General features: G+C 37.6%; 4 protein-coding genes and 1 pseudogene across 4 annotated transcripts; all 5 read left to right on the top strand.

The window, feature by feature from the left end:
• Positions 1–4,112: 4,112 nt before the first annotated feature.
• LOC132159382 (NLR family CARD domain-containing protein 3-like) lies at positions 4,113–191,791 on the top strand (the record flags this gene model as incomplete). The annotated part of the gene is made up of 8 exons (XM_059568883.1): positions 4,113–4,389; positions 181,742–181,852; positions 183,697–183,801; positions 184,005–184,089; positions 184,352–184,547; positions 184,640–186,500; positions 189,950–190,120; positions 191,644–191,791. Coding segments are annotated over exons 2-8 (2,610 nt in total), but the record flags the coding sequence as incomplete, so codon positions are not given.
• LOC132159395 (zinc finger protein 658B-like) lies at positions 7,498–20,965 on the top strand (annotated as a pseudogene).
• LOC132159378 (NACHT, LRR and PYD domains-containing protein 12-like) lies at positions 32,915–79,220 on the top strand. The gene is made up of 11 exons (XM_059568880.1): positions 32,915–33,038; positions 41,649–41,755; positions 42,879–42,968; positions 43,319–43,423; positions 43,818–43,902; positions 44,164–44,359; positions 44,452–46,282; positions 62,923–63,093; positions 64,025–64,198; positions 75,106–75,276; positions 77,926–79,220. The coding sequence occupies exons 2-11, from the start codon at positions 41,712–41,714 to the stop codon at positions 78,221–78,223; spliced, it is 3,165 nt and encodes a 1,054-aa protein (XP_059424863.1). The 5' UTR covers positions 32,915–33,038; positions 41,649–41,711; the 3' UTR covers positions 78,224–79,220.
• LOC132159030 (protein NLRC3-like) lies at positions 103,355–107,921 on the top strand. The gene is made up of 5 exons (XM_059568653.1): positions 103,355–103,398; positions 105,131–105,235; positions 105,445–105,529; positions 105,799–105,994; positions 106,087–107,921. The coding sequence occupies exons 1-5, from the start codon at positions 103,355–103,357 to the stop codon at positions 107,919–107,921; spliced, it is 2,265 nt and encodes a 754-aa protein (XP_059424636.1).
• Positions 191,792–213,428: 21,637 nt separating the features above from the next.
• LOC132159227 (NLR family CARD domain-containing protein 3-like) lies at positions 213,429–227,506 on the top strand. The gene is made up of 7 exons (XM_059568773.1): positions 213,429–213,610; positions 215,401–215,517; positions 216,358–216,400; positions 216,559–216,754; positions 216,881–218,719; positions 225,161–225,326; positions 227,329–227,506. The coding sequence occupies exons 1-7, from the start codon at positions 213,567–213,569 to the stop codon at positions 227,504–227,506; spliced, it is 2,583 nt and encodes an 860-aa protein (XP_059424756.1). The 5' UTR covers positions 213,429–213,566.
• The last annotated feature ends 6,088 nt before the right edge of the window (positions 227,507–233,594 follow it).

Below are 233,594 nucleotides of genomic sequence, written 5' to 3'. Positions count from 1 at the left end.
TCAGTTTATTTATTACAATTAGTAAGTAAGCAGTTCAAATATTCTACAATTACTGTGTAAGTATCAAATAAAGTATAAATGTGAGTAAGTAGTTTGCTCAAGGCAATATCAGCGATGGTTCTGGAGCCGGAGAGATCTTCAGGTCTCGAAGCAGTATCTGATTTCATCATCACTTCAGTCTTTTATAGACTTCAGGTGGATCCCAATCAGGGTTCAAAATTAACATTAAATTCATTTTGGCGGGTGTTAATAAAAACTTACTAGCCAGTTTGGCCGATGATGCATGAGGCTCTGTTCTCGGTCATTTATCCCCTGGAAGCACTTCCTACATTTCCCATGAACACTGTGCCGTAATGCTACACGATGACGTTTCATACGCCCATTGACTGCACGCAGTTTGCAATGAAACCAGCGCGAGAAACCATGGAAACGAACGGAGCGTCCATCAGAAAACACAAGGAAGAAGAACTAGGAGGGAGTTAGTTAAAATACATGTGTGAATGGTTGTTAGCACTAACAGTTACTAAACTAGGAGCTACGTGGAGCGCAGCTTACCTTTGTCCGGATTACTGTATTACTGTATACTGTTTGTCGGCTTTATGATCTGCAGCTCCTGAACCCATCCATTTGTGAACTGCACATGAGACTCCAATGACTTGTAGCTTCGGGACTGTTCTGAAGTGTAGGTGCTCACAAAACAAACAAGGTAGCCAAATATATTTCATATGGATTCAAACCGTTAATAGTGCCGATTTTGTCCACATACCGGTCCCTGGCATCCCTAAAATGATTTGATTTCAGGTTGTGTTGGTGTGCTTTCACCTCACTATAAATAAAAATAAATAAAAAGATGCCCATCCATCTATCTCAGCACAACTGTAGACCTGGGCCTAAGCTGAGAGCAGAGCTGGACACAGACACCAATGAGGGAGTCCTCCTGAAGCCTACTGATGTCGACCAGCATGACAAGGCAAAGAAGGAGCTCATCTAGTTCACCACTGCTAGATTTAGTGATGTGAACAGTGGTGTCCTGCAGGAGATGCGGCTGACCAGTTTCCAGTGCTGGCCAGAGGCAGACACCAGTTCAGGTTAGCAATTCAAATGTAGAGACCAAATCTTCATCAGTCACTTCCGACCTCTTTTACTGTCTGCTGGAGTGAATGTGGAGTTGATCCCTGATCAATGGACAGTTCTCAAGACTGAACTTCACACAGCAGGAGGTACTTGATGTTTGAGGAAAAAAAAACATATGTATTTTTTTTAAACAAGTGCGTGAAAAGTTCCTAAGCTCTATAGAAAGCTCTAATATTGTGAGACAGTTTTATTTTGTTTATCAGGAATCAGAGTAAATGTAATTTGTTAAAGGCACAATCCAAATTTGATGCCATCTTTTAATAACTAAAGTTGCATTTGAAAATGTATAATTGTTTGCAAATGCATAAAGCATATTTTCTGTCTCACCCTGCTGCAGGAACCTTTGAGAAGACCTGGCCTACTGTGAACAGAATACTGCGCCATCATGTCCTGATGTGCTTGATGTTTCTGATGCTCTCCTCACAATCCCTGTTACTACAGCTGACTGTGAAAGAGGGTTCAGTGTTATGAAGCAGGTAAAGAGTGACTGGAGCTCACGCCTAAAAGATGAGACCCTCTCTGACCTCCTTAAACCCAGTTGTGCTCACCTGACATCACAGACTTTGATCCAACCACAGCCATTGACATCTGGCATGCTGACAGTTTGTGCTCACGCAGGCCTGACTTTCTGCACAAACACCGAACAAAAGGAATAGAGGGTGGCTCAGATTCTGATGGCACCTCTGAAGAAGAAGAAGAGCTCTGAAGACGTGATTCAAATGATATATGAAGTGTTTGCACTTTCTGTGCATATTTTGTTGTATGCATTGTACTTTATATGTGTTTTTCATGCCAACAATGCTAATAAAATGATCAAATGCATTCAGTGGCACACATAATTTATCTTATTTTCACCGGGGAAAAAATGGCTAGTGGAAATTCTCTCTAAGTACAAGCATCAAAGCACAGTCATCCCTCAACAGCTCATTTACAAACTGGTCCAGCTGTATTTAATATTTAATCTGTATCTATCTGTATTTTTAGGTTCTACTGTTAGTGTTATCTGTATGCACCATAAGCCTGAGAGTAACGCAATTTCAATTCTCTGTATTTATGTACTGTACATGTGGAAGAATTGACAATAAAGCAGACTTGACTTCATTATAGTCTGATAAACCATGTTATTTGCTTCTAACAAATTTATTTCTGAATTTGTACATTCCTATTGTTTATTATTTTCTTTTCTTTTTTATTTTTAATACAGAACACCACTTTTTTAGTCTTTAATATGGGATGATTCTCTTTTCAGCCCTCAGCTGGACAAAGTTATGATGGAATCAAAGACCAGTTGGACATCGAGCCTAAACACAATAAAGAAGCAGAAACTGTAGAACAAGTATTAATACTGTACCCTAATATGAATTGAAATAATTTAAAGTAAGAAATAAATACAAATCTCTGCATGTGTGACATTTGAAGTGAATATGATAGATAACAGTCCAGGAAGAGTGAAAATAATAATGCAGTGTTTAAATGTATTAGGTGTAATATCCAGGCTCCAGTACAGCAGGTGGCAGTAACTGTTCAGCTCGCTCGAGATCCTCCAGTAAAACCCACGAAGAAGAAGAAAACGAAAGTAACTGCAGAAAACACGCAGATAGCGAGAGAAAGCGTTGCTCGTTGGATTTGATGCATGCCATGTCCTAGAAAACATTTTTCATTTACATCTTAGCAAAAAAATACTTATAAATCTCTTCTTAGTGCACAAGACTGCAAGTATGTTTTCAAAAAGGGGTTTTATTGAAAACGAATGTGTTTCTGAAGGTGTCTCCGTATTTCCGCTTCTGGTTTATGTTGTTGTTTTCGTGATGCCAAATCGAAAGTGTTTTTAAAACCTTTTACCCCCCCCCCCCACCCATTATGGGACTCACAGCTGGAAGTGCTCAACCAAACTTATAATTGTAACAGTTTCCAACTTCGGTGTGTTACAAATATAATTTTGGTGTTTTTTGGAAAGAAGACCCTTTGGGCTTTACTTTTTATCAACCAGATTTGATAATGCTCAAAAATATAAAAAGTTATAGACACTGAAGTGCCTTGATTTTTTTTTTTTTTACCACACTTAAATATTTTTTTATTTGATATAAAAATACATGAAATGAGTCCTGGAGCAATCTAGAAAAGTAATGGGGTGAAAACCACATGTCTCATGAGTTTCTATTTCAAATCTGAATAAAATATCATAAAAAATGAGACTCCTGCAAATATTTTTTTCTGAGACTATGTCTACCCCCCCCCCCCCCCCCCCCCAAAAAAAAAAAAAAAAAAAAAAAAAAAAAAAAAAATATATATATATATATATATATATATATATATATATATATATATATATATTTCCCAATAGTATTGAAGGCTTCTACAAACTATTTAGTCAGTAACATACCACTGCATAGTTTTTTTCAATTAAAAAACACTAGACAGAAACTTAGACATCATATAAGTGATTTATTTTATCACTAGAAAAATACAATAAAAATAATTTGAGTAAGAAAAATAAGAATAATAAGGAAAATAAAACTTAAGACTTAACTTTGTTTGCCAAATACAGAAAATCCTGAGATTGCTAGAAATGCAGTATTTACAATGAATTACGATGCAAATAAGTGCTGATGTGCTGATGGCCACTTATACAGATGGTAATAACACAAATGTGCCGAAGTAAATAATCCACTCTCTCTATTCATATAGACGCGTTCACTTTGATAGCCGTGACCATTCAGTAATAGCGAGCTGATTTGGGCTGATTTGCACTCAAACAGATGGTAATCATGCAGATACATTCACATTCAACATAAAACACACTCTCACATATATAAAAACTGTGGAAAAATAAAACAAAGGAAAATGCAATCGCTGTAAGTTCCGCCTCCATCAGCTGACAGGTGCGTCAGAGCGCGTCACCAGCTCTCAGGAGAGAGCGCCAAATTCAAATAAACTTTAATCTTCCGCCTATTTTTCATTCATTCCGGTGGATCGCCTCATTCTGTTTGTGACACTGTACGCTGCAAAACCATGCCGTGTATTTACTACCAGGACGCAGTTTCCGACCGTGAGTTATTCCATAACGGACGCAAACAGTTCTGTCGCTGAAGAACTGAAACGTAAACAAAGGAATTATGATCCATATTACAACGTTACTGCTTCGTTGGACTAAACATGCTTCATGAGATGTCGTTCAGTGAACCCTTACCTTTCTAACTAAACCGGGATTTACAGCTGCGGATGTGTTTATGACTCCTTATTACGATGGATCTGGTATGTACAGTGTTTCTAATGTTCATGTTTGTATGTGTACTGCTTACACAAATCTAGCAAATACAGTCTTTATAAGCTTTCCATTGAAAAACAGCGATCTGTCGTCGATGCTTGAGGCTTAGATCTTTATAATGATACATAGTTTGTCAAGATTAAATTTGTCCTGTTTCATTTAATCTATTGATAAACACTGACACGTCCAAGTTGAAAGGCGTTGAGAACGAGGACGTCTTTGTGCTGGCTATAATCTGATGTTCAGGAAAACACATTTAACCTGAGTTTAGATTTTTTTTTTACATTTCTCCATACTCCTTTATTATTTGGAATAAATATCACACAAACAATAATTAAATACTTTATTAGACATTAGTTTCGGATGGTCAGCTGTTAAATAATGGTTTTTGAGTATTATTGAGCTTTGCTGTCAGGTTGGCAACCGATCCTCCTTTGCTTCTCCTTTAAAGCTGTCATATGATGCTGCTAAAAACAACATTGTTTTGCGTATTTGGTGTAATGAAATGTTTATTTTCCACATACTGTACATTATTGTTTCTCCTCTATGCCCTTCTTCTGACACGTGTCGATTTTTACAAAACTCATCGTTCTGAAAAGTGAGGTGTGCTCTGATTGGCCAGAAATTCAGTGTGTTGTGATTGGCCGAATGCCTCAAGCATGTGACAGAAATGATACGTCTCTTAACATATTGTGATGCCTTGTCTGGCCGGAGCGACGAGACATATACATAAAACCCATTATAAACATGATATAAACATGATTTCTAGTCCTGTCTTCTTTCGGAAGGTGAAACAAAGTAGTTTCAGGTTCTCAATGAAACAGCGTCACACACCGTGGTCTTGAGTGAACGGAGGCCGGCGCTTGAGAACGATTCTATGAAGGACTGTACCTTGGTCTTGAGCAATCACACGTGATGAACCCGGGCTGGACTCCTCTTCATCCATGGTGAAAGTCTTAATGCGGGAAAACAAGCTCTGTGTTTCAATGCTCACACTATCCATCCTAAATATATGTGAGATTAGAATAAGTGTGTCCCAAAGCAGAGTATGCTGAAAAGAGTATGTCAAAAGTCCTCGGATGGTCGACTATTTCAGGTCGATTTTTGAAGTGTGGATCCCTGCACACTCTAAAATCAGGTCGGTGAAGACTGAACACGGTAAGAAGAGTTAAAATATGCTTTATTTGTACAGTTGTATCCAGTACCATTACCGGAAATTGCTTTTTTTATTTTTGTAATTTAAAATAATTGAACAAGTTATCTCTTCAGGGTCATTAGCGTTAACTCAGATTTGAGTGAAAAGTAATTTGGCAGATAACCTTTTGAGTAAAACACTGTTTGTACGTCATTTCTTTATCTTTCTGGGAGGTGGGGTGATTTAATAAGCTTTTTAAATAAGTTTTCAGTCCAATCTGACCTAAACACAAATTTTCACAACTACAGCTTTTACCATGTAATAAATGTGCCGTTTCAAAAGATTCATATCTATAATTTATGGGTAAAAGTTTAAAACCCACTTGTATCAGTAAACGTTACTTCTAGTTTACTAGCTTGAGTCTATTTTTATGTACATTTGACACTTCTCCACCTCATGTAATGTTGTTTCAGATCATTATTTCATACCATATTAATTCATAATAAGTTGTGGAAAGGTACTAAAAACATATTTACAACAGTTCATGTGAGTTCAGTGGATCAATTTAATATTATAAAGCGACAAAACCACTTTTTGAGTCCCAAAAAAAACAAAATAACGACTTTCCTACAATCTAGTAATGGGCCAATTTCAAAACACTGCTTTGAAGCTTTACGAATCGAATCAGTGACTCGAAGCACCAATATCACGTGATTTCAGCAGTTTAGCCGTTTGACAGGAGATCCGAGTCACTGATTCGATTTGTAAAGATACGAAGCAGTGTTTTGAAATCAGCCCATCACTGATTGTTGAAAAATTATGTTTTTTTTTGGTCCACAATAATTCTTGTTGCTTTTATAATATTAAGGTAGAGCCACTGAACTCACATTAAATATGTTTTAGTACCTTTCTGGATCTTGAGAGAGGAAATGTCATTGCTTTGAACCCAGGCCTCACTGAGCCATCGGATTTAATCACAATATCTTAAACTGTGTTCTGAAGATGAATGAAGGCCTTATGGGTGTAGAACAATATGAGGGTGAGTAACTAATGACAGCATTTTCACTTTTGGGTGAACTAACCCTTTAATATATAAGAAATTGACAGGATTTTTGCTATATTTTAGATTTCTTCCCTTGCAGCTGTTGGGGGTCATGACACAAGACGTGTGACGTGGAAACATCCTTTCCCCGAATGTTCATGATGATGTTGGGAGGAGGATCAACTGGAAGGGTGTGAATGGGGAAAAAAATATTCAACCAGAGTTCCTTTTAAACGATTACAACATCATAGAACAAAACTGAATTAAATTAGCCTATGCACTTTATAGATACACATCACATTTCTAATCAATATGGTTAACAATAAAGATTAATAATAAGGAAAAGAAGCACATCACAAATAGCCTACATCATTAAATCCCGTCCTAGTGTAGATAAACAGAACATCTCCACTTATTAACTAATGATCATGTGCCTGAAAGAAGCACAAATAAAGATATAGGTATATATATATAAGATATAGGTATATCTATATATATCTATATATAAGAATTGGTAATTCTGCCCTCAACAAATCACTTCAATTGATAGGGAAACATGGTTCTGGTCAGTGCAATAAATGTGGACTCTCAGAAACTGTAGAGCATGTAATAATCAATTGTATGGCATATGAAAGGGAAAGAATTAAATAAAAAAATGATTTAATTTCTGTTGGCATACATTCTTTAACTTTGCCGAATATACTTAATAGTTCTTTCAAAGGATATGGAGCTCTTTTTTTTTTTAAAGCAACACGTTTATATAAGAAAATACAGAAAGGTAGGGTAGGTGGAAGTAATATTTTTTGTTTGTTTCTCTCCTGTTTATTTCTGACATCAGTGCTTCAGACTCCATCCCAGTAGATGGCGGAATATGCACCAAAGCTGGTTTGCCAACCGCCATTAAACGTCAAAGAAGAAGAAGAAGTTATTCGTGGATTTTCTTAATTCTTATTGGAGACGCGAACCGTTTCAAACGATTCAGTTCGATTTGGTGAACTGGTTCAACCGAGTCACTGAGAAGAATCGGTTGAATCGAAGGATTCGTTCATGAACCGGACATCAGCGTGCGCTTGCTGTGTCTTCTGAGGTGAGTCGAGCAGTTCAGATATATATCGCTTGTTTACACATCCTTAAAAAACATTTTACACGGTTTGTTTAATCAACATCCTACGGGGTTCTTTCTAAATTGTTCTCATCGGATAGAACACTATTTATGCGCCTGTTCTGGAGACAGGAAAGGAACATCACAGGGAACTAAAGTCATGCGGACACGAACCATTGTGTGTGTTTCTTTAAAGTTTGTGTTAATCTTCTAGAGTGATGAAGATGTGCGTGTTTCTTTGTGCTTTCATAGATATGAAAATATTCAGTTATATCCTATATGGTTAATGGCAGACAGAAATGGAGCAGAAAAAAAACTGTAAAGATAGAGAGAGAGAGACGTTTTATAACATTTATTTTACTCTGCTCGGACTCTAATGGTGCTTTTTTATATTATTTATTTATTTATTTAATCATTTTTACAACATACACCTACTATTACTATGCCAATATAACTGCCAAATAAGCACACTAATGTCTGCACAAAAAGCTGTGCTGCCGAGTCCAGCACTTTTTGACAGAATTATAATTATATTTCTAAGTTTATTGAAAGACAGAGAGAACATGAGAGATCCAGAACCCAGCAGAACCAAACACACTGAAGAACAAACAGGTTGCTAAACACACTAAAGAAATTAAAAGATAAAATTAAATGTCATCCTCTTAAAACTAAATAACTCATATAAATAATATTCAATACATTAATTTCTAAGGATTCTTAATTATCAATTTGAACAAAAGAAAATCGATCCTACAACATGATCAAAATAATTAGCAAAAATTGTGTTAAAATGTATCAAATAATGATACAACAGTGTTTTGAGAAACATTGATTTGTTCATCTTGAAATCTTTGTGGGCATACCAATGGCATAATGTTATAGTTTGCATGAATTTAATTAAATGCAGCAAGTTGCTATTTTTGCTCAGTTTGGGTTTCTAAATAAATAAATAATAAATGTAATTTTATTAATAAGATTCGGGAGGAGCGCGTCAGATACTTAGCCTAATCAACACAGGTGCACCATAATCAAGTAATCAATCCCATAGTATAAATATCGCTGACTTACCTCTATCCATTGACGGTTTATCAGCATGATGGTTCGCTTCGTCCGTCATCTTACCACAGACCCAATTTTCGTACCAACGAAGAGAGCTACACAGGGGATTTATAAGACCTGCTGCTGCTTTTCTCGGACCCGAGATCATTTCTACCCAGCCAAACACGGCCGTTGAGCAGCATTAAGCGTCATCGTGACAGCTGCTCTCCTCGCCAAGCCACACGTCGTGGCCAATAGACCGTGCAAGCTCCGAGCTCGCCTTGCTCGACACAACAATCGTGCCGCCCGAGACCGAGCCCTCCCCGAGCGCTGGATTGCAGCAGAAAGAACCCAACCAGCACGGGTCGAACCCCAGTTCTCACCGCGGCTCAGCCTTTCACCCCGGTGTACCGGCCGAGTGGCAGTTTGAGGCCGCTTCCTCTAGCGGCGCAGACCGCGCGACGTTAACCAATACATTTTCAGGCGAAGACGCTAAAAACAGGTTCTTCTTTTTCTTCATTGGATTTTTACGGCAGTTGGCATCCAAAGTGTTGCATCTAAAAGCAGGTTCGCGGCAAAAGTTTGTTAAACGACGTCATGACGCAGTTCCGTCTTCTTCTGCTAGTGTTTTATGGCGGTTTTGGCAAACCAGCGTAAAGGTGCATTACCACCACCTGCTGATCTGGAGTGTGGATTGCGCCTAGATTTGGACTACAGATACAAACGTTCCGTCGGACGAAGGTGCCACTTAACCACGAAGAAAAGGCATTACATTCGCCTTACCGCGCACGTTTAAACCTCACGGAAATGATACAGACATAAGTTCCATGAAGGAGAAAAAAAAAAAAAAAAAAAAACCTCGTAAGTCTCTGGATAAAAGAGTCTCTGCTAAATGCTTAATTTAATTTTAATTTCTATGCAAGTTTTCTGGGAGGACCAAATCATTTAGGGACCTATTTCACCATTCACAGGTGTGATCACTCAAAATTAATCTAAAACGTATCCGCTATAGTGTTTCAACGCAGGATAGCAAGTGTGAGTAAAATAACTGTCGCCTTTTAAAGTCCACATGAAATCAAAATTGACTATATTTACTTTGTTTGCCTAAATTGATCGTTTTGTGCTGAACAATTCATCCATGCGAGCCAATCCACAAAAAAAAAAAAAAAAAATTCTGCCTTCATAATCTTTAATCAAAATCTGAAAATGCCCCCCCCCCCCCCTGCATTGGAGGACCTTCACTGATGATGTAGGCTTGAGGAATTTGGTGTCTGCTTAATCCATAACCACGCCCCTCAAACTGACACTGACAGGCTGCCTGTGTGTAGCGAGCATTGACAGCGTGTGAAAGGAGAGATGGCAAGGAGGTGCTTTTTTGTAAATGATCCTCGGTGTGTTCCTGTTCTCATCTTCCTTTTCCTGCTGAAACTAAATTGTGGTGATTCAGGTGGCGAGTAATCCTCAACAACCGATTGTAAACTTGCATTTAGATCTGCCTCTATTTTTCGAATTAAACACCTACTTATCTAGATCCAATCAGGTGCTAGTTGGAAAATAAGCCACGCCCACTACTTTCCTCATTTATTATTCCGTTTCTCTCGGAAATACGTCACAACACTGGAGAAAAGTCGTTTGCAACTTCCGTTTCACGGGGACTTTAAGGACCGTAATACGAAAAAACTGGCAAATAAACATCTTTAGAAACCACTTGGAAGCGAATAGCACATAACTGCCATTAATCCATTTGCTTGCAAGCATCGCCAACCGCCCCAGTTTATTATCGTTCATTTTCACAGCACGTTAAACATCACTCCCTTACTTGATCTGGATAAACCCGGCATCAATTGAAAGCCAATTGACCAATATTTCGATAAAACATCATTTCAGTGACAGTTATTAAGTAATTATTTCAGGAATACGATTCCTATTCCTAAACGGTAAACGTCGAAGTGTTAGCTCGTGGACAAATGTTGATCATGGATCTAGTCAGAAAGAATCATGAGCAGAAACATCTTTATTTTGGGTATGTAATTTCTGTCTCCATGTCAAAAATGGGGGGTGACTGGTAAGGGGTTAATGTTATTGCTGTAATCATGTCTTTCGGTACAACGTCTTACAAGACTAAACATGCTTCATCGTTTCCAAAAGCCTCTGTTTCCACAGTCCATACTACAACGTGAAAACAGCGTTCCAAGCGTATCCGCTCGGGAAACAGTCTAAAGAGCCCGGAGGCCAAACGAAAGGAAAGATGCATTTCCAACAGGAACCTAATAATGTGGACAAGGCTTGAGGAATTGTCAAATCAGGCAACCAATTGCTGAGCTGGTGACACAGTAGGCTACCCATTCATTTTTAGCTTGCCCCATCAAATGTTACTAACCTTTTTTTTTTACTCTTCCCACAGCCAACATCTACAGCAGCCGAAGCAAGTAGCCTTGCACGTACCTCCTCACTGCCGCAGCAGTGTCTGCTCCCGCAGGGGCCTTTCCTATACCTCCTCACTGCCGCAGCAGTTACTGCTCCCGCAGGAGCCTTACCTGTACCTCATCACTGCCGCAGCAGCGTCTGCTCCCGCAGGAGCCTTTCCCGTATCTCCCCACTGCCGCAGCAGTGTCTGCTCCCGCAGGAGCCTTTCCTATACCTCCTCACTGCCGCAGCAGTGTCTGCTCCCGCAGGAGCCTTTCCCGTATCTCTCCACTGCCGCAGCAGTGTCTGCTCCCGCAGGAGCCTTTCCTATACCTCCTCACTGCCGCAGCAGTGTCTGCTCCCGCAGAAGCCTTCCCTATACCTCCCCACTGCCGCAGCAGCGTCTGCTCCCGCAGGAGCCTTTCCCGTATCTCCCCACCGCCGCAGCAGTGGCTGCTCCTGCAGGAGCCTTTCCTATACCTCCTCACTGCCGCAGCAGTGTCTGCTCCCGCAGGAGCCTTTCCTGTACCTCCCCACTGCCGCAGTAGTGTCTGCTCCCGCAGGAGCCTTTCCTGTACCTCCTCACTGCCGCAGCAGTGTCTGCTCCCGCAGGAGCCTTTCCTATACCTCCTCACTGCCGCAGCAGTGTCTGCTCCCGCAGGAGCCTTTCCTATACCTCCCCACTGCCGCAGCAGTGTCTGCTCCCGCAGGAGCCTTTCCTATACCTCCTCACTGCCGCAGCAGTATCTGCTCCTGCAGGAGCCTTTCCCGTATCTCCCCACTGCCACAGCAGCGTCTGTTCACACGCAAAAAAAAAAAAAAAAAAAAAAAAAAAAAAAACATAAATAAAAATAAAAAAGTAATAATAATAATTTCCGCTTCTAGGTATGCCAGGCATCCTAGGTTGCGGTGACAGCATCATGTATCGACAATAGCCAAGACGATATTAGGCCCATTCTCCAATCAACGTTTTTTTTTTTTTTTTTAATTATTATTTTTTTTAATTATAATTATCAGGCGGCCTACCATAATTCGGCTATCAAACCGCTCCGTTATCCCATCTCAGCACTGCACTTCACGCTCGCCCGTGCTCTCAAAGGATGACGTGAGCCTGCAGGTGGCAAAGAAGTCTCCATCCACAAATAGACATGCATCGTTTGCAGATATAAGGTATTCCATCGTATTTTACCAGGTAAATCCGATACGTGCCACATTTTAAAGGAGCTCTCACTAACGGAGTTTAATGCCACAGTTACATTAGAATGCATCTCATTCTGGTCTCAGGGACGGCGCGTCGGTCCCATCATGAGGCATGTGGTCCGGAGCGCGTATGACCAAGGCATCATTTCAACCGAACTCACTCCAAATATATGAACTTACCGGTTTTTGAATACCTTATATTTAAGGCATTTGTTTACGTCCATATTAGGGTTAAATTGTTGGACTTTAAATGGAATCTACTATAGTTTAAAAAAAAAAAAAAAAAAAAAAACTTGTGAAAAATAATTTCACTGGACAAGCGAGATGACAATAGTGCCGACTACATGAACTAGCAGTTTTAAATATAGTATTTTATATTTAATGGCAGTTTATCAGTACGTCCAAAAAATATATATTTTTTTTCGATTATTGGTGATTCCATAGGCTTTTTCGTGCATCTGCATGGTTAAAATGGCAAATACACTAGTACACTGGCACAGGAAATCCTATTTATTTTTGCACGCTTAATTTCGAATACAATGACTGCAACAAAATTTTTCGGACTCATTATCGGAAGCAGCTTATTGGATTTGCTAAACAATTATTCAAGTAAGCCTCACAGCGTCTACCCTCATAGACAACCAAATCCTCCTCAGTATCGAACTCCCTGTCAGGCGCTGCAAGAGTGCTCCCGGTTGAGCCAACCTTTGCCTTCTTCGTTCAACTATCAGCAAAGCTTACTCGTATGACATCGTGAGTATTAAACTCCTGTCAGACGCTTTCCCGCTTAAGCAATCTTGGACTTTCCATCCGACCACCAGCGAAGCTTACCCGATTAAAAAGCTAGATTAACCCCAAAAAAAAAAAAAAAAAAAAACACCGGATGCCGGCCATAGCCTCCCGGCCAGATAACCTTACCTTTTCGATCCTATGACCAGCGAGGCTTCTCTCTTCGATGACAGGAGCTCGAGCTCCCATCGGATGCCGACGAGAGCCTCCCGGCCAGACAACCTCACCTTTTCCATTCTGCGGCCAACAAGGCTTACCCGTTCGTTGCCTGGAGCTCACACTCCCTTCGGACGTAGGTAAAAGCCCCTGGCTACCTGTTTTGCCATTCTGTCTTACGTACGGAGAGGTTTACCCATCCAATGCACGGAGTCAGGGCTCCCATTGAATGTAGGTGAGAGCTTCCCGGCTAGACAACCTTACCTTTTCGTCCTTTGGCCAGCGAGGCTTAACCGTTCGATTCCGGGAGCTAAGCTCCTGTCGGCCGAAGGTAAGAGCCTCCCGGCCGGACAACATTTTCCGTCCTTCAGCCAGAGAGGTTTACCCGTTCGATTCCTGGAGCTAAGCTCCTATCGGACGTCGGTCAGAGCCTCCTGGCTAGACAACCTGACCTTTTCCATCCTTGGCCAGCGAGGCTCACCCGTTCGATGAGAGTGCTCCCATCGGACGCTGGCGAGAGCCTCCTGGCCAGCCAATCACGACCATTCCGCGTGGTCTAGGTTCCAAAACCTACAAGCAAGCCGTTCGATGCCGCAGGCACCAAACACACAAATAAACCCTCCCTCCTTCCTACGGTCGCCAAGGCTTACCCGTCTCTTGCCGTGAGTAGCAAACTCCCATAAGACGCTGACGACAGCCTAACGACCACACAAACTTACCTTTTCCATCCTACGGCCTGCGAGGCTCACCCAGTTGTTTTTGGGGAACAGGAAGTCCCCGGTGGATGCGGACAAATGCCTCCTGGCCACCTATCGTTACCTTTTCTGTCACACATCCGGAGAGGCTTACCCGTTCGATGTGTGTGCTCCCTTCGGACGCCGGCGAGAGCCTCCCGGTTAGACAACCTTACCTTTTCCTTTTCTATGGTCAGCGAGGCTTACCCGTTCGATGCGCGTGCTCCCTTCGGACGCTGGCGAGAGCCTCCTGGACAGACTTGCTTTACGTTTCCACTCTACGGTCGGCGAGGCTTACCCGTTCGATGCGTGTGCTCCCTTCGGACATCGGTAACAGTCTCTCGGCCACGCAACTTCCCTTTCCATTTGACGGTAGGCGAGGCTTAACTGTCCGACGCTACGAGTCTCGTCCTCTCGCCAAATCCTGCAAAAAAAAAATAAAAAATAAATAAATAAATAAATAATAATAATAATAATAACTCAGCTACCCTCAGCTACCCTCACATCTTTTAACCCCGCCTGGCGAGGCTTACCCGTTCGATGTTCTGAGTCTAATGCCCCATCGGATGCTGCGAGAGACCTCCCAGTCTGGTTTTCCTTTCCACTCTCCCCGTCCGGCGAGGCTTACCCGTCTGATGCGTGCGCTCCCTTCAGACGTCTGGCGAGAGTTCTCCCGGGCGGGCCTATGCTTGCCGGCCGCAAGTGAGTCTCATCCATCTAATGCCGTGAGTCGGGATCTCCCATCAGATGTCGCCAGAGTCCTCCTTGTCGGCCAGCCCAAAGCTTTTTATCTGCCAAACCGAGAGGACCCAGACGTCCCGTCATTCTGAGTCTCAATCTCCTGTCGGAGGCTTCATGGGCCCTCTCGGTCAGCACTAGGCCCTTCATCCACTGAATAGCAGGGGCTATCAGCCAGTAGGGCCCGTACGCCGACACCGTGACCTATTCCGGTCGAGGCAACTCGGGTCCTCCCGGTCGGGCACCACAACCACGCTGCTCCTCCTCATCGGCCGGAAGGGCTCACCGTTCCAACGCCAAAAAGCTCCAGTTGAGCATCGGCTCGAGCCCTACCGACCGGGCGCCAACAACCACGTAGTTCACTAGCTGCAGCCGGTAGGGCCTACTCTCCCAACGCCCAAGTCGCTCCCTCCGGAGTACGTAGGCCCTTCCAACCTGCCAACGAGACGACTTCTCAGAAACCAAATCAGCCCCCGCCAGTACTCTATGCTTTTGGGGGGGCATTCTCTAAACTGGCGGCTGTCCTCCTGTATATTTGCTTTTTGGGGGGTACTCTAGGTTCGGGCCATTCCCGAGCTCGGAGCCCTTCCCCGGACAGCACGCCAAATACGCATTCCATACCTCAGCTAATTATATGTAAGCGTGAACTATTGAAATGTAATTTTATTAATAAGATTCGGGAGGAGCGCGTCAGATACTTAGCCTAATCAACACAGGTGCACCATAATCAAGTAATCAATCCCATAGTATAAATATCGCTGACTTACCTCTATCCATTGACGGTTTATCAGCATCCCTCCTCCACCCCATCTCCTCACTTCAAGTTCACCTTATAAATAGACGGGGAAGGGGGGGGGGTACTCTAGGTTCGGGCCATTCCCGAGCTCGGAGCCCTTCCCCGGACAGCACGCCAAATACGCATTCCATACCTCAGCTAATTATATGTAAGCGTGAACTATTGAAATATACATTTTATTTAATCTAAAGCAGCGGTTCCCCACCCCGCTCTGCATATTTATTATGTATCTGTTATCACATAGGACTTTTGTTCTGTTCGAATGTAAGTGCCCTGCAGTGGACATCAGGATATTGATTCTAATTCCATGTTACATACAAAGAGGATTAAAGTGTGCAAGAAGTGAATTTAAATAGTATTTATTTACAGAGGCATATCACATCTGTGTGTGAAGATGCTGCAGACTATTACTGAATTATTTCAAGCATTTTTCCCCTCCCTGACCAGTGTGTCACAGAAGCGAAGCTTTTTTATAAAATTAATTTCTGTTGGCAGTAACACTTTGCATGCTGTTTATGAGCCTGGGTGCCCTGTGTTATTGGAGGAGTGCTCTGATTGCCTCAAGTTGAAAAAAAAAGAGGCAACTCTGAGTGGAAAGGTGCCTGACGTCATTCATGTTTTTTTTCCATTGTCCAATCGAATGAATGGCAAGGCGGGCCTTCTGATGTGGTGACAAAAGTTTACCATTGTTTAGAAAGTCCAGAGACTGCAATGATGGAGGAGAAACTTTAGGTGTCTGTCGTGGGTCACCTGGAGCTGTATTTTTTATGGTTTCTGCTAATATGACAGTTTACTTCTTTTATTTACAGATTGTAAAATTATTGAAATGGCTGTTGCTCCCCCTTCCCTGTTTTGTTTCTTTGAATTGATGTTGTTTTGTTGAATTAAAGATAAAAAGAGTTAAGCACAAAAATAAATGCATAAATAACAGTGATATGATTTCTAAAGACATTTACAATATTTCGATATAAATTACCAGTGTTTCCCATAAATAGATATATTTGTGGCGTTTGACTTCGTTGAATAGACATGAGCACTGAACATTACAAAATCAAAACGTCGCAGGTGCTTTATATAAGTTTATCTCTGAAGCTTTGATTACAGCCGTTACTAAAATTTTGAAATATATTTGACATTTTTTATATTTTTAAATATGAATTATTCCTGTGATCAAAGCTAAATTTTCAGCATCATTATTCCAGTTTTCAGTGTCACATGATCCAGAAATCATTCTAATATGCCGATTTGCTGATTATCAATATTTAAAACAGTTGAGTAAATGTTTTTCAGGATTCTTTGATGAATGCTTTAAATTGATCAAAATTGATGATAAAGGGATTTATAATGGTACAAAAGATTTCTATTTCAGATAAATGCTACTATTCTGAATGTTTTTTTTATCAAACACACCTGAAAAAAATGTACTCCGTTTTCAACATAACTTTATGTTGAATTGTCTTGCATTGTCTTGTTGAAATATGCATGGACGTCCCAAGAAAAAGATGTCTTCTTGAAGGCAGCATATTATGCAGCATATTATGCTCCAAAATCTCTGTACTTTTCAGCATTAATGGTACCTTCACAGAAGTGCAAGTTACCTTTGCCAAGGGCACTGACACAACCACATACCATGACAGATCCTGGCTTTTGGACTTGTTGCTGGTAACAGTCTGGATCAGGGGTTGGCAACCTACGGCACGCGTGCCAACAGTGGCACGCAGAGGGATAATCGCTGGCACGCAAGCAATAAGGAAAACTGTATAATGACGTACAGTTTGATGTAATAACTTCTCATAGTCACACAGCCTGTTAGGAGCTACAAATACTATTAAAGTGTGAGAATTAACTTGCATGGATGCACGTGCAAACACTGCACATACTAGGTGCTTCAGATCAAAGCCTCGGTCTAACAGCACTCATCAATGTCAAAATGACTGAGATGGCCAATCAGATCAAAGTAGGCGGGGTTTACTGTTCACAGAAGCAGAGCGCGAAGCGTCAGTTTAACGTTAAAGAGAGTGAGGTAAGATGAAGCTGCAAATCAATTAACATTAGTCAACTTTTAATAATACGTTTTACCATAGAAATGTTAAATGACCTAAAGCTATATCCAGTGATGAAAAATTTTCTGAAATATGGCCATTTTGAGAGAAAGAAAGTGTGTGTGTGGGGGGGGGGGATAAATTGTCTCTCTCTGCAGACAATGAAGCGATTTTGCCCCTTTGTTGTTGAGAAATATAATGCAGCGATTCAGTATCGATTAATAAAAGTAGCGTGACAACACTCTGAATGCTACTTTTTGCACAGCACGATCTCAGATCTCTGTGTGCGAGTGGTGTGTGTTGTGTGTGTGTGTGTGTCTGTGTGTGCACGTTCATCAATTAAAGCAGTGCATTAACGTTGATTAAACGTTAAAAAAACATTTTTTTTATCGTATAATAAAAAATTGTGTATGTACCGTTTAAATACAGAATTATATCGGGGTGTGTGTGTGGGGGGTATTTTATAAAAATTAAAAATGGCACGTCATGCCGAAAAGGTTGCTGATCCCTGGTCTGGATGATCCTTTTCTTCTTTGGTCCAGAGTATTTGTTGGCAAACTGGCGATCCTCGGCCCATCTTTGCTCCTAAAGGATTAGACCTTTCTTGGATGCTGCTTTTGTACTAAATCATAATTACAATCACCTGTTGACATCACCTGTTTCAAATCACATCATTATTTAACCATTTTACCTCATTACTAGCCCTAAATTGCTCCTGTCCCAACTTTTTTTGAAATGTGTTGCAGGTCTGAATGACAGGAAAGGATGCATATTTACAAATGACATGAAGTTGACCAGACAAAACATGAAATATTTTGTGTTCATATTGTCTGCAATGAAATACAAGTCAAAGTAAATTTAGAAATCACTACTTTCTTTTTTTATTTGCGTTTTCCATACTGTCCCAACTTTTTCTGATTTGGGGTTGTAAATACTCCTTCACTTTTGATCGTGCAGATAAGAATAAGGTATCATTTCAAACTGCAAACGGTCTGGGTATGTATAGTCATAATAACAGCAAAATAATGTGCTTTTGTAAAATAAAGAAAATATACATGGTGATTTCTCTGCCATCTTGGTCTCTGTCACCTCTCTTCACAGACACATAAATAAAACAGCGTTACCATTACAATATCATTCCTGTATGTGATGCAGTGCTGTCTAAGGGCCCGAAGATCATGGGCATCCAGTATGGTTTTCCGGCCTTGACCCTTACGCACAGAGATTGTGTGGAAGATTTTTATTAATAAGATTTTACTCAATCAAGTATAATCAAGATGAATCTAGTCACATATATGCATATGTGTCTTATTCCATTATAATCATATAGCCTTTGTGTGAAAGGAATGTGTCTGTCTGCAAAAAACATCCTGACCACCACAGATAGGAAACATCTGGAAAAATATGCAATGGGCCTCTTTTCTTTACCATAGCAAGTCCCTAGGGAGGTATCAAAATTGCAAGCATAAGGAAAAGTTTGACTATTTGGAAACGCCCTGTATAGGGTTTATAATGAGATGCTACCTAGCATTCGGGAGATCTTCTCACAAAGAGGATCTCGGCTTTGTTTCTCTCTGAAATAAAGTCTATCTTCTGGAAACAAAACCCAGAGACTGCGTGATTCCTCAGACACAGGGCAGATAAAAATACACAACATTTGTTCCAGATTCTTTGAATCTTTGGATGATATTTTGCACTGTAGATCATGATAACATCAAACTCTTTTAAATTTATTACAGCTGTAGAATTGAAAATGCACAAGAGGACCCACACTGGAGAGAAACCTTACATGTGTTCACACTGCGATAGGAGATTTGTTCAGAGAGCAACTCTGAAAACACATGAGAGGACCCACACTGGAGAGAAACCATACAAGTGTTCATACTGTGACAAGAGATTTGTTCATAGAGCAACTCTGAAAACACATGAGAGGACCCACACTGGAGAGAAACCATACAAGTGTTCATACTGTGACAAGACATTCATTTGTTCAGGACATCTGAAAACACATGAGAGGACCCACACTGGAGAGAAACCATACAAGTGTTCACACTGTGACAAGAGATTTGTTCAGAGAGCAAATCTGAAAACACATGAGAGGACCCACACTGGAGACAAACCATACAAGTGTTCATACTGTGACAAGACATTCATTTGTTCAGGACATCTGAAAACACACCAGAGGATCCACACTGGAGAGAAACCATACAAGTGTTCACACTGCAACAAGAGATACCGTTTATCAGAACATCTGAAAACACATGAGAGGACCCACACTGGAGAGAAACCGTACAAGTGTTCACACTGTGACAAGAGATTTGTTCAGAGAGCAAATCTGAAAAAACATGAGAGGACCCACACTGGAGAGAAACCATACAAGTGTTCATACTGTGACAAGACATTCAGTTGTTCAGGACATCTGAAAACACACCAGAGGATCCACACTGGAGAGAAACCATACAAGTGTTCACACTGTGACAAGAGATTCGTTCAGACAGCAAATCTGAAAAAAAACATGAGAGGACCCACACTGGAGAGAAACCATACAAGTGTTCATACTGTGACAAGACATTCATTTGTTCAGGACATCTGAAAACACACCAGAGGATCCACACTGGAGAGAAACCATACACGTGTTCACACTGTGACAAGAGATTCGTTCAGACAGCAAATCTGAAAACACATGAGAGGACTCACACCGGAGAGAAACCTAACAAGTGTTCACACTGCAACAAGAGATACCGTTTATCAGGACATCTGAAAACACACCAGAGGATCCACACTGGAGAGAAACCATACAAGTGTTCACACTGCAACAAGAGATACCGTTTATCAGAACATCTGAAAACACATGAGAGGACCCACACTGGAGAGAAACCATTCACATGTGATCTGTGTGGGAAGAGTTTCACACAATCAGCAAACCATAAGTTGCACATGCACATCCACACTGGAGAGAAACCGTTTACATGTGATCTGTGTGGGAAGAGTTTCATAATAAAACGCAGCTTTAAAGAGCACATGAACATCCACTCTGGGGAAAAACCGTACACATGTGATCAGTGTGGCAAAGGATTTGTAAGGTCTTCTGACCTAAAGATTCACCTGACACTTCATACAAAGAAGAAACATCTGTATTTATGTTCTTTGTGTGGAAAGAGTTTTCCACTGCTGAAAAGTTTAAAAACACATCAGAAAAGACATACTGCCAAAAAAACTTATATGTGCTTTGAGTGTGAGAAGACTTTTTTACAGATGAACATTTGAAAATGCACCAGAGAACTCACACTGGAGAGAAACCTTACATGTGTTCACACTGCGACAAGGGATTCAGTTCTTCATCAAATCTGAAAAAAACATGAAAGGACTCATACTGGAGAGAAGCCTTACAAGTGTTCACACTGTGACAAGAGATTCAGTCAGTCAGAAATCCTGAAAAATCATGAGAGGACTCACTCTGGAGAGAAACCTTTCAAGTGTTCACACTGCGACAAGGGATTCAGTCACTCAGGAAACCTAAAAAAACATGAGAGGATCCGCACTGGAGAGAAACCATACACATGTGATCAATGCGGGAAGAGCTACACTGAATCATCTACTCTACAGAGACATAAAAAATCATCCACAGCCCGAAATCATAGTAAGTAGAGTTAATCTTCAACTTAATGCTTTACTTTTGACTCGTCAGTCTGTATTCTGTTCCCGCTGAAAAGCAGGCAATGGTTTCTAATAGGGATGTGCACGGATAGTCGAACATTCGAATATTCGTTCTGCTCTAATTATTCGATAAATAAAAATAATATTCGAATTTCGCAAAAAAAAAAAAAAGTTCACAATAAAACCTAATTTGGTCACTTTTTGTGATTCTCCACGGCATATTTGAAGGTGTATGCAAGCAAAAAATAATTAATGAATGATTAAGGGGCCATTCACATATCGCGCCTAATAAGGCGTGGAAAAGGCTATGCGCTCCGCTTTCTCCTTCTTTCCAAAGCGCTCGGGCAGAAGCGCTCCTGAGGCGACGCGTTCTCTCCATGAAGACGCGGAAATTTCAGTAAAGGATAAATGGATTTGCAGCACAAAAAAAATCGCTTTCAGTAGCTCTGCTACTAAATTTATTTCAAAATGGCAATCCATATAAAGCTATGATCAGCTGTTCCTTCATCTTGGCTGAGCTTTCAACATTGTTACAGGAAATAATGAAGCTGAATGTTTAGTTCTTGTCACATGACCTGCGGTGCGCTTGCGGCATTCTGAAAGTTGAGATGTTTTTAACTCGATGCTGTTCGGACGCGCCTGGAAAAAACGGGACCGCGTCGCACCACGTGCGCATCGCTTCCATTATGAGCGCGCATACCGCGCGCCTACATTGGAAATAACGAACTTGAGCATGCAAAAGACGCGATATGTGAACGCCCCCTAAAAGAACTGCGGTCTTCTAGTACTTCAAATATGCCGTGGAGAATCACAGTGATCCAAGGACATTGTTGCAGCATCTCTCAAGCAACGAATAAACACCGCTAACTTGGAGAATGCAGTGAAAACTCCTCTTCTCGCGTCTGCCCTAGACCCTCGGCACAAACATCTCAGGTTCCTCGATGAAAACATGAGAGAAGTAAGAAAAAAAAACTTTTTTGAACATTATCAGAACATTTTCCTTGATGGGAGTGGTGCGGATGCAGTCGCCACGATGAAGAGGATGCAATGCCCACTCGTCGGAAAAGGCTGAGCCAGTTCTCCAGCGATGATTACAGGGAGTCCAGCCGAGACGAGTGGGAACAGTTCTTGCTGGAGCCATGTATTCCACCAGATGAGGATCCCATTCAGTGGTGAAACGAAAACACGAAGCGCTTCACAAAACTTATTCGCTTAGCACACCGTTGTGAGTCCCGCCAACGTCTGTGTCGTCAGAGCACGTTATCTCCGCGGCCGGCCTTATTGTTAACAGACTAAGGAGCCGACTTTCGCCCAATCATGTTTACATGCCCGTATTTCTTAACAAGAACATTTGAAACAATAGAAAAAAAGCAAAAAAGATTTGCTGACAGTTTAAAAGTTAAGTGTAAGCTACATACTGTACAATAGCCTAATTGCTGCAGGCTGCTTTACATTTTTTCTTTGTTCACTTTTTTTTTTGCTTTAATCTGTATTGTTAAAGGTTTTTGTTAAAGTTTTTTTTAAAGTATTGTTAAAGGTTTTCAGCTACAAAACACGATTTGTAATGTTCAAGCTTATTGTAAGCTTGTTCAAAATGACGAAAACAAATGTTGCTAAAAAATAACGTCTGACTCATTAAACTGAATTTAAATAAACGAATATTCGAATATTCGTTTTTTGTGAGCTCAAATATTCGAATGTGATATTTGTGGAAAACGCCCATCCCTAGTTTCTAATTACAAAGGCAAATGTATCTATTTACACCATGTTTTTGCAGTGTTGAGTTTTGTAGCCAATGACAGACATGTTTGTTGAAAGCACTGACCAATCAGAGGGGTTTAATGTAAGTTAGTCAAAATATACTCAGTATCCCTTAAAACACATCTAGTTTTGTTTGTTGACTGAGTTATACACACTCTTATTATAACAAAGTGTAGAGTCACAAACACATTTAACTACAGGAGTGAATTCACTAAACTCTTCTGTGAGACACTCTTGAAATTGCTGTGATTGACAGTGATAACAGAAGTAACGGACGGGACAAAACATCTGGCAAACCTTTTTCAAAATATGCTCAGCAACCTCTACAGTTGTTACTTTTTAATTTTAGTTGTAACATGAATTACTTGTCATTTTTACATTATAATTATTATAAATATTTAACTTAATTATCTTGTATTTTCAAGTAGTTAACTAGTTAAAACAGGTAAATGACAAATCCTTCTAGATGTTGGTGTCTGGGCAAAATGTTCCCTTTGTTTAAATGGTTAACAATAAAAGTAAAAAAAAAAAATCTTGCATTAAATTAGCATTTTATATTAAATCCATACGCAAAACTTAAAATAACTAGCTTATATAAGGGAGTGGAAATGGCAAATGAGCTAATGAGTGGCCTTCTGTCTACTGGTTATAGTGGGAGAAGTGTTTGTTTTTTACACCAGGTGACCGAAATCATGTCATCAATCAAGTAATTCATCTTTAAAGGCCATTTTACGGCAGAACTAATAATTAAATGTTTAAGTCAAGTAAGAAGCAAGTAATAAAAGCATTCATCCTTGATTTGTTTTACACATTTGGAAGACTGTGAAACAATCAATTAATTTACCTTACCTGTTCTGGAGCAGATACCCTAACTCATGCTAGTCTGTGGTAGTTTTGTAATCTGATTATATTAAGACTTGACCAGGAGTAAATCTGCCAACACTTTGTCAGTGTACAAAAAGTGTACTGTTCTTTCGATATATATTGTTATTTATTGCCCATAATTGACACATTTGAAACATTTACAGTTTTTTGATACTTCAGCATGTATAGATTTTGTTCACTTAACATATGCCAATTTAAATGTATTTAGGCTATATAATTTCCTGAAAGTTACATTTTTGTGTGGGTTTTGTTAATTTTGATAATCCATTGCAGATTAAAATGGTATGTTGTCAATGAAATGAAAATGGCATCAGATCGAATTTATAAATGTATGTATGTAAGAGGCTCTTTTTATACCCAATCATGTTGCCAATTGACCTAATAAGTTGCAAATTGGTCCTCCAGCTGTTCCTTATATGTACATTTAACTTTTCTGGCCTCTTATTACCTGTCCCAACTTTTTTGGAATGTGTAGCTCTCATGAACTCCAAAATTAGCCAATATTTGGCATGACATTTCAAAATGTCTCACTTTCAACATTTGATATATCATCTATATTCTATTGTGAATAGAATATAAGTTTATGAGATTTGTAAATTATTCCACTCCTTTTTTTCTCACAATTTGTACAGTGTCCCAACTTTTTTGGAATCAGGTTTGTATTAATGCATTAGATGCACTTGGCCCGCTCCAGATCTGTGTGGATCATCTGTCATTTCATGCAGTCGATTGGTGACTAATATGAGGCAGAGCAACTTACTGCATAATAGAGCCTAGAGAATATCCCTAAAATACAAGATATAGGGCAATACACCCCTGTTTGAAATTGTGTCTAATATTTACATTACATATTTAAAAAATATTGCACGAGAAGTAGGCTAAGTGTAATATTACTCGAGTGCAAATGTGACACTCATCTTATACAACAGTTCATTAAGAAGTTAATATTGTATTGTGTAATATTGTGACACAATGTTGTCTGTTTTGCTCAATTTTGCCAACCAGAAGATAAAGACAAATCAGAACTGTTCATCGACGAGCAACCCACAGAGGAATTTCATTTCTTAATCCACATTTTGAATGAATTTGGTGAACCATTTGGCACGTTGAACCATTGGCCATAGTCGCGTTGGCTTTGAAGTGGCGCTGCACAGACCGATCGGTGTTTGACATCAAAGTACCATGAGAGTGATTCAAAAGCACAAGGAGTTGTCTGCTCTCTAAGCTCTTGTGGTTCTTTGATGTCACACACCGGTCGGTCTGATGGTGATGATGATGTCACACACCAGTCGGTCTGATGGTGATGATGATGTCACACACCGGTCGGTCTGATGGTGATGATGATGTCACACACCGGTCGGTCTGATGGTGATGATGATGTCACACACCGGTCGGTCTGATGGTGATGATGATGTCACACACCGCTCAGTCTGATGGTGATGATGATGTCACACACCGCTCGGTCTGATGGTGATGATGATGTCACACACCGGTTGGTCTGATGGTGATGATGTCACACACCGGTTGGTCTGATGGTGATGATGTCACACACCGGTCGGTCTGATGGTGATGATGATGTCACACACCGGTCGGTCTGATGGTGATGATGATGTCACACACCGGTCGGTCTGATGGTGATGATGATGTCACACACCGGTCGGTCTGATGGTGATGATGATGTCACACACCGGTCGGTCTGATGGTGATGATGATGTCACACACCGGTCGGTCTGATGGTGATGATGATGTCACACACCGGTTGGTCTGATGGTGATGATGATGTCACACACCGGTCGGTCTGATGGTGATGATGATGTCACACACCGGTCGGTCTGATGGTGATGATGATGTCACACACCGGTCGATCTGATGGTGATGATGATGTCACACACCGGTCGGTCTGATGGTGATGATGATGTCACACACCGGTCGGTCTGATGGTGATGATGATGTCACACACCGGTCGGTCTGATGGTGATGATGATGTCACACACCGGTCGGTCTGATGGTGATGATGATGTCACACACCGGTCGGTCTGATGGTGATGATGATGTCACACAATGAAACAAGCCTAATGATTCAATGAACCATTCATAAAGAACCATTTACTTCACTCCTGAATGAATCAGCCATTTATACAAACCAAATGAATGAATAAATGATTCGATGACTTAATCATTAAGACATTACCTCCACCTACGCAGTTTTAGTTTATTATTTAGGGTATCATTTCATTAAAGAAACAATTTCATATTTTCATAGTAATAATAATAAAATTAAGAAAATTAATGATTAATGTTATAGTTCACCCTGCCAAAAATGACAATTCTGTCACCATTTTCTCACATGGTCCAAAAGAGCATAATCAAACAAAATATTTCTTGCTGAACCTACTTTTTGTAATGCCTGATGCTTTACACAACAACGACTTTAAATGATCTTTTGTTAGTAATTTCTCCAAATTTGATGTGCGATTAATTCGATAAATTAATCACCACATCATGTAATTAATTAGATTAATATATATATATATATATATATATATATATATATATATATATATATATATATATATATTGCTTACCAGCCCTAGAATAAATCTGAGTTTGTGTCTGAAAGCCACAATGAGTGATGGCACACTTATTGAACTCAAAATGGAATTTGAAGTAAAACAGCTTAATTGTTTACTTTTATTGTTTGCAGTGCAAAACTAATGATTGATTAGTAGTTGGCTAATGAAGATGATACAGTAACCAAACAGATTTTTTTCCAGATGTGTACAAGAAAGAAAAGTCAAAAGTTGTCACGGTGAATAAAGTTCAAGACTTCAAGACTTTTCAAGAGATTCAGATCAATTCATAGATAGTTCCTTCCCAAAAGAACATCATCTAATTGTTTTATTCTTGTTTCTCAATTTGCTTCATAATATAATCTCTCATTATGCTTCATAATTTCAAGTTAGATTTTTTTTTTTTTTACTCCATTTATGAAAAAGTGGACTTTTTAGTCGTGTGGACAACAAAGTGACCTGAAGAAGAGTCCATTTTAGTTTTAGGAAAGACATTGATCTGGTATTTGTGTTTAATTGTTAATCTTATAATCTTATAAATGCTCGACCATTTGTGATGCACTGGGTTGGTCGTAAATCAATAATCTTCTCACAAATTTTCAAGTAATCATGTATTTTATCAACTTATATTGACCATTTTTAATGTCTAATGATGCTACTTGCGACAATAGTTTAATCAGTATTATTATTAATTTAATAATTTGGGGTTTATCTGAAAGCCATTACCTGATATGATTGCTTTTTAGACTTTTCTATGTTTTAAATGTCTTGACAGATAAAGCCTTACTGCCTGACACAGATGAGACCCAGGTCTGATTGTGATGGTGCAGAAAAGTTGTACATTTACTTATACATTTCAAATATGCACATGATTAATCATAACCAAAGCTGAGAAATTAAGTTTTAATGAATATAATCAAGACACTTGAAAAATACTTTACGGTTACATTTTATATATATATATATATATATATATATAAAAAACAATGCATTATTTGATTGATTACACCTCCTTGAGCCATTAATATGTACCATAAAGAAAATTACCAGTAAAACTGATAAAAAAAAATTGTTACCAAAAAAATGTATTTGACACATGAATTTTTCCTGACACAGCTTAACTCTTGAGTTCTTGTCATATTTTATTACAATTTTCCTAAACTATACCAAATAAACTGTGATAATGTGAGAAATGCTAAAGGTGTCTGAATAAATTTAGGTTTGACTGTATGTTGACGTATATAAAACCTTAACATTTTAATACATTTTTAAAAATGATATTAAATGAAATTGTAAGAACTTTAATTTTTGGCAAAGTTCTGCACAACAAAAGTATATTAAGATACAACATGGACAAATACGATATTCCTTAATAATGTTTAAATAAATTAATTATTATAAAGAATAATATTATTGGTGTTAATATAATTTTGAAGTACATCGTACAATGCTAATATATTTCTGTCATAATTTCAATTTAAATCAAACTTTTATTTTGACGGGTTGTAGCGGACCTTTGAGTTGCAGAATGGATTTTACAATGGATTTTCTTCAATAAAACTAGGAAATCTTTAAGTTTTCTCTCAGCCCTGCTGATGTGCATGATTGTGTAGACATTTAAAACACTATTAGCATCATGCAAACTTCAGTGTGTAGGAAATAAAACGGCACCATTCAGACACATGCAGAAACAAGCAGATTATTTATATAGCAGTCTCTTTGTGCTTTAATACTCACAGACACATATCTGCTTTTGCTTTATCTATACATCAGATATTTAGCATACATATTTACAGATGTATGAGCATCCATACATGCACGATTTGTGACATCTTCGTTATACTGTAAATTCCATTTTCATGACTACAGATTATTTAATTTTCTTTGACTTGATAAACGTGATGATAATGAACTATATACTATCATGTAGTTTTATCTCCTACAAGCCAGTCTGTTAAATGATTGACAGATTTTAAACTGAGACCTAAAAGGGTTTTGTTATCTTGTGGCTCCCTCTGGTGGACAACTTTAGTACTATTGCCTACATTTTCGTTCCTGTTGAGATTAATTATTTTATACATAAAAATGATAAAAATTTTGTGTAGAAATTGCCTGGTTTCACTGTTACACCAGGGTTCACTTTTATATCCTTTCTTTTCACATTTCTCTGTTTTTACTGTCAGATTCAGATCAGTTTCTCCCAAAAGAACATCATCTTAATATTTTCTTGTATATTATAGTGCTTCATAATCCATGTCATTATGCTTTATGATTTTGTTTTACTTATAATTTGTTTAACTCTTAAGTTTAATAACTTTCTTATTTATATTTATAAAAGTGTACTTTTTTGGTAAATGTATAATGTAGCTTTGCAACAGTGCATTTGTTTGCTTCTCTTCTCTTTTCAAGTGGTGTATTAAATCATGTATTAAACTCATTTTATCACACACTTTTATCGTCCAGTTTTATTGTCTAGTCATGAGCTACTATGCTTGCTGTTTTAGCTTGATTCTTGTAAATGTTACAGATGTTCTTTCCTTGCGACTGCGAGCGCCATTTGGCGTGTTTTGATAGGCAAAATTCCAATCTTTTTAATTGGCAAGTTAAGTAATAACACGAAGGACTTTTAATTCACAATTGCGTAAGCGTGGTAAACAAATATGCACAACATATTTATACATTTTGCATTTGTGTGAAAGCATATAACATTTAAGGATAAGTTATAATTAACATCTCTTGGGGCAAAAAAACAAACAGACAAAAAAACTGTTTTGATAAGCCCTTATTCTCGCATCGCTGTCATTATGTCACCAATGGTATCCTTCCTTGTTCCTTCTGAGGTGAGTCCAGCAGTTGTGACATTTCGCTCATTTAAAGAGATAGTTCACTTTCAAATTAAATTTTGGTATGTTTTAGTAGTGCTGGGTGGTAAACCGGTTCATACCGAAAACCGGTGTATAGTTTCGTTACGATGTTAATTTTGAATATACCGCCATACCGGCGGTACGGAACGAACGTTATGCTGCGCCGCGGCCGCGCGACACTGTTTCAGACGGACCCTTTACAATGTTGCACTTCTAAGCAGCGACTGCGAAGCGCGGTGAGGGCAGTGTTCCCAACTTAGCAATTTTGTTGCAAGATTTAGCAACTTTTCAGACTACACTACCAACTTTTTTTCCAAAAAGCACCTAGCAACAAATTTAGCAATTTTTTACATTTATTTGGCACTTTTTAGCAACGTTTAATAAGTGACTTGAGTGATAAAAAGGCTCATATTCTATTTTTCTGTCAGAGTCTATTTTTGCTGTGCTGCAGGCGCTGAATTAAAGTGAAAGCGCATTGTTCACGGGAAAAATGAACATGGATAGACATGGAAACGCAGTCACATCGGTTTTTGGCTAGGTTTAAAACAAGAAAAAGGGCACTTTTAGATAAACAAGGAAAACAATATATATGTTCACTTCTATGGAACCATGTTCAGCAGCATCAGTGCCACCCTGTGATGTTCAGGACCAGGGATAGCTCCTTCAACACAGGTGTGCACTGTTTCTCCTCTGACAGAGAGCCTCAGCTGAGACACTTGGTACACAGCAACCTACAAAGGGCTCCAACATAATGAGAAAACCAGACACAGATGATAAAAAAGTACTGAGCACTGTGAATGTTAGAGACTCATATTATATTTATAACAATCACAGTTGATGTTCAAATTGTATTTTAGGGCAGTTTTTGAAGACAGAAAAACAAGAAATGTTGTGACAACCTGGACAGAAGTGTGAATTGACCATAATATTGTATGTTAGGTGTAAGATTCGTTAAACCTTGTTTGCTAGAATACATCTAATTAAGTACACAATACTCCCACATTTGCTCGTTCCTGCAGAGTTTTGCTTCAACCCCAATCTGACACAACTGAACAAACTAGTCAAGCTCTTACTAGTCACACTAGAAACTTTGCGTTTGGTGTGTTGAGGCACGTTGGATCTGAACTCTGCAGGACACTGGCCCTCCAGGACTGAATTTGGGAACCCTGTCCTAATAGAAAGATAGAGTCAGGTGTGTTTGATGAAGGTTGGAGCTAAACTCTGCTGGAAAGTGTATCTCTAGGGCCAGAGTTGAGAACCCCTGATTTAGACAATTTACTTCTTTACAACCTTGTTTCTTTTCGGTGTTGCACTGAATTCTGTGACCCTGTAGACACTGCATTGAGCTAAGATCTAAGCTAAGAGCTAAGCAGCACTAAAGTCATTAAATCTGCTGGGTCACAGATTCGATAACCGAATGAATCAGCACTGTATGAATGGTTTACTAACTCATGAAGACAGTCCCTCGCTGTCACTTACTGACATACACTGCAATGAAAGCACTGATATTTAATCAGGTTGTTACGTCCCAGGTTATAATTGTGTTTTGGGTATGATGTTGTTGCTCCCTCCCCTTCTTTCTCTTTCCATCTTTACTTTCTATTTCAGCAGGGTGACGCGGGAACGGGAGTTGTCGAATTCTGTCAATCAAGGAAAATGTTAAGTGACGACAACGCGCGGCTTCACTAATGAGGACGCGCCATATGAATAAAGGGTGCAGCCTTTAATCAGCCTTTAATCATATGGTTCTTCTCTCTAAGGTGTTCACCGTTTCCGTTACCTGGTTGTCAAACCAATGTTAGTAAACGGGGAAAGGGAAAAGAACAGGCAAGATATCACGTGATATTCATGTGCCACACTGAGGTTGTCAATTTTGTATAGAACACTAGTTTAGTGACTCGTGCCGCTTGATTGTATGTTTTCTTTGGCTGGTAGTTAGCGTAGTTTATTTAGGGCGTCTTTGACGCTGAAGATTTTTCCTTTCTTTTATATAGGGGTTTGTTTGTGAATATTGATGGTTGAGTTAGATTAGAAGGTTTTTTGTTTATAGCAAGATTGGTTATGTTTCATTTCTTTCTTTGTTTTGGCACGTTCTTGTTCTTCTCCCTTTTCCCCGTTCTTTTGTAAATCTCTATTTTTGTTTGATTATAAAGTGTATATAATTTGTAAAGTTATGTAAATAATAATCTGGGTTAATGTTTTGCCTGATCACTGTAATAAATAGACACTTTGCCGAGTTTAGGACAGGTTGTGTGTTGTTGGTTTTTTTCCAGTACACGTTCAGTGTTTTAATGTTGCACCCCTTTATTTTTCACCTAGACTTTAAAAAGGGTTTTTAACACAGGTACACAGATATTATAAAATATTATTTATTGAACAATAATAGCCATTATAAACTCTTTATTATATATTATTTAAACAAGTTCTAAATTCGATGCCATATACCTGTAATTTGTGTTGAAAAACAAAATCCTTATAATATAAACATTACGTTAAGTGAAAACAAGTAATAAGACTGCAATATGATTATTGTTATAACTGCAATAAAATAATTTTTAACTAGTTGAAATTAAATGCTGCTTTTTCTCTGTTAAAATGTCTATGCATTGAAATTTATTGGACTTTGTTAATGTGCTCCTATTCAAATTTGGCAGTCATTGCATAGTTTTCATGTGTTGTACTTTAATTGAAATTATGTTTATTTGGTATATATTTATGCTTTTGGCTTGTTTTTATTTGTGTGAACTACCCATATTATATTAGGCTACTTTTCATATTTTGTGAATAAATACGATGAGTGACTAAATTTGTGTGTATTATAAATTAATAAGCCTTCATATGTTAACATAGGCTTATAAAATGGAAAATAACCAGAGGTCAGCAACGCTACAAGTAAGGCGAAATGTAAATAAGGACTTGTAATAAGATGAATATTCATATTTAATACTGTTAAGAAAACATTTTGATTGGAGCATGTAAATAACCAGTTTTGGGGTGGTAAGTACCTTTTTTTATGAACGTGATAAAAAAACGTTTTTAAAACACTGAAAATGTAGTCAAAAAACAAACAAACAAAAACATTTGTATTAAATACGTTGCAAAATGTTCTTACATAAATCTGTCACAAGACAGTCTTTGAAGCTGAGGTAGAAGATTGTATTTGTTTTAAACTTAATTATTTTCTATAGTATGTGTTCAGTTATAATTCTGTGGCTAAAACCACCATCAAAATGTTTGTCTAATCCGTAACAAGACACACTAAACAACTGGTTTTCAAATTCAAGTCAAAACTTTGGCAGCTTTATCTTAATTGTTGAAAAAAAAAGAAACATGTTACGACCTGTTCACAACGTGGAAAACAAGTGCTGTGTTTGCAGGTAATTACGTCTTTTATCAAGCCTGATTGGGGTGAATGCGCGTCTCAAAGAAAGATGCAGATGATCAGTACCGACTTGTGAATTTATTGTGTGCAGCTTCCATTTGAGAGACACCGATAGATAAGATTTAAAGAACGGAAAAAAAGGCTCTGAATCAGGAGTCGATATTTGATGGAATCGATTCCTTTGGATTCGACTCTCGATTCCCAGCGCCCCGGAGGTCCCCACATTCCCACGGTCCCACATTCCCCAGCCCTGCAGCGAGGACACTGCGCAGACAGCAAGAGAGAAAGCGGAGCTCGTTGGATTTAATCCATTTTATGTCCTAGAAAACATTTGTACAGGTAGGTTATAACTTTAGCACAACACTCGCGGACATTGTTTTTATATATTTAATATATATATTTTATATATATTTTTAATTAATTGCTGACAAACTGGGGGCCACGCCTAAAGTACAGATTTTTTTTTTTAAAAAGGGGCTGTTGAAAACGAATGTTTCTTTAGGCTTTCCGTGTTTTCGCTTCTGTTTTATGCTGTTGTTTTTGACCGTAATAAAGTTGGTTCGAGGTTTTACATTTGTCAGAGATCCAGCCTCGAAAATCTTCAACAGTACTTTAACGAGTAAGCACAATTACAAGAAACATACTGTGTTATAACTGTTTTTAAATGTTGAATAGATCGCAATGTTTAATTTGTTTTAATCTGCCATAAAGTATTAAAACTGATAGACCAGGATAGGGACCGTCTGCAAAGTGCAAAACCAAGAGCAAAAAGCACATTTATTCCATGTAAATACTTCACTTGTGAAATGTATAAAAAATATCTCCGTTCTAAGGGGTCTGTCTTATTACTGGTCCACACAAGAAAATTTAGATGTCGGTTTTACTTTTGTTCACAGAACTAAAGCACAGCATAAGCTTTTGGAAATGGAACAATTGAGAAAAGACTTGCAAAGTATTACAAAGATTGTGCAGTTTACCGCCCCCTATAACAAGATATTGCACTTTTCTTGACCAAGTTTGATATTTCGAAGTTTAAATAAATTAATTCACAAGGCACACAGTTTGGTATGTAAACTTCAAAGGTTTTGTCTTGTTATTTGTTCAGAGAACAATATTTACAGCCATATTTTACTAACATATGTAAATCAGGATGACTGCTATTGAAGATGAATCTATTCATTTCATTTCAATTCAAGTTTATTTGTATAGCGCTTTTTAAGATACACAAGTACATTACAGAACAACTTTACAGAAAATGACGTTTCTACAATATTTAGTAGTAGCTTATAATTGGTGACTGTCAGTTTGTGCGCGTATTACAGGATTTTTCAGAAAAAATTAATACAAGACATTGTCAGCCAGACGATGAACATTATTAACAGCAATTATTATATGATGCAGTCATATATCCTTAGGGACCATGATGGATTGTAGTGTGGTATAAGGCTAGTTAGGTACACAGGAGCTAAACCATTAAGGGGCCTTATAGGTAAGTAATGATAATTTGTAATTGATACGGAACTTAATAGGTAGTAAGTAGTGCTGGGCGGTTTGACCAAAAATTTATATCACGTTTTTTTTCAAAATTATACCAGTTTTCCGGTTTATGAGTTGTTGTTGTTTTTTTTTTTCATGCATAATCAGGTGTACAATGCATTTTCTGCTGGTTGATATTCCAAGACGTGCTTGCAGCTAAGATGCTGGAACAAATTGCTCGTGTTGCTGCCTTTGGCAACTATTTTAGCCCTACATCACTTGCATAAAATGGATGTTTGGTCGACGTCAGATTTTTGGAAACCAAAAAACCTCCAGACAACAGACCAGGCTCCTCTTTTTGGCTGTAACTCCTGTTTCACACATAATCTGCCTGCAGTGCATATGCAGTCCGCGGCACGGACTCATTGTGCTTTCACACAGGACGTGTTTGCAGTCCGCTACTCATCCGCGTCGGTTTAGTCCACAAACACAACATTTGTTCATTGTTTTGATTTCATATCATGTAAAAAAAAAGAAATATATATTTTTTTTCAGCATTGTAAGTCTTTTATCACAGAACAGGAACAATCTTTCATATAGACATTAGTTTAAACTCAATAAATATAAACAACGCATTATTCATGCATTTTACTTCTAGGTTTGTATAATAAGCTGCTCAAACAAGCGGCAACACATTTAAACACAATAATTAGCCTACTTTTCTTGTTAAAATATTTAAAATTAAAACACCACAGACAGAAACAGTCTCATGCACTTTGCATTTAAATCTTTATCACAAGCAATCCCACGGGTCTTAATGAACTTTGTTTTTCTGCTTCCATAATAGTGAACATATATATTTTTTTCCTTGTTTATCTAAAAGTGCTCTTTTTCTTGTTTTAAACTTAGCCAAAAACCCATGTGACTGCGTTTCCATGTCAATCCATGTTCGTTTTTCGCGCGAACAATGCGCTTTCACTTTAATTCAGCGCCTGCAGCACAGCAAAAATAGACTCAGTACGTTAACAATCGCTGCACTGCTGCAGATGACGCATCGCAACTTTGTGCAGCTGGAATCCGTTAATACGCACTGCAGACGGACTATGTGTGAAAAAGGCATTATAACGTAACCCCAGAGCACTGCTGTGTTTACCCTCACCACGCCTTGCAGTCGCTGCTTAGAAGTGCAATATTGTAAAGGGTCCGTTTGAAACAGTGTTGCGTGGCTGCGGCGCAGCATAACATTCATTCCGAACGGTACGACCTGTTATTGCGCTGGTATGGCGGTATATTAAAAATTAACATCGTAACGAAAATATACACCGGTTTTCGGTATGAACCGGTTTACCACCCAGCACTAGTAGCCAGTGCAGAGACTGTAAAATTGCGGTAATATGATCATATTTTCTTGACCTGGTAAGGACTCTAGCTGCTGCATTTTGTACTACCTGTAGCTTGTTTATTAAAGATGCAGGACAACCACCTAGAAGTGCATTACAATAGTCCAGTCTAGAGGTCATGAATGCATGAACTAGCTTTTCTGCATCAGAAACAGGTAACATGTTTCATAGCTTGGCAATGTTTCTAAGATGGAAGAATGCAGTTTTTGTAACATGGGAAATATGATTTTCAAAAGAGTTGCTGCAAAAGTTGCTGTCTAATATAACACCCAGATTTTTGACTGTAGAGGAAGTAACAGTACATCCGTCTTGTTGCAAATTGTAATCTACAAGATTCTGTGTACTGTTTTTTGGTCCAATAATTAATATCTCTGTCTTATCTCTGTCTCTGTCTCCGAATAGGAGAAAATTGTGGGAAGTCGTGGCCTAATGGTTAGAGAGTCGGACTCCCAATCGAAAGGTTGTGAGTTCGAGTCCCGGGCCGGCAGGAATTGTGGGTGGGCACAATTCCAATCGCCGCAGCATAAATGGCTGCCCACTGCTCCGGGTGTGTGTGTGTGTGTTCACTGCTCTGTGTGTGTGCATTTCGGATGGGTTAAATGCAGAGCACAAATTCTGAGTATGGGTCACCATACTTGGCTGAATGTCACTTCACTTTCATTATTGGTCATCCAATCTTTCACATTTTTAACACACTCTGTTAGCTTAGATAATTTAGAGGTTTCATCTGGTCTCGTTGAGATATATAGCTGACTATCATCAGAATAACAGTGGAAACTAATCCCTTATTTTCTAATATTGGCAACATGTATATTGAAAATAGAAGGGGACCTAGGACGGATCCTTGTGGCACTCCATATTTTACTGATGATAAATGAGATGACACCCCATTTAAGTAAACAAAATGGTAGCGATCGGACAGGTAGGATCTAAACCATCTTACAGCCTGCCCTTGAATACCTGTATAGTTTTGTAATCGATCTATAAATATGTCATGATCTATGGTGTCGAACGCAGCACTAAGATCAAGTAAAACTAGAAATGAGATGCAGCCTTGATCTGACGCAAGAAGCAGGTCATTTGTAATTTTAACAAGTGCAGTTTCTGTGCTATGGTAGGGCCTGAAACCTGACTGAAATTCTTCATACAGATCATTTTTTTTGCAGGAAGGAGCTCAATTGGGCAGACACAACTTTTTCTAAAATTTCAGACATAAATGGAAGATTTGAAATGCCTATAATTTGCCAGTACACTAGGATCTAGTTTTGGTTTCTTAATAAGAGGCTTAATAACCACCAGCTTAAATGGTTTTGGGACGTGATCTAAAGATAACGACGAGTTAATAATATTGAGAAGCGGTTCTTCGGCTACGGGTAACAACTCTTTCAGTAATTTAGTGGGTACAGGATCTAATAAACATGTTGTTGGTTTAGATACAGTGATAAGTTTATTTAGCTCTTCCTGTCCTATATTTGTAAAGCACTGAAGAAGAAGAAGAAGTATATTCACATACACATACATATATTCATATGCACTTAAGATAATCATGCATGTGAACTGGTCCCCAAAGAAGCTATCTTAAGCTTATACTAGGGGGCCATGGGGCCAAGCCAGGGAAAAAGAAAAATGAGAATGAAAAAATGAAAAAAATGTGTAGCCTACATATAATACATTTCATACATCACATTCATACAACAAAAGGAAGGATATCCCATTTAACAGATAAACAGACTGCAGTTTATCTTTGGGTGCGATGATTGAAACTGAAGTGTTAGACGCTGTAGAATCTACATTTGTTATTGTATTTCTAATGTTATCTATTTTATCAGTGAAGAAATTCAAGTCATTACTATTTAACGTTGGTGGAATATTTGAATCAGGTGGCGTCTGGTAATTTGTTAATTTAGCCACTGTGCTAAATAAAAACCTTGGATTGTTTTGGTTATTTTCTATGAGTTTGTGTATATGCTCTGCCCTAGCAGTTTTTAGAGCCTGTCTATAGCTGGACATACTGTTTTTCCATGCAAATCTAAACACTTCCAAGTAAGTTGTTCTCCATTTGCGTTCAAGACTACGAGTTACTTTCTTGAGAGATGGAGTATTACTGTTATACCATGGCACAGTACGTTTTTCTCTAACCTTTTTCAATTTGATGGGGGCAAAAGCTTCTAATGTATTAGAGAAAATAGTGCCCATGTTGCCAGTCATTTAATGTGTCTAATTAATGTGTAATTTTGGGTACAAATAGCAGTTCATATAAATCAGGCAGTTTTTTTTATTATTTGCGAATCTGTCTTTGGTGGCTGGAACAATAGTCCTGCCCAGACGGTAACGCTGAGACATATAGTTAATATCAGTGATACACAGCATGCACGATACAAGGAAATGGTCTGTAACATCATTCTTTTGCATGTCTGACAGTGTAACATTAAGCAGAAGTATTTGGAATGAGTTAAACCTGTATCCTGTTTTCTGGGTAACATCGAGAATATCACTATATATTGTTGCAACACCTCAATCATTTATATGTTTATATGTTGGTTTTATTCACAAAACTAGAAGACAGCACATGACATTGAAATGTCAACAAATACCTCAATCAATGTAAAGTAAATACGCTCTTCTATCTTAACTTCAATGGGTGTTTCTTGTAATTGGTTCCTAAACAAACATGTAGATGTTGGTTTTATTCATAGAACTATGAGACAACACATGATATTGAAATAATTAAAAAATACATCAATTAATTTCCTTTAAATGTACTCTTCTATCTCAATTTCTAAGGATGTGTCTTGAAACCTAAAAGAACATTTCAATATTTCATTTGATAACCTCAACAAAGCAGCATTTATTAAGCATAGAAATCAGAGCGTTCTCTTTTATTATTTATAATTAGGACTATATCATTTTACATTTAATGACACATTCAATCTAAACTGTGGAAGCTTAAATAATAAAATACTTCTAAAAAACCCCCACAAATGTTAACAATAATGTGAGTATAAGACATTAAAGGAATAGTTAACCCAAAAAATGTCTCATGTCATTTCAAATAAAATGAAGAGAGCGCGCCATACGTTTGAGATCAATTTACTTTGTTGACTTTCCTATCCCTCACGGAGACCGCTGAACACGCCTCTTTAAATGGTTTTGTGGTGTTCATTGTTGTATTTTAGAACACAATTGCAATGTTTTCAACTGACATTGTGGCATTTAAAATAAAATTATCCCAAACGTAACTGTGGTGTGCGTGTGACAGTGCTGAATAATCGATAATAATAACCAATAATCGATTAATCGTTTGCATCCCTATTCCAAACCTGTATGAGTTGCTTCCTTATTTTGAACATATTAGAAGATATTTTGAAGATTGCTGGAAATGAAACAGTTGGTGGTGGTCTCCCATAGTATTTTTTTCCTACTATGGAAGTCAATGGGACCAGTCTCAATTTTCTCTATTCATCCCTGGATATTCCCCTTGCCAACTGTTGACCTTAGTAAACAACAGGAAATTATAGAAAATTCTAGTCAACTTCTGATACGGTATATAGTCCAGAAGTATTTTGAGAAAAATTTCCCAGAATCAGTGTTTTTATTTACAGATGGATCCAAAGATGGATCCTGACACAGAAAATGCAGGTGCAGATGTATATATTACAATGTGTGATTTATATATTAAGAAAAGAGTAACCAATCATGTGTCAGTATATGTGACAGAGCTATTGGTGATATTGCTGACCCTACAGTAGATAGAAGAGATGGAAGTAAATAAATAACTCTGTCATTGCATCTGATAGTTTTTCAGCACTTGAAAGTATAAGATCTGGCAGGTCATCAGTTAGGATGGATATTATTATTAAATATTCGGCAGGATGTATGAAATTAAAGTTGAGGGCTCATCTAAACAATTCATTTTGGTTCCTGCTCATGTTGGTGTGGAGGGAAATGAGAAGGTGGATATTGTGGCCAAACCAACTTTAAGAATAAAGCAAGTAGATCTCAATATTTCATCAAGTAAAGCAGAAGATAAAGTATACGCTAGAACATGTACATAGTCAGTTTGGCAGGTTTATTGGGATGACAATAAAACAGGTAGACCAGTGGTTCCCAACCTTTTTCAACTCGCGGCCCACACAACCAAACACATATGTTTGCGTGGCCCACTGTAAAACATTTACTGACCCCACTATTATTAAGTTAATAATTTAGTACTCAGAAACTAGATTGTTAACTGTTTTGGCATACACATATATGCTCTGTGCCTCAGGTGTTGAAATAGATTTGTTATACATTATACAGGTTCACACGTACTCCGTTTGCAATGTGTATACAGTATGTGTGAGCGGTGCAGAAGCAGCAGTGAGAGCACATTAAAATCTCCCATGCAGATTTCCTTTGCTTTGTCACAAAACCAGACGTGCTTGCTCAGATACACGCTGCTCTCGCCCAGAGAGAGTGTGTCTCCTCTCACTCAAACTGTGTCCTGTGCACTCACAACTCTCTCTATGCTCATGTGCTAGATATTAATTATTTTCACACGTTTTAATTTCTAGCCTTTTACCGCGTGCAGTGTGAACACTCTGATCCGTTAACATAGGCTCTGAAAAAAGACGCATCACAGACAGTGTGTGAACCTGGAGTTACAGACATGTGCCCAGTCTGCTCTGTTCTCGGGCTAGGCGCAATGCATTCTGATTGGATCAGATAGGATACTGCAGGAGGTCAGGGCGGCGGAAAATGGTGCTATAAAGCGATTTAGAAATCGCACACGCTCAAATCATGATTTTATGGCGATTTCGATTAGTCACACAGCCCTAGAATGGACTGGAAACGACCAGAAAATAACTCGGTCTGGCACCGCTCAGCAAAATGGGAAAAGAACTAGCCAAAGCTCGGCAGCAGATAGACAGTCAGCGGAGCAAGCAGTCAGGAGGGAACATGTTGACAGCCATTTATGCATGTTTGAATTTGTTTTTCTGTAGCATATGCAGCAAAAATATCTAAGATAAATTGGTGGTTTATTCTTAAATAGTTCAAATACTGGAAGCATAGTAACAGTTTAGTATTTATTTTTTTGTTATTTAATTATGTATATGAAATTATGTTATGTTATGACTTAGACATTTTTACATTATATTAACAATATTATTTATTTCAAAAGTAATTGGCGGCCCACCTGCAATACCACCACGGTCCACAGGTTGAAAACCGCTGAGGTAGACATTTATATAATATACAATAATAGTTGATGCTGGGAGAGAGTATGAATTGAAGAGAAGGAAATATCATGCCTTATCATATAATAATACACTTAGAATTGTTCATATTGAATTTAATGTTACACTGAACTGTCAAGCACTCTACTGGGGAGTGAATACACTGTAGATAACAACAAACAGCTGAGCGTGTATTACTTCACTGTATGAAATACAACAATGAGAGATACCGTTTCATTCAGTCAATGAAGAAAGTCAATCACAATGACTTCTCTTTATCAGATTTATTAGGGAAAAAAGCTAGCAAGTTAACTATGATTATATTATTATATTTGTGAAAGAAAGTACATTATATAAAAGAAGATTGTTTTGATAGTTTTTTTTATTTATAGTTTGTTTATTTGTTTGGTTTTTATGTTTATTTCTATACTATATATAAGCAAATATTTTGATCCATACTTTATTCCAGTCGGTGATGGTAATAATGAGAATGCAGCCATTTATTAGCATTATTTATTCATATTAATCATTAAAGCTAAACCTTTTTTACACTTATGGTGTACATTACAGTCTCCTACTCATACCAAAACAAATCATTTTTATATTTATTTATTTATATTTTCATTGTCTGGCTAAGTGGGATTTCGGTATGGAATGATGGAAAGGTTATGATTATATATTTTTGGTAGTATTATAATCACATTGTGAGTGTGTATTCTCGGGTGAAGCAAGTTGACCTACATTAATCTACATGGCAGTGCATTAGTTTGTAGCTCACTTTATTTGATATAGTGTTTTTGTTGCTGTTGCTGCTAACTGAACATATTTCTTGATCTCATTAACCTCATCATCTCCAGGTCACACTGAACAGCAGATTGTTGTCTCAAGCCAGTGCTGATCAATGACAGTTTAGCTGCAGTATGTCAGAGAAGAGAGGAAAGATGAGTCTCTCACACAAACAGAGGTAAGACTGAGTCTGCTTTCAGACAATCATTTTAAACACTGCTGCACTTTCAGAGGATTGATGGAAAAAACACAACCTTAACAAACTCTGTTTTATATTTACAAATGATTTGCACAACTTCATAACTTCCTAATTAAAAAATAAATAACATAAAAATATTTCAAAAGTAGCCAACTGATGATAAATATCTGAGAACTGAAAATCTAAATAATAATTTTCAATTATTTTACAGTCGCTCTTCAGCACTGGATATGCACTTAATTAAATTATTCCATTAAATTATAGGTTTTTAGGTCATAAATTGACTGTCAGACAATAAAAATGGTTGCAAACTTAATTTAAAGGGTCATATGATGCTTTTTGAATGTTTTCATTTTTCTTTAGTGTGTAATGTATCTGTTTGTGTAAGATCTACAAAGTTACAAAGGTCACAGTCTCCTGTAAAGGGATTTATTCTGTCTAACAGAGAACACTGATCCAGAAATGATTAAAATGCCTTGACTGAATCCAGATATTAATTTCACAAATGTGTGCATCACAATGTGAAATATTAGCGTAATGCTGTCCAAAGGTTTACACAAAGAGAAGACGAGTCTTCAGTGAGTTGTAGTGTTGTCGTCATGTTGTGGAGACGCTGTGTGTTTGGATGAGAAAGCAAACCCTCTTTGTTTGGATTCAGTGTTTAAGATTTATTAATAACTCTGTTCCTGAAACGTACTACCCAAAGGTCAAACAGATACAGTAATTTTTACAACGACACTGTTACTGTTATTACACCCAATAAACAAAGTGATATACTTTTAAAATAGTGTCATATGGTCCCTTTATTTGAAATATGCTAACAGAACTGTGTAGCGCTGACATTTCTGTTTTAGTCAAAAAGGAAAATGAAAAATAAAATCTCTTTAATTAGATAAGTCGAATATTTGTAAAATTATATTTAGTCTCATATATTAAGTACTTTACAGAAATTGATAAACGAATGTAAGTCTGTAAACAAGAATGACTGCTATCTTTAAATCTCTGCAGATGTTTCTGTGAAGGACTAGAGAGAATGTGTGTCAGTATAAAACACAGATGAACCTCCTGTAGAAACGTTTCTCTTCTCTCTTTGTGTCATTAGTGTAAGATCAGGATCACATGTGTCTGTGAAGAGTGACCAGTCAAAGGATAAACCACCAGACTTCAGTGAGAAAAAAACATCTATCGAAAGGTATTTATTATCTTTGACATTATAATGTTGTGTTGGCTTATTTCTCCACTAAGATGCTTGTGATAGAAATGAATGAAATAAAACAATAAATGACTGATTTCCTCTTTATTGAACTCAGTCTGGAGCTTCTTTCCAGTAACACAATCACACAAGCAGACACAAGGAGGTATAAATTAACCATGAAAATAGATCATGCAGCCAAACATGAATATGTCTTTCCATCTATCCATAGTCATAGATGAACAAATGCATGTCTATACTGTGCTTCATTACCATCCTCAACAGTGAAGCTCTTTAAATGAGACTGAAGGAGCTCCTGTAGTAAAGTGTTTTGTTCTTTGTGTCATTAGTGTAAGATCAGACTCACATGTGTCCAGCTCTGTGTCTGTGAAGAGTGACCGGTCAAAGGATGAACCACCGAAATTCAGTGAAGAAACAACATCACGAACCAAACGGTATTTGATCTGTTTCTTATTTTTCTTTTAACATAGACTGTGTCAGAAAGTGTGTCAGTGAATAATTATCATAAAACTACTTGTAGTCCTTAAATTTATCACTTATTTAATGGATTTCTCTTTGCTAAAATGTTTAAAATATACTTTGGTCATATATATATATATATATATATATATATATATATATATATATATATATAATATATATATATATATTATATATATATAATATAATATATATATATATATAATATATATATATATATTATATATATATAATATTATATATATATATATATATATATATATATATATATATATATATATATATATATATATATATATATATATTCCCTAAAAATGCAGTATTTTGATTTATTTTATTTACGATCAGGCTTCAGTATGAAACATTAGATCCAGATTTACAGTCTCACAGGAAACACAAGAATTATACAGACAGTCTCCTGCAGATCTTCCAGGTAATAAAACACTTTTTAAAGAATATTTAATAATTATAATAAACAAATATGTCATTGAATAATAGTGTGACAGAACTGTTTATTTCTAATTTTTCTTTTTAAGAACCTATAAAATAAGAACAAAAGCCTATTTTTATTAATATTTACAACAAAGTAATGTTTGTCTCAACTTGATTTTTGATGAATGTTTAATTATTGAATAAATAATTTTGACCAAATATAGGATTTTGTTCTCTTATTCATTCTTTTCTTTCTTCGTAGGATCTTGAGAGCAAAATAATCAAATTTCTAAAGAAGGAACTGGAAAAGTTTAAGAAAATATTACAAAAAGAGAACTTACAATACTTTGTGAAGGACTTTAATGAGAACAGATGCAGTATGAAAGAAGCAGCTCTTGATCTCACGCTCTACTTCCTGAGAGAGATGAAGCAAGATGAAGCTGCTGATACTCTAGAAGGTAAGAAACTCATAATCATCTGTCAGACTGTCACTTATAAATGTAGAGAGAAAATAAGATTAAACAGTATCTGTATTTTTGTTTCTGTTTAGATGAGCTGGTCTTCATTCATCAGCTAAAGTGTAGCCTAAAGAAGAAGTATCAGTGTGTGTCTGAAGGAATTGCAAAGCAAGGAGACTCTACACTTCTGAAGAACATCTACACAGATCTCTATATCACTCAGGGTTGTAGTGAACAGGTCAATACTGAACATGAGGTGAGACAGATTGAAGTTGCTTCCAGACGTCATGAATCACAGGAGATACAGGTTGAGTGCAAACATTTGTTTGAAGCACCTGAACAAGACAAGCAGATCAGAACTGTACTGACAAAAGGAGTTGCTGGCATCGGAAAATCAGTCTCTGTACAGAAGTTTGGTCTGGATTGGGCAGAAGGAAAAGAAAATCAAGATATCAGCTTCATATTTCCTCTTCCATTCAGAGAGATGAACTTAAAGGAGCAAGAAAAACTAAGTTTGATGGACCTTATAACTCAGTTTTTCCCAGAGACAGAAGGACTGAACCTTACGAGAAGAAATCAATTCAAAGTCTTGTTCATTCTTGATGGATTGGATGAATGTCGACTTCCTGTAAACTTTAAGGATAATGAGACGTGGTCTGATGTTTCATCACCAGTCTCTCTGGATGTTCTCCTGACGAACCTCATCAAGGGAAATCTGCTTCCTTCTGCTCTCATCTGGATCACCAGCAGACCAGCAGCTGCCAGTAAGATTCCTCCTGACTGTATCGACCGGCTGACAGAGATACGAGGATTCAATGATGCACAAAAGGAGGAGTACTTCAGAAAAAGATTCACGGATGAGAATCAGGCCAAAGAAATCATTGATCATGTTAAACAATCAAAGAGTCTCTTTATCATGTGCCACATCCCAGTCTTCTGCTGGATTTCAGCCACTGTTCTCCAGAACATTTTAGAGGAGAAAAGAAATAATGTTGTGAAAAACAGTCAGGCTGATGATGTCTCCAAAACACTGCAGGAGTCAAATACTGAAGACACTCCTAAGACTCTGACACAAATGTACACACACTTCCTCAGATTTCAGATCCAGCAGAGCGGACGAAAGTATGATGGAGAACATACACCAGATGTTTCCTGGGATAAAGATGCCATCTTTTCACTGGGGAAACTGGCATTTGATCAGCTGGAAAGAAACAATGTGATCTTCTATGACACAGATCTGGAAGCCTGTGGTATTGACGTCTATAAGGCATCAGTGTACTCAGGCATGTGTACCCAGATCTTTAAGGAGGAAACAGGGATCACTCTTGGTACCATGTACTGCTTCGTTCACTTGAGCATTCAAGAGTTTATTGCAGCCCTTTATGCACATCTGTTTCTAGACATAAAGAAGAAAAGTATATTTGTTCATGCGTCTACAAAATGGAAATATAAAAGTGAAACCATGATTGATTTGCTCAAGACTGCAGTGGACAAGACACTAGAGAGTGATAATGGACACCTGGATCTTTTTCTTCGCTTCCTCCTTGGTTTGTCACTCCAGTCCAATCAGAGACTCTTACAGGGTCTGTTGAAACAGAAAAATAGAAATGAGCAGAGCAAAAAGGAAATGGTTCAGTACATCAAGCAGAAATTAGAGTCTAATCTGTCTCCAGAGAGATCCATCAATTTGTTCTACTGTCTGAATGAACTGAACGACCAAACTCTGGTGAAAGACATTCAGACCCACCTTAGCAAAGGAAGTCTCTCATCTGCTGATCTTTCACCTGCCCAGTGGTCTGCTTTGGTCTTTGTGTTGTTGACATCAGAGGAGGAGCTGGAGGAGTTTGAGCTTCAGAAATTCAAGAAATCAGACGAGTGTCTCATTAGATTATCAGCAGTCATCAAAACCTGCAAAAGAGCTCTGTAAGTTAATATATTTTGTCATTTTTTTTTGTTCTCATCTTAAAATTACATCTACACTGATAGATAGCAGGCTTGGACACCGCTGATTTAGTGAGTCAGTGACATGACATACAGCCAATTATGGTAACCCATACTCAGAGTTTGTGCTCTGCATTTAACCCATTCAAAGTGCACACACACAGCAGTGAACACACACACACTTATTATTTAATAATATTACTATAATTATATGTAGCTTTTTTGCTCACATTTTTGGTCGGTTTTCTTTTTGATAATTTGCAGATGCCAAAAAATTCAGTGCATACCTACTTACATCCCCTCCTTGTTTACAAATCCAAAGCAAGTCCATACATCCGCATTTAAATGCAGAAGGGGCTTTCCTGATAACTTTCTGCGATGGCGTCATCTTTATTTTACTAACTTGCTGCATGCTGAAGGCGACCCAGCTGACCTCACCAGAAAACTCAACACCAGCGTCTAGTGGATTGTCTAGAAATTGATTTTAATATTCTACCAAATAGTATACTAAAAGATTGAAACTTGGCATCCGTGTATCAATACAGTATTGCCGTGGAAAATATTGCGATACAATACTTAATTGTAGTACACTATAATTTATTGACGTTAACCTAAAGCTGCGTTCCAGACAGACAACTTGGATAAACGAATTATAACACAATACAATATTGTATTATATTATAGTCTTTAATATTATACTTTACATAATAATATATAACATACTTTATATATTTATATATAATGTTAGGTAAAAAAAAAATGTTAGCCTGAATGCACTGTAAGTCGCTTTGAAAGTTGTAGTGTGGAGTCAGACACGCTAGGATCCAATTGCAGTAGAGCTGAAACAACTAATCGATTTAATCGATTATTAAAATAGTCGTCAACTAATTTAGTCATCGATTAGTTGCTAAATAACTTTTATTTGGCGGAAGTGGCTCATTTCGTGCATATTTTAAATATGCGGTGACCAAAGTGTGGCAGTAATGAGTCACCGGAGGTTTTACTCAGCCAGTACAGCAGGAGAAGTAGCGAATAGGCAATAGCGGGCCTCGTTTTATGTCACGTGCTTCCCGAACAGTTCTCTGCAGCATTCAGCGGGATGGTGGAGACAGACGGCAGTGGAGTAAGCTCGAGAAAGAAAAAAGCGGAGGATAAAACTAATCGAACGAAGTCATCCAAAGTGTGGGAGTACTTTACTTTGAGCCTTCAAAAAAAAAAAGAGTAGCCTGTAAACTTTGCACTACTGAATTGACTTTTATATGTTCAGATTCTCCAGTACAATGTTGTTTGCAAATGTTTAGTCGTAAAAGCTGATAACATTGCTTTTTAACAGTTAACATTTAAAGCTTTACAAACATGTTCTGTGATCAGTTTGTCGTTTACCAGTTCATAATTCAGTCTTGCAGCCTAATTATGACTGAATGAGAGAGGTAAATGTTTAAATGTATTTGAAATGCACTTTTTTCTAAGTATTCACTGCTCTTTTTCACACAGCAAGTTTTTTGTGTGTCCAATTTTTTTGTTTATATTTTCTCAATATTTTTTTTCTGATGGATTTTACTTTAAAATGTGAGTTCCATTCAGGTTTCATGCCATTGGCACTTTATTCGAATGATTGTTTACAATTTCACACCATAAGCTATGAAGCTGTTTCCCAGGTATAAGTGAAAGTGACGTGACATTCAGCCAAGTATGGTGACCCATACTCAGAATTCGTGCTCTGCATTTAACCCATCCGAAGTGCACACACACAGAGCAGTGAAAACACACACACACACACACACACACACACACACACACACACACACACACACACACACACACAGGGTAGCCATTTATGCTGCGGCGCCTGGGGAGCAGTTGGGGGTTCAATGCCTTGCTCAAGGGCACCTAAGTCATGGTATTGAGGGTGGAGAGAGCACTGTACATGCACTCCCCCCACCCACAATTCCTGCCAGCCCGAGACTCGAACTCACAACCTTTCGATTGCGAGTCCAACTCGCTAACCATTAGGCCACGACTTCCCCTATATAAGTTGTGTGTTTACAGGAAAAAAATAAAATGCAAAATCTACTGCAATTTTATTCTGTTTTATTCTTATTCTTAGTGAAAATATGTTCTGAAAGATTCCTTAATAAGCTTTGTTCAGGATGTTAAACTACTTTTGGAGCCCTAAGGACTGCCATGGTGAAAAAATTATTTGAAATCTCCTTGTGAAACTTGCTAGAGTACGTATGGGTCAGTGTTTTGATTGCAGAAGAGTTCGACAAAGGATTACTAGCACATAATAAAACACAACTCCAGGTATTTTTTTGATGAGGATATGACAATGCAAAATGGTTAAAATCTCTAAAAAGTCTGTTGAATGATAAAGACCCTTTATTAATAAGTTACTTGGGGAAAAATATAAAAACTAAAATATAAGTACATAAACCGATTAATCGTAAAAAGAATCGACAGATTAATCGATTATCAAAATAATCGTTAGTTGCAGCCCTAAATTGCAGTATTCATTTATAGAGTGGTCAGACAGGCAGAAATCAGAAACAGCACCAAGAGTGTCCAGGGATATCCAGAAATCAGTAACAATACCAGACAAAGGTCGGGGCAGCTGGCAGAGAATCAGTTGGTATACATAATCCGAAGTCAAACACGGAAGGAATAAAAACTAGGAAAACGCTCAGAAATGCCTGACAGAACTAAACAAGACTTCGCAATGTGAGTGTGGATGAGTGCAACCTTTATAGTGCCACTGATAGGAAACAGGTGTGGTTCAATAATGAGTTCCTAGGCAGGGGTTTATGGGAAATGTAGTCCAGGGTGTACTGTGTCATGTGAAAGTCTGTGTGGCGAATAAACGGATGTGCATGTGCTTAAATCTGTCTTCTTACGATGCACTTAGGACTTAACTATTACTCCAGAGCACCTGTAGATCTACAATGATTTTCAAGCGCTACTTAAGTTAAGATGCTTTTGGGAAACAGACCGTGATATTAAGATCAGTCGTACAATCGTTTTTACAAATTTCTTAAGCTTACAAAGCTTTTAAGAACCCTGACCCTGTTTAGTTAGCTACAGAAGAAGCACATCATGTTATTATAAAAAACATTGTTCCATAGTTATTTCTACTCCAATATGCAGTTCAACTTCTACAACTTCTGCTATACAGGAGATGTATTCTTGCATAACCTCAATGCATTAATGATAAACCTCCAGATTCTCCACCTCAAGACACTCATCCAGATAATAGAGCAGCACTTTTAAATGTATAAAAGTAATTTTATCGCCATTAATGATATAAACCTGTTATTCATTTACATATTTTATTAAGTAGGAAATTTGAATCAATGCAATCTTAAAGGGATACTCCACCGTTTTTTCATATTAAACTATGTTATTCCCTTAACTAAGACGAGTTGATACATACCTCTCTCGTCTCAGTGCGTGCACTAAATCGCTCTGTCTTGCGGCAAAACTTTGTTAGCACTTAGCTTAGCCCAGTTCATTCAATAGGGGCCAAGCAGAGAAGCTACCAAACACCTCCACGTTTTCCCTATTTAAATACAGTTACTCGAGTAGTGTAACTCGACCTAGGATGGTGACACAAAACAAAACGTTGCGCTTTTCTAAGCGTGTAAAATGGATAACTATATTGTATGGCGGAATACCATAACAAGTGCTCGGGATCACTTTGACTTGGCGCAGTAATATCTTCACTCGTGAAAAGTCCTCTCACCGGCCCCCGCTACCTCTCCTCCTCCCTCTCATTTCCGTCAATAGAACCAACGTGACTTTTACCACCTGTGCTATTAGCAAACTGCAAGAGATCATTTGCAATGGCGGACTTTGTAAATGATTATGACTTGTTTGTAGCAGACCCAGAGCCATATCTGTTTGAACCCGAGTACACGGAGGAGGAATTAGCTCTTATGGTCCATATAGAACACGGGCAAACAGCAATTGGTGGTGCAAGTGTGACTGTTGCGAACAGATGCCGACCGAAATTGAGAGCCTGTGCTGTTCAGAATGGGACCAGGTGTTGCCATCGATGGTGGGGGTCAATGTAGATCCAGAAGACCCTGGACAAATCGCCTGTGTTGCGGCAAGCGATTCGTTTGCAGCGATGATTCACCCGGCAGTCGTCAAATTTTTCTTTCATCGTGACAAAGTCAAATGGAGGAAACGATCCACCCCGAGTGGACCAGATGGCCAGCTATCCTCAGAGTAAGTGCTATCTGAAACCATTGAAATAAGCTTATGTATCATGTTTTCATTTATAAATGTATATACTTAGCCTATCTCTGTCTTCTCAGTCAAAATAGGTTGGTTTCCTACCGGATAGTGCTGGAATGGGCCCTACAGGGCGAAACTTTGGGCAGAGGCAATCGGAAAAAACTGCCATCATGTGTGGTCGGGACTATACGACAAATATATCCTTCTGAGTCCGGTGTCTATGTTGGATTTCAAGAACTACATTAGGCAATGGATATGTAGGCATATGACTGTAACTGGACAATATGTGCTGGGCCCTGAGTTCAGACCTAAATTATATTTACATGTTTCACAGACATCTGTGGGACAATTGCACTGCAGCTTGCGTCAGAATAGTTGACTATCTGTTTGTATATTTTTCTATATTACAACCATTATGTAGATGTCTTTCTATCACTTTTTAATTTTCAATTTCCCCATTTGTATTCAATTCAGTTTCCTATATTTGATGTGTATAAATAAAGCTTTGAACCTACAACATTATTCTGTCCTCAGTGTGTGTGACTGTACACAAATTGACAGATAGCTAACAGGCTTCAAGAGAAAGTCAGAGGCTGGAGTAAAGTTCAAGGCTCTTTACTGTTGTCTTAATTCTCATGAAGAAATCTTTGTAAAACTGAAATGATACAGAAAGATAGCAACAATCACTGAATGCTATCCAAACATATCATACATTAACAGACATGAAATAATATACCTTTAAGCTTCAAAGTTGTAACACATATATTACATTCAGCTAATATGCTTATAACTGTAAAAACTTATAACTTATAGTACATATAGTATGTGCAGCTCAACAGCTAAATTAACAAACTATTGATGACCTCTTCACTGAAAGGCTATACAATAGCAGTTTTCATGTGTAAACAAATAAATATTCAAGAACATTCCAGAAAGTTTTATATGACATATGTATCAACGTAATTAACTATAAACTCAAATACAACTTACAAGCGATGCTTTCTCAAGGCACAAACACAAAATGAAGACAGGATTAGATGACTAGAGCTGCAAGTGGACCGCATGGAATATAACTACTGATGTATTTCCTGATCTGACTGCATCATGTGATAAAATCAACCAATGAAAGTAATGTAAGAATTATATGAACACAATGAATTACTCCTAGATGACCACTAGGGGGAGAAAGAAACAAACTAAATGCAAAGTATTCTTACATAACATGACACTCCCCGCCTGGTATTAATTAAATACCACTCTCTGAATAACCTTATTAAGTCTGAATAAAAAGGGAAAACTAAATCAGTTTAATTCCTCAGCACTCTTGAGAAGGATCGTCTCAGAAACAGGTCTCAAGAAGGTCCTCGCTGACCCAGATCTTGTGACCTTGAGTTCAATCTTCCTGACCTTCCCATCTTCACCAGGGAATGTCCTTGTAACCAGAGCCATGGGCCATTCATTCCTTTTCTCCTGGTTATCCTTAAGCAGAACCAGGTCACCTTTCTCAATATTAGGTCGTACATCCTGCCACTTGCTTCGGCTTTGCAGCGTAGGAAGGTACTCACGTCTCCATCTGCTCCAAAATGTGTTGGCCAGATGCTGCACCCGTCTCCACTGCTGACGATGAAGATCTGTGCTGTCAAAGGTTCCCGGAGGAGGAGGGTAAGTAGACATCTTCTGAGTCAGAAGTGTAGCAGGAGTAAGAAGAAAGGGTGCCTCCGGGTCTGAAGAAATAGGTGCGAGTGGCCTAGCATTAATAATTGCTGTGATCTCTGCCATTAAAGTAGACAACACCTCATGAGTGAGGCATGAAGGGTTGGTTTGCATAAGCATGGAGTTGAGTATCCGTCTGGCGAAACCAATCATTCACGCCCAAGCTCCTCCCATATGGGAGGAATGCGGAGAGTTAAAAACCCAAGAGCAACCCTCTTCACCCAAGTACCTCCTCACATTGGGCTCTTTGGGATTGGTAAGGAGTATGTGCAGCTCCTTGCAGGCACCTGTAAAGTTGGTTCCACAGTCTGAACGGATTTGCTTAGCAGGTCCCCGCAAAGCAAAGAATCGGCACAATGCATTGATGAAGCTTGATGTGTCAATGCAGGTGAAAAGTAAAGCCCACCTTTTGCTGTTAGCCTGTCCACCGCGGATTCGTCTTGTGGTGACAGCCCATGGGCCGAAAAACGTCAAGACCCACGTAGGTGAAGGGGGACTCTGTACTCAGACGATCTGAAGGTAGGTCTGCCATCTTTTGTTCAGCGCTTTTCCCCCGAAGTTTGTTACATGTCACACATTTGTGAAGGATACTGCTGATACATTTCTTAGCGCCAATGATCCAGAATCCAGCTTCGCGGACAGAGCCTTCTGTAAAAACACGACCTTGGTGCTTAACCTTGTCATGGTAATGGCGCACGAGCAATGTTGCAATGTGGCTGCGGCCTGGAAAGATGAGAGGGAACTTTTCTTTAGTGTCGCATGGTTGAGCCTGCCTCCTATTCTCAGAAGACCCTCTTCGTCCACATAGGGGTTAAGCTTTCTCAGTGAACTCTCTTTTGAGATATCTTTCCCAGCAACCAAGCAGGCGAACTCTTTGCTGTAAGTTTCCCTTTGCACACACTTGACAATAAGAGTTCCTGCCTTAGACAGTTCTTCTGCCGTGTGAGGTTTTCTGCACAGATGCCAACCACTACAGCTGTCATTCTTGGTTTTTACTTCATTTCTTTGAGACTGAATGATGTGTGTCAGGAATGAGAATGAGAACCGTTCAAAACGATGAGATCCCAGACTACATGATGTAGTAGAGAGAGTGGTGGCATGAGAACGCACATCAACATCTGCATCTGGATCAATGAGCTCATAACTCCTCTCCTGAAGTGGCTTCTCCTTCAGGAAGGGACAAAAACGAAGGCCCCGTGAGCCAGGTTGTGCTTGCTAATTCAGCCGCAGGTACAGAACGTGTAGCATGATCTGCTGGATTCTGTGTGGTGCAGACATAGTGCCACTGCTCAGGTTTGGTGGACTTCCTGATTTGCTGGATTCTGTTGGAAACGTACACATAAAACCGCCTGGTCTGATTGTATATGTACCCCAAGACGACCTTGCTGTCTGTATAAAACCGCAATGTGTCTACACTGATGTCCAACTCACTCTCTATCAACTCTGCCATTTCTACTGCCAACACAGCTGCTCCCAGTTCCAACCTTGGGATAGTGTGAGCAGATAAGGGCACCAGTTTTGCCTTTCCCAAAACAAATCCCACGTAACACTTTCCATCATTGCTGATCACCTTGAGGTAAGCTACAGCGGCAATGGCCTTCACCGAGGCATCTGAGAAGATGTGGAGCTCTTTCTTTTGGGTGGTGGTAAGGGTAGTAGGTGTGTAGGCTCTTGGAATCTTGAACTCACTCAAGTATTGCAAGGAGTCTTTCCACATTCTCCATTCAGTTTCCTTCTCATGTGGAAGAGGCGTATCCCAGTCGAGGGCTTCAAAGCTAGTAAACTCTCATAACAGGAACTTCCCTTGTATAATGATTGGCGCCACAAATCCGAGAGGATCAAATAGACTGTTCACGGTGGCTAGAACACCTCTACGGGTAAAAGGCTTCTCGGTAGATGCTACTCTGAAGGTGAAAACGTCATGTTTAAGATCCCAGCTGAGCCCTAAGCTGCGTTGAATAAGGGCTGAATTGTCATTGAAGTCCAGGTTCTGCAAACCCTTTGCGTGGTCTTCTAGTGGGAAAGCATCCAAAACATCAGAGTGGTTCGACGCTATCTTATGGAGGCGTAAGTTTGAGTCGGCAAGCATCTCTTGCGCCTTTATCAGCAGATCTATGGCTTTAGCAGCTGATTGTAGAGACTTGAGGCCGTCGCCGACGTAGAAGTCGCGCTCCACAAAGTGTTGTGCCTCTGAGCCATACTCACTTGCTCCATATTGTGCCGCACGAAGAAGACCATAGATAGCTACTGCTGGCGACGGGCTATTGCCGAACACATGGACTTTCATCCTGTACTCAACAATCTCCTTTCCAGGTTCGTTGTCCTTGAACCAAAGGAACCTAAGGAAGTCTCGATGGTCTTCTCTGACAGTGAAACTGTAAAACATCTGCTCAATGTCTGCTACCACTGCTATCGACTCTCTGCGGAAGCGTAGTAAGACTCCAAGTAACCTGTTATTCAGATCTGGGCCTTTAAGTAACACATCGTTGAGAGAAATCCCATGATGCTGAGCACTGGAATCAAACACGACTCTAATCTGGTTCAGCTTCTGAGGGTGATACACACCGAAGATGGGTAAGTACCATCATTCCTTTCCCTCTTGCAGCGGTGGAGCTAACTCTGCCTGGTCGTGATCGAACATCTTTTGCATGAAGTTCACAAAGTGAGTTTTCATCTCAGGCTTTCTTTTAAATGTGTGGCACAAAGAGGCAAGGCGACTAAGAGCTTGTTCTCGATTGTTTGGCAGCTGTCGCCGTGGTGATCGAAATGGAAGAGGCGCCACCCAGCTATTAGACTCATCTATAAACATTTCTTTATCCATAAGCTCCAGGAAAAGATCATCTTCGATGGAGAGACCCACTTTGTCATCATCCTTGGTTCTCTCAAAAATCGTGCTGCCGAGGCTGCAGTCATGGAGGACTGGGGTGTGGTTTGTAAGGCCGTGAAGAGATGTGCAGTGTAGTCCTTCATTGCCAAACCTCTCCTTGACTTGAATATGATTGGGACATGGAGTAAGGAGAGATGGACGTCCATTTTCCAAGCAGACGTTACCTATAACAACCCAGCCAAGGTCTAGTCTTTGAGCGTAGGGTGCTCTAGGTGGCCCATTGCGTTGTTCTCTGACTTTGTGAACCTTGAGGATGTCGCATCCCAGAAGGAGTATCTGGGCCTCTTGATCTAGGTGTGGTATCTTGTGAGCTATGGACTTCAGGTGTGTGTGGTGCTGTGCGGCTGCTGGAGTTGGAATCTCTGTGTGGTCATTCGGCACGTGATTGCATTCAATGAGTGTAGGAAGCATCACGCTTGTTGTTTCATCCAGTGACTTCACCATGAACCCTGTGGCTCTTCTCCCAAACGCTTCAGTGACCCCTGAACATGTGCGCAGAATGTATGGTGAGTTTGACCCTTCAATTTGAAAGAGGTCAAAGAATTCAGACCTGGCCAAGGACCTGTTGCTCTGGTCGTCCAGAATGACATACATTTTCACAGCTTTGTCAGGGCGTGCTTTAGGAAAAACTTTCACTAGGCAAATTTTCGAACAGGATCTAGGTTCCTTACTGTTATCACAGACCTCCGTGCACCTAGAGGTGACTGCCATCTGAAGTGTTTCTCTTTCACCCTCCCCCGCCATGCTCTGAGGAGGGACTTTTCCTGTCCCATGGTGGGGGTCCAGGATGCAATGCTGCAATATGGCTGTCGCTCTCACATTCTGTGCACTTCAAAGCTACTTCACAGTTCTTAGCCTGGTGAATGGTAGAAGAGCAACATCTGAAACAGATCCCATTTTCTTTAAGAAAAGCTTTGCGTTCCTCTAGTGACTTACTTCGAAAACCTCTACACTTTTTCAGAGGATGTGGCTTCTTGTGGATCGGGCATTGTTTGTCTATTTCTCCTCGCCTGCTGCTTGAACTGTCCGCCTGAGAAGCTGTTTGTAGCGACGCGATTCCAGTCTTGTGAGCAGAAACATAGCTTTTGCCATATGCTGATTTCTTTTCCACTCGATCAAACTTTGATGGTCCTGTAGTATACCTGTGGGAATTATTCAACGGGGTTACAGGGGCTGTCAAGAGATTGAAACTTGGGTCGTTTCTTCGGCGTGCTTCACTGCATATGAACTCTGTAAAGTATGCAAATGGAGGAAAACATACATTGTGTTGCTCCTTGTATTGTGAGCCTTGAGCTAACCACCTCTCTTGCAGACCAATTGGCAACTTCTCAATGATAGGGTTGACACCCCTTGCGGTGTCCAAGTATGAGAGCCCTGGCAGGTAACCCTCAGATTTCGCAGACACTAACTCCCTTAGCAGGTCTCCCAGCTCCCTGAGCTTTACGGGGTCCTTATGACTGATTTTAGGAAAGTTCTCTATCCTCTCAAAGAGAGCTCTTTCAATTACCTCGGGGGAGCCATAGCACTCCTCTAGGCGATCCCAAGCCATTCTTAAACCTATATCAGGCCTGGCAACATGTACAGAACGAATCAGTATGACGTGTTCTGAAGACTGATTTCCTAACCATTTTGTTAAGAGGTCAAGCTCTTCGCTAGCACTTAAGTTCAGTCCTCCAATAGCGTTGCAGAATGAAGATTTCCAGTGATGGCGTGTATGGTTCAAGTACTGGGGATTTTTCATCACTAAGACATAGCTGGGAGTGTTGTTCGACGTATTCACGGGTGCGCTAAATGGCGGCTTGAACTGACTCATGAAGACTCCTACTGCCCTGAGTACCTTCAATCTCTGCTGCTGCCTCAAAAACTTCAGCTTCAGCCAAAGCTACTGCAATCTCCCTCTCTTGCTCCAAAGCTGCTAACTCAACGGCTATACGTGCCTCCTTGACCTTCAAATCAGCTGCAAGATGTGCCTCTTTTATCTTCAATTCAGCTTCTCTCTGAACGAAGGTGGCACGTGCACGTGCAGCTTCAACTTTAGCACGGGCATTAGCAGCGGCCCTGCTAGCTGAGGACACTTTAGATGTGCTTGATAAGGTGGAACGTTGTGATCTTGCTTCACGTGTCGTCTCTTGATCTTTAATACTGCCGTCAGTGATGGACGCTTTTTCCACTCCAGCCTCACTGATATGCGACATTATGTTTAACGATCCTCCAAGATGTATTAGACGGGAAGTATAAAGAGGCCTTAGTATGTTTGAGACGGTGTCCTTGCTCAGTTCTTTATCTTCTTATTGCTGTTTTGCCCGCCATGAAGTCCCTTTTTTACTATTCTGTCCTCAGTGTGTGTGACTGTACACAAATCGACAGATAGCTAACAGGCTTCAAGAGAAAGTCAGAGGCTGGCGTAAAGTTCAAGGCTCTTTACTGTTGTCTTAATTCTCATGAAGAAATCTTTGTAAAACTGAAATGATACAGAAAGATAGCACCAATCACTGAATGCTATCCAAACATGTCATACATTAACAGACATGAAATAATATACCTTTAAGCTTCAAAGTTGTAACACATATATTACATTCAGCTAATATGCTTATAACTGTAAAAACTTATAACTTATAGTACATATAGTATGTGCAGCTCAACAGCTAAACTAACAAACTATTGATGACCTCTTCACTGAAAGGCTATACAATAGCAGTTTTCATGTGTAAACAAATAAATATTCAAGAACATTCCAGAAAGTTTTATATGACATATGTATCAACGTAATTGACTATAAACTCAAATACAACTTACAAGCGATGCTTTCTCAAGGCACAAACACAAAATGAAGACAGGATTAGATGACTAGAGCTGCAAGTGGACCGCATGGAATATAACTACTGATGTATCAAGGATCTTTATTTCAATTCAATCCCATAGTAAATAGAATAGGCCATGTGTTCTCTAGGCAAAAGGTGTTTTGTCAGATTTGTTCAAACATAAGTGGTCACAAATTTGGTAAATACGTAATTTATTTAATATATATATAAAAAAAAATTAACTATAATAACTGACATTTGCCTTCTACACTTGCTATGCAAGTACAAGTCCCCTCCTGTGGTTTTTCAATTGCACAGGTTCTTTTTCATGTCAGCTGTAAACAAGAGTTACAATGGCTCCGATGGACCTTTGAATCTTGAGGTGTGTGACAGTATGACATTCCTCTTTGCTGGGCTTTGTTTGCAATGCAATGTTGGCAGCTAGGCGAGGTATTGGATACGGGATGATGCATCTTTGAATCTGATTGTGGGGTCAAGTCTTCTTTGGATCACTCTGTCCATGAGGTCATCTCTGAATTTTTGAGTCGTCTTCACATAGATTGGTCTAGCAATCCACTGCTTTGATTGCTTTTGAAAGACAACATTGTGTCTTGTGAGGCCTGGAATCAAAAATAGTATGAACGAACGTGATGGAAGTATAGTAAATGCATAATTTTTATATTTATAATGTTATTACAAAAGTTAGGACTGTGGCTATTTATGTTTTTTATGCAAATAAAAAAAAAATCATTAGTCAGTCATATCTGTGCCAGCATTTATTTGAAGATCATGTTCATGTATGGATGACAAATAGAGAAGTAAAGGGAAAATACACAGTCACTACAGTAATTTGCATTCCTTTAGTACCCACCAGCTGCTGTTGTTGCCTGTTCCCGCTTTGTGGAGTGATTCTCATTGTGATCCATAATGGCTAGCATAGTGCGTGCCTTCACTGAAGGGTATTGAAAATGAAGTCGCTTTGGACAGTACTTCAAAAGGGCATTGTGAAACACCTCAAGTTGTCCTGAAAAATAAAACCAAAGAAAATGCTTTACAATGTAAAAACAAGAGCATGAAAAGTTGTGTGTTCTTTCGAAGCACTGTATCATGAATGGGATGCATAGTATTATTGATCAAGTCTGGTGTTACATTCCCCACCTCATACAGACTTATTGCAAAATAGTTTCTCAGAACCTATTCTCACTGAGACAGACTTGACGACTTGACTTGAACCATATTACTATTCTGCATGTCAAACTCTTTGATACACATACCTGTGTGTTTGAACAGTGTCATCTGTTGTAGGTCTTTTATGAGACGTGCGTCCATAATCATAGCTTGAAGGGCTTTGAAGGCAGGGGAATTCCCTTTTAGCCACCTCTTTGTTCTTTGTTCCTCTGCTGACAAGTCTTGATGGAAACATCTGTATTCCATTCCGTTTTCTTCCCAGCGATGAACCCCAGTGATGTGGTGTTGGAGAGACATCCATCGTCGGAGCAGCTCCTGAAAACACAAGAGTGGAGGCACACTTTTAACCGTCTGTAATACAGTACAGTTGGCTTCCATGTTGAAGACCAAAGATTTGATGTACATTTGAGCTGCATATAGCATTTGATGTATATAATAACATAGAATATCACTTTGTGATGAGCTGTTTCTGTATGCTTGGATACCTTTGCATCTCCTTTGGAGGTGCAACAGCTCCACCACATGGGGTTGCTGACACTCCTGACCCAAGGAGCAAGATCATTGTATTCTTTTCTGTTGGATGCTGCAACCATTTTTTTTTAAATCCTGAAAAATTATAGAAAAGAATTACTATGGGTAATCTCATGCATTGCATAGACTATGGTGGCGCACCATTTCAGTCATATCTGTTACATACATAATTGTGTTTCAGTCTCTTTTGCATTAATTTTAATTTTTTCATCACTACCAAATTAGGTACAATTAGCTATAGAAACATGGAAATAAGTGCACCGCACACATTATAAAGACCCATAAAAAAAAAACTTTTGTGAAAAACTGGTAACGGACAATAATGGAGATAAAATATTTGGGGTTGTTTTATAGCTATACAGCTTAGACTAACAGTAAACTAACCTTTGGCGACATGCCACGGATCAAACTGATGAATGATATGAGGATATTCTTCTCTCATGATTTTTCTTATGGACGGATGCCGGTCTGTGGTGACCACTTTTACATCAATGCCCTCATCCAGGATCTTCTCCAGGCTTTTCTTGAAGGCCAGTGGTTCCATTGCGACCGAACTGGAGGCCTGGGAAACCTATAGAGCACAAATGAATGCATGATGACATTTAAAAACATGTTATAGAATTTACCATAGATTTGTGGAAATAAATGACAATTTACCTGCATCATCTCAAACCCCACGATCTGGTTAGTGGAGTCATCCATAAAAGAATACGTGTTGTATTTGCTGGAGTGTCCGGGGCTGTCACTTCTGCCGTCTCCACTTAGCTGCACTCCTTCACCATCTTCGCTTTGGCAAATTAATCTTGCTTTGATTATGTTCTCCTGTTGTGTGTATGATTTCTCAATCACCGGGAGCAGGTAGCTTGCCTTTATGTTGTAAGAGTTGACTCCAGGGGCTACTGCAGGTTGAAAAGTCCAGCCCAGTCAGCTATGTCAGTGTATGTTGAGCCGGTAAAGAGAGTGGCAGCTGCTGCGAAAAGGCTATTTTCCGCCATTCCAGGGAAACTATTGGGACATGACTCCCATTGTCCCATATGGCCATTGCTGCATTGCCAATTTATATTGATTCTACTGCCGAACTGTGTTACTGTCTGGTTCAGGTCACACATCGCAGCAACACAGGTTGTACATTTCTGAAAGAGTTCCAGGAGTTTAGACTCATTTACAATCCACTTCCTCTCCTTCCAACCTCTGGTTTGTCCAGAGATGCTTGAAGAGCTACCTGTAGTGGTGGTGGAGGGGCTTGAATTTGGCACAAAGCTGGTGTCTGCGGTATCGACAGCAGATTCTGAGGTCATGCTGACATCAAACACTGATGTTGCACTCATATCCATCACAGTAGCTTAAATGTGGTGTGTTTCCTGTTGTAGACAAATAATAATAAAAATATGCATTGGTTTTGCATACCAGTGCCACATCCAGTACATCTTGAGTAAACAATTACATGACTTGATAGGAAATAAAGTGTAATGGTTTCCATAAATTGTATTATGGATTATTGATCGCAAACATAGAAGCTGGTCATTCACCTCAAATCCAAGACTTTTTCTTGGTCTACACATGACCATCATTGTGGATGTTGATGCAGTGTCCTAGACATGAATCAGATGTAAAAAAAAAAATGTAGGTCATATTGCAATCATACAGTAAGTCTGTATAAAACATGAAGATTCATTAGCTTATCGATTGCATTGTCCATGTGGGAGCCAGGGCAACAGCTGGTTTGCTTGAACGTAAAGGACTGGTTAGCTGTACAGACAAAGGCACTTTGAATGAAGCAGTAGGCTCTTCAGCTCTGTGCTTCTGGGGGGTTGAATGAGGTATACCAACAAAAAAGTTTTCCTCTTGTTCTGGCAGATCTTGCTATACGTCATTCAACTCTGCCTGTATAATTATTGGCACAATTATGACAGAAATAACAATGACAAGAATTATTTTTTTGGAAAGCAAATAAAAACACTACCAAAATGTATATTTATATATTTTTTACATTCTTCCCAGTAAGTATTGTATTGTATAAAGTATTGTTACAGGGTATTACATAAGTAGACAGTAGCCTACTCTTTCATTTTTTCACCAGAGACAAAAATACCTTTAGTCAAGGTATTAGCATGGTAAACATAACCTTGCAGTCTCATGATACAGAGAATCAGATTTGTTGACACTATAACGTTATACTACGGGCTTGTACGGTTTTAGGCTTATACTACATTTTTATTTTCCTGAGCTCAGTCCTTATGTAAATCAAACAGTCACTTCTTATTGCCTGTCTCAGAAGCGCACTGATTTCACAGCTAACTTATGTTACTCAGCTAAGGTTACTGACACTTTCAGGACAACCAAATACCATGCAAAAGTACACTTACAGTGTTGGGTGATGATCCACTTTGTTGTGTTAGTGATTAAAATATATTCGGTGTAGCCTCATCCTTTAGGCGTGTTCCTGTGCAGGTATAGTCCTCCGGTGTGAAATGCTCGGAGCAAACACGCCACTTCTTAAAAGTCATCAACGGTGTTTTTGGATTCTTGTTCAAAGCAGCTAACCAAGCTCTCTGCTGTATGTGGTGAGATGGAATTCTGTGAAACATGACAGCACTATATACCTTCTCCTTGTTATCACAACCCTTTACGATGCACGTTATAACCATGATTGTCCACAAACTATCTTCCTACAACCTGATACTTCGTCAACTCTGCTCAAACTATTACTACTGGTGCAGGTCACGTTGGTTCTATTTACGGAAATGAGAGGGAGGAAGAGAGGGAGCTGGGGCCGGTGAGAGGACTTTTCACGAGTGAAGATATTACTGCGCCAAGTCAAAGAGCTCCCGAGCACTTGCTATGGTATTCCGCCATACAATATAGTTATCCATTTTACACGCTTAGAAAAGCGCAACGTTTTGTTTTGTGTCACCGTCCTAGGTTGAGTTACACTACTCGAGTAACTGTATTTAAATAGGGAAAACGTGGAGGTGTTTGGTAGCTTCTCTGCTTGGCCCCTATTGAATGAACTGGGCTAAGCTAAGTGCTAACAAAGTTTCGCCGCAAGACAGAGCGATTTAGTGCACGCACTGAGACGAGAGAGGTATGTATCAACTCGTCTTAGTTAAGGGAATAACATAGTTTAATATGAAAAAAAAACGGTGGACTATCCCTTTAATATATATGCAGTGTATTTACTGTTCATCTAAAAATAATTGGTATATATATAATTATTATTTTTTTTTTAACAAATGTATTCTCTGTGATTTGATTTACTTCTCTTGTAGGCTAAATGATTGTGGCTTAACAGACAAAAGCTGTCCAGCTCTGGCTTCAGTTCTTGGATCAGATACCAGTCTGAAAGAGCTGAACATGAACAATAATAATCTGCAGGATTATGGAGTTAAGATGCTCTGCACTGGATTGAAATATAAAAATTGCAAATTAGAGATACTGAGGTAAGTTTTGTGACAATCTGTAGTGTTTGGTTAGAAGATCCATCTGTTAACTTGGACCTAGATCATTTGCCACATAATTGAGGACAGAACTGCTTCAACTCAGTGAAATTTGCAGCATGAACTATACATTCCACATTCTCTACATTCTCTCTCTTTACTGTATATAAATAAATACATTTAAATAAATTGATGCATTTAGCAGACGCTTTTATCCAAAGCGACTTACAGTGCATTCAGGCTTACATTTGTTTTTACCTAACATTATATATAAATATATAAACTATGTTATATATTATTATGTAAAGTATAATATTAAAGACTATAATAAAATACAATATTGTATTGTGTTATAGTTCATATATCCAAGTTGCCTGTCTGGAACGCAGCACTAGGTTAACGTCAATAAACGATAGTTTACTACAATTAAGATCCATTCTATAAGATGGCATTTCAGCACTTGACAAACGGACAGCGACTCCTGAGTATCACTTAAAGCACAGCTACGTGCAACTGTACTTTTGGATGACTGTCCTGCAGGAAAGTCCATTGATCATCCGTGTCTCTAGGAACTTTTAATGTCTTGGAAATCTTCATATAGCCTAAAGTAATACAGTTATTTATTCTCTATAGCTTCTCTATAGCTTTTGCAAGATCTCTGTTGACTTTGCCATTTTTGCTACAATCTCTGAGAGGTTGAGTAATTTTGATTGCAACTGTAGATTATAATTGTGGAAAATTAAAACGGCCAAAAAAATTTAAATTGCATTTGTTGTAGTTTTCGTTCACCAATATATAACTTTACCCAGCTTAACTGTGAAAAGAGTCAATTCAGGTCAAAATCCTGTAGTCCATCTTTTTATTTTCTTCATTCTAGTACATGTACTTGTGTAACAATCTGTGTTATAATGAAGAATAACATCTTTACTAATAGACTTTCAGACTGCAGTATCACTGAAGAAGGTTATAAAGCTCTGTCTTCAGCTCTGAGATCAAACCCTTCACACCTGATAGAGCTGGATCTCACAGGAAATGATCCTGGAGAATCAGGAGTGAAGCTGCTCAGTGATTTACTACAGGATCCAAACTGTCAACTCAAGACTCTGAGGTGAGACCTGATGAACTAATGTTAAATAAGTTATACACATGTTAATTATTTATATTATATAAATGTTATTTCACTAATTTAGTAAGGTATACAATTTGTTGCATCAAAAATTTTGAAAATGGTCAAACATGAAAGATCAGATGCTGCAGCTGCTGTTGTTTTGATGATAAATGTCAGCACAGTTTAGTTGTGTTAAAAGTTACAGGTTAATCAGACATTTTGGGTCACTAGATGTGCTGGTGTTCAGTAGTTTGGAGCTTCGATAGTTAACATTTATGATTGTGTTATTGTGGACATTTCTCATTAAACATATTCAGTGTGATTTATTATCCTGATTGTTTAAATGTTACTGAATGCACTGCACATTAATATCCATCAAGCTCAGATTCACAACACAGTAGATCACTGATCTAGAATAGAGAACTGGATTGCTCATGACGTCATGAAAGTGAAGCCACCATATTGGTAATCCCTAGTGTGTGTAAACGGTCTATTGAATAAATAAGAAATTGTATGATTTTAACAAGAAAACATCACATAAGTCAGCGCTTTTAAATCTGAAGTATCCCTGTACATTCTTACAACACAAACAATCAAGGGAATTTTCCCCTACATATTAAAAAGCTACGTTCATTACAGTAGCGAACATCATGAACATGATAAACATCAGACGGACACGACCTCAACATATAACAAATGACAAAGTGCTCATTCTGAAATCTGATTTATTTGTATACACGTATACCTTTATTCGCCTTGAACAGTTATTCATTGTTTATATAATTCTGTTATAGAGTTTTATTTGTACAGTAGCTGCTAGATGCAAATGTTTCAACAATGATTTCGTTAACAGCATTCATTTTGAAGCAGGTAATGATTTAAATAGTGGTTAAATTATTATTAATTTAGCATACAACATTTCACATGGAAACAGAAGATAATGTTAGTAAAAATATGCACGATCTTGGCGAGTCTGAAATAGATGTTTCTCAATCAGGACATTAAAAATATACACGTAATCATTTATGCAGAGAAATAACTGAATATAGACAGTACGTACATGAAGCTTTATTACAAGATGGTCAATTAAGTTATTAATTTCAGTATAGAGCAATTTTAACAGTTTCTGATACTAATAGGTTCATATTTAATAATTCCTGAATGTACATAAAGAAATAGGCTATATTTTGTGTTGGATCAGTTACCAGTGTCATCAGTGCGCAGCAAACACACACACCTAAATGGATTCAATATATACTTATCCTGCCCAAAAAGACCATAAACATTGCAGATAACTTGAAGTAAAAATGACTTTACATACAAACAACATAAAAAATAATACTATTTGACTGATTTGCTTCAAATCGGGTGATTTTAGGTCAGTGGTTTGCATGTGACTCAATGGTGCTCTCTGCTGGTAGGGAATAGTAAGATGACTGATCAAACACTTCGGTGGCTTCACTGCCTTTTGGCAGTTTAGAATGTGATGAGTGATCCAGTCATATATAGATCAGTGCTGTAGATCTACTACAGTAGATATATTACAGGTCACAAACATGTGTTGTGTGTCAGGAGAGGATCACCGATAACACACACACACACACACACACACACACACACACCTGTCTGAACCTGCAGTTCCTCTCATAATGAGCAGAATTACTGTTGCATCAACACAGACATCAGTTAAATAAAACTATCCAGAGATGGTCTGAACCTATATCATGTTCCTGTTAGTGGATCAGCAGTCCAGTGTGTTATGTGTGTAAACATAACAGAGGTGGAGGCAGGCAAAGTCTTGTTTAAAAAGGGGGATTTTTCTTAAAGGTTTACTTTCAACCAAAGAGAGAGGAAGGGTTACACCAAAAACTGCAGATTTAGCCCCTGGTCCAGTTTTCCCTTTTGTTTGCCAGCAAAAGTCATGTGCTTGCTTCCAGCGTCACAACAGTATTTAAACCACTCTGCTCATTAGGAACGAGACACCCTTCGCTGAAGACTGTAGCGCTGTGACGTCACGTACGTACGTCACGTACGTCACGTATGTATGTCACGTATGTACGTCACGTATGTACGTCACGTATGTGTTTACCGCGCATGCGCTTGTAATTTGCATTGCGTGATGACATTAGTTGTTTTCGGGTCGTGCGTGCATTAAAACGATGCGCATACTTAAAAGAAAACTCTAATAAAATGTTAAAGTATTAAAGAACATTACGGTGTAAAAAAGACGGGGAAAACAACCGTGTTTAACCATGTTTCATTTGAGGTAAAATTATACGGAATTAAAGTTTATTCTGTAATATCTGTGTAGTATCTTACAATATATTAACATTCTGGTGCACTTTACTTCACTGTGTATATTGTTATATTACACTTTATTGGCACCTTATATTTCTTATTGAGCTAGTCAAAATTAAAACAGATAAAGTACAGTCGTCGGCTCTAATAGTGCAGATGGTAAAACGTGTGTTGTTCACAATTTGATGCAATCGATCCGGGTCCGAATCTGCCTTTTGACAGTTTTTTTCTACCTTTTCAAATTTCAAATCACATCAGAAAAGCATTTATTTTAAATAAAAACGAAGGAAATAATCAAACAGTTTTGAGGGAGGGCTTTATTGTCCTAATATGCTGGCATCCATTTAATAATTTGAATTAAAATTATAATTTACACTCAGTCATTATTGCATACTGTTTTATAATGTACTACAATACTGAGGTGCAAATAATTGCCACTATTTGCAATAAGTAATATAAATAGCAGAAAATCCTGCTATTTTAACATAGTGTAAATCTATAGCCATTTGTTCTAAGTGTAAATAGCCACTGCCTTTCTTATTTTAATCTTTCCTTTGCTATGGTTCTTGTTTATCTATTTTTTAACTAGAAATTTGGACATTTTTCTTTTGCTTAGGTAATTCTGCATGTGAAACATTTAAGCCAATAAAGTAGTTTTAAGTTCAGTTGACTACATAGAGTATATTTTCAGTGTCTGCATCCCATTTTATGCAAGGTGCCTCAAAAAAAAAAAAAAAAGAAAAACTGGTGACAGTGATCTTTTTTTATTTATTTCAAAGAACAAAACAGATAATGTAATTGTATATACAAAGACAGATTAAGACTATAGACATGACACAAGAAAAAAATATCTGAAATTCACCTCCATCACTGATAAAACAATAAGTCAAGCAGTAGCCCTAAAATTCTTTGAATGGATAAAACCCACACAGGACTCTCCTCCTGCGATTCTCACACAGCCAGGTGGACAGTCTTTAAATATCTCACTGCACCGGAGGCACTGGGTCAGAGAACATGACGCCCGGAGCTCAGGTTGTATTGTTCAGACAATGCACTCCAGTTCACAACAGCACTCCAGTTCACAACACCTAATTTACATAAAATAACAAACAATACTGAAAGCAATATTAAATCATTTTTAAGAAAGGCAGAAGAGCCATACAAGGAAAATATTTAAAATGTATTTTTAAATATATTATAGCATGGTGTTAGAAAAAGTGTTATTCGCTTTGTCTGTAAACTACCTAAGAGATTTAATTTAACAGCATTAACATCAACTAAATTAATACATTTTGTCAAGTCAAAATTTATGTTGGCTTGACTTGAGAAAGCATGGCCTGAAAGTTTGAAGTTTTTGTCAATTTGAAAATTTTACAGTTGAGGGCTATACAGTCTGTCAGAGAAAGAAAAACAGATAATTACAGTACTCTAGCCACATGAAGTGAGTCTCTTCTCTGAATTTTTTCTCACTGACAATGTCCCCAAAAAGTCATATTAAGATATATAAAGGTCAATTTAAGAGGTAACACTTTACAGTAAGCTGTCATTAGTAAACACTAGTTAATGTATTACTTAACATGAACTAACAATGAACAATACATGCGTTGCAGTATCTATTAATCTTTGATAATGTTAATGAAAAAGATTACAAATGTGATATTTTTTTTTGCAATGCATGCAACCATCAATGGCATTACTTACATTAATAAAGTATTTCTGCTCTATTTGAATACATCTTTAATGGTTCATTTTAGGTGAATTAAGACTATGAAAGACCAGCATTCGAATACTATATCATAAAACATGGCACTCTCTATGATTATGACCAAAGCATTATTACAATTAAAAGCAATTTTAAACGCACATTTTTAAGAAAACAAATGTAACATCTCATATCCACCATACCTTACGATCATCCGGAAGTGAATGAACCTGGATATGCGCATTAATGACAGTCAGTACGGCCCACAATCGTATTTACAGTAAATACATATACGTTACTGCGCATGCGCGGTAAACACACGTCACGTACATACGTGACGTACATACGTGATGTCGCCGCACTACAGTCTGCAGCGAGGAGTACTTGTTAGGAACAGGTGCAAGAAACTGGCATATAATAACAAAAGAGACCTAACAAAAAACTCTTGGCCACTAGGGGGCAGCCATAATTAGTACAAACCATTACTTTAACCATATAAAACTTCATGCACAGGTAACACAGTGTTTGGTGAATTCTGCTTGATAATAATAGGAAGATCAACTAAATATATCTCTATGAATGCTTAGCTGTCACAAGCTAGTTATCTCTTTGCTAACTTTTCTCATCTCCTGCTTAAAAGCCAGAAAGATCTTCAGATTTTTGAGAATCATGATCTAATGAGCTTTTGCCCCTGAGTTTATTTTAAATTTACTTTTATCTTGCACATTGAATTGATTCCAGCTTCATCTTCTCTTCTGCAGGTTTTTGGGTCCTGCTGCAGATGAAGGCTGTCAGTATGTGACTGGAATTGTGGGTAAAAACCCGTTACTCCTGAGAGAGCTGGATCTGAGTGGACGTGAACTAGGAGACACAGGAGTGAATCAGATCTCTGCTCTACTGCAGGATAAACACTGTACACTCAACACACTGAAGTTCGTTCTTTTTAAATTGTTACAAGGACAATTTTTAATTCTTGCTTTATGTGTCTTGTATAAGAGATTGCTGACTAAAAAAAACATATGTGACCTTTGTAAAGTGGCTATCATCATCATCATCACCAGTATTTGTCATCTGTCAGCTGAGACATACTGGTAAATATTCAGATTAAAGCGTAAGTGTTTTCTCTTTATGCAGTCTGAAGAACAACTGTATCACAGAAGGAGGTTGTCATGTTCTGGCTGCAGCTCTAAATTCAAACCCTTCAAATCTGACAGAGCTGGATCTGAGTGAGAATAAACTAGGAAACCCAGGAATGAAGATCATCTTGACTCTGTTTGAAAATGTACAGTGTAGACTGGAAAGGCTGATGTAAGTGTTTTAAAAGTGTATCCCCTCAATTATCCAGACTCTAGTGACCCACCACAGTTTACTAAATGTGAAAATATTTTACACTTCTCATCAGGACATCAAAATAATCTTGACATTGTGATATGAGTTATTGCAGTCACAAAAGGCTACATTTTAATTAAAAACACATGCGTAAGAGGGAAGTGCATTTACATGTGAGCAGATCATGAGTTAGTGTCAATAAATCTTGTTCTTCAAGCAGTAACCTCCAACATTTAGCATCAGCACACTGAAGAAGCACTGTCTTTAAAATTCATATCTATTGTTTTTAATGCGTATGTGCGTATGTTTGAACGTATGTGCGTTCAAACAGTAGTGTCATCACTCAAAACCTGTCAGTGGTTATTAACTACAACACAACTCGCAAAGTTTCCCATTAAAAAATGTACTGGGGACAGTCATGGCCTAACGGTTAGAGAGTTGGACTTGTAACCCAGAGGTTGCGGGTTCGAGTATCAGATCTGGCAGGAATTGTCTGTAGGGTGAGTGAATAACCAGCGCTCTCTTTCACCCTCAATACCATGACTGAGATGAGACACTTGAGCAAGGCATTGAACCCCTGAAAGCTCCCTGGGCACCGCTGCATCTGAGAGTTGTCCCCTTTAAAAATATGATTAAAACCATGCTGTGTATTGTAAATAACAAAGTTTTATACTTTAACTTTATAAGTAGTAAAACAAAGCAAACTGGGCAAAAAATGTGTTTTAAGTTTATAAATGTTTTGAGTCTCCCCTCCCTTGCTTCACAGTGCTTTGGTCCAAATGCCTGCTTTCCTCTTTTAAATCACCTCAGTGTTGCCGAGTTTGTGGTTTTCCAGATGAACTGGGCTACCTATCACTGTTTCTCTGTGTTGAAGCGACCCTAATAATGTGATATGAATGTGAATTTTACTGGAGAAACCCCACAGCAAAATGTGTATTTTACCCCCCCAGAATGATTTTTTTACTGTGGAACCCCCCTTGAAACATAATTGTGCTAGTATTGAGTAGCAATTGGCTGGGTTTTGTTGCAAAAACCCAGCAATCCTGCATCACCTACACACACACACACACACACTTGTTAATTTAAGACCTCGACTTGGCTCTTTTTTAAAGGATAACAGTGAGTTCAGTACACAGATGTTTGTGAGGAAACAGCTGATCACTTTATCAACTGACAGCCTCTCCATTAATCTTGAACATGTTTACCACTAAACATTCATTTTGGAATGAGCTATATTTGGAAATAAAAACTAAATAAATGCTGTTTTATAATTAAGTAATTAAGAATTGTTTTATTTTTATTTTGTTTATTTGTATCTCCAAACAAAATTTTCCTGTCGTAAAATTGAAAGCATTCAATAATTCAGAATAATATTTAATATGAAATATATTTTAAATGAAGATGTGGTTTCGGTAATTTTATCTCTTAAATCTCTTGATCTATTTCTGATATTTTTGTTATGGCTAGTAGAAGTTCTGAATTGCTGTTAATTTAAGAAAATGTTGGTGAGCGAGTTATTTTAAGGTCATAACGTGAATTTGGAAGGTTCGCTGAATTTTACGTTCCTGTAATTTCCTTTGTTTTTGGCAGATGATGTTAACAGATTTAATCAGATTTGTACAACAAAGTGTTTATAAACCTGTTATGAACTAAACACATAAACTTAAAGGTCACTGTTCAGTTTTCCACTAAAATAAAAGTCTGAGAACATTTGAAAGTAAAGAAATTAGGACAGCGTTGTAAGTATGGTTTAGGCTTAAGTGCTGTACTTTAAAATGCAAAATATTGTAATAATCAAATTAAAATAATAATTTCACAGTGTTATTATCATGCAAATCTCATATTGGTGGATAAAAGTGACATGACATACACCCAAGTATGGTGACCCATACTCAGAATCCATGTTCTGCATTTAACCCATCCAAAGTGCGCACACACAAACAAACACACACACACACACACACACAAACACACACACTGTAAACACACACCCGGAGCAGAGAGCATCATTTATGCTGCGGTGCCCGAGGAGCAGTTTGGGGTTCAGTGCCTTGCTCAAGACTCCTCGGTCATGGCATTGCCGGCTTGAGACTCAAACCCACAACCCTAGGGTTAGGAAACAAACCCTCTAACCACTAGGCCACGACTTCCCCACAAAGTTTGTGTCAGAAATGGGATTAGTAGCTAAAATTAGTAGCTAAAGCAGCTATTTGTGTAATTGTATGTATATATCTTAATTAGTTGTGTCCTCTCTTCTACAGGTTAAACTGCATCAGTATTACAGATGAAGGTTGTGCTGCTCTGGCATCAGCGTTTAATTCAAACCTCAGAGAGCTGGATCTGAGCAGGAATCAAATAGGAGACTCTGGAGTGACAGAAATCTCCAGTCTGCTGAGAAATTCACAGACACTACAGATACTCAGGTCTTAATTTGGTTAATCTAAACATGAATCAATGTAAAGCTCCAGCTGGTCTATAAACTGATCCTGTGTCACAAGGAATGGGTCAGTAATGTGAAATTTTTGTGTTGGTGTAGATACATTTATAAAATATTGACAAACAGATTGATTTTTGGAGATGATGGGAAATGTTAATATCCTAATGGTGTAATAAATGTTTTTAATGTGATTTATTTATTTAGTCTTTCTGAAGACTTTCAGATTGCAGTATCACTGAAGAAGGTTATAATAAAGTTACATAATTTTGTTATTATAAAATCTTATGACTCAAATGTTACATTATATTGACAATATCTCTTTTTTAATATGCATCAGCATTTTTTTTTTATTTTATCCTGGATCTTCAGAAAAGCTTGTATTTGTAAAGTACTGCAGTCTCTGAGGGACTGAGTAATTTTTATTGCAACTGTAGGTCATAATTGTGGGAAATTAAAATGCAAGAATTGCAGATTACGTTCACCAATATATAACTTTACCCAGCTTTACTGTGAAAAGAGTCAATTCAGGCAAAAATTCCTGTAGTGCATATTTTTTATTTTCTTCATTCTAGAACATGTACTTGTGTGACATTATGTGTTAAAATGAAGAATAACATCTTTTCTAATAGGCTTTCAGACTGCAGTATCACTGAAGAAGGTTATAAAGCTCTGTCTTCAGCTCTGAGATCAAACCCTTCACACCTGATAGAGCTGGATCTCACAGGAAATGATCCTGGAGAATCAGGAGTGAAGCTGCTCAGTGATTTACTACAGGATCCAAACTGTCAACTCAACACACTGAGGTGAGACCTGATGAAATAATGCTGAATAAATTATATACATTTGAGTTATTTATATTATATTTTTCTAATAATTTAACGGCCTCGAGGCAATTATTTAGCTTATACTGCGGTTGCCACATCTAAAGACATCAATCAGATGATAGATTTAAAGGGATTCATCTGGTTTTTGTACTTAAATCACTGTTGTGAGTAGGATTATTTCTTCCGCATCTCATCCAATGCCTCTTTTGCTGGATCCAAAACATGATTTTAAAGCTGGTAATGGAGGCTTGAGCCTTTGATAGCATTCTAATGCAGTTATTAATGAAGTTATTAAAAAGAGAGGGAGAAAGACAGAGACGCACAGAGAGGGAGAGAGAGAGAGAGAGCTTGTGTGAATTAGTCTTCCTCTGTGCTTCCCTCAACAGTGTTCTTCAGCAGTGTCTCTAAACAGCTGTTATTACCTCGCTAATGAGAAATGTCATGTGTGTTTACTTTCAGAAAATCATCTGTCATGTTGTTGTTTTTGTTAGTCCTGTAACTTCTGTTATAACAGCTTTACTATATGTGAAGTGATATGAACTGTAATGAGGTTAAGAGAGCTGCCTGGAACTACGTTCACCGTGCGTTTCCCAGAAAATAATGTTTGTCAGCCAATCAGATTCAAGCATTCAGTGGCCCTGTAGTATAAATTATATTATATTATTACACTTATTCAGCCAGGTACACAATTTGTTGTTGAAAATTATCAAACATGAAAGATGAGATGCTGCAGCTGCTGTTGTTTTGATGATAAATGTCAGCACAGTTTAGTTGTGTTAAAAGTTACAGGTTAATCAGACATTTTGGGTCAGTAGATGTGCTGGTGTTTAGTAGTTTGGTGCCTCGATAGTTAACAATTATGATTGTGTTATTGTGGACATTTCTCATGAAACATATTCAGTGTGATTTATTATCCTGATTGTTTAAATGTTACTGAATGCACAGTACATTAATTTCCATCAAGCTCAGATTCACAACACTGTAGAGCTACTACAGCAGATCTATCACAGACCACAAACATGTGATGTGTGTCAGCGCAGTTTGGCTGTCTAACATCGGAGAGAGAGAGAGAGAGAGAGAGAGAGAGATTGCTTTTTTTTTTGGCTCACACTTTTCTTTTCCTAATTTTACAAGTGGCAAGTTACAAAAAAACAAGCAGTGTCTGATCACAGCCGGGTGTTCCCCGAGTCTGATGATCGCACGGGCATTACACACAATGTTAAACAGACCCGGGACCTGAGGTAATAGATTCGGACCCGACCTGGACCCGGCTGATCATTTAAAATATAGACCCGAACCCGTTCGGGTCGACGGGTCTCGGGTACACTGTGAAGACCTCTAGTCTGAAATAGATGTTGCTCAATCAGGACATTAAAATTATACACACCATAATTTATTCAGAGAATAACTGAATACAGACAGTACATACATGAAATTAAGCTATAATATATATAAAATATAAATTAAGCTTTTCATTTTAGTAAAGAACAATATTTACAGAAGCTATTGTATTATTCATTGTATATTCAAATCAATTTCTGATACTAATAGGTTCATATTTAATAATTCCTGAATAATTACGTAAATAAAGAAATGGGCTATATTTTGTGTTGGATCAAGTTACCTGTGTCATCAGTGCTGAGCACTGATTTTAGGTCAGCGGTTTGCATGTGACTCAATGGTGCTCTCTGCTGGTAGGGAATAGTAAGACGGCTGATCAAACACTTCTGAGGCTTCACTGCCTTTTGGCAGTTTAGAATGTGATGAGTGATCCAGTCATATATAGATCAGTGCTGTAGATCTACTACAGTAGATATATTACAGGCCACAAACATGTGATGTGTGTCAGGAGAGGATCAGTGATACACACACACACACACACACACCTGTCTGACCCCTGCAGAATTACATCAGATAAATAAAACTATCCAGAGATGGTCTGAACTCATGGCACCTAATAACAAAAGAGATGTAACAAAAAAAACTCTTGGCCACTAGGGGCAGCCATAATTAGTACATACCATTACTTAAACCAAATAAAACTTCATGCACATTTAACACAGTGTTTGGTGAATTCTGCTTGATAATAATAGGAAGAGCCGGCATCAAAAGATCAACTTAATATATCTCTATGAATGCTTAGCTGTCACAAGCTAGTTCTCTCTTTGCTAACTTTCCTCATCTCCTGCTTAAAAGCCAGAAAGATCTTCAGATGCTTGAGAATCATGATCTAGTGAGCTTTTGCCCCTGAGTTTATTTTAAATTTACTTTTTTCTTGCACATTGAATTGATTCCAGCTTCATCTTCTCTTCTGCAGGTTTTTGGGTCCTGCTGCAGATGAAGGCTGTCAGTATGTGACTGGAATTGTGGGTAAAAACCCGTTACTCCTGAGAGAGCTGAATCTGAGTGATCATGAACTAGGAGACACAGGAGTGAATCAGATCTCTGCTCTACTGCAGGATAAACACTGTACACTCAACACACTGAAGTGAGTATCTTACATCATTTCACATGTTACATGACTAGTAATGTTACAGTCGTCTATTTTAATTCTCATTTGAGTCCGACCCCACGTTATAAAGCTTGGAAGAGCCAGGACATTTTTAATATAACTCTGATTATATTTGTCTGAAAGAAGAAATTCATATACATCTAGGATGTCTTGAGGGTGAGTAAATCATGGAGTAATTTTCATTTTTGTGTGAACTATCCCTTTAAGTGCACAGGGGTTGGAGAAAATAATGTGAACACATTAGAAATATCCAGTATTTTATTAATGTGTTTACCATCGTTTGCCTTTAATACAGCTTAGAATAGATTCATACAACTTTTGAATAGACTTTCAATTAAATTCTGTCTCTAACTTCTGCTGTGACTGCTGAATGTGTTCATGTTTACTGACTACAAACTGAGGATTGAAGACTAATTAAAAAAAATTATATGTGTGTATGTGTATGCATGTTTCTATATTTAAATGTAATTTCATAAAGGCAGTCTGGTTTCCACTGTCTCTTCTGGGGCTTCCTCTGGGACAACGGCCAGGGTTTTTTGGCCGACTGGGTCTCTGAGTTTAGGTTAGAGGAGGTTATGAATGAAGCTGGAGTTTCTCTGCGTCTGGAGAGCATCAGTGCAGAGGATCATTTCATAAAGTTAAAGACATTAATAATAACAGCTCAGAAGTCACTTTCAGACAGCAGCGAGTGTTTGAAATAACTTCTGTTTGAGATCTGATGTGGATTATGATCACCTTACAAGGCTGAAATATTTATAAGAGATAGACTATGCACACTAGCCATTAACATTACCATAGTAAACATGGTAAGACCGCTTGAAGAAATCAGAGTCAGCTTCTCATTCAGACGATCACAATAGTGTATTATTTAGTGTAGTGTATAGTAACATGTTTTATCGGTCCTAACTCATCTACGCTCCATGTAAATCTTTAACAAAGCATGCAAACAAACGTCTGCTTTTATCATGTTTATTTTGTGATCGTGCTGGTTTCAGTGACTTATCTATTATTAGTTTTCTGATAACTTCTTTGTTGGTGAAATGGAGTTGTGTGCCGTTGTTCCAGAGAGGCGTGTAAAGGGTGTTTTAATGAAGCGCTGAGGAGTTTCTGACCCGACGGTGGAAACACAGAGTGATTCTGGGCTCAGTGCTACAGGTCTGAATTATTATGTTACACTGACACGTCATCAAAGTATTAGTCCTTTACCACGTCACAAACTCATCAACACTGATTTTAGTAGATTTTAAACCTGGAAGACAAAAATATTGCACAAATCTCAAAATGAACCAGATTTGTTCAACAATTAAAATGAATGAATGCTAACATTGTCTTCTATGATGTGCAACACAAACACCTCTGATACAATCTCAGAAAAAGTAGTGTGGGGTTTCATGACCCTTTAAAAACTAACTTCTCATTACCATCACTGACTGTTACCTTGTTTATATATGTCAGAGGTCGCACGCCTCTGGAGCAACTAGGGGTTAAGTGTCTTGCTCAGGGACACATTGGTGTCTCGCATTGGATTCAAACCTGGGTCTCTCACACCAAAGGCATGTGTCTTATCCACTGCGCCATCAGCACGTGTATTTGTAGATTTTTATATGTTCATATATTTTTGTATAGTTCATCTGTCTATATTCTTTACTAAACATGTTTGTGTAAGAAAGACTTGTAAAGTAAGTTGTTGTGTGATCGAACTTTTGAAAATTCTGCTAATACAGCAGGTCAAAAACACAACCCAATATCCAATCATTTCAATTAATAATAGCAAAAATACACAAACATTTCTCTTTCATCCAGTGGGACAGAACTGTTTTCATTGTGTTTATTAATGGGACACAACAGAATAGTTCTGTGCTGCTGTATCAGAACATATTCATAGTGTTTATTGATGCTTCATATCATCTCTCTGTCATCAAACACCAGATTAATGAATGTGTAACACAACTGAACAGAACCGGTCCAGACTGGGCTTTATTCTGTGCAGGCATTGCTTCTTCAGTCTGACCTGTTTCAGAGAAATATTACTGTACTTCACATCTACACACACAGACAAACCTACAGTTTTATTTAGATGTGCAAAGTTGAATCTGTGTAGCAAAGCTGATCAAGTCACTGGACAGAGCAGAGCGAATGCATTTACGTTGTAGTGATGTTCAGACCAGAATCAGTTTAAACACAAATACACAGCAGTCAGGACTTTTATTTTAGACAATATGATCAGTTTTAGACAAAAGATGAAATAAGAATTATATGACAGAAATAAAAAGATGAAATATTTTAACACCTTTCACACAAGGTTGTTAGGAATTAACACTTCATTGTATTTCTATCAAGAATCAGCACAAATTGTACATAAATCATGAGAAGTGTCAATTATTTGATTAAATGAACAACTTATTTGTTTTTCTGTTTTGAAGACAAATTGTGGAAAATTATCCAAAGATATTCAGACTCTCTTCATCTGTTTTTTGTTTTATCAAGACTTTATTAAATATTTTATCTTCTCTCTTTCTCTCAATGTAGATTAAGATGCTGTGGTTTGACAGATGAAGGTTGTTCTGCTGTGACTTCATGAACATAACGTGTCTGATTCATTGTGTTTTCTCTTTCTGTCTTCAGTCTGTGTGTATGCAGTATTACAGAGAAACAGTGTCTCATCCTGACTTCAGCTCTGAAATCAAACCCATCACACCTGAGAGAACTGAACCTGAGCAGGAATAAACTACTAGGAGACTCTGGAGTGAAACACCTCAGTGATCTACTGATGAACACACAATTCAAGCTGGAGAAACTACAGTTAGTATCATTATACTCTACAGCAGTTACAGTCAGATTAAAGATCACTGTTTACTTTCAGAAAGTCACCATGAAATTAAAGTTGACAGTTATTATTTTTTATGGAATATTTCAGTGCTGAAATGATTTATCTGAGCACATAATGTATTTCTAATCCTGATCTTTGATCTGAATAACTTTCCTTCTCCTCACAACTGTCATGAATCCTGTCCGTGGTCTTCCGTCCGCTCTCCACCAGAGGTCCCGCTCCTATTATATTGACTCACACTACACAGACTGTTATGTGTCCCCCGGACTACATTTCCCATGATCCATTGCACTGATTAACCATAACTGAAGGAGATTCATCTGTGATTATGAACGTGATATTTAATATCTTGATAGTGAACTACGGTTCTGTTTATTAAATGCTGCTCCATCTGAAATCAATCACTTTAAATAATAGTGTAAGTATTAAAATAACAAACTCAAATGGACAAAAATGTGTTTTAAGCTTATTAATATTTTGAGTCTCTTCTCCCTCACCTCACAGTGCTTTAGTCCAGGGCCTGCTTTCTTCTTGTACATATCTCACACACACACACACACACACACACACACACACACACACATTTTTCGATGAGTCCACTAGTGATAATAATGTTACCTGCTTGACAGAAAGGGTTGCCAGGTTTTCAAAACAAAATCCACCTAATTGCTTCTCAAAACTAGCCCAAACTAACCACATTTCGAGGGGGTCCCTTGGTAAAAATAGCGTTCCGGGGCTAAAATACACGTCACTGGGGTCGTTTCAACCCAGAGCAACATTGATAAAGTTTCAAATCCATGAGAAAACTGCAGACTTGGCAACACTGTGAGGATAGTAATGTCTACAACAGACTCAAGCGCTGTCTCCTGCTGCACTAATAGTAGTAAGACTTTCCTCTGTGGATACACTTCCTCACAAGTGCAATTCTAGCTTTTACGCCCAGTTTACGCCCTGCATGTGATTTATTGAGCAGCCCTACATTCAGAAGAGCACATCAGTTTTTCAGCCTGGTTCTCTTCTGAGAAGCTGGTGACCCATCAAATATAACAACAAAACATACATTAATAATAGTAATGATATTATTGCATTTTATTAAGTGCTTATTTAAATAAAATAATGAACTAAATTATAAAGTGTGATAATTCTATTTTATTTTAAAATAAAAGGGAGTATTAAATACAAATACAATTATTTTATAGTAAACTTAAAAATAAAGTGCTATTATTATTATTATTATTATTTTAATTTGAATTTGAATTTCTTTAATTTTTCATCTTCAAACTTAAACTCAGCAAGCTTTTATTTTGGCGGGTTGCTCGTAAGTCTATGTGCTTCTGGGTTTAGTCTAAAGAGCGTCAGTGAATGAAATGTCTCAGTTCTGCATTGTGCTTTGAAAACGTTAACAGGAAGCCTAGATTTATTCTTTCAGTTTGAATAGAAATCTTATACAGTACAGTTTGTGGATCTAAAATAGTAATTGTGCTTTAACAGCTGTCAATCATGTCGGTCCACAAACACACACTCTGAACTCATTTACAGCACATTTCTTATTATATAATAATAATAATTAAAAAAAAAGTATTGCTACATGTACTGTTAAGCTAACTGAGACTTGTTATAGCACTTGTGTATCATTACTCTCTCGTTCGTCTGATTGCTTCAGTTGTCTTCATTTCTGAGTTGCTTTGAATAAAAGTGTCTGCTAAATGACTAAATGTAATGTAAGTGTAAGGTTTTGGCAGTTTTTTATTTATATTTTTTTATTTATTGCACTGTATGGTGTTAACACATGATGAATTACTCACACATGAACATAACGTGTCTGATTCATTGTGTTTTCTCTTTCTGTCTTCAGTCTGTGTGGATGCAGTATTACAGAGAAACAGTGTCTCATCCTGACTTCAGCTCTGAAATCAAACCCATCACACCTGAGAGAACTGAACCTGAGCAGGAATAAACTACTAGGAGACTCTGGAGTGAAACACCTCAGTGATCTACTGATGAACACACAATTCAAGCTGGAGAAACTACAGTTAGTATCATTATACTCTACAGCAGTTACAGTCAGATTGATTTATCAATATACATAATTATTTCCAAAAATGAATGTATCCTTGTGATCTTTAATGAAAATAACTATCACTTTCCCTCATAAACACATCTCTTCTCTCGTCTGATGATGTGAAGAAGGGAAAACCTGTCAGTCTCATGAGATCACAGCAATAACAAACAATTATCAGCTTTTCATCTAAAATTAATTCCTGACCTGCAGTAAAAAAAAAAAAAACTGTTTCAAAATATGATCATAAAATGACCTCGAAATGTACTTGTTGACTTTAAACTACAATCTTAAAATGTTATTGTATTATTAATTATTGTATTTATTATTACTGTATGGTGTTAACACATGATGAATTACTCACACATGAACATAACGTGTCTGATTCATTGTTTTCTCTTTCTGTCTTCAGTCTGTGGAGCTGCAGTATTACAGAGAAACAGTGTCTCATCCTGACTTCAGCTCTGAAATCAAACCCATCACACCTGAGAGAACTGAACCTGAGCTGGAATCAAATAAGAAACACAGGAGTGAATCACTTATGTGACGTACTGAAGGATTCACGCTGTAAACTGGAGAGATTGAGGTCAGTAACATTCACAGACAAGAATCAAAATGATGAAAATCACTTTGTTTAACTCTTATGTGCTGTTCAAGGTCTTTTCAGACCCCAAATGATGTTTGCTGAAATAAAAGAAATGTTTCCTTTATCTAAATGACAAGAGACTTTGTACGGTTGTCAACACTTGGTAGATCTACAAACAGAAAATTAAATTGGATTGAGATCTGGTTGTGTGTTACTGTTAATAAAGTCACTCTCTGGAGACCCACATTGAAATGAATGAGGAAATGATCAAATCAATACTTTTTCTTCTTAATTTATCAAATAAATTCAATAAATCCACCACAATTCAGATCACAAAATACACGAAAATGAAGTGGCAACCCTTCCACACGTTCACAGTACACACACACACACACACACACACACACACACACACACAAACAAACACCCATAGATATTAATGGAGACTATAAAAATGTTGATATTGTTTGTTACATAATTTGTCAAAAATGTCTGAAGAGGTGACACTCAGCACTTTTAATGTATTTTTCTAAATATATAAAAAAATAACATAAATACTTAAACTACATGAATGTGTAGTTAAAACATTAATAAACTGAGTAAAATTACATTTCAGACCTTTTTTTTGTAACAAAATGTCCTTTGGTCCCTGTGTTCTCTGGAGAGCCCAAACAGCACGAGTGTCGTCCCCAAACGAACAGCACATAAGAGTTCAACAAAACACTTTATACTCAATATCTCATGATGAATGTGTTCACATTATATTTGTGAAAGATTCTTCATCTTAATGATTTGTTTGTAAGATGATCTCTCTTCCTCTGTTTGTCTCTTTCTAGTCTTCGTTACTGTGACATTACAGATGTTTCTTCTTTAACTCAGTCTTTGACAAACACAAAAGCTCTGCAGTTTCTAAAAGAGCTTGATCTGAGAGAGAATAAGATTGGAGACTCAAAGCAGAAGCTCATTGATGTGCTACGAGACTCAAACTGTGAACTGAGGTGAGTAAACTGCACTTTGTGATATTAAAGAGATTCATTTACCTCTGATATGTGAACAAATATATACTTTCAGATATTAGTGAAAAGAGTTGATCAAATGATCCTCAAGCTTTATTTCAAAGGGTTTGTGTCAGAATGAAATGTAAAGTTGATCAAAATGTTGAACACAAAGGAGGAAAGAGAAGAAAAGCAGACTGTCACAGCTTTCTACAGCAACAGCTGCTTTATTAATGAGATCAGTAATAGTGAATCATTAGAGTTTGAAATAGATTTGTTCAGATTGTAGGAAAACGCTGGTAAAATCAGAGCAGATTCAGCTTCAGCTCACAGTCGTCCAGCATCACATGATCAATGTCTCTGTCTCTTGTGTGTTTTTACTTTGACAAGCAACACGTCACATTACTTTACACTTACTTTCTGTAAGAGATAATGTACCTCCAGCCGCTTGTTATCACAGAATAAACCCGACAGGGTGATCAGGACTTGTGTCCTCCTGAAGAGACTTATTCTGTGATAACATCCGGCTGCATCTGCATTATCACACTTATTATATGCTTTCTTGACACACAAGTGAAGAATTAGACACAATTTAGATTCAGCTAAACACTTCTGCTCAGTTAGCAACAACTTGAACAACAAGACACACTTTGAACAATGTCTCCTCAAGTCTACTATTAACAGGAATCTCCTGCGGTTTGGTTTGAGGGTAAATCCAGTCAGTAACTGAGGCACAAGCTAATAGCAGTTGTGTTTGAATGAAACGAGTGAGAGCGCGGTGCTGTGATACGAGAGAAGTCAAAGAAACGGCCGACTCAAATACCGTATGACTGTGTGTTATTCTGCTGCTAATGACACACACCTAATGAATAACACACCTCCGAATGTCACGACTGACCAATCAGAATCCAGTATTCCAGCGAGCTGTGCAATCATTTCACTTATTTACTGAGACCAACACAAACATGTTTCAACTAGACACAAACTGATTTGCAATTTGTTCTGAACACTGATTTCTCTCTCTCTTCTGTTCCACCTTACAGTGTTGATGAAGATCCATTGTTAAGATTTATTTCATAGATATTATAGATAGATTTCAATCACCAAAAGCTGATGAATGCTGTATCTCATAAAGTGAAGTGGTCTTGAGAGGAGCAGTAAACATCAGCTGAAGATCCACAGAAGAGCTTCACTACTGTGTCTATGAGGAGAAATAAATGTGTGATAAATGTGTAAATGTGATCCATACAGGTGAAGAGACTCAGACTTTACAATCAAATAATGCAGCATGTGTGTTAGAAACATGATATTGAATGATTAATGTTGCTTTAGTATTCAAGCAGATGATCATTGTGTTTAATGTAAAGCTGGAGAATATTATATCATCATGAACTCTGTCTCTGTTAAAATACTTTCTTGGTGTAAGACTGTAAGGTCTCCAAATATCTGTTTCTAGATCAATTTGTTTTAATTAATGAAACGAGCAGGAATCATTCAGTTTGATCTCTCTTTGTTAATATTTCTTCTGCTTCAGTGTTTTATGGTAAATATGTTTCTCTCATTTGTGGGGAAGATTGTTGTAAAGTTGTTAGTCATTACTGTATAACAATTCAAACTAGAGTCATTTAAAATATAATATCTTGTGAAAGACACATTAGTGTTTTCAGCTGGATATGGATTACAAATGCTCTTTGTGTAATTGTGAAAGAGTCTGTTTGTGCATTTATTTTCTGAAAATCCCGTTCATTTTTATTTGGGAATGAAATGTCATCATTTCTAAGTGTTTCATTAAACTGCAGTCTAATCATAAATATGTCATCAGTTACTTCATTCAGATGAACGACTTTTCCAAAAGAAGATATATATATATATGATTTGTTGTTGTTGTTAGGAAAATATGATATCCATGAAACTAATTGGAGTAACTCATAACTGTGAAATGTCTATTAACTTTATCTTCAGTTGATAAATTGAATCAACAAATTATAGTGTCTGCTGACTGTATTTCCATTAGGAGATATATATATATATATATTTGACCCCACAGCTGACTGGGACTGAACACCTGTCTACATCAGTAACTCGTTCACCCGTATTAAGTGTTACGTTAAACTGCAGTCCAGTCTTAAATATGTCATCACTTTTACTTCATTCAAATGAATATGATATTTTTTTTATGATCATGCATGTATTGATTTAGGTATTTTGGATATTGAAGTCACTTAAGGAAGCCAGAGTATTGGAAATTAAATACCTCTCTATTACAAAATACTAATTATTGTTTGGGTATAAAATCATTTTCTTTTAAAACATATTCTTATTATTCCTTATACTTTAAATTGAGAGTTGTTTAAATACAAGTCATAAATTCTCTATAAAATTCAGTAAAATATTTCTAATATTTAAAATATATTTAAAAGGATTACAGTATGAAACATTAAAAGATATGTATCACACGTCTGATCTCTCCAAATGAAGCCGATAAAGAAAGTCTATATTTGTTCAGAGAAAAATGTCATTCTTTGACATGTTGTTACTCGGTGTGTCTTTTGTCTTACACCTTTAACCCTGTAATTATTCAGGGAGGGTAAGGATAGTATTATAAAGTATACTATTTTATCATATTTTTGGGCAATGCAGGCAGCATCTGAAGAGTGCTTTACTCCTCAGACCTTTTCTTCTTCTTTTTGGGTAAATCCAGTTCCACATCAATGTCTGTGACCCATGACGGATGTCCTTCCTCTGTCTCTGTTCTGTCTGTGTCTAGTAGTCTTCCTCTTCTTCATCGTCATCTTCATCTGGTTCACCTGCGCTTGATGTATCAACATGTTCTCTTCATCATTGTCAAAATCAGATTCATAACTTAATCTCTCAACAAACAAGTGCTGCAAGTGCAAGCAATAAAACAAACAAATAATATAACAGTGAAAAAGATAAATAGCAATATCATTATCCATATCCAAGATCCATATCCATAGGGTCTCTTGACCCTGTACATTTATAATGTAATATGATCAGCTGTGATTCAGTGTTTTCAGTTCTGCTTCCACTGTTTGATGGATGATGTTCTTTGGTCTTTCTCTCTTGTGTTTTCCTCTGATGTGCAGAAGAAATTGAGTTCTGGTTAAAGTTATCTTGGATGATGTGCCCAGTCCATCTCCAGCAGCTTCTTATGATGATGCTCTCCATACTTTCTTAATTGCGCCGCATGAGTAGTTGTTGGTCAGAGATGTTTTGGAGCAGAAGATCTGCAGGATTCTGGAGGTTCATCATGTGGAAAGTTGATCGTTAGGTAAAGAGCTTCTGTCGTTCTCTAACATTCAGATCTGTAGAGTAAGGTGGAAAGGACACAGCTCTGCTACAGAGTCATTCTAGTGCTGGACCTCCACATATTGTTCAGTGTTATAAAGCTGTTTCTGCTCTTGCTGATGCGTCTCTTGATGTCATTGTCTGTCCTCCATCATGTCTAATGATGAAGCCCAGGTCTACAAACTCCTCATTTCTACAGAGGTCTGCTCCTGTACTTTAATTGCTGAGGGGTTTGAGGTGTTCAGTGTTATCATCTCTGTTTTCTGCTTGTTGATCTTCGAGTCTAGTTGTCTGAGTCCAGATGTTTTCTCTGGTGAGGGTGTAAGAACAACAGCTAATCATCAGTGAAGTCAAGATCTTCTCTGGATAATGCTCGACTTAAACAGACAAACACTTCATGAGTCAGCTGTCAGCTTTCCTCACAACGGAGAGCTCAGACTCAGATGTTAATAAAATAATCTTATATTATTCATACACCAGACAGGTGAGTATCTAGAGTACAGTCTGCACAGTGTGTAGTGTGTCGTTTAGTATTTCATTTGGATATAAATTAAATTAAATTTAAGCAATGGCCATTTAGTTTTATTAATAAATCTAAATGAAACCATCAAATTGTCAACAAATGAACTTAATGAACTTTGATGCTTGAGCAGCAAATCAGCATATTAGTATGATTTTTTTTTTTCAGATAGCGAGACAACTATGACTGGGACTGTCATACACACACTGTAAAACCCGACAAGTTCACTTAACTCAAAAAAAGTGTTGAAATTGTTTAAGTGTCTGTTACCATACACTGTAAACCCTAATAAGTTCACAGAACTCTTAGGTTTAAAAATTACATTACATTAAAAATTACATTTCCAGTTGCCTTAAATTATCTCAGTTATCTTATAAATATTGATATTTTTCAACTTATAATTAGAGAGTAGTTCACTCAAAATTTTCTCTATTTTTCAACTCATATAATGTGGGAAATACCCTCAAATATATTCTATTGTTGTCCATCCTAAACCTAACCACAGGCTCTACTCTTCACCACAACGGTAACACTACAAAAACAACATAATAGAAACCTTTGTAAGTTCTGACATAACACAACATTTAAGTACTAACTTAAGTCCCTCTATATTAATCTTGTGTAAAAACACACCAAATAACACTTAAGTTCTACATTTATTTCCCTTGTTTTCTGATGCAAAGCATGCTGGGAACTTGAAAACGCAATAATTTTAAGTTCACCTTACTACAACAATTTTGAGTTTACAGAACTTATTTAAATTAAGTCCAATGAACTTTCATTATTATTTGAGTGCAATTAACTTATTTCTTTTGATTAATTTCACTGTTCAGTTTTACAGTGCATAACATTATAATAAGGACACTATTATAATAAAACGCTGTGAATGTTTAGAGTTGAGTTGTCGTGTTTCTGCTCGTTGTTGTGTGAAGATCGCTTCCACAAAAGGATTCATTCAGAGACACACAGACACGTTCACTTCTGCGTTCAGGGGATTCTGTGCAGATAGATATAAGTCCAGTTCGAATTGAGGGGGGGCTCAAGGGACCCCCCATAAGACCCAAAAAAATGACTTTGGGGGGGGGGGGGGTCACCTGGTTTTTCATTAAAACTAAAATAGAAACAATATTTGACATAGCCCTATCTTTTTTTATCAAAGTATTGCGCTGCCGCTCCCATAAAAAGCTCCTTCAAATTAGATGTGCGTCTGAAAATACGCTCAATTGCGCCACCCGCTGTTTTCTGAAGGAATTTACAGACTGCAGGAGCGACGGCGCTGTGTGATTGGCTGACAGAGTGATCCTTCCTCATTATTTTACCTCACGATGACGGTAAGATAATATTTCTTTGTTTTATGATTGTTTAGTACACCTAATTTACTGCTACTGAATAAGTGTTTATCCTAGAATCGGACAGTCACTTTTATTATAATCTTGGTCTGTCAATAGTTGTTGTTTTTTTATCTAATGATGCTAGCTCACTATCGGATTGTTAGTTGTAATTAGCCATCTAACGTAATTCTGAGAAAAAAGCTAGCGTTGCATCCATTCTAAATTAAACAAATAATTTTAAATCTATAGCCATAACTGCTCATAAACAGTGTTAATTAAATTAAGGACATTATTACTGATGAAAATGTTAATCAGGTGAAGGCTTTTTTTGTATCAAAGATGACAAAGCAGGGTTGCTAATTCTCACAAATTGTGCGTGAGACACACATGCATTGATTATTACACCGAAGACAAACATGCAGATCAACCGTTTTTGTTATGGATTGTATCCTATTTTCCGTTATTATGTACAGCCTAATAAAATTAGTGTAGTATTTAAGGTTAAATGGAGAAAAGGGTTTTAAATTCAATGCAAAGAGGTAAATTAAAGTCATTTTGTGGCATTTGTTTACCCGCTCTAATAAATATACATCTATGTACCGTATTTTTCGGACTATGAGTCCAAAAATACATCATGATGAGGAAAAAACATATATGGTTAATCGCACTGGACTATAAACCGCATTTATTTAGAACCAAGAACCAAGAGAAAACATTACCTTCTCCAGCCGCGAGAGGGCGCTCTATGTGTTCAGTGTAGACTACAGGAGCAATGAGCAGCGTAGAGAAGGTAATGTTTTCTCTTAGTTCATTTCTCTTGGTTCATGTCAAATTAATTTTGATAAATAAGTCGCACCTGACTATAAGTGGCAAGACCAGCCAAACTATGAAAAAAAGTATAGTCCGGAAATTGTTCAAAAGAGTATTGCAGGTCATAACTGTACTTAATCAAATTCTTTCTATTTTTTCCCTCTTGTAGAAACACGATTGTGACAAAACATATATTTAATGTAGTCTCTCATTCACCACTATAGAAGTTTTCCGAACTATGACAACTTCCGCTTGAAAATATGAAAGGGTTGTGTAACTACATTCAAGATAAATTAGTTAAATGAAATAAAATGCCCACATGTGCACTGTTCAAAGTTTATCACCATAAATAATAACCTTAATAAGTAGCATGATTATCATATAGTGCTTTCTTAAATATATTCGCAGTAACGACAACAAATATAATATTACAACTTACATCTTACATTATTTTCAGATATGGACAATGGTAAGCCTGTTTATTATTATTATTATTATTATTTTAATTTCAAGATTCTTCTGGATTTTTATTTTAATTTCTGCTCTTTAAAAGTGATTTGGTGTGTCCCAGGCTTAAGACACTTAATCAGAAAAAACTATGTAAGGAAAACACTTTGAAACATCTGATTGGTATGTAATATTTATTTCTTGTAGCATACAGCCTAAGAGGAGCCTCATCGGTAAAACACTCAAACAGCACAGCACTTACATTTATCACCCAGGCTACAAGAAAAACTAACAGACCTGCCCCAATCCAGGAAAAACCCCAATACAGACAGACCAGCCCCAATCAGAGCAGACCAGACAGACCAGCTCCAATCCAGGACAACATTAGTCAGCACATCCACAACAAACTGTTCACATCCAGCCCAGTCCATGAGCACAGCTTTGTCCCTGCTTACTAGTACAGACAGGGTAACACACTTCAGCAAGCAACAGCTTGAGGCATGGACACAGCAGTACTCCCCTTGGCTATACTTGAATGGAAATAACGTAGGATGCACATTCTGCAAATATGCCAAGCGCCTTTTTGGAGTCCAAAAGGGAGGACAGGTGGCAGAGAAGTGGGCTTCTGGAGAGGTCACAGCAAAAGATGTCAGGGCCATGAGAAAGAAAATCTACAAACACAGAGACAGCTTAACTCACAAGGCATCAACAGATATTCAACAGCGAAAGAGAAAGAGGTGTTGCCCACCTTGACAGAAACCTTGAATGCTAAAGTTGTGTTGGAGACAGTGCACTCATTTAGAAAAGCATATTTTGTTGCAAAGGAGAAGTTAGCCTTCTCAAAAATGAATGGATTGGTTGAGTTACAAGAAATGAATGGAGTAAAAACCGTCTCTTGTCACAAATCTGATCACTCTTGCATTAATATAATAACACACATTGCCAATAAAATGAGGAAGAAAATTGTCTCAACAATTAAAAGTGCTGGTTCTTGGATCTGTCTTACAGTAGATGAAAGCACTGCATTTGGGAGAAGCTACCTCATCCTATACCTCAGAGGAGATGTGACAGGAGAAGGTGAGACAGAAAACATTTTTTTGGATTTGATTGAGCTGGAGGAAGGAACAACTGCTGATGCCATATACAAAGCTCTCAAAAAGAGTCTCCTGGAAGCTGACCTGGATGATGCATACCTCAAGTCTCATCTGATTTGCATTACAACCGATGGGGCATCTGTGATGACTGGAAGACAGAGTGGTCTTATCACAAGGCTGAAAAAAGACTATCCTTTGCTGGAGAGTATCCACTGTCTTGCTCACAGGCTTGAGTTATCAGTAAGTGATGCACTAAAGTCAGTCACAGGTTGCAATCACTTTGAGAGATTTATTTCAAAGCTGTATACACTGCACCATCAATCCCCAAAGAATGCCAGATAACTTTCAGAAGCAGCTTCTCAAGTTAACATCTGCCTACTTAAGATTGGTCACATTTTTACCATCCGCTGGGTAGCAAGTAGTTTTGTGACTTTACAAGCTGTTTGGAGAGACTTCCCTGCTCTGGTTGCACAAATGAAAAAAGGAGCTGAAGATGGATCTCGCTCTGATATAGAAAGAAAAAAATTCAGTGGCCTTCTGAATGGACTCACATGCACTGGCTTTGTTAATGACCTGGCAACCATTAAAGATGTGCTACGTGAACTTCACAGTCTGTCCCTAAAACTTCAGATAGGTACAGTGTTCTTCTTCAGATTAAGTGTGAACAGATGTGGAAATACTCTGATGTTATGAATGCGCTAAATAACATTATAAATGTGTTCAGATTCATAAGGACAAATCACAATGTTTGATAAAGATGTGTTTCTATCAGCAAACAGTCAGAATAAAGTGATGATCTGCTGCTGATCCTGAATGTCTTGTTTAATGAGTGTTTCTAGTCTGAGACTCATCAATATTATCAGCTGATCAAAATCCTCTTTATTTCATGATAATAGATCCTGTTTTCACCTCATTCATTACACTGATGACTTCAGATCTGTTCATTGACACATTAAGATCATTTTATTGCTGTGAAGATCAGAAAACAACACGGTTATCAGTTATTGTGACATTACAAGATGAAACTATCACAACAGCATTTATTCATTAGTCTGTGATAAACCATGTTTCATATAAAACACAAAACTAAAACACATTCAGTTCAACTCTGTTCATTGGTGCTTTATTTGTACCTTGCACATTTGTAAAATTATATTTCTATATATATATATGTGTGTGTGGATGTCATCAGTGGTGGGTCACATGTTCACTCCTACTATGATGATTCTGATTTTATTACATTCAGTGTAAACGGTGATTTATAACGGATCAGTAACAACAAGATCACAGTTGAAGTTCACACAGTCTGTCTGAGAGAGAATCTCCTGGAGAAATAAAACACATGAACACAACTGCACACAGAAGACACATAAAACTGTAACTTAGTTCTTATATTTATAACATACAGCCCAGTTAAGCAACATGACACGACCAAGAGAGTGAAGTTTTCCCTGGAAACCACGATTGAAAATTTGACATTTTAAAGCGTTAAAACGAGTAGTTCATATACATTTTAGTTCAATATTTGATATTACTAATACTAATTTAGACCAACATATGTTTATATTTTAACTGACCCTCTGATGTCACATGGACTACTTTGATGATGTTTTTCTTACCTTTCTGGACATGGACAGTAGGCCGTACACACAGCTTCAATGGAGGAACTGAGAGCTCTCGGACTAAATCTAAAATATCTTAAACTGTGTTCTGAAGATGAACGGAGGTCTCACGGGTTTGGAACGACATGAGGGTAAGTAATTAATGACATAATTTAGATTTTTGGGTGAACTAACCCTTTAAGGAAATGTTGTACAAAGATTAGATTAGATTCAACTTTATTGTCATTATGCAGAGTACAGTACAGAGCTAATGAAATACAGTTAGCATCTAACCAGAAGGGCAGGAATAAAGTGTTTTAAATACATATAAGTGCAGAGTAAGTGAAGCTATGACATACAGAATGTACAGTAGAGTTGCTATCACAGAGTTGCTAAAACAGTATTGAGCAGAGTATATACAGAATATAAATATGAATGCAATGTAGGGATTATATATACATTATGAACAGAGCAATGTAGGATTATATACACATTATGAACAGCAGCAACGTGAGAGCTGTGGTAATAAATACAGTTGGATTGAGTGTGCAAACGTATTGTTAAACAATGTATTCTATGCAAAATAACAGTAATGCAATGATATTTTTATAGCAATAGTTTACTGTGCTTTGTACAGAAGTACTGTGAGCAGTGCAGTAAAAGAGCAGATGCAGGTTAGATTGGTGTTGTGGAGTTCAGAAGTGTCACAGCCTCGGGGAAGAAGCTCTTCCTGACTCTACTAGTGCGAGAGCGTAGCTCCTGTAACTCCTGCCGGATGGAAGGAGGGTGAAGAGTCCATAGTGAAGATGAGACGCATCCTTCATGATGTTTCTTGCTCTGCCCAGACAGCGCTTGTGATAAATGTTCTCAATGGAAGTTAACTGGGTGTTAGTGATCCATCGAGCAGTTTAAGGCTCTGTAAGAAGTAAAGGTGCTGCTGTGCCTTTGTGACCAGGGTGGAGGTGTTTTAGTTTTCTCCACCCGCTGGAGTGCTTTGTGGTCAGATGCAGAGCAACTGCTGTGCCATACTGAGATGCAGTTTGTGAGTCTGCTCTCAATGGTACAGCGCTAGATTTCCACAAGTTCTTCAGTAATTCTGTTTGTTAACAGCAGCTGTTCATCACTAATGCTCAATTATCACTCAATTAATCACTTCATTATTTAATTGCAACGTATATCTTCTTTCAGTGAACTCAACTGAATTAAGTTAAGAGTACTCACAACTATTAGTTTTAAAACTTAAATGGTTTAAGGCAATCTGTTGACTCAAATGGTTGTTCGCTCAAAGGTCCTGAATTAATTAGTTTTAATAATTGTCTTTCCATTTACCTTTTTTTTCTTCACTTATTGCATTATCTATGTTCTTGATACTTGAAGGTTACACTGTTGTTACAAGTTACTCCTGTTGTATTAGCACTACCAGTGCACTATGTATAAATTAAATAATTGTTTTTCTATTTAATTTTTTACTTATTGTCTTACCTGTGGTCTTGATAGTTGTTTATCTAATTACCTTTTATGTGTTACACTGCCCCTTTACTGGTTTTATATACCTTACTGTAAACTGTACACATTTACCTCAATGTGATGCACAAATAATGAGATACAGAATTGATCAATTTTGCCATTTATTGTTGTAACAGGTGGTATGCAATATGCATAACAATGATAATGCTGTTCATGCATAGGCAACATTTAATGTAAGGCTGTGAAAACGATTACTAGCATCCAAAATAAAAGTAGTTTATTTAACGTACATTTCTGTATATGTATATAAATGCACATACATACACGTGTATATCACCGTCTTCACATGAACCCTGAGGTGAGCTATCTGCCGTGTTTCCTCCACATCTTTTGCTTCCAGCTGGCTGCGTCCTCTGGTGAATGCAGGTATTTTCTCTTCTGCACACACGAGTCCAACACTGTCTCTGTCACATCCACGATCTGCCAACACCAAGTCTCCAGGTAATAGTTTATTAAGAAGGCAATTATTCTCAGCCACATGTTTGTCACTGACAAGAGAGAGATCCTTGTGGTGTAATGCCAATGAGCAGGCAGACGAGAAGCTGTGTCAGCACACATCAGAAGAGAAGACAAGGAAGCCCAGTGTAGTACTTCACCTTTGCATCATCATCTTTAAAACACTCCTCATCCGTTCTCTTTTGGCCTTGCTCTTCCTTCAGTCTCCTGTTCTCCTCCAACAAACGGTTAATTTCACCACGCCTGCAGCTACAAAGATGATATTCCTGCTGTTCTGCAAAGTTGTTATCTGAGTCTGCGTCATCCATTTGTGAAGCATCCTCTGTCCAGCTACATGTAGTGGTGCAGGTGCAGCATGATCTCTGTGACAGCTTGCAGTCTCCTCGTACTCCGGTTAAACCACACAGAGTGTGTTGATTTCACTTTTGTGCTCCCAAAATGAAATGATGGCACCCAGTCAGGATCGCATTCCAGCATTTCATAGGCTGGTTTGCCTAAAAATAAAAGATAAAATGATTTCATGAGTAAAGATGAGACAAGGACTTAAACAGAAAGCAAAGGGCTTTATTGAATAATAATAAAGCAAAGGAAAAAAAAAACGTAGAGCAGACACGAGAACACATCCGCTGAAAACACAAGACAAGACAAGAGTGTCTGATGAGAAAATGAAAGTTGAACACACAGACGAGAACACACACACGTTCACACAATAACAATATACACCAGTGTCAGGAATACTGACATAACCAGGAATAAACCAGACCAAAATGACAGTCCTGACATTAATAAAGTGTGCGGTGTAACAATGACTCCATTGCTAGTGGTAAAAACAACAACAAAAGTTAAACGTGTTTAGTTTATAACTTACCACGTATAACTTAATATTTCACTGGGAATCTGACTCGGGGGGGGGGGGGTTGTCAGTCTCTCAACAGTGGAAAAAAGAGTACGAGTGTTATTTAAGTTATTGTTTATAAGGTTTGAGAAGAAATTCTGTCTAGCTGTGACTAGTTTCACATTAAAAGCATGAAGGCTGTCTTTATAGATGCTATAGTGAATTTCAAGTTTCGTCTTTTCTGCTTTGTCTTTTCATCGTCTGAACTGCTGTCGATCTTCTCCAAACTGATTTCTGTCTGTTTGTTTTCTTACTGACTATTATTGGAGCAATATCATCAATAACATTCTTAACTTTTGAGTTGAAGGAATCAAGGAGAAGATCATCAGAGTCTGCAGAAATGCTTGGTGTTAAAGATATAGCCTCCATAAATAGTACACTTGTGTTCTCGTTAATGCATCTCCTTCTGACAGAGACAGATCTAGATTCAGTGCTAGCAGACATCAATATATCAAAGAAGATACAGAAGTGATCAGATAGTGCTACGTCCTTAATAACAATGGATGAAATGTTTAGAGCCCTACTGATGATTAAGTCTAGAGTGTGTCCAGCTTTGTGTGTGTGTCCATGCACATGCTGAATCAGGTCGTATAACACTGATAAATGCATGTAATTCACTAAATCTATCATGATCCAAGAACCTTTTGTGTTGGGATATATTTATATCTAATGTGGTTTGATCTGTTGTCTTGACAAACAGCTTCGACATCAGCATGTATATTATTAGATGAATGTGGTCAGTGTATCTTTTAGTAGTTTAAAGTCTTATTTTTTTTCTTCTGCTTATATGAACTAAACATTTTTACTTCCACTCCATACAAAATGCCATCTGAAAATATGAGAGAGCACACAGTTACAACAAGTGATCTGTTCTGGATCCATAAAGCAGTTAGAGAGTCTCTGAAATCAGTCTGAGAGGAGAAACTATTTGATCAGACACGAAGACTCTCAGGAAAAAATTTACAAATTAAAAATTAGCTCATGATTTACTCATTCTCAAGGCATCCTAATCAAGTAAGTCATGTTAATTAATAAAGCACATTTACACACAGCACAAAAACAGACCAAAGAGGGACCCCATATGAAACAGAAGCAGAGGATGAGGAGAACTTGCCAATAGATACTGAGAAAGTCCTATCATTGAGATAAAAATTAATGCAGTCTCCTTATGCCCACCTGCTGATCAAGGCGAGTAAGGAGGATGTTGTGATTGATGGTGTCGAAGACAGCACTAAGATCCATCAATATCATCCAAAATCATCACCTGAATCTAGTGTAAGGAGAAGATCATTAGTTACTTTGAGCAGAGCGGTTTCAGTACTAGAAACCATTTTGGAGCGAACAAACCCTTTGAAATAAGCAATTTTCCTTTGTACATTCAGTTAAAAAGGTTGCATTAAGTTTAAAAAAGGACAAACTTTATCATTCAGCTGTGCACATGTATTTTAATACTTACTTTAGGCCTACATTCTTTCTTGCTTCATCGGTGGAATAAATGAACCTCCTAAATAAATGAATGCATATGCTAAGGTAATGATAATGGTGTGGCCCATTTCAGTTGCAGCCAAAATTTCAATTTTAAAAAGGGGTCTGAGAAAATTAAGATGAAGACAGGACCTACAATAAACCCTCATTGACTCACTGAATTATTATTTTTTCCAGCTCATCTGCCGGTTCCTGTCTTCATCATTATCATCATCATCACCATCATCATCATATTGTTCATTGGTGTGTTCAGTGGTGAATGTGGGTCATGTGAACAAAGAAAACAGTTTATTGTCCAGCATCAGTGTGTCTGGTCTCAGCATCAGTCTCTCTCTACCTCTGCAGGTGGAATATCAGGAGAAAAACAGCTACAGCTGTGTGCTCAACAATCCCATCATCCACCAGACACACATCCGGACATCAGTGAATTCTGTCACACATGTTCAGGTTCAGCAGCTGATATTAGAGCTGATATTAGTGTTTATTGACTGAGCTGATCTCAGTTTGATCTGTTTATTCCTCAGAACATTACCATGTTCTAATGAATTAATTATTAACATTAATGTAATGAACTGGATCCTTTTCAGATTTCTGCTGTTCTCGAAAGCGTCATATAGAAGACTGCAATATCTTTTTTGCGTTTCCGTTAGCTCGAATAGCAATGAAACTCCCCCGACAGCATTTCCACGACTTTCCAAATGAGGAAAAAGATATCAAGAGATTGATTATGACAGTCAGAAGAGAGATGTCAAATTCACAGACACACAAGTCTTGGTTAACTATAGACCCGATATAGTCCGGCTATGTGTAACCCACTTCTAGCCCAAATAACCTTGAATTTGGTTTCATGTCATTTTTTGCAAAATAACTTGTGAGATGTATGATGTTGCATCTTTTAAGCAAAGTCAACGACATTTACAAGGTGTTTGGTGTCACTTCTTTGACATGTTCAACATGTAGTCTGAGCATAGCCACAATTTAGCTGGTAGTCAGAGCGGCTATCTGTAGCCATCTTCTAGTCAGATCTGATTCACTGTAGTTTTTAACCAGGTGTAACCCCTCTATCCCAGGACCTCGCCGCCACACCTCGCACTCGCTCCGATGTTAATGTCTGCAGGAACACTGCTGGACAAATGTGTGCCCCAAGCTGAATGTGTTGTGCCCCCTTTCCTAATTATTATTGAAGTAAAAAAAAAATGCAGAAATGACACACAATGTTTTTTTTTACTTCAATAAAAAACAAGGATTAGTTTTTGTAAGGGTTGTGCGTTTACATGTTTTTGTTGAAGAAATTATAAAGGCTAGCATTTATATCGCCAAAAGGCTAATATTAACAGATATTTGCATTGAATTAATTTAACGGATAATTGAAACTGTAAGAGAATATTAAGGCAGATGCGGCATTAAAACACCTTATTTACTTAATGTTATCAAAACCCTTCTTCTTCTTTTTCTTTCGGCTGCTCCCATTAGGGGTCGCCACAGCGGATCATCCGTCTCCATACCACCTTGTCCTCTACATCTGCCTCTTTTACACCAACTACCTGCATGTCTTCCCTCACCACATCCATGAACCTCCTCCTTGGTCTTCCTCTTTTCCTCCTTCCTGGTGGCTCCATCCTCAACATTCTCCTACCAATATAATTCATGTCCCTCCTCTGCACATGTCCAAACCATCTCAATCTCGCCTCCCTCACCTTGTCACCAAAACGTCCAACATGCGCTGTCCCTCTAATAAACTAATTTCTAATCTTGTCCATCCTCGTCACTCCCAACGAAAACCTTAACATCTTCAGCTCTGCTACCTCCAGCTCCGCCTCCTGCCTTTTACTCAATGCCACTGTCTCTAACCCATACAACATCGCAGGTCTCACCACAGTCCTATAAACTTTTCCTTTCATTCTTGCAGATACTTTACTATCACAAATCACTCCTGTCACTCTTCTCCACCCACTCCACCCTGCCTGCACTCTTTTCTTCACTTCCCTAACACACTCTCCATTACTTTGCACTGTTGACCCCAGGTACCTGAACTCCTCCACCTTCTTCACCTCTTCACCCTGTAACCGCACCACTCCACTGTCCTCCCTCTCATTTACGCACATGTACTCTGTCTTACTCCTACTGACTTTCATTCCCCTCCTCTCCAGCACGTACCTCCACCTCTCCAGGCTCTTCTCAACCCGCTCACTACTCTCACCACAAATCACAATATCATCCGCAAACATCATAGTCCAGGGAGACTCTTGTCTGACCTCGTCCGTCAACCTGTCCATCACCACTGCAAACAGGAAAGGGCTCAGGGCCGATCCTTGATGCAGTCCAACCTTCACCTTGAACCAGTCTGTCGTTCCTACTGCACACTTCACTGCAGTCACACTGTCCTCATACATGTCCTGCACCACCCTCACATACTTCTCTGACACACCTGACTTCCTCATACAATACCACTGCCATCTCTCCTAAACATCTCCATGCTTCTACCGGTATGTCATCTGGTCCAACTGACCTTCCACTCTTCATCCTCTTAATTGCTGCTCTCACTTCCTCCTTACTAATCCTATCCACTTCCTGCTTTACTAACACCACATCGTCCAACCTTCTCTCTCTCTCATTTTCCTCGTTCATCAGCTGCTCAAAATACTCCCTCCATCTTCTCAACAAACTCTCCTCACTAGTCAACACATTTCCATCTCCATCCTTTATTGCTCTAACTTGCAACACATCCTTCCCAGCTCGATCTCTCTGCCTGGCCAATCGGTACAAATCCTTTTCTCCTTCCTTAGTGTTCAACCTCTCATACAGCTCCTCGTATGCCTTTTCCTTGGCTTTCGCCACATCCCTCTTTACCTGTTGCCGCATCTCCTTGTACTCCTGCCTACTTTTCTCATCACCCTGTCGATCCCACTTCTGTTTTGCTAACCTCTTTCCCCTTATGCTCCCCTGCACTTCCTCATTCCACCACCACGTCTCCTTGTCTTCCTTTCTATTTCCAGATGTCACACCAAGTACCTTTCTAGCTGCCTCCCTCATCACTCCTGCGGAAGTTTCCCAATCATCCAGCACCTCTTCACCACCACCTAGCCTCTGTCTGACCTCTTCCCTGAACCTCACACTACAGTCTTCCTCCTTCAGTTTCCACCATCTTATTCTTCTTTCAGTCCTTACTCTCCTCCTCTTCTTCTTCGTCTCTAAAACCATCCTACAGACCACCATCCGATGCTGTCTAGCTACACTGTCCCCTGCCAACACCTTACAGTCTCCAATCTCCTTCATGTTGCATCTCCTACATAGAACATAGTCCACCTGTGTGCACCTTCCTCCACTCTTATAGGTCACCCTATGATCCTCCTTCTTCTTAAAATACGTATTCACCACTGCCATTTCCATCCTTTTAGCAAAATCTACCACCATCTGCCCTTCCACATTTCTCTCCTTTAGGCCATACCTACCCATAACCTTCTCATCACCTCTGTTCCCCTCACCTACATGTCCATTAAAGTCTGCCCCAATCACCAATCGTTCATTTCTAGGTACACCATCTACCACTTCATCTAATTCACTCCAGAATCTTTCCTTCTCCTCCATCTCACAGCCGACTTGTGGAGCATAGGCACTGATGACATTTATCATCATCCCTTCAACTTCCACCTTCACGATCATCACCCTATCAGAAACTCTCTTCACCTCCACTACACTCTTACTGTACTCTTCCTTCATAATCACCCCTACACCATTTCTCTTTCCATCCACACCATGATAGAACAGTTTAAACCCACCTCCAATGTTTCTGGCCTTACTCCCTTTCCACTTGGTCTCCTGAACACACAACATATCTACCCTTCTCCTCTCCATCATATCAGCTAACTCTCTCCCTTTACCAGTCATAGTGCCAACATTTAAAGTACCAACCCGAACCTCCACTCTCCTACACATCTCCTTTCCCCATCGCCTCTGTAGACGTCTTCCTCCTCTCCTCCTCTTCCTTCGGCCGACAGTAGCCCAATTTCCACCGGTACCCTGTTGGCTAACGATACCTGAGGCGGTCGTTGTTAACCCGGGCCTCGACCGATCCGGTATGAAATTCTTATTCGTGACCCGCATATTTGATTTGGCACATGTTTTACGCTGGATGCCCTTCCTAACGCAACCCTCCCCATTTATCCGGGCTTGGGACCGGCACTAAGGGTGCACTGGCTTGTGCCTCCCTAATGGCTGGGTTAGTAATAAGTTTAATAGGATTATAAAAATACCTAAAAGTGAAAAAACCTGCTATGCAGTGTTTAATTCAATAAAATGCTGAAAACACAATTAACTTACCCATTAACTTATTTTATTGTCATCGTCACTGAAATCTAATATCAGTGCAACAATTGCATATATATATATATACATATATATTTTGTATATATATAATAATTATATTTTATATAGTGTTTTCCTTCATTTGTTTGTGAGGTTTCTTGTCCTGTGTGTTCTGTCATGTATTCAGAAGACTTTATTGAAGCACATGAAAGTACCTGTGGGGAAAGGTTATTATTTTTATTGTATGCTTTGTGTTTTCATGACATTTTTGGTTTAACCTACAGTCCTTACTATCAGTTGTTTGTGTGTGTGGTATTAAATATTATTTAGCTTCTTTCAGAGCTGACGATGGACCAAACCAAGATTTAGACGGAACAGGACAAAAGCAAAAGAGGTGCAATTAAGTTTAATTTATAGTGCCTTTTTTACATCAGCCAAAAGCTAAAAAAGAATGCATCTCTGTTTTCTTTTTCTCAAGCCTTACAGACACAATCGACACACTTAAAGAGGCAATAGACCCATTTTCAGCCTCTGTGTCACAAGAAAAGACGTGTTCTCCCGAGCTCTCACACAGAAGAAGTCGTCTCTGAAGAATCACTTTCATTGGAGATCCTGGGATAGATCGTGCTTCTGATGAAACAATTCCTGACCGCTGTGTGTTTGTTCTCAGATGAAGCACCATTGCATTAATTATGCAGTTTTATCAAATGTAGTCATCTTCTAAACTAACTTCAGTGCATTTGTTTATTAGTACTGACAATCTGCTTTCTTTAAAGAAATGATGGCCAGAATTGATGAACAATTATTTGAGGGAGGGAGCACTGGGAAAAATCTGAAGTATTCAATTACAGACTTTCAGAATGACAATTTCAGGAAGGTTTATTATCATCACAGCTGGGTAAAAAACATTGATGTCTCAATTTTAATCGAACCAATCTCATTTTTTAAACTGATTTCACAATAGGCTTTGTGCTTTGTTACTTCTGATAAGAAACAAAGTCTCAGATTTGGACTTCTGTCCATCTTCTCTTGAAATGTCACCAGTAAATCTGACTGTGGTGCTCTCTATCTAATGCAGTGACGATCACGCAGTGTGCCTCAGGTCAAGTGAAGCGGCAGCATGCAGCACTCTTGAAAGATCACGTCTTCCTCTGTTTTTAACACCAGTTACAGGCTACAGCGCCAAATAAACATCAATGAATGCCAAAAATACAAATACAATTCTAACCTTCAATATTATAGTAATGTAGTAGCAACTAAGCTGCTATGTACCACATATAATATAATTTAATATAATATAATATAATATAATATAATGTAATGTAATGTAATATAATATAATATAATATAATATAATATAATATAATATAATATAATATAATATAATGTAAAATAATATAATATAATATAATATAATATAATATAATATAATATAATATAATATAATATAATATAATATAATATAATATAATATTTGTGTCAATACTCAGCCCTAATTCTAATCCTAGAACAGTTTGTCAGTGAATGCGTCTCTTTGTCCAGTTTTCTTTGTTGTACTTTAGGATAGTTGGTGAAATAATGGCAGTGAGCATTACTCAGGATGGACCTTTTTCATGGAGTGGAAATACAATTTCATTTCTTCCGGGAGATTAATAAAGATGAGCTGACATAACAGATGCAGACCTGCTAGATCTGACTGACGAGGTTTTCTAATTCAACTCAATTCAGATTTTTAGATACATCTGTGTAGTGTATGTGTGTGTTACTCCTGGTTTTTATTTCTTTAGATCGAGACTGCAGACACGACAGCATTGCTTGAGCTTTCTGAAAGAATCGTAGCATGTAACATGTGATGAAAGGAAGACATTGTCAGGTGTAGTATCTGTGATTCTGTCCATCTGACTCTCCTCCTTTCTCTTGAATCCACACATCAGGGTTAGATGTTTTTGCTTCATTATACTCATTCCTAGACTCTCATCTCCAGCTTTTTACAGCTTTTCCATTGTCATGAGAAAAAATTAAATATATGGTGAATTTTAAGTGTCATTTCCAGACCTGAAAAAAATATATAGTCAGTTTCGATAGTCAGTGTAATTTTATTTTATTTATTTTTTTCTAGTTGAGCATTTTTCTAGTATTTAAACACCTATGATGTCTGTAAAATAATTTACGAATGCTTTTTCAGTCTGACAGAGATTAATGTTTCATACTTTGCCTTTTGTTTCAAACAAGCACTTTTATTAAGTTAAAGATGATTTCTCTTTTTCCTGGATGTATTATTTGGTGTAGTGCTGTTGTTCTGCATTCGTCTGTGTGAATCCTCTCAATGCTGCAGCAAATGTGCAGAGGATTGGAAATCTGTGACCTCCAGCAAATGGTGAAACAAAATCAGCCTTTATTTCAGCGTTATTTGTTGCAGAGACAAAAAAAGGACATAATGACATAAATTAAAAGCAAATAACATTTTGAATCCTAAACAAGTAACACTACAGTTCTATCGTCTAATCTGAAGGGTGAACTCAAAAGACATAAATCATACTGTAAAACTGAACAGAGATGATAAATTCAGAAAATAAGATGAAAATAACTGGGCATTTTCTATTTGTATGTAGAAACTGAAAGTTCATTGTAATTAATTGAGTTCTGAACTAATTCAATGAATCATACATTTCATATATCTTAATTATTCATCATAACCTACAGAATAACTGAATAAATCCTTCAATCTGAATTCATAGACTATTGCTGTAATGAAAGAAATGAAAATAAAAACAGGACTGTATATGATTCTGTTATATAATAATCATCACCTTTCAGATTGATATGTTTGTCTTGGATTATTTGATATGATTTGTCTGTCATTATTCATTAACCCTTCAGAGTAGTCAAATGTATCAGAAGGAGGTGAATGGAGCAGATTGAGAGGGAGAATGTGAAGAAACAGCAGGTGGCGCTAGTGCACTGTTTTAGTTTGGGATCTGCTGTTAGAAGGAAGAAGAAGGAGAAAGCAGGTGTGTTTGTGCTTCACATTCCTGTCCAGTTGGTGGCGCTGATGCACGAGATCTGTTGTTAACTGGACTTTGATTTTCTCCAAGATGAAGTCGTGTCAGGTGACAAACATCAATCGTGAAGATCGCACAGGTGTTTAACAGCGATCACAAACCGGAAGTGTTTGAAAGACTTCTGGATTCTGTTCCTGCAGCACAAGATCGTCTGAACTACTGCAAGTAAGTCTGAATACTTTCACCATTACACTTATTTAGGAGAATGATGAACGCATTTCAGAGCTGGATGAAGCGGGATTTGTTCAGTTATAACTTATACCTGTCTGTCACCGAAGAAACAAACCACCGAGAAACAGAGAGATGTTAATAAAACAAACCGTTTAAAGATGATGAATGTTAAAACATTTTTGCAAGTCTGTAAAAATATCTGTAAAAATATAGGATAGCAGTCCGAAAATAATTCTAAAAGTGTTGTTTTATTTCCTCCTTTTTGTATTTTAAGCCGTATTTTAAGACCGAAAGTGTTTTGTGGTCAAATCAAACCTGTTCTTCTGGACAGACAGCTTGATAAACACGAGCAAAACAAATCTTCTTTTAAACTTTTTAATGATCCGAAGCTTAATATATAGTAACTTATTACTGATAGTAATGTGTAAGTAAATAAAGACGTGTGTTGTGAGTGATCTGAAGAGATTATTACATAATTTCTTGATCTCATTAACCTCATCATCTCCAGGTCACACTGAACAGCAGATTGTTGTCTCAAGCCAGTGCTGATCAATGACAGTTTAGCTGCAGTATGTCAGAGAAGAGAGGAAAGATGAGTCTCTCAGAGAAACAGAGGTAAGACTGAGTCTGCTTTCAGACAATCATTTTAAACACTGCTGCACTTTCAGAGGATTGATGGAAAAAAACAAAACCTTAACAAACTTTGTGTTATATTTACAAATGATTTGCAGAACTTCAGAGCTTCATAACTTCCTACTTAAAAATAACATTTGTATATATATATATATATCATAATCATCATTTCCAGTCCCTCAATCTCGCTCAAAAAAAAAAAAAAGTCAATAGATTTTAAATATCTCAGAATAGAAAATCCAAATCATCATTTGCAGTCAATTTACACTCTTCAGCACTGAGTCTGTACTTAAGTAAATTATTCCACATCAGTGATTTTGGTTTTTAGGTCATAAATTGATTGTCAGACATTAAAAAATGATTGCACACTTATTTAAAGGTTTATATGATACTTTTGATTGTTCTCATTTTCCTTTAGTGTGTCTGCTTGTGTAAGATCTTCAAAGTTGTTCAAAGGTTTACACAAAGAGAAGACGAGTCTTCAGTGAGTTGTAGTGTTGTCGTCATGTTGTGGAGACGCTGTGTGTTTGGATGAGAAAGCAAACCCTCTTTGTTTGGATTCAGTGTTTAAGATTTATTAATAACTCTGTTCCTGAGCCGTACGACCCAAAGGTTAGCTTGTGTACAGCACGCTTTATGAAGCTGCAGTGCATTTTCTCCCAGCTTCCTGTGTACAACATCAGATATACACAGCTAAGTACACTGTACATAAAATACAATAAACCACACCTAAATACACTGTACATAAAATACAATAAACCACACCTAAATAACTGTATTTTATGTTGACACTTCCGAACATAGTTGTTACAGTGAAGAAGAAAACTTATAACTTTATGAGTATGTATCTGAAATGTAAGAGAATTGCAAAATAAAAGCTTATCTCTGTTAAACGTTCAGCTCAGACTTGGAATCTGGGTCAAAAGGATGCAGTACATTTTACAACAACATTGTTACTGTTATTACACCCAATAAACTAAGTGTGATTAACTTTTAAAATAGTGTCAGAACTGTGTAGCAATGACATTTCTACTTTCTATTTTAGTCAAAAAACAAAAATCTCAAAAAGATCAGTCAAATATTTGTAAAAATATATTTAGTCTCACATTTGAAGTACTTTACAGAAATTAAACAAATGTGAGTCTGTAAACAAGAATGACTATCTTTAAAACTCTGCAGATGTTTCTGTGAAGGACTAGAGAGAATGTGTGTCAATATAAAACACAGATGAAGCTCCTGTAGAAAAGTTTCTCTTCTCTCTTTGTGTCATTAGTGTAAGATCAGACTCACATGTGTCTGTGAAGAGTGACTGGTCAAAGGGTGACGGACCAGACTTCAGTGAGGAAAAAACATCTATCAAAAGGTATTTATTATCTTTGACATTATAATGTTGTGTTGGCTTATTTCTCCACTAAGATGCTTGTGATAGAAATTAATGAAATAAAACAATAATTCACTGATTTCCTCTTTATTGAACTCAGTCTGGAGCTTCTTTCCAGTAACACAATCACACAAGCAGACACAAGGAGGTATAAATTAACCATGGAAAATAGATCATGCAGCCAAACATGAATATGTCTTTCCATCTCTCCATAGTCATAGATGGACAAATGCATGTCTATAGTGTGCTTCATTACCATCCTCAACAGTGAAGCTCTTTAAATGAGACTGAAGGAGCTCCTGTAGTAAAGTGTTTTGTTCTTTGTGTCATTAGTGTAAGATCAGACTCACATGTGTCCAGCTCTGTGTCTTTGAAGAGTGACGAGTCAAAGGGTTTAGTACCAAACTTCAGTGAAGAAACAACATCACGAACCAAACGGTATTTGATCTGTTTCTTATTTTTCTTTAAACATAGACTGAGTCAGAAAGTGTATCAGAGAATAATTATCATAAAACTACTTGTAGTCCATAAATTTATCACTTATTTATTGTTTTTCTCTTTGCTAAAATGTTTAAAATATACTTTGGTCATATATATATTTTTTCCCCTAAAAATGCAGTATTTAGATTTATTTTATTTACGATCAGGCTTCAGTATGAAACATTAGATCCAGATTTACAGTCTCACAGGAAACACAAGAATTATACAGACAGTCTCCTGCAGATCTTCCAGGTAATAAAACACATTTTCAGGAATATTTAATAATTATAATAAACAAATATGCAATGAATATTTGTTATGCTGTGTTATGCTATAACTTTTATTTCTATTTTTTTCTTCTTAAGAACCCATAAAATAAGAACAAAAACCTATTTTTATTAATAGTTACAGCTATTTAAAGTTTGTCTCAACTTTATTTTTTATGAATATTTTTCATTAATGAATAAATAATTTTGACCAAATGAGATTTTTCTCTCATTCATTTTTGTCTTTCTTTGTAGGATCTTGAGAGCAAAATAATGACATTTCTAAAGAAAGAACTGGAAAAGTTTAAGAAAATATTACAAAAAGAGGACATGCAGTACTTTGTGAAGGACTTTAATGAGAACAGATGCAGTATGAAAGAAGCAGCTCTTGATCTCACGCTCTACTTCCTGAGAGAGATGAAGCAAGATGAAGCTGCTGATACTCTAGAAGGTAAGAGACTCATAATCATCTGTCAGACTGTCACTTATAAATGTAGAGAGAAAATAAGATTAAACAATATCTGTATTTTTGTTTCTGTTTAGATGAGCTGGTCTTCATTCATCAGCTAAAGTGTAGCCTAAAGAAGAAGTATCAATGTGTGTCTGAAGGAATTGCAAAGCAAGGAGACTCTACACTTCTGAAGAACATCTACACAGATCTCTATATCACTCAGGGTTGTAGTGAACAGGTCAATACTGAACATGAGGTGAGACAGATTGAAGTTGCTTCCAGACGTCATGAATCACAGGAGATACAGGTTGAGTGCAAACATTTGTTTGAAGCACCTGAACAAGACAAGCAGATCAGAACTGTACTGACAAAAGGAGTTGCTGGCATCGGAAAATCAGTCTCTGTGCAGAAGTTTGTTCTGGATTGGGCCGAAGGAAAAGAAAATCAAGATATCAGCTTCATATTTCCTCTTCCATTCAGAGAGATGAACTTAAAGGAGCAAGAAAAACTTAGTTTGATGGACCTTATAACTCAGTTTTTCCCAGAGACAAAAGGACTGAAGCTTACGAGAAGAAATCAGTTCAAAGTCTTGTTCATTCTTGATGGATTGGATGAATGTCGACTTCCTGTAAACTTTAAGGACAATGAGACGTGGTCTGATGTTTCATCACCAGTCTCTCTGGATGTTCTCCTGACGAACCTCATCAAGGGAAATCTGCTTCCTTCTGCTCTCATCTGGATCACCAGCAGACCAGCAGCTGCCAGTAAGATTCCTCCTGACTGTATCGACCGGCTGACAGAGATACGAGGATTCAATGATGCACAAAAGGAGGAGTACTTCAGAAAAAGATTCACGGATGAGAATCAGGCCAAAGAAATCATTGATCATGTTAAACAATCAAAGAGTCTCTTTATCATGTGCCACATCCCAGTCTTCTGCTGGATTTCAGCCACTGTTCTCCAGAACATTTTAGAGGAGAAAAGAAATAATGTTGTGAAAAACAATCAGGCTGATGATGTCTCCAAAACACTGCAGGAGTCAAATACTGAAGACACTCCTAAGACTCTGACACAAATGTACACACACTTCCTCAGATTTCAGATCCAGCAGAGCAGACGAAAGTATGATGGAGAACATACACCAGATGTTTCCTGGGATAAAGATGCCATCTTTTCACTGGGGAAACTAGCATTTGATCAGCTGGAAAGAAACAATGTGATCTTCTATGACACAGATCTGGAAGCCTGTGGTATTGACGTCTATAAGGCATCAGTGTACTCAGGCATGTGTACCCAGATCTTTAAGGAGGAAACAGGGATCACTCTTGGTACCATGTACTGCTTCGTTCACTTGAGCATTCAAGAGTTTATTGCAGCCCTTTATGCACATCTGTTTCTAGACATGAACAAGAAATATGTGTTTGATCAAGACTCTACAGGACAGGAAAATAAAAGTGAAAACATGATTGATTTGCTCAAGACTGCAGTGGACAAGGCACTAGAGAGGGATAATGGACACCTGGATCTTTTTCTTCGCTTCCTACTTGGTTTGTCACTCCAGTCCAATCAGAGACTCTTACAGGGTCTGTTGACACAGAAAAATAGAAATGAGCAGAGCAAAGAGGAAATAGTTCAGTACATCAAGCAGAAATTAGAGTCTAATCTGTCTCCAGAGAGATCCATCAATCTGTTCTACTGTCTGAATGAACTGAACGACCAAACTCTGGTGAAAGACATTCAGACCCACCTTAGCAAAGGAAGTCTCTCATCTGCTGATCTTTCTCCTGCCCAGTGGTCTGCTTTGGTCTTTGTGTTGTTGACATCAGAGGAGGAGCTGGAGGAGTTTGAGCTTCAGAAATTCAAGAAATCAGACGAGTGTCTCATTAGATTATCAGCGGTCATCAAAACCTGCAAAAGAGCTCTGTAAGTTAATATATTTTGTCATGTTTTGTTCTCATCTTAAAATTACATTAATCTACACTGATACATAGCAGGCTTGGACACTGCTGATTTAGTGAGTGAGTGACATGACATACAGCCAATTATGGTGACCCATACTCAGAGTTTGTGATTTGCATTTAACCCATCCAAAGTGCACACACACAGCAGTGAACACACACACACACACTTTTATTATTTAATAATATTACTATTATTATATGTAGCTCTTTTGCTCACATTTTTGGTCAGTTTTCTCTTTGATAATTTGCGGATGCCGAAAATTCAGTGCATACCTACCTACATCCCCTCCTTGTTTACAAATCCAAAGCAAGTCCATACATCCGCATTTAAATGCAGAAGGGGCTTTCCTGATAACTTTCTGCGATGGCGTCATCTTTATTTTACTAACTTGCTGCATGCTGAAGGCGACCCAGCTGAGCTCACCAGAAAACTCAACACAACCGTCTAGTGGATTGTCTAGAAATTGATTTTATTATTCTACCAAATAGTATACTAAAAGATTGATACTTGGCATCTGTGTATCAATACAGTATTGCCGTGGAAAATATTGCGATACTATACTTAATTGTAGTACACTATTGTTTATTGACGTTAACCTAATGCTGCATTCCAGACAGACAACTTGGATATACTAATTATAACACAATACAATAGTGTATTATATTATAGTCTTTAATAATATACTTTACATAATAATATATAACATACTTTATATATTTATATGTAATGTTAGGTAAAAAAAAAAAGTTAGCCTAAATACACTAAGTCGCTTTGAAAGCTGTAGTGTGGAGTCAGACACGCTAGGATCCAATTGCAGTAGAGCTGAAACAACTAATCGATTTAATCGATTAAAATCGATTATTAAAATAGTTGTCAACTAATTTAATCATCGATTAGTTGCTAAATAACTTTTATTTGCCATAAGTGGCTCATTTCGTGCATATTTTAAATCTGTGGTGACCTCAGTGCGGCAGTAATGAGCCACCGCAGGTTTTACTCAGCCAGTACAGCAGGAGAAGTAGCGAATAGCCAATAGCTGGCCTCGTTTTATGTCACGTGCTTCCCGAACAGTTCTCTGCAGCATTCAACGGGATGGTGGAGACAGACGGCAGTGGAGTAAGCTCGAGAAAGTAAAAGAAAAAAGCGGAAGATAAAACTAATCGAACGAAGTCATCCAAAGTGTGGGAGTACTTTACTTTGAGCCTTCAAAAAAAAAAAAAGAGTAACCTGTAAACTTTGCACTACTGAATTGACTTTTATATTTTCAGATTCTCCAGTACAATGTTGTTTGCAATGTTTAGTCGTAAAAGCTGATAACATTGCTTTTTAACAAGTTAATATTTAAAGCTTTACAAACATGTTCTGTGATCAGTTTGTCGTTTACCAGTTCATAATTCAGTCTTGCAGCCTAATTATGACTGAATGAGAGAGGTAAATGTTTAAATGTATTTGAAATGCACTGATCTTTTTCACACAGCAAGTTTTTTGTCTGTCCAATTTTTTTCATATTTTTTCAATACTTTTTTTTTCTGATGGATTTTACTTTAAAATGTGAGTTCCATTCAGGTTTCATGCCATTGGCACTTTATTCGAATGATTGTTTACAATTTCACAGCATAAGCTATGAAGCTGTTTCCCAGGTATAAAATGCAATGTACTACAATTTTATTCAGTTTTATTCTTATTCTTAGTGAAAATATGTTCTGAAAGATTCCTTAATAAGCTTTGTTTCGGGATGTTAAACTACTTTAGGAGCCCTAAGGACGGCCATGGTGAAAACTTTATTTGAAATCTCCTTGTGAAATTTGCTAGAGTACGTATGGGTCAGTGTTTTGATTGCAGAAGAGTTCGACAAAGGATTACTAGCACATAATAAAACACAACTCCAGGTATTTTTTGATGAGGATATGACAATGCAAAATTGTTAAAATCTCTGAAAAGTCTGTTGGATGATAAAGACCCTTTATTAATAAGTTACTTGGGGAAAAAATGGGCAAAACTAAAATAGAGGTACATAAACCGATTAATCGTAAAAAGAATCGACAGATTAATTATCAAAATAATCGTTAGTTGCAGCCCTAAATTGTAGTATTAATTTATAGAGTGGTCAGACAGGCAGAAATCAGAAACAGCATCAAGAGTGTCCAGGGATATCCAGAAATCAGTAACAATACCAGACAAAGGTCGGGGCAGGTGGCAGAGAATCAGTTGGTATACATAATCCGAAGTCAAACACGGAAGGAACAAAAACTAGGAAAACGCTCAGAAATGCCTGACAGAACTAAACAAGACTTCGCAATGTGAGTGATGTTTCACTGATAGGAAAAAAGGTGTGGTTCAATAATGAGTTCCTAGGCAGGGGTTTATGGGAAATGTAGTCCAGGGTGTACTGTGTCGTGTGAAAGTCTGTGGTGAATAAACAGATGACAGTGCAGTGACCGGATCATGACAAAAGCGTCTGCTAAATGCATACATTTATTTAAATGTATTTATTCATATACAGTAGAGAGAGAGAGAGAGAGAGAGAAAGTTATTTCCGGGTCCAATACACAGCTAGTTTTCGTGCACTTCAGCAAGTCATTGACATATTTTTCCCCAGTCTTTGAAGCATTTCCTACATCTTTTTATTTTTTTTCAGTCATTTACTTTAAATGTGTATTTCTATTTTTTCAGCCCTTTTTAATTATTTCATTTATTATAAATTTAATAAAAAAAATAAAGACGAGTCATAAGGTGTACAATAAAATCCTTATATTATAATCACATTGCACTTGAATCAAGTTAAAGGTGTAATCTGCCGATTGTCCTGCAGGTGACTGATTAAATCTGTCTTCTTACGATGCACTTAGGGCTTAACGATTACTCCAGAGCACTCGTAGATCTACGATTATTTTCAAGTGCTACTTAAGTTACGATGCTTTTGGGAAACAGACAGTGATATTAACATCAGTCGTACGATCATTTTTACAAACTTCTTAGGCTTACAAAGCTTTTGAGAACCCTGACCCTGTTTAGTTAGCTACAGAAGAAGCACATCATGTTATTATAAAACACATTGTTCCATAGTTATTTCTACTCCAATATGCAGTTCAACTTCTACAACTTCTGCTATAAAAAAGATGTACTCCTGCATATCCTCAATGCATAAATGATTAACCTCCAGATTCTACACCTCAAGACAGTCATCCAGAAAATAGAGCAGCACTTTGAAATGTATAACTCATTGCCATTAATGATATAATCCTGTTATTCATTTACATATTTTATTAAGTAGGAAATTTGAATCAATGCAATCTTAATATATATGCAGTGTATTTACTGTTCATCTAAAAATAATTGGTATATATATATATATATATATATATATATATATATATATATATATTTATTTACAATTGTATTACATGTATCTAACTGTGATTTGATTTATTTTTATTGTAGGCTAAATGAGTGTGGTTTAACAGACAAAAGCTGTCCAGCTCTGGCTTCAGTTCTTGGATCAGATACCAGTCTGAAAGAGCTGAACATGAACAATAATATTCTGCAGGATTATGGAGTTAAAATGCTCTGCACTGGATTGAAAAATATTAATTGCAAATTAGAGATACTCAGGTAAGTTTTGTGACAATCTGTAGTGTTTGGTTAGAAGATCCATCTGTTAACATCAACCTAGATCATTTGCCACATAATTGAGGACAGAACTGCTTCAACTCAGTGAAATTTGCAGCATGAACTCTACATTCCACATTCTCTACATTCTCTACAACTCTAAAATATCTCTCTCTACTATATATAAATAATTACATTTAAATAAATTCATGCATTTAGCAGATGCTTTTATCCAAAGCGACTTACAGTGCATTCAGGCTAACATTTTTTTTTACCTAACATTATATATAAATATATAAAGTATGTTATATATTATTATGTACAGTATAATATTAAAGACTGAAATATAATACAATATTGTATTGTGTTATAGTTATTATATACAAGCTGTCTTTCTGCAACACAGCATTAGGTTAACGTTAATAAACAATAGTTTACTCCAATTAAGAGCCATTCTATAAGATGACATTTCAGTACTTGAAAAACGGACAGCGACTCCTAAGTAGCACTTAAAGCACAGCTACATGCAACTGTGTTTATTGCATTGTTACGAAACGCACGTGAAACAATAACGAACGATTACAAAATTACTCGTAGAAAACGCTCTTAAGCTCTAAAGTCAGGAAACCCGGCCCAGGACTGTACAATTAATCAAAATAAACTATAAATTGTGATATGGGGTAATGCAGTTATCAAATCCCAAAAGGCTGCATTTTAAGTTAGAAGAGCAGAAGTTCTAATTGGCTGTTAAATAAAATAAAAAAAGGCAGTTGAACAAGTTATTTTGAGTTCATAACATAAATTTAAAAGGTTCACCTAGTTTTGTGTTCATGTAATTTCCAACATTGTTTGGCAGACAATGTTAACAGATTTCACCAGATGTATACAACAAAGTGTTTATAAACCTTTTATGAACTAAACACAGAAATTTAGAGGTCACTGTTCAGTTTTCCACCAAAATAAAAGCCTGATGGCCTAACATTTAAAAAGTAAATAAATTAAGAGATAATAATTACAATAATTAATCTATCATTCAATCCTTCAAAATTGAAATCCTTCTTCAAGCCGCTTGTTCAAATACATTTTATGACTCCTCCCTGAACCAAGCAGAAGTATATTTGGATGATGTACTTTGGGATGACTGTCCTGCAGGAAAGTCCATTGATCTGTGTCTCTAGGAAACTTTTAATGTCTTGGAAATCTTCTTATAGTCTTATACTTTCTAAAGTAATACAGTTATTTATTCTCTATAGCTTTTGCTAGATCTCTGTTGACTTTGCCATTTTTGCTACAATCTCTGAGGGGTTGAGTAATTTTGATTAACTGTAGGTTATAATTGTGGAAAATTAAAATTGCATTTGTTGTAGTTTCAGTTCACCAATATATAACTTTACCCAACTTTACTGTGAAAAGAGTCCATTCAGGCCAAAAATCCTGTAGTGCATCTTTTTTATTGTCTTCATTCTAGAACATGTACTTGTGTGACAATCTGTGTTATAATGAAGAATAACATATTTTCTAATAGACTTTCAGACTGCAGTATCAGTGAAGAAGGTTATAAAGCTCTGTCTTCAGCTCTGAGATCAAACCCTTCACACCTGATAGAGCTGGATCTCACAGGAAATGATCCTGGAGAATCAGGAGTGAAGCTGCTCAGTGATTTACTACAGGATCCAAACTGTCAACTCAACACACTGAGGTGAGACCTGATGAAATAATGTTATATAAGTTATACACGTGAATTATTTATATTATATATAAATATTAGTGTATTATTTCTCTAAATTATTAAGGTATACAATTTATTGCATCAAAAATGTTCAGAATGATCAAACATGAAAGATGAGATGCTGCAGCTTCTGTTGTTTTGATGATAAATGTCAGCACAGTTTAGTTGTGTTAAAAGTTATAGCTTAATCAGACATTTTGGGTCACTAGATGTGCTGGATGAGCTTCGATAGTTAACATTTATGATTGTGTTATTGTGGACATTTCTAATGAAAAACGTATTCAGTGTGAGGAGTTATCCTGACTGTTTAAAAGTTACTGAATGCACTGTACATTAATGTCCATCAAGCTCAGATTCACAACAATGTCGATCACTGATCTAGAATAGAGAACTGGATTGCTCATGACGTCATGAAAGTGAAGCCACTGCGCTGCCATATTAGTTATCCCTAGTGTGTGTAAACATTCTATTGAATTAATAGGAAATTGTATGATTTTAACGAGAAAACATCAGATAAGTCAGCCTTTTTAAATTACATTAGCGAACATCATGAACATTTTTGGGTCAGTGGTTTGCATGTGACTCAATGGTGCTCTCTGCTGGTAGGGAATAGTAAGATGAGGATCGAACACTTCTGTTGACTTCACTGCCTTTTGGCAGTTTAGAATGTGATGAGTGATCCAGTCATATATAGATCAGTGCTGTAGATCTACTACAGCAGATCTATCACAGGCCACAAAGATATGATGTGTGTCAGGAGAGGATCGGTGATAATTGTACAAACGCACACATGCACAAATGTCTGAACCTGCAGTTCCTCTCATAATGAGCAGAATTACTGTTGCATCAACACAGACATCAGTTAACTAAAACTATCCAGAGATGGTCTGAACCCAGATCATGTTCCTGTTAGTGGATCAGCAATCCAGTTTTTGGTGAATTCTGCTCCATAATAATAGGAAAAGCCGGCATCAAAAGATCAATTAAAAATTTCTCTCTGAATGCTTAGCTCTCACAATCTAGTTATCTCTTTGCTAACTTTCCTCATCTCCTGCTTAAAAGCCAGAAAGATCTTCAGATGCTTGAGAATCATGATCTAGTGAGCTTTTGCCCCTGAGTTTATTTTAAATTTACTTTTATCTTGCACATTGAATTGAATCCAGCTTCATCTTCTCTTCTGCAGGTTTTTGGGTCCTGCTGCAGATGAAGGCTGTCAGTATGTGACTGGAATTGTGGGTAAAAACCCGTTACTCCTGAGAGAGCTGAATCTGAGTGAACGTAAACTAGGAGACACAGGAGTGAATCAGATCTCTGCTCTACTGCAGGATAAACACTGTACACTCAACACACTGAAGTGAGTATCTTACATCATTTCACATGTTACATGACTAGTAATGTTATAGTCGTCTGTTTTAATTCTCATTCGAGTCCGACTCCACGTTATAAAGCTTGGAAGAGCCAGGACATTTTTAATATAACTCTGATTATATTTGTCTGAAAGAAGAAATTCATATACATCTAGGATGTCTTGAGGGTGAGTAAATCATGGGGTAATTTTCATTTTTGTGTGAACTATCCCTTTAAGTGCACAGGGGTTGGAGAAAATAATGTGAACACATTAGAAATATCCAGTATTTTATTAATGTGTTTACCATCGTTTGCCTTTAATACAGCTTAGAATAGATTCATACAACTTTTGAATAGACTTCAGTTAAATTCTGTCTCTAACTTCTGCTGTGACTGCTGAATGTGTTTGTTTACTGACTACAAACTGAGGATTGAAGACATATAATTTTTTTTTAATTAGTGTGTATGTGTATGCATGTTTCTATATTTAAATGTAATTTCATAAAGGCAGTCTGGTTTCCACTGTCACTTCTGGGTCTTCCTCTGGGACAACGGCCAGGGTTTTTTGGCCGACTGGGTCTCTGAGTTTAGGTTAGAGGAGGTTATGAATGAAGCTGGAGTTTCTCTGCGTCTGGAGAGCATCAGTGCCGTGGATCATTTCATAAAGTTAAAGACATTAATAATAACAGCTCAGAAGTCACTTTCAGACAGCAGCGAGTGTTTGAAATAACTTCTGTTTGAGATCTGATGTGGATTATGATCATCTTACAAGGCTGAAATATTTATAAGAGATAAAGACTATACACACTAGCCATTAACATTACCATAGTAAACATGGTAAGACCGCTTGAAGAAATCAGAGTCAGCTTCTCATTCAGATGATCACAATAGTGTATTATTTAGTGTAGTGTATAGTAACATGTTTTATCGGTCCTAACTCGTCTACGCTCCATGTAAATCTTTAACAAAGCATGCAAACAAACGTCTGCTTTTATCATGTTTGTTTTGTGATCGTGCTGGTTCCAGTGACTTATCTATTATTAGTTTTCTGATAACTTCTTTGTTGGTGAAATGATGGAGTTGTGTGCCGTTGTTCCAGAGAGGTGTGTAAAGGGTGTTTTAATGAAGCGCTGAGGAGTTTCTGACCCGACGGTGGGAACACAGAGTGATTCTGGGCTCGGTGCTACAGGTCTGAATTATTATGAGACACTGACACGTCATCAAAGTATTAGTCCTTTACCATGTCACAAACTCATCAACACTGATTTTAGTAGATTTTAAACCTGGAAGACAAAAATATTGCAAAAATCTCAAAATGAAAAAAAAAAAAAAAAAAAAAAAAAAAAAAATGTGACATTCAGCCAAGTATGGTGACCCATACTCAGAATTTGTGCTCTGCATTTAACCCATCCAAAGTGCACACACACAGAGCAGTGAACACACACACACACACTGTGAGCACACACCCGGAGCAGTGGGCAGCCATTTATGCTGCGGCGCCCGGGGAGCAGTTGGGGGTTCGGTGCCTTGCTCAAGGGCACCTAAGTCGTGGTATTGAAGGTGGAGCGAGAACTGTACATGCACTCCCCCCACCCACAATTCCTGCCGGCCCGGGACTCGAACCCACAACCCTTCGATTGGGAGTCCGACTCTCTAACCATTAGGCCACGACTTCCCCACGACTTTAATTGTTCAATTAAAATGAATGAATGCTAACATTGTCTTCTATGATTTGCAACACAAACACCTCTGATACAATCTCAGAAAAAGTAGTGTGGGGTTTCATGACCCTTTAAAAACTAACTTCTCATTACCATCACTGACTGTTACCTTGTTTATATATGTCAGAGGTCGCACGCCTCTGGAGCAACTAGGGGTTAAGTGTCTTGCTCAGGGACACATTGGTGTCTCACAGTGGATTCGAACCCGGGTCTCTCACACCAAAGGCATGTGTCTTATCCACTGCGCCTTCACCATATGTATTTGTAGATTTTTATATGTTCATATATTTTTGTATAGTTCATCTGTCTATATTCTTTACTAAACATGTTTGTGTAAGAGAGACTTGTAAAGTAAGTTGTTGTGTGATCGAACTTTTGAAAGTTCAGCTAATACAGCAGGTCAAATACACAACCCAATATCCAATCATTTCAATTAATAATAGCAAAAATACACAAACATTTCTCTTTTATCTAGTGGGACAGAACTGTTTTCATTGTGTTTATTAATGGGACACAACAGAATAGTTCTGTGCTGCTGTATCAGAACATATTCATAGTGTTTATTGATGCTTCATATCATCTCTCTGTCATCAAACACCAGATTAATGAATGTGTAACACAACTGAACAGAACCGGTCCAGACTGGGCTTTATTCTGTGCAGGCATTGCTTCTTCAGTCTGACCTGTTTCAGAGAAATATTACTGTACTTCACATCTACACACACAGACAAACCTACAGTTTTATTTAGATGTGCAAAGTTGAATCTGTGTAGCAAAGCTGATCAAGTCACTGGACAGAGCAGAGCGAATGCATTTACGTTGTAGTGATGTTCAGACCAGAATCAGTTTAAACACAAATACACAGCAGTCAGGACTTTTATTTTAGACAATATGATCAGTTTTAGACAAAAGATCAAATAAGAATTATATGACAGAAATAAAAAGATATGAAAGATTTTAACACCTTTCACACAAGGTTGTTAGGAATTAAAACTTCATTGTATTTCTATCAAGAATCAGCACAAATTGTACATAAATCACGAGAAGTGTCAATTATTTGATTAAATGAACAACTTATTTGTTTTTCTGTTTTGAAGACCAAATTGTGGAAAATTATCCAGAGATATTCAGACACCCTTCCTCTGTTTTTTCTTTAATCAAGACATTGTGACTTTATTAAATAGTTTTCTTCTATCTTCTCTCTTTCTCTCAATGTAGATTAAGATGGTGTGGTTTGACAGATGAAGGTTGTTCTGCTGTGACTTCATGAACATAACGTGTCTGATTCATTGTGTTTTCTCTTTCTGTCTTCAGTCTGTGGGGATGCAGTATTACAGAGAAACAGTGTCTCATCCTGACTTCAGCTCTGAAATCAAACCCATCACACCTGAGAGAACTGAACCTGAGCAGGAATGAACTACTAGGAGACTCTGGAGTGAAACACCTCAGTGATCTACTGATGAACACACAATTCAAGCTGGAGAGACTACAGTTAGTATCATTATACTCTACAGCAGTTACAGTCAGATTGATTTATCAGGATACATAATTATTTCCAAAAATGAATGTACCCTTGTGATCTTTAATGAAAATAACTATCACTTTCCCTCATAAACACATCTCTTCTCTCGTCTGATGATGTGAAGGTGGGAAAACCTGTCAGTCACGAGATCACAGCAATACATTTACATTTATTCATTAACAAATGTTCTCTTTATCTAAATGATATATATAAAATTATATTCTTTTTATATAAAAACCTATTTAAAAATATATTTTTAATTAATACATTTTATACATTTACAAAATATCATAAATCCTTCAGCATCCTTTAGCAGACGCTTTTATCCAAAGCGACTTACAGATGAAGACAGTGGAAGCAATCAAAAACAACAAAAAGAGCAATGATATACAAGTGCTATAACAAGTCTCAGTTAGGTTAAAACAGTACACCTAGCATGGGCTTTTAAATAATATAAAGAAAAAATATAGAATAAAAAAAGTAAAGAATAGAGCAAGCTAGTGTTAGAGGTCTTTACACACACACACACACACACACAATTGCATAATAAATGAAAAGAAAATAGAATATAAAAAGATTAGAAAGGTAGTTAGATTTTTTAAGAATAGAATTAAAATAGTGAGTGTTAAAGTTCGAGGGTCAAATAAAGATGGAAGAGATGTGTTTTAAGCCGATTCTTGAAGATGGTTAAGGACTCAGCTGCTCGGATTGAGTTGGGGAGGTCATTCCACCAGGAGGAACATTTAATTTAAAAGTCCGTAAAAGTGACTTTGTGCTTCTTTGGGATGAACAATCAAGCGACGTTCACTTACAGAACGCAAGCTTCCAGAGGCACATAAGTCTGAAGTAACAAATTTAGGTAAATGGGTGCAGAGCCAGTGGTAGTTTTGTAGGCAAACATCAATGCCTTGAATTTTATACGAGCAGCTATTGGAAGCCAGTGCAAACTAATAAACCGAGGTGTGACATGTGTTCTTTTTGGCTCATTAAAAATTAATCTTGCTGCCGCGTTCTGGATTAATTGTAAAGGTTTGATAGAATTGGCTGGAAGACCTGCCAAGAGAGCATTGCAATAGTCCAGCCTGGACAGAACAAGAGCTTGAACAAGGAGTTGTGCAGCATGTTCCCAAAGAAAGAGCTTGATCTTCTTGATGTTGAATAAAGCAAATCTGCAGGATCGGACAGTTTTAGCAATGTGGTCTGAGAAAGTCAGCTGATCATCAATCATAACTCCAAGACTTCTAGCTGTTTTTGAAGGAGTTATGGTCGATGTGCCTAACTTGATGGTGAAATTGTGATGAAACGATGGGATATTGTTTACAATAGCAAAAAATCAGCTTTTCATCAGAAACTCATGAATTCCTGACCGGCAGTTTTTTTTTTTTTTTTTGGTTGTGTAATTATTTATTTATTGTTTTCAGGTTTTAGCAACATTTATGTTTACTCATGATTAATTTAACTCGCACATGAACATAACGTGTCTGATTCATTGTGTTTTCTCTTTCTGTCTTCAGTCTGTGTGGATGCAGTATTACAGAGAAACAGTGTCTCATCCTGACTTCAGCTCTGAAATCAAACCCATCACACCTGAGAGAACTGATCCTGAGCGGGAATGAACTACTAGGAGACTCTGGAGTGAAACACCTCAGTGATCTACTGATGAACACACAATTCAAGCTGGAGAAACTAGAGTTAGTATCATTATACTCTACAGCAGTTACAGTCAGATTAAAGATTACTGTTTACTTTCAGGAAAGAGAAGGATGTGACGTGTGGCCAAATATAGTGTCCCATACTCTGAACATGTGCTCTGCATTTAACACACACACACACACACACACGCACTCTCTCTCTCTCTCTCTCTCTCTCTCTCTCTCTCTCTCTCTCTCTCTCTCTTTCTTTCTCTCTCTCTCACACACACACACACATACACACACTCTCTCTCTCACACACACACACACACACACTCTTTCTCTCTCTCTCTCTCTCTCTCTCTCACACACACACACACACACACACACACACACAACTGTAGCACAGAGGAACAGTTGGGGTTCAGTTCTTTCTCATCTCAGTCAATCACCGGAGATCACAGTAATCCAGTTCATTAAAAATGTATTTAAGTAAATTGTAATTCAGAAACAGAATTTTCTTGATTTCTCACATCTAAACTCAATTTTCACATTTAATGTTATTTTAAGTAGTTCTGTAGTTCATCCTGTATCTACTTTGTTCATCTTTTTCCTTCTGTTTTTGTTTATGGTCATATAATAAGGTTTTTGGCCATGTTTTAATTATTGCACTGTATGGTGTTAACACATGATGAATTACTCACACATGAACATAACGTGTCTGATTCATTGTGTTTTCTCTTTCTGTCTTCAGTCTGTGTGGATGCAGTATTACAGAGAAACAGTGTCTCATCCTGACTTCAGCTCTGAAATCAAACCCATCACACCTGAGAGAACTGAACCTGAGCTGGAATCAAATAAAAAACCCAGGACTGAATCACTTATGTGACGTACTGAAGGATTCACGCTGTAAACTGGAGAGATTGAGGTCAGTAACATTCACAGACAAGAATCAAAATGATGAAAATCACTTTGTTTAACTCTTATGTGCTGTTCAAGGTCTTTTCAGACCCCAAATGATGTTTGCTGAAATAAAAACTAATGTTCCCTTTATCTAAATGATATATATATATATATAAAAGTATATTCTTTTTATATAAAAACCTATTTAAAAATATATTTTTAATTAATACATTTTATACATTTACAAAATATCATAAATCCTTCAAAAAGACTACATAAATGTAGAGTAAAAACATCAATAAATGACACATTTTGTAACAAAATGTTTTTTTGTTGGCTGTGTTCTCTGAATCAATAAATCCACCACAGAATACACGATGGAGGAAAAACACACACACCTTGTTATCCCCATTAATCAGGAATGTCAGTCTTTTATAAAGTGAATTTTACATAAAAAGTTATTTTTATATAAAAACCTATTTAAAATATATTTTTTTAATTTATTTTATAAATTTAAAAATATCATAAATCCTTAAACTACATAAATGTGGAGTAAAAACATTAATGAACTGAGTAAAATTACATAAAAATATAAAGCCCAAACAGCACGAGTGTCGTCCCCAAACAAACAGCACATAAGAGTTCAACAAAACACTTTATACTCAATATCTCATGATGAATGTTCACATTATATTTGTGAAAGATTCTTCATCTTAATGATTTGTTTGTAAGATGATCTCTCTTCCTCTGTTTGTCTCTTTCTAGTCTTCGTTACTGTGGCATTACAGATGTTTCTTCTTTAACTCAGTCTTTGACAAACACAAAAGCTCTGCAGTTTCTAAAAGAGCTTGATCTGAGAGATAATAAGATTGGAGACTCAAAGCAGAAGCTCATTGATGTGCTACGAGACTCAAACTGTAAACTGAGGTGAGTAAACTTCACTTTGTGATATTAAAGAGATTCATTTACCTCTGATATGTGAACAAATATATACTTTCAGATATTAGTGAAAAGAGTTGATCAAATGATCATCAAGCTTTATTTCAAAGGGTTTGTGTCAGAATTAAATGTAAAGTTGATAAAAATGTTGAACACAAAGGAGGAAAGAGAAGAAAAGCAGACTGTCACAGCTTTCTACAGCAACAGCTGCTTTATTAATGAGATCAGTAATAGTGAATCATTAGAGTTTGAAATAGATTTGTTCAGATTGTAGGAAAACGCTGGTAAAATCAGAGCAGATTCAGCTTCAGCTCACAGTCGTCCAGCATCACATGATCAATGTCTCTGTCTCTTGTGTGTTTTTACTTTGACAAGCAACACGTCACATTACTTTACACTTACTTTCTGTAAGAGATAATGTACCTCCAGCCGCTTGTTATCACAGAATAAACCCGACAGGGTGATCAGGACTTGTGTCCTCCTGAAGAGACTTATTCTGTGATAACATCCGGCTGCATCTGCATTATCACACTTATTATATGCTTTCTTGACACACAAGTGAAGAATTAGACACAATTTAGATTCAGCTAAACACTTCTGCTCAGTGAGCAACAACTTTGATTACAGGCTTTTAATGTAACTTTTCACTGTGACTGAAATATAGTAACTAATTAGTACTTTATTCTATTGAACTCTGATGATCTTCTCTTCTGTTCAATCTTAGAGTTTAGAAGGAGTTAAATCACCAGAAGCTGATAAATGCTGTGTATCATAAAGTGAAGTGATCTTGAGAGGAGCAGTAAACATCAGCTGAAGATCCACAGAAGAGCTTCACTACTGTGTCTATGAGGAGAAATAAATGTGTGATAAATGTGTAAATGTGATCCATACAGGTGAAGAGACTCAGACTTTACAATCAAATAATGCAGCATGTGTGTTAGAAACATGATATTGAATGATTAATGTTGCTTTAGTATTCAAGCAGATGATCATTGTGTTTAATGTAAAGCTGGAACAGAGGAGGAAGAAGCTCAGATGAGTCTGTCTGGCTCTTCAGTTTAATAATATTTCTATTAAACTCATTCATAATGATTCAGATGTTTAAATCTGATTGTCAAATGCAGCACTTAAATGTGTCAAAAGATATAAAGCAAATCTACAATGTGTGAAATGTCCATGTTAATTAAAACATGTCCATGATCTCTCTTACATTTTCTACTCATTGTTATTCTATTTAATTCTATATTAAGTTAGCTATGTGTCTGTCTGTTGCTAACAATCACAAATCCTCTCATCACAACAAACAAAGCAGAAACACAGTGTCAATAAAAGCTGGATTGTGCAGTTTTGACAGATGAATTGATTAAAACGTGAGTGTTTACACACAGTGAGTTTGTGCTGAACTGACTGACAACTTCAGTGTTTAGAAATGCTGCGCCTTTTACTCGCTGTTTGTCTCATTTTATTCACTATTTGAAGAAAATATTTTTTTTATCAGACTTCGTGACTTTTCTCAACAGTACAAACAGCACTTTTAAAATAAATTGGTTAAAACAGTTTATTAAAAATAGTAGTTCTGTGTGGAATATTTTCTCTAATCATTTATTTAAACAGCTTGGTGTTGTCCGTTTTCTTTTTCTTTGATGTAATGTTGATGTTAAAATCCTCTTCAATGATCTGATGTTCAGAAAAAAAAAACATTTAACCTGCTGTTTGATTTTTAAACTGCTTTTCTCATCACACTTTTTGTATTTAAAATAAATATCACACAAACAATAAATAAATACTTTTTCAGACATTAGTACACTGACTGAACTGCTGTGAAGAGCAAACTGAAGATGAACACTGAGCCGAGCCAGATAACGAACAAAAGATTGACTCGAACCGTTTAAAATGATTCAGTTCGATTTGGTGAACTGGTTCAAAAAGATCCGGTTACACCGAATGATTCGTTCGTGAACCGGATATCACTAACTGCTTTGTTTTGAACTCTCTCACAACAGACCAGGCGGGAAGGAAGTCGACCGGAAGTTGAAGTCGGCCGCGTGCCGCCATCTTGTAGCAGAACTTCACTTGCGTTAGCATCCCATTGACTCCCATTCATTTTGTCGTCAGTTTGACAGTGAATAACTTTAAATCTGAGGCGTTTAAAGACTCCATTTGTCCATTATTTATTTCTAAAAGATACACGACAATGTATAAAGGGCTCCATTACCTTCTATGTTACATTATGGCCCGTAGAAACAGTTTTTGTAAAAATAGGCTAACGATTGCATCATAACCACTCGACTCTCTGTCGCACAGTAGAGAAATTACCGTACAGACAGGAGGAGAAGCTCGCAGGCAATCGGGGAGACGTCAAGAGAGAAGCCCATAAAATATAGAGTCCATAAAAGCACTATACAAAATAATTAATCCGAATACTTACTCCTGCTCACTCACGCCAAATATTAGCGTATATGCCATTCTTCTAATGATGTAGCAAGTACATAGGGTGTTATGGGAAGTATTTCCGGTTCCAGTTTACCTAATTAATGCAGCCTAAAAATCCTTTAACAGATTTGGATATTAAAAGCATATTAGTATGTTATGTGTATGCCAGGTTAAAGAGATGGGTCTTTAATCTAGATTTAAACTGCAAGAGTGTGTCTGCCTCCCGAACAATGTTAGGTAGGTTATTCCAGAGTTTAGGCGCCAAATAGGAAAAGGATCTGTCGCCCGCAGTTGATTTTGATATTCTAGGTATTATCAAATTGCCTGAGTTTTGAGAACGTAGCGGACGTAGAGGATTATAATGTAAAAGGAGCTCATTCAAATACTGAGGTGCTAAACCATTCAGGGCTTTATAAGTAATAAGCAATATTTTAAATCTATACGATGTTTGATAGGGAGCCAGTGCAGTGTTGACGGGACCGGGCTAATATGGCCATACTTCCTGGTTCTAGTAAGAACTCTTGCTGCTGCATTTTGGACTAGCTGTAGTTTGTTTACTAAGCGTGCAGAACAACCACCCAATAAAGCATTACAATAATCTAACCTTGAGGTCATAAATGCATGGATTAGCATTTCTGCATTTGACATTGAGAGCATAGGCCGTAATTTAGATATATTTTTGAGATGGAAAAATGCAGTTTTACAAATGCTAGAAACGTGGCTTTCTAAGGAAAGATTGCGATCAAATAGCACACCTAGGTTCCTAACTGATGACGAAGAATTGACAGAGCAACCATCAAGTCTTAGACAGTGTTCTAGCTTATTACAAGCGGAGTTTTTAGGTCCTATAATTAACTCCTCTGTTTTTTCAGAATTTAGCAGTAAGAAATTACTCGTCATCCAGTTTTTTATATCGACAATGCATTCCATTAGTTTTTCAAATGGTGTGTTTCACCGGGCCGCGAAGAAATATAGAGCTGAGTATCATCAGCATAACAATGAAAGCTAACACCATGTTTCCTGATGATATCCCCCAAGGGTAACATATAAAGCGTGAAGAGTAGCGGCCCTAGTACTGAGCCTTGGTACTCCATACTGCACTTGTGATCGATATGATACATCTTCATTCACTGCTGCGAACTGATGGCGGTCATATAAGTACGATTTAAACCATGCTAGTGCACTTCCACTGATGCCAACAAAGTGTTCAAGTCTATGCAAAATAATTGTAACAATGTTCGTTGTGTAGGAAGGAAGACGGCAGGGTCGGCTGTTACTACTGACTGTTTTACTGGAAACAAAATAATAACAAAACAAAACGGCACGGAAAAATAACCACAACATAAATTCTGTGGTCCAAGAGTGCAGCAGTCAGCAGTCCTTCTCTCTCTCCCCCGCTCCTGTTTCTCCTGGTGTTTTATACTCTCCACGCCAATTACTGCAAGCTGAGACAGGTGTTAGTTATTTGTGCTTAATCCACTCACTCACCGCCCGTCTCCTGATGCTCTCTCCCGCTGCAGGGTTCGCTAAACCACGCCCCCCCGCCACATACCCCCACCGCCCGACTCAGGCCGAACGGGAGTGTAACAAATTGGTGTAATCCAAACGGTGTCGTGAAACCGTTTTTTTCTCTGGATAATGGAGACAAGGGGATCTGCCAATAACCCTTTGTTAAGTCCAATGTGGAAAAAAAACGAGCCGTACCGAGCCGGTCAAGCAATTCGTCAACCCGTGGCATTGGATATGCGTCGAATTTCGACACAGCATTCACCCTGCGAAAATCCACACAGAACCGCACTGAGCCATCCGTCTTAGGAACCAAAACTATCGGGCTCGCCCAGTTACTGTTGGATTCTTCTATTACCCCCATTTCAAGCATCGCACCTAATTCTTGCTGAACTATTTTTTTCTTGTTTTCAGGCAAGCGATATGGCCGACTGCGAACCACCACGCCTGGCTCTGTCTCGATATGGTGCTGAATGAGATTTGTACGGCCAGGTAGGGGAGAAAACACATCAGCAAACTCCGCCTGTAATGTAGTCAAATCAATGAGCTGGGAGTGCGAGAGATGATCTCCCCCTGGGGCCAGAGCGAGAGATTGTTTTTTTTTATATTCGCTTCTGGTCCAAGATCATCCTCTCCACTAATCACCATCGCCAGCATCACTGATTCTCCCTCATTCCATTTTTTTAGGAGACTGAGGTGATAAATTTGACGCGCTCCTCTCCTATCTGAGCGTATTACCTCATAATCGAGCTCTCCAACTTGCCGTGTGACCTCAAACGGTCCTTGCCACTTTGCAAGTAATTTTGAACTTGACGTTGGGAGTAATACAAGCACTTTATCTCCCGGTGCAAATTTACGCAAATTGGTTCCCCTGTTATACAGCTGGCTCTGTTTGTCTTGGGCCTGTAACAAATTCTCCATGGAGAGCCACCCCAAAGTGTGGAGTTTTGTTCTCAGGTCCATCAAAAACTGAATTTCGTTTTTAGATTGAGAAGGTCCGTCCTCCCAAGTTTCTCTTATGACGTCCAGCACCCCCCTGGGCTGGCGACCATAGAGCAACTCAAAGGGGGAAAACCCTGTGGAGGCTTGCGGGACCTCTCGCACAGCGAACAACAGGGGTTCCAACCATCTGTCCCAATTTTTTGGCGTCTTCCTGAACGAATTTACGAATCATTGTCTTAAGCGTGCGATTAAAACGTTCGACCAGCCCGTCCATTTGTGGGTGAAAGACGCTGGTTCGAATCGATTTAATACCCAATAATTCGTAAAGTTCGCGTAATGTCCGTGACATAAACGCCGTGCCCTGATCAGTGAGGATTTCCTTAGGAATCCCCACTCGGGAGATTAAAGAAAATAGTGCGTCAGCAACACTCTTAGCGGAAATGCTGCGGAGAGGCACTGCTTCTGGATATCGTGTTGCATAATCCACAATGACTAATGCAAAACCATGTCCTCGTGCTGATCGCTCTAATGGCCCGATGAGGTCCATGCCAATTCTCTCGAAGGGGACCTTCGCATTAATGAGAGGGGGCGCAAAGGCGCTTTTGGGGTGGCCGGTGGGTTTACCAACTGACATTCACGACAAGCCGTGCACCACCTGCGCACATTCTCGTGAATGCCCGGCCAAAAAAAAACGGGTCATGAGGCGATTTAGTGTCGTTCCTTGTCCTAAATGACCAGGCATTGGATTAGAATGAGCCGCCTGAAAAAGCATTTCCCGGCGGCTCCTAGGAACTAATAACTGTGTTGTATCTTCTTTTGTCTGAGATTCTTGGGCCACTCGATACAACCTATCTTTAATTATTGCAAAATATGGATAGGTAAGCGGCTGTCCAGGATGGAGAGGCTGACCATCGTTGGTCCTGACCTGTTCAAACGCGCGTTTCAGCGTCTCATCATGAGACTGCTCCAGGGGAAAATCATCGCGCTCCGAAAGAATAATTCTCTCGATTTCACTCTGTTCCCCTGAGGCAGTACTCAGTTGTCCTGGTTTAGTCTCTCACGCCTGCACACTCGCATCCCCCTCCGGTGCATTCTTTCCCCAAGAGGCATCCGTGCATAAAGCCCCCAATAATTCTTTAAACGCTGGCCAATTCGTCCTCAAAATTGACGGATGCCGGAGATGCGGATTAACTGCCACCTCAACATTATGGTTTTGTCCCCTAAATTTGATAACGACTGGCAAAATAGGATACTCAACCACATCCCCGTGTACACACCGTACTTTAACCATGCGGCTCGTATCCAATGCCCCGGATTGTATCAAACTTTGATGGATTGAGGTTTGGTTACATCCTGAATCCATCAATGCCTGATAGGTACCCCCCTTGATACTCACAGGTATTTGGTACCACCCAGCCTGAACGGGGGCAGCCTGCGGGACGTCCGGGACCCGGATCATCGTCCCCACCTCCATAACGGGACACCTGTCCACAAAATGGTCCGGATCCCCGCAACGCCAGCAGGCCGGCCCAGACCTCCCCGACGCTCCAGTGGCAGGAAGTGGGTTAAGCGGTTGGCGTGGAGAGAGCGGGACGGGACTCGGGGAGCCGCATAGTGATTTTGGCCATTCCCGCCCCGCCCCCGGGGCGGGACTCGAGGAGGGCCGGGCGGACAGGACCTGGATAAAGGGACAGGTCTCGAGAGAGAAGGAGAAGAAAAAAAAGGAGAGAGAGAAGCTGATGGAAGAGATTCGCCGACCCCGGGGTACGCCACCATATGGTCCTCTGCGAGATCAATAGCTGACTCCAGCGACGTGGGGCGGTGGCATTGGACCCACTCAGCAGTTTTTCTTGGCAGCCGAGTGACGAACTGCTCCAGCACCACAGGATCGACTATCTTCTCCATGTTGCTTCCATCGGCCAGCAACCATTTGCGGCAAGAGTCCCGGAGTTGTTAGGCCATCACGAAGGGTCGACCGGACTTGCCTAGCTCCAGGGAGCGGAAGCGTTGGCGAAGCTGTTCCGGGCTCCGGCCGACCTGCTGGAAGATGGCCCTCTTCAGGTCGTCAAAAACCAGGAGGTTCTGCACCGGAAGCTGCTGTGCCGCTACCTGGGACTCCCCGGAGAGCAGCGGGATCAGGCGCATCGGCCACTGGTCCCGTTGCCAATCCTGTACCTCGGCAGACTTCTCGAATAAATCCAGAAATGTCTCCGGGTCATCCTCAGGCCCCATTTTGTGCAGAGGGAGGTGGGCGGGCACAGCTTGTTGGACCGTGGCTCCCGGCCTAACCTCCCGGTCCATCCAGCTCCGGAACCTCTCGCGGTCTTCCTGCTGGGTTTGGAGGATGGCTTGAAACCGCCTCTCCTGATCGTGACATATGTCCAGCATGGCCTGGTGTTACTCGTGTTGAATGACCGCGAGGGATGTAATCAGCTCCGCAAATGGTGCAGTGGAGGGCACAGGCACGGCAGCGGCATCCATCTTCCTTCCCGGGTTTCGGCACCAGTGTAACAATGTTCATTGTGTAGGACGGAAGACAGCAGGGTTGGCTGTTACTACTGACTGCAGTCCTTCTCTCTCTCCCCCGCTCCTGTTTCTCCTGGTGTTTTATACTCTCCACGCCAATTACCGCAAGCAGAGACAGGTGTTCGTTATTTGTGCTTAACCCACTCACTCACCGCACGTCTCCTGATGCTCTCTCCCGCTGCAGGGTTCGCTAAACCACGCCCCCCCTGCCACAAGAATGATGTGGTCAATTGTGTCAAATGCAGCACTAAGATCCAATAAAACGAATAGAGAGATACACCCACGATCAGATGATAAGAGCAGATCATTTGTAACTCTAAGGAGAGCAGTCTCAGTACTATGATACGGTCTAAATCCTCACTGGAAATTCTCACATATACCATTTTTCTCTAAGAAGGACTATAATTGTGAGGATACCACCTTTTCTAGTATCTTGGACAGAAAAGGGAGATTCGAGATTGGTCTATAATTAACTAGTTCTTTGGGGTCAAGTTGTGGTTTTTTGATGAGAGGCTTAATAACAGCCAGTTTGAAGGTTTTGGGGACATATCCTAATGACAATGAGGAATTAAAAATAGTCAGAAGAGGATATATGACTTCTGGAAGCACCTCTTTTAGGAGCTTAGATGGTATAGGGTCTAACATACATGTTTTTGGTTTAGATGATTTAACAAGTTTATACAATTCTTCCTCTCCTATAGTAGAGAATGAGTGGAACTGTTCCTCAGGGGGTCTATAGTGCACTGTCTGAGGTGATACTGTAACAGACGGCTGAATGGTTGCAATTTTATCTCTAATAGTATAAATTTTAGAAGTAAAGTAGTTCATAAAGTCTTTACTGCTGTGGTGTTGTGAAAAGTCAACACTTGTTGAGGCTTTATTTTTTGTTAATTTAGCCACTGTATTGAATAAATACCTGGGGTTATGTTTGTTTTCTTCTAAAAGAGAAGAAAGGTAATCGGATCTAGCAGTTTTTAATGCTTTCTGTAGGATAGGTTACTTTCCCGCCAAGCAATACGAAATACCTTTAGTTTGGTTTTCCTCCAGCTGCGCTCCATTTTCCGTCTGCTCTCTTTAGGGTGCAAGTATGCTCATTATACCATGGTGTCAAACTGTTTTCCTTAACCTTCCTTAAGCGTAAAGGAGCAACTTTATTTAAAGTGCTAGAAAAGAGAGAGTCCATAGTTTCTGTTACATCAAGTTGTTTTGGATATGCTAAGGAATTTGGATACATCAGGAAGATAACTTTAAAAGCAGTCTTTTGTGGTAGAAATGATGGTTCTTTCATACTTGTAACAAGAAGTAGAATTTACAATTTTGGCTATATGAAGTTTGCACAGAACTAAATAATGATCTGAGATATCATCACTTGGCTGAATAATTTCAACACTATCAACATCAATTCCATGTATTAAATCTAGAGTATGATTTCGACAATGAGTAGGTCCTGAAACGTCTTGTCTAACACCAATAGAGTTCAGAATGTCTATAAATGCTGATCCCAATGCATCTTTTTCATTATCAACATGGATATTAAAATCACCCACTATTAAAACTTTATCTGCAGCCAGAACTAACTTGGATGTAAAATCACCAAACTCTTTAATAAAGTCTGTATATACAGTAGCCAGTACAAACATATCAGGGGATTTATCATTAACATTTGTTTCTCTGGATAATGTTATATGAAGCACCATTACTTCAAACGAGTTATACTTGATAAAACATTGGACTCAACCACTCCTTTTCACTTCGTCCAGAGGATCGACACCCTCTGGAGAAGTCACTTGTTTTGCGAGCCTTTTGTTTACAGTCCATACCAACCTTTTCTCATCCCCATGTCAATGTCAATGTCACCTTTATTTATATAGCGCTTTAAACAAAATACATTGCGTCAAAGCAACTGAACAACATTCATTAGGAAAACAGTGTCAATAATGCAAAAATGATAGTTAAAGGCAGTTCATCATTGGATTCAGTTATGTCATCTCTGTTCAGTTAAATAGTGTCTGTGCATTTATTTGCAATCAAGTCAACGATATCGCTGTAGATGAAGTGTCCCCAACTAAGCAAGCCAGAGGCGACAGCGGCAAGGAACCGAAACTCCATCGGTGACAGAATGGAGAAAAAAACCTTGGGAGAAACCAGGCTCAGTTGGGGGGCCAGTTCTCCTCTGACCAGACGAAACCAGTAGTTCAATTCCAGGCTGCAGCAAAGTCAGATTGTGCAGAAGAATCATCTGTTTCCTGTGGTCTTGTCCTGGTGCTCCTCTGAGACAAGGTCTTTACAGGGGATCTGTATCTGGGGCTCTAGTTGTCCTGGTCTCTGCTGTCTTTCAGGGATGTAGAGGTCCTTTCTAGGTGCTGATCCACCATCTGGTCTGGATACGTACTGGATCCGGGTGACTGCAGTGACCCTCTGATCTGGACACAGACTGGATCTGGTGGCCACGGTGACCTCGGAACAAGAGAGAAACAGACAAATATTAGCGAAGATGCCATTCTTCTAATGATGTAGCAAGTACATAGGTTGTTATGGGAAGTGTTTCCGGTTCCGGTTTACCTAATTAATGCAGCCTAAAAATCCTTTAACGGATTTGGATAATAAAAGCATATTAGTATGTTATGTGTATGCCAGGTTAAAGAGATGGGTCTTTAATCTAGATTTAAACTGCAAGAGTGTGCCGGCTGCAGTTGATTTTGATATTCTAGGTATTATCAAATTGCCTGAGTTTTGAGAACGTAGCGGACGTAGAGGATTATAATGTAAAAGGAGCTCATTCAAATACTGAGGTGCTAAACCATTCAGGGCTTTATAAGTAATAAGCAATATTTTAAAATCTATGCGATGCTTGATAGGGAGCCAGTGCAGTGTTGACAGGACCGGGCTAATATGGTCATACTTCCTGGTTCTAGTAAGAACTCTTGCTGCTGCATTTTGGACTAGCTGTAGTTTGTTTACTAAGCGTGCAGAACAACCACCCAATAAAGCATTACAATAATCTAACCTTGAGGTCATAAATGCATGGATTAACATTTCTGCATTTGACATTGAGAGCATAGGCCGTAATTTAGATATATTTTTGAGATGGAAAAATGCAGTTTTACAAATGCTAGAAACGTGGCTTTCTAAGGAAAGATTGCGATCAAGTAGCACACCTAGGTTCCTAACTGATGACGAAGAATTGACAGAGCAACCATCAAGTCTTAGACAGTGTTCTAGGTTATTACAAGCAGAGTTTTTAGGTCCTATAATTAACACCTCTGTTTTTTCAGAATTTAGCAGTAAGAAATTACTCGTCATCCAGTTTTTTATATCGACTATGCAATCCATTAGTTTTTCAAATTGGTGTGTTTCACCGGGCTGCGAAGAAATATAGAGCTGAGTATCATCAGCATAACAGTGAAAGCTAACACCATGTTTCCTGATGATATCTCCCAAGGGTAACATATAAAGCGTGAAGAGTAGCGGCCCTAGTACTGAGCCTTGAGGTACTCCATACTGCACTTGTGATCGATAGGATACATCTTCATTCACTGCTACGAACTGATGGCGGTCATATAAGTACGATTTAAACCATGCTAATGCACTTCCACTGATGCCAACAAAGTATTCAAGTCTATGCAAAAGAATGTTGTGGTCAATTGTGTCAAACGCAGCACTAAGATTCAATAAAACTAATAGAGAGATACACCCACGATCAGATGATAAGAGCAGATCATTTGTAACTCTAAGAAGAGCAGTCTCAGTACTATGATACGGTCTAAATCCTGACTGGAAATCCTCACATATACCATTTTTCTCTAAGAAGGAATATAATTGTGTGGATACCACCTTTTCTAGTATTGGACAGAAAAGGGAGATTCGAGATTGGTCTATAATTAACTAGTTCTTTGGGGTCAAGTTGTGGTTTTTTGATGAGAGGCTTAATAACAGCCAGTTTGAAGGTTTTGGGGACATGTCCTAATGACAATGAGGAATTAATAATAGTCAGAAGAGGATCTATGACTTCTGGAAGCACCTCTTTTAGGAGCTTAGATGGTATAGGGTCTAACATACATGTTGTTGGTTTTCTGATGATTTAACAAGTTTATACAATTCTTCCTCTCCTATGGTAGAGAATGAGTGGAACTGTTCCTCAGGGGGTCTATAGTGCACTGTCTGATGTGATACTGTAGCTGACGGCTGAATGGTCGCAATTTTATCTCTAATAGTATCGATTTTAGAAGTAAAGTAGTTCATAAAGTCAGTACTGCTGTGGTGTTGGGAAATGTCAACACTTGTTGAGGCTTTATTTTTTGTTAATTTAGCCACTGTATTGAATAAATACCTGGGGTTATGTTTGTTTTCTTCTAAAAGAGAAGAAAAGTAATCAGATCTAGCAGTTTTTAATGCTTTTCTGTAGGATATGTTACTTTCCCGCCAAGCAATACGAAATACCTCTAGTTTTGTTTTCCTCCAGCTGCGCTCCATTTTTCGGGCTGCTCTCTTTAGGGTGCGAGTATGCTCATTATACCATGGTGTCAAACTGTTTTCCTTAACCTTCCTTAAGCGTAAAGGAGCAACTTTATTTAAAGTGCTAGAAAAGAGAGAGTCCATAGTTTCTGTTACATCATCAAGTTGTTCTGAGGTTTTGGATATGCTTAAGAATTTGGATACATCAGGAAGATAACTTAAAAAGCAGTCTTTTGTGTTAGAAGTGATGGTTCTTCCATACTTGTAACAAGAAGTAGAATTTACAATTTTGGCTATATGAATTTTGCAAAGAACTAAATAATGATCTGAGATATCATCACTTGGCTGAATAATTTCAACACCATCAACATCAATTCCATGTGACAGTATTAAATCTAGAGAATGATTTCGACAATGAGTAGGTCCTGAAACGTGTTGTCTAACAACAATAGAGTTCAGAATGTCTATAAATGCTGATCCCAATGCATCGTTTTCATTATCAACATGGATATTAAAATCACCAACTATTAAAACTTTATCTGCAGCCAGAACTAACTCGGATGTAAAATCACCAAACTCTTTAATAAAGTCTGTATGGTGCCCTGGTGGCCTGTATACAGTAGCCAGTACAAACATAACAGGGGATTTATCATTAACATTTGTTTCTTTGGATAATGTTATATGAAGTACCATTACTTCAAACGAGTTATACTTGTAGCCTGCCCTCTGAGAAATCCTGAAAACGTTGTTATAAATTGTAGCAACACCTCCACCTTTGCCTTTTAGACGTGGCTCATGTTTATAACAGTAATCTTGGGGGGTGGACTCATTTAAAATAATGTAATCATCAGGTTTTAGCCAGGTTTCTGTCAAACAGAGTACATCTATATTATGATCAGTGATCATATTATTTACAAAAAGTGTTTTCGTAGAAAGGGATCTGATATTCAATAAGCCAAGCTTTATCATTTGTTTATCCATATTGCTTCTGTTTTTTATTTGTTGAACCTCAATTTAATTGTTAATCTTAACTTGGTTTGGACGTTTTTTGTATTTTCTAGTTTGGGGAACAGACACAGTCTCTATAGTGTGATATCTAGGTGAAAGAGTCTCTATGTGCTGAGAATTAACTGACCTCTGTGACGGGAGGCAGCTAGCAGACGGTCGGTTTAGCCAGTCTGTCTGCTTCCTGACCTGGGCCCCAGTTAGTCAAGTATAAACACTAAGACTATTTGCCATATTTCTAGAGAGAAGAGTGGCGCCACCCCAGGAGGGATGAAGACCATCTCTTTTAAACAGGTCAGGTCTGCCCCAAAAGCTCGTCCAATTGTCTATGAAACCTATGTTATTCTGTGGGCACCACTTAGACATCCAGCCATTGAGTGATGACAATCTGCTATGCATCTCATCACCACGGTAAGCAGGGAGGGGACCAGAGCATATTACTGTGTCTGACATCGTGCTTGCAAGTTCACACACCTCTTTAATGTTATTTTTAGTGATCTCCAACTGGCGAAGTCGAACATCATTAGTGCCGACATGAATAACAATCTTACTGTATTTACGTTTAGCATTAGCCAGCACTTTTAAATTTGCCAAGATGTCAGGCGCTCTGGCTCCCGGTAAACATTTGACTATGGTGGCTGATGTTTGACAAACGACTACTCTGCCTCACCGTCACCCAGTTGCCCTGCTGCAGGGGCTCTGTTTCTGGAACCGAACAATGTATAGGAATCCCTGAGCTAGACGCATCCAAAGCCGTATCTAGAGCCCTAACATTCTTACTGTCCTCAATTAAAGTTTGGATGCGTGTCTCTAATTCTGAAAACTTCTCTGTCAGCCTAACTATTTCCCTGCATTTATCACATGTGAATCCCTCATCAGCGACAGAGATAGATAAACTGTACATGTGGCAAGAGGTTCAAATAACAATAGCAGGAGAAGCCATTACTCACCGTGCTTGATGAAATATTCTTACTGCGGTTGTGTGATGAACTTGTGAAAAACTGGAGCGAGAGAGAGGAGAGGAGAAAAGAAAACAGCGATAGGTTCGAATGAAAACGCTAATGACAAGCTAACGAGTGCTAACGCTTTGCAGGTGTACTGCACTCACGGAAATAAAATAAAAGTGAACGATCAAAGTTAATCTGATAAGATTGATCGATAATATCAGAAATATGGTGTGAATTAAGTTATATTTTACCACTTTAAAAAACAGAAAGTGATAGTAAGATAAAGATTCTAGAGAAAAAAATAAAATAACAGCTACACGGAGCTACAATTTGCTACAGAAGGCCAACAGGAAGTAGAGAAAACACTGTCCAACAGCGACACCCGCAGGCAGGAAAGCTCAGTGACATCAAAAGCAATACAGAACGTGCAGCTCTTCCACAGGTAATCATATACAAAGAGACAGCAGTTAAAAAAAAACACCAATGTTTCAGGAGTTTATTACACAGAATATGACACATGCTTATTAGATAACTGTATTTGAGTTGATGTATATGCTTTTATTTATTATTCTTTAATTTTCACAAATTTAGAAAAGTAATCAAAAAGTACTCAAAAGTAATTAGTTACATTACTTTAATAAAGTAATTGAAAAAGTTACACTACTATTACATTTTAAACAGGGTAACTTGTAATCTGTAACCTATTACATTTCCAAAGTAACCTTCCCAACACTGTCTAAATGACATGAGACTTTGTACGGTTGTCAACACTTGGTAGATCTACAAAAAGAAAATTAAATTTGATTGAGATCTGGTTGTGTGTTAGTGTGAAAAAACATGAGAAAAACACCCAGCACATTTAATTTATTTATATAAATATAAAACATATCATAAATCCTTAAAGAATTACACAAATGTAGAGTACAAACATTAGTAAATGACACATTTTGTAACAAAATGTCGTTTTGTTGGCTGTGTTCTCTGGAGACCCCAAACAGCACGAGTGTCCTCCCCAAACAAACAGCACATAAGAGTTCAACAAAACACTTTATACTCAATATCTCATGATGAATGTGTTCACATTATATTTGTGAAAGATTGTTCATCTAAATGATGTGTTTGTAAGATGATCTCTCTTCCTCTGTTTGCCTCTTTCTAGTCTTTATAACTGTGACATTACAGATGTTTCTTCTTTAACTCAGTCTTTGACAAACACAAAAGCTCTGCAGTTTCTAAAACAGCTTGATCTGAGAGAGAATAAGATTGGAGACTCAAAGCAGAAGCTCATTGATGTGCTACGAGACTCAAACTGTAAACTGATGTGAGTAAACTTCACTTTGTGATATTAAAGAGATTCATTTACCTCTGATATGTGAACAAATATATACTTTCAGATATTAGTGAAAAGAGTTGATCAAATGATCATCAAGCTTTATTTCAAAGGGTTTGTGTCAGAATGAAATGTAAAGTTGATAAAAATGTTGAACACAAAGGTTGTTAATGTACAGATATCCAGTATATAGTCTTTGTTCTGTGGATGGAGTCTCTCCTTCATCAAATCAACTAAACATTTTCACAAGTTAACAGCATTTGTGTCTTTCACTCTCCTCTAAATACTCAAACACATTCAGTCTTTTTAACACTTTTATATTTTCATGTAAATAAAATACCACATACAGTTAAAAGCAACTACTTTGTTTGAAAAGTTTACTTGTCTGTTTTAAATATTATCGAAGCTACAGAAGCAGTTTCTCTATGTTAAATATAGTCTAACTTGTAGACATGAAACATAAAGCATAAATAGATAATGCATAATAACAGAAATGTTCCCATTATACGTACAGCAGGTAAAATAAGTCAGCATTTTTCTCAGTTAATATATTTCTGAAGGTGCTGTTTACATCATGTCGGTAACAATCCAAGAAATACATTCATACAAAGAAATCAAATCAGATGAGTTCAGAAATTAAGATCTGTGTAATAAAGTAGAATCCCAATCACCAAATGTACAGCAGAAAGACAAAAACTTTCAGAAATGATTTAGAAAATATCGGAAATAATCCTGTAAATCAGATAAATCTGCTGCAGATTTGTCAGTGAATTCACTTCTTGTGAAAATACTACACTGATTTTAAATAGAATAAGATTTACTGCTGTATGATTAGCTCTAGTTATATTTTTAACAGTAATTCATAAATGAAAACACTTCAAAACCAACAGCTTTTATGAATTCAGTGTGTTTATACATATGCAATAGTAAATCTAAGCAACTTATGGGAGATATTGAAGAACATTTCAGTCATAGTACAGAGTCAGCTCTTTTGAGGACACAGCTCTGCTACAGAGTCATTTTAGTGTTGGACTCCACATATTGTTCAGTGTTTTTTTTTTTTTATTAAACTTCAATAAACACAGTCAAAGTACAGTTACAGCAACAATAATACACCTGAAAATATATAACACAAACATAATATAAAGAAAGAATAAGCATTCAAAATATATAACATATAGCCAGGGGGTGGGCTAAACATTACATACATATATTGAAGGATTTACAAATGGAAACTGTCTTTTAATTGCTTTCTTATTACGTGAATAAAAAATCGTATTCACATAAATTTGAATTTCTTTTTCAAGAACCAAAAATAAAGGATTGGTTTTACTGTATTTACATTTGTGGATATGAAATTTCGCAAAAATTAAAATTAAATTTATAATGTAATACTCTTTGGTTTTATTTGAAGGGATATTAGTAAAACCAAATAAAACGTTTTCTAAGCACAAAAGAAAAGTGGGGTCAATGTTATCAATTATAAATCTAGTCAAATCTTTCCAAAATATTTTAACATAATAGCAATGCCAAAAAAATGAAACAAAGTTTCAGTACTCATATTACAAAAAGAACAATTCAAATCAATGTCATTTTTAAATTTAACAAAAAAATTATTTACTAAGTAATATCTATGTACAATTTTAAAAGATATTTCCTTGACTTTATTTACCAATATGTATTTGTTTGGCAAGGTCCAAATGTCCTTCCATATTAAACCTTTAACTAACCTGTTCCAATAAAATATACAGTTAGGAGAAGAAACTATATCTACTTGAAGCAAGGAACGAACAGTTTTGTTAACATTAATATTTCTAGGGCCAAAACAAAGTTTTCCAATATGAGTATCAAATAAATCAAAGGTAGAGGGGGGTGTAATACTGTTCTGGGTGTTAGCTCTGAATAATGTCAAAACTCCTGTCGGAATTGCATCCATGACAATGGAAAAATCCTTTGGTGTTACAGGAATTCCATGGACAGCTAAAAACTCAGAAGAAGTGAGTAACATGCCTTCTTGATTTAATAATTGACTGACTCGTATTACGCCTGCTTATCTTTATATAAAATATTGTAATTGTTCCAAATCAGGTACCTATGGGGAGAAAAGTTATGCTTATATAATAGAGACCAAGCCAGCAACATTTGTTTATGAAAGCAGGATAAGCTTAAAGGAATTTTATAAATTTTGTAACTGCAAATCAAGAGAAATCTAAGACCACCTAGTTTGGAAAAAACAAAATTAGGTATAAAATTTGGATTTAGAGTGAAATGTCTGATCCAGTTAATTTTAAAGCTATTATTTAGAGTGCAGAAATCAAAAAAGTTCAATCCTCCTGATTCATATGTGCGTTTTATTTCTCCACAGAAAATTAAACAATGCAGTATCAACATCTTTACACATTTCCTTAGAGACACTAAGTGAAGTGGCTGCATAAACTAATCTTGACAGTCCCTCTGCTTTTACACAACAAAACCCTACCTTTTAGGGATAAATCCCTCAAAAGCCAATGATTCAGTTTTGCCTTAGTCTTCTGAAGAATAGATTCAAAATTAATCTTACACCTAGATTTCTGATCCTTTGTGATAACAATCCCCAAGTATGTTACAGAATCCTTCACTGGAATACTAGCAATTTGTTGTAAGTCACAGTCTTTAATAGATAACAATTCACATTTATTAATGTTTAAACAAAGGCCAGAGGCTTTAGAAAAGGCCTCTATTACTGTCACGATTATTAGATGGAGTGCCCATGTACTTCATTAGAGGGCACTCCACTCAGGACCATTCCACCCATCAACCACCAGATGTCACTTGGACACTAGCACCTCTCATACTGTTGCACCACACCCGAACTACATTACCCATGAGTCACTGCATCACAATCACCCTGCCACACCTGCACCTCATTCATCAGCCAATTTCCTTGCCACACCTGCACCTCATTTACACACACACATAAAAGCAGCACACTCACTCTCACTCAATGCGAAGTCTTGTCTAGCCTGTCTAACATTTCCGAGCATTTCTCCCTGTGTTTTGTCATTCCCGTGTTTGATCTTTGGACTGATTACTCCGACTCTGATTCTCTGCTGCCTGCCCCAATCTCTGCTTGTTTCTGGTTTCGACTCTGGTTATCCCTGACACACCTGACGCCATTCCTGATTTCTGCCTATTTGACCATTCTTTAATAAAGCGCTGCATTTGGATCCGAACGTCTCTGGCTCATCATTACAATTACTTCATGAGCAATTAGGACCTGATAATGATTTCTCAAGAATAGTGCAGTGTCATCTGCTAGTTGGGATATGATAATATTTCTACCATTAAGTGGCTTGATCTAACATAAATATTCATTAGCTGAACACAAAAGAGAAAATTTTCTATACTTTCCATTTAAACTTCTTTAAGAAAGGGAGCGATAAGATCAGAAAACGTTTGGTAGAACTCGGCTGTGAGGCCATCAACCCCAGGAGATGTATTAATCTTAATATGTGAAATAGCACATAAGACCTCTTCAATAGTAATTGAGCTTTCACAAAGGTCTTTTTGCAGAGGGTCGATGGTCTCACAACCGAGTCCAGATATAGAGTTAAAAAATTACGGCCGACGGTACCCAAATACTCGATAAAAGAGCAATTTCCCTTATCTCTGGGTCCCAAGGGGGCACGGAGAGTTGCGGACGGCCAAGCTCCGGACCCCACTCATCCTCCTCCTTCGCCAGATGGCAGCAGCGGGCGGTTCGAGAGCGTCAACAAAGGCCCTACTCACGCTCCCTCTGCCAACCCGTGGAACCAGGTGAGCCCTGCACCCCACACTCGCACCACACTCCGGCCTGCTCACAAGCTGCCCGAGTTGTGTCCCTGTGTTCCACCTCGCTGCCCCACTGCGGGTACGGCTGTGGTTCCGCTGGTCCCGCTTGTACGGTTTTTAAGCGCCTGGTCAGCGCTACCCAGCCCGTCTCGCTGGCTTCTGCGAACCATCAGCCTCGGCTATGCGATTCAGTTCGCCCGGCGTCCCCCCAAGTTCCGTGGTATCCGCTTCACTGCTGTGAAAGCGTCCGATGCCCCTGTCTTGCGGGAAGAGATCGCAGTCCTACTGGCGAAGGACGCAATAGAGCCGGTCCCTCCAGCCGATATGAGGACAGGGTTTTACAGCCCCTACTTCATTGTACCCAAGAAAGGCGGTGGGTTACGACCGATCTTGGATCTGCGGGTTTTGAATCGGGCCCTCCATCGGCTACCGTTCAAAATGTTGACACAGAAGCGCATTTTCAGGTGCATCCGTCCCCAAGATTGGTTTGCAGCGGTCGACCTGAAGGACGCGTACTTTCATGTGTCCGTCCTTCCGCGCCACAGACCTTTTCTGCAGTTTGAGTTCGAGGGATGGGCATATCAGTACAAGGTCCTGCCCTTTGGGCTGTCCCTGTCTCCCCGTGTCTTTACGAAGATCACGGAGGCAGCTCTCGTTCCCCTCAGAGAGCAAGGTATTCGCATACTCAACTACTTAGACGATTGGCTGATACTAGCACAGTCTCGAGATCAGTTGTGCGAGCACAGGGATGTGGTGCTCCGACACCTGAGCCTGCTGGGCTTTCGGGTCAACTGGGAGAAGAGCAAACTCTCGCCGAGGCAGAGGATCTCTTTTCTTGGTATGGAGTTGGATTCGGTCGAACAGACAGCACGCCTCACAGAGGAACGTGCGCGGTCGGTGCTAGCCTGCTTGAATACGTTCAAGGGCAGGACAGCAGTCCCACTGAAACTTTTTCAGAGGCTCCTGGGGCATATGGCGGCCGCGGCGGCACTTACACCACTCGGCCTGTTACATATGAGACCGCTCCAGCACTGGCTTTATGGCAGAGTCCCGAGGTGGGCGTGGAAGCGTGGCACTCACCGGGTCCAAGTTACACCGGCCTGTCGCCGAACCCTCAGTCCGTGGTCAGATCTTGCATTTCTCCGGGCGGGGGTGCCCCTAGAGCAGATCTCCAGGCATGCTGTGGTTTACACGGATGCCTCCACCACCGGCTGGGGGGCCACGTACAACGGGCATGCAGTCTCAGGGGTTTGGACGGGCCCGCAGCTGCATTGGCACATTAATTGCCTAGAGTTGCTAGCAGTACAACTTGCCTTGAACCGTCTCAAAGGTCTCTTACGAGGCAAGCATGTGCTGGTCCGAACGGACAACACTGCGACCGTTGCGTACATCAACCGACAAGGTGGTCTGCGCTCCCGTCGCATGTCGCAACTCGCTCGCCACCTCCTCCTTTGGAGTCAGAAGGTTCTGAGGTCACTTCGTGCCATTCACATTCCAGGCCTGCTCAATTGTACAGCCGACGAGCTGTCTCGAGCAATGCTCCCGGGAGAATGGCGACTCCATCCCCTGATGGTCGAGCTGATTTGGAGACGGTTCGGAGTCGCTCAGGTCGACCTGTTTGCTTCTCCAGAGACCTCTCACTGCCAGTTGTTCTACTCCCTGACCGAAGGAACTCTCGGCACGGACGCACTGGCACACAGCTGGCCACGGGTCCTATGCAAGTATGCGTTTCCCCCAGTGAGCCTTCTCGGACAGACACTGTGCAAAATCCGGGAGGACGAGGAGCAAGTCTTGCTAGTAGCGCCATACTGGCCTACTTGGACCTGGTTCCCCGAACTAGTGCTCCTTGCGACAGCCCCTCCTTGGCCAATTCCTCTGAGGAGGGATTTACTGACTCAGAAACGGGGCACCATCTGGCACCTGCGTCCAGACCTCTGGGAACTCCATGTTTGGTCCCAGGATGGGACGCGGAGGTTCTAGGTGACCTACCCCAAGAGGTAGTGAACACCATCACTTCGGTGAGAGCACCGTCTACGAGACACGCTTACGCCTTGAAGTGGAACCTGTTCGTTGAGTGGTGTTCTTCTCGCCGAGAAGACCCCCGAAGATGCCCGATTGCGGTCGTGCTATCCTTTCTGCAGCAAGGGTTGGAGCGAAGGCTGTCTCCCTCCACCCTCAAAGTCCAGGTTGCCGCTATTGCTGCGTACCATGACCCCGTGAATGGGAAGTCTCTGGGTAAGCATGACCTCATCGTCAGGTTCCTTAGAGGGGCCAGGAGGTTAAATCCTTCCCGCCCCCCCCCTGTATACCCTCTTGGGACCTGTCTCTAGTGCTTAAATCACTACAGCAGGGCCCATTCGAGCCACTCTGCTCCTGCTTGCACTGGCCTCCATCAAGAGGGTAGGGGACCTGCATGCATTTTCGGTCGACGATTCGTGCCTACAGTTCGGGCCGGCTGACTCCCAGGTAATCCTGAGGCCCCGGCCTGGCTACGTGCCCAAGGTTCCCACTACACCCTTCAAAGACCAAGTGGTGAGCCTGCAAGCGCTGCCCCTGGAGGAGGCAGACCCAGCCCTGGCTTTGCTTTGTCCCGTCCGAGCATTAAGGTGCTACGTAGACCGGACACAAAGCTTCAGGACCTCAGACCAGCTCTTTGTCTGTTACGGAGGCTGGCAGAAGGGGAGTGCCGTCTCTAAGCAGAGGATGGCCCACTGGATTGTGGATGCCATAACCCTGGCTTATCAGGCTCAGGGTGTGCCCTGCCCGTTCAGGTTGCGAGCTCACTCAACTAGAAGTGTTGCATCCTCCTGGGCGCTGGCTCGTGGCGCCTCGCTGACAGATATTTGTAGAGCTGCGGGCTGGGCGACCCCTAACACGTTCGCTAGGTTCTATAGCCCTCGTGTAGAGCCGGTATCCTCCTGTGTTCTCACCTCAAACGGGTAGTGGCACTGAGAGGCCCCGGTTAGTGTCGGCTTGCTTAAACCGCTCCAGAGTGTCCATATTGTAGACCCTGTTGAGATCCTCCATCACCCTAAGCAGCTGGATGCAGCGGAACGTCCGGCGCCAGACCTTCATGATGAATCTGTGAGAACCATGGAAGGGTGGGTTCCATATTGAGACCTAAGCGGTACTCATATGTGTATAGTCCACGGTATAGCCTTAGAGCCCATGTTTCCCCGGCAGACTTCTGCCTTCCCAAGAGGGTTCTAATCACCTCAAATTTCTCCTTATACTCCTAAGTGGATGCTATATGTGTATCTGCCTCCGAGACCTCCTTCGGGAAGGATGGGGCTTCCGCAGCGTCCCGGCTCCAAGCGGACCGGGTACGTTTTCCCAGTGTTATCCAATCTCACCCAGTGAGGTAGTGCTTTGACAACGGTGAGTGGAGCTACTTGTTCAGAGCCCCGGCCTACACCTAATAGGGGCGCAGGCGGCTCGCACAGGGCACTGGAAGGGGCAGCACCCATGGCGCTTTGATAGGGATCCCATATTCATCGGTCACCGACGTGGCGTCGAGAGTGACCGACTGAAAGGGAACGTCTCGGTTACGTATGGTAACCCTCGTTCCCTGAAGGAGGGAACGGAGACACCACATCCCGTAGCCATGGTTGCTGTACCGCCGCTGAGCTGCCGGGTCCCCGGCTCGGCTCCTCAGTGAAAAACTGGTATGCATTGCACCTGCTGCTCTCTTATACTCACGCAGTGATCAGCGGCAGCTGGATGCAATAATTGCATGCCAATGTGCATTGGCTCGTTTAGTTTACACTCAAAGTAGATTGGTCTATCGAAGCGATATCCCATATTCGTCGGTCACCGACGTGGCGTCTCCGTTCCCTCCTTCAGGGAACGAGGGTTACCATACGTAACCGAGACGTTTTCTTAGGTACTTGGCAGTCTCAAATTTGAGGAGATCCCAATTACTGCAGAATTTCTTTTCTGAAAGTGCTTTGTACCAGTGATTTAAAATTATATTTTTAACATCTATCTTAATATTATCAAAATGCAGCAATGAATTATTAAGTTTCCAGAATAAACTTCTACCCACAGAATATGAAGAGTTTTTGAGGTTAATAGAAATAATGACAGCTTTATGGTCACTAAAAGGTGAAGGAATCACATTAACATAAATATCCGAAGAACCTAGATTTGCAGATACCAGCCAGTAATCTATACGAGATTGTCTGTTGCAAGCTTTGTTACTCCAAGTGTACAGTGATAAATCAGGAAACGTCAACCTCCATATATAAACCAAATTAAATTTCTCCATAAAACGTTTAAGATTTTCATTCTGAGTATAAGATGTTCTTGTAGGAAAACAATCAAGTAATCCATCCAAAACAATATTAAAATCCCCCCCTACTACCAAAGTTAAATTTGGGAATTGTGACAGCCCTTTGAGAATATATTCTTCTAAGGTTTCAAGCAAACTATCATTTTCATTTTTGTAATTATAACCATAAAGATTTGCAATTAACAATATAGTACCGTGAACTTTTATGAATTGACACACAAAATGACCTGACCCATCACGATCTGTATGCAAAACTTCCCCGGTGAATCTGTTCTTTAGTGTAACAACGCCAGCAGAGCGCCATCATTTCCATGAGCACACCAGATGTCGTTTCCCCACTGTTCTCCAAAAACGTACATCATCAGTAATCGAATGAGATTCTTGAAAAAAACTAAAATCAGTCTTGTGTTGCTTAACAAATAAAAACAAAGCTTTCCGTTTAATACGATCTCTTAACCGCCTGGCATTTAGTGTAACTATAGACAATGACAGAATGAGAATAAAGGTAAACGCAATCCACAAAAAAGAAACGCGTTTGCAAGAACGAACGGAAGGAAAACCCGCGTTTAGACTGTTATACAGGCGATTCAGGATTCAATAAGTACAACAAATGTTTTTACCAAATCTTCATTTGAAAACAAAAGTCTAAATCCTTTGTTGGCTTCAAGCGCAACAACCCAAAATTAGCAATAGGGTTAGCCAGAGTCCTCGTCCAAATTTTGGCAAAACATTACGACAAAATAGTGTTGAAGACAAGGAGACTTCCAGTTAATGTTAGTCCAAAATCAAGAAAAAATTTACGGATCCCAGGACGGCTCATATCAACAAAATAAGGTTATCCTAAAGTTTGCAAAAATAAAAATTCCCAACCTTAGCCATCATGTTAGATTTAATTTCAGTCCCTGCAACAAAAGCTCTTCCGCCAACAAAATAAGCAGTTTTCCCTTGGAGACGGGCTTCGTGTACTGCTGGCCACAGCTTGAGACGACGTGCTCTATCCACCTTCGAAAGATCTTCAGCAAATCGCAGACTCTGACTTTTCAGGTACTCTGATTTTTTCGCGGCTTTCCACAGAGAATCACGAATCCACCTTGATGTAAACTGGATGATTATTCCTCTGGGTTTGTCAACGTTGGACAGCTCATTTCTCTTCTTCTGACCCAAACGATGTACTGTGTCAATGAGATTGGGGAGTCTGGTCTTCTCTGTAGGCAGGACCGATTGACATATACTGATAACTTCTTGTCGCACGTCTTGTTTGTCTGCCTCAGGTACCCCAAGTAAATGAAGATTTCATCTTCGTGAATAACTCTCCAATTCTGCCACACGCGATTCAACTGAATCCAGGCGCCTCATCATTACAGATACGTTTCTCAAGGACTGCAGAATTATGCTTAATGTCCTTTATCTCAGCGCAAACAAAGTCGATCGTTTTCTTGAGCCCCTCAATTTGCAGAGTATTATCAGAGATCAGTTTTTCCAACCCATCGGATCTAGAGTTAATGAGCTGCGAGAGCTGTTGAACTATGTCAGAAGTCTCCATTGCAGCAGCTGAGGTGGGTGAATTCACCGATTTACCTTTCTTTGGTGCAGGTGATTTGCTGGGAGTAATGGGCAGAGGGGGAAATACTTCGTCAGCAGATATATAATCGTGAAAGTTTTCCTCCAGAAAGTTAACGGTAGCCCTATCTGACATGACTGTTGTCCCCGACTTTGACTTTGTCTGATTTCTATCTCTTTTCCTATCTGTAGTTGCCATTTAAACACATAAAATATGTCTAAAAGGTAACAGCCAACACAATATGACTATAGGTGTAATATTAAAGTAGTCGCTTTATATCAAATATCCATCCAAAAATCAAGCGGTTTTCCTTTACAAACGCTTAAGGCGCCATCTTGGCCCCGTCCCTATTGTTCAGTGTTATAAAGCTGTTTCTGCTCTTGCTGATGCGTCTCTTGATGTCATTGTCTGTCCTCCATCATGTCTAATGATGAAGCCCAGGTCTACAAACTCCTCATTTCTACAGAGGTCTGCTCCTGTACTTTAATTGCTGAGGGGTTTGAGGTGTTCAGTGTTATCATCTCTGTTTTCTGCTTGTTGATCTTCGAGTCTAGTTGTCTGAGTCCAGATGTTTTCTCTGGTGAGGGTGTAAGAACAACAGCTAATCATCAGTGAAGTCAAGATCTTCTCTGGATAATGCTCGACTTAAACAGACAAACACTTCATGAGTCAACTGTCACCTTTCCTCACAACAGAGAGCTCAGACTCAGATGTTAATAAAATAACTTTATAATATTCATACACCAGACAGTTGAGTATTTAGAGTACAGTCTGCATGCACTGTTTGTAGCGTTTCAAATGAAGTACTGTAAGTAAGTTTGAATAGTTCTATGATTACTGTTATTTGGGGGAATTATGAAAGGATTTAATTTCATATATAGTTGCTGTTTTCACCTCATTCATTGTGCTGATGTCTTCAGATCACCTGTAAACTGACACTTAAAACTCATTTCATGACTGAGACATTAAGATAAAAAATCAAAGAAACCTGAAAATATTAAATAAATCTAAAACATAATAATAAATGTTTTTTGAGCAGCAAATCAGCATATTAGTATGATTTCTGAAGATCATGTGACACTGAAGACTGGAGGAATGATACTGAAAATACAGCTATGATCACAGAAATAAATGTCATTTTAATAAAAATATTTCACAATATTACTGTTTTTGCTGTATTTTGGATCAAATAAATGAAGGCTTGGTGAGCAGAAGATACTTCTTTAAAAACATTAAAAATCTTACTAATCAAGACATTTTGACTAGTAGCGTATTAAAACACAATTTCTAAAGTGTCTAAATGTCAAAATTATTAATGATGATGAGTTCATTCAGAGACACACAGACACGTTCACTTCTGCGTTCAGGGGATTCTGTGCAGATAGATATAAGTCTAATATTAACGTCAGGGACGTGCACAGACATTTTGAGGGGCAGGGGCACAAGTGAAATAAAGGGCACTTCTCATAATGAGTTTAAAAAAAAAAAAAAATATATATATATATATATATATATATATATATATATATATATTAACGCAACTCTGACTTCCTTTTAAAAAAAATATTTAAAAACTTAATTAATTTTATCTTCCTCAAACTCACGCAATTGTTTCATTTTCAAAAGACGTCAAAACACATTCTCTATGATACTAGTTTCAAGTATATATGAAGAGTTCAGATGCAAAAGCCTCTAAGTGCCATCTGAAATTTTCTTATGAGCTTTTTTTTTCAAGCTCATATTTAAGTTCAGTAATTAAACTTAAATGACAATTAATAGGTAATTTTCATTGCCAGTAATGTGAAATAAGTGAACATAAACATACAAGCTTGATAAAAATGATCATTATTGAAGGAAATTTCAGATGGCACTTAGAGGATTTTTCATCTCAACTCTTCATATTTAGAATAACCTAAATAACTGCATCAAACACAGGGGCGTGTTTTACTAATCATTTGTTTATTTTTGCACAAGGCACTACATCGTTTTAATTATTTTGGTGTTATCAGAATACATAACACTTTAAAATTAAACTTACCAAAATAATTGAGTAAAAATTCTATAAAAGCCAATGTCATGTATGTATTTGTGGTGGTATGGAATACTATTTTATAAAGGTTTTGAGGAAATAAAAAAAGTTAAATTGCTTAAATAGTTAATTTATAAATATTGTTATTTTTAAAGTTTAATGTTAACTTATTTCTACTCAGTTTTATTTATTAATGTACCAGATGCAGTTACTCAGATTTACTACATTGTTTAGAGTGTATCCTCCATCTGTTTGCATCTGTAGATTTCTTCTAAATTCAGCAATTTAGATTTCTACATTTCAGGAGGAAAGACTCTTGATGTAAGTCAATAACTGGGGACCTTCTGTATGCAAATTAGGCGTCAATTAGTTAAAATGCGCACATGTGCATCTAATTGACAGGGAAATGCAGGTAAATAGGATAAACAAAATATCTAAAGCATATCACCTGGTGGTGATACATGCTTATTTTATTAACTTATTTTATTACATGGCTTGGTTGAATTCCAATGTAGAATGCGGTGTGTTATAACCAACAGACCGCTGTGCGGAGTATAACAGAGCGTTGCCATGAAAAACAGAGCGTTGCTATGGACTCACAGGATTCTAACCGTAGACAAAGAGTATAGAAGTAACAAGAGGCGAAACTCAATAGAACGTTCCATAGCAACAAACGCACCCATGCGCAGAGCTGCAGCTCCGCCATCTTGGACTGAATGCAACACAGCTGTCATAGAATTGAATGATACCGGTTCCAATTCAAAAGCGGTTGAGGGAATTAAATAGTAGTTTCTAGTTTTTAATATCTCTATAGCAGACATCCCATGTCTCTAAAATGTGAAACACAACTTGTTCAGATTTTTTGCTTTCATTTTCTTGCAGTTATAGAGTAAAATATATTTTGTAATATATATATATATATATATAATTTTTTTATATATATATAGAATATAAATAATTATATTTTTTTAATTTGTACATTTTAATAAACTCAAACTTATATAACTTTTTTTCTGTTTCACTTTTCCTAATTTATTTCACTTCAACAATAACCTAGCAAATGTCTTCTTTAAAACAAGACTTATATTCCAAAGCATTCTTGAATTACAATAAAAATCATTTTCAACTGTTTTTAAATGTTTTAATCATTTTTAAAGTTTTAAAATTGCTTGTTTTATTTTTGTTATTATTTTTCTTCATGATTATTTTACTTTCTTTTATGTAAAGCACTTTGAATTACCATTGTGTACGAAATGTGCTATATAAATAAACTTGCCTTGCAGACATAATGTTAATGCTGCAGTGTAACACTGTAGTTCTGCCAACGGTAAAGCCGTTGGTTCAGTCCAAAATGGCGGCAGCGCGATAGCAGCGCCATCTAGCGATTGTTGTCATAACTGCAACGGAGTTTCGCCTCTTGTTACTTCTATACTCTTTGCCGTAGAGACGGAGCGGACTATTTTCTTTAGTGGAAGCAATACAATCGGGAGAGGGAGCGCTTCAGAACTCCTGACCTGATATTTAGATACTATATTTCAATAAATATATTTGTTTGACAGGGAAGCTGTGTGCAAACAGAAATATATATAATTTTTCAAAAATAAAAAAAGCATTCCAGAAAAAAGGGCACTTTCTCCCCAGGAATAAAAAGGGCAGGTGCTCAAGCCCCCTTTCATGTCTATGTGTGCACGTGCCTGATTAACGTTATGCTGTATAAATAACGAAGCGTTTAATATAAGAGATAAATGAAGAGTTAAATCCCGTTTATTAAAAACCTGCTATCAGATGCCTCATTAGTGGCCGGGTTTCTCGACAGCGATTGATCTGAGAGTTTAAGAGCGTTTTCTGAGAGTCATTTTACGATCTTTCGTTATTAATTCACGTGTTTCCCAGAAATGCACTTAACACAATCTCAGTATCTGTGCTTTAAGAGCTGCTTAGAGTCGCTGTCCGTTTGTCAAGTGCTGAAATCTCATCTTATAGAGTGACTCGTGATTGTAGCACACGCTCGTTTACTGAAATGTTCATCTAATGCTGTGTTCAGACTCTGTCAGCAGATTGTCATTTGACTGACAGCTTCTGATCAATGTGGAAGCAGACAAATATCTCCAAATGAAAGAAAACTCGGGTTTATCTTTTAATGCATTCAAAATATTAAAATGTTATATTCACTTTCCTTCAATTGGCCATATATTCAGTCATAGTTGGCAACATAAGTTTTCAATATCGTTAGGATATAAAAATATTAATGATAGTATTTATTTTTGATATAGTAATATAATATATTTTGGAGATGAATATTTCTATGCATTTTTTACTACAAGTGAACTATTTACCATCTTCACAGTCTTTAAATTGTGATCTAAAAGAGTTTGTTGTGTGATTTCCTCTAGTGGACAACATTAGTATTACAGCCTTCATCTCTGTTAGCTCCCTGAGCAGCAGAAATTCATCAGACTTGACTTATTTACTCAGAATGTCTTGTCCATGTGTATGAATTTCTGAGAAATTAAGGATCCAAACACTGAAACTGATCTTCCTTTATAACTTAAAACTGCTCATGTTTAATTGTTGCAGCTGAAATTGACATTTTGTGATCACTACATGATGTTTGTTTCCCTCCTTCACTCTCTAGGTCTGTGATACCATACTCTCACACACCATGGAGCAGTTCTCCTTCACAAACACCTTGTTAGTGTCACTGTGCTTCAAGCAGACAGGTTTGAACAGGACACAATGGTGTTTCCTGAAGATGCACTGAGCAGGACTTTGAAGGTCTATCCAGAGCTCAGTGAGAGTAAGCTGAAGACAGAGCTTAGTCTCATCTACTGCAAGGAAGAGTTCAGAAGCTCTCGTGCTGCTGTGGACCTTCTCCAGCTGTTTATGGAGAACAATCTTGAACAAGATCCTCATCAGCACACCCATGACCACAGCAGAAGTGATCTGAGAGCTGCTTCTCAAGCTTGAAGAGAATGAAGACTTCTCTGAGAAACAGCAGCAGCCAGGAGAGACTGAATGCATTGTTCATGCTGTCAGTGGAGAAGAGACTGGGACTGAGATGATGATTTCAACCAGAAAGTGTGTGTGTGTGTGTGTGTGTGTGTTGAATTACTGAACTCATACTGATAATACTACTATAGATCTGATACTGATAATAAACCCACATTGAACTCAAAATTCACTGATTCATGGTACATTTATTGCATTCTTCAACAGTTGAAATGAACATTAAAATTTTAATATTTTATCTGGCAGTAATGATACATAATCTCCTGATATACTGCTATTTTACAGTCCTGCATTACTAACAGTTTAATTTTTCAGTTTGTTTGTGCACCCACAAAAGTGTTTTTTATCACCAGCCCTCACTGATTCACACGTTATAGAAACAAAAATGATGGTGTATAAAATGTATTTTTATAATCATTTATAATATTCAGGAGAAAGTCGGTGTAATGAGGGGCAGAAACCGAAAAGAAGAGGATTTGTTCACTCTTAGAATAGGACACACTGGACTGAATCAGACACTGTTCAAAACAGACAAACATCAACAGGTTTGTGTGAAAACTGTGAGGAAACGGAGTCAGTGTTACGTGTGTTATTGGAGAGGAGGAAATATGAGGAGGAAAGAAGGGAAATGATTCAAATGATAAAGATATTTTTACCCCCAAAAATACAGGATTGATGGAAAGAATATAATTAATTTCTAAATGTCCTAGTTTGTCATACACTGCTCCACACTCCAGTCTCGTGAGTGGCATTCATTTACATTGGTTTTCAGCCACCAATCAAATCAAAAGTAGAAGAAGAAGCTTTCCTACAAGAAAAATCCTGACCCATGCTTTATTCCAGTTGGTGGCGGTAATGCAACAGTTAGGCTGCAATCCGCCAATAAACACCAGAGAAGAAGAAGCAGAAGCAGCAGAAGAAGAAGAGCCAGTTCTTCTTCAGTTTGGCGGTTTTCTAAGGTGAGTAGTTCACTATCTTCACGCAGTTGTAAAATCCTCTTTACACCTTTTGTTTTGAGCAAACTCTGTACATAGAAAACTGTAAGATGTGGAAATACTCTGATGTTATGAATGCGGTAAATAACATTATAAATGTGTTCAGATTCATAAGGACACATCACAATGTTTGATAAAGATGTGTTTCTATCAGCAAACAGTCAGAATAAAGTGATGATCTGCTGCTGATCCTGAATGTCTTGTTTAATGAGTGTTTCTAGTCTGAGACTCATCAATATTATCAGCTGATCAAAACCCTCTTTATTTCATGATAATAGATCCTGTTTTCACCTCATTCATTACACTGATGACTTCAGATCTGTTCATTGACACATTAAGATCATTTTATTGCTGTGAAGATCAGAAAACAACACGGTTATCAGTTATTGTGACATTACAAGATGAAACTATCACAACAGCATTTATTCATTAGTCTGTGATAAACCATGTTTCATATAAAACACAAAACTAAAACACATTCAGTTCAACTCAATTCATTGGTGATTTATTTGTACTTTGCAAATTTGTAAAATTATATTTCTATATATATATATATATGTGTGTGGATTTCATCAGTGGTGGGTCACATGTTCACTCCTACTATGATGATTCTGATTTTATTACATTCAGTGTAAACGGTGATTTATAACGGATCAGTAACAACAAGATCACAGTTGAAGTTCACACAGTCTGTCTGAGAGAGAATCTCCTGGAGAAATAAAACACATGAACACAACTGCACACAGAAGACACATAAAACTGTAACTTAGTTCTTATATTTATAACATACAGCCCAGTTAAGCAACATGACACGACCAAGAGAGTGAAGTTTTCCCTGGAAACCACGATTGAAAATTTGACTTTTTAAAGCGTTAAAACGAGTAGTTCATATACATTTTAGTTCAATATTTGATATATTGTCAAAGTTGACTGTTTTTGCTCCATTTGGTTAATGAAAACGCTTCCAAACGCTTCTCTGAGCAACACACAGCAGTGTTTCGTTACTGAAGGATTCGTGTTTGTGAATTTTGAATCATTTGAGTCAATGATTCAGTGGTTCATTTATAAAGACATGCCCTGTGTCTCAATGTTCACACTATCCATCCTAAATAGTGTGTGAGATTAGAAGAAGTGTATAGAAATATAATGTAGAACCAGTTAAATGTCCTTGTTAGTTTTTATCATATTTAGTCAACCTTATCCTGTTTAGTTTTAGTCGACTGAAAGTCTCAACATTTTAGTCTAGTTTTAGTCAATGAAAACTTGACATTTTAGCAGTAAGATTATTATTAATTAACCGCACAGCAGTATTAAGTTTGGCAGCGGTTTTTAATTCAGTCTTAGTTTTCCTCAAATGTACATTTTAGTAATCATATTTAGTCAACCCTGTCCTGTTTTAGTTTAGTCAAGTTTAAGAAAACGAAATGTATGAGCATTTTAGTCAGGTTGTATAATGGCTAAACCGATCAGAATTATTTTTGCTCTAAATTATAATAGTAATGTTTGTTGTTCTTTGAGAAATGTACTTTTGTGTTTCAGGTATTGCTCTTTCACCAGTAAACACAAAGCAACAGAATGTGGACTCATACACATGGTTTATTTAATCTCATGTAATGTGCTGATTTATTAGGCTTTTTATTATATAAAATAAAACCAAAGACTTATGCACTCAGTCTGTCTAGATTATGAAAACTGGTGAAACAAAGAAAAATTTGATATCAGTGAAATTCTTAATAGTTATTCCACTATTTCCAAATTACAGCATTGCATTGTCAGCGACAGCATTTTAAGATTGATTTATAAAAATCATTTCAGGTTTAAGAAGTGTTTCAACATTGCATCAGCTACTGATGAACACATTGATTTTTATTTGAATCATCACTCTGTTGATTATTTAATCATGTATTATTGTGTATTTGGAAGGCGTTTGTCTTTCAAACACATTAAAACACTCAAATTCACAAAGTTTTGTCATCTGATCCTCTTTCACCAAATATATTTACTTGAAGTACCCCTGAGATTTAAAAAATATATATTTTAATAATTATCACATTTGCATGTTCATGATTCTCTGATGTTGGTTATGTCCACATGACATGCAGGTAAACAAATGAAATGTTACACTTTTTTAGTAAGATTTAATTTAATTTTGATTGGTTTTAAAATTATTTATTTTAATGTATTTTTTTTTATGATTTAATTAATTAGCTTTTTATTAAAGTCACAAACCCTAGTTTGGGAAACCTTGATGTAATCTTTAATGCACTTCATGTTAATAACAACAAATGGAATATATATATTTATTAGGCATGGGCCGGTATGAGATTTTGATGGTATGATAACCTTAAGCAAACATATCACGGTTTCACAGTTGTTACAGCTCTGAAATGATTTCGAATCATTTGAGTCAGTTTGGGAGTTCGGAGCGAGTTCGCGGATCATTTGAGTCAGTTAGGGAGTTCGGAGCGAGTTCACGGATCATTTGAGTCAGTTTGAGAGTTCGGAGTGGGATCGCGAATCATTTGAGTCAGTTGAGTCAACGGTGACTGGCCCTGACTCCGGAAGGTCATCGGTGACTGGCCCTGACTCCGGAGGACCAGCGATGACTGGCCCTGACTCCGGAGGACCAGCGGTGACTAGCCCTGACTCCGGAGAGTTCACTGGCCCCTGACTCGCCTCTGGAGGGTCAACTGGAACCTGACTCGACTCTGGACTGCCTGTGGAGACTTGAGACGCCTCGGCTTCGGGCACTGCCTCGGTCACGGCCTCGGGCACTGCCTCGGTCACGGCCTCGGGCACTGCCTCGGTCACGGCCTCGGTCACGGCCTCGGTCACGGCCTCGGGCACTGCCTCGGTCACGGCCTCGGTCACTGCCTCGGTCACTGCCTCGGTCACTGCCTCGGTCACGGCCTCGGTCACGGCCTCGGGAGCAGTCTCGGGCACCGCATCGGGAGCAGCCTCGGACACCGCATCGGGAATGGCCTCCACCTCGGCATCGGGCACCGCCTCGGCCTCCACCTCGGCATCGGGCACCGCCTCGGCCTCCGGAACAGCATCGGGCACCGCCTCGGCCTCCGGAACAGCATCGGGCACCGCCTCGGCCTCCGGAACAGCATCGGGCACCGCCTCGGCCTCCGGAACAGCATCGGGCACCGCCTCGGCCTCCGGAACAGCATCGGGCCCCGCCTCGGCCTCCGGAACAGCATCGGGCCCCGCCTCCGGAACAGCATCGGGCACCGCCTCCGGAACAGCATCGGGCACCGCCTCCGGAACAGCATCGGGCACCGCCTCGGCATCGGTCACCGCCTCGGCCTCCGGAACAGCATCGGGCATCGAATCATTTGAGAATCGAATCGGCATCGGGCACCGCCTCGGCCTCCGGCACAGCATCGGCCTCCGGGCACCGCCTCGGCATCGGGCACCGCCTCGGCCTCCGGAACAGCATCGGGCATCGAATCATTTGAGAATCGAATCGGCATCGGGCACCGCCTCGGCCTCCGGCACAGCATCGGGCACCGCCTCGGCATCAGGCACCGCCTCGGCCTCCGGAACAGCATCGGGCACCGCCTCGGCATCGTGCACCGCCTCGGCCTCCGGAACAGCATCGGGCACCGCCTCGGCCTCCGGAACAGCATCGGCACCGCCTCGGCATCGTGCACCGCCTCGGCCTCCGGAACAGCATCGGGCACCGCCTCGGCCTCCGGAACAGCATCGGGCACCGCCTCGGGAACGTCCTCTGGGCTTTGAGGAACGGTAGACGCCTGTCTCGACTCAGGCGTTGAGTCGGCCATCTTGTGCTGTGGTTGCAAGCTGGCGGCCATCTTGTGCTGTGGCGCTGGGCTGGCGGCCATCTTGTGCTGTGGCGCTGGGCTGGCGGCCATCTTGTGCTGTGGCTCTGGGCTGGCGGCCATCTTGTGCTGTGGCGCTGGCTCAGCAGCCATGACATCAACCGTCTTGGGAATCTCTAGGATCTTGGACAGCGTAGCGAAATAGTCCAAGAATGAATCAGCGGCCCTCTTGGGCGTTGGCGCTGAGCTGGTGGCCATCTTGCACCGTGGCGCTGGACTCGTGATCGCCTTGGGTTGTGGTGCTGTGTTGGCGTCCATCCTGCCTCGTGGTGCTGGACTAGTGGCCATCATGGGCAGTGACGCCACTGTGGCGGACGTGCGCTTCCTCTCTCCTCTCCGTCCGCCATGGTGAGACGGTGGCTCTAATCCATCCCACACGAGCCCCGGGTCGAAGGGCGGCCCTGGTTGAGAGCGGTGCTGAGTATCCTCTCGACCCCTCCCTCCTCGGCGACCTCCTCTGGTTCCCCGGAAAACCACCAGGCGAGTTCCTTCAAATCCACTCCTCTCCCGCACTGTGGCTGGGGAGGAGACATAAGCCGACATACCGCTGGCTCTTGCAGTGACGGAGTCCTTCTGTCACGATCGGTGTTACAGAGAACACAGGAGAGAGAACCAAGTGCGGGTATGATATTTATTCAAAGGGTAATCCAGAGGGGTAAACAGTCCAGGCAGGGTCAAAACCAGAATATCCAAACATACAAGACACGAAGGCAAGGCAAGGCAAGGCAAGGCAAGGCAAGGCAAGGCAAGGCAAGGCAAGGCAAGGCAAGGCAAGGCAAGGCAAGGCAAGGCGACGGACATGAAATAACCTCAACATTAAACAAGGACTCCGTGACTAAGACTCAGACAGACCAGGTATAAATACACAAAAGGATGATGGGAAAACAGGAGACAGGTGGGGAACAATCAATTAACTAAACAAGGAGGAAGGTGACCAAATAAGGAGACAGGAAGTGATAAATGATAAACACTGTGGGAACTGAGGACACCTAGTGGAAACCCAGGGAACACAACCCAGACACTGTGACAATAATAATAATCATACACATAATTTGATTTAATAATAACCCAATGTGAAGCAAAAACAGAATGTTCTGACAAGCTTTGTGAAATTATATATATATATATATATTACTCTTTGTATTTTTATCTCAATATGGTAGAATATTATCCTATTTAAATCAAGTCTGATTAGATTACCTAAAATGTGTAATGTAATGGATTATGTTACTAACTATAATTATTGTCATGTAATTTGGAATCAGTACCGGATTACAGTTTACATAGCTAGGCTATTTTAGTTCCCCTCACTCCACAACAATCCTTTCAATTAACAGTATTTAGAAAAGAACAAGAATTACAAATATAAGAAGCTATAGCAATACAGACGACAAGCCAAAACTAATTAATTTAAGCCAAAACTAAACTGAAACCAACATTTGCTCTCTCATTCGACACAAAATCAAATGTTTCCGTATTTGCGATGTATTTGTATTTATTATGTACTTCACTCACATTCAAATATCTACGTAAAACAAAATGTTTTGCATAACATCACGTGGTACAGTGATAACACTTAATGGCCCAGATTTTACTACATATTTATGTTTTTTCATGTTTGACTGACTGTATTTTATAATGATAATGAAGAGACTGCATTGTGAAAGTAACTGTGTGTGCATGCTGCCCCAGCACAATCACTTGATTTTTTTTTTTCAGCGGAACTGTGGAAGCAACTTCTCATTTCAGTCAAAAAGATCATCGTAATTGTAAATGGTTTGCCTTTATTTGTGCACATTCACAATAAAAAAAAATCTTTATGCTTAAAATAAGCCTAAAGAAAAATAGGATGCTGCTTTCTGCCGTCTGGTTTCCTTTTGCGCAGCACATACTAGGCTACTTGTTGCACAGTTTGTTGTTCATTTTCTTAATTTATTAAGTAAAAATGTATTTCTCATATAGGCCTATTTATTCATTTTATATATATATATATATATAAAATGTCAAATATGTCAATATTTTGTTCATTATCTGGCTCGGCTCGGTGTTCATCTTCAGTTCTCTCAGTTCAGTCAGTGTACTGTTTGATTAAATGAATTACTCCGGGATATTGGTTTGTTTGAACTCAGAGGGAGTGTCAGCCACATTAAACAAGTTAACAGCTTAAGTCATTTGTGGATCAATGCGTATTGGAGCATAGGCGCCGATACCGTGTGCCAGTGCCAGACTGCCAGTAGGCTACATTTATTTAAAATTAAACATTGCAGTTGGCGCTATGAAGCATCTGCCACACTGTGATTGGTTATGTTGTTGTCAGTGACAGTGACATAACCAGTCGCATGCATGTTCCATATCCTATCCACCAATCACAGCGTTTCTGAAAACGTCCCATCCCCCACTATACAGTGCCGTCCGAGTATGTAATCATTTACTGCTTTCCGTAATCACTAATCATTAATCAGACTAAAATGGACAGATTTGTTATAAAAAAACTGCACTGAAGATTTCGGTTTATTTTCTACATTTTGCTTTGGTTAGATTAGGTTTAGATTAAGGATTGTTTTCTTATGTTTTGTTCTTTCCTTTGGCGCCGCTTTCGTTCTTTTCCCATTTTATTGTTTGTTTGTTTACATTTTCACCTTGTACATAGCGCACATTATTATTGTTATTTTACTGGATCTAGTGGCTTTGGCTTTTTGTGAATAAACGTCCAGTATTTATTCATACCCAGCAGTACGTTAATATGTAAATGTTACGGTACATTCCCTAGACTCCTTAAAGTTCGTAACAGGGTTTAAATGGGAACATTTTTCTGCTCAAGTATAGGCCTATATACGGTTTAAAAGAGGAAAAACTAATGGACACAAAAGTAGCCTACTTTTAGACAGAATACGAGTTCTTTGTTAAATACATAAAATAAAAAAATATATTTTTAGCCTATATGAATAATGGATTCGAAACCTCAAAGAAAAGCCATGCCACTATCGAAACATAAATGAGGTAGACATTCCCAGAAACTCATTATTTTAGTAGCAACAATCGGTTAATGGAAACGCTGTCCTTTCGCAATAGTTTTTTAATCAATATTTACAAAACATTAATTTCCCAAGAAGCTGAACGCATTAGCGGTTACGTGTCAGTTAAACTTTTCATCTCCAATCCTGTTTGTATTTTTGAGAAGTGACGCTGTTGTGTTTGTTTGTATCGGCCGCTGTCCATTAGCCTAAGGTTCTGAAATGCAATATTTTTTGAATAGCCTAGTCTATTTTTTTAATTTTTTAAATGGCGTGCGCCCTTGAGCACCCACGGAGAAAAACATAAATCGGCGCCTATGTATTGGAGACGCAAACCGTTTAAAACGATTCAGTTCGATTTTGGTGGACTGTTTCAAAAAGATCCGGTTACATCGAATGATTCGTTCGCGAACCGGATATCACAAACTGCTTTGTTTTGAACTGTCTAACAACAGACACGGAAGAGAAGACAATGCTGAATAAAATAGTTTTTTTTTTTTGTTATTTTTGGACCAAAATATGTTTATATTCTAGCTGACCCTCTGATGTCACATGGACTACTTTGATGATGTTTCTTACCTTTCTGGACATGGACAGTAGACCGTACACACAGCTTCAATGGAGGGACTGAGAGCTCTCGGACTAAATCTAAAATATCTTAAACTGTGTTCTGAAGATGAACGGAGGTCTCACGGGTTTGGAACGACATGAGGGTGAGTTATTAATTACATAATTTAGATTTTTGGGTGAACTAACCCTTTAAGGAAATGTTGTACAAAGATTAGATTAGATTAGATTCAACTTTATTGTCATTATGCAGAGTACAGTACAGAGCTAATGAAATGCAGTTAGCATCTAACCAGAAGTGCAGCAATATAGTGTTTTATATACATATAAGTGCAGAGTAAGTGAATCTATGATATACAGAATGTACAGTAGAGTTGCTATAAACAGTATTGATCAGAGTATATACAGAATATAAATATGAATGCAATGTAGGATTATATATACATTATGAACAGAGCAATGTAGGATTATATATACATTATGAACAGCAGCAACGTGAGAGCTGTGGTAATAAATACAGTTGGATTGAGTGTGCAAACGTATTGTTAAACAATGTATTCTATGCAAAATAACAGTAATGCAATGATATTTGTATAGAAATAGTTTACTGTGCTTTGTACAGAAGTACTGTGACGAGTGCAGTAAAAGAGCAGGTGCAGGTTAGATTGGTGTTGTGGAGTTCAGAAGTGTCACAGCCTCGGGGAAGAAGCTCTTCCTGAGTCTACTAGTGCGAGAGCGTAGCTCCTGTAACTCCTGCCGGATGGAAGGAGGGTGAAGAGTCCATAGTGAAGATGAGACGCATCCTTCATGATGTTTCTTGCTCTGCCCAGACAGCGCTTGTGATAAATGTTCTCAATGGAAGTTAACTGGGTGTCAGTGATCCATCGAGCAGTTTAAGGCTCCGTAAGAAGTAAAGGTGCTGCTGTGCCTTTGTGACCAGGGTGGAGGTGTTTTAGTTTTCTCCACCCGCTGGAGTGCTTTGTGGTCAGATGCAGAGCAACTGCTGTGCCATACTGAGATGCAGTTTGTGAGTCTGCTCTCAATGGTACAGCGCTAGATTTCCACAAGTTCTTCAGTAATTATGTTTGTTAACAGCAGCTGTTCATCACTAATGCTCAATTATCACTCAATTAATCACTTCATTATTTAATTGCAACGTATATCTTCTTTCAGTGAACTCAACTGAATTAAGTTCAGAGTACTCACAACTATTAGTTTTAAAACTTAAATGGTTTAAGGCAATCAGTTGCCTCAAACGGTTTGAGTAAACCTAATGTGTCAGGTTTTTAAGGATATGTTACTCAAACGGTTTGAGTTAAGTTACTTGTCAGGTTTTACAGTGAAGGGTGGTCTGATGATCTTAATGAGCTAACGCTCATAACCTTCCCCGATGTATTTTCTTACCTTGTTTGTAGAGTCAGTGCGTAATGTTACACATCTGAGCAATTAAAAAATGTGAAATCTCTCGAGGCCAACCTGCAATTTACAAATATGGATGAGTGCAGGACCTTCAGATTTTCTGTGTTGATGAGCAGAAAATGGTTGTTCGCTCAAAGGTCCTGAATTAATTAATTTTAATAATTGTCTTTCCATTTACCGTTTTTTTCTTCACTTATTGCATTATCTATGTTCTTGATACTTGAAGGTTACACTGTTGTTACAAGTTACTCCTGTTGTATTAGCACTACAAGTGCACTATGTATAAATTAAATAATTGTTTTTCTATTTATTTTTTTACTTATTGCCTTACCTGTGGTCTTGATAGTTGTTTATCTAATTACCTTTTATGTGTTACACTGGTTTTATATACCTTACTGTAAACTGTACACATTTACCTCAATGTGATGCACAAATAATGAGATACAGAATTGATCAATTTTGCCATTTATTGTTGTAACAGGTGGTATGCAATATGCATAACAATGATAATGCTGTTCATGCATAGGCAACATTTAATGTAAGGCTGTGAAAACCATTAATAGCATCCAAAATAAAAGTAGTTTATTTAACGTACATTTCTGTATATGTATATAAATGCACATACATACACGTGTATATCAGCCTCTTCACATGAACCCTGAGGTGAGCTATCTGCCGTGTTTCCTCCACATCTTTTGCTTCCAGCTGGCTGCGTCCTCTGGTGAATGCAGGTATTTTCTCTTCTGCACACACGAGTCCAACACTGTCTCTGTCACATCCACGATCTGCCAACACCAAGTCTCCAGGTAATAGTTTATTAAGAAAATGAAATGATTTCATGGGTAAAGATGAGGCAAGGATTCGTGCAGAAAGCAAGGGGCTTTATTGAATAATAATAAAGCAAAGGAAAGAAAAAAACGTAGAGCAGACACGAGAACACATCCGCTGAAAACACAAGACAAGACAAGAGTGTCTGATGAGAAAATGAAAGTTGAACACACAGACGAGAGCACACACACGTTCACACAATAACAATATACACCAGTGTCAGGAATACTGACATAACCAGGAATAAACCAGACCAAAATGACAGTCCTGACATTAATAAAGTGTGCGGTGTAACAATGACTCCATTGCTAGTGGTAAAAACAACAACAAAAGTTAAACGTGTTTAGTTTATAACTTACCACGTATAACTTAATATTTCACTGGGAATCTGACTCGAGGGGTTTGTCAGTCTCTCAACAGTGGAAAAAAGAGTACGAGTGTTATTTAAGTTACTGTTTATAAGGTTTGAGAAGAAATTCTGTCTAGCTGTGGCTAGTTTCACATTAAAAGCATGAAGGCTGTCTTTATAGATGCTATAGTGAATTTCAAGTTTCGTCTTTTCTGCTTTGTCTTTTCATCGTCTGAACTGCTGTCGATCTTCTCCAAACTGATTTCTGTCTGTTTGTTTTCTTACTGACTATTATTGGAGCAATATCATCAATAACATTCTTAACTTTTGAGTTGAAGGAATCAAGGAGAAGATCATCAGAGTCTGCAGAAATGCTTGGTGTTAAAGATATAGCCTCCATAAATAGTACACTTGTGTTCTCGTTAATGCATCTCCTTCTGACAGAGACAGATCTAGATTCAGTGCTAGCAGAGATCAATATATCAAAGAAGATACAGAAGTGATCAGATAGTGCTACGTCCTTAATAACAATGGATGAAATGTTTAGAGCCCTACTGATGATTAAGTCTAGAGTGTGTCCAGCTTTGTGTGTGTGTCCATGCACATGCTGAATCAGGTCGTATAACACTGATAAATGCATGTAAATTACGTGATTCTCATCTGAAGAGTTTTCTGTGGATGAATTCAGCTCAAATCAACTTCAGTTCCTGTGTCGGCAAATGGGTTTTATTCAAAATCACCACGAAGATTTCTTTCGTTTTGTTGTTTGGATATTATTGGTGCAAGATTTACATTTGACACTGTTTACTTCAGTAAACCTTGACCTTAATCTGTGACAAACTCTGTTTGTGTTTGTTCTTCAGGTGTGTTTGCTGATTCAGATGAAGTGAAGTCAGTGTCTGTGATGGAGGGAGATTCAGTCTCTCTACAGACTAACACTGAACTACAGACAAATGATGAGGTTTTCTGGACATGTGGACACTCAGAGAATCGTATAGCTGAAATTGATAAAGACACTGGAAGATTCTCCACATATGATGTTCTTGATGGGAGATTCAGAGACAGACTGGAGCTGGATCATCAGACTGGATCTCTGATCATCACAAACACCAGAAACACAGACTCTGGACTTTATCAAGTGACCATCAGAGGAGAAGATTGACCACATACAGATTCAATCTTACTGTCTCTGGTGAGTCACAATTACATTTGGGTCATTTGTGCTGACAGTTTTCATAAAAATATTTTCATGAACCAAAGTCAAAAAGCAATAAAAATATATATTTAAAAACATTTATTCAGAGACCATAAAAATGTCAATAGTGCTCAGTGCAGTATAACTTGTCAGTTGAAGTATTTTTACACACCGAAACACATTTAAAAGACGGTCCATGGTTTAATGTGAGATAATGATGAATATTGAAGTTGATGTAAACTCTTCTCTCCACTGCGTCTATCTGTCATCCTCCATTCAGCTTCAAACTGCATGTAACATACACCACAGTCAAGACAATGACATTCTCTCCCAGATGATTCACTGTTCCTATTATACCTGAACTGTGAATAAAGTGCAATGTTTTTATTTTATTTTATATAAAATAACTTTATCTTCCCAGAGTTTGGTGCTGTTTCTAAATCGTGTTACTTTCTGCCGGGTGTCTGTTATGTTAATGAGGATACTTGCAAAGATGGGAATTCTGACGCGTGTGTGTGTGTTTATGAAATCGTTCAAAGCCAATAAATTAGCAAACAAACAATGCACACTCCTCTCACACAGAAAAAGAGACGGCACATACAGCTCTGGTGTTTGTGTTTCAATGACTTAAAATCAGTTTTAAAACAAAAACACGTCTTAAAAATGTGTGTCCATGCTACAAATGTAGTCCCTCATTTAGGAACGAGCTCCTCGTTTTGTCCCGGCTGGTCATTGTCTCCTCTTCACGCGCCGTGGTGGTGTGTAAAGATCACACTCATCCAAATGATGAAAAACTATTACCGTAAACAATGTATTCTGTGGCACCACAAAATAAATGATGGAGCATAATATAGAACTATAGACTTTTTATTTCGTCCATCCGATATATACAGTCATATCACACAGCCCTACCCTGAAGTGATCTGACTGTGGTCTTGAGGTCTTGCCGTAATGAAGTCTGTCAAGAGTCCGGACCCGGTGTTCCTCCCTCTCACCACCAGAGGGCGCCATTTCCCATTATCCCGGACTCATTCACCTTTACTCCACACACCTGTTAGCCCACTCACTCACTCACTCACACACACACACACACACACACACACACACACACACATAGACACACACACACACACACACCTGTTAGCCCACTCACACACACACACACACACACACACAGACACACACACACACCTGTTGCCCATTGTCACAGACTATATATTCTCCTCTCACTTACCTCTCTGTCAGGTTGGCTGAATTAATTGTGTTTTGCATTTCGTTTGCTTCATGCATTGCTAGTATTTCATGTTTGTAGGTTGGATGCCAGCACCTTCTGTTGCCTGATTGTGTCCTGGTCTCGTCCTTGCTGGATCTGTTTCTGTTTTGTTTTTGCCTTGTTGGCTTTTTGTTTATTAAAAGAGTTTTCTAACCTGCATTTGGGCCCAGACCCTGTTCTTTCTTCAGCGGTCTCTATCGCCCCGTGACAGAATTCAGCCAGCAACATGGGTCCAGCACGACCCTCCCGAGGCGACGGCGTCCGCTCACAAACCTGCCTGAGAAAAAACAAACATCTCATAAGCAGAAAGTTATCACATGCCTTGCGCATGCACTTCCAGTCATGTGCACACACTCTCAAGTCTGCAAGTGTAGGTATTTGGACAGACCCTGCCCTCCTTCTAATGTTACTGAATTCTGAGTCTTCTAAATAAACGTCCACAAAGCTATTTGCATAAAACACACCCAAACCATCTCCATTTAAGGGCTTTATGAACAAACTTCTGTTTCACGCTTATAGTCTTTGCAACTTTAGGGATCTTATCTATTCACGAACACCTTGTAACACTCCAGAGAAAAAGAAAACTTGAAATTGCTTCATATCACTCCTTTAAGACCAAGTACAATTCTCTGCCGTCTAGTCACAATCACTTCAGCTCACACCGAGTGGGACTTTAATTTCTTCAAATCAGTTTGGGGGAATGCAGAGATGTGATTATTGATGGTAAGCACAACATCCACATCTTTCACTATTGTAAGTTCATATTGTTAAATAGAGAAACAAAATCAATTTGAACTTTTAGCGTATTATTGAACTTGGACCTCATTATTAGTCCAGGGCCCTGCACACACACACACACACACACACACACACACACCTGTTTACTGTACAAACACAAAACACAATTTACTAGATCATTCCCTCAATTTACGAATTGTGCACACGATTTAGAAATTGAGATGATGAATTCGCAAATCGAGGGAACAAAATAGTAACTGTCTTCACATTTTAGTACATTGAGGGAATGAATAAGTAAATCATGCACACAATTTTTTTATTTTTTGCATGTCATGTGCAGGGCTCCATAAAATTTAAAGGGGACTTAGGCAAACACAAATTCTTAGTCAATATGGAGCTGGTCACAATGTTTTAGGGGGGCTGAGTATGACTGCAGTTCAGTTTTGAAACCATCAGATTTTTCATTTGATCCTGTTTGTGGAGGATATTTGTGCATATTTACTTCAATAAAAAACCTCACAAACCCTGTTTGTGTTTGTTCTTCAGGTGTGTTTGCTGATGCCATCACAACTGAGCACTCACACATCTGGACAAAAAAGACTCATGCGTCAGAATGCTGTTCATAGACTTCAGTTCAGCATTCAACACAGTCATCCCTCAACAGCTCATTTACAAACTGGTCCAGCTGTATTTTATATTTAATCTGTATCTATCTGTATTTTTAGGTTCTACTGTTAGTGTTATCTGTATGCACCGTGAGCCTGAGAGTAACGCAATTTCAATTCTCTGTATTTATGTACTGTACATGTGGAAGAATTGACAATAAAGCAGACTTGACTTCATTATAGTCTGATAAACCATGTTATTTGCTTCTAACAAATTTATTTCTGAATTTGTACATTCCTATTGTTTATTATTTTCTTTTCTTTTTTATTTTTAATACGGAACACTACTTTTTTAGTCTTTAATATGGGATGATTCTCTTTTCAACCCTCAGCTGGACAAAGTAATGATGGAATCAAAGACCAGTTGGACATTGAGCCTAAACACAATAAAGAAGCAGAAACTGTAGAACAAGTATTAATACTGTACCCTAATATGAATTGAAATAATTTAAAGTAAGAAATAAATACAAATCTCTGCATGTGTGACATTTGAAGTGAATATGATAGATAACAGTCCAGGAACAGGGAAAATAATAATGCAGTGTTTAAATGTATTAGGTGTAATATCCAGGCTCCAGTACAGCAGGTGGCAGTAACTGTTCAGCTCGCTCGAGATCCTCCAGTAAAACCCACGAAGAAGAAGAAAACGAAAGTAACTGCAGAAAACACGCAGATAGCGAGAGAAAGCGTTGCTCGTTGGATTTGATGCATGCCATGTCCTAGAAAACATTTTTCATTTACATCTTAGCAAAAAAATACTTATAAATCTCTTCTTAGTGCACAAGACTGCAAGTATGTTTTCAAAAAGGGGTTTTATTGAAAACGAATGTGTTTCTGAAGGTGTCTCCCTATTTCCGCTTCTGGTTTATGTTGATGTTTTCGTGATGCCAAATCGAAAGTGTTTTTAAAACCTGTTAGCCAGCACCCCCCATTATGGGACTCACAGCTGAAAGTGCTCTACCAAACTTATAATTGTAACAGTTTCCAACTTCAGTGTGTTACAAACATAATTTTGGTGTTTTTGGAAAGAAGACCCTTTGGGCTTTACTTTTTATCAACCAGATTTAATAATGCTCACAAATATTAAAAGTTATAGACACTGAAGTGCCTTGATTTTTTTTTTTACCACACTTAAATATTTTTTTATTTGATATAAAAATACATGAAATGAGTCCTGGAGCAATCTAGAAAAGTAATGGGGTGAAAGCCACATGTCTCATGAGTTTCTATTTCAAATCTGAATAAAATATCATGAAAAATGAGACTCCTGCAAATATAATTATGAGACTATGTCTACACCCCCCCACCCCCCATATATATATATATATATATATATATATATATATATATATATATATATATATATCCCAATAGTATTGAAGGCTTCTACAAACTATTTAGTCAGTAAACATACCACTGCATAGTTTTTTTCAATTATAAAACACTAGACAGAAACTTAGACATCATATAAGTGATTTATTTTATCACTAGAAAAATACAATAAGAATAATTTGAGTAAGAAAAATAAGAATAATAAGAAAAATAAAAAAAGACTTAACTTTGTTTGCCAATTACAGAAAATCCTGAGATTGCTAGAAATGCAGTATTTACAATGAATTACGATGCAAATAAGTGCTGATGTGCTGATGGCCACTTATACAGATGGTAATAACACAAATGTGCCGAAGTAAATAATACACTCTCTCTATTCATATAGACGCGTTGACTTTGATAGCCGTGACCATTCAGTAATAGCGAGCTGATTTGGGCTGATTTGCACTCAAACAGATGGTAATCATGCAGATACATTCACATTCAACATAAAACACACTCTCACATATATAAAAACTGTTGAAAAATAAAACAAATTTGCGATCACTGTAAGTTCCGCCTCCATCAGCTGACAGGTGCGTCAGAGCGCGTCACCAGCTCTCAGGAGAGAGCGCCAAATTCAAATAAACTCAGGGGGCGCGCAAGATGGCGACCGGTGAGGAGGTAGTTTTGAGATGCTGAGGAGAAAAGTTTGTTCCTTCACCTCATATCGTTCTTTTTGTTTAATAAATTGACCAATCTGACAGCTAAATGTAAGACCTTAGTTTTTACCAGATAATTAACACGGAGAGTTGCTGTAAATTGCTTTTGAACGATTATCTAGAGACTGCAGCATTGAATGGCGGAAAAACGAGAGAGGGAGAGTAACGTTAAGGTAAAAAAAAAAAGCTTAACAAAGTCGCTGACAAAGATGAAGAGCAAAGATGATGAAATGCAAATTTGCAGCGCTGATCCTCAAACAGAGCATGCATATGTAGTGCAAGGCATCACAGTTTCTTTACCGGTTTCAACGCCCAGCACCCCTGAGCCGAAGAAAAGTAAAAATGAACCGTCTCTGTCTGAAATTCAAGAAAACATCATGCGATGCATAAATGAAAGAGTTAACGGATTAGAGGAGCTCTTAAGGGCAAATACGGTGAGCATTGAAGCTTTAAAGAAAACGACGGAATTCCTCTTCAATGAAGTAAAGGATGTCAAAGATGATGTGAAAACTTTGAAAAAGGACACGAAGGCGATGCATGAGGTCAGTGATGCGCATAGTAAGAAAATGACGGAGTTCGATTCCAGGCTTAACGAGGTAGAAAGGTACAAGAGAAGATGGAATCTGAGATTGTACGGTCTGACTGAGCAGACAGGTGAAGATGTAAAGGCACAAGTGGTGGATATCTGTTGTGCAGTTCTTCCAGAGCTAACCACCAAAATACAACAGGATGTAGATATAGTACACCGGCTCGGAAGAAAACTTGAAGGAAACGCCACGGGAGGGAGAACCGTTATCATCCAATTTGTGTCCAGGTCCTTGCGATATGCTTTGGAAAGCGGCGAAAACCAGCACCTACCTGAGATCCAAGGAGCTACGGTTCGGAGAAGATTTAACGACTATGGACAAAGCCTTACGCAGACAGCTGTGGCCAAAAGTGGAGGCTGCTCGGCAGGTAGGGAAGAAGGCTTACTTCGTCGGCGTACGAGCCTTCGTTGATGGAAAGGAAATACCTCCCTAGGATTTTGAACATGATTATATGTGCATAATTCCTGATAAAGAACTGCATATGGACAAAACTTCTGCACGTGTTAGTACACGGTTACAAGTGCAGTCAGAATCTGGGCGGAATTTTGGGACTTTTACAACAGAATATTTCTTTCAGTTTACGGTTAGAATGGATCTTTGTTAACTGATCTACAATATATTGCACTTGCACAGCATAGTTTTCGAAAGGTTTTGATTTAGTTCAAGTATTATTAAGGTCAATTTGGGTTGTAAGTTCTATTTTTGAGGTGTAGGAACTTGTTTTGTTTCATATTTGCTTAATCTTTAATTGTTAATATAGCATACTGGTATCTTTGTCAGTTTTATCGTTAAATGTCAGGGGAATTCGAGATTTGCTGAAAAGGAAAGCAGTTTTTTTGTTTTGCAGGAAATTTAAATGTGATTTTTATTATATTCAAGAAACACACGCATCTTTGTCAGATTATAATTTTTGGAAGAGCCAATGGGGGGATGATTTATGGATGTCATATGGGAGTAATCGATCAGCTGGTGTTGCAATATTAAAAGGTACATTTAAGGGGAAAATAATTCAAAACAAAATGCATGATTCAGGTCGATGGGTGATACTGGTTATAGAAAAGAATTATGAATTTTTTATTTTGGGGAATATTTACGCAAGTAATTTTACCACACAAAACAAAACTTTATTTTTGGATTTTGAAGACCAGATTGAAAAAACAGTGGAACAATATAGCAATGCGAAATTAGTACTTGGAGGGGATTTCAATACAATATGGGATTCTGAAAAGGATTGTTTTCCACCTCGTCTGAGTAACAGGTCTGTTCTTCCGGAATTGAATAGTATATGTTCTACTCTGGACTTGATTGATATATGGAGACATACGTATCCAGACAAAATTCAATTTTCATGGTGTATAGGAAACCTTTCTCAACAGTCACGCATAGACTATTGGTTAATTTCAAGGAATCTATTGGATTATGTTAATGAGGTCTCTATAGAGCCTTCTGTTCTTACAGATCACAAAGCTATTTTTCTCTCATTAAATACAACTAAATCCAAAGATACTAAAAATTTTACATACTGGAAAATGAACCAGAATATATTGACAGATGTGCAGTTTAGAGATAAAGCAAAAGAGATTATCATAGATTTTTGGAAGGAGGCAAATGTAACGAATTTATTTGGGGTAAATTGGGAATTAATGAAGTATAAGATTAGAACTTTAGCCATAAGGAGAGGAAAAGAAATAGCCAAATATAGAAGAGAAAACGAAGAAAAAATTATACAGGAAATTATAAGACTTTCTGGAAAGTGTAATATAGATCAAGAAAATAAAAATAAATTACTACAACTACAATTAGATTTAGATAAAATATATGAATATAAAGCAAAGGGTGCCTTCATAAGATCAAGGAAGAAATGGTTAGAGGAAGGAGAAAAAAATACAAAATACTTTTTTAATATGGAAAAAAGGAAGGTAGAACTTGCATCTATGGTCAAATTGAATATGAATGGACAGGTAACAGAAAATTTTAAAGAAATATCAAGATATGTGGCTGAATTTTATGAGAAATTGTATTCTTATGATAACAAACTGAGTAATGCACAGTCATTCTTAGATTCTATTAAAGATGACATTCAAAAGATAAGTGAGTCTTCTATTGAAATGTGCGACCAAGAGATTTCTTTAAATGAAATATCTCACTGTATTAATAAACTCAAAGACAATAAGTCACCCGGAAATGATGGTTTAATTAGTGAATTTTATAAATATTTTCAAAATGAATTATCCCCGTTTTTGTTAGAGAAGCGATACAACAAGGTTATTTACCCAATTCACTGAGACAAGGTTTGATAACTTTATTACCAAAGCCCAATAAGGACATTTTATTTGTAGAGAATTGGCGTCCCATTACGCTAATCAATAATGATGCAAAAAATTTTGCACAAATATTTGCAGAAAGATTGAAGAACTGTCTTGATCCCATAATTGATGAATGTCAATCAGGGTTTATGAAAGGTCGTCACATTTGTAATAATATTAGGCTCATTTTGGATTTAATCGACTACAATGAATTTATTACAGATAATAGTTTTGTTTTATTTGTTGATTTCTTTAAAGCGTTTGATACTATCGATCATAACTTTATGTTGGAGACCTTAAATTATTTTGGTTTTGGAGTATACTTTAAAAAAGCTATTAAAACACTGTACAATGACTGTAACAGCTCAGTTAAGTTATCATATGGAACGTCATCAAGGTTTAAAATTAATAGAGGTATACGACAAGGCTGTCCCATTTCACCGTTTCTTTTCTTACTGGTAACACAAACCATGGCCATACATATTAAAAGAGATACATTTTGTGGTATTAGATTTTTGGAGAAAGAGTTAAAATGCTCTCAATTAGCGGACGACACTGCTATTTTTTTAAAAAGTGAAACTGAAGTTAAAAAAGCTATTGAGTGCCTTAATGTTTTCTCTTCTGTATCTGGTTTATGTTTAAACATTAAAAAATGTGTGTTATTCCCCTTGAAAACATGTAATCATAATAACATTTTTGGTATTCCAGTAAAGGAGTTAGTAGATTATTTAGGTATTAAGATCTGTAAAGACCAAAAAGAGAGAAATAATTTAAATTTTACACCAATTATAAGGAAAATTAAACAAAAATTTAATTCATGGTTAATGAGAGATCTCTCATTAAAAGGAAGAATATTATTATCCAAAACTGAAGGATTGTCACGCTTGGTATATACAGCTCTTGCATTAGATGTTCCACAATCAATTATAAAAGAGGTGGATACTGTTTTGTTCAATTTCATTTGGAAGAACATACCTCATTATTTTAAAAAAACTGTTTTATGCAATCCAATTGAGGATGGTGGTCTAAATGTACTTGACTTTAATACTGCTAATTGCGTATTTAAAAATAAGTGGATAAAGAACTACTTTAACTCTAAAGGCAAAATTTGGAATATCATCCCTGAGTTCATTTTTGATAAGCTGGGGGGCTTAGAATTTTTTTTGAGGTGTAATTTTGACGTAAATAAGATTCCGATAAAGCTTTCTTCTTTTCATAAACAGGTTTTTCTATTATGGATGCTCATTTTTAAGCATAATTTTTCTCCACACAAATCTGTGATTTGGAACAACAAATATATTACATTTAAAAATAAATCTTTATTTTACAGAAATTGGTACAATAACGATATAATTTTGGTCAGACAGTTATTTAAAAATAATGGACATCTTTTTAATTACTGTGAATTCCTTGACTATTATAAGATCCCTGTAGCGGCTAAGGAGTTTGCAGTGGTTTTTGATGCCATTCCTAGTGGCCTTATTCAACTTTTATCAGGCAATATATCTTCCGAAGCTATCCCCATATATACTACTAATCAGTTAAGTATTGATGGCATGAAAATTATAGATAAAAAGTTTAATAACTTTTATATTAGAGAATTATGTAGGATTACGTTATTGCCTAAATTCAAACCTTTTTGGAACTCAATGTATAATCAGATTGATTGGAAAGAGGTCTGGAACTTACCCAGTAAATACTGTCTGACCAATAAAGTTAAAGAAATTACATATAAGATTATTCACTTGATTTATCCAGTGAGACAAGTAGTCTCAAGATTTTTTAGAGACATGGAAACTACATGCAACTTTTGTAATACAGAAGAAGAATCAATAAAACACTTATTCTTTGAATGTGTATTTACCCAACTGTTTTGGATTGATGTTGAATATCTGATATTTAAATTCACAAAATTAAAAATTCAACTATCTGGTAAAGATATATTTTTGTTGTACAAAAATAAGAGTGTGGAACAAAATTTTGTTGTTAACTTAATAATTATGTATGGAAAATACCATATACATAAGCAAAAATGGACAAATAATAAACCTAACATTATATTATTTAAAATTGAGCTTAAACATTATATTGAAGCCCTAAAAGATGTTAGAAATAAAAAAGCGAATCAGATGTATAAAATTTTTGAATCCTTTTCTTTGTCATTTTTTATTTTTTCCCCTGTGTTATTTTTTATTTTATTTTAATTTTATTGTTTCTTTGATGCTATTATGATTGTAATAGATAATAATACATTATGTTTCCTCTGTATATGTATGTTGTTATGCAATAAAAAAAAAAATAAAAAAAAAATTCAAATAAACTTTAATCTTCCGCCTATTTTTCATTCATTCTGGTGGATCGCCTCATTCTGTTTGTGACACTGTACGCTGCAAAACCGTGCCGTGTATTTACTACCAGGACGCAGTTTCCGACCGTGAGTTATTCCATAACGGACGCAAACAGTTCTGTCGCTGAAGAACTGAAACGTAAACAAAGGAATTATGATCCATATTACAACGTTATTGCTTCGTTGGACTAAACGTGCTTCATGAGATGTCGTTCAGTGAACCCTTACCTTTCTAACTAAAGCGGGATTTACAGCTGTGGATGTGTTTATGACTCGTTATTACTACGGATCTGGTATGTACAGCGTTTCTAATGTTCATGTTTGTGTGTCTACTGCTTACACAAATGTAGCAAATACAGTCTTTATAAGCTTTCCATTGAAAAACAGCGATCTGTCGTCGATGCTTGAGGCTTAGATCTTTATAATGATACATAGTTTGTCAAGATTAAATTTGTCCTGTTTCATTTAATCTATTGATAATCACTGACACGTGCAAGTTGAAAGGCGTTGAGAACGAGGACGTCTTTGTGCTGGCTATAATCTGATGTTCAGGAAAACACATTTAACCTGAGTTTTGATTTTTTTTTTTACATTTCTCCATACTCCTTTATTATTTGGAATAAATATCACACAAACAATAATTAAATACTTTATTAGACATTAGTTTCGGATGGTCAGCTGTTAAATAATGGTTTTTGAGTATTATTGAGCTTTGCTGTCAGGTTGGCAACCGATCCTCCTTTGCTTCTCCTTTAAAGCTGTCATGTGATGCTGCTAAAAACAACATTGTTTTGTGTATTTGGTGTAATGAAATGTTTATTTTCCACATACTGTACATTACTGTTTCTCCTCTATGCCCTTCTTCTGAAACGTGTCGATTTTCACAAAGCTCATTGTCCTCAAAAGTGAGGTGTGCTGTGATTGGTCAGATATCCAGTGTGTTGTGATTGGCCGAATGCCTCAAGCGTGTGACAGAAATGATACGTCTCTTAACATATTGTGATGCCCTGTGCGGCCGGAGCGACGAGACATATACATAAAACCCATTATAAACATGATATAAACATGATTTCTAGTCCTGTCTTCTTTTGGAAGGTGAAACAAAGTAGTTTCAGGTTCTCAATGAAACAGCGTCACACACCGCGGTCTTGAGTGAACAGAGGCCGGCGCTTGAGAACGATTCTATGAAGGACTTTACCTTGGTCTTGAGCAATCACACGTGATGACCCCGGGCTGGACTCCTCTTCATCCATGGTGAAAGTCTTAATGCAGGAAAACAAGCCCTGTGTTTCAATGTTCACACTATCCATCCTGAATATATGTGAGATTAGAATAAGTGTGTCCCAAAGCAGAGTATGCTGAAAAGAGTATGTCAAAAGTCCTCGGATGGTCGACTATTTCAGGTCGATTTTTGAAGTGTGGATCCCTGCACACTCTTAAATCAGGTCGATGAAGACTGAACACGGTAAGAAGAGTTAAAATATGCTTTATTTGTACAGTTGTATCCAGTACCATTACCGGAAATTGCTTTTTTATTTTTGTAATTTAAAATAATTGGACAAGTTATCTCTTCAGGGTCATTAGCGTTAACTCAGATTTGAGTGAAAAGTAATTTGGCAGATAACCTTTTGAGTAAAACACTGTTTGTACGTCATTTCTTTATCTTTCTGGGAGGTGGGGTGATTTAATAAGCTTTTTAAATAAGTTTTCAGTCCAATCTGACCTAAACACAAATTTTCACAACTACAGCTTTTACCATGTAATAAATGTGCCGTTTCAAAAGATTCATATCTATAATTTATGGGTAAAAGTTTAAAACCCACTTGTATCAGTAAACTTTAGTTCTAGTTTACTAGCTTGAGTCTATTTTTATGTACATTTGACAGTTCTCCATCTCAAGTAATGTTGTTTCAGATCATTATTTCATGCCATATTAATTCATAATAAGTTGTGGAAAGGTACTAAAAACATATTTACAACAGTTAATGTGAGTTCAGTGGATCAATTTAATATTATAAAGCGACAAAACCACTTTTTGAGTCCCAAAAAAAACAAAATAACGACTTTCCTACAATCTAGTAATGGGCCAATTTCAAAACACTGCTTTGAAGCTTTACGAATCGAATCAGTGACTCGAAGCACCAATATCTCATGATTTCAGCAGTTTATCCGTTTGATAGGAGATCCGAGTCACTGATTCGATTTGGAAAGATACGAAGCAGTGTTTTGAAATCAGCCCATCACTGATTGTTGAAAAATTGTTTAGTTTTTTTGGTGCACAATAATTCTCTTTGCTTTTATAATATTAAGGTAGAACCACTGAACTCACATTAAATATGTTTTAGTACCTTTCTGGATCTTGAGAGAGGAAATGTCATTGCTTTGAACGCAGTCCTCACTGAGCCATCGGATTTAATCTAAATATCTTAAACTGTGTTATGAAGATGACTGAAGGCCTTATGGGTGTAGAACAATATGAGGGTGAGTAATTAATGACAGAATTTTCATTTTTGGGTGAACTAACCCTTTAATATATAAGAAATTGACAGGATTTTTGCTATATTTTAGATTTCTTCCCTTGCAGCTGTTGGGGGTCATGACACAAAACGTGTGACGTGGAAACATCCTTTCCCCGAATGTTCATGATGATGTTGGGAGGAGGATCAACTGGAAGGGTGTGAATGGGAGAAAAACATTCAACCAGAAGGAGTCCAAGAAGTTCCTCCTGTGTAAGTAAATGTAATAAATATTTCCAGTATCTGCACGACTCGTCATAGACATAAACAGAGAGAAGTAGCTCCGGCTATAATGTTCTTCCACAAGATGCATGCAGTGCTGTTTATTAACCGCTAGACTAGGGCTTATATTTATTTATAAACTGTTTTTATATACAGGAGACTGGCTGATATATGATGCTATGAATTTATATTAAGTTACATTTAGAAATTAACCATATTGAGGCCATTAGACATGCAGTACTGTGTAATCATATGGATCCTAAATTAATTATCTGCTGTACAATTCACAATTGAGATTTATCACACCCCAAATAAGCCAAGCATCATTTTGCATGTTTAGTTTGTTTTTTACAACAAAATCAAAAGTGCCTTTTCTTTATTAAGCACTAAACTGTTATATTTCGAGCAATGGTCTAATATTATGTAAAACTATTTGACATTAAAACAATGTGAATATGACAGCATGCAAGATCTAGCTCTGGATAAAGACACCCATAATGAATCTGATCTGGTCAATGTGTGTGTGTGTGTGTGTGTGTGTGTGTGTGTGTGTGTGTGTGTGTGTGTGTGTCCAGAACTGAATCAGTGAGGAGATCACATTAATTTGCTCCTGATCTTCAATGAACAATGGCACTGGTACTTTCTTTAATTAATCCATGTATTCTGATTCTGATCTGATTCTGATTCTGATTCTTGATGGGACACTTGGAAAAAGTGTCAAGCCACTTTGATTATTTTTTGTCTATTGATGATGGACTGTGCTGAGAAAATTGAAAATTACATTAAAAACTTTTCCATGTATGTGTAAGTTGTTAATTTACTAGACAAGCTATTGGTTTAGAATGCAGTTAAAATAATGCATTCTTGATGCATGTATCTGAATGTGGTTATCGGTTCCTCCACCAGAGCTTGGTTGGACAACATTCGGTTCCTCTCGACAACAACATGTTGTGGCAAGTCATGTGTTAATCCTGGAAAACTCCTGTAAAGAGCTCGTAATGTACCTTCAGTCAGGCATCTTGTCTCCTCGGTCCAGTGGGCGAACCTTTTCCTGTGCCTTTTAAAAAAGAACAAATCTACTTTGTTGGCCCCAATAGCACACGTCTTGATGTGGACAATAAACAGGCTGCATTGAAACAATCAGAAGTACAGAAAGGAGAGTGAAAGAGGGAACAGCAGGAGCTGCATCTGTTAAGAGCAGGTAAGTTATAACCTCTCTATAGAGATATGATTTCTTCCCCTGAAGAGAGAAAGAGATGGCTGTTTTTAGTTTATACACGTTTAGAAAGAGAGGTTTTAATTTTCTTAAAGGGACAATAAGTAACTTTTTAGGTATTTTATTATCTAAAATCAATATTTTTATTCATAAATATGCCCTCAATGGTGTACAAATACCTATGCCAATGTTTACACTAATCCTCGTAAATGAAGAATTTATTATCTTTATATACATGGGACGGGTAGGTCGACGGAGGCTTCCATGTAGTTCCGCCATCTTGCAAAACTATAATAGCAGAGAGGGACAAAAAGTACTAAGCCAACGTGTTTCCACAACGCGTTTTCGGTCAGAGCCAGAAACGAAGGTGCAGAGCAGTGAGAGGCGCTTGAAACTGCACCGGCAAGTTTAAAAGTCTGGATTGCATTCTTATTATGGACCATACATATGCCGCGCCACAGGAGAAGAAAACATCGTCGCCAAAACGAAGTGCTATTAGAAGACATCCTGTCAAAGCTTTTTGGTACATATCGCCTACCGTAGATGCAACGCGCATTTGAAAAAGCGAGGCGCTGGAGAGCAAAATTAGTTTGAATGCAAAATACAATTTCACCACTAGATGGGAGTAATTCCTACTTACAGTCCCTTTAAGTATTTTAAGCAAACGCACACCTTTATGAGATACAAGTTAAAGAACTAAAGACAGAGTATGATAAAACACACATTAAGAGCACATATATTTGTCCAGATCAGTAAGTTATTTCAAGAAAACTGTATATTAAGATATAAATTAGAGAATTAGATCATCTCATTTGGAAGAAACAACTCAAACCAATATCTACATTCAAACCATATGGGACCAAAGTTTTTAATGTGGGTTTTATCACACATGAAGTATTTATGTATTATTTGACAAAATACTTGAGTGAGTTTGCGGTTCAACTCTTTTTACTTACAGACTTAGAGATTTGCATACATACATACATGCATACCTATTATAAATGTGTGTTTTGTGTGTTCACATCATAGACTGTAAAAAAAGAAAAAAACACTCACACATTTGTGATGATCCAGTCTAATGTTGCTCCAGAAACCATGTGGAGTATGTTTAAATGCAAGGAGTAAACTTGGGTCTTACCAGAAGAGCTTCTCATCATTATCAACATATATTTGATCGATATCAATATAATATTGTTTATCGGCACAGCCCTATGCTGGCCTTTGGCTGATTTCAGGCTTGTCCTTGACAACTTTTCTGTGAAGAGCAAACATTCAAGTTACAGTCTTTATGAGGGCATCTGACTGAAGGGTTTCCATGTAATAGTGCAGTGTAGCTGTCAGTAAAGTGATGCTCCTCAGAACAGATCTCAGTTAACACACATGACATACAGCTGATCTGGAGCTCTGCTGTGAGGAGACAGAAGTCCTCAGTTTAGTGCAGAAACTCATTTAAATACATCTACACGCCTGATGTGAACAACCACATGGTTTCATTCTTGTATTACTTCCATGTTTGAACACAGAGACAGGGTTTCACAGACAGGGCTTAGCTTAAACCAGGACTAGGACTTGGTTAAATCAGGATATTTAAATAACTAATAAAAAAATGCCTTAAGAACTTTACTGGTGTGCATCTTGAGACACGACAATGGTGCTGATATATTTTAAGATGTGTCAGTACAAGATATTATCAGTTAAGACAGCTTGAACATGTATTTTAGTCTGAAACTTGTCTGTGAAACCGGGGATAATGTTTATATACCGTTAGCTGTGCTCTCTTTTCAGTTATGAGGCCATACTTACACTTCCAAAGCATCTCTAACATTTCTTAATTCATTAACAGTCATGTCTATTAAACGTGATCGTTTAATTATTGTGAGGAGCCGTACTCATGATAAATCATATGAGTTCATCTAACCTGATATTTTACATTCCTCAAAACAAATATGTCTTAGTTGAGCTCTTAATGAAAAATATTTACATTTATCAATGTTTGAACTAAAAAAAAATACTAGAAAAATAAAACAAATAATGTAAATTAAATTGAAAGACAAATGATTAATTGGATGAAGTACTGCTTGAAAAACTTGTTTCAGTGTATATCTGCCTCTTATAGTGATCTTCATTTTCTCAATAACAATCCTGAACACTTTAATCCAAATTTGACTTTTGTTTGGTTTCAGCACATCTTCTCTAAGCATCATATCTTTTATAATATCATTAATACTCTGCTTCACAATGGTGAGGTGCTGCCTAAATTTCTGCCGTACTCATTGAATATCTGTCCATGTGAGAACAGATAAAGGTCGATCTCTCTCATCTCTCACACTTTTTACAGTCTAATGATTGAGATTCGAGTCTCAAACAAGATCTTTCTTCTGTGTTCCTGGGGTTTCTCTTCATCAGATCCAGAAATGTCTCGGTCTATCAGATAAACATCACACACTCTTTTACATTCCTAACCATTTATTACTGTACCTTCAATGAAAAGCATGTAAAAAAATTGGTTTATCAAGTTTTTTTAGTGTACAGTCTTTTTTCCCATAATATTACATCTCAGTATTTCAACAAACACTTTTAATTATTTAATAATTTATACTTCTCATTTTTCAATTTTCTATTGCTTTATTACAATTGACCTGTCATTGCTTAATACGATATTTATATACATTTCCTGTAATTAAAATCACACATCTTTCTTTTTTTTAATGTAACTCAATCTGTATATTTTCTGAAAGGTGCTGAGTTCAGATCTGCTGATGTTGGTCGTGTTATCATTGTATCGTTGCTTGTCATTGTTTGTTCTTCAGTCTCACTATGATCTTCATTTTACTAGTCTGACCTTCTTGCAAGAATAAAAAACTTTCTTTAATTATAAAGAGTTAGCCTGTCTCTTATGCTGATGAGAGTTGATTTAATTTTGCCCCAACACGTGACATTCAGTACGGTGACCCATACTCAGAATTCGTGCTCTGCATTTAACCCATCCAAAGTGCACACACACACAGCAGTGAACACACACACACACACACACAGCAGTGAACACACACACACACACTGTGAACACACACCCGGAGCAGTGTTCATCATTTATGCTGTGGTTCCCGGGGAGCAGTTGGGGGTTCAGTGCCTTGCTCAAGGGCACCTCACAACCCTAGGGTTAGGAGTCAAACTCTCTAACCACTAGACCATAACTTCCCCTTCTGCTACATTTAACAACTTTGAAGGGTTAGTTGTATAATGACAGACAGATCAATCATATCAAATAGACTATACAGGAATAGACTATGAATTCAGATTGAATGATTTATTCAGTTATTCTGTAGGTTATGATGAATAATTAAGATATATGAAATGTATCATTTATTGAATTAGTTCAGAACTCAATTAATTACAATGAACTTTCAGTTTCTACATTCAAATAGAAAATGCCCAGTTCTAAGAAAACACATGCATATACTGTTTTTCATAAGCATATATGGTCATGCAGAAGTATGTAAATTAATTTTTCCACCACACACGTCACTTTCACTTTTACTTTCAGAAGGAGGTGAATGGAGCAGATTATCATCTGAAGAAACAGCAGGTGGCGCTAGTGCACTGTTTTAGTTTGGGATCTGCTGTTAGAAGGAAGAAGAAGGAGAAAGCAGGTGTGTTTGTGCTTCACATTCCTGTCCAGTTGGTGGCGCTGATGCACGAGATCTGTTGTTAACTGGACTTTGATTTTCTCCAAGATGAAGTCGTGTCAGGTGACAAACATCAATCGTGAAGATCGCACAGGTGTTTAACAGCGATCACAAACCGGAAGTGTTTGAAAGACTTCTGGATTCTGTTCCTGCAGCACAAGATCGTCTGAACTACTGCAAGTAAGTCTGAATACTTTCACCATTACACTTATTTAGGAGAATGATGAACGCATTTCAGAGCTGGATGAAGCGGGATTTGTTCAGTTATAACTTATACCTGTCTGTCACCGAAGAAACAAACCACCGAGAAACAGAGAGATATTAATAAAACAAACCGTTTAAAGAAGATGAATGTTAAAACATGTTTACAAGTTTTTACAAATGTAGCATTCAGATTAATTCTAAACGTGTTATTTTATTTCTCCTTCTTCCATTTTTAAGACGCGAAACCGAAAGTATTCTGTGATCAAATCAAACCTGTTCTTCCGGATAGAGAAACGATAAAAATGAGCAAAACTAATCTTCTTTTAAACTTCTTAATGATCTGATAGTAATATGTATGTAAATATAGACGTGTGTTATGAGTGATCTGAAGAGATTATTACATGGCAGTATGTTTGTAGCATATTTTATTTGTATAATGATTGCTTGATAACTCAGAGATTCAGCACTAGTTATTTTCTTCATCATTTGTTCCTCTGAACTCTCATGATCTTGATCTGATTGTCATGTCCAGGTCATGATGAGCATCTGATCGTCTTCAGAGACACAAAGATCTCAGTGTTGAGCTGTTCATCTGCAGTATGTCAGAGAAGAGAGGAAAGATGAGTCTCTCACACAAACAGAGGTAACACTGAGTCTGCTTTCAGACAATCATTTTAAACACTGCTGCACTTTCAGAGGTTTGCTGGAAAAAACACAACCTTAACAAACTTTTTGTTATATTTACAAATGATTTGCAGAACTTCAGAGTTTCGTAACTTCCTACTTAAACATAACATTTATATATATCTATCATAATCATCATTTACAGTCCCTCAATCTCGCTCAAAAAAAAAAAAAAAGCCAATAGATTTTAAATATCTCAGAATAGAAAATCCAAATCATCATTTACAGTCAATTTACACTCTTCAGCACTGAGTCTGTACTTAAGTAAATTATTCCACATCAGTGATTTTAGTTTTTAGGTCATAAATTGATTGTCAGACATTAAAAAAATGATTGCACACTTATTTTAAAGGTTTATATGATACTTTTGATTGTTCTCATTTTCCTTTAGTGTGTAATGTATCTGTTTGTGTAAGATCTTCAAAGTTACAAAGGTCACCGTCTCCTGTAAAGTTATTTATTCTGTCTAACAGAGAACACTGATCTAGAAATGATTAAAATGCCTTGACTGAATCCAGATATTAATTTCACAAATGTGTGCATCACAATGTGAAATATTAGTGTAATGTTGTCCAAAGGTTTACACAAAGAGAAGACGAGTCTTCAGTGAGTTGTAGTGTTGTCGTCATGTTGTGGAGACGCTGTGTGTTTGGATGAGAAAGCAAACCCTCTTTGTTTGGATTCAGTGTTTAAGATTTATTAATAACTCTGTTCCTGAACCGTACGACCCAAAGGTTAGCTTGTGTACAGCACGCTTTATGAAGCTGCAGTGCGTTTTCTCCCAGCTTCCTGTGTACAACATCAGATATACACAGCTAAATACACTAAGCATAAAATACAATAAACCACACCTAAATAACTGTATTTTATGTTGACACTTCCGAACATAGTTGTTACAGTGAAGAAGAAAACTTATAACTTTATGAGTTTGTATCTGAAATGTAAGAGAATTGCAAAATAAAAGCTTATCTCTGTTAAACGTTCAGCTCAGACTTGGACTCGGGGTCAAAAGGATGCAGTACATTTTACAACAACATTGTTACTGTTATTACACCCAATAAACTAAGTGTGATAAACTTTTAAAATAGTGTCAGAACTGTGTAGCAATGACATTTCTACTTTCTATTTTTTTTTTTTTTTTTTAATCTCAAAAAGATCAGTCAAATATTTGTAAAAATATATTTAGTCTCACATTTGAAGTACTTTACAGAAATTGTTAAACAAATGTGAGTCTGTAAGTAAGAATGACTATCTTTAAATGTCTGCAGATGTTTCTGTGAAGGACTAGAGAGAATGTGTGTCAGTATAAAACACAGATGAACCTCCTGTAGAAAAGTTTCTCTTCTCTCTTTGTGTCATTAGTGTAAGATCAGGATCACATGTGTCTGTGAAGAGTGACCAGTCAAAGGATGAACCACCAGACTTCAGTGAGAAAAAAACATCTATCAAAAGGTATTTATTATCTTTGACATTATAATGTTGTACTGGCTTATTTCTCCACTAAGATGCTTGTGATAGAAATGAATGAAATAAAACAATAATTCTCTGATTTCCTCTTTATTGAACTCAGTCTGGAGCTTCTTTCCAGTAACACAATCACACAAGCAGACACAAGGAGGTATAAATTAACCATGGAAAATAGATCATGCAGCCAAACATGAATATGTCTTTCCATCTCTCCATAGTCATAGATGAACAAATGCATGTCTATACTGTGCTTCATTACCATCCTCAACAGTGAAGCTCTTTAAATGAGACTGAAGGAGCTCCTGTAGTAAAGTGTTTTGTTCTTTGTGTCATTAGTGTAAGATCAGACTCACATGTGTCCAGCTCTGTGTCTGTGAAGAGTGACTGGTCAAAGGATGAAGGACCAGACTTCAGTGAAGAAACAACATCACGAACCAAACGGTATTTGATCTGTTTCTTATTTTTCTTTAAACATAGACTGTGTCAGAAAGTGTATCAGAGAATAATTATCATAAAACTACTTGTAGTCCATAAATTTATCACTTATTTATTGTTTTTCTCTTTGCTAAAATGTTTACAAGAAATTTTGGTCATATTTCTTTTCCTAAAAATGCAGTATTTTGATTTATTTTATTTACTCTCAGGCTTCAGTATGAAACATTAGATCCAGATTTACAGTCTCACAGGAACCACAAGAATTATACAGACAGTCTCCTGCAGATCTTCCAGGTAATAAAACACATTTTCAAGAATATTTAATAATTATAATAAACAAATATGTTATTGAATAAGAGTGTGACAGAACTTGTATTTCAAATTTTTACTTTTAAGAACCTATAAAATAAGATTGAAAGCCTATTTTTATTAATATTTACAACAAAGTAATGTTTATCTCAACTTGATTTTTGATGAATATTTTTAATTACTGAATAAATAATTGTGACCAAATATAGGATTTTTTTCTCTCATTCATTCTTGTCTGTTTTTATAGGATCTTGAGAGCAAAGTAATCACATTTCTAAAGAAAGAACTGGAAAAGTTTAAGAAAATATTACAAAAAGAGGACATGCAATATTTTGTGAAGGACTTTAATGAGAACAGATGCAGTATGAAAGAAGCAGCTCTTGATCTCACGCTCTACTTCCTGAGAGAGATGAAGCAAGATGAAGCTGCTGATACTCTAGAAGGTAAGAGACTCATAATCATCTGTCAGATTGACAATTATAAATGTAGAGAGAAAATAAGATTAAACAGTATCTGTATTTTTGTTTCTGTTTAGATGAGCTGGTCTTCATTCATCAGCTAAAGTGTAGCCTAAAGAAGAAGTATCAATGTGTGTTTGAAGGAATTGCAAAGCAAGGAGACTCTACACTTCTGAAGAACATCTACACAGATCTCTATATCACTCAGGGTTGTAGTGAACAGGTCAATACTGAACATGAGGTGAGACAGATTGAAGTTGCTTCCAGACGTCATGAATCACAGGAGATACAGGTTGAGTGCAAACATTTGTTTGAAGCACCTGAACAAGACAAGCAGATCAGAACTGTACTGACAAAAGGAGTTGCTGGCATCGGAAAATCAGTCTCTGTGCAGAAATTTGTTCTGGATTGGGCCGAAGGAAAAGAAAATCAAGATATCAGCTTCATATTTCCTCTTCCATTTAGAGAGATGAACTTAAAGGAGCAAGAAAAACTAAGTTTGATGGACCTTATAACTCAGTTTTTCCCAGAGACAAAAGGACTGAACCTTACAAGAAGAAATCAATTCAAAGTCTTGTTCATTCTTGATGGATTGGATGAATGTCGACTTCCTGTAAACTTTAAGGATAATGAGACGTGTTCTGATGTTTCATCACCAGTCTCTCTGGATGTTCTCCTGACGAACCTCATCAAGGGAAATCTGCTTCCTTCTGCTCTCATCTGGATCACCAGCAGACCAGCAGCTGCCAGTAAGATTCCTCCTGACTGTATCGACCGGCTGACAGAGATACGAGGATTCAATGATGCACAAAAGGAGGAGTACTTCAGAAAAAGATTCACGGATGAGAATCAGGCCAAAGAAATCATTGATCATGTTAAACAATCAAAGAGTCTCTTTATCATGTGCCACATCCCAGTCTTCTGCTGGATTTCAGCCACTGTTCTCCAGAACATTTTAGAGGAGAAAAGAAATAATGTTGTGAAAAACAATCAGACTGATGATGTCTCCAAAACACTGCAGGAGTCAAATACTGAAGACACTCCTAAGACTCTGACACAAATGTACACACACTTCCTCAGATTTCAGATCCAGCAGAGCAGACGAAAGTATGATGGAGAACATACACCAGATGTTTCCTGGGATAAAGATGCCATCTTTTCACTGGGGAAACTGGCATTTGATCAGCTGGAAAGAAACCATGTGATCTTCTATGACACAGATCTGGAAGCCTGTGGTATTGACGTCTATAAGGCATCAGTGTACTCAGGCATGTGTACCCAGATCTTTAAGGAGGAAACAGGGATCACTCTTGGTACCATGTACTGCTTCGTTCACTTGAGCATTCAAGAGTTTATTGCAGCCCTTTATGCACATCTGTTTCTAGACATAAAGAAGAAATATGTGTTTGATCAAGACTCTACAGAACAGAAAAACAAATATTTCCTTCAGATCCTTCTTGGACAATCCAAAAAAACCATGATTGATTTGCTCAAGACTGCAGTGGACATGGCACTAGAGAGTGATAATGGACACCTGGATCTTTTTCTTCGCTTCCTCCTTGGTTTGTCACTCCAGTCCAATCAGAGACTCTTACAGGGTCTGTTGAAACAGAAAAATAGAAATGAGCAGAGCAAAAAGGAAATAGTTCAGTACATCAAGCAGAAATTACAGTCTAATCTGTCTCCAGAGAGATCCATCAATCTGTTCTACTGTCTGAATGAACTGAACGACCAAACTCTGGTGAAAGACATTCAGACCCACCTTAGCAAAGGAAGTCTCTCATCTGCTGATCTTTCTCCTGCCCAGTGGTCTGCTTTGGTCTTTGTGTTGTTGACATCAGAGGAGGAGCTGGAGGACTTTGAGCTTCAGAAATTCAAGAAATCAGACGAGTGTCTCATTAGATTATCAGCAGTCATCAAAACCTGCAAAAGAGCTCTGTAAGTTAATATATTTTGTCATGTTTTGTTCTCATCTTAAAATTACATTAATCTACACTGATACATAGCAGGCTTGGACACTGCTGATTTATTGAGTGAGTGACATGACATACAGCCAATTATGGTGACCCATACTCAGAGTTTGTGCTCTGCATTTAACCCATCCAAAGTGCACACACACAGCAGTGAACACACACACACACACACTTTTATTATTTAATAATATTACTATTATTATATGTAGCTTTTTTGCTCACATTTTTGGTCAGTTTTCTCTTTGATAATTTGCGGATGCCGAAAATTCAGTGCATACCTACCTACATCCCCTCCTTGTTTACAAATCCAAAGCAAGTCCATACATCCGCATTTAAATGCAGAAGGGGCTTTCCTGATAACTTTCTGCGATGGCGTCATCTTTATTTTACTAACTTGCTGCATGCTGAAGGCGACCCAGCTGAGCTCACCAGAAAACTCAACACAACCGTCTAGTGGATTGTCTAGAAATTGATTTTATTATTCTACCAAATAGTATACTAAAAGATTGATACTTGGCATCCGTGTATCAATACAGTATTGCCGTGGAAAATATTGCGATACTATACTTAATTGTAGTACACTATCGTTTATTGACGTTAACCTAATGCTGCGTTCCAGACAGACAACTTGGATATACTAATTATGACACAATACAATAGTGTATTATATTATAGTCTTTAATAATATACTTTACATAATAATATATAACATACTTTATATATTTATATGTAATGTTAGGTAAAAAAAAAAAGTTAGCCTAAATACACTGTAAGTCGCTTTGAAAGCTGTAGTGTGGAGTCAGACACGCTAGGATCCAATTGCAGTAGAGCTGATACAACTAATCGATTTAATCGATTAAAATCGATTATTAAAATAGTTGTCAACTAATTTAATCATCGATTAGTTGCTAAATAACTTTTATTTGCCATAAGTGGCTCATTTCGTGCATATTTTAAATCTGTGGTGACCTCAGTGTGGTAGTAATGAGCCACCGCAGGTTTTACTCAGCCAGTACAGCAGGAGAAGTAGCGAATAGCCAATAGCTGGCCTCGTTTTATGTCACGTGCTTCCCGAACAGTTCTCTGCAGCATTCAGCGGGATGGTGGAGACAGACGGCAGTGGAGTAAGCTCGAGAAAGAAAAAGAAAAAAGCGGAAGATAAAACTAATCGAACGAAGTCATCCAAAGTGTGGGAGTACTTTACTTTGAGCCTTCAAAAAAAAAAAAAAGAGTAACCTGTAAACTTTGCACTACTGAATTGACTTTTATATTTTCAGATTCTCCAGTACAATGTTGTTTGCAATGTTTAGTCGTAAAAGCTGATAACATTGCTTTTTAACAAGTTAACATTTAAAGCTTTACAAACATGTTCTGTGATCAGTTTGTCGTTTACCAGTTCATAATTCAGTCTTGCAGCCTAATTATGACTGAATGAGAGAGGTAAATGTTTAAATGTATTTGAAATGCACTGATCTTTTTCACACAGCAAGTTTTTTGTCTGTCCAATTTTTTTCATATTTTTTCAATACTTTTTTTTTCTGATGGATTTTACTTTAAAATGTGAGTTCCATTCAGGTTTCATGCCATTGGCACTTTATTCGAATGATTGTTTACAATTTCACAGCATAAGCTATGAAGCTGTTTCCCAGGTATAAAATGCAATGTACTACAATTTTATTCAGTTTTATTCTTATTCTTAGTGAAAATATGTTCTGAAAGATTCCTTAATAAGCTTTGTTTCGGGATGTTAAACTACTTTAGGAGCCCTAAGGACGGCCATGGTGAAAACTTTATTTGAAATCTCCTTGTGAAATTTGCTAGAGTACGTATGGGTCAGTGTTTTGATTGCAGAAGAGTTCGACAAAGGATTACTAGCACATAATAAAACACAACTCCAGGTATTTTTTGATGAGGATATGACAATGCAAAATTGTTAAAATCTCTGAAAAGTCTGTTGAATGATAAAGACCCTTTATTAATAAGTTACTTGGGGAAAAAATGGGCAAAACTAAAATAGAGGTACATAAACCGATTAATCGTAAAAAGAATCGACAGATTATCAAAATAATCGTTAGTTGCAGCCCTAAATTGCAGTATTAATTTATAGAGTGGTCAGACAGGCAGAAATCAGAAACAGCATCAAGAGTGTCCAGGGATATCCAGAAATCAGTAACAATACCAGACAAAGGTCGGGGCAGGTGGCAGAGAATCAGTTGGTATACATAATCCGAAGTCAAACAAGGAAGGAACAAAAACTAGGAAAACGCTCAGAAATGTCTGACAGAACTAAACAAGACATCGCAATGTGAGTGATGTTTCACTGATAGGAAACAGGTGTGGTTCAATAATGAGTTCCTAGGCAGGGGTTTATGGGAAATGTAGTCCAGGGTGTACTGTGTCGTGTGAAAGTCTGTGGTGAATAAACAGATGTGCAGTGACCGGATCATGACAAAAGCGTCTGCTAAATGCATACATTTATTTAAATGTATTTATTCATATACAGTAGAGAGAGAGAGAGAGAGACGTTATTTCCGGGTCCAATACACAGCTAGTTTTCGTGCACTTCAGCAAGTCATTGACATATTTTTCCCCAGTCTTTGAAGCATTTCCTACATCTTTTATTTTTTTTCAGTCATTTACTTTAAATGTGTATTTCTATTTTTTCAGTCCTTTTTAATTATTTCATTTATTATTAATTTAATAAAAAAAAAATAAAGACGAGTCATAAGGTGTACAATAAAATCCTTATATTATAATCACATTGCACTTGAATCAAGTTAAAGGTGTAATCTGCCTATTGTCCTGCAGGTGACTGATTAAATCTGTCTTCTTAGGATGCACTTAGGGCTTAACGATTATTCCAGAGCACTCGTAGATCTACGATTATTTTCAAGTGCTACTTAAGTTACGATGCTTTTGGGAAACAGACAGTGATATTAAGATCAGTCGTACGATCATTTTTACAAACTTCTTAGGCTTACAAAGCTTTTGAGAACCCTGACCCTGTTTAGTTAGCTACAGAAGAAGCACATCATGTTATTATAAAACACATTGTTCCATAGTTGTTTATACTCCAATATGCAGTTCAACTTCTACAACTTCTGCTATAAAAAAGATGTACTCTTGCATATCCTCAATGCATAAATGATTAACCTTCAGATTCTCCACCTCAAGACACTCATCCAGATAATAGAGCAGCACTTTGAAATGTATAACTCATTGCCATTAATGATATAAACCTGTTATTAATTTACATATTTTAAGTAGGAAATTTGAATCAATGCAATCTTAATATATATGCAGTGTATTTACTGTTCATCTAAAAATAATTGGTATATATATATATATATATATATATATTTACAATTGTATTACATGTATCTAACTCTGTGATTTGATTTATTTCTCTTGTAGGCTAAATGATTGTGGTTTAACAGACAAAAGCTGTCCAGCTCTGGCTTCAGTTCTTGGATCAGATACCAGTCTGAAAGAGCTGAACATGAACAATAATAATCTGCAGGATTATGGAGTTAAAATGCTCTGCACTGGATTGAAAAATATTAACTGCAAATTAGAGATACTCAGGTAAGTTTTGTGACAATCTGTAGTGTTTGGTTAGAAGATCCATCTGTTAACATCAACCTAGATCATTTGCCACATAATTGAGGACAGAACTGCTTCAACTCAGTGAAATTTGCAGCATGAACTCTACATTCCACATTCTCTACATTCTCTACAACTCTACATTATCTCTCTCTACTATATATAAATAATTACATTTAAATAAATTCATGCATTTAGCAGATGCTTTTATCCAAAGGGACTTACAGTGCATTCAGGCTAACATTTTTTTTTACCTAACATTATATATAAATATATAAAGTATGTTATATATTATTATGTACAGTATAATATTAAAGACTGAAATATAATACAATATTGTATTGTGTTATAGTTATTATATACAAGCTGTCTTTCTGCAACACAGCATTAGGTTAACGTTAATAAACAATAGTTTACTCCAATTAAGAGCCATTCTATAAGATGACATTTCAGTACTTGAAAAACGGACAGCGACTCCTAAGTAGCACTTAAAGCACAGCTACATGCAACTGTGTTTATTGCATTGTTACGAAACGCACGTGAAACAATAACGAACGATCACAAAATTACTCGTAGAAAACGCTCTTAAGCTCTAAAGTCAGGAAACCCGGCCCAGGACTGTACAATTAATCAAAATCAACTATAAATTGTGATAAGGGGTAATGCAGTTATCAAATCACAAAAGGCTGCATTTTAAGTTAGAAGAGCAGAAGTTATAATTGGCTGTTAAATAAAATAAAAAAAGGCAGTTGAACAAGTTATTTTGAGTTCATAACATAAATTTAAAAGGTTCACCTAGTTTTGTGTTCATGTAATTTCCAACATTGTTTGGCAGACAATGTTAACAGATTTCACCAGATGTATACAACAAAGTGTTTATAAACCTGTTATGAACTAAACACAGAAATTTAGAGGTCACTGTTCAGTTTTCCACCAAAATAAAAGCCTGATGGCCTAACATTTGAAAGTAAATAAATTAAGACATAATAATTACAATAATTAATCTATCATTCAATCCTTCAAAATTGAAATCCTTCTTCAAGCCGCTTGTTCAAATACATTTTATGACTCATCCCTGAACCAAGCAGAAGTATATTTGGATGATGTACTTTGGGATGACTGTCCTGCAGGAAAGTCCATTGATCATCTGTGTCTCTAGGAAACTTTTAATGTCTTGGAAATCTTCTTATAGTCTTATACTTTCTAAAGTAATACAGTTATTTATTGTCTATAGCTTTTGCTAGATCTCTGTTGACTTTGCCATTTTTGCTACAATCTCTGAGGGGTTGAGTAATTTTGATTAACTGTAGGTTATAATTGTGGAAAATTAAAATTGCATTTGTTGTAGTTTCAGTTCACCAATATATAACTTTACCCAGCTTTACTGTGAAAAGAGTCCATTCAGGCTAAAAATCCTGTAGTGCATCTTTTTATTTTCTTCATTCTAGAACATGTACTTGTGTGACAATCTGTGTTATAATGAAGAATAACATATTTTCTAATAGACTTTCAGACTGCAGTATCACTGAAGAAGGTTATAAAGCTCTGTCTTCAGCTCTGAGATCAAACCCTTCACACCTGATAGAGCTGGATCTCACAGGAAATGATCCTGGAGAATCAGGAGTGAAGCTGCTCAGTGATTTACTACAGGATCCAAACTGTCAACTCAACACACTGAGGTGAGACCTGATGAAATAATGTTAAATAAGTTATACACATGTAAATTACTTAAGTTACAGGTTAATCAGACATTTTGGGTCACTAGATGTGCTGGATGAGCTTCGATAGTTAACATTTATGATTGTGTTATTGTGGACATTTCTCATGAAAAACGTATTCAGTGTGATTTATTAACCTGATTGTTTAAAAGTTACTGAATGCACTGTACATTAATGTCCATCAAGCTCAGATTCACAACAATGTCGATCACTGATCTAGAATAGAGAACTGGATTGATCATGACGTCATGAAAGTGAAGCCACTGCACCGCCATATTAGTTATCCCTAGTGTGTGTGTAAACGTTCTATTGAATTAATAGGAAATTGTATGATTTTAACGAGAAAACATCAGATAAGTCAGCCTTTTTAAATTACATTAGCGAACATCATGAACATGATAAATACCAGACAGACACGACCTCAACGTATAACAAATGACAAAGTGCTCATTCTGAAATCTGAAGAAAGAGTTATGCTTTGTATACACACATACCTTTTTTCGCCTTGAACAGTTATTCATTGTTTATATAATTATGTTATACTGTTTTTATTCATACAGTAGCTGCTAACTGCAAATGTTTCAACAAGGCTTTCGTTAACAGCATTAATTTTGAAGCAGGTAATGATTTAAATGGTGGTTAAATTATTATTAATTTAGCATTCAACATTTTACATGGAAACAGTAGATAATGATAGTAAACATATGCGTGATCTTGCAGAGTCTGAAATAGATGTTGCTCGATCAGGACATTAAAAATATACACATCATAATTTATTCAGAGAAATAACTGAATACAGACATTACAGACATGAAGCTTTATTTCAAGATGGTTAATTAAGTTTTTAATTTCAGTATAGAGCAATTTTAACAGAAGCTATTGTATTATTCATTGTATATTCAAATCAATTTCTGATTATAATAGGTTCATATTTAATAATTCCTGCATAATTACGTACATAAAGAAATAGGCTATATTTTGTGTTGGATCAGTTACCTGTGTTGTCAGTGCGCAGCACACACACACCTAAACAGTTTAAATATATACTTATCCTGCCCAAAAAGACCATAAACACCGCAGATAACATGAATTAAAAATACATTTACATACACAAAACATAAAAAATAATCCCGTTTGACTGATTTGCTTCAAATCGGGTGATTTTAGGTCAGCGGTTTGCATGTGACTCAATGGTGCTCTCTGCTGGTAGGGAATAGTAAGATGAGGATCGAACACTTCTGTTGACTTCACTGCCTTTTGGCAGTTTAGAATGTGATGAGTGATCCAGTCATATATAGATCAGTGTTGTAGATCTACTACAGTAGATATATTACAGGCCACAAACATGTGATGTGTGTCAGGAGAGGATCAGTGATAACTGTACACACACACACACACACACACACACACACTCACACACCTGTATGAACCTGCAGTTCCTCTCATAATGAGCAGAATTACTGTTGCATCAACACAGACATCAGTTAACTAAAACTATCCAGAGATGGTCTGAACCCAGATCATGTTCCTGTTAGTGGATCAGCAATCCAGTGTTTGGTGAATTCTGCTTCATAATAATAGGAAGAGCCGGCATCAAAAGATCAACTAAATATATCACTATGAATGCTTAGCTGTCACAAGCTAGTTATCTCTTTGCTAACTTTCCTCATCTCCTGCTTAAAAGCCAGAAAGATCTTCAGATGCTTGAGAATCATGATCTAGTGAGCTTTTGCCCCTGAGTTTCTTTTAAATTTACTTTTTTCTTGCACATTGAATTGAATCCAGCTTCATCTTCTCTTCTGCAGGTTTTTTGGTCCTGCTGCAGATGAAGGCTGTCAGTATGTGACTGGAATTGTGGGTAAAAACCCGTTACTCCTGAGAGAGCTGAATCTGAGTGGACGTGAACTAGGAGACACAGGAGTGAATCAGATCTCTGCTCTACTGCAGGATAAACACTGTACACTCAGTACACTGATGTATGTTTTTTTTCATTGTTACAAGGACACTTTCAACCCTCAAAGACCGATATAGCCGCCCGCGGCTAAAAATAACTGTTGTTTTTTAATGTTTAATAAATTTTGAACCACTAATCCAATCTGAATGCTTTTAAAGTGATGTAAAGAACTGATTCTCCACGTTTTGGAGATGTCCTATTTATCTCATTTGGATATTCAGAGGCGCCGTAGTGCACGTGATCACGTCATCACATTTTGACAACATTGATTTGTCAGAAGAAACCAATGCTTTCGTTCCTCTGAGCCAAACAGAAATGATTGTTGACGCGTAGCCCCACCCCAAGCCAAGATTGGTTCAAACTGTACCATATTCAACCAATAAGTAGTCATTTGAACAACTACTAAACATATTGCTTTTGAAATATGAACGAACACAAAGTGAAAGTGAAGTCTGTCACGAGTGCATGGATACAAACGCCAACTAACACATTTGCATGAAAAAATTCTCCATTCCAGTTTGATCACATTACTCGATAAAACATTCTTCCAGAGCTCCACAGGTCTACACAAGTGAATTTTAGCAAGTTCAAGTTGGCCTTTTGTTCTTCTTGATCTGCATATAGCCTTAGACTTTCTAAAGTAATATTATTATTTATTCTCTGTAGCTTTTCTATAGCTTTTGTGAGATCTCTGTTGACTTTGCCATTTTTGCTAAAATCTCTGAGGGTTGAGTAATTTTGATTGACTGTAGGTTATAATTGTGGAAAATTAAAACTGCAAAAATTTTAAATTGCATTTGTTGTAGTTTCAGTTCACTAATATATAACTTTACCCAGCTTTACTGTCAAATGAGTCCATTCAGGCCCAAATTCCTGTAGTGCATCTTTTTTATTTTCTTCATTCTAGAACATGTACTTGTGTGACAATCTGTGTTATAATGAAGAATAACATATTTTCTAATAGACTTTCAGACTGCAGTATCAGTGAAGAAGGTTATAAAGCTCTGTCTTCAGCTCTGAGATCAAACCCTTCACACCTGATAGAGCTGGATCTCACAGGAAATGATCCTGGAGAATCAGGAGTGAAGCTGCTCAGTGATTTACTACAGGATCCAAACTGTCAACTCAACACACTGAGGTGAGACCTGATGAAATAATGCTATATAAGTTATACACGTGAATTATTTATATTATATATAAATATTAGTGTATTATTTCTCTAAATTATTAAGGTATACAATTTATTGCATCAAAAATGTTCAAAATGATCAAACATGAAAGATGAGAATTCTGCAGCTTCTGTTGTTTTGATGATAAATGTCAGCACAGTTTAGTTGTGTTAAAAGTTACAGCTTAATCAGACATTTTGGTTTATTAGATGTGCTGGTGTTCAGTATTTCAGTGCCTCGATAGTTAACTTATGATTGTGAAAAATATTCAGTGTGAGGAGTTATCCTGACTGTTTAAAAGTTACTGAATGCACTGTACATTAATTTCCATCAAGCTCAGATTCACAACACTGTAGATCACTGATCTAGAATAGAGTACTGGATTACTAATGACATCATGAATGTAAAGCCACCATATTGGTAATCCCTAGTGTGTGTGTAAATGTTCTATTGAATTAATAGGAAATTGTATGATTTTAATGAGACATCACATAAGTCACCGTTTTTAAATCTGAAGTATCCCTGTACATTCTTACAATGCAAACACTCAAGGGAATTTCCCCTACTTATTAAAAAGCTACGTTCATTACAGTAGCGAATATCATGAACATGATAAACATCAGACGGACACGACCTCATCATATAACAAATGACAAAGTGCTCGTTCTGAAATCGGAAAAAAGAGTTATGCTTCGTAAACACATCTTTATTCGCATTGAACAGTCATTTATTTTTTATATAATTCTGTTATAGTGTTTTTATTCGTACAGTAGCTGCTAACTGCAAATGTTTCAACAATGATTTTGTTAACAGCATTCATTTTGAAGCAGGTAAGGATTTAAATGGTGGTTAAATTATTATTCATTTAGCATACAACATTTTACATGGAAACAATAGCTAATGCTAGTAAACCTATTTGTGCGATTTTGGAGAGTCTGAAATAGAGGTCTTCACGGGTCCAAAAGTTTGTGCCAGAATCCGAAAGAGATCCGTAATGTACTACACTGAACCGACCCGGACCAGTCTATTATTTCAAAAGCTGGACCTGAACCCACCTGGAAGACAAAGCCCCGACTGGACCCGATTGTAACATATTCCACCTTAAATTGCTATTGCAAGCCAATAAATCTGTTGCGAAAAATAAAACTTTTTGTCTTACCTAATTTAAGGAGCCATAATCTCTCTTCTTTTCTTCGAGTCTGAATCTGACCACTAAAACTTTGATTAAACGGTTCATTTATATTATTATAAAAAAGGGAGAAAATGTAAAGCGCAGTTTGGCTGTCTAACATCGGAGAGAGAGAGAGAGAGAGAGAGAGAGAGATTGCTTTTTTTTTGGCTCATACTTTTCTTTTCCTAATTTTACAAGTGGCAAGTTACAAAAAAACAAGCAGTGTCTGATCACAGCCGGGTGTTCCCCGAGTCTGATGATCGCACGGGCATTACACACAATGTTAAACAGACCCGGGACCCGAGGTAATAGATTCGGACCCGACCTGGACCCGGCTGATCATTTAAAATATAGACCCGAACCCGTTCGGGTCGACGGGTCTCGGGTACACTGTGAAGACCTCTAGTCTGAAATAGATGTTGCTCAATCAGGACATTAAAATTATACACACCATAATTTATTCAGAGAATAACTGAATACAGACAGTACATACATGAAATTAAGCTATAATATATATAAAATATAAATTAAGCTTTTCATTTTAGTAAAGAACAATATTTACAGAAGCTATTGTATTATTCATTGTATATTCAAATCAATTTCTGATACTAATAGGTTCATATTTAATAATTCCTGAATAATTACGTAAATAAAGAAATGGGCTATATTTTGTGTTGGATCAAGTTACCTGTGTCATCAGTGCTGAGCACTGATTTTAGGTCAGCGGTTTGCATGTGACTCAACGGTGCTCTCTGCTGGTAGGGAATAGTAAGACGGCTGATCAAACACTTCTGAGGCTTCACTGCCTTTTGGCAGTTTAGAATGTGATGAGTGATCCAGTCATATATAGATCAGTGTTGTAGATCTACTACAGTAGATATATTACAGGCCACAAACAGGGGAAGTCGTGGCCTAATGGTTAGAGAGTCGGACTCCCAATCGAAAGGTTGTGAGTTCGAGTCCCGGGCCGGCAGGAATTGTGGGTGGGGGGAGTGCATGTACAGTTCTCTCTCCACCTTCAATGCCACGACTTAGGTGCCCTTGAGCAAGGCATCGAACCCCCAACTGCTCCCCGGGCGCCGCAGCATAAATGGCTGCCCACTGCTCCGGGTGTGTGCTCACAGTGTGTGTGTTCACTGCTCTGTGTGTGTGCATTTCGGATGGGTTAAATGCAGAGCACAAATTCTGAGTATGGGTCACCATACTTGGCTGAATGTCACTTCACTCACTCAAACATGTGATGTGTGTCAGGAGAGGATCAGTGATAAAACACACACACACACACACCTGTCTGACCCCTGCAGAATTACATCAGATAAATAAAACTATCCAGAGATGGTCTGAACCCATGGCACCTAATAACAAAAGAGATGTAACAAAAAAACTCTTGGCCACTAGGGGCAGCCATAATTAGTACATGCCATTACTTAAACCAAATAAAACTTCATGCACATTTAACACAGTGTTTGGTGAATTCTGCTTGATAATAATAGGAAGAGCCGGCATCAAAAGATCAACTTAATATATCTCTATGAATGCTTAACTGTCACAAGCTAGTTATCTCTTTGCTAACTTTCCTCATCACCTGCTTAAAAGCCAGAACGATCTTCAGATTTTTGAGAATCATGATCTAGTGAGCTTCTGCCCCTGAGTTTATTTTAAATTTACTTTTATCTTGCACATTGAATTGATTCCAGCTTCATCTTCTCTTCTGCAGGTTTTTGGGTCCTGCTGCAGATGAAGGCTGTCAGTATGTGACTGGAATTGTGGGTAAAAACCCGTTACTCCTGAGAGAGCTGGATCTGAGTGGACGTAAACTAGGAGACACAGGAGTGAATCAGATCGCTGCTCTACTGCAGGATAAACACTGTACACTCAACACACTGCAGTGAGTATCTTACATCATTTCACATGTTACATGACTAGTAATGTTACAGTCCTCTATTTTAATTCTCATTTGAGTCCGACCCCACGTTATAAAGCTTAGAAGAGCCAGGACATTTTTAATATAACTCTGATTATATTTGTCTGAAAGAAGAAATTCATATACATCTAGGATGTCTTGAGGGTGAGTAAATCATGGAGTAATTTTCATTTTTGTGTGAACTATCCCTTTAAGTGCACAGGGGTTGGAGAAAATAATGTGAACACATTAGAAATATCCAGTATTTTATTAATGTGTTTACCATCGTTTGCCTTTAATACAGCTTAGAATAGATTCATACAACTTTTGAATAGACTTTCAATTAAATTCTGTCTCTAACTTCTGCTGTGACTGCTGAATGTGTTCATGTTTACTGACTACAAACTGAGGATTGAAGACTAATTAAAAAAAATTATATGTGTGTATGTGTATGCATGTTTCTATATTTAAATGTAATTTCATAAAGGCAGTCTGGTTTCCACTGTCACTTCTGGGTCTTCCTCTGGGACAACGGCCAGGGTTTTTTGGCCGACTGGGTCTCTGAGTTTAGGTTAGAGGAGGTTATGAATGAAGCTGGAGTTTCTCTGCGTCTGGAGAGCATCAGTGCCAAGGATCATTTCATAAAGTTAAAGACATTAATTGATTGACATTGACATTAATTGACATTAATTAATGTCAGAACATATTCATAGTGTTTATTGATGCTTCATATCATCTCTCTGTCATCAAACACCAGATTAATGAATGTGTAACACAACTGAACAGAACCGGTCCAGACTGGGCTTTATTCTGTGCAGGCATTGCTTCTTCAGTCTGACCTGTTTCAGAGAAATATTACTGTACTTCACATCTACACACAGACAAACCTACAGTTTTATTTAGATGTGCAAAGTTGAATCTGTGAAGTAAAGCTGATCAAGTCACTGGACAGAGCAGAGCGAATGCATTTACGTTGTAGTGATGTTCAGACCAGAATCAGTTTAAACACAAATACACAGCAGTCAGGACTTTTATTTTAGACAATATGCTCAGTTTTAGACAAAATATCAAATAAGAATTATATGACAAGAAATAAAAAGATGAAAGATTTTAACACCTTTCACACAAGGTTGTTAGGAATTAAAACTTCATTCTATTTCTATCAAGAATCAGCAGAAACTGTACATAAATCACGAGAACTGTCAATTATTTGATTAAATGAACAACTTATTTGTTTTTCTGTTTTGAAGATCAAATTGTGGAAAATTATCCAGAGATATTCAGACTCTCTTAATCTGTTTTTTGTTTTATCAAGACATTGTGTCTTTATTAAATAGTTTTCTTCTATCTTCTCTCTTTCTCTCAATGTAGATTAAGATGCTGTGGTTTGACAGATGAAGGTTGTTCTGCTGTGACTTCATGAACATAACGTGTCTGATTCATTGTGTTTTCTCTTTCTGTCTTCAGTCTGTGGAGGTGCAGTATTACAGAGAAACAGTGTCTCATCCTGACTTCAGCTCTGAAATCAAACCCATCACACCTGAGAGAACTGAACCTGAGCGTGAATGAACTACTAGGAGACTCTGGAGTGAAACACCTCAGTGATCTTCTGATGAACACACAATTCAAGCTGGAGAAACTAGAGTTAGTATCATTATACTCTACAGCAGTTACAGTCAGATTAAAGATTACTGTTTACTTTCAGGAAAAGAGAAAGATGTGACGTGTGGCCAAATATAGTGTCCCATACTCTGAACATGTGATCTGCATGTAACGCACACACACACACACACACAGATATGTACAGTATGTACACACTCAGACATGAGTGACCATCGCAAAAAAATTTTAAAATGTCTTTAGGTAAATTGTAATTCAGAAACAGAAGTTTCTTGATTTCTCACATTTAAACTCAGTTTTCACATTTAATATTATTTTTAAGTAGTTCTGTAGTTGATCCGATATCTTAATCTACTTTAATCATTTTTCTTCTGTTTTTGTTTGTGGTCACATAATGAGGTTTTTGGCCATGTTTTATTATTTATTGCACTGTATGGTGTTAACACATGATGAATTACTCACACATGAACATAACGTGTCTGATTCATTGTGTTTTCTCTTTCTGTCTTCAGTCTGTGTGGATGCAGTATTACAGAGAAACAGTGTCTCATCCTGACTTCAGCTCTGAAATCAAACCCATCACACCTGAGAGAACTGGACCTGAGTCTGAATCAAATAAGAAACCCAGGACTGAATCACTTATGTGACGTACTGAAGGATTCACGCTGTAAACTGGAGAGATTGAGGTCAGTAACATTCACAGACAAGAATCAAAATGATGAAAATCACTTTGTTTAACTCTTATGTGCTTTTCAAGATCTTTTCAGACCCCAAATGATGTTTGCTGAAATAAAAACATATGTTCCCTTTATCTAAATGACATGAGACTTTGTACGGTTGTCAACACTTGGTAGATCTACAAATAGAAAATTAAACTGGATTGAGATCTGGTTGTGTGTTAGTGTGAAAAAAGTCACTCTCTGGAGACCCACATTGAAATGAATGAGGAAATGATCAAATCAATACTTTTTCTTCTTAATTTATCAAATAAAATCAATAAATCCACCACAATTCAGATCACAAAATACACAAAAATGAAGTGGCAACCCTTCCACACGTTCACAGTACACACACACACACACACACACACACACACAAAAGACAAACACCCATAGATATTAATGGAGACTATAAAAATGTTGATTTTTTTTGTTACATAATTTGTCAAAAATGTCTGAAGATGTGACACTCAGTACTTTTCATTCATTTTTCTAAATATATAAAAAAAATAACATAAATACTTAAACTACACGAATGTGTAGTTAAAACATTAATAAACTGAGTAAAATTACATTTCAGACCTCAAACAGTTTCTTTTTTTTTTTTGTAACAAAATGTCCTTTGGTCCCTGTGTTCTCTGGAGAGCCCAAACCGCACGAGTGTCGTCCCCAAACGAACAGCACATAAGAGTTCAACAAAACACTTTATACTCAATATCTCATGATGAATGTGTTCACATTATATTTGTGAAAGATTCTTCATCTTAATGATTTGTTTGTAAGATGATCTCTCTTCCTCTGTTTGTCTCTTTCTAGTCTTATTTACTGTGACATTACAGATGTTTCTTCTTTAACTCAGTCTTTGACAAACACAAAAGCTCTGCAGTTTCTAAAAGAGCTTGATCTGAGAGAGAATAAGATTGGAGACTCAAAGCAGAAGCTCATTGATGTGCTACGAGACTCAAACTGTAAACTGATGTGAGTAAACTTCACTTTGTGATATTAAAGAGATTCATTTACCTCTGATATGTGAACAGTGTTGGGGAGTAACTAGTTACATGTAACGGCGTTACGTAATTTAATTACAAAATTATTGTAACTGTAATTAGTTACAGTTACTAAGAAAAAATGAGTAATTAAATTACAGTTACTTATGAAATTTTTAACGATTACAAAGGGGATTACATTTGAATATTTACACACATCCACATACAGATTTAACTGATTTCTTTCCCAAATTGCACTGACTATTCTGAGACATACCGCCCTAATAATTTCCGGGATGCGGAAATACAGTCTGGTTTGTAGAATCCAGTCATAAAAACGGAATGCCTAACGCGGACGGAATATGCCACATTTTGGATGACTAAATCAAAAGTAGGTCAGTACACTTGAATCAAAACATGACATGGACTAGTGTCTGTGGATATAAAGCCCCACAAATGCAATATATGACTTGCACATTCTGCGTGTCTGTGGAAATCAGGCGCGGACTGGACACCGGGAGAACCGGGACAATTCCCGGTGGCCTGGCAGCCGATTTGGCCCGCTATTTTAATATCATTATTGTATAATTGCCTGCCGAATGTACTAAAGCGATCATTTGCGAATCCGCCATTTGATAATTAAATCTCTAATAAGTCATGAAGTGTTAGTCATGACTCGCGCGCTCTCCGCGCCTCCGCCAAACGGTTTGGATCAGACTCAGAGTAATCAATGCGAGAGAGAGAGAGAGAGAGAGAGAGAGAGAGAGAGACAGACAGAGAGAATACAGTGGACTGCTGGAGCAGAGAAGCAGAACTACTGTTCAGGGTTTCAGGTCAGTTTCATCTGTAAAGATGCTTTTTTGTCTTTGTTTTTTATTTATTTAATCAAGCAGCAGCACGTTGCTCATCAGTCATCACTCAAAATACTATATAAAGGAGATCATTATTATCTGTTGTAATGTTACAGTAGTAATTTAGCTGAAAAAAAAATCCGATTTTTTTTATAGGTTTATGGGGAGCTACGACAGACAACAACACAACCCTTACGAAAATTAACGTTTTAATATTTAACTATAAATCCAGAGAAAATGGTTACTATTGTTTAACTGTGATAACCAAAAATGTAAAATTATTTTACAAATGTATTTATTTAAAAATAAATACAAATCCATTTGCAAAAAAAAAAAAAAAAAAAACAAAAAAAAAAGTTTATTTTTCTATCAGAGCAGTCAATTTTAACTATGAAAGTGAAGTGAAGTGACATTCAGACAAGTATGGTGACCCATACTCAGAATTTGTGCTCTGCATTTAAACCATCCGAAATGCACACACACACAGAGCAGTTAACACACACACACACTGTGAGCACACACCCGGAGCAGTGGGCAGCCATTTATGCTGCGGCGCCCGGGGAGCAGTTGGGGGTTCAGTGCCTTGCTCAAGGGCACCTAAGTCGTGGTATTGAAGGTGGAGAGAGAACTGTACATGCACTCCCCCCACCCACAATTCCTGCCGGCCCGGGACTCGAACTCACAACCTTTCGATTGGGAGTCCGACTCTCTAACCATTAGGCCACGACTTCCCCATAAAAAAAGTTTATTTTTCTAATAAAAGCATGTTTAACTTTTGTAAGGGAAAAACATGACTCGTGTACAGTATTGGGATTTTTCTATAAAGATATTGTAGTATTGTAGAGGATTGTATTGTAAAGTATAGTTTTGTTCAATCTTGAGTATTAAAGTCACGAGAGAGATGGATAACAGGGCAAAATAAAGAGACTGAAGAGAAAAATTAAAGTGAAGGTGCAGTTCAGGAGAGAACTTTTAATTATTTTGCATGTCCCCAAATTAAAGATTTAAACCATTTTTTTATGTCAGGTCCAAACAAAAAATAGTTTTGTCCATTAACTGGTTTGTATGAGTTTGAATTTTCCAGTCTGAATTTTTTTCCCAGTCTGCCCCTCCTGTAAATTAATGGCAAAGACATGGTTTCATTTACTACACATAGGCCTACTGAAGCTCGCAGTGTTTTCAACCTCTGCCGCCTCAATATAGGAGTACACGAGCACATAAACATAATTTCTAGAACTGCTCTGTGTCACTTAATGTGCATTTTACTTATTTTGAGAAAACTATCATCATATACAAAGAGACAGCAGTTTCAAAAAAACACCAATGTTTCAGGAGTTTATTACACAGAATACGTCACATGCTTATTAGATAACTGTATTTAAGTTGATGTATATGCTTTTATTTATTTTTCTTTAATTTTCACAAATTTAGAAAAGTAATCAAAAAGTACTCAAAAGTAATTAGTTACTTTACTTTAATAAAGTAATTGAAAAAGTTACACTACTATTACATTTTAAACAAGGTAACTTGTAATCTGTAACCTATTACATTTCCAAAGTAACCTTCCCAACACTGTATGTGAACAAATATATACTTTCAGATATTAGTGAAAAGAGTTGATCAAATGATCATCAAGCTTTATTTCAAAGGGTTTGTGTCAGAATGAAATGTAAAGTTGATAAAAATGTTGAACACAAAGGAGGAAAGAGAAGAAAAGCAGACTGTCACAGCTTTCTACAGCAACAGCTGCTTTATTAATGAGATCAGTAATAGTGAATCATTAGAGTTTGAAATAGATTTGTTCAGATTGTAGGAAAACGTTGGTAAAATCAGAGCAGATTCAGCTTCAGCTCACAGTCGTCCAGCATCACATGATCAATGTCTCTGTCTCTTGTGTGTTTTTACTTTGACAAGCAACACGTCACATTACTTTACACTTACTTTCTGTAAGAGATAATGTACCTCCAGCCGCTTGTTATCACAGAATAAACCCGACAGGGTGATCAGGACTTGTGTCCTCCTGAAGAGACTTATTCTGTGATAACATCCGGCTGCATCTGCATTATCACACTTATTATATGCTTTCTTGACACACAAGTGAAGAATTAGACACAATTTAGATTCAGCTAAACACTTCTGCTCCGTTAGCAACAACTTTGATTACAGGATTTTAATGTAACTTTTTACTTTGATATATAGCAACTAATTAATACTTTATTCCACTGAACTCTGATTGTCTTCTCTTCTGTTCAATCTTAGAGTATAGAAGGAGTTAAATCACCAGAAGCTGATGAATGCTGTGTATCATAAAGTGAAGTGATCTTGAGAGGAGCAGTAAACATCAGCTGAAGATCCACAGAAGAGCTTCACTACTGTGTCTATGAGGAGAAATAAATGTGTGATAAATGTGTAAATGTGATCCATACAGGTGAAGAGACTCAGACTTTACAATCAAATAATGCAGCATGTGTGTTAGAAACATGATATTGAATGATTAATGTTGCTTTAGTATTCAAGCAGATGATCATTGTGTTTAATGTAAAGCTGGAACAGAGGAGGAAGAAGCTCAGATGAGTCTGTCTGGCTCTTCAGTTTAATAATATTTCTATTAAACTCATTCATAATGATTCAGATGTTTAAATGTGATTGTCAAGTGCAGCACTTAAATGTGTCAAAAGATATAAAGCAAATCTACAATGTGTGAAACTTATCTCATGTTTTCTACACATTGTTATTCTATGTTACTTTATATTTAGTTGTGTGTGTGTTGTTAATGTACAGATGTCCAGTATATAGTCTTTGTTCTGTGGATGGAGTCTCTCCTTCATCAAATCAACTAAACATTTTCACAAGTTAACAGCATTTGTGTCTTTCACTCTCCTCTAAATACTCAAACACATTCAGTCTTTTTAACACTTTTATATTTTCATGTAATAAAATGCCACATACAGTTAAAAACAAGTGAAAAGTTTACTTGTCTGTTTTTAGTATTATTAAACTGTTTTAAATAGTCTAACTTGAAGACATGAAACATAAAGCATAAATAACACATGCATAATAACAGAAATGTTCCCATTATATGTACAGCAGGTATTTTTTTTTATTTATTTTATTTTTATGTTTCTCAGTTAATATATTTCTAAAGGTGCTGTACTTTCTTAATTGCGCCGCATGAGTAGTTGTTGGTCAGAGATGTTTTGGAGCAGAAGATCTGCAGGATTCTGGAGGTTCATCATGTGGAAAGTTGATCGTTAGGTAAAGAGCTTCTGTCGTTCTCTAACATTCAGATCTGTAGAGTAAGGTGGAAAGGACACAGCTCTGATACAGAGTCATTCTAGTGCTGGACCTCCACATATTGTTCAGTGTTATAAAGCTGTTTCTGCTCTTGCTGATGCGTCTCTTGATGTCATTGTCTGTCCTCCATCATGTCTAATGATGAAGCCCAGGTCTACAAACTCCTCATTTCTACAGAGGTCTGCTCCTGTACTTTAATTGCTGAGGGGTTTGAGGTGTTTAGTGTTATCATCTCTGTTTTCTGCTTGTTGATCTTCGAGTCTAGTTGTCTGAGTCCAGATGTTTTCTCTGGTGAGGGTGTAAGAACAACAGCTAATCATCAGTGAAGTCAAGATCTTCTCCGGATAATGCTCGACTTAAACAGACAAACACTTCATGAGTCAACTGTCAGCTTTCCTCACAACGGAGAGCTCAGACTCAGATGTTATTCTTTTATTATTATTATAGGGGATTCTGTGCAGATAGATATAATCCTTGTATTAACGTTATGCTGTATAAATAAAATAAGGGATAAATGATGATTTAAATCCCGTTTATTAAAAACCTGCTATCAGATGCTTCATCTGTGGCCGGGTTTCTCGACAGCGATTGATCTGAGAGTTTAAGAGCGTTTTCTGAGAGTCATTTTACGATCTTTCGTTATTGATTCACGTGTGTTTCCCAGAAATGCACTTAACACAATCGCAGTATCTGTGCTTTAAGAGCTGCTTAGAGTCGCTGTCCGTTTGTCAAGTGCTGAAATCTCATCTTATAGAGTGACTCGTGATTGTAGCACACGCTCGTTTACTGAAATGTTCATCTAATGCTGTGTTCAGACTCTGTCAGCAGATTGTCATTTGACTGACAGCTTCTGATCAATGTGGAAGCAGACAAATATCTCCAAATGAAAGAAAACTCGGGTTTATCTTTGCAACAATAGGCTACCCTTCACAAGGTGTTCAGATGAAGAAAGAAAAGATGCTAAAGCTCCAGAAGAAGGACACAGATTCAGTTCACATTAAGAGGAGCATCCAGCAGGACATACAGAAGATCAAAAAAAAAAAAAAAAGTGGTAAATGTAACTTGTTTATATCTGTAGACACGCTGTGATAGATGTGTGTGGGATTAATGGGAGGATTATATCTTAAGGTTACTGAAATATTTCAGAAAACGTATTGTAATGTGATCAGAGACATGAGAAGATATTTACAATTACCCAGAGAAGGTAACTCAAACAATACAGCTACATTTGTTGCAAATATTTTATTTATTTATTTATTTATTTTTGACCGCTCCCTCTTATAGATATGAAGATTAGTAAAATATACATTTATACAATGGCCATGTCTCTTTTCAAATAAGAATCGTTTTAGAAGTATTTTTCCATTTAATGCATTAAAATTATTCAAATTTTATATTAACTTTCCTTCAGTTGGCCATATATTCAGTCATATTTGGCAACATAAGTTTTCAATATCTTTAGGATATAAAAATATTAATGATAGTAAGTATTTTGGAGATGAATATTTCTATGCATTTTTTACTACAAGTAAACTATTTACCATCTTCACAGTCTTTAAATTGTGATCTAAAAGAGTTTGTTGTGTGATTTCCTCTAGTGGACAACATTAGTATTACAGCCTTCATCTCTGTTAGCTCCCTGAGCAGCAGAAATTCATCAAACTTGACTTATTTACTCAGATGTGTTTTCCATGTGTATGAATTTCTGAGAAATTATGGATCCATCCCTTTATAACTTTCATTTTAATTGTTGCAGCTGAAATTGACATTTTGTGATCACTACATCATGTTTGTTTTCCTCCTTCACTCTCTAGGTCTGTGATACCATACACTGAAAACCCTAATAAGTTGACTGAACTAAATTGATTGAGTAAACTTGTTGCCTCAATTTAATTGAGTAATGGAGTCTCCCAAAACTTACATATTTAAGTTTATTTAACTTGACGGTTTTGTAGACTGTACCTAAATCAGTCAGAGGTTTAAATGTTGATATTTGATTCATTTGAAGTCACCATTGTGGTGGAAAGTTGGGATCTTGGTCCAGTTGCTACTGGGTTGGTGTATTTTAAAATGCAGTTTTTTTGGTGAAAAAAGACAAATTTAAATGAGCTCAGGTGTTATCAGATGTTTTTTGTTGATGAGAAAGTCATCACATAATACGTATTTGAGATCATAAAATAAGTTTTGTTTGATATTTTTAACAGGCACCAAGAGCAAAATACTTATTTTGAAGATGGACAAAATGAATGCATTTGAAATATTTTGAGTAAAAGAATCAAGTACTCACACACACAGACTTCTAGATTTAGCATATGCATCACAACAACAGTGACAAACAAAAGAGCTCCATAGCACAAACTCATCCTTATTTTACAGCCTTTTTTGTTCTGATTGTCACCATTGATGTGATACATATCCAAAACCTTGATGTCTGTTTGTGACGATGTGATCGGTTTCCTAAAAGTAAGTACATTATTTTATCTACTAGGTTTCTATCCATCAAAGTGAATCCACAGTTGCAGCAATACATTTTATTTTAACTTGTCACCATTACAAGCAAGATATGCATGTTTGATCTCAACTCTCATTGCCACAATAACAGTGTTTTACGAGACACAAGTTACAGCAGCAAAAGACAAGCCAACACCAGCAAAGAGCTGATAACACCTGAGCTCATTTAAGTTTGTCTTTCTTCACCACAAAAACAGTGTTTTAAAATACACTGTTACAGCAGCAAAAGACAAGCTTACACAAGAAGTAACTGGACCAAGATCCCAACTAAACCAAACACTTTCCACCACAATGGTGACTTCAAATGTATAAAGTATCAACATTTAAACCTCTGTTAATTCTCAATAAGAGCTTCTCTAGATGTCTGACAGAAATAAAGTCACAGAAATCCTTGTAAGGAGGATCTGTAAACGTCTATATCGGACGTACACAAGACATAAAAAACATTTAAAAAAAGACGTCATAAAAACATTCTGTCTCCTCAGTGGACATCTTTTCAACGTCTGCAAAGACATAAAAAGATGTCCACTGGACGTAACTTTGCCCAATGGATTAGGTTGATGTTAAAATACGCAAACATATAAATGTTTTGTTAAGTTTACTCAAAAAAGCGCTTGCGATAAGTTGCCTTATTTTTTTAAGTTGACAACTTTTTTTTTTTACAGTGCAGTATAGGGTTTACTGTATTTTCTTAAATATTGTGACATTTTGTCAAAGGTCAAAGTTTAAATATGCTGTTATTTGTTTTACTTTAGTGTGCAAAAAGTGTGCGGTCAAAAATAAGAACCTAATTTTCTGTTAAATTTACATGTTGAGTTAACTTAAATATATAAGTACACTTGAAATTAATACCAAGTTACGTGAACATATCCGTTTAAGTACATTAAATAAGCACCAAGTTTGGTGAACTGAGTGATTTAAGTACAATATACAAAACCGTCAAGTTAAATAAACTTAAATATGTAAGTTTTGGGAGACTCCATTACTCAATTAAATTGAGGCAACGAGTTTACTCAATCAATTTAGTTCAGTCAACTTATTAGGGTTTTCAGTGTATGGGTCTAACGAGTTAAGCAGTAACGTTAGCTGCCATGTTCTTTCTCTCAAAGGAAAACGATTGGGCCACTTCATCAAATACTATAAGTTGTCGTTTCAATAATCATACCATATCAAAATCAAGTACCACAAGGATAACATATTTCACTAGTAGAAATCATGCAAAACAAATTTATATCTACATAACTTTACTCACCTAACATAATACACAAAAAAAAGTCCTCTTGAAATGTAGTTCAGCAAACCAAACAGACCAAAAGGATGAATTTTGTAATCCACCAATCAGTGCATTTGTTCTCTTGTTGCTAGGCAGAATTCCTCCCATGGCCAATCACATTAAAGGAAGAACAGAGTGACTTTGAGTTTATCCAAAGGATTACTCATGATTTTGAGCTCACAACACTTGAAATCTTAAGTTTATGCATTTTGAAGGTAAATTAGTTAAATTAACTCATATTTTTAAGTGACAGGGCCAAAACGCAAAATTTTAAGTAATGTTTAGTCAACATTACTTGACTTTTTTAAGTCAAGACAACATTAGGGTTTACAGTGAAGAAATAATGGCCAGAATTGATGAACAATTATTTGAGGGAGGGAGCACTGGGAAAAATCTGAAGTTTTCAATTACAGACTTTCAGAATGACAATTTCAGGAAGGTTTATTATCATCACAGCTGGGTACAAAACATTGATGTCTCAATTTTAATCGAACCAATCTCATTTTTTAAACTGATTTCACAATAGGCTTTGTGCTTTGTTACTTCTGATAAGAAACAAAGTCTCAGATTTGGACTTCTGTCCATCTTCTCTTGAAATGTCACCAGTAAATCTGACTGTGGTGCTCTCTATCTAATGCAGTGACGATCACGCAGTGTGCCTCAGGTCAAGTGAAGCGGCAGCATGCAGCACTCTTGAAAGATCACGTCTTCCTCTGTTTTTAACACCAGTTACAGGCTACAGCGCCAAATAAACATCAATGAATGCCAAAAATACAAATACAATTCTAACCTTCAATATTATAGTAATGTAGTAGCAACTAAGCTGCTATGTACCACATATAATATAATATAATATAATATAATATAATATAATATAATATAATATAATATAATATAATATAATATAATATAATATAATATAATATAATATAATATAATATAATATAATATGATATGATATAAAATGATATGATATGATATGATATGATATAATATAATATAAAATAATATCATATCATATCATTTTATATTATATTATATTATATTATATTATATTATATTATATTATATTATATTATATTATATTATATTATATTATATTATATATTATATCATATCATATCATTTTATATTATATTATATTATATTATATTATATTATATTATATTATATTATATTATATTATATTATATTATATTATATTATATTATATATCATATCATATCATATCATATCATTTTATATTATATTATATGATATGATATAATATAATATAATATAATATAATATAAAATGATATGATATGATATAATATAATATAATATAATATAATATAATATAATATAATATAATATAATATAATATAATATAATATAATATAACATGATATGATATGATATAATATAATATAATATAATATAATATAATATAATATAATATAATATAATATAATATAATATAATATAATATAATATAATATAATATAATATAATATAATATAATATTTGTGTCAATACTCAGTTTGTCAATACAGTTTGTCAGTGAATGCGTCTCTTTGTCCAGTTTTCTTTGTTGTACTTTAGGATAGTTGGTGAAATAATGGCAGTGAGCATTACTCAGGACGGACCTTTTTCATGGAGTGGAAATACAATTTCATTTCTTCCGGGAGATTAATAAAGATGAGCTGACATAACAGATGCAGACCTGCTAGATCTGACTGACGAGGTTTTCTAATTCAACTCAATTCAGATTTTTAGATACATCTGTGTAGTGTATGTGTGTGTTACTCCTGGTTTTTATTTCTTTAGATCGAGACTGCAGACACGACAGCATTGCTTGAGCTTTCTGAAAGAATCGTAGCATGTAACATGTGATGAAAGGAAGACATTGTCAGGTGTAGTATCTGTGATTCTGTCCATCTGACTCTCCTCCTTTCTCTTGAATCCACACATCAGGGTTAGATGTTTTTGCTTCATTATACTCATTCCTAGACTCTCATCTCCAGCTTTTTACAGCTTTTCCATTGTCATGAGAAAAAATTAAATATATGGTGAATTTAAGTGTCATTTCCAGACCTGAAAAAATATATAGTCAGTTTCGATAGTCAGTGTAATTTCATTTTATTTATTTTTTTCTAGTTGAGCATTTTTCTAGTATTTAAACACCTGTGATGTCTGTAAAATAATTTACGAATGCTTTTTCAATCTGACAGAGATTAATGTTTCATACTTAGCCTTTTGTTTCAAACAAGCACTTTTATTAAGTTAAAGATAATTTCTCTTTTTCCTGGATGTATTATTTGGTGTAGTGCTGTTGTTCTGCATTCGTCTGTGTGAATCCTCTCAATGCTGCAGCAAATGTGCAGAGGATTGGAAATCTGTGACCTCCAGCAAATGGTGAAACAAAATCAGCCTTTATTTCAGCGTTATTTGTTGCAGAGACAAAAAAAAAAGGACATAATGACATAAATTAAAAGCAAATAACATTTTGAATCCTACACAAGTAACACTACAGATCTATCGTCTAATCTGAAGGGTGAACTCAAAAGACATAAATCATACAACAAGGTAACTTTTGAAGAGCAGAAATGCATCACGTAACTGTAAGAGTAAATCATATTTATAATAAAAATAACAGTAAGTTAAGTACTATGCACCCATTTGTAAGGAAGGTTGTAAATGAACTAATTACTCTAGCCAGTGCTGTCACGTCACGGGACAATCATGTTTGGGTCAAATTGTAATTCTCTGCTTCACAATGGTGAGGTGCTGCCTAAATTTCTGCCGTACTCATTGAATATCTGTCCATGTGAGAACAGATAAAGGTCGATCTCTCTCATCTCTCACACTTTTTACAGTCTAATGATTGAGATTCGAGTCTCAAACAAGATCTTTCTTCTGTGTTCCTGGGGTTTCTCTTCATCAGATCCAGAAATGTCTCTGTCTAAAAGCACACATATCTACATCACAGCAACCAGAGATGATCAATTCAGATAATAAGATGAAAATAACTGGGCATTTTCTATTTGTGTGTAGAAACTGAAAGTTCATTATAATTAATTGAGTTCTGAACTAATTCAATGAATCTTACATTTCAAATATCTTAATTATTCATCATAACCTACAGAATAACTGAATAAATCATTCAATCTGAATTCATAGACTATTGCTGTAATGAAAGAAATGTAAATAAAAACAGGACTGTATATGATTCTGTTATATAATAATCATCACCTTTCAGATTGATATGTTTGGTTTGGATTATTTGATATGATTTGTCTGTCATTATTCATTAACCCTTCAGAGTAGTCAAATGTATCAGAAGGAGGTGAATGGAGCAGATTGAGAGGGAGAATGTGAAGAAACAGCAGGTGGCGCTAGTGCACTGTTTTAGTTTGGGATCTGCTGTTAGAAGGAAGAAGAAGGAGAAAGCAGGTGTGTTTGTGCTTCACATTCCTGTCCAGTTGGTGGCGCTGATGCACGAGATCTGTTGTTAACTGGACTTTGATTTTCTCCAAGATGAAGTCGTGTCAGGTGACAAACATCAATCGTGAAGATCGCACAGGTGTTTAACAGCGATCACAAACCGAAAGTGTTTGAAAGACTTCTGGATTCTGTTCCTGCAGCACAAGATCGTCTGAACTACTGCAAGTAAGTCTGAATACTTTCACCATTACACTTATTTAGGAGAATGATGAACGCATTTCAGAGCTGGATGAAGCGGGATTTGTTCAGTTATAACTTATACCTGTCTGTCACCGAAGAAACAAACCACCGAGAAACAGAGAGATATTAATAAAACAAACCGTTTAAAGATGATGAATGTTAAAACATTTTTACAAGTCTGTAAAAATATCTGTAAAAAAATTATTCTAAAAGTGAATTTTAAGACATGAGACTGAAAGTGTTTTGTGGTCCAACCAAACCTGTTCTTCTGGACAGACAGCTCTATAAACACGAGCAAAACAAATCTTCTTTTAAACTTTTTAATGATCCGAAGCTTAATATATAATAAAGACGTGTGAATGTGAGATGTTGTGAGTGATCTGCAGAGATTATTACATGGCAGTATATTTGTATCATATTTTATTTGTATATTGATTGCTTGATAACTCAGAGATTCAGCACTAGTTATTTTCTTCATCATTTGTTCCTCTGAACTCTCATGATCTTGATCTGATTGTCATGTCCAGGTCATGATGAGCATCTGATCGTCTTCAGAGACACAAAGATCTCAGTGTTGAGCTGTTCATCTGCAGTATGTCAGAGAAGAGAGGAAAGATGAGTCTCTCACACAAACAGAGGTAACACTGAGTCTGCTTTCACAGAAAACAACAACACTTCTCTACAAGCAGTGTTTTCTCTCACTGTTGTCATGTCTAATGATTTGAAAAACAAAGCAGAACTTCCTCTAAACGTGTTTAGATTGTCTCGGGTTAAAAACAGCTTGAAACTTGTTAAATGTCTAATATACAGGAATATTTAAATCCTGTACAACCCCAGAATTAAAATGTTTTACACTTTAGTTTCAGGTTGCACATTTAGTGGATAGAAAATGTAAATAATATGGTAACTTAAGTGAGTCAAAATAATCATTGCAAACTGAAGTATCATTTGCTGTAAAGTGTTAAATGAACTAAAATGAGTAATAATTTCTTGTGGCTCAAGTGGTAGAGCATTGTGTTAGCAGAGCAAGGTTGTGGGCTCGATTCCCAGGGAACACATGTTAGGAGAAAATGTTAGTCTGAATCCAATCTTTTATTTTATGTCTATACAGGAGCGCTCTTTGATCAATAGCATTGAATGACTCAAATATGATGGATAGGCCTATAAATATAATATTAAGGTTAGATAATCCCCAAACTAATTTCAGAAGGAATCTCAGTGATTTGACTCTGGAGACAGATCTGTAATTATTTAACACAACTTTAATTTTTCCTCATATAACAAGTCTGTCTGTGATGGGCATCATTGCATTAATAAAACATCTACTAATACTACAGCAATAAATATTATGTATAGCAGTCAGAACATTGTTTATTTTTTTAGCTCCAGAAAGATACTGTTTGAATTCAGTTTCTTCACTTTAATCTCTTTCATTCTTTCATTTCAAATTAATAAAAAATCGCATCAATGTGTAATGTGTCTTTATTATGTTATGAGAGATAATATTCAGTGAATTTCCAAATCTGAACCAACAGAATCTGAACTGTCACTAAGGTTTTCAGATAAACCTTTTTCTTTATTTGACAAATATTATAAAGAACACCAAGTTCATTGTGTCTTTTTGTAAGGATCTACAATTTGACCAAAAATGGTTACACTTGAGTGATGAAATGAATTTGCAGTAAAACACCTCATTAAATGTTCACTTTGCTGGAGAACAGGTTTGTAAACCGGCTCAAACCCATGCATGCATTGCTACTGTGGTATATTTATTCATCGCACAGACATTATTTTTCATAGCACGTTCAACACATGTCACACTGTACAGCCCTGGTGTGTAATCTGTAGATATGAAGTCAGAAGAGATGTGTTCCAGCTTTCAGTAAAGATCAACTCTTGCTTGTAGAGATTAAAACATGATACAGTAGTGTCCCAAATCAAAAAGATCCCGCTTGACTGTAAATCACTGTCATTTGTTTTAGATGACAGGTTTACATGGTCTTGAAGTATGATGTAGATGAATCTGATTTTGATTAGTTGGTTGATATAATGGAAGGGCCACATCAGAAGTGTCTGTGCTGAGAAAGTGAACGATGCTGAAGCTGTAAATAATGAAAGGATGTGAGAGTGTTGAAGCTGGGGTCTGTGTCACTATCGCTAGAGAAGATATAAATTAAGAAGGGGAGAGAAGTGAGACGACTGAGGAGAATTAAGGTGAATGTGTCACAATGGTAGAAATGAAGCTTGTGTGTTACATGAGGATGATACTGATCTGACAGAAGAGAGCTTGGACTCTACTGTGATGGAAGGGGACTTATACTTTTCTCTTTTACATTGCAGTATATATTGTAGTTTCTTTTCTCGAATTTATGAAATTGATTGTATTAATGTTTTAAAACTGTTCCCACTCTGTTCTTTGTGTCATCAGTGTAAGATCAGGATCACATGTGTCCAGCTCTGTGTCTGTGAAGAGTGACTGGTCAAAACCTGAACCACCGGGATTCAGCGAGAAAACACCATCAGCTACTGAAAGGTATTTCATTTGGTTTGTTACAACATAGCATTAGCTAATGTCTTCACTAGGGTATCTGTGATAGGAAATAAGTAAATAATACAATAAATCACAGAGTTTCTGCTTCTTTCTTCACTGGACTGTGTCTAGAGCTTCTCTCCAGTAATACAGTTACACAGACAGACACTAGAGAGCATAAATTCAATAATGAATGTGACAATCAAACATGAATGTGTTCATCTATCTACAGAAATGAGCATTCACAACATTAAACCTGTTCAAATGAGACTCTGTTCTTTGTGTCATCAGTGTAAGATCAGACTCACATGTGTCCAGCTCTGTGTCTGTGAAGAGTGACCGGTCAAAAGATGAACCACTGAAGTTCAGTGAGGAAACACCATCAGCTACTGAAAGGTATTTCATGTGTTTTGTATTATGGCACTAGCTAATTTCTCCACTGGGATATCTGTGATAGAAATGAAATAAAACCATAAATCAAAGAACAATATCTGCTTTGCTTTTTATTGAACTCAGTCTGGAGCTTCTTTCCAGTAATACAGTTACACAAGCAGCAGCAAGGAGGCATAAATACACCATAGAAACATGAATATGTATTTCCATCTTTCTGTTATTAGTGTCAATAGTTTTTTCCTTATAGGACAGAAAACTTACATTTGTACTTGAGTAGAACCTTCTCTTTAACAGAATTAACTTCTAACTGCAGCATTAACAGCTGAAGTTTGCTCTTTGTGTTTGATAAAAAAACAGTAGCAAGAGATTTGTTTAATATATTGTCTTAACCACATTTAATTTTATTCACCATTTTGACAGTCTGCATTATGAGACATTAGATACAGACTTCCAGATTAACAGGAACCGCAAGAATTTCACAGACAAACTCATAGGAATCTTCCAGGTGAAAATAATATTTAATGATTATACTTATAACAAATAAATTGGTTATTGGACAATGTTTCTTTTACAAATATTTTTAATTATGGATCATATATTTTGGACCAAATGAATGTGGATTTGGTTGAATTTTGTTCTTTTGCCTCTGTTTTTTGTTTATAGGATCTTGAGGAGAAAATAATCACATTTCTAAAAACTGAACTGGACCTGTTTAAGAAAATATTACAAAAAGAGGACATGCAATACTTTGTGAAGGACTTTAATGAGAACAGATGCAGTATGAAAGAAGCAGCTCTTGATCTCACGCTCTACTTCCTGAGAGAGATGAAGCAAGATGAAGCTGCTGATACTCTAGAAGGTAAGAGACTCCAGTGCTGTCAATTAATAATTTTATTTATAATTATTATAATAATTATTTTAGACTTCCACATTCTGTTCTGAACATAAACCCAGAGACTAAACAATCTTTTATTTCTGTGTTTAGATGAGCTGTTCTTCATTCATCAGCTAAAGTGTAGCCTAAAGAAGAAGTATCAATGTGTGTCTGAAGGAATTGCAAAGCAAGGAGACTCTACACTTCTGAAGAACATCTACACAGATCTCTATATCACTCAGGGTTGTAGTGAACAGGTCAATACTGAACATGAGGTGAGACAGATTGAAGTTGCTTCCAGACGTCATGAATCACAGGAGATACAGGTTGAGTGCAAACATTTGTTTGAAGCACCTGAACAAGACAAGCAGATCAGAACTGTACTGACAAAAGGAGTTGCTGGCATCGGAAAATCAGTCTCTGTGCAGAAGTTTGTTCTGGATTGGGCCGAAGGAAAAGAAAATCAAGACATCAGCTTCATATTTGCTCTTCCATTTAGAGAGATGAACTTAAAGGAGCAAGAAAAACTAAGTTTGATGGACCTTATAACTCAGTTTTTCCCAGAGACAAAAGGACTGAACCTTACGAGAAGAAATCAATTCAAAGTCTTGTTCATTCTTGATGGATTGGATGAATGTCGACTTCCTGTAAACTTTAAGGATAATGAGACGTGGTCTGATGTTTCATCACCAGCCTCTCTGGATGTTCTCCTGACGAACCTCATCAAGGGAAATCTGCTTCCTTCTGCTCTCATCTGGATCACCAGCAGACCAGCAGCTGCCAGTAAGATTCCTCCTGACTGTATCGACCGGCTGACAGAGATACGAGGATTCAATGATGCACAAAAGGAGGAGTACTTCAGAAAAAGATTCACGGATGAGAATCAGGCCAAAGAAATCATTGATCATGTTAAACAATCAAAGAGTCTCTTTATCATGTGCCACATCCCAGTCTTCTGCTGGATTTCAGCCACTGTTCTCCAGAACATTTTAGAGGAGAAAAGAAAAAATGTTGTGAAAAACAATCAGACTGATGATGTCTCCAAAACACTGCAGGAGTCAAATACTGAAGACACTCCTAAGACTCTGACACAAATGTACACACACTTCCTCAGATTTCAGATCCAGCAGAGCAGACGAAAGTATGATGGAGAACATACACCAGATGTTTCCTGGGATAAAGATGCCATCTTTTCACTGGGGAAACTGGCATTTGATCAGCTGGAAAGAAACCATGTGATCTTCTATGACACAGATCTGGAAACCTGTGGTATTGACGTCTATAAGGCATCAGTGAACTCAGGCATGTGTACCCAGATCTTTAAGGAGGAAACGGGGATCACTCTTGGTACCATGTACTGCTTCGTTCACTTGAGCATTCAAGAGTTTATTGCAGCCCTTTATGCACATCTGTTTCTAGACATCAACAAGAAATATGTGTTTGATCAAGACTCTACAGAACAGGAAAACAAAAGTAAAACCATGATTGATTTGCTCAAGACTGCAGTGGACAAGGCACTAGAGAGTGATAATGGACACCTGGATCTTTTTCTTCGCTTCCTCCTTGGTTTGTCACTTCAGTCCAATCAGAGACTCTTACAGGGTCTGTTGACACAGAAAAATAGAAATGAGCAGAGCAAAAAGGAAATAGTTCAGTACATCAAGCAGAAATTAGAGTCTAATCTGTCTCCAGAGAGATCCATCAATCTGTTCTACTGTCTGAATGAACTGAACGACCAAACTCTGGTGAAAGACATTCAGACCCACCTTAGCAAAGGAAGTCTCTCATCTGCTGATCTTTCACCTGCCCAGTGGTCTGCTTTGGTCTTTGTGTTGTTGACATCAGAGGAGGAGCTGGAGGAGTTTGAGCTTCAGAAATTCAAGAAATCAGACGAGTGTCTCATTAGATTATCAGCAGTCATCAAAACCTGCAAAAGAGCTCTAAGTTATTGTTCTTTGTTAATGTTTTGTAAAATTGCATTAATCTACATTGATTCATAGCAGGTTTGGACACCCCTGATCTATAGTGATTATTAATCATATACCAATTATAAAAATATATCTTTGTTAGGGTTAAATAATAACGCACATTGTTTAACTTTATTATTATATATTTTTTTATATAAAGAGCAATGATATTTGATTAGATTTACATGGGATTTATGAAGATATTTCTGTTTTCAGCAAGCTGTTAAGTTACAGAAGAAGCATGTCATGTTATTATAAACCACATTGTTCCACAGTTATTTCCACTTCAATATGCAGTTCAACTTCTTAAACTTCTGCTATAAAGAAGATATAGAAACTCATCAAGATGATAGAGCAGCACTTTTATATATATATATATATATATATATATATATATACTGTATATCTCATTGCCATTAATGATACAAGCCTATTATTCATATACAAATTTTATTAAGTTGAATACAAGCATGCTAGTGTCAGTCTCTGGTTCATGTTTTGTCTTTATTGCCCTTATTTGGTCCTTCCTGTTTGTGTCCTTGTTTGAGTGTATTTGTCTCCAGCGCTGTGTATTAATTTATTCCCAGGTGTTTCCCATTGCTGTCCATGTATTTGTATTATTTGTATTATTCCAAGTCTGCCTGTCGTTCCCGAGTAAAGCTGGCCGTCTGTTCATGTGGCAAGCCTGCCGGTTCCTGCTGTACCAAGCCCACCAGTCGTTCAGCACTCTAGTTCACCAACCTTCCCCCCCCCGATCCAGAAGAGGAAACTAGGGAGGAGGAGAAGGGTGTCGTCTCCAGCCCCAAAGCTCGCTCCTGTGTGATCCCCAGCCTTTGTTAATAAAACCATTTTGATTTATTCACTTCTCATCTCCTCCCTCCTTCGATGCCGTGTTCCTCATGTGTGAAATGTGACAGCTAGTTTGTTTTATCTACAACATTTGAAAGAATACAATTCTATTAAATGATTCTATTAAATGATTGTGGCATAACAGACAAAAGCTGTCCAGCTCTGGCTACGGTTCTTGGATCAGATACCAATCTGAAAGAGCTGAACATGAACAATAATAATCTGCAGGATTTAGGAGTGACGCTACTCTGCGCTGGACTTAAGGATATAAATTGCAAGTTAGAGATACTGAGGTAAGTTTTGTGACCGATCCTAGTGTTTGGTTAGAATTCAGATCCATCTGTTAACATGGACCTCGTTAATTTGCCACAGAATTGAAGGCAGAACTGCTTCAGCTCAGTGAAATTAGTTGGCTTTATTCCAGCATGAACCCTACGTTGCAGGTCCTACCCCAGCATTTCAATGTGATTTAAGAGTGGACTTATGTTAGGCCATTTCAAAACTTAAATTTTCTTGTTTTTCAAACATGAGGTTGTTTGTATGTTGTAGGGTTGTGCCGATAAACGGTAGAATCGTGTATCGACGATAGTCAGAGATATCGACGATAGCAGATGTCCCTGTCGATAGTCAAGACGATTTTAGGCTCATTCTTCTATTAATGTATTAAATTATAGGCCTAATAATAATAATAACTATTATTATTTTTATTAGGCAGCCTTTTTATAATTTGGCTACCAAACTGGCCAGCTATTTCACTTCAGCTATTAGACTTCACATTCGGATATTAGACAGAGTTAATAGTAGAAAAAAGAACTTGAGGTTTGTGACAATTGTTTGTGATAAGTTCAGACAAATATTTGCTTTTTGTAGCCCTTACAGCTTTCTGAAACATGTTATAGAAGTTCCCCAAAACTTCATAAGAAACCTGCAATCTGTCCTTCTTCCATTTGCATTCAGCCTGTCTACAAGTCCGTCTCAGATTATGCATAGTGTGTGCGCCAGGGCACAGGTACAGGCTTATGAATTTTATACTTCAAGGGGTAATATAATTCATGATGTCAGCACAAGTATAATTAAAAAGATTAAGATGTGCATCAGCATCCAGATTAAGCAGTGTAGAGTCCAACTCCAGTTAGTTGCAGACTTAACGGCAGGCTACAAAAAAATCTTCACCAATGTAAAAAAGCGAGCCAAACGTGTCAGCGATGGATTTCTGAGGATTCTGCCTCGTAAGAGGACAGTACAAAGAACCGCCCTGTGATCAGAAAAGATGCACTACTGATTTAAATGTTTGAAACAGAAAAAGCATGGGTTAAAATCAAATCAATGGTATGACCATGGATATGGGTTGGAGTAAAAATCCTTAAAGACTTAAAAAATCCTGCAGAATATGGTTTAGAAGCACAGAAAACATGAATACGTTATGTAAAAAATAATCAAGGGAAATGTAATTTCTCAGTTTATGACCCCTTTCAGTAACTGTAAACTGAAGGATCCTAGGTGAGCAGATGTGTCTCTAGGCCATTTTGGATTCAGTTGTGAAATAAATTGCAGAGTAAACTGACGAGGAACAAAACTAATTAACTTCATGGATTATTATTGTAAAGGTAATTTCTAGAAGAGCTCATTGTTACATTTTGCATATTACATAACCTTAAGTATTTGTTTAATGATTGAATAAAGTCATATGGCCCCTTTAATGTTAACTTTGACCTTTCCTAATGCATAATTAAAATCAAAAGTAGTGCTTGTTAACATTAATGCACTGTGAATTAACATAACCTAACAGTGAACAGCTCTATTTTCATTAACTAACATTGTCAAAGATTAATAAATACTGTAATAAATGTATTGTTCATTAATACGTTAACTAACATTTAATTTAACCGTATTGTAAAGTGTTACCATAATTTGTATTTGTAATTTCTCCCCTCATGTTCATCATTTTAGGCTGCGTGGTTGTGGTCTAATAGAGGAAAGCTGTTCAGCTCTAGCTACAGTCCTGAGATCAAACTCCAGTCTGAAAGAGCTTGACCTGAGCAACAATCTTGGACAAATCCAAGATGGCGCCGCACATGGCTGCTTCAGTGCTTGGCTCTCCAGTGTTTGTACTGTTTTTGTTCGTTTTTCCTGTTTTTTGTTTAACAAACACGATCAGTTTCACCAGGGATGAACTGCTGAACATTCGGCAGAACACACCACATGATATTTTTCCGGATTTCTATTATACAGACGTTTTACTGAACATTGTTATCGGAGGAGCAGCGGCGCTGATCAAGCGCTTCAGGACGCGCAGACGGGGAAAGCGAGCGGGAGCGCTCGTCAGACTCAGGAAGCCCGGATTTCGAACGCCGTTGCCTAGCATCCATCTCGCAAATCTCCGCTCTCTACCCAACAAAACGGACGAACTGCTTCTGTTCTCTCGGACAAATAAGGATTTCTCTTACTCTGCTGCTCTGTGTTTCACGGAAACCTGGCTGAATGACGCCATACCGGACAGCGCACTCCATCTGCCGGACTTTCAGCTGTTTAGAGCGGATCGCGACGCAGAATCAACGGGGAAATCGCGCGGCGGCGGGACATGCTTTTACATCAATGAACGGTGGTGTACAGATGTAACTGTGTTAAAGAAGATGTGCTGTCCTGATCTAGAAACACAGTTTATCAACTGCAAGCCGTTCTATTCGCCGCGGGAGTTTCACTCGTTCATTCTGGTTAGTGTTTACATCCCTCCTCAAGCGCAAGTAAGTCTGGCTTTACAGAAACTCGCTGATCAGATCACAGACACAGAACAACAACACCCGGACTCTGTTTTAATCATTCTTGGGGACTTTAATAAAGCCAATCTCTCCCATGAACTGCCAAAATACAGACAGCATGTTACCTGTCCCACCAGAGACAGTAATATACTGGATCACTGTTACACCACAATAAAGGATGCATATCACTCTGTTCCACGAGCAGCTTTGGGACGTTCTGATCACTGTCTGGTTCATCTTATACCGACCTACAAGCAGAAACTTAAATCTGCTAAACCTGTAGTAAAGACTGTGAAGAGATGGACCAGCGAAACAGAGCAGGATTTACAATCTTGTTTTGACATCACAGACTGGAACGTTTTTGAAGCTGCTACCACCGATCTGGACGAACTCACAGAGACTGTAACATCCTATATTAGTTTCTGTGAGGATATATGCATTCCTACCAGGACTTATTTAACATTCAACAATGATAAGCCATGGTTTACAGTAAAACTCAGACACCTTCGTCAGGCCAAAGAGGATGCCTACAGAAATGGGGACAGGGTCTTGTACAATCAGGCCAGGAACACACTGAACAAAGAGATTAGAGCGGCTAAAAAGACCTATGCTAAAAAGTTGGAAGACCAGTTTACTTCCAACGACTCTACTTCAGTTTGGAGAGGACTGAGAGCCATCACAAACTACAAGACACCATCCCCTTGCACTGAGGCTAATCAACGACTTGCTAACGACCTGAATGAGTTTTATTGTAGATTTGAAACCCCCAACACCCACTCTGACCATCTCCCTACACAACCATTAACACCTCCTGCAATCCCCCTCTCCATACCTCCTGCTCTTCAAATCTGTGAAGATGATGTGCGCCAGGTCTTCAAGAAAAACAAAAGAAGAAAAGCACCAGGCCCAGATGGCGTTACACCAGCCTGTCTGAAAATCTGTGCTGACCAGCTGGCCCCCATCTTTTCACAGATCTTCAACAGATCTCTGGAGTTGTGTGAAGTGCCTTCCTGCTTCAAACGCTCCACCATAATCCCCATTCCAAAGAAACCCAAGATAACAGGACTTAACGACTACAGACCTGTGGCTCTAACGTCTGTCGTCATGAAGTCGTTTGAAAAACTGGTTCTGGCTTATCTGAAGGACATCACTGGACCCTTACTGGACCCCCTGCAGTTTGCGTACCGAGCAAACAGGTCCGTGGATGATGCAATCAACATGGCATTGCACTTCATCCTGCAACATCTGGACAAAACAGGGACTTATGTGAGGATCCTGTTTGTGGACTTTAGTTCGGCTTTCAACACCATCATCCCAACAACCCTCCAGACCAAACTGACCCAGCTCTCTGTTCCTAGCTCTATCTGTCAGTGGATCACCAGCTTTCTGACAGATAGGCAACAGTTAGTGAGACTGGGGAAATTCATGTCAAACAGCTGCTCCACCAACACTGGTGCTCCTCAGGGATGTGTTCTCTCCCCTCTGCTCTTCTCCCTGTACACCAACGACTGCACCTCTAAAGACCCCTCTGTCAAGCTCCTGAAGTTTGCAGACGACACTACAGTCATCGGCCTCATCCAGGACGGTGACGAGTCTGCTTACAGACAGGAGGTTGAGCAGCTGGCTGTCTGGTGCAGTCTTAACAACCTGGAGCTGAACACGCTCAAAACAGTGGAGATGACTGTGGACTTTAGGAGAAACCCCCCTGCACTTTCCCCACTCACCATCATGAACAGCACTGTGGCTGCAGTGGAGTCATTCAGATTCCTGGGAACCACCATCTCTCAGGACCTGAAGTGGGACAATCACATTGGCTCCATTGTGAAAAAAGCCCAACAAAGGTTGTACTTCCTTCGCCAGCTGAGGAAGTTTAACCTGCCACAGGAGCTGCTGAAACAGTTCTACTCAGCCGTCATTGAGTCAGTCCTGTGTACTTCAATTACTGTCTGGTTTGGTTCAGCTACAAAATCAGATATCAGAAGACTACAGAGAACTGTTCGGACTGCTGAAAGGATTATTGGTGCTCCCCTGCCCACCCTCCAAGAACTGTACACATCCAGAGTGAGGAAAAGGACTCAGAAAATCACTCTGGATCCCTCACATCCAAGTCACCCCATCTTTGAACTTTTGCCATCTGGCCGGCGCATCAGAGCCGCAAATACAAGAACAGCAAGGCACAAGAATAGTTTCTTCCCCCAGGCAATCTACCTCATGAACAGTTAAATGTTTCCCACTTAAACGTATGCTTATGCAAAAATGTGCAATATCCTTATATTTATTTGTTACCCCTCCATCCTAGAACATTCCTGCATCTCACTCAATCCTATTCCATTATCATTTATAGCACAATTGTTTATACACTTATTTATTTGCCAATTTGTAATTCTCCTGTAATTTTTTTTTTTTTTTTTTTCTGTGTGTTGTTGTGTGTCTGTTTACTGGAAGCTTATGTCACTAAAACAAATTCCTTGTATGCGCAAGCATACTTGGCAATAAAGCTCTTTCTGATTCTGATTCTGAATAATCTGCAGGATTCAGGGGTGAAGAAACTCCAGAAAGGATTAGAAAATACAAAATGCACATTGGAGAAACTCAGGTGAATATAATGAACCATCTTTTGGTTTTAACAATAACATTCTCTTTGGATCAAAATGCAAATGTTACTGTAGTAATCTAAAAAAGGGAAGACATGCTCAGATGACAAAATGTTTTTTTTTTCTTCTCTGATTAGAATAAATATATTAAACCTTTTTTGTAGTAGTAATATTAATTTATATAACTTTGAATAAAATAAACCTTTTCTAATAGACTTTCAGACTGCAGTATCAGTGAAGAAGGTTATAAAGCTCTGTCTTCAGCTCTGAGATCAAACCCTTCACACCTGATAGAGCTGGATCTCACAGAAAATGATCCTGGAGAATCAGGAGTGAAGCTGCTCAGTGATTTACTACAGGATCCAAACTGTCAACTCAAGACACTGAGGTGAGACCTGATGAAATAATGCTGAATAAATGATATATAGACAATTTATTGATAAAGAATATTTTATTAATACAGTTTGTGAAAGTAAATCCACCCCTTTCAAAGTGTTTCAGAGTCAGATGTTGTTTATTTCTGAAATTAAGTTAACTTGATCTTCTCCTTTGCAGGTTTTTGGGTCCTGCTGCAGATGAAGGCTGTCAGTATGTGACTGGAATTGTGGGTAAAAACCCGTTACTCCTGAGAGAGCTGAATCTGAGTGGACGTAAACTAGGAGACACAGGAGTGAATCAGATCTCTGCTCTACTGCAGGATAAACACTGTACACTCAACACACTGAAGTATGTTTTTTCCTTCTTACAAGAACACTGTTAAATTCTTGCTGCTGGGTGTTTTTATGTGTCTTGTATAAGAGATTGCTGACTGAAAAACCATATGTGACTTTTGTAATGTGTTTGTCATTGTCCTCGCCATCATCAGCAGTATTTGTCAACTGTCAGCTAAAACAACCTGGTCAATATTCAGATTGAAACTGAAGTGTTTTCTCTTTATGCAGTCTGAAGAACAACTGTATCACAGAAGGAGGTTGTCATGTTCTGGCTGCAGCTCTAAATTCAAACCCTTCAAATCTGACAGAGCTGGATCTGAGTGAGAATAAACTAGGAAACCCAGGAATGAAGATCATCTTGACTCTGTTTGAAAATGAACAGTGTAGACTGGAAAAGCTGAAGTAAGTATTTTAAGTGTATCACAGTAATTACACACTCAAGTGACCCACCTGTTTCATAGATTTGAAAATACTCATTATGGATTGAGATATATTTGGAAATAAAAACTAAATAAATGCTGTTTTACAAGTTATGGAGAATTGTTCTATGTGTTAACACTTATAACTGAACGTTATTATACGTTATTATGAATCATTTATAAATTATTAGTTAATGATGAACTAATCATTTACAAAACATGACTACACATTCATAATTTATTAATAAGTGATAAGTTAACATTATAGTAATGTTTTATTAATTCTAAGTCACTTATAAGTAACTAGTTAATGATGAATGAATCATTTACAAAACATGACTATACGTTCATAAATTAAGTGGTATGCTAATGATTTACAAATGTGTTGTAAGTTATCTTAAAAAATGATAAAATCATCAAATTCATGTTTTGATCAATTCAGCAAAGGCATGAGTAAAGTATTAGATAAAGTTTAATACACTTTTGAGTGATTCTGAGAATCATGATGAAATTCTTATTGGATCTAAACATTTGTTAAAATTTTGTGCAGAATCTTTTATTGTTTAAAATCAGCAATAAATGCTGTCTGTAAGTGTTTAGAAGCTTCTGTCACGTCTCTACTACGGTCTTGGCCCATTCCTCGCCTGATAAAGCTTCCAGATCAACGATAATCTTTGGTTTTCACATTGCCACAGCTTTTTTCAAATTCAACCAGATATTTTCAATGATAATTAAATCTGGAGACTGAACAGGCCACTTAAAAACATTTGCAGCAGACATAACGCTGAACCATGGGTCCAAGAAGTTCCAGTTTGGTCACATTACTCGATAAAACATTATTCCAGAGCTCCACAGGTCTACACAAGTGAATTTTAGCAAGTTCAAGTTGGCCTTTTGTTCTTCTTGATCTGCATATAGCCTTAGACTTTCTAAACTAATATTATTATTTATTCTCTGTAGCTTTTCTATAGCTTTTGTGAGATCTCTGTTGACTTTGCCATTTTTGCTAAAATCTTTGAGGGTTGAGTAATTTTGATTGACTGTAGGTTATAATTGTGGAAAATTAAAACTGCATAAATTTTAAATTGCATTTGTTGTAGTTTCAGTTCACTAATATATAACTTTACCCAGCTTTACTGTCAAAAGAGTCCATTCAGGCCCAAATTCCTGTAGTGCATCTTTTTTATTTTCTTCATTCTAGAACATGTACTTGTGTGACAATCTGTGTTATAATGAAGAATAACATCTTTTCTAATAGACTTTCAGACTGCAGTATCACTGAAGAAGGTTATAAAGCTCTGTCTTCAGCTCTGAGATCAAACCCTTCACACCTGATAGAGCTGGATCTCACAGGAAATGATCCTGGAGAATCAGGAGTGAAGCTTCTCAGTGATTTACTACAGGATCCAAACTGTCAACTCAACACACTGAGGTGAGACCTGATGAAATAATGCTATATAAGTTATACACATGAATTATTTATATTATATATAAATATTAGTGTATTATTTCTCTAAATTATTAAGGTATACAATTTATTGCATCAAAAATGTTCAGAATGATCAAACATGAAAGATGAGATGCTGCAGCTTCTGTTGTTTTGATGATAAATGTCAGCACAGTTTAGTTGTGTTAAAAGTTACAGCTTAATCAGACATTTTGGTTTACTAGATGTGCTGGTGTTCAGTATTTCAGTGCCTCGATAGTTAACTTATGATTGTGAAAAATATTCAGTGTGAGGAGTTATCCTGACTGTTTAAAAGTTACTGAATGCACTGTACATTAATTTCCATCAAGCTCAGATTCACAACACTGTCGATCACTGATCTAGAATAGAGAACTGGATTACTAATGACATCATGAATGTGAAGCCACCATATTGGTAATCCCTAGTGTGTGTAAATGTTCTATTGAATTAATAGGAAATTGTATGATTTTAATGAGACATCACATAAGTCACGGTTTTTAAATCTGAAGTATCCCTGTACATTCTTACAATGCAAACACTCAAGGGAATTTCCCCTACTTATTAAAAAGCTACGTTCATTACAGTAGAGAACATCATGAACATGATAAACATCAGACGGACACGACCTCATCATATAACAAATGACAAAGTGCTCATTCTGAAATCGGAAAAAGAGTTATGCTTCGTAAACACATCTTTATTCGCATTGAACAGTTATTTATTGTTTATATAATTCTGTTATAGTGTTTTTATTCGTACAGTAGCTGCTAACTGCAAATGTTTCAACAATGATTTTGTTAACAGCATTCATTTTGAAGCAGGTAAGGATTTAAATGGTGGTTAAATTATTATTCATTTAGCATACAACATTTTACATGGAAACAATAGCTAATGCTAGTAAACCTATTTGCGCGATTTTGGAGAGTCTGAAATAGAGGTCTTCACGGGTCCAAAAGTTTGTGCCAGAATCCGAAAGAGATCCGTAATGTACTACACTGAACTGACCCGGACCAGTCTATTATTTCAAAAGCTGGACCTAAACCCACCTGGAAGACAAAGCCCCGACTGGACCCGATTGTAACATATTCCACCTTAAATTGCAATTGCAAGCCAATAAATCTGTTGCGAAAAATAAAACTTTTTGTCTTACCTAATTTAAGGAGCCATAATCTCTCTTCTTTGTACCTGACTGCCTGTGATGCATTACAATCCTCCGACAAGAAAGTTATCCATGTTATTCCGCTCGTTATTCCAAGTCCAAGCTCAATCCACTCATTATTTCAGCTTCAAAAGTCCACTTGATGTCACTGTGACGGATGACAAATGCAACTGTGCACATGTACATTCTGACTCGAGTTAACTTGCATAATAACTTAGACTGTTTGCCCTTTTGAACTATAATAACGATCGCTTGTTCAGTGCCATGGCCGCTCTGTCTATCATCTCTGTGCTCTCTGCTCTGCTTCGAGTCTGAATCTGACCACTAAAACTTTGATTAAACAGTTCATTTATATTATTATAAAAAAGGGAGAAAATGTAAAGCGCAGTTTGGCTGTCTAACATCAGAGAGAGAGAGAGAGAGAGAGATTGCTTTTTTTTTTTTGGCTCATACTTTTCTTTTCCTAATTTTACAAGTGGCAAGTTACAAAAAAACAAGCAGTGTCTGATCACAGCCGGGTGTTCCCCGAGTCTGATGATCGCACGGGCATTACACACAATGTTAAACAGACCCGGGACCCGAGGTAATAGATTCGGACCCGACCTGGACCCGGCTGATCATTTAAAATATAGACCTGAACCCGTTCGGGTCGACGGGTCTCGGGTACACTGTGAAGACCTCTAGTCTGAAATAGATGTTGCTCAATCAGGACATTAAAATTATACACACCATAATTTATTCAGAGAATAACTGAATACAGACAGTACATACATGAAATTAAGCTATAATATATATAAAATATAAATTAAGCTTTTCATTGTAGTAAAGAACAATATTTACAGAAGCTATTGTATTATTCATTGTATATTCAAATCAATTTCTGATACTAATAGGTTCATATTTAATAATTCCTGAATAATTACGTAAATAAAGAAATGGGCTATATTTTGTGTTGGATCAAGTTACCTGTGTCATCAGTGCTGAGCACTGATTTTAGGTCAGCGGTTTGCATGTGACTCAATGGTGCTCTCTGCTGGTAGGGAATAGTAAGACGGCTGATCAAACACTTCTGTTGACTTCACTGCCTTTTGGCAGTTTAGAATGTGATGAGTGATCCAGTCAAATATAGATCAGTGTTGTAGATCTACTACAGTAGATATATTACAGGCCACAAACATGTGATGTGTGTCAGGAGAGGATCAGTGATACACACACACACACACACACACACCTGTCTGACCCCTGCAGAATTACATCAGATAAATAAAACTATCCAGAGATGGTCTGAACCCATGGCACCTAATAACAAAAGAGATGTAACAAAAAAACTCTTGGCCACTAGGGGCAGCCATAATTAGTACATGCCATTACTTAAACCAAATAAAACTTCATGCACATTTAACACAGTGTTTGGTGAATTCTGCTCGATAATAATAGGAAGAGCCGGCATCAAAAGATCAACTTAATATATCTCTATGAATGCTTAGCTGTCACAAGCTAGTTATCTCTTTGCTAACTTTCCTCATCTCCTGCTTAAAAGCCAGAACGGTCTTCAGATTTTTGAGAATCATGATCTAGTGAGCTTTTGCCCCTGAGTTTATTTTAACTTTACTTTTATCTTGCACATTGAATTGATTCCAGCTTCATCTTCTCTTCTGCAGGTTTTTGGGTCCTGCTGCAGATGAAGGCTGTCAGTATGTGACTGGAATTGTGGGTAAAAACACGTTACTCCTGAGAGAGCTGAATCTGAGTGAACGTAAACTAGGAGACACAGGAGTGAATCAGATCTCTGCTCTACTGCAGGATAAACACTGTACACTCAACACACTGAAGTGAGTATCTTACATCATTTCACATGTTACATGACTAGTAATGTTACAGTCGTCTGTTTTAATTCTCATTTGAGTCCGACTCCACGTTATAAAGCTTGGAAGAGCCAGGACATTTTTAATATAACTCTGATTATATTTGTCTGAAAGAAGAAATTCATATACATCTAGGATGTCTTGAGGGTGAGTAAATCATGGAGTAATTTTCATTTTTGTGTGAACTATCCCTTTAAGTGCACAGAGGTTGGAGAAAATAATGTGAACACATTAGAAATATCCAGTATTTTATTAATGTGTTTACCATCGTTTGCCTTTAATACAGCTTAGAATAGATTCATACAACTTTTGAATAGACTTTCAATTAAATTCTGTCTCTAACTTCTGCTGTGACTGCTGAATGTGTTCATGTTTACTGACTACAAACTGAGGATTGAAGACTAATTAAAAAAAATTATATGTGTGTATGTGTATGCATGTTTCTATATTTAAATGTAATTTCATAAAGGCAGTCTGGTTTCCACTGTCACTTCTGGGTCTTCCTCTGGGACAACGGCCAGGGTTTTTTGGCCGACTGGGTCTCTGAGTTTAGGTTAGAGGAGGTTATGAATGAAGCTGGAGTTTCTCTGCGTCTGGAGAGCATCAGTGCAGAGGATCATTTCATAAAGTTAAAGATATTAATAATAACAGCTCAGAAGTCACTTTCAGACAGCAGCGAGTGTTTGAAATAACTTCTGTTTGAGATCTGATGTGTATTATGATCACCTAACAAGGCTGAAATATTTATAAGAGATAAAGACTATACACACTAGCCATTAACATTACCATAGTAAACATGGTAAGACCGCTTGAAGAAATCAGAGTCAGCTTCTCATTCAGACGATCACAATAGTGTATTATTTAGTGTAGTGTATAGTAACATGTTTTATCGGTCCTAACTCATCTACGCTCCATGTAAATCTTTAACAAAGCATGCAAACAAACGTCTGCTTTTATCATGTTTGTTTTGTGATCGTGCTGGTTCCAGTGACTTATCTATTATTAGTTTTCTGATAACTTCTTTGTTGGTGAAATGATGGAGTTGTGTGCCGTTGTTCCAGAGAGGCGTGTAAAGGGTGTTTTAATGAAGCGCTGAGGAGTTTCTGACCCGACGGTGGAAACACAGAGTGATTCTGGGCTCAGTGCTACAGGTCTGAATTATTATGAGACACTGACACGTCATCAAAGTATTAGTCCTTTACCACGTCACAAACTCATCAACACTGATTTTAGTAGATTTTAAACCTGGAAGACAAAAATATTGCAAAAATCTCAAAATGAACTAGAATTGTTCAATTAAAATGAATGAATGCTAACATTGTCTTCTATGATGTGCAACACAAACACCTCTGATACAATCTCAGAAAAAGTAGTCTGGGGTTTCATGACCCTTTAAAAACTAACTTCTCATTACCATCACTGACTGTTACCTTGTTTATATATGTCAGAGGTCGCACGCCTCTGGAGCAACTAGGGGTTAAGTGTCTTGCTCAGGGACACATTGGTGTCTCACAGTGGATTCAAACCCGGGTCTCTCACACCAAAGGCATGTGTCTTATCCACTGCGCCTTCACCATATGTATTTGTAGATTTTTATATGTTCATATATTTTTGTATAGTTCATCTGTCTATATTCTTTACTAAACATGTTTGTGTAAGAAAGACTTGTAAAGTAAGTTGTTGTGTGATCGAACTTTTGAAAGTTCTGCTAATACAGCAGGTCAAAAACACAACCCAATATCCAATCATTTCAGTTAATAATAGCAAAAATACACAAACATTTCTCTTTTATCCAGTGGGACAGAACTGTTTTCATTGTGTGAATGAAATGAATCTCTCTCTCTCTCTCTCTCTCTCTCTCTCTCTCTCTCTCTCTCTCTCTCTCTCTCTCTCTCTCTCTCTCTCTCTCTCTCTCTCACACACACACACACTCTCACTCTCTCTCTCTCTCTCTCACACACACACACACACACTCTCTCTCTCTCTCTCTCTCTCTCTCTCTCTCACACACACACACACACACACACACACACACACACACACACACACACACACACACACACACACACACACACACACACACACACACACACACAACTGTAGCACCGAGGAACAGTTGGGGTTCAGTTCTTTCTCATCTCAGTCAATCACCGGAGATCACAGTAATCCAGTTCATTAAAAATGTATTTAAGTAAATTGTAATTCAGAAACAGAATTTTCTTGATTTCTCACATTTAAACTCAACTTTCACATTTAATGTTATTTTAAGTAGTTCTGTAGTTCATCCTGTGTCTACTTTGTTCATCTTTTTCCTTCTGTTTTTGTTTATGGTCATATAATAAGGTTTTTGGCAATGTTTTATTTATTGCACTGTATGGTGTTAACACATGATGAATTACTCACACATGAACATAACGCGTCTGATTCATTGTGTTTTCTCTTTCTGTCTTCAGTCTGAGTTATTGCAGTATTACAGAGAAACAGTGTCTCATCCTGACTTCAGCTCTGAAATCAAACCCATCACACCTGAGAGAACTGAACCTGAGCGAGAATGAACTACTAGGAGACTCTGGAGTGAAACACCTCAGTGATCTACTGATGAACACACAATTCAAGCTGGAGAAACTAGAGTTAGTATCATTATACTCTACAGCAGTTACAGTCAGATTAAAGATTACTGTTTACTTTCAGAAAGTCACCATGAAATTAAAGTTGACTGTTGTTATTTTTTATGGAGTATTGCAGTGCTGAAATGATTTATCTGAGCACATAATGTATTTCTAATCCTGATCTTTGATCTGAATAACTTTCCTTCTCCTCACAACTGTCATGAATCCTGTCCGTGGTCTTCCGTCCGCTCTCCACCAGAGGTCCCGCTCCTATTATATTGACTCACACTACACAGACTGTTATGTGTCCCCCGGACTACATTTCCCATGATCCATTGCACTGATTAACCATAACTGAAGGAGATTCATCTGTGATTATGAACGTGATATTTAATAGCTTGATAGTGAACTATGGTTCTGTTT

This window comes from Carassius carassius, chromosome 16, assembly GCF_963082965.1.
Source record: "Carassius carassius chromosome 16, fCarCar2.1, whole genome shotgun sequence".
NCBI lineage: Eukaryota > Metazoa > Chordata > Actinopteri > Cypriniformes > Cyprinidae > Carassius > Carassius carassius.
The sequence above is the reverse complement of the archived record's forward strand: the minus strand, read 5'-3'. Positions and strand labels throughout refer to the sequence as shown.

Bases quoted from the DNA above. Each gene is read 5' to 3' on its own strand.
- LOC132159227 (XM_059568773.1), top strand. From the start codon at position 213,567: ATGTCAGAGAAGAGAGGAAAGATGAGTCTCTCACACAAACAGAG. The intron at 216,401-216,558 runs GTGAAAATAATA...TTTTGTTTATAG, and splicing joins AACTCATAGGAATCTTCCAG to GATCTTGAGGAGAAAATAAT. The intron at 216,755-216,880 runs GTAAGAGACTCC...TTCTGTGTTTAG, and splicing joins AGCTGCTGATACTCTAGAAG to ATGAGCTGTTCTTCATTCAT.
- LOC132159378 (XM_059568880.1), top strand. From the start codon at position 41,712: ATGTCAGAGAAGAGAGGAAAGATGAGTCTCTCACACAAACAGAG. The intron at 42,969-43,318 runs GTATTTATTATC...TTGTGTCATTAG, and splicing joins AAAAAAACATCTATCGAAAG to TGTAAGATCAGACTCACATG. The intron at 75,277-77,925 runs GTGAGTATCTTA...TTCTGTCTTCAG, and splicing joins TGTACACTCAACACACTGAA to TCTGTGTGTATGCAGTATTA.
- LOC132159030 (XM_059568653.1), top strand. From the start codon at position 103,355: ATGTCAGAGAAGAGAGGAAAGATGAGTCTCTCAGAGAAACAGAG. The intron at 103,399-105,130 runs GTAAGACTGAGT...TTGTGTCATTAG, and splicing joins AGTCTCTCAGAGAAACAGAG to TGTAAGATCAGACTCACATG. The intron at 105,995-106,086 runs GTAAGAGACTCA...GTTTCTGTTTAG, and splicing joins AGCTGCTGATACTCTAGAAG to ATGAGCTGGTCTTCATTCAT.